This window comes from Galendromus occidentalis, unplaced genomic scaffold (genome assembly GCF_000255335.2).
Source record: "Galendromus occidentalis unplaced genomic scaffold, Mocc_1.1 scf7180000077524, whole genome shotgun sequence".
NCBI classification, from domain to species: domain Eukaryota; kingdom Metazoa; phylum Arthropoda; class Arachnida; order Mesostigmata; family Phytoseiidae; genus Galendromus; species Galendromus occidentalis.
The window spans coordinates 204,008-444,301 of record NW_003805512.1 but is presented as its reverse complement, the minus strand read 5'-3'; the positions used below and the strand labels follow the sequence as shown (position 1 = coordinate 444,301).

The 240,294-nt window shown below is 51.4% G+C and overlaps 23 protein-coding genes and 3 long non-coding RNA genes across 28 annotated transcripts; 16 read left to right on the top strand and 10 right to left on the bottom strand.

Moving 5' to 3' along the window:
- Nucleotides 1-8,414: 8,414 nt before the first annotated feature.
- On the bottom strand, nt 8,415-72,498 carry LOC100905740 (uncharacterized). Its single transcript, XM_029112660.1, is given in 14 exon segments — nt 8,415-8,602; nt 8,798-9,006; nt 9,196-9,371; nt 9,929-10,132; nt 10,258-10,341; nt 10,494-10,691; nt 11,275-11,459; nt 24,750-29,396; nt 33,647-33,729; nt 35,123-35,730; nt 36,074-36,416; nt 50,333-50,560; nt 70,525-70,944; nt 72,470-72,498. Coding segments are annotated over 14 exon segments (7,602 nt in total).
- CRIF (growth arrest and DNA damage-inducible proteins-interacting protein CRIF) lies at nt 68,923-69,854 on the bottom strand. The gene has a single exon (XM_003747525.2). It carries the CDS (start codon nt 69,752-69,754, stop codon nt 68,969-68,971), a length of 786 nt encoding a protein of 261 aa, XP_003747573.2. The 5' UTR covers nt 69,755-69,854; the 3' UTR covers nt 68,923-68,968.
- A 10,697-nt stretch (nt 72,499-83,195) lies between the features above and the next one.
- On the top strand, nt 83,196-85,669 carry LOC100907474 (LYR motif-containing protein 2). 3 transcript variants are annotated; one of them, XM_003747523.2, is made up of 3 exons: nt 83,196-83,247; nt 85,050-85,205; nt 85,344-85,669. In XM_003747523.2, exons 1-3 carry the CDS (start codon nt 83,218-83,220, stop codon nt 85,419-85,421), a joined length of 264 nt encoding a protein of 87 aa, XP_003747571.1. In that variant the 5' UTR covers nt 83,196-83,217; the 3' UTR covers nt 85,422-85,669. The 3 variants fall into 3 exon arrangements, with proteins under 3 accessions (XP_003747571.1, XP_018496676.1, XP_003747572.1); XM_018641160.1 differs by having other exon boundaries at nt 83,206-83,247; nt 85,065-85,205; XM_003747524.2 differs by lacking the exon at nt 83,196-83,247 and adding an exon at nt 84,708-84,782.
- LOC100905446 (alpha-ketoglutarate-dependent dioxygenase alkB homolog 4) lies at nt 85,577-86,925 on the top strand. Its single transcript, XM_029112714.1, has 2 exons — nt 85,577-86,338; nt 86,393-86,925. The coding sequence occupies exons 1-2, from the start codon at nt 85,735-85,737 to the stop codon at nt 86,674-86,676; spliced, it is 888 nt and encodes a 295-aa protein (XP_028968547.1). The 5' UTR covers nt 85,577-85,734; the 3' UTR covers nt 86,677-86,925.
- A 740-nt stretch (nt 86,926-87,665) lies between these two features.
- Ada3 (transcriptional adaptor 3) lies at nt 87,666-89,941 on the top strand. Its single transcript, XM_003747669.2, has 4 exons — nt 87,666-87,915; nt 88,036-88,296; nt 88,475-88,678; nt 88,820-89,941. Exons 1-4 carry the CDS (start codon nt 87,739-87,741, stop codon nt 89,588-89,590), a joined length of 1,413 nt encoding a protein of 470 aa, XP_003747717.1. The 5' UTR covers nt 87,666-87,738; the 3' UTR covers nt 89,591-89,941.
- Nucleotides 89,942-92,767: 2,826 nt separating this feature from the next.
- Nucleotides 92,768-95,838, bottom strand: me31B (ATP-dependent RNA helicase me31b). The gene is made up of 2 exons (XM_018641153.1): nt 95,781-95,838; nt 92,768-94,609 (listed from the first exon to the last, which is right to left on the bottom strand). The coding sequence occupies exon 2, from the start codon at nt 94,285-94,287 to the stop codon at nt 93,019-93,021; it is 1,269 nt and encodes a 422-aa protein (XP_018496669.1). The 5' UTR covers nt 94,288-94,609; nt 95,781-95,838; the 3' UTR covers nt 92,768-93,018.
- Nucleotides 95,839-97,040: 1,202 nt separating this feature from the next.
- On the bottom strand, nt 97,041-110,162 carry LOC100905154 (putative leucine-rich repeat-containing protein DDB_G0290503). Its single transcript, XM_029112659.1, has 18 exons — nt 110,121-110,162; nt 109,391-109,441; nt 108,462-108,650; nt 107,436-107,628; nt 106,447-107,318; nt 105,988-106,269; nt 105,597-105,797; nt 104,728-105,486; nt 104,367-104,633; nt 104,010-104,065; nt 102,919-103,106; nt 102,467-102,790; nt 101,277-101,483; nt 100,459-100,768; nt 98,919-100,326; nt 97,896-98,770; nt 97,615-97,760; nt 97,041-97,515 (listed from the first exon to the last, which is right to left on the bottom strand). Exons 1-18 carry the CDS (start codon nt 110,160-110,162, stop codon nt 97,313-97,315), a joined length of 6,573 nt encoding a protein of 2,190 aa, XP_028968492.1. The 3' UTR covers nt 97,041-97,312.
- Nucleotides 110,163-115,755: 5,593 nt separating this feature from the next.
- On the top strand, nt 115,756-117,083 carry LOC100906817 (uncharacterized). Its single transcript, XM_003747519.2, has 4 exons — nt 115,756-116,259; nt 116,436-116,676; nt 116,885-116,931; nt 117,069-117,083. Exons 1-4 carry the CDS (start codon nt 116,029-116,031, stop codon nt 117,081-117,083), a joined length of 534 nt encoding a protein of 177 aa, XP_003747567.1. The 5' UTR covers nt 115,756-116,028.
- Nucleotides 117,084-118,177: 1,094 nt separating this feature from the next.
- LOC100905014 (DNA repair protein XRCC1) lies at nt 118,178-121,104 on the bottom strand. Its single transcript, XM_029112658.1, has 10 exons — nt 121,054-121,104; nt 120,830-120,962; nt 120,524-120,731; nt 120,204-120,417; nt 119,803-120,076; nt 119,430-119,704; nt 118,903-119,323; nt 118,636-118,739; nt 118,387-118,529; nt 118,178-118,298 (listed from the first exon to the last, which is right to left on the bottom strand). The coding sequence occupies exons 1-10, from the start codon at nt 121,102-121,104 to the stop codon at nt 118,178-118,180; spliced, it is 1,944 nt and encodes a 647-aa protein (XP_028968491.1).
- Nucleotides 121,105-123,070: 1,966 nt separating this feature from the next.
- On the bottom strand, nt 123,071-125,045 carry LOC100904871 (estrogen sulfotransferase, testis isoform). The gene is made up of 5 exons (XM_003747666.2): nt 124,886-125,045; nt 124,343-124,445; nt 123,960-124,187; nt 123,677-123,875; nt 123,071-123,589 (listed from the first exon to the last, which is right to left on the bottom strand). The coding sequence occupies exons 1-5, from the start codon at nt 125,043-125,045 to the stop codon at nt 123,365-123,367; spliced, it is 915 nt and encodes a 304-aa protein (XP_003747714.1). The 3' UTR covers nt 123,071-123,364.
- A 770-nt stretch (nt 125,046-125,815) lies between these two features.
- On the top strand, nt 125,816-127,019 carry LOC100904726 (inosine triphosphate pyrophosphatase). The gene is made up of 3 exons (XM_018641149.1): nt 125,816-125,990; nt 126,282-126,503; nt 126,598-127,019. The coding sequence occupies exons 1-3, from the start codon at nt 125,912-125,914 to the stop codon at nt 126,864-126,866; spliced, it is 570 nt and encodes a 189-aa protein (XP_018496665.1). The 5' UTR covers nt 125,816-125,911; the 3' UTR covers nt 126,867-127,019.
- Nucleotides 127,020-127,790: 771 nt separating this feature from the next.
- LOC100906379 (actin-related protein 2/3 complex subunit 3) lies at nt 127,791-129,123 on the top strand. The gene is made up of 4 exons (XM_003747517.1): nt 127,791-127,985; nt 128,261-128,448; nt 128,596-128,747; nt 128,893-129,123. Exons 1-4 carry the CDS (start codon nt 127,872-127,874, stop codon nt 128,967-128,969), a joined length of 531 nt encoding a protein of 176 aa, XP_003747565.1. The 5' UTR covers nt 127,791-127,871; the 3' UTR covers nt 128,970-129,123.
- A 6,098-nt stretch (nt 129,124-135,221) lies between these two features.
- LOC100906525 (protein catecholamines up) lies at nt 135,222-136,512 on the top strand. Its single transcript, XM_003747518.1, has 3 exons — nt 135,222-135,255; nt 135,404-135,575; nt 135,692-136,512. The coding sequence occupies exons 2-3, from the start codon at nt 135,436-135,438 to the stop codon at nt 135,906-135,908; spliced, it is 357 nt and encodes a 118-aa protein (XP_003747566.1). The 5' UTR covers nt 135,222-135,255; nt 135,404-135,435; the 3' UTR covers nt 135,909-136,512.
- A 2,448-nt stretch (nt 136,513-138,960) lies between these two features.
- On the top strand, nt 138,961-140,109 carry LOC100906670 (uncharacterized). The gene is made up of 3 exons (XR_145664.1): nt 138,961-138,979; nt 139,235-139,432; nt 139,600-140,109. It is a non-coding gene; the product is annotated as an uncharacterized LOC100906670 (long non-coding RNA).
- Nucleotides 140,110-145,264: 5,155 nt separating this feature from the next.
- On the top strand, nt 145,265-146,678 carry LOC100906089 (zinc transporter zipt-7.2). Its single transcript, XM_003747516.2, has 3 exons — nt 145,265-145,271; nt 145,498-145,651; nt 145,960-146,678. Exons 2-3 carry the CDS (start codon nt 145,500-145,502, stop codon nt 146,117-146,119), a joined length of 312 nt encoding a protein of 103 aa, XP_003747564.1. The 5' UTR covers nt 145,265-145,271; nt 145,498-145,499; the 3' UTR covers nt 146,120-146,678.
- A 10,144-nt stretch (nt 146,679-156,822) lies between these two features.
- Nucleotides 156,823-157,629, top strand: LOC100904580 (uncharacterized). Its single transcript, XR_145675.2, has 3 exons — nt 156,823-156,872; nt 157,044-157,193; nt 157,373-157,629. It is a non-coding gene; the product is annotated as an uncharacterized LOC100904580 (long non-coding RNA).
- A 510-nt stretch (nt 157,630-158,139) lies between these two features.
- On the bottom strand, nt 158,140-161,335 carry LOC100904435 (organic cation transporter protein). Its single transcript, XM_029112720.1, has 8 exons — nt 161,264-161,335; nt 160,537-160,795; nt 160,262-160,430; nt 159,950-160,079; nt 159,709-159,866; nt 159,072-159,423; nt 158,723-158,967; nt 158,140-158,598 (listed from the first exon to the last, which is right to left on the bottom strand). The coding sequence occupies exons 1-8, from the start codon at nt 161,294-161,296 to the stop codon at nt 158,433-158,435; spliced, it is 1,512 nt and encodes a 503-aa protein (XP_028968553.1). The 5' UTR covers nt 161,297-161,335; the 3' UTR covers nt 158,140-158,432.
- Nucleotides 161,336-167,777: 6,442 nt separating this feature from the next.
- LOC100904291 (uncharacterized) lies at nt 167,778-170,372 on the bottom strand. Its single transcript, XM_003747663.2, has 8 exons — nt 170,188-170,372; nt 170,024-170,104; nt 169,706-169,939; nt 169,327-169,527; nt 169,004-169,165; nt 168,494-168,754; nt 168,061-168,331; nt 167,778-167,953 (listed from the first exon to the last, which is right to left on the bottom strand). Exons 1-8 carry the CDS (start codon nt 170,272-170,274, stop codon nt 167,778-167,780), a joined length of 1,473 nt encoding a protein of 490 aa, XP_003747711.1. The 5' UTR covers nt 170,275-170,372.
- Nucleotides 170,373-171,026: 654 nt separating this feature from the next.
- On the top strand, nt 171,027-191,091 carry LOC100904150 (kinesin-like protein KIF13A). The gene is made up of 14 exons (XM_029112657.1): nt 171,027-171,482; nt 182,808-182,899; nt 183,246-183,402; nt 183,623-183,838; nt 184,252-184,466; nt 184,583-186,870; nt 187,215-187,667; nt 188,085-188,465; nt 188,639-189,243; nt 189,403-189,668; nt 189,998-190,184; nt 190,550-190,615; nt 190,770-190,925; nt 191,024-191,091. Exons 1-14 carry the CDS (start codon nt 171,431-171,433, stop codon nt 191,089-191,091), a joined length of 5,202 nt encoding a protein of 1,733 aa, XP_028968490.1. The 5' UTR covers nt 171,027-171,430.
- A 2,252-nt stretch (nt 191,092-193,343) lies between these two features.
- On the bottom strand, nt 193,344-196,315 carry LOC100903856 (ribonuclease Z). The gene is made up of 2 exons (XR_001951230.1): nt 196,207-196,315; nt 193,344-195,722 (listed from the first exon to the last, which is right to left on the bottom strand). It is a non-coding gene; the product is annotated as a ribonuclease Z (long non-coding RNA).
- A 933-nt stretch (nt 196,316-197,248) lies between these two features.
- Nop56 (Nop56 ribonucleoprotein) lies at nt 197,249-199,090 on the bottom strand. The gene is made up of 2 exons (XM_003747514.2): nt 198,274-199,090; nt 197,249-198,156 (listed from the first exon to the last, which is right to left on the bottom strand). The coding sequence occupies exons 1-2, from the start codon at nt 198,913-198,915 to the stop codon at nt 197,317-197,319; spliced, it is 1,482 nt and encodes a 493-aa protein (XP_003747562.1). The 5' UTR covers nt 198,916-199,090; the 3' UTR covers nt 197,249-197,316.
- A 3,141-nt stretch (nt 199,091-202,231) lies between these two features.
- LOC100905354 (uncharacterized) lies at nt 202,232-207,266 on the top strand. Its single transcript, XM_003747513.2, has 6 exons — nt 202,232-202,499; nt 202,813-202,986; nt 204,249-204,410; nt 204,558-205,372; nt 205,690-205,834; nt 206,010-207,266. The coding sequence occupies exons 2-6, from the start codon at nt 202,827-202,829 to the stop codon at nt 206,234-206,236; spliced, it is 1,509 nt and encodes a 502-aa protein (XP_003747561.1). The 5' UTR covers nt 202,232-202,499; nt 202,813-202,826; the 3' UTR covers nt 206,237-207,266.
- Nucleotides 207,267-211,272: 4,006 nt separating this feature from the next.
- LOC108864833 (uncharacterized) lies at nt 211,273-215,619 on the top strand. The gene is made up of 11 exons (XM_029112656.1): nt 211,273-211,316; nt 211,678-211,973; nt 212,207-212,374; nt 212,980-213,099; nt 213,283-213,456; nt 213,599-213,862; nt 214,098-214,274; nt 214,373-214,606; nt 214,735-215,030; nt 215,175-215,270; nt 215,377-215,619. The coding sequence occupies exons 1-11, from the start codon at nt 211,273-211,275 to the stop codon at nt 215,617-215,619; spliced, it is 2,112 nt and encodes a 703-aa protein (XP_028968489.1).
- Nucleotides 215,620-217,752: 2,133 nt separating this feature from the next.
- On the top strand, nt 217,753-219,317 carry LOC100905207 (uncharacterized). The gene is made up of 5 exons (XM_003747512.1): nt 217,753-217,823; nt 217,952-218,006; nt 218,168-218,254; nt 218,350-218,587; nt 218,821-219,317. Exons 1-5 carry the CDS (start codon nt 217,772-217,774, stop codon nt 219,055-219,057), a joined length of 669 nt encoding a protein of 222 aa, XP_003747560.1. The 5' UTR covers nt 217,753-217,771; the 3' UTR covers nt 219,058-219,317.
- Nucleotides 219,318-220,707: 1,390 nt separating this feature from the next.
- Nucleotides 220,708-222,694, top strand: LOC108864832 (uncharacterized). The gene is made up of 2 exons (XM_018641083.1): nt 220,708-220,891; nt 222,531-222,694. The coding sequence occupies exons 1-2, from the start codon at nt 220,708-220,710 to the stop codon at nt 222,692-222,694; spliced, it is 348 nt and encodes a 115-aa protein (XP_018496599.1).
- hlk (hulk) lies at nt 222,559-240,071 on the top strand. The gene is made up of 27 exons (XM_029112649.1): nt 222,559-222,690; nt 222,804-222,970; nt 223,081-223,410; nt 223,554-223,736; nt 224,013-224,144; nt 224,439-224,621; nt 225,251-225,382; nt 225,581-225,898; nt 225,988-226,314; nt 226,421-226,738; nt 226,818-227,003; nt 228,065-228,205; nt 228,310-228,515; nt 228,638-228,755; nt 228,877-229,191; nt 229,295-229,477; nt 229,603-229,743; nt 231,594-231,765; nt 233,287-233,444; nt 233,982-234,023; nt 235,334-235,522; nt 235,681-235,812; nt 236,195-236,377; nt 237,114-237,254; nt 237,783-237,965; nt 239,058-239,240; nt 239,902-240,071. The coding sequence occupies exons 2-27, from the start codon at nt 222,838-222,840 to the stop codon at nt 240,069-240,071; spliced, it is 4,899 nt and encodes a 1,632-aa protein (XP_028968482.1). The 5' UTR covers nt 222,559-222,690; nt 222,804-222,837.
- Nucleotides 240,072-240,294: the final 223 nt, after the last annotated feature.

Below are 240,294 nucleotides of genomic sequence, written 5' to 3'. Positions count from 1 at the left end.
AAGCGAACTCGTATCCTCCGGGGAATCCGCGCATTGCTCATGAAAGTGATAATGGGACGGAAAATCACGAGCTTTAACGATTCAATGTCCCCGGATCCGCGGATGTCCTTAGTGAAACGTCATCATTTTGGCAACCCTTCTGCCAGACGAACTATCTGACGAGCTAGCGCGTTCGCCAGATCGCCCGTTGGCTTGACCGGCGTCACGTACGCCGCCGATGACGTACACCTGTAGTAACTGACTATGCCGCTCTGACAGTGAGCCGTCGATTTCGAACGTGCTACTTTGAATGACGACCGACGTCGTCGTCGGCGGCGGCGGCGGCGCAGCGGCAACAAAGCACCGGCTTCGCTGGAGGATAGAAACAGCTAGTTTAGAATAGTCTACGACGAAAACGCTTGCCAATCACGTTCGGTCTGCACGTAGCCCGCGACCGACTGTGGCAGCGTCGCGCGAGACTCGCTCTGGGCGCAGACTAGACAGATAGCGAGATTCGGCTCTCGCCGAGTATCGTCGCACTCTCGAAATAGCATTCCTGATATTAGTACAGTTCCATGAGCTGAGCTGCTCGATCGGCTCTGCGGGAGCGGTTCATCTCTTGACAATGATGAAAGCGATCGGGAAGTCATTCATGCCCCAAAAATCATTGATTACCTACGGATTACCACTTTGCAGGTTTTTATAATGATAATGAAGAAAGGATCGCGTATTCGGGTCGATTATTCATAATTCATTTGAAGTAGAATATCTTGTCCGCTTAGGCTAAAAAAAATCATATCTCAAAATCACTCTGGAACCTCGTCACTGTTGCTACAAGGTGACGAATGGGTCGCTGCTTCGGCATGATCGGAAAGATTCGCTTCCAAATGCGTTCCAGTTTTCATCGAGTTTTCACGGTCCCGTCAGGAAGCGTCAGGAGTTCGGCGAAATCCTGTTCTGAGAGCAGACTTCAGCTCTGGGGACTTACTTTGACTGCGGGAGCTCGGAGTGTCGAAAACCGTCTGATCAGATTGTATACCCAGAAGGGATGGGTGTTATTATCACGAATCCCCTTAGGTGCGAAGTTCGCATCATCTGGTGACAATTCTTTGGCCAATCGCCGAATCCGCCGCATATACTCGTTCTCAGTCTGAGGCAAGGTTTGCGTTCTCGGGTTCGGCGTTCCACTTCTGTACAGAACCGATTGGAGCAGAGGCGCATCCAGGATACTTCGAGGGGTCAGTGCAGCGGAGGAGGGGCGGATGGGTACCTGACACCTGCATCAATGTAGGGAAGACAGGCGGTCGGGATCCTTAGGAGGATCCTCCTTTGGGATCAGCCCCTGTGATCAGACCCCCTCTGCCTCAATCAAGTCGGATCGACGATGTGACTCCCCCATGCGGCATGTTGTTGGCGGCGATTCCGAGAGCGAGCTCTCTAATGCAGAGCCATTGTCGAAAGGAACCCTGACCAGAAGGCGCGCAGAATTCGCAACCCCCCTGTGTAGTCAGACGCCGCAAGCATCAAATTGCCTTCTCCATCGGCCAAGAGAGCGTGGATACGGCGACTTAAAGCTAAAAACGAAGGGAAAATATGGCTGTCCTCTAATTTCGGTCCCTGCCGACAACTTGAGTTCATGCAATCGAAGAGCCTCTCGGGCGGTCTCTAGGCTACCGAGGTCAGGACTGGAATGAATTTTGGATAGCCGCCCCATTGCCACACGCTGAGAGTTCCCTCGTGAGAACTGGCAATGGCGACAAAGTCTTGACTGAGGTGGAGGGGACCTGGGCAGAGAAGTCTGCACACTGGGATGGGCCGACTCTCGAGATAGGTGATCGCACTACTTTCCCGGCTTCGGTGCAGACGACACGTCTCTTGCCGTCCGAGTCTTCGTTTCTAGCACGTCGCGAATCAAGGTATGTTGCAATCGACGCAGGCACTGGCCGTTTCGTATTTCCATTCTTAGAATCTTCCACCGGCATGCCCTCGAATCCGTTGAAGCCGTAGACGAATATCAAGCAGTTCCTTCCTCGAAACTGGCAAGACTTTGCAACTTTGAGGAAAGCCGATTCCGGGTCCGAATATGCGAGCCGGCAACGAGGATGACTTCATGGAGCGTTCTGGAAAACTTCTGTAGTTCCTGCCGGCCTCAAGGCGCACGTCGATAAAGCGGGAGATGAGTTGGTGACTATCGATAGCTCGCCATGGGAGGGGTGGGACAGCTCGAAAATCTCGCCTGATTCCAGGCTCTTCAGATACATCGAATTCTCCTCCACGTCAGTCAACTCATCAGTCACTTCATCATTTGAGACGGTCAAAGAGGGTGCAGCTCGCAATAAAACATAGTGCAGAGGAGTCAGAGGATCAGATGATGCGGGTGAAGCCGGCCTCTCGTTCACAGCCTGTCGGGAAGGTCCTCGTGCGATCCCCCCAGCACCCGTGGTGTAAGTCAATGCCTAGAAGTGCTCACCGCGAGTTCGTCGCGAGCAGTTAGTCTCTTCAGCCGCGTGGAGCGTCAGCGATTTCGCCCGGAGCCATGAAGCGGAAATCATCGACGTCGCCTCAGAAGGGGCTGGAACAGTGAATTTTGTAATTGGTGGAGAAGCGCAGTCCCGAACGTCTAGACAATCGATCGCCAAGATTTCGCATCGGTGCCCGTAGCGATAGCAACGACTGTCGAACTTTCAGTGGATATTTTCTGAATTTCTACAAAACGGGTCCGATGTGACGAATGATTTCGTCGATTTCGTCGGTCTGATGTTTGGAGTCTCGAAGAACTATCATTTTTGATTCCACTTCACGAGCTCTTTGAACAGCCCCCTTCAGCAACGCTTCGTGATCCGCTCTACTCTGCGACAGACCGTACAGCTCCTTCGCTTTTACGGCTCGCCTTATCACGGCTCCCGAGAATTGCTGCAAGAAGAATCATGATTCTGGTGGTTGTGAATTTGAAATTTCAAAGTTTGTCGGATGAGGATCCTCCGCTCCCGATACGGGAGGGAGCTTTCCGAGGCTCACAAAGTTTGCTGGAAATTCAGGCGCGTCCAGGCATGCCACCAACCGCAGGTTCGCTGAGAACGCGCTGTGGGAATCCGCGATGCCTCCGTCAATCATGACGGGACCAAAGAAGGATCCCATCCCTGGATATGCAGTCGATCCTCGATCTTATACACTGAACCTTTCCGATCGATGCCGTTTACCCTATGAAAGGCGGAGAGAAATTCTCATCTCATCACCTTGGATTACCCGTCATGAAGGTGTGATCCGGTTGACCGACTGTTGAGTATGAATCATATTCGCAAGCCCCTCGTCGTATTCGAAGGTCGGACTCAGAGTAACGGTTTCGGAATTCGGATAGTTCTATCGAATTTCCCGTCCGGATGGTGAATTTCAGGAATCGTGGCACGTTATAATCGTTCACGTGATCTAGGAGGAGGCCACGTTTGACGATTAATTTTTTTTTGGGGCGGAAGGCGCGTATCGGAGTTCTCATATAGGATCAGATTCCGTAGAATTGAAATTCTTGCTGGAAGAACAGAGAGAGGGAAGAAGTTCCCCGAACATTCGTGGACGAGCAAGAACGGACGTCTATGAGAAGATCCTCAGATCCAAGACTGGCTGTCATGACCGCGAACACACCCTTCGAGCCCCATGAAGGGATGATCTCGTCTTTACCGGTCTCGAAGCGAACGGAGCTCTCGTTGTGAGGATTTCAATCCGGCTCTCGACCGTCAGAAAATTTTCCGGCGCACATTCATGAAGATATCGTTGTTCCAGCGGATATCTTCCGATCAATCCCATGTGAGGTTTCCATCAAGGGACAGCAAGAATTCGACCTCCACGGAATGGGAGCTACGAGTGGCCAATCACGGAGAACTTAGTTCGAGGATGTATCTCTCAGAGCTTCAATGAAATCTCTTTCGGCGATGCTGTTTGCTCTCGGCAGTCGCGCACCCCGATCTTCACGAAGGCTGTGGAAGTTTGAAGGGCTCTGAAGGATCTGTGGCTCCGATGAGAAGAATCCGACCTCAGCTGTAATCGTTCAAAATAGAAGTCAGTATATTCTGTAGAATTCTAATGGTCTGGATGACGAACGAGCTTCGGGGGATCCCTATGGAGACTTTTCGCGTTCGCAAAGCAGAACAGATGAGCCCAAAACGGCAGAAGACAGCTGGGGAGGTGCAATAATCAGTGTGTCGACTCCACTCGCATATCTGCATTGACACCGTTGACAAGCCCAGACACTTGAAGATTCCTGTCGATGAGGGTTCTCTGGGACCCTATTTTCGCAGGCATGCGGAGATCCTGCCTCGAGGAAATCGGGATCAGCTGTTCAGACGGGAACTCAATAATACTCATATTTTCTACCACGTACATGTTCATCATCGTACGACTGGTATACCTTTTTCAGATCGACGCCAGAATTTTCCTTGCAAGTGGTCATCTGAATTGTTTCAAAATTGATTTTGGAAGTACACAGGACCCGTGAGAACGTTTTACCGTCCGGATTTCTGTGTCGAATGAGTGGAAACGTTTCTGAGATTTATTCCGTGCACGCGCCGCGCGTCCAAATCGCGTATGGACACGGGCCTGCAAGGAAACGTCTCGATCACCGCTCCATTTAAGGCACACACGTCTTATCAAATCACAATAGATCTTATTAAGGAGTACTGCAGAAAAAACAAATCCATTACCCTTCGGAGATATTCGCTCCCGGCAGCACCTTTTGCGGTCGTTCGGTAAAACGATATTGGCGAATTTGAGACCGGTATGCTGAGCCGCCAGGGAACCATGTCCCAGGAGAGGAAACTTCGAGGATCTTCTCGCTAGAACTCTCGCCCCAGAGCAAACTCTCCCAAGGCCGCTGGAAGACGGATATCGTCCTCAGTGGAGTTCATCTCGATCGGATTCGCGCTTTCAACGTGGAATTGTGCGGTAGTTCTCGCAGTGTAGTCGATTGTCGGATGGATATGATAGGAATATGTTGTCTCGTATCTTGCGCTCAGAGACTTTCCCATCTTCACTCCGTATCGGAGCTCCACAGTTCCGCCAAGCGTTTTGTCCGCTCAATAAGCCAGTGTACAAATCGTGGGAGGTCCCTTCTAGGGGTTCTATCATGATGAAAGTGTATTGAACTCTCACGGACGTCGTGGCCACCTGCGAGTCGGGCGAATGCCTTAGCTCCAAAGTCTGAACATGATTCAGAATCCGAATACCCCTGGAGAGTCTTCCACTCTTGAGGCCCGAATCGCCTTCGGGAGGTTCATCGCGTTGATTAGGCTTGTCGTCGTCCGGATTTCTGCAATGAAGCAAGATCTCACGCACTCTTATGACTCGGTCTCGAAGTTTTTTTTTTTTGGTGGAGCAGCTCGCAAAGAGGTGACCCTATAATTCTCAAAAGGAACTGCGAGTGCGAAAAGGGGGAAGGGGACTGAGGGGAAGAATGGAGGAAAAGGTAAAAGAGCCATAGGAAAAATGCATTGACGCACTACCCAGAAGAGTGGAAAATTCAACTGGAGTGTGGGGCTCATGTACATAGTACCCACTAAAAAAACCGATGGCTCTTTACCTGAAGGGAGAGAGCGGATAGTGTTGGATTTGAAGAGTTTCGGATCGAAGGTACGCACAAGATCGATCAACAACGAGACTCCATTGACGATCACAGGCTCAATCGATCCGCCGAAGCAAAGTACGAAAGTTCCACCGGAGTACAGATACTCTGGTGTGGAAATTCGTGATATTCGAGAGGCCTCTCTCTACCTCCCCTGATTCAGAAATTCAGTAGGCCAGATCGACTGCACTGTAGGGAGATTCTGGTGAACATTCGTCTTTAATTGGGAGCTGGAGCTGAATTCCGACACACCCGCGGCACGCTCCGGTCCGTCCGCGCAGTGCTTCTTATTTTGCTGGACCTCAGTCCATTCATTCTGTTCAAAGTTTCACCGAACCCGGAAATCTCATTCCCTTCAGGCGGAACGTATCCGCGCCTCGTAACCGAACTCGCTGTGATTAATCACACCCCTGGGGATTGAGTGGTGACAAGAAACATGGACAGAAGACACACGAGCCCAACCTTCTATGATATGAGACAGGTCTGCTCCGCCAATTGACTTGGAGTTGGATAGCGGCGGCATCAATGGTCAGGTTGGATGCCGCTCTACAGGAATGAATGACGTCATATAAGCAATCGCCCGGAGGACTACGCCGGCGTTGAGTGTTCGCGGATCAAATCTTCGAATGGACTCACGAGGTGTCCCTGCTTTGCTGACGAAATGCACGGGGACCATTTCGTCTAGAAACGCGGTGATGGAATAGTTGCTATGACAGTTGAATTCGTCACAGAAACGGCTCTCTAGACACCCTAAACTGTGTAAGAACCCGTCGATTATGGACCGTAGTGGCGAAGACGCGATCGAGAGACTGCAGTCATCTATCGCTTCAGCACGTAACATCAACGAGCCATCTCTCTCTCTCTCTCTGGGGCTGGAAGCACGATGCCATGGAAAGCTGTTTCTTCCCTTTGAAGTACATATGTCCAGCGCTCCTATACAGGATTTCAAATTAAGACAGGAAAGACCGCGAGTTCGAAACGAATGGAACATTATCAAGAGGCCCGACAAGATGCCGAATGCATGACACCTGTCCGACGATGGGAGTGTTTCCCATGGGCTCTAGCCTCGTGCTTCGCAATATCCCCCGTTCATGATTTCCGGATGCATACAGTAGTAGCACCAAAGTCTTACTCCTCATCAATGTGGGAACCAGGACTTCTAAGGAGATCGCTTTCGCATTGGAGTCGCTGGCCTCAGTACGCGAGCATCCCGTGCTCTGACAGAGACGCAATACTCGTTTTGAGACTGCCTTGCAAAAGACTGCGGTATGCTGAGGTTCTGCTTAGAGGCGAGGAGGTCGATCCCTTGATCCTTGGTATCCGAGATTTTTGAGCAGGAAGGCCTAGAACAGCGAACTACACGTTCGAGGAAACGCATCGAGAACTTTGCTCATAGCATTCTCCCCGGATGGCGAGCTCGTCCGTCGCTCTTGCGCGTCGACAGGTTTGTAACTTGTAACTCGAGGAGCTATTTTCACAGTATTTCGGCAGCTCGAGAATCGTCAAACGGGGCTCATCATGCGCGATTTTCTCAGTACGGGAAGTTTCTCCACCTCCGAGTTCTGTACGCGGAAATCTGCCGCATGTATCGGTATACGGAATCGAATCATTATGATCGGGAGCAAGTTCTGATGAGGCTTCACTGGCCATTGCTGCACCCGGAATCAGTCGGACTCGGGATGGCAGAAGGTCGATCGCGACGGAAGAAGTGAAACTCTGATCGATCTTATAGTTTTATTTATTCGATATTTCGCTCCGAGTTTTTACATGTGGGACTCTTAACAAAAACACGTTGCATGGTTTGTTTGTTGTGGTTGCTCTTGTAACTGTTGATGATAGTATCGAAACCATTGACTCTCGATATTGATGAATAATTCGTCTGACCGTGTCTCCTCTTGGGCTCACGAGTTGTCGGGATTCTCCCATCCTACAGAAGCGATTGATTACCAGAGAGATTGAAGAAGATATCAGCTCGCGGCAGGCGAAAGCGCCGCTAGAAACGAGATTTGAAATTTCTGAAGCCTTCACCGCTGACCAAACGGAAGCGTGACGAATTCGAGGAAACAGACTGAGTTCGTCTTTGCTCGAAAATGCTGGTCACGGCGTTTCTGCTACAATCTAACGAAATTCGAAAACACGAGAAGATACGAGTCAATATACTAGAAGCTGCATGGAGCCGGTACAGTCAGATCGGCGAATCGCGGCTGGTGTCGGGCAGGGCGAGGCGCTGTCGAATAATGCTCCACAAAGATTTCTCACTCACAACCCGGCGAAAGATCATTCCCTTAGTCTCTGCCTCCGGTGGTCACTTTTTATTCGAAAGCGCCGGAACGGCTGTTTGAAATTTGGAGCCGACCCCCGGTCGAGTCGATCTTCAGCAGCGATCCTCTTTACCATCAGTCAATTGAACGAGACGAATGACATCCAGTCAATCGGTCGGTCGGTCGGGTACAAAATATAAATTGTACAGAAAAATATAAATTAATCGATCAACCAAAGTATCATCGTGATCACCGGGAACGCTTTTCCACGTCGATTTCACGCAACGATGTCGGTAGTAAACCCCGCAACATCGGGTCAATAGAGCTGTACACTTTTGGCACTTCCGACGAAGAAACGCTTCTTTCTACTCTCGCTGTTGTTGCACTGAATGTGACCACGTCTCAGACGCTACGAGCTTGTAGGTAGCTGCAGGAGTGACCCGTCCGTGCCTCGTTCGGAGTTCATTTTGGCTCTTCAATCGGAATCGGAGCGGAGCGTAGAGCTGTTCCTCTTTGGCTCGAGATCATTCGAAGTCGATTGCTTTCGGAAACAATGAGCATGATCACCAGGAGCACTCCGTCCGCTGTTGTATACTATGGACTTGATCAGGCAACGATAATTAGTTCATCGACGAGCGAAGATGTAGACAGCCATCGATCCACTGATTTGGTTTCTCTAACATCTGCCGCCAGAGCCAGATCTCTTCACCCTGCGAATCCATCCAGTCGACAGTGATTCCCTGATAGCGGCCTGAGGGTGGAGAAAAGCACGCTGCGTTAGACCGAAGAGAATCCCGTATCCTACTGCGTGGAAACGCCGACGCTATATGCGCGGGAAATTTTCCCGCTCCCGAAGACGCTCGCTTCTGAGCATCATCATGAGAAAAAAAGCAGTAGAGGGAGGAGAAGCGCGCCCGCTGAGGTGGCAAAAGAGCTGGTCACTTACCCGTTCCTAGACTGAGTCGGACACCACCAAGAAAATCGTTCGAAGTGATTTTATCGTAGTCCCAAACGGTGAGCTCCAAACAACGTTCTTGAAGCTCCTCCACCGATACGTCGTGGTACAAGAATGGATGGTTCCAGACGGGAGACACCGAACGTCGAACAACCGCGGTCTTCTGCTTGCCGCTCTTGTGTCGGTCCGGAAGCAGATAGCTGCAGGGAAAATTAGACTCAGATGCGTTCCCTGGGAGAAAAGCCCCGATTTTCGCTAAATACATGGCCTATCTCGAAGATGGCCACTGGTCTCAAGGTATATGCTTGTCCCCAGAACCGACGGTAATCCCTCAGACGTCACGACGCAGCCATTGTACGTAGATCATTACTGTGAATTCCTTCGCTCACCATTTGCAAAATGGATCCGAGGTTCCGTTCGATCTCGTCGCCTGAAGATTCGAGGCTTCCTTGACAATTACGTGAAGGGAGCCCTTCCCAGGCCGGTGGTCGTGTGGCGCAAATTTTAGTGAAAGCATAAGGTCTCCTTTGTATGTAAGGTTCGAGCTTCCGTCTAGAGGGTCCATCTGAAATGGCGCGAAGAAAAATTTGTTCGTGAGTGTTTTCTGAGCGAAACTATGTTGATGGGCGATTTGGATAGACGGCGGACAATGCACGTTCCGATCGCTGTTGCCTTCTTTCGTTTCGCGAATTCTTCCGTTTTCCCGTCGCGGACACCGCGGCGGCGAGCGCCACTATTTGTTAATGTGGACAGCTCGGCTCGTTTCTGCGAGATAATTCGGCAATAAAATGTATGGTATCGGTTTCACCGGAGCCCCTCCTTCCGCGAGCGAGCCTAGCGATTCCTAAACGGCATCAGAGGGAGGAGACGGAGAACAGGGAGAGAAGCTTAAGAAAATCGATATCGAGGAAAGGAATGTAGACGAGCCGGAGCTGCTAGCACAGAATACGTGGATTCCTGACCGGGATCCGCCCCGATCAGCCTATGGAGTCAGCTTTCGGAACTGTTGCTCCTTTGTTGCGGGTCACGAGAATTGATTCTTGGAGTCGTTGTATTTAGCTACCGAACTCGTCGAGTCCTCGATCCTCTGACGGAGATTCCGCAAAGTTCCACTGCGGGGACCGGCAAACCGAGAATATTCATGTCGTAACTAACCCTTTCCTGTAGAGGATACCAGTGCGTCGTATTCGTTTCCAACATGTCGCTGGATAAGTCCTTCATGACTTCTCCAAGGAAATCGTTGCGACCGAACATGTCACTGTGCCAAACGGAAAGCCACAGGGTGCGTGAGGTGAGTTCCGATCTCTCGACAGAAAATCGCAAAGTCTGAAAGGGCGTAGGTTGGGCGTTGAAAACACGCGTGAACATATTCTTGCATTGAAGCAGCGCTCTAATTGGGGGCTAATCTGGGCTCAAATGGAGCGTGTCGATATGCTAATGCGCGAACTAACCTCGTTGAAAACCGGGTTCAAGGTGTGCTTTCGGACCTTCGTTTTGCGTTTCCCCGCTTTACTCCGGTCGGGCAATAAATAAACCTGTGGAGAATATGAGTTTCGCAGTGTTCAGCATCGAGGTGAGACAAATATTTCCACGGGGAGAACACACATCATTCTGGCGAGAAAAATATGCCGCCAAACTTTTGTGACTTCTGCAACTTCAACGGAAAGTGGGACAGCTGGAGCGTTACCTTAACGTAAGGATCTGAGCGATTTCTTTTCTCGTCAACGGCAGCAAGATTCTTGCATTCTTTGACCTGCACATTGAGCATTCCCTGTTTGAGGTCGTAAGATAGACCGAAGTTGACCTCGCCGGTTATATCAACAGTTCCGTAGCGCCCTCCGCCGGCGGCAGAGTACACCGAAGTCATGCTCTCTGATCGTCCACCCTACGAATGGAAAGTTCAAGAATGAAAATATCAGCAGGTTTGCCCCACGTCGTGAAAGAAAGAAGGAGCCCGCACCAGAATCGGCTGAAATAGACCTGATCCTCTAATGTAATACACTACACATTGGAAGAGAAGCGGCAAAACGAGAGCTCGACCGTGACCCTCGCGAGTCTCCAAGAAATATACTCACCATGAACTTCAACTTCAGAAATGACAGATCATTTATGGCGATATCTTTCGAAAAGAGCGACGCAAACGATCCCAGAATCAATATATCTAACTACCTGATATAAATATTTCAACAATAGATCCGAGCACTTGGCGGATCGAGTATTCTCCATCGAAGTGACGAGTTCCGCATGCAGGGTGATTGATCATACCTTCTATCAGTCAGTTCGATTGATATTAGATCCCCCAAACCGACTATCTGGTCATAACGACCCATCAAGAGGGTCCGATTGTGCTGATCAACACGAAAAGGCTGGGGCAGCGTTCAAGACGCTGCGAAATTCATAGGAAATCACTCGAGCAGAGCAGATTCCTAGTGGAAAGTGAAAGCATGTTACAGCTGGGCATTACTTACCGGATGGCTGATGCTAAGATTCCCCAACGTCGAGAGGCTCGTCTGACTCTTGGAGAATACTCCCATCTGATGAAGATTGTCCGTAGACGCTCCAGACTCTGCGTCGGACCCCACGGCTCCCGGCGGACCCTTACGAGCCCCCCTGAACCGGGCAGACCGTAGTGGAGAGCTATGAGAATCATCCGCTGGAATGGAGAAGGGGGAAATTCAGCACGTTTATTCAGAATCGAAGTGTCCCTGCAGACACTTATTTGCGGACATCAAACTGCGTCTTCCCGCTTCGATGAATGCAATGATCCGAGCTCGAAGTTCGATACGTTGATAAATTGATTCTAGATCACGGTGATAGAGTTCCCAGCTGTCGGCATCGAGGGGCAGGATCAGGCAAGGAAAATCGCTTCGAGACATCGCCTTGGCGAAGATTGTGTCCCGAAGTCACCGGTGATATATTCCGCCTCCAACTCCACGATTTCCTCCGAAATTGCAGAGACGAATCCAATCACACGTTCACAGCTAGTTCATCGCTCGCCGAGGAACATCGTCACTTTCCGATCAGAATAGGCAACGGCGCCGACGTCGCTAATGAGGAGAATCAAATAAGTGTTTTTGATTACGTCGCTAGCCTAAGAAGGCAGCCGGTTGACAGCTTCCGACGTGACACGTGATGATTGTTTGCTCGACACTCTTTCAACTGTGGTCACAACGGCGAACAAAAGCTCGGACAATACCAACTCAGAAAGAATAAGCCACACCGACTTTTACTAAAGATTGCTTCACCCACAACCTCGTCGACCGCAGACGATAGTTTTCCTCAACTCGTGAGCTGTGACCGTTTCCCTTTTCGGAATAAATTGATAATTTCTCCACGTGGCAAGGCCGTCGGTATAAGCAACTGTGTTTTGTCCATTCCGACGACTTGTCGAACTGACGGAATGTCTGTCCGACAAGCTCCTCGAGTGGAACTGAATAGGACGAGATTTCCTCTACCCCCTCCGGTATTGGAGTTTGGAGTTGGAGACGAGGGAGTTTGAGTTTCAACCAGTCTCCAAGCGACGCGTCTTCGGTTCATCCAAAGTTGATATTTAATCATTCCGATAAGGGGTTCTGCGTCTACAGATCGGATCAAGGTCAAGTACAACAGCAGAATCGTCGATCGGAGCCTCGAGTTCCTGAAGCCTACAGTCGTAAGCGGCAACAAATTCACAGGATGCATTTCCAAATGACGCTTCATTTGAAACTTTGGAACATTTTCCCCTCCCTGAGGAAACCCGCCAAGAGTAATGCGCAGATCGTAGGCGTGGATTCTCTGCTGAGAGCTGCAACTCTGAGGACTCCCGGTACTTGGCTGCCGGCTAAGTTCCGAGAGATCCGAGGCCCCCTCTCGAGCAAGTCGATCAGCACGCGACAATCTTCCTCGACCGGACTACGTTCGAGGCGTTCCATGCTCCTAGTCCACAGCGAAAACGACTGTCGTTCGGAAGACAGAAAGTGCGTTGTATTCGACTCGTTGGAAGTTTTTTGGTAGTCTCTTCGAATTTGTCTCTAAACTACACAAGGTCTCGCTCCTCGTCGGCACGCTTCAAGAAACGAAGCTCCGCTCAAACTTGAGCCAGAAATGGAACAACGGCCGTCCGAACAAGCAGATATTGTACTTCGAATCGCTAAAAACGCCAAAACCAATCGTTTTGAACTAGACGGTACCCGGAGTGGAGGCATAGGATTTTTCTCTTGTAAAAAAAACGTGAAATTGAAATTGATTCAATTTCAGAAAGGGAAAGTCCATCGATTGCGAGCTGTCGGATTCTTTGAGCAAGCATCCGGCCAACGGCCCGATGGGTCAAGGAGTTGCGTTGTATTTCTAATGCTGTTGCAGAAACGTTCGGCAGCGGCGTTTTTGACTCCCGTTATCGCTGTAACTTCATTTCAAAGGAGTTCCACGTCGAGATCAAGTCGCCTGTTTTTTTTTACCGACACTCACAACTCTGACTACAAGCAGGCGTGAATCTGAGAGTCCGAGGCTTCTGAATGGAAGAACATCCGATCCGATCGGAACTCTACGTGGTGGCTTCCGTTCTCTCGCTCTCACTTCTACGTCGATACTTCTCATTGAAGTCGATATCCACGACGCGACGGAGGCTTGCTCCACAAGGCTCGCAGACATCTTTGTCTTAGGCTGACTGGGGCGCAGTGAGGCTTGAAGGCTTACCGATGACTTTCTTTTGTCAAACAATTAAGCCCTGCAACATGGCAGGGGGATTTACGAATGCGTCGAAGCAGAGACCGATACGAAAGCCTCCGGGACCGCGAGAACTTCCATTCGTCCATTTTTTCTACCGTGGAGTCGACGGTGCTCATTCCGGAGACCAGATCCGCTTTGAACAATCCTTATCCCACGAGCTCAACTTGTCGATTATCGGGACCTATGAACTAAGTTCCGAACGAGATGACAACAGGCTCTCTGTCCTAGCTTGAGTGAACTCCGCGATTCAGCGCGAAGTCCTGGGTCGGCGTTATATATTTTTTTGTGTCCCGAGAATGCTACGCGAGGGAAGCTGAATTCGCACGCGGGCTTTGCCAACAGCGACCCACAACAGGCAAGCGGCGGGCAAGCAGCAGACCAGCAACGGAAACCAACCGAATCCTATTCCAGCCAGATCATTACTGGATCGAGAGAAAGTTTGCCCGCCGGCCAGCTAACATAACAACAGCAGCTGCACCAGATCTTTCTCTGGCGAGGAATTCCTCAGCTCTATCAGGGAGGAATTCTATGAGACAACACAGAAAATGGAATTCCTCTGAACAAGGAGGCTTCTCCTCTGCCGGCGGCGCTGATAACTTTCCGATTCGCATGGCGGAGGTCTACTTAGGGGAGCACAAAGAACTTGACTATGAGTCGGATAAAACGATTCCTCCACCCGAGCTCGCGGCGGAGGATTGCTCAGAGTCGAGCAAGTCGCGGGGAACGGGAACAGAGGATGTCTTCTCCCGGTGAGAAGTGTGATCTAACTTCGCGGGAAACTTCAACATGCAACTAAAACCACGCAGTTTCGGAACTCGAGAGTCTACGACACCTGTTTGGCTCAAGTCCCATAAAATTCCGACGCACTTCGTAACACCTCTCAAATGGTATTCCGGTGTGTCAATACTCCAGGAACGTGAACATCTTCGGTCTGTTCTGATGGAAGAAAACGAATCAACGTCTGCATCGGACGCTATAAGACGATGCATCATTCCCTTCTAGGGGCTTCGGAATTCCCGAGAATTCGAGTCACAGCCAGAGGGGGAAGAACTTCGGACAGTAGCTGCATACGATGACAGAAAGGGTCTTTCGACTGATTCAGATACCCTCCGGACGACAATGAACGTTTGGAAGGAGCTCGAAGCAAACGATGCCCACACTCGTGAACGTCTCTTTATATATGAACCTGTCACCTGCGAATTCTCCAAAGCTGTCACAAGCAGAATTCCTCTGCGTCTACCCTCGTCGGTGCAGAGTGAATGTCAAACGTTGCAATTACAGTTCAGAAATTCCCACTGGACAGTCCAGCCGAAAGTGCTCGTTTCGGATCAGAAGCAGCGCCGCAAGCTCCGCTGCAGAGCGAAGTTTCCCCTCGAATGAATTATTACGCGATCCGAGACGTGATGGCGTCGACGACGTACGTATGTGAATGCCGAACAGGGAGGAAATTCCAGAATCCAAGCGTGCGAAAGAGCTCTCAGTAATCGAGCGAGGAAGTTCAACCTCAGGAAGAGTCCGCAAGAGCATGGCGACTCCCTGTCACATGGTGCCAAAACCCATTGAAGTTCTGCTATGAAAAGCCTTTGAACTTTTGTAGCCATTTTTTTCGGAAAGCGGTCACTCGACTCGCCAAGTTGCGCGAAGCCTACGCGAAGCCGGACACCTAAGAGGTCACTCAGTCGGTCATTTGAGACTCTGGTCGCTAAAACTATTTTCACATCTGACGATTTTCTCGATTTCTGGCCTTCTTTATCACTATCATTATTGTTCTCTATCGTTATGGTCGCCACTGCCATCACAATCACTATTTCTCATCGAAAACCCGGGTCATTGGCGACAATTATTCTGGATATCCACCCCTAGCCGGGGTCTCCGACGTGAATGCTTTCTGGGGTCCCTAATCCGCGAAGTGCGTAGAATCAAGAACACTTGTGGAGGCATTGGGTGCCTCTTCCCAATCGGAGCGAAGACCTTCAGTGGGAAAATGCTCCTGCTTTGGACGACATTCGCAGGAATATGAGCTCAGAACGAGTCAATTAATACAAGTTTCCGAGAGAAGAACGCTCCGGGAGCCACCGGGATCATAGAGCCGCTCGGTCAGACCGTGCAATGGCCGCGACACCCGTCGGTCTGCTGTTGTTTTGCGACGCGACGGACCGCAGGGTGAGAATAGTTCTCGAAGACTCGCATTAGATTTTTCCTCGATGTTTTTTTCCCAGCACGATTCCCAGCTCCGGCGGAAATTCACGCCTGCAGATTTTCCGAATGATAGATGTTCACCGGATAGGCAGAGCAGCTCATCTCGTTTGCGATCGGTAAACGAAGCCTTCCGACAACGATCGATCGACATGACTCGCCGCCGAAAAAAAGGCAAACAACTAATGGTACCTCTCGTCGACAGACCGGATATGATCGGAGCGATCCGAGCTGGACAACGACTTGCCCCACCGTTAATCTGCTACGGTAATTCTCACTCGACATCGGTTTTCAGCGTTCAATTTTTGAGAAACATTCCAGAGGATCATCGGCGGAAATGGAGCAGTAAGACAAGGCATTAGATATCGACCATTCGGAGCGATTGCAGCTTTCTCAATGAGCACACGGGAGCAGCGGATACATCCCAGTAGCAATCGTATCGTCGGACTGTGCGCGGAATACGAGGTCCAATCAGTACGGAAAGAAAAGGAGCCGAAGACGAAGGTTCCTCCGGCTGAAGGTGATCATTTTTGCTTTTGCAGCTTCTGACTCCGTCACCGCCCCACCACTGCCAGCCACTGTTCACCGCCACCCTTACAAATGTTAGGGGAGCAGGCTTCGTTCACGTCCAAACAAAGAGCACAGAAAAAAAAGTCTCCGTTAGCCTCGTCCCGCGAAAACCCTGATTTTCTATTTTTCTCCGCATTCATCTATGGGAGGAGGGCATCCACAAAATCAGCCCGAAAGTCGAATTCCCAACTCGTTTCTGCTCAGAGGAATCTCAATGGAAGGTGCGCTCATCTAAAGAACCACATCAAAAGCTTTCCAGCTGACTTCGTAGAGCTGTGGTAGTAGCTGAATGCAGTCATTGAATCCGTTGTTACGGCTTGAACAAGGAACGCCTTTGAAGGTCGACCTTGTGTGCCTCATTCCCTTTGGGTGATTACGTTCGTTCATGCATGCGACAGGTGATTTGACGGATTTGAGAAATTCACGGATGATGCGGCGATCGATAATTGGAAACAGGGACCGGGACAATTCATCGAACGTATGTCAGGATCTCAAGGGTCTCAAGAATTCGCATCGGGACGAACATAGCTTGTTTGACCGTAAGCATTTTACGAGACGTCCAACGAGAATCGGGTCCGTTGTCCGAGCCTTCTGAAGATTGGTCTCTGAAGAATTGAGTCATTGCCAAGGAGGTGAATGAGAATCTGAGGCAGAACAGCATCGATAAAGAAGATACTTGTCGCTCGCTTCACATATCTCCTTGGCTGGCATTGACAAGGAGTACCTTTCGGCATTGACATTGTCCCGGGGCTTCGCATCGGAAATATTGTGCGCTTCAATATCAAATCACAGAATACCCCTTTGCGGATTCTGCGAGCCTCAGGCCAGACTATTCATCCCTTCGTCAGAAAGAGCACCAAAGACTACTATTCCAATGCACGAATATCTGCCCATAAACTCGTAGAGTCAACGAAGGTCCCGAACGCGGGTGAGCCCCCACTGGGTCAGAGTCAGAGTCAGAACGAACTGATCGAAACTCAGATTTAAGCGATAATTCCGATAGCTAGGATAGATCAACTTCGGACTTTCACGGCTGGAACTCCTGTCCTTCATCGGACCCCAATCCGTACCTGAGAGGATCTTCGGTAAGACTTCGATATAAAATCGATTTCAAGGGCCCTCCGGGGCCATCTCGAACCCTAAGGAGCTCCTGATTTAATGCGTTCAAAAAAGTGGATTTTTTCCCGAGAGCTTTCTGTGACCCCAGGGGAAATTCGGCAGACATCAAGGCCAGAATGAAAAGTATTTCATCAGATTCTTGATCTTATTCCAGTACTGCGAAGTCCGGCCCGTCGTTTTTCTTGGCTTGCACCGTTAACTTCATCAGTCAGTCAGTCATTCATTCACGTCGCTCGCTCGAGTTTTTCTTGTTGTGTTGCCGTTACCGTAGTCGACGTTTCCCAACGGCTCAACTCACTCGAGTCGTTCATTCGGAGCGACCGAAAGTAAAGATCAGCCAGTCTGTAAGTCGAAGCTCATAGAACCGTCAAGAAAAGCCACCACTGTCTCACTTAGCTCCCATGCTAGCAAGTAAGCAAGCGACCGAGCGGGCGAGCGAGCGGCCGATCCGAAGGGACGAAAGGAACTGAACGAGGCGCCGAACGGTCCCACAAAAGTAACCGTTAGGAGCTCGCTCGAGTCGGACTTATCTAATGTCCGTCTACGAGTTCACCCGACCGTTATTGGACCAGTAAGCCAGTGAAGAACGTGCGTAATCTTGGCCCGCGGGAACCGAGCGTGCTCCTCGACCACGAACTTCAAGTTAAGGGAGCGTTGCGACCGGTCATCACTTGTTTAGGGATACGAGGAGCGTTGAGCGAGACCCGTCCTGATGAGATAACTTGACTCGGTCGTCGGTTCATGGGAGGCTATTCGGCTCTTCCCCCGATTAGATCCGCTATAGTGGAACTTCGTGAATATGAGATCCTGATTGCGAAGTTGATGATCTCTCTCGACCCAGGACAAGAATAATACCGGCGACGTTTCACGTACGACGCAGAAATATCAAACCGATGCTTCTCGGGATGGCCATCGGGATCCCGCTCCAAGTTGCGGGAAATCAGCACACATGGAGAAGTTTCCCGAGGAAGCGACATGACCGCCATTTTCACTCATGATGAGCTCATAAAATGAGCTAAAATTGAAGCAATCTAAGTTTTTGATGCTGTCGGTGCTCGGCTTTGGAAACCAAAAAAGAAACCGTCAAACGACTGCCATGTAGCCAACAGATATCCGCTTCACTGCATCAACCGCAATGCTTTTGTTGAAAACGGGGAACTTCGCGCTCGACGATTTTTCCAACGATGAAAAAAAGCTTTTCCAACTGTTTACTTTGTGTACAGTGCTGCTCTTCGGAGCCGAGCGTCTTCCCTCGGAAAGGGTCCCGCGCATAGAATATCCCAAAAGGACGTTCAGGATTCCGATATAGCTCTTGCGTTCATCACTTCCATAAGTTCCAGTAGTCACTTCGTAGGTAAGGGGAAACGTCCGTGGCGGCGGTGAGACAAATAACACAGCAACCGAAAACGGGAAATAAGTCATACGGACGCCGTTGCGGCATGCAGCTCGCGACGCAAAAATCACCGGAACGCTTCTCGTCCCAAATCGGATAAACTCATCCAAGCAAGCAATAAACTGTCCGTTGCTGATAGTTGTTCGGCAGCAGCCAGGTGGCGGCGGCGATGTCGATGAAGACGCTATAGGTAAAGCGACTCGAAGACAGCGAGAGCTTAGCGAACAGAGAAGAAAAAATGAACGGATCTTCTCCCTCACAGCCATCCGAATCCGGACAGGAGCCCGACTAAGTTCCTGCTTCCAGTAGTCGTAGTAGAAAAAGTAGAAGTTCATTCAGGCCGCAAGCCGCGAGTCAGTCGGCGGACGGGATCAATGCGTTCATCTTTCCAGGATGCAAGAGCTGAGCTGACTGCGGGAAAAGCCTCGCGAATTGGCCAAAAATAAATCCCCGATCGTTGCTCAACTTGCTCGCTCTACCAACTCGACGCATCGTGTCTACCCGACGAGCATTCCCTGGATTTAATTCTCTCTCCCGCGCAAGCTCAAGGTGTTTGAAGGAGAGCTCATCTCCCTTCGTATCTGTCTTGCCGTTCCTCCCTGGACCGGACTGAAGTACTAAGGGTTTTAATGGGTGATCACCGCGGAGCTGATTCTGCCATCAAACTTAGCGGGGAATCTTCGCCATTTGCGGCTTGCCGGTCGGTCCGGAAGATGATTTTTTTCCAACCCACAATCCGCAGTCGAGCTGTCTGATGTGAGTGCGGATTGCTAGGAATCAACGGAGTAGAATTGAGCTACAGGTTTCGAAATGAGAAGTTCCGATCTGGGAAACTTCATTTTCTTTGGAATCAACTTCACAAGCTTCCCATCGATGGGATCGCTCAGCGATTGCGACCCGATGGGCGGACTCGAGTACATTGCGTGATGGAGAGACATGGTTCAGGAAGAAAATTTCACGTCAAAAACCGACGAGACACCGCCTCAGATATTTCCGCCATCGATCAGGCATCGGGCGGATCATCATCATCATCATCATCGGGCTGAGGGGGAAATGTCCGCATTAAGATGAACAAGCTAAAGCGGAATGAAAGCGTTGGCATCGGCAGACGGATCGCAGTCAATGAGGGAATGAAGAGAGAAAATACGCTATTTATATCTAATGCCAGAAGATTCGGCCAAAATATCATCAAGCTCTCGTAGACTTGCGGCAATACGAGAAAACGACAAGGATTCGTTTGTTGCGCATTCCCCATCATCCTTGAACGAGAATATCTGACTGTCTGACTGACATACTTCTGATCCCTGAGGGCAAAATAGGGTGAGAGAAGATTCTACGTTTGATCGAGTACGAGATGGAATGGAGGGATGATATCGCATCGAATCTATTGTTATGGCCTACCATAGGGGTACTGGAACCAATCGAGTAACTTCCTAAAGTAGTTGAACGATGGGCACGGAAGGAAAATTGATTGCGGACCAATGATCGGAAGCGCAAAAGCAGAGCGTTGCTATCAATCAAGTGGACAGGCTTGGGAACTGGGCTCGGGGCTAAGTGCAGTTGTAACGCAGCTTCGCTCATCTACTACTTATACAGCATCGAATACGTTCATATGATCGAAAATCGCTAGTTTTCTGAAGCGTTCGGTGAAGAGAGAAAACTCGGGCCCGGCTTTTTCCGTCTTCCCTACAGTGCCCGAGATGAACGGTCACTCTGTGACTTGCTCAGTCGAACTGTCAACTGGGCCTCACTTCGACGCATTGTTGATTGCAGCGTGGAGTCTCAGGTTTGAATACAGCGGGAAGAACACTGACGAGACAACAAATAGAAATGCAGGAGAAAAGGATCAATCCCATAATTATTCCAATCGTTCTCCCGGGAGGCGTAAGCCAGCGGGGGGATCACCGCTTCGAGAAATTAAAGTCCTCGACGAGAGCCCCGCACAAAGCGTTTGAAGACGGTCCGTCTTCAAATGCTCTGCGTCTTCGGTAAACTTCACCGAAGCGCGCGCCCGCCTGCCTGAACGCTTGTCATCGGAGTCGAACGACCTCTCCTCTTTTTTGATTGGAAACAACGGAACAGGGAACATAGTCTTCCGGAAAATCCCAAAGGAGTGGATCGAGCGGGTAAGCGATAGGACAACGGTCGGAGCAAACGGCGAAGAATGAACGGCTATTCGCTCGTCTAGACGGACGGACTGATAGATGAATGAATGACGAAACGAACGTATGAACAGCATCCAGGCAGCGGGGGGGGGACATTATGCAAATTCGCTTGGCGCGAGGCATTCCGGGCGTACCCTTCGTTGTTTGCCTATTCGCTCGTCGACGTACATACATCACGGACTGACGTATCGAATCGTTCAACTTCAATTTATCGAGCGAATAACGGCTCGTAGGAGCGTAGAAAGTGGAAAGTCGAATCCCACAATAAGCCCGATCCTAAATCCGCTTACGTAGGCGAATCGAAATTCGCCGCCAAACTTCTTTAAGCACTACTCGGGTCCGTTATTTTATCGGAGAGAGCTCTTTCGAATCGGAGTGGATGCTCGCTGTCGCGCATCGAGAACCGACGAATTCCTGCGGAGTACATGCCCTTTACAGGTATTCGTGATATGCAAAAAAAAAATGAGTGGAGCATTCTCGCTTCACAGACGATGGACTATTGTGATCCGCTTTCGTACAAATATCTTGAAGAGTTCCCGATGGGCTCGCAGCTCTTTTCTTGGCCGTACAGGTTTTTCTCTTCCTTTCCAGCGGTAGCAGCTGTCCAGTCGGTCGGCCCACCGCTTGAGCAGCTCATCGAAATAAACGGAAGGACCTTGGCCTCTGGGGCCACCCTCTCCTTTGAGTTTGGATTTGTATGAGCAACGCTCGTTCGCCCGTCAGACGGCGGCGGACGCAGAAAGTCTTCACTTCATCAACGAGTTGAACCAACAGGGAAGTGAGCGCCTACGGACGTCGTCGCTGATTTTTGCATTCACTCCGAGAGGGAGCATGGGTTCGCACGGACACGTTAGCACGAATTCAAGTCCAGAGCTCCGTGGCATCGTCACCCACCGGTGCTTGTCGCCGCGATCGTTACGTCATGATGAGCACAAATTCATTGACGCGCAAGCTGGCGCGCTGAGTCTTCCTTGACAGTAGCCAATGAAGCAGCGAGCGATCGTGCAAAGTAAATACTCTGTCAGCCATAGCGGCGGCTCAGTTTTTTCTCGTGAATACAATCGAATCCTCGCTCGGTTCTTCGAGTCAATCAATACTTTGCGATAGTGAAGACGTTCTGTGGAACCTGCATCGAATGCTCATGCAAACACGAAGATCGCGGCTCTCACCCTTGGCGGAGCAATAGTCGAACGGACGGCCGTCGGGGATTCTGGGACACATTCCATCAAGTACCCCATACGCTATTCCGACCGCGTTGACTCACTCATTCGCTCGCCCGCTCCGTCAGAAGGATCAGAATCCTTTCGTTCATTTCATAAAAGTCTCCCCGCGTTCCAATTTTAATAATTCCGATGGCGAAGTTCCGTTTGAATCATGAATCTTCGAGCCGAGCCTAGCGGTATAGATTCTAGAACAGCGATCGAGTTGCACCGGTGCGACGCAAGACCAAGCGCTGGCAACGCCGCCCGCCCGTGCGTGCGTGTGTCCGTCCCTCAATCGGCTGATCAGATTCGTGTTCGATGTTTACAGAGCTGAAAATTCTGATTCGATGGAAGTGGACTGCAGCTCGAGTTGAGACGAATGCGAACTAATTGAAACTCAGCGAACCAGAGCCCTGATCGGGCGTTCGTCCATCCGCCCGACCGCTTGTCTGCCCAAGTGATTCCAGACGAAATGAACGAAACGCAGTTTTTTCTCTTCTCCGTTCGCTTGGAATAATTTCTCGCTCGGCCGACGTGCGCAGATGACGAGGGCGGAAGGAAGAATCGGCGGCGGCGGTGGAGGCAGTAGCAATCTTTGAACCTTTTTCTTCCAAGTAAAGCTTCGGCAGCGGTGAGAGCAGCGACTGAAGCCACACGAAGAAAAAAAACGAGAAAAATTCTAGCAAGAATATGGCTCAGCACAAGATATCGCTTCTTCTACAAACAGAAGAACAAATCTGCTAGTCTGGCCGCGTTCCCGTGGGATTCGTCTGCTCGCGGCTCCCAGCTTGTGCATGAGTAGTAACGTCACTTGACACTAATCGAGAATGCAAGAGTTCACGGTGAGGCACGGTCGGACAGTCTCGAGAGAGAGAGTCGCGAAATCTGACATCGAAAGTCAGAAGCTCCATATCCCTGGACTCATCCCCACGACCTCCGGCATTCTCAGCGCAACAGGTTTCAAAAATATTCCTTTCCCCCATGAATTGAACATTCCGCCTGACCTTACTTGACTCGAGAAATCAGGCCAAGTCCAGCTCGGTCTCCAAACTGTGAGCTCGGAACGATTCGAGCCGAGCAGCAAACGCTTTTGGTCCACGAGAGGAGAGTATCTGTCCGCTGTCGTGAGTGACACCGTGAACCTATAACTCGTCATAAAATACGTTCCTAGTTGAACACGTTCGTCCACAGACTAGTCCAGCTGGCCGCTTCGTGGCAGCACACAATGACGTCGTAGATTTCTCCTCCTCCCTGCGTCGAGCGGTAAACACACTCCACCGTCTACGAACTTCTGCCGAGACCGTCGACGATCAATTTCGACGAATTATTTCCGTGTTCCCCGCCGCTCGCGGTTCAGCCGCTCGAGATAAATAAACTCTCGGGGAAGTGGGATAGATCTCTGATTCGGATCGAGTGGGCGCTTTTCGCCGACTCGTCCCCCTAGCATCGACCCCGCTGTTTTAACAATTCGTTGATATCCAAACCGCGCCTATGAACACATGACAGACTGCGAAACCGATCCCATATTCGACCGAAAATCCGGATGAGCTCGGAGAGAGCGCCCCATGGTTATCCGAGAGGACCAGCGACGCATCGAACCGCATGGAGGAGATAGATCCCACAAGAGATCCCCGGAGATAAGATTATATTTCCATACGGGGGAACGCAAGAAATACTCCAAGACAATTATCGAGCGCTCGCGACGTCATCAGAGAGACATCCACCCTCCCCCAATCGCCGTATAGTCACTCCATGCCTATCGTTTGAACAAAATGTACGAGCATTCGAGCGGAAATCCAGGGGCAGCAGAAAGTTCTGCCAGCCCAGAAAAAGCTTGGGACAGAAGACGCTGAAGACGCACCTGTGCAGGATGCCAGCGACACCCAGCGCCGCTACAAACGCACACACGCACTCTTACAGACGTTGAGCCAGGCAGTCAGAAGTACACACTCACGCTTACACACAAGCACCGCGAGACTTACGGACGAACGGAAAAAGCGTTACGTCTTCGTCACGGGACGACAAAAGCCGTTCCGTGAAGAAGAACTTCGGAAAGGCTTCCGAGCGGGGCTCGGCCATCGCCGTTTCGGAAGGTTTTCATCGTTCCGCATTCAATATCATCATCATCGCCGTTCATCAATGGGGAAAATCGGATCAAGAGTTCTTTCGATATCGCTCGAGTCGGATAATAATTAATACGATTGACCAACAATGCAAACAACGCAACCAGATTACTACTCGAGCTGCGCCCATCGACTTCACGTAGTGGACGCGTATGCAAATCTGAGAACGAAGTGAAGAGCGTCTGCTCGACACGAACGGTCGTCGTCGTTAAGCGATCCGGAGGGAAAGAATGGATCACGCCAAGCTGTTCCAGACCTTCTTCCGAAACAATTTAAACGAAACGAACTTCATAACTTGGCTACGACCCGCTTCGGATTTGGTCATCGGTCAGCAGAGCGTCGGAGCGATTTGTTCGACGTTTTTTTTCTTGTTCTCCCTGCTTTTTTTCCATTCTTCAGTTTACAGACGTGTTGTTCTCGTTGTTGGTGTTAGTTTGAAGGGAAACGGGTCCCGCATTGGTGTCTTACCCTTGAGGGTGAGCTTCCTAAGGACTCCCGATGTTGAGAAGAACGTCGAAGAGAAGTGCTTCTCCTTGCTGGGTTTGAGCGTCATCGAGGAAGCTCCTTGAGCGGCTTCTGTCCGCTTCGGTTTCAATGGCAGTGTAAGGAAACGCCCGTTCGCAAAGGTTTCGTGAATGTTCGGAGTCGAAGTGGTTTGTTGTATCGATTGAACCGGTGACGGGGGCAGGGGCGACGAACGGTTCCCTCCGGTATTTCTGGCACTCCGAGCGGGACGCACCGGTTCCGCGGAGGGTTCCGGTGTCCGAGTGAGATCGTGCTCAACGCTCTCGTCCGAACTTTTGAATGAGTAGTAACCGGTGTCCCGCGACCTCTGAGACTCGACGATACTGCCGACGGATTTGGCGGAATTCACAGAACTCTCCTCGGAGGAGGCGGCCACGAACAAGTTGTGTTCGGAAACCGATTTGGCCAGACTCGGATCGTCCTCTCGGACCACGGCCTTATTTTTCCCTAGTTTATTGCTTAGGTGATCGGCGTTTCTCGCGACGGCGACCTTCCTCGCCTTAATGTAGAGCGACGGCTCGGACCGGCTCATGTCGGAGAGCTCAGGCTCGGGCGAATTATTGGTTTTGACTTCCAGCACGGTCTCCACCGAACCGGCGAAATCCGTATCGGAGCTCGTGGTCAGGGTCGAGGTCGAGTCGTACTTGGCCGACGGGGGTGAGATTCGGACAATCTGAACGGGTGAAGGGGAACTGACGACGTCGGTGTTCGGCTGGAGTTTACGCGGCGAGGCCACCGGCAGCGTTTTGCTCTTGGGCAGCGCCATGGCCCGATGGTCGGTCTCGTCGTCGCAGCAGGAGAGCTTCGACAGGGAAACATTGTCCGACAACAAGTTGTACAGGTCCTCCATCTCCTGATTGTTGACAGGCTCGGTCGCAGTCGTCTCGTCGCTATCGTACGAGGGAATGCTGATGGACGCCGAAACAGTTTCGCTGCCGGACTCGCTTCGCTTTTCGGACAGACTCGGGGAACCGAGGGATTTTTTCCGGTCCTTCAGCATGGGCGATCCGTTCCTCGAGCTGGTCACCGTGTGCATCAGAGCGACGATCTGATCCTGGATGTACTCCTGAGCTTTGGCGTATTCGTCGACGAGAGGAGGCGACGGTGACTTGGAGCTCAGCTGTTTCAGAGAGGCCATCAGTTTCTTGCAGATGAAAAGCGTCTCGTCCGTGAGAATGTCTTTTTCGCTCGGACTCGTTTTACTGGTGGTGTTTGTGCGATCGTCGTTGGCGTATTCTTCCGACTCCAGCGTATCGCTACCGTAATCGGAATTGTTACTGGACGCAACGGTGCTGCTCGTGCTGCCGTTGTAGGGCGAGACGGTTTGCATGAGAGAAACGATTTGGTTCTCGAGCAGAGCCTTCCAAGCAGGCGTTTCGATCTTCTCCGAAGGCCGATCGATGTCGGGAGAACCTGAGATGTGGGCTATAACCCGATTGACAACGTAGGCGACCTCTTCATCGTTGGAAATTTCCTCGTCTTTTTTGAACGACACCTTTTTCGCAGTGTCTGGACTAGATTTCTTGGTCGTGGCCGCCGACGTTGCTGTTGTCGTCGTCGTCGCCGCCGCCACTGCTGCTACCGTCACCACCTTGGGCTTATTGATGGCGTTCTTCTGTTCGACCATGCTGTTCATTTTGCTGATCCGTTCCTTGACGGACATTTTGACAACGTGGTCGGCTTCGTGCTTCATCTTGCCGGTGATCGCGATGTTCTCGAGCTGCTCGGCGAGCCGGATGGCTTTCAACGGTGTCTGGAGTGTTTCGATCTCGTTGTCGGGATGCTGTGGCGAAGGCGTTTTTTCAACGACGTCGATCACTTTCGCCATGTCCGCCTCATCTCCGTCGTCGTCGTCTTCGTCGTCGATGTCCATCTTGGCCACCTGATCTTCCTCGTTTTCCTCTCCGGGACGATCCGACCGGCGGCTTGCGAGAGCAGCGCTCGCAGTTTGCGAGTTGTTTTTCGTCGCCTCGGAGAGTCTGAACTCTCCGCTATTGACCTTGAACACAGCCATTTCCGCCTTGGATTTTTTGTTACGTTTGATTGTATTGAAGGTTTCCTCTTCGAAACCGCTCGGCAAACTGGGCTCGGGCTCATCGGCGAGGAGCTCGCTCTTCGAGCTCGACGCGTCCGAGCAGCCTCCGACAAGATTCGTGAAGTACTTCTCGAGTCTGGAGCTCGCCATCATGGAGGGATCCTCCTCCATGACCTCCGATACGTAGCTCGCCTCGGAGACCGTGTCGCTGAGATCCTCTGAGACGACCGACCATCGTTTCTGGTCTTCTTCGGAAGCGTTCGCGATAGCGTAACTGAAGTACTGCTCCAAGTCGGACTGCTGTCTCTGCACCTGGGGCGAGTTCGGTGTCGAGTGTTCCGACTCCTCGCACGAGTCCTCGACAATCGTGTGCAACGAGAACGCATGGGGATTGCCATACATTGTGGGGGGAGGGACCACGGCCGTTTGCTCTACGGGGACCGCGTAGAGATCATCCGAGGACGTCGACACGTCGCTCAGGTCCTCCTCTTCGATCAGATAACCTTGAGCCGGGGGAACCGGCGGCTCCTGGTAGTCGCTGTCATATTCCTCGAAGCAGTCGAAGCTCTGTTGAGGGATGAGAAGTTCTTCGGTGAAATATTTTTCCAGCGAAGAGACCGCAGCCGAAGCGGTCGGGGGAACTTCTTCTGGTTGCGTGAACTGCCGTCGAACCGGAGGAGTCTGGTCGAGGAACGTCGGCGAGCTCTCTGACACTTGCTCACCAGGATCCTCGACGTCTGAACACTGAACACTATTTTGAAAACCGTAATCCTTCGAATTCACTGCACAAGTCGTATCCAAGTGAAAGGCGTCGAACAGATATCCGGCCGGCACGAAACGCAGCTGACCGTCGTCAGTTACCACACTGAATGGTGAGCGTGGATCGGTCCAAGGCGCGCGGGTGAGACAGCCTGAAACGGCGGCGGCGGCAACGGCAGCGGTACCTGCAGGTGAGTGCTCGCCCGCTCCTTCTCGCACCACAACCATCGCCGACGTTGATGCCGTCGTCTCGTCGTCGTCGTCAACGGCGGATTTGTCGTCGTCGTTGTTGTCGTCGTCGCCGGCAACGAGCTCGTTGTCGGAAAACTCCTCCCGGAGTGGTTTTCCAGAAGAGGCGCGGAAGCCCTGCTGGTCGACGCTGTCTTCTGGTCGTTCCGAGCGCAAACTGGCCGCATCCGTAGCCAGCACCGCGATCTCGCAGTCGGTACCGTTCGCCGATTGTCCGTTATCGGGTACTGGGACAGTCGGTGGACAGTCTACGGCAACCGTGTCGACCAGCACGGCCTCTCCCGGGGCCTGTGGGTGGACGTTCTCGGCCGACGCGTTCCCACCAAGTCGATTGCCTGTGACTGGTAACGCCGCCGATGTTGTCTTGGTCGTCGTCGTCGCCGCTACGTCTACGTTAGCGCTAGCCGTAGCTCGATCGGCAAGTTCACCACCCGCGCACCTCCGGGCCATCGCGTGGTCAGTCCTTTCACCCGACGCATCTCCGTTGTCGTCCAAGGCCTGTCGTGGAAGCTGCGGGCTCGTCGTAGAAAGTTGTTTCGGTTCCATTTGAGGAGACACTTGCCGCACCAGATCCAGATCCGTTGCTGCCGCCGGCGTTTGGTGCTGGTTGCGGTGGCTCGCTGCTTTCTGATCCTTGAGATCTGGCACCGCATAGAGGTGGGGGTTGTGGACGTGGGGACCATCATTGGCACCGGTGGTCATCGGTGGTCTTGATTTCACCCCTCCGCACTTGTGGCACTCACGTGCAACCAGGCTTTCCTCAACCCTCTTCTTCATCAGTGTCGGGTTGTTCTTTAATCTCATCGATTTTCGCATACTTCTCCGTACGCTGTTATTCCGCTTGAGACGGACGCTGCCCGTTCGCGTGAACAGACTGGGCAGATCTTCCAGGGAGGCGGATTTTTTCTCGATGATTTTCACTTTCTCCTTGAGGTTCTCTTCGACGTCGGAGATCTCGTCCAGGGAACAAAGGGACGCCGCCATTCTATAATCGGAGTCCGAGGTGAACTCCCAGTCCGAGTCCTCGATGTAGCAAGCGCCAGAGCCCACCTGTAGACGACTCTTCACTTTCAGAGTGCTGCGTTTCTTTTTCCTCCGACGTTTCTTGTTCCCCGTCTCATCCGAGCCGCTGAGGTCGGAAGACGACTCTGAAGTTGTGATGAACACTAATTGGTAGTCTTCGGGAAGGATCTTTTCGGTACTCGCCGCGAGATGCGGCGGGGGTGTCGCCTCTCTGGTGAGCGTCGCGTCTCTATCGTCCTCTGAGCTGCACGACAGCGGGCCTGAGCACGCCATCCTGAACGACGCTCGGGCTCGGATCTGAGCCTGCAGACGTCGGATCATCGGGGAGGCTGAACAGTTCGACTCCATGTCGGTGGCCGAGATGAGGGTGGAGGTTGAGCTACGGAGATCCTCATCAAAATGCACGAGATTCGAGGATGTCAACAGATCCGGATAGCGGTTGTTTAGGGATGGTACTTTCAGGGAATCGGGGGCTTGGGACAGGCACAGGGCGATTATTTGCCCATCGTGATTTTCGGGAAAGTCTGGAAGTGCAGTCAAAGGTCAGAATCTTCGATTTTCTGCAATGTCCGTCAAGGAAGCGGGTTAGGGTGCAGATGGTCCAATCGAGGTCTGTTAGTCAGCTGGTCATGCCAAGCAACTTATCGTCTCGTGCCGATGCGATGTTAGCTACTGTGGGTCAGTTAATTTCTGTTAGCTGGATCGGCGTCAGAGCTGTCGAGAGCCTTCTTGACGCGTCCCTTCGAGGACAACAAGCTCCGCTCCGGCTGGCTGACCTTGAGAGTCCAGATGGTGTGTTTCGAGAACACGGACAATATGTGTCACGGCTTTTAGAGGTGGCCAAGGCTCGGATCGGCATTGATCGATTCCAAAGTGAAATAACGGGACTCAAGAAACCTGACCACTCCAACACCGACGCGTAGCCGGTAGATTAGAGCGATCTGCTAAGCCATAATCAAGCTGCCATAAAACCTCGACGCAATTGACGTATGGTCGCATCGATTTGCGGTCTCGGATGGGCGACTTACTTCCTCCGGAACCCCGTCGAAAACCTTCCGAAAACCTTGCGGACACCCACGGGAAACTCCATCGAGACCGACTCGTTACCGAGTTTAAACAAGGTAGGTATACCTTATCCGATTGTCCCCGACGCCAATGCTCACGAGTCAGGCGGTTCGTCACGACGAATTCGTGGACGTTATCGCGTGTGATATTTTCTTATTTAACACTCCTCTCGATCCCATTGGGTTCAATCCCGGAGGTCCACGTAGGAAACGTCTGACGGAACCGTCGGGCATTAAGTAAATCGCCTAACATCACTGTGACTAACGGCAACGCGCTGGTAACATTCGACCGAGCTGCTTCGCAACTCTGACGGTTCAGGGTTCGATGACGGCGCTTCTTTTCTCCGAAGTTTTTTCCAGTCGCTGGTTCGTTTGCTCGTCCGCCCGTTCAATCGATTCAGACTAATGAACGCAGAGCACATACGATGACGACGAACTTTCACAATGGAGTGAACACGAGTAAAATTGCGTCGTTTCAGATCAAACAAATCTTCCAACTTCAAAGTCGAGACGAAGATGCGAAAGGTTTAACCCCTTTAATCATTCTGAGAAGCTTCCCGGGTGATCCTTCCCGTAGAGTAGAGACGAGCAAGCACACATTGCGAAATTGGAAGCGCTAGATTCTCGCGAAAAGGCGCCCTCGACGCTGGGACGAGGATGCCGTGGACGAACGCCCTAGGTTCTCGTTTCCTCGGAAGAACTCTCCGAATGTTTTTACTGTCATCTGTTCTCCGCTTCTCACAAGAGCGTGATCGGAAAGCCCGCCGACGCGGCCGCCAACGGCTCTGACAGCCTAACCCACTTACGCAAGTCGAATCAATGCGACCATACGTCAAATCGCTTCCCAAACAAAACCAACGAGGGATCCAACAGTTCTCTCGAGCGATTGATTGTTATTCATCGATTGCAGACTAGAACCAATTCAACGATGGCGCATCAGTCTGAGGAGCGACTATACCGAGATAGTATTTTGGGGGACGGACGTAGGGAGACATGGCTCTCTCAGAGAGAAGGAAAAACCCGGGAAATTCTTCCGGGCCGCGATCTTTTTCGACGCCGGCCTTCTGGAATTCCAGATTTGGACGAGATCGTTCTGGAAATCAATCATTGAATGAATCAGATCCCTAATCCGGAGGCCAACGTGTCTGTGCGAGATGTCGCGAACCTTATCGATGGACCAGTCGCTTCGACATATTGCCGATCAGCTGCGTTTAGCCCCCGCTGCACCTGACCCGACCGTCCCTTCTTTTCTGGAACGCACGCACAGTTGTCGAGCCTCGCATCGGAAGCGACAAACGAAGTCAAACAGAATTCTCGGCGGGGATCGAAATCGTAAAATCAGTCAGAGCAGAATGATTGCTGCCAGCGATTCCCTACATGATAGCTTTCTGATCGAAGCTTCACCGCTTCCCGTAATAAGTATGGAATCATCGAACGTCTCCGTCGGCTTGCTCCCCGCTGATCCGTTCATCGGCGCCTACTACAGACAGAACATATCAGCCGCGATATCACTGGAAGGGGCCGGAACGGTGGCATGGCGTGGCCGGTCTCCTTGCTTCCCTTCAGATAATGTCCGATGAATCAGGAAGACGGAGAAACGACCAACCGGTATTTTGCCATCTAATCACCGCCTCAGCCTGATGGAAACGAGCTTTGGGATAGAACGGAGAAGGCTCACTGATGCTCGCCGAATTAGCAGAAACCCGACCGACAGAAAAAATCGATGCAAACGCTGACAGAAGAGTCAGCCGGAAGTTCTGAACGCTTGAAGCCTCGCACGTGAAGCTTCCAGCGGTGATCCTGTAGGTAATGCACAGAACGTGTGAAACAAGGAGGATACGCGCGAGGAATTACTGTCTTTCCCGGGTAATTTTGACAGCAATGATTCGGGGAGAATATCCATCGATGATCTCAGAGGGGGATTCCCGGGAGCAGTGGATGGCAGGATGGATTACTCGCTCCGCGTACCGCTTGAAGCATATACAGTCTCACAGAACGCAAGTCCGAATAATCGAGCGAGATAGCTATGACAATGTTCGGTTATCGATGACAACCGATCATGAGCTGATTCAGTTTCCACAGAGTAGCCGACGTCCGGCAGTTTTGCTGGATTACAGAGCGTGAATTCCTCTTACAGAGCGAAAATTGATGATCGTGTCCCCCATGGCTCGCGTACTTTCTCGCTCATCGGAAGGGCGCGGCGGTAGAATCCTCGACGCCCGACTTCCGGAGCGTATGAGAACCCGGAGGGGAGTTGTCGTGAAGTCTTCGGAGAGAGGAGAGAGGCTCTTCTGGGCTCATATCTGCCGATCAGAAAGTGTTGTACGGAGTCGATCCTTATATCGCATGAGGTCCAAGTGGAAATCGATCCGCGTGGAACATTCCTAACCGAAAGCAGTCGCAAACGGGAAGCTGCCGCATGATTCGCTGGCAACCGATCTTGCCTGTAGGAATGGGTAATCGATGCCGATATGGCGAATGTTGGAGCACCGATCTTTTTATAAAGGTTGGTATTAGCGAGCTCCGAGCGCACACGGAACCACGGATTGCTCTTCGGATATATAATCTGTCAATCCGCGCGAATTCCAAGAAGTCAGTCGAAAAATCTCCACAACGCTCGATCCAGGTGCGTCGAGAACAGGTATCGACTACATCTAATTCAAGTTATCTTTGCCCGCTCTGAAGCATACCTGTGACATTTTCGCCCTGTCGACCGAAGCTACGGAAAGCGACTCCGCCGAATGGTGCGGAAGAGCCCGGGGCCACGAAGTCCGAAAACAGAATCGACCGAAGACAGCCGTGAATATCACCTGATTCCGCTTTCACTGGCCACATCGCTTTGGCAATTAGACCGGCTGTCGGCTACGCGCAGGACATATGATCGAAAAGATCCGCCAGGACTTTCTCCTCTCAAATCGAAAGAGCAGCCCCGTTTTCAGTCGGGCTCCCCCTGTTTCGAATGGGTGATTTCCTTGCGGAGATCAGGCGAGGCTCAAACTTCCAGATAACCCCGACTCGGAATCTTAGACGTTATGTCAGACAAGTCTGACCTTCAAGAAAACGAGCCGCAAACGAAATTGTCCAACAGGGAGAATGGTCGTCCGTGGGCAGCTCAGAAAAATCGAAATTGCTCAATCAGTGCTAACAACGGTGGCTTATACACATCGGACGAAAGAGAAGCATCAGTTGATTCTGCAGAAAACGGCGCTCTGTGGGCGAACCATCCAGGTCATTTGCGTAAGAATATTCCGCCCATCAGCGTTGTTACCGTAACCGTAGTGAATTGAGCAGAACTAGAGGTCTTCCAACTAAAGTCGGTGGAGATTATGACAACACGGGGATTCATTTCAATTACAGCGACGACTGGGCCGCTCTTGCCAAGTGGATGAGTTCGTTCTATGATCCGGTTCGATCAGAGACGAAATATACATACCTATAGCTCCTGCTTGCTTCTCTACGCCACCTTTTCTAACTCGCAACAACTCCTGAGTATGACGCCTGAAGACCATGCTCGCTCCGCGCGTACGTCGCATCTCTTGCTAATCAGTCGAGCATTCAGAAGACTATCGATAGCTCACCAAGTATTGAAACTCGCTTCTGTTAGCCGCCACAGGTGTTAATGCTCGACATCGAGACAACGATATCAACAACATGCAGCACAATTCTCGACTTGGAGCTGTAATTATCTGCTGATAATTTCCCGCACTCACCATCGTATTCGCTCCGATTAGATCGCCTGCTTGGAGTTTCGTTCGTCTGAGGTGAAGGCTCAAGCTTCTTCTTGATTGTTACCCTAGAAAGAATTGTATCGTTATTCGCCGGGGGATTCCTGGCGGCGGAATCCGTCAATTCAACGAATACAAGGAGCTCGGAAAACTAGCTCTTCTTTCGCTGTTCGAGCAAAACTCGTGATCGAGCCTCAAATAAAGTTTCGCTTTTCAAGTTTGTTTCCCTTGGCAGTTTTTTTTTCATTTTCCATTTCGAACAGGAGCCCGATCCGGCACCGCCAGCGACCTCGATCAATCCCACACTCGGGAGCTTCCGTCGGAGAAGCGGTAGATATCGCCATTTTGATCGCGGATCGGATGCCATTCCCGAGGCGCGAGGATTCCCCGTCGAGTCGCTTCATGCTCCGGGAAGAGTAAGACTTGTATCTCTACCTCATCTCCAGAATCAATCGATACCGTCCCCAGTCCATTACGAGGGCCCTGGATGGGGATCGAGAAAGTCTTTGTCGACGACTTCATCCGAGCGCTTGGAACATCGAGGAGAGGAAAAAGGCGAGGACCCGGTGATGGCACCCGCAGGAGCGTGTATAGGTTTTTTCTCGGGAGAGGCCAGGAATGTTTTTTGGGAGGGGGGCAGAATCATAATGATGATGAGGATGAGGATGATCCCCATAGAGCTCAATGTACGATGGCGATGTTTCGCCCCCCCCTCATATACGCTACTGGGCACCCGTCGATGTTTGTTGGACCAGTTAGAGGCTATCTCCATTAGGATCATCGCGCACCAGTGCCTCGACCAAGTAGTGATCTCATGGACGAAGAGATTTCGCTCCGCACTACGGGCCAGTCGGATTTTCGGAGATTTCGGCGCTGCTCTGTCCGCAGTATGGGCTCGACTAGAAGCGGTGGAAACTCGTGATTCGGAGAGTTGTCAGTAATCATATGCATGCCTCTCAATCTTCCTCATGATCGGGAGGGAATCTTCATGAGCGAATCTTCATGAGCGAATCTTCGAAAGGCGGGTGTCAAGGAGAGATAAAAGGCACCGCTCGCGGTCGGCGATTCGCTGGATCGAACGTGGATTCCAAGATGAGAGAGCTTCGAATCTTTGATGCCATAACCGTAATCGGTGAATTGACGAGCTACGGTGACAATGCACGGCGGGGCGGAGAGTGACACCGACCGAGGGTTACGTTACGATGAGCTGAGCCGTTATGAGCTCAGCGCTGACTGAATGAACCGATAGTGGAGAACGCTCCGGTTTTCGCTCTTCTCCAATAATTGAGATTCTCCCCTGAATACTGTAGCGATCCGTGCTCCACATCGCCATCGAACAACCAGCTATCAGCCACGAGCCTCAAAATCCCGAAATTCCGATTTCAATGGGGAACCGAGAGTCGTTTGATCGGTTTTTAAGCATAAAGGAAAGAGTTGAGCAAACCTCCAAGATTAGCGTACCTCCTAAATATCACAGACTCATCATTTTTGCTGCTGGCTTCCGAGTTTGCGGGGGATGTCGATCGGGCTTGGTGAGCAGGACTCCCCAATAGGGGATTCGAAGGCTGTGTAGAGACGCTGTTATTGTTCAGTGGTACGGTGCCCCTGGGCGAGTGAGCTCTCACTCCCCGAGTACGCTGGCTTGGGCGTGCGGGACTGGACCTCGGAGGCTTGTTGTTCGGAGAGGCTTCACCTTCCTTGCGAGCTCTACGAGGCAAAGGCACTGGACTTTCCGGGTTGCCTTGAGGGTCACTAACGGGCCTTCCACAATCAATGGCGCGTTCGTCGACTCTCAAAGGACCTTGCTGACACACGCTGGCATCTGAGCTCAAAGACGATAATGACGAAGTTTGACGTTTGTGAATTGGGGAACGGATCGGCGCCCAGCGAATAGGAACACCGTTGAGCGAAGGCGATGGCGACGGCGAAGGGCTCGAGCTCTGAACACTTGAACTACGTCCCGGACTTCGTCGAGGAGTCGCGCAGGGCGAATGGCTCCGGGATGGGGGAGCAGCCGCTCGCTGGGGACTGTCGAAACCCGGGCCGAATTTCAAGGGGGCGCTCGGAACCTGAGGGGTAAATCGAGTCAATAATTAATGTGGGTGTCTTAGGTTTGTCTCGGGGGAGAAGGAGGTACTTATAATCGAATGAATCGGAATGACGCAACGTACGACGAAATGGAATAACGAACAGAAAAAGGACCGAAAAGAGGAGAAGCATCTTTGAACTCAATGAAAAATAAGAGACCATGCAGAAGGTGCCCGGATCTCAGTCAACGAAAATCTTCTACGATTTGCACGCATTCGTGGTCTTACGTGTCGGGTTGAGCTCAGAAAGCTTCTCGTCCTCGCCGTTTTATATTCGTCGCTCAAATAATAGGGAATCAAAGGCGGAACAAAACAAAAAACTTACATCGCAGCAAGAGGACGAGGACGAGGATGGCACGACAAGGTCGTCACTCACCGCAGAACCATTGCTCTGCTGTTGAAGTTTGTAGTAGGCCTGTGCGGCGAGATATTTCCGAGGAATAAACTCTGGATTCGCTTGATGGAGAGCCACGGCGGGCGAGGGCAGTACGGTCGCTCCAGCCGGGAGATGTGAGGGATGCTGCGGTGTCGCTGGACTGGAATTCGGCGCGGAAAAGACGGGCGAAACAATAACAGGGGGCGAACCCTGGAGAGAGCGTCGCCGTATGTTGCCTTGGAACGGTGTGGTCGAGTCCTGCATCCACTGTCCGCTAGACGCCTTCAACTCTCTGTAAGAAATAGACTGGTGAGGACGAATGCTCGAGGAAAATCATCGGGGTCACAGAATAGAAACGGGAACATTCCGGTATAACAATCATTCCTCTTCGATCCCTCGATTCAACGGCATCATTCCTCGAAGCTCCGACTCCACTATCGACACCCGTATGGTGTCCCCTCCGATATGTTATTTGGGGCTCCAGAGAAAGGAGAAATCTTCCCGTATCCCCTTCGGGAGTGCGAGTCTGGAGCCTGTGTCGAGTGAGCAAGGCTCTTGATATCCGACGGGTCGTGAAAACCCAGCAGACCGAGTCATGCGTCCTATGGCTGGCAGCCCTCTCGGCCGTCTCAACGACCACCAAAAGCCTAGCGTCTGATGACCGGAAGCAACGGCCCTATTCCTACCCGCTAACAAGATATCGGGAATCGAAATGATGCAAACAATTCTTAGGTAAACGATCGGTAGATGAATTTTACATATGTAACGCATATATAGGGGACGCTATCCCGGAGCTCCGGGTTTTTCCATCTTTCTGAATGGCGCGAAGGACCGAAGAGGAGCGTTCATTCGGATACAGAGGACCGACCGCCAAGTTTACAGTCGCGAGGCCATTCCAACTCGTTCCGCCCGCTCAAAGCGACCAATCCGAAACCGTGAGGAGGAATCGTCACGAAAGCATACGACAATGTGACGGTCGTATGCACCGCGCTTCGCTGCCCACCAACGTGTCGGAAGCGAAGGAAAATCGGACGGTACTCGCGCAATGATAAATAATATATCGCCGGATCTCGAGAATCGTCTCCGGGCAGAAATTCTCCGAGAACATCCTTGAGCTGGAAAATCCGTAACGGAACCAGTTCTGAATATCCATTGTGTTTCAGCCATTCTCTTAGAATGGAGCGGGGCGCCACAAAATTTCACGCTTCGAGAAAAAGCGTCACGGCTCCGCAGATAAAATCGATTGCGGGAATCTCGTACATTCGAAATCAATCGAATCTCACCCAGTCGATGGAGAAGCTCAGGTCCCGTTCCCATGCCCGGCAATGCTACGGAACATGTTTTGTTCAAATCCTGAGTGGATTGTTTGTCGAGTTGTCCAGTCCCAGCCATGGATGGATTGCCGAACGACACCCGCATCTCGATCCCGAAGTTTTTGGTCCAGGATCACCGAGACGAGCGATCGACTAAAGATATAGTCAGTCGATTCCTCTGTGGTCAGTTTTCGGGCTCGCGCAGATCCCATTCGACTCGATAAATTTCGCCGGTGAGGCTCATGCATTGGACAACCACCTGAGCTCTTATTGATCACAGTCGATACATGACGGAATTTGAATTGGAGGACTCGATAGGGAACAACGATCCGATTCTCGGAAACTTGATTCCCCAAATCTTCGCCATCAGATCATGCGCTTCGGGATCAGGGGTAGGTCGAGCGTTTCGATATATGTACGATAGATTCGTTTGAAACGAGGTCTGTAAGTGCACAGCTATTATTTTGTCTGGAGAGTACTCTTGTGAAAATATAAAAGGCTCCACGTTCTAATAAGCACCTCCCATCAGAGCCCGAGTAGGTAAAATAGAGCGTCTATGATGATTGTGAGCGATATAGTTTTTGGAGAGTAGATGTGTCATACCACACGGATCGATTTGCCGATGGAGCGACTGATATGTCGACCCACCGATTGAGCATACAAGAGATTCCGACGTTCTAAAGGGAAACATGTTCGGATTTGTGTTTTAGGTCATGATCCAAGCCACTAGTGGCTCGAGGGCTCGCCGGCCAACTCGTCGACTCGTTACGCGCTCGTTTCACTGGCATTCATCCAGTGAGACGAGTTGGCCATCCGAGCAAAATACGATTTGTATGGAGTGAAAGACGCAACCCCTCGATTGGGCTCGTTTCTGACGCAGCCTAAACATGAATGAAGATGACTCTTCCGAAGAGGATGAAGGATTTGAGATGGTATCGCGGGCTGTGGGGATGACCATCGCGAAGATAACCACATGGGACTTCTGGGTCTCCGGAACCGTGTGGAAAACCCTATACATAGGTGAAGTCCTCCATCGGAGCATCTGGATGGATGGGCTTCCATCGTCCTGAGCAAGCATCACAAAAAAACTCTCCATCGTGATTCGTCATCGTCACCCTTCAGCCGGAAACGACCGAGAAATTTCGACCCACAGCCATCTGAAGATTCTCTCGATTTGATGGATATTAGGAGAATTCCTCCGACAGTCGCGAACGCAGAGAATTGTATATACGGTACGGGGTTCCCCATTGAGGAGTTAGGCCAAGAAGGTACCCCTGCTCTCGCCAAAGAAGTATTCAAGCTTCGTAGGGAATTCAAGTCGGAAACTTCGGCCCAAGAATAGCCTGATTCGGGAACACGTATCATGTCCGGAGACGATGCTCGGAGATTCTGGTACCGATGAGTTTTCCGTTTCTGCAGAGCCCATTGCAGATCTCTGGACGTGCAAGCACCACTGACAGAACGGAAAAAAACGAATTGACGCTCGAATTACGCTCCGAAGTAGAAACTTGGTGAGCGATTGCAACTGTTGTGATGACGTTTTTTTATTTCTGCGATGCTACATATAACGACTCCGAACGGGGGCGTCGGGCCGGCGGTACATTCGGCAGACGGGCACAGACTGACAGAAAGGCTATCGAAAGCATCGCTAGTGCCGAAAAAGAAGACGAGAGAATAACAACACCGCCCTCACTTTGACTTTGAATAGAAGCATTTGAGCCGAGCACTGGTTAGAACAGAGCCATCGATGAAGGTTGCTCGAGCGCTTGCTTGACTCTTCCATCGCGTATTCTTCTTCTGACCCAGCCGCAGCGACGTCCAGCGCTTCAGCACCGACGGCACGGCGTCGTCGTGATCTCGGGCAGCGCTCGCACGCGGTTAGTCGAGATGGACAGATGGACTGACTGCTTCGTCTGGGCCGCGGACGGCGCGGGTTAGGGCGGCTAGTTGTCGACGGCAACGGTGTCTTTTTCTTCTGAATTCTTTTTGACAATGACACTGCTTAACATGTTCGAGCACTTTCTCACAAGTCGCCTGTGCGCGGGCAGAAGCGACGGAATACGAGATAATTTATCTCTCCGTCTGTGCGGTGCCGGTCCCCGAGTCGACGGCTTCGCGTGAAGTCGTTCTAAGCGAATTCTCAGTCGGACCACGCCAGTGAATATTTTGCCTTGTTTCCGCATCCCCTCAAGTAGGCGCTGTCAACTTCCCGATTCCCGCAACGACTCGTGACACAATCCGCGCAGCCGACGAAAGCCCTGGAGTACCAACCTGCCTTTTCACACACGATGCATGCGCTTGATCATTATCGCCCTATCGATCGCCGAATCACCTATTATAGACAATAAAGAGCCGAGTTCCGAATGGCTCACACCCAGAAGCGTTGCGCCGGGAAGATGTCTGGTTCGCGCGGCAAAGCTCACCGTAAAATGAGGCTTTGGATGAAGGAAATAGAAAACTTCGCCGAATCCGATGGAATCCGGAATACCAAAACTACGGATGCGATTTGGTATATTTCGCCTCTTCGCCGGCTTTTTCTCATTTTTCCCGACGTATACGCCGCTATTGATCGGGTGGCGAGCGTAATCACTAAGAGGTCTACACACGCATCCGTTGCATCGGAGATGCACGCTTCGAAGTCTCCTTGCCCATGTACGTTCAGAACTGCAGGCATCCTCGCCCGTGTACACAGCGCGCGTTCTGTGATTCTATTATGACATGGTTTTTCGAAAGAAACGACGCCGCGTATCACTCCTAATTATGCCCATTACTCGAATTGGCTTTGGATCAAAGCGACTCCTCCTGCGGTTGCCTCGACTCGCCTTCGCCGACCAGGAGTTTTCACCGTTTGCGTGCCGTGCTGTCTGCCTCTTTCTATCGCTTCCATATTATTCTTGAAATGTTCTTTCAAGTCGACGCTTCGGTCGTGCTTTCGTGCTTTCGTGAGAAGCCCCAAGTGTCAGTCAGTCAGCCGGCCGGCCGGCCGGCCGGCGGCCGTCCGACCGGTCCATCGGTCGTTTGGCTGGTCAGAGCCACTCTTGTCGAGGAGCGAGCCATCGGACCATCGAGGCATTCAGCTATCCGAGCGAGCAAGCGACCGATCGGCCGGCCGGCCGTCCAACCGAAAGACGATGGCCGACCGACTGGTTGACCGACCGGCTCAAGAGGGCCAGCCGATAGATCCAGCCAGGACTTACGGGCAGAGATCGAAGAAGTTGTCTGACGCTGCTGGTAATGATACGTTAGTCTCAGTGGTCGTAGCGGCGACGACTACAGCTGACGACTATCGTAATCCTCCCTAATTCTGCCTCAAACAAGTGACTTAAATGACCGGTGAAAAAGCCGAAGCAATGATCCCATCGAAGCAATGATCGGATCAACTGCAATCGAGAATTGCCATGCTCTTTCGGGCGGGCGGTAATCGCGTGCACATTCATCGTGTCCATTGGTGTTCGATCGTCTTCTGGAAGGAATCGCGGCCTCATCCGAAGATATCCGAACGAGCTATTGCTTATAGATATGAATTCATTAGCAGAGCGTCTACGTCGCGTTTACCGCACAAATGAGCGAACGCTTCCGGTCTCACTCCATGACCGACAACGGGTTTGGCGAAGAGAAAGCAAATGCAATGATCCCGAGATCATTTTTTTCATTTCCATATAGGGCCGTAATACACGTACTGTCGGTGTCTCCCGGGGGAAACTGTACGCGCTCCCCTCTGCCGGAATATACGTTTGGATGGAATATGCCTGAGGATTTTTCTTTTCTTTGGGAGAAACTTGAGAAACCTCTTCTTAAACTGGAGTTTGAGCAATCCACGGAAGGGGGCTTCGGGACGGTGTCAGTCGAGAGCGAGCTTCCGTCGAATCGTTCTTCTGTCCCAGACGTCGGAACAGACTTGAATCGAAATGACCATTGCTGCAGAGGATTACTCAACATCGCATTCTATATGACGCTATGTATCGCAAAGGATCAAGTGCGAGGAGCATTCACAGTTTGCATCCATTACGTCAACGTCGTCTCGCTACGGGCACGAACGATGTTTCGATGACACCGATTATTTTACATCGCCACGAGTTTTATCGGGATCAAGAGAAACATTCCATCAAGGCGGGTCGGAGCCTCGAATCTCTTTCGCTTGCTCATCCAGAAGAAGTCCCGATAACAATGGGTGAGCAGACGGCCGAAAAAATATCGAGCGGCAGAGGTGCGGCGCGTCGTCCAGAACACACGTGAGCGAAAGAACAAGATGACGCTTTGACTTGAATAACAGTAATGTTCTGTGTGCGAGTGTCCTCAGACCGTAGCGATCGGCCATTGTATGCGGCGAGCGTCGAGCGCCGATACACTCGCAACCTCTCCTCCTAGAACTCCTTCCCCGAATTCCGACATACGTGCGTACATAGTCCGATTGCGGTGCCGTCAGGTGCTGTAGACGCAGCAAACCGAAACTAAATGGGGGCGCGAGCGAGCTTCGACGGCGCGGCAGCCGTACAACCAACGCCGAAAATAAACATATATCTCGTTTCGGGTTTGGATCCACAGCCTTGTCCGGGAAAGCATACGAGAGCTCATTCGGAGCCCATCCCAAAGCCACGACAGGACTGCCTCACGAACTCATGAGATGCAGACCACCACCGAAAACATTTTCCCATTTTCCGACGGACTGGACCAGCGCCCAGCTCGTGGCTGGCGCCCTCTTCGTTTTCCATCCTCATTTCCGAACAGATTTCTCGTTCCGTGGTACGCTAATGCAATCTCCGAAGCCGCGAACGAAAATTGTGTGATCATGATGATTCGGCTTTTGAGGAACCTGACACAGACGATGCCCGGCGCAGGCTTCCGCGGAAATAAATTGCTATAAATCGTAAAAGAGCCACTCGAGCATCCAGCCAACTAGTCACTCACTCGTAGACACACGCCGCGTAGTGGCGATGGTCCAGATAAAGGGACGTCAAGAGGTCACCTGGCACCGCGGTGGCCAACACAGCTGATTCCACCGCCTGGCTCGCGCACTTCAGCACTGACATTCTTCCTCTTCTACTTTTTCTACAGAATCTACCGAATACATGTCTGCCCGAAAGTGGGTAACGCTGCGATCGGGCTAGACGGAAATACGTGGAGCGCCCTTTCACTTTCTGTGTCACCGGCTCCGGTCAGAAACAGAAAGTGATTCTGTGTGCAGATTAAAAAAACGAAACATCCACAATCGAGTGGAAGCGACAGCTTGACAAACATCTGAGGCGACCGGAGCGCTACCGTCACTGCCGCCGGCGCTTCGCTGACACATGACCGAGACGAGCGTTGTTTTCCTCCTTCATGTCCTTTTTCCAGTTTCTGCCTCGTCCACCACGCTTGTTCACACAAGTCGACTGCGGGCTCAGGACGATTTGACGCAAGGACGGCTAGCTGGCACTCAACAATATCGACCGAAACAAAGATCAGCAATGAATGATGTTGAAAGTGAGCGGCTTCTCGATTCTGACAGCGCTCGTTTCTCTGCACCAGAAGCGAATCATCGAAGTGCTTCAAGTACCTTTCACGGCAGAGCTATGAATCCATGCAACAAATGTCCCACCACCTGCCATCATTTTTGGTCAGACCACACGCACGGTAACAATGCCCACTTGGGCTTCGCGGTCGCCAGCATCGACCAGAGGTCAAGTTCGGAAGGAGTTCCTGTCTGATGAAACGCCCCGACAGTTCCTACCGCATGTGAGTTTCTCGTCCTCATCAGTTGCAAAACCGTTTTCTCATCCATTGTTTCTATAATCCGTTTATTTTTTCATTTCTGACACAGTCCTCGGTGGCTCCTTTGGTTTTATGGCGGCTATTCGAAGAGGGGCAGAGTTGGATTCCCAAGGCGGCATGAGCAAGACACCGTAATCCCTCCCGAGAGGCTATGAAAGATCATCGAGAACACGAGATACTCCTTGCTCGGAGCTGAGCCCCGTGAAGATGAACAGCGAGTGACCGCGGCGTGAAGTCGAGAACGACCCACTAACTCTCTTATCCCAAGATTGTCCCCTGATTCAAGCTGCCAGAAGATACGCTCACGGGCAGCCTTCGATGTCGGGGAGCTCGCTGGTTACCCGAGACTGTAAAGTTGGATAACTTGAAGGAGGCTCGAAGCATCACGGACGGATACAAATATTGAACGTCAGAAAATTCGCGTAAAATGATGGCTCGCCCACAAGCTTGCTAGACTGGGCTGAATGCAATCTCGCGCACAACCACCCCCTATCTGATAACAGGGCCTTCACCGAATCTTTATGTTGAAATGAAATACTTCTACTCTGTGGAATTAGTGAGCCCGAAAGCCGCAGAGATAACAACACGATTCCAGAGCGAAACAAGCGCATAGCTATTGCTGGGACTCGCTCGGTCGCACCGAAGATCCAAGTCGAAACTCGAAATAAACTCGAGAGCTCCATCTGGCAAATCGAGCACCCACGCACTTAACTCAATGGGAACGCTTTAGCGAGTGACGTGGAGCGAGGATTTCTTGAAGGGAACCAATCGTTAATCGCCGAGCTGTAAGTTTCTCTGACATAGGGTACACTCAACGAGTCGTTAAACCCTTCGATTCGGGCCGTTGTCGTGAGAGGGACACCAGACCATCGTGAAGCCAGAAGATTCGAGAAACTCTTAAACGGGTTTCCAATAAATTCCTCGGAACCCTTTCGCTGGAGGAATGGAGAAGCGAATAAGTCGAGTTTTCCTCCAGTCCGTCGACAAAAATTGAATAAGGAGAGTGTTTGTTGAATGGCTGCTCCTCACAGATTTTGGGCGGCAGAAGTGGCGCTTGAAAACACGAGAAATTTAATTTGGGTGGGTACGCTTCCGGCGAGGCCTCTGCGCCTTACTAGGCAATACGTTAGGCTTTCGCTTTGATTGGCGAAGACGTCGCAACGGTGCCGTGTCGCACGGCATTTCGGGAGGGAACCTTCGGCATTAGAAAGTGCTTACCCCTAAGAGGAATTACCTGACGCGACCGACCCGGTGTCCGAAAACGACGGTTTCGTTTTAGTCTTCCGGCATTTTTCCTCCTCGGTTGTAGCCGGCCGCGGTATTCTGGTCACCCCGACGACGGGATACCTTTGACCTCACTAAGAAGCTCTCGTCTGTTAGCTCCGTTTTACGCGGAAAAATAAACCCGGCTAAAACGAAAGAAACTGCAATGACAACACCCATTTCGGGCACGACCCAACGAGGTAGGCTTGCTGGCGAGCGAGCGAGCGCAATCATTCCTTATTCGATTTTCAGCTGCGTGGAACCGGTCAATCGACAAAAGCGGACGCCAGCACCGGAATTCATGAATATTTCTGAAGATTCGTGGATCGCATTGTACATTGGAATATATTGGAGCGCTCGCTCCGAAATCTCTTCCTGGATATTAGTCCAGGTTGGCGCTGGCGCGGAAATGTCAACTTTAGAAGTCGCTGACCGTGATTGGGGAACAAACATATCGAGGAGGGATATAGTGGCTCATTGTTCGGTCTGCGGTACGTATGGAATCCTCAAGAAGTCAAACGCGGTTACGGAAGCGTTTTTCCATCTTCGATTCCAGTCCCTCTCAACGGTCAAAGACATGCCTGCATTTATTGCCTGTCCCGGTCCTTCAACGCTTTGGCGATCGCTGATTGTGGAATCTTAATCAATAGACGGGCTGGGTCTCCGACGGACTGACACTGTCTGGCCGTAATAAGAGTCTTTCGATTTTTCGATACTTGCGTACGACTTACAATCCAACGCAAAAATGCTGTAAAAAACATCGCGATGATTTTTGTGTATTTCGGATATTGGCGAGAATAGGCACCGATGCCTCCAAAATGGCAGTAGCCACCACACCGAAGGGAAAATGGTCACTTTCCAGCCAATCTGCTGATTCTTTCGCTCTTGAGAACAACAGCTGCTGGATCGTGGAGAACCGGTCCCCCGCTGACACACATTTTTCACCACTCGAGCTTGTTTGAGCTCAGATGTGAATATCTTACTGCTCGAAGATCCATCGAAGGAGCCCAGAAAATCAGCCAGCCAATCAGTCACTTAAAGGCAGACAGACAGGCACACAAAACCAAGGTTGTCAGATCAGTTACATCCAGCGAATCTGTCATTCTAGCACCAGCGTCCGCATTCTGTTCTAGAGCGATGCTTTTGTGTAGTCTCCTCCTACTTCGATTACGGATTTGAAGTAGGCGACTGAGCCGGCCTTGATTCATATTCCGATGAAAGCGAATTAAATCTAGGAAACCCGCTCGAAACAACCGGTTACCGGTCGATGCATATGCAGGAATACGCGGATACTAAGAGTCGCTGCACGTCGTCATCCTCAGCTCCGGGGAGTTTACCCTAACGAGGCAGTTTCATCGATTCAGTCGGACATGATTTCCATTTGAAGCGAATAGTGGACACGGAGTGTTTTCTCCTGCTACGAGTGGCACGCTGGAAAACGAAGGTAAGCATTCCGAGTTCACTATTCTCTGTCTCGGTTCGCCCCCCGTACAGACTCCAGAGTGCGTCTGAGACTGAATGACATCTCACTCAAATGGGATGTTTTCGGTGCGTGGCGGCATCTGTCGCTAGAGGGACGTGAACGCAGGGGATCCGAGCGACGGGAACATTCCGTCAAAGCACGTACCACCACGCGCGGAGTTTGAGTTCTGACCTGCATAAGAAGACCACAGCAAGGCTGCATCTCGGCCTGCTCGAATTATACATTTGCGAGTAACCCGAGATATGAGGATCGCGTTGAAGGGGGAAAAGTCACGAGCAAAAGCCAGAGGAACGAGTCGCCAGGCTCTTCGAGACTCCCCAGCGACGCCGTCGTCGAATTATACCCGAGGAGTTCGTGGAGTTAACGGAGCTTCGGAGATATTCAATGACCTCGGCTGAGGGCGACGGATTTATGATTCAGATATGACGCCATCAGGATATACACGTACAAAATTATGCAGCAGGGCAGGCCGGAAGCTAGGCAACCATATCAGTGCTCAGGTCACTCTGAGGTTCGAGAAAAATTGCAAAATCGGTATCGTGAGAGGAATTTATGAATCCCAGAGGGAGCGGACGAATACCGGTGAAGTAACTCTTTTTCTGGCGCGGATTGGAACATGCAAAGGGAGTCATTGTCAAAATCGCGTGGAACGATTAGCTGTCACGGATATAATAGGTCCTCCACGTGACTGCAATCATTTTGAGAAGCGTTTTGTTTACCCAGATGAGTGGTTCTCCTCATGCGCATCAGCTTGCAGGCTGCGCCGTTCGGTGTTTGATGTATCCAATGGTCCTTCACGAATAACAGACTGATGAGCACGCTCACTAACTGCCCAAAACACACGCAGAATACCACAGGTTGCTTTCTATACAGACGAAAGCGAGCCCCATCCACGTCTCCACTCGATTCAGGCAACCCCAGGGACCGAGTGCGCCACTGAATATCGAAGAATGATCCACGGCCCCGTCTTGCCGGGTGGTTGCCAGTGATTTCACGGGCGTGAATGCCTTCCTCGGCTTCGGAATTGTCTCCTTCAGCCTCCTCTCTTCGCCGAAGAGAAGAAGGATCCTGAGCAGCTGAATCAAAATACGGGCCATGGACTTGCACGACCCGCGCGCCACCTCCGGCGCTCGTTGAAGGTTCGGATTTCGCGCGGATTGGCATCGACAGTCGACAGAGGGCGCCACGCTTTTTCTGGCTGGAAGTTGACCGTTTTCTTCCCCGCACTGTAAAGTCTTCAGGGATTCTGGGCCGTCGACCGGCGCACTCCAGACTCGAATTCATATGCGTGAAGAGCTTACAGAAAAGAGATGCTTTCGCAAGGACGTAAATCCATAATACTCTCTGCGGAACTGTAGGCGAGTTGCTACTCTGCGTCGGGAAACGAGCTTCATTCCATAACGATCAAGCGGCATTCCCGAAGGGGTAGTCGATCCTGAACTCCCACAAGTAAATCGAGACCCGTGCGAGAGACATTCCTAGCTGCAACTATACCAAGGCTACTTATCCGTCCCGAGATAAGCATTATGAATACACATACATCATGTACATAAGGGTCACGGCCGTATCATGAATCACGGAAGAGTGTAAAACTGGGCTCGTTCCTGTACGAGATAATACGGCGCAGCGTCAGAGACGTAAAGCTTCCGCCGCCGGTTGTGATCCGTGCGTGGATGACGTCTCGGGACACGGTCGAATGAGGTCACCGAAGTCATGTGTCGGAAACGACGTTGAGACGGAACAACGGAGTACTCCACCTACACCGAATCATCAAATATCTCATGACACTATTGCTCAGCTGTCTCAGCCAGTGAAGGTCACGTCGAGATAATCTCGGAATGCCGCATCCGCCCGGGACGCCCGACAGTGTTTCAGAGAGTTTATCTCGTTATCCTGGAGATGGTCCGCGCTCCTATGGCTGACCCAGGAACAGAGTAAAGCATGCTCCGTCTCGAATCCTTGTCCGAAGCATCGGAACTTTGGCTCTGTACAGTGTCCGGAAGGTGTAAGCCTGCTCGGAGCTTGGCTCCTATATTCTGCACATGTATCCAACTCTGCAGGCCGATTTTGCGCGGTAGGCACCTGGCGCGGCGTTCGACTCGGATTCCCAAAGTTCCCTCGCCAATGTCTCGGTGTGCCTCCCTCGGAAAATTCCTTTCGCGGCTCTGCAGCTGCTTGCCAGAGCTTTTAACGAAGACTCGGTTTCAAGCTCAAGCCTCGCCGACTCAGTACTCAGTCAGCCAGCCAGTTAGCGAGCCAGCCAGTCAATCAGTCAGTCAGTCAGTCAGTCGGTGATACTTGACGTGAATGACGGGCTCCGGCCCCGGTCCGCCTTCTTCTGTCAATTACTCAAATATTTATCAAAGGATTCCCTCTCATGTTGAGTCTTTGCGCGGGCAATTCTCGCAGAGGCGTCTGAGCCGGCGAGGGACGGACGAACGCGCTCATGTTCCGATTTGATCACAGCTTGACAAGTCTCCGGGCTATGTTGGAATACGGCGAAAATTTCCGAATGTGTCAAACAAGATGTATCCACCGACTCGGCGGAGGAATTACAGAATCTCATCGGGAGCTGATGAATTATGCGCCTCGGATGCGGCGAAGACGAGCTCGGGTCCAATTAGGAAGAGAAAATTCATCGGAAGACGAGAGGAATCCCGCTGCTCTCATCTTCTACGGCCTCTGGGACGAGCTCCGCTGGATAGAACTGCCGGGACAAGAGCAGTGACTCGCGCCTCATCAAAATTTCGGGATAACAAACAGAACACAGCCCGGAGGACACAGACATTCAGCAAGTGCTGCGCATTCCGAATTCCTGGGCAAAATTCCCGGAATATTAAGTTCTGCTTGGACAAGAATTCAGGACAATCGCGGCGAAGCTCCTCATTGACTGGGGCTGGAGCGATAGTCCGCCTTCTTGCCTATGCAGATCGGGGGCCTACCAGCCCCACGCATTCGGAAATCTTCGCTTCTCTTCGGGCACTTCTTCGTCTACGAGATTGTCACGTCGGCGTCGGGGCGCTCTGGAACCCTATTCGCTATCGGTCGCTCGAGCCTTGGAACGTGCGAGTAATCAAAACTTAATCAACGCCGTTCATGTCAACGGTCGTCGGAGCCAACAGACACCAGACACTCCCTGCTCGGGGGCGGAGGAGCTTACTCCCACAACTCACATCGCGCCGACCGTAGGATGGGCTGGAACTCTCCCCGCCGACACTGTCGCCTATGTTTTTGTTTGGGACTTCGGAAAAATTCGATATACGGAGCAACAAGGCCAAGCACCGAAGTGTAACCTCGAGGGTCTTCAAATTCCGGAGAAGCATCTTTGCGACCCACGACGGATGCAAAAGTCGACGGCAACTGAGAATATCATCGGTGTGATGCAGCCCCAGAGCGAGCCGTACTGGCTTTCGATTCACGTGCCGGGGTCCTCTCTGATGAAATCCTGGGGTCGAGGCGGACTCGCAGTTCTATACCGCGAGTTTTTTGAATAACGGATGAGCTCGCGATCGTCTCCAGGTGTACTTGCTCACGGAGACGGGGATCTCCACAGCGAATGACACCTTGCTCCGATACGTAAGAGCTTAGCGACAGATTGCAGCACTCTGAATTCTCTGATCAGATCAGAGCTCTCGGCACTCAGAGCTCGGAGGAATATTTTCTCTTCGAAACAGAGCGCGGAGAGTGCAGGGCACGGCATGTTGAAAGTTGTTGCACTAGTATGTCTTCGCTTAATAACTCCTCATCCCATACCTTCGCCGTGGGACGGAACGCTACACCTGGGAATAGTAGAACACCTTCTAGAAGACCGAGCGAGCGAGGGTGCTGCCAAACGAACGAGCCTGCGAGCGTCCGACCGGCATTACCGCAGGGCATCAGAGCATTCATCCCGCTCCCTCAAGAGGCATTGGAACTTGTTTCACCTGGGGCTACGGACAACAGCACCGTACCATCAGCACTGTCTACAATAGCGTCGACAGCGGCGAAGGATCACCAGGAGGAGATTGTCCTTCCTCCATCCTATACTAGGACCCTCTACTCCGTGTTGGGTCGCACTAAAAGCCCGCGAGCAGGGAGAAGTGTTCGGCAATATTTTTTGTATCTCGAAGCTCAATTAGATTCCCAGAGCGACTCAAGAGCTCCAATGTTACCGTTACCATTCAGCATTCGGAACGTGTTCTCCTCGAAGCCTAAGCGCCCGTCTCTCTCCTTTCTCCGTATTCATCATTCATCATCATCGAATCACGCTGGATTCCGACCGCATTCCAACATCGACCGCCGGCATCCCCGGGAGCATTTCTGATGCTGTTTCCAAGCTAGGGGACATCCCGTTGGGCCAACTTCCCGGATTCTAGCGGAATTTCGAACAGTAGCCTGAAAAAATTGACGATCACTTACAATTGCTTCTGGCACAACACACAGATCCAATGAGTAGATGAGGACTCGACACCGTTCTCGTACAGTCTACAGTCCTTGCAGACTTTCTTCCGACAGATTGGGCATTGGGCTCCTCGATTCAAAACTCGGCCGAGCGATGATAGACAGCGAGCACATGTTCGTTCGGGATCCAGACCTGGTCTGAGAGCTCCCCTCTTACGAAGCCTCTGCAGCTCCGCTTTGAGGTGGCTGAAATAGATGAACATAGAACCGACTTAGAATGGATGGAAGGCTGTCCCCTAATGATTCTTGGAAGAATAAGGCATGGGAGGGACCTTCAAATGAGATTCCAGTATATGAATCCGACTGGACGCATTAATTGGAGGACGTCTCGTCCGGTTTGATCCCCGAAACACGAAATCTACCCCGCGGATCGCATTTCTGGCGGCCGTCCTGACGTGCCCAGATGATGTGAATATCTGATGGAATTCCGGATAACTGGGGTCATCACTGTCATTGCACGAGCAGAGAATTCGGCCGAGACCGAGGAATATACGAGAGCTCGACGGGTATCCGGCTTGTTCTCGATATTGGCTGGCTCAATCTGTAATCCCGTTATTACACCATGGCTCCTTGGTCGAGCTAGCTGCGTACCCGAAAACTGCGCGGTTGATCGAAGAAACGTCGATCGCACTGACTGAATTTTATCCCCGTTCCCGAAAGGATGCTCTCCGCCTTTTGACCGAGGATCGAGGAAATCAGCACGCCTGTATGCATAATGACCGAGTGATGATCGGATTGCGGACAGGTCACACAAGGCTGCAGCTGGGAAGCTCCTTATTCCGAAAGCAGCTCCAAAGACTGCGCACACAAAGGGTGCGGAAAACTAGTCAATGTACGTGAATCAGGAGGTCTCTACATATGACTTTTGTCCTTTGCTGTCGACAGTCAGGGTAACCGAGGTATCCTAGCAGCAAACGAGTGCCGCCGGAGCACTCATTAAAGTTCCCTGGTGGGATTCGCTGAAGTACATAAACAATCATTCGGGAGCACCCCGGGGATCTAATCGAGAGATTGAGAGCGAGTATCTGATACAGATGTTACGAGAGCGCAAGCAGGAGCGAGTTTCGATCTCTTCCGGTGCGGCGGTGGAAATTTGGGAGCAACGGGTAGAATATTAGGCTCGACACCACTTCACAACTCTGAGGGGCCGGCGGAGAAACTAACCGACGCCGACGGAGCAACAGGCCGACGAATCGATTTATGAATCGATCCTCTAACCGCCCGACTATTTGTCCGTCGCGCGTGAGTAACTATCGTTGTTTGCACTAATTTCGTAACATATTGGATTTGCATCGGACCATTGTCATGCACATATCGTCGAGTCGTAGAGCAAACGGGGCAATGTAGTGATGACGATTCCCTGATTATCGACTTTGCACAGATCTCGCTATAGTCAAGTGCGCAAGGATCCGGGACGCTGGGAGAGTTGCGATGGGATTTCGTCGGAAGGCACGATCGCGACTCGCATGCACAGCATGCTTTCGAGTTCGATGCAAACTGCAGGTAAGCAAAGCGCAAGGTCGTCGACATCTGTAGTGAGACTTCAGAGCCTATTTGAGTTTTTCAAAGTTTCCGTCGAAACGTCCCTCGTGTATAGCCCGTAGTCAAGCTGAGCTTTGAGCATGACGCAATTCCGGGGTGAGCTTTGGGGATTGCCTCGGTAGTTGTCCTCTCTGTCGAAAGCCGGATTTGAGTGGAAAGCTGCGCGAACGCGGGGTTTCGGGCGAGCGCCGACGTTGCCAAAGCAGTAAATTCAATCCGACGCATCAAGCTCATTGGGCTTACAAGGACAACTAAGAGCGATGGCGGAGCATCCTTCAACGCCAACACTGCATCGGTCGCTGCGTGAGGGTCCCATCCGACCCAATGAGTCGGTCACACGAAGGACTACAGCTAGTGAATCGAGAGTCACCCTCACGCTCGGAATAAACGACATCAGAGAACTCGCGTTATCAGCACGATTCCAAAGCCTTGCCACATCCAGCGAGGCGCACATCTCCTGCCGGACTCCTCGGAGGTGGTCATTCTCTCAAAAACGCTTGACAATTCAAGCTCAATGATTTGTGTGAGAGAATCAAGAGACAGTTCCACAGTCTGTTATAGTCTGCGTGGGCGAGGTCATTGTCCGGACGCGGGCGGGATGAGCGGTATCCGTAGTATTTGCATCTTGATCCGTTACATATCAGCGCGAAGCATGTATCGCCTGAGACAAATGTGTTGTAACCAAAGACAAGTGAGTCGACAATTAGTAATGCACGAAAATTCAATCAGAAGGCGGGAATGGGGCGAGACGGGAGTCCTCATAATTCCACAAGCACATGCGGTAAATGGACGAGCATTCGGCTCCCATGGAATTTGGCTGAAGGTGTTCGTCTGGCATTCTTCGCTCACTACCTCCGGCCGCGGCAGGTGACTTCAATGATCCCTCGCGCATCGATAAGAACGGAGGCTCCGCAGCGGACGGGGGAGAGGACAAGACCTCCGAGAAACGCTCGTCTTCCGCGGATCTTCTTTTTCCGGAAATTGTTGGCCGTCCGATGAACATCCTTCAGAAAGCCTTCTCCGACGTCTCACATGTGAGCACAAAAGCAGCCTTTGCCTCATTGCCTCTCAAGGTTACCTTATGCGGAGAAAGGAAGAGAGGAATGAGAAGCATTACGATTATGGAATTGTTTTTGCTATAGAGCAAACTGCTCGTCGTACACTGGTATTTAATTTTCCTCGCTCCCCCTCATCGATTCTGGGAAACGATGTATATTTATGTCTGAGTACCAGGTGTGAGCCCAAGCCAAGGACCATCTTCAAATCATCTTAGCAACGCTCGTGGCGAAGACATCTGCGCCGAAAAAGATTACCTGCCCCAGCTTGTCGGGAGTAGCCACGAGCTCTCTGGCAAGTTTTCAGATACCAACAGAATCCCCTTGATCAATATCTCGAACCCCTCAGAGAGTGCTGACTCGAGGGAGTCTTCGAATTGGGTACCCTGTCGACACCATATGGGGAGAGCTCGCTCAAACTTCGATAATATTTCAATCCTCTTCCAGCAGGACTATCGGGACTACGATATTTTCTGTGGATATCGGTATGATCTTCGATATAGATGGATAGAATACGAGACGAAACCACCTAGGTGTGTTCGTCCTCTTACAGGTGAGAGAAAATGTGTCCACCCCCTAGAGCATAGTACTCCATTAAGCACGAGCTCGAAGGTCCCTGCAGAGGCTTCTTCGGAGGAGACAGATGGATTAGATGGACGACTCAGTTTGACTGAGGCAGGGCAGGAGCTTCTCTTCCCCCCCCCGGTATCGTACCGACGACATCGCTGCCGATCTGAGTAAACTAGAGCTATGGGAAAACTCCTGATTCGATCTTCCCAGCCCCCCTCATCGAATGAAGGTACTCGACGGTATGGATTCGCCCGAATCCAAGCACATATTTCATCCTCAAATTAGCTCTCTCGCATTTGGCACGTCTGCTCGGCTTTGATTCTGAGTATCAGTCGCTGTCCTCATCATTTTCGTCCCGGAAGAGAAGTGAAACACGCCGATTCGGCATTTGAAGCGACCCCATGGGAGGGGTCTGTAACAGGTGTCAGGTTTGGAGGAATTCCTGCAGTATCCCGATTACCGGATGCTTGCGTGGTACTTTTCCAATTCGAATCACGAGGATCACGTCGAGCCCGCGGACTAGGTGCGCTGCCTGTCATGTGCTTGCTCCTGCTTCTTATACTCCGCTCCAAGCCCAGACTCACTGGCGAGCTTCCCCCGTATGCATTAGTACTCACCGCCCGCTTGTTTCATTCAAAGCACACAACGGCTCCGTTAGCAGAGCAGGTGAGCCCGACAACGCATTCATTATTTACAGAGGCAACAATAACATTGGCAACGGCATCAGAGAGGGCATGCGCACCGTCAGCAACAAGGACTGGTGCGACAATATTTGATTGCGATGCGAAGAAAAGTATTTAATAGGTGTCTTGCCGACTCCCGGCGTGTCCCGTCCGAACCGAATTCCCCAATCCTCTAGAGGGGAGGTGACGAGTTAACGTCGCGACGCGGCCACACTCATGTTTCTGGCTCATTTTATCTACTACACCCCATCGAAAACATGCTCTCAGCGTTGTACGACCACACGTCACAACGAATTGGCACGATTTGCTCAAGACAGATGTATTCTGATTTGTGAAGCAAAGTCTCATTGAAGATATCTAGATCATCCGGATAGTCGGGACGCTTCATCAATCCGCGTTTGACGTGGTTCCAGGGCAGCAAACCGCGCAAATCATTTTCCCGAACTTCCTCATGGTCTGGATTTCGAGAAGCCCCGGAGCAGTCACAACCATACGCGCATTGTGGAAAGTCCTTCCGGACTTGAGCTTTAGAGACTTACGACGGAAGCTCGCCATAATTCGGAATGATCGCCTCCGCTCGAGCTCCTCATTTCTTGAGTCTGGTTGATTTCTGACCTCAGTAAAATTTTTGCTTCCATTCGCGACACAGGCTGAAATGTGTCTCCGAATCATCAATAGCCCTTTGATGATTCACGTAGCCCCGAGAATGAGTGGCCGGTGCGCCACGATCTTCGGAGAGGGAAAAGAAACAATTAAATCTATCGAAAAGTTTAGCTGCCGTTGGAAACCACCAGAAAACAATCTTCGGTCGCTCCGAGCGGAGAAGCTTCAACGAGAGGAAAAGCATCGACAAGAATTCCATGCGACCTTTTCGCCAATCTAACAGATTGAGGCTCCTCTCTCTGCTTCAGTTGCTTTGAGGATTCCGTCGCTTTTCGATTTCCTTCTGCTCAACTTTTCAACATGATTCATCGGAACATCGCTAGCCAGTGCCTACCGTGACGAAAGAACCGCAGTATAGTTCTCCACAGTATTCACGGAGAAATTGAGCTTCAGATTCGAAACAGAAATTCTGACTGTGTGCCGCAGAGATCCGCAATTCCTCTTATAAATATCATTTTACGAGGCCCTATTGCCGCCTTTTCTCCCCGACAAGTTATGAGTTTTTCTCGAAGAGCGATCACCTGGGTTTGTCAGAATTCTTGCTGTGTACCTTTCGCAGTCGGGATGAATGTACACAGACGGAACTCTTTTTATTTGTTTTCCAATTTCATCGCGCCGCATGAGTTTCGGATCCAGTTCCAATTCGGAACCGGAGAGCTATTTCCTCATATATTTCAAACCACAGAATACTGAAAATGGAGCATTATTTCTGATTCGGCCCGCTAGTGTAACACTTCGCCCAGTATCCAACCCATCCAGGGGGCGAGCGACGGGACCTGTCTACTTCGCACTTCTCCTCGATCTGCTTCTGGTAATTTAACGATCTGTGCCGCCTTGAAACCATCAACTGATCAGTCTGCTCTAGGCCTCACGCCAAACTATGGACAGGGCAACTGTATGGTTCAATGCCAGTAAATGACAGACAGACATACTGAAAAGATCAGACTAATGTGATCTAAGCCGATCATCAGTGCAGTGAGCGCTGCGAGATCTGTGATAGGCCTGATGACTCTCATTTCTCCTTTTATTTTTGCTGGGGTGCCTTCGAAACGGTTCCCAATTAATTTCGGCGATTTATTCGGTGCAGTCGGCGTCATCGCTCTCGCCGTCCGCGTGGACGGCACAGAACTGATTGAGAGAACAGATGGAGCTTTCGCTTTCTTAATTGTCGAGCTTTCGTCGACAGCTGACTTGATGCTTGCAAACGAGTCGACCGATGCTGACGAGGAAGAGAACAGAAACGACCATAGATAGAAAACTCAATCAGACTGGACAACAAACAGACGTACGTCGAGCCTCACGCAAGTAGAGCTGAGCGGAAGAACGAAGAGGCTAGGACAGGAGCCGCTCTGGCGTTGACTGGACGAAGTGGATCGTCCGAATCCAACGGCAACAAATCACGCCGAACACAATCGAGCGTCAGCTCCTTGTAGCGGATACGGACACCACAGCTCTTACGGATGAGCACGCTTGCGACAGAGCGACGCGCGGATACACCAATGAAGAGTTGCTTGATTGAATTCATGAAGGGTGATGAATGTGATAAACTTCCGCTGTCTCGTGGGATGTCTCTAAGCCGACGAGTTCATAACGTTCCTCGACTCATTAATCCACGATGGGCTCCTCGTGAGCCAATTTGCGGCTTGCCGCCCGCATTAGTGAAGAAGGAAACTGCCGATCCGGCGCTCTCACTAGTTTGTCGATCGCTTCTTCTTCTCTCGCTTCTGTTGGAGAGAAGCCCGAAGTCGAGCCTCGAATTGAGTGATACATTATAAGTAGAGCAAATGCGAACGGAGGATATCGAGGCATTTCCTCGCATGGGGCGGCGGGAGCCCTCGGCCTCAGCTGGAGTTTTGAAGCTTGAGCTCAAGGTCCGAGAGTAGAACATAAAATGCGGAGCGTAAGCTCAACAGACGCAGCCGTGGCCTGCTCCAGTCCATACCCCTTGTTGAGCGCATCGCCGGCAAACGGTGACATGAGAGCTTCCCAACGTAGAAAGGACCAACGTCAATCCGGACAACGACGAGCAACGAGCTGTCGATTGTATCCTTGGCGGCGAGGGCCGACCGAAACGCCCCCGAAGACTCATCCCACCACTACAGCAATGAAAAGGATTAACAAGATTAGAAGCGACAAGATCATCTCGATAGGGGCGGACCGAGACATGCGTACCCGCTGCGTGTTGGTGGTACGTAGCAGTGAATAAACCAGCGGTTATGGTGGAGACCGCGTTCCCCGGTCGGTCTAGAAGTCGTTTCGGCAGTTTCCTTCTTTTCTGAAGTGGGACAGATTGGGATACTAACTCGCGCTCTGAGCTCCCCGCGACCCGACTTATTCGCGCATTTGCCTCACGTCTTTCTGCTTTCTCCACCATGCGTTCCCTGACCCGCCTCCTCGCTAGAGGGAAAACTTCCACTGTGAATGATGATGGCACGCATAGTTCAACGGGCTCGCAAACGAGGTGATGTGAAATATCAACCGCCGAGTGTGGATGCGTTTCGAAAGAGGAGAACGAACGTCGTCTGATTGCCTGGCGTCCCGGAGCTGTGTACATTGTTCGTTTGTGAGACAGCCCCTCCCCATTCGGCATGGAACAGACACACGCTTTCACCCAAATGCGAGTTGACGATCCACCAGAAAGGAGCGCTTCCCGTTCATCATTTTTCTTGCACTAACCTCTCGTCCTCCAGGTCATCGAGCTCGTTGCACACGACGAAATTTACGCTGCCGAACTTTAATTGGAGGAAAACCATAAGTCTCAGGTTCCCAGGCGCGAGATCCCGACACCCGAAGCCAAGATCGATGCCCGGTCGCAGATTTCTTCCTTCCTCGGAAGATCCACAAGTGAGTACGAATTTCGAAACTCAGCAGCACCGTAATCAGAGAGGTAGTTTCGCTGAATTTCGACTGACTGAGACGTGCTCGAGTCGAGCGCGGAGGACTTGCTGCTCGATCGAACTCTCCTCTCGACGGAATGATCTTCAAAAAGCAACGGATCACGAATCTTACGTCGTCGCTTTTTTGAGGCGTTGGCTCAAATTCAAATTTCTCTAATTCTGGTGAGTGACTGTCAACGTTTCCTTCCCCTGATTTGCTGCCGACGAACTCAAATACGTCGCGGGGCCGCATTTCCGCTTCGTCGGTGGAGGTGGAGCTTCAGCCAGCGAATGAATCCGCAAAGTCATCCAGACGCCTCGAATCATCGACCAAGAGCAGAAAGCCACGACATGACAGGGGTGTCAACAGGTCCTCAGAGGGTTAGTGCACGCATTGGGCCACCGCGCTCTTTCATTCCTTCCAAGTATATGATCCTTACGAACGAGAGCAAGATTAGGGTCTCTCTATTCAGCTGGGACGGAATTCCCATGCAAGGGTGCCATAGATATCACCTCATTTATGGGGATGCCGGTCTGAAAATTCTTCGCTGGCCAAAACACCAACAATGGCAAGCGCCACGTACCTTCAGCAGCTCGACGTATAAGAATTGAAATTGGAGCAATATTTCCTCGTCCAGCCCTCGCTCAAAGACTAGCTTTTTTCTCCGCTGAAGGTCATTTCATCATTTCGGGCGGCGAACAGAATGCCGACAACAATAAAAAAAAGATGACTTCAGCGTACAGCGTCTCGACAAGCAGCAGCGGAAGGGACAGACGGACGGAAAGTCGTCTTTCCTCAGCCCGACGGAAAGACGAGCGAAGTGTCGCGAAAGCGTGCAGACACGAATCCTTGCTGTTTCCAAGCGGTGACAAGTCATTCTCACTTCTTGTACAGACTTAACGACTTCAATTCAGTCTCCCCAAATTCATAGGCCGCAGCATTTCGGAGCGGAGAAAAATATCTCAAACCTCAACTTCGCTCTCATTACCCGAGAATCTTTTGAGACACGATTCCGCTCAATCTGGAGATCCGTGCGAAGTCCGCCATCCAGCGGGTTCACTCGAAATTTCTGATCGCCCTAGCCATTGGGCGAGGCCGGGACGTGACGGGGAGACCAGAATAGACGTGAGTTTCGACTCCGGGGAGGGGGCGAAGGTCCGGAAAGCAACTCCCGGTGGAAGCGTGGCTGATTGGCCGTGTTGGAGTACGGCACGGGATGGACGTGATGTTTGATTAAAGCAAACAGTTGCTCCGCTCTTGAGCTAAGCTTCTCTGCGCTTCGGCTGCCGCCGGGAGCCAGGAGTGGAGAAAGCCCCCGCTCTTCCCATTGTTGGAATTCCACATCGATCCTGTCTGCTATTTGATAGCGGAAACCGATAAGTAACAACAAAAAAGAAACAACTCGGACTTCGCAAGTACTACACGTCGTCGGGATCAGTTCCATCGCATCATCGAGCACTTTTCCGTGACTTCATACACGACGCTCGGAGGATGAGACAGCTTGTTCGGATCCGTCTCGGGGAAAACTCTCACTGGAACGGATCCTTGCGCGGATCAGAGATATGATCTCGATGGAGCCGAGGGAGCAAGCCCAGCGATGGATACTCGCACCTCAGTGATCCAGATGGATGACTCGGTAGTGGGAGAGAATCGATGCAACAATTTATCGCAATTGTCTCGATACGAAGTCGATGACAAAATCGAATGTAACCAGCGCAGCTCAGAGATGAGAGGGACGCGAAATTAGTTTAGTAATCGATCGTCCTTCGCGGAGCCGACCCGCTCGACGATATGAGTCTCGGAAGACAAAGAAATTACGTGGTCAATGATAATGGATAATGCGGAATAATAATGGTGATGAGTCTCTGGGGGAGTCCGCCGAACAAGTTTGAATGACAGTCGATTCGGAGGTCGATGCTGACGCGAGCTCTGATTCGGTGAGATCATGAACGAGATTGCGGAAAGTCTCGAAATAGCGCCAGGGACCTCAATTCTCCGGTTTTTCTAAAGATCTAGTTCGGCATCGATCAGGCAGACGATCATAGCCCACCGATACATCCGATTCCTCTCGTGAGGCTACCCTCATCCCCCCCGGACGGGTTCAAACTCTGGAAGCTTTCAACGGCCAATAAACGGAAAGAGCCTCTCGTAGCCCTCTGGGTAATCCCTCCTTAAGTTAAGGCGCTCCGGGCGCATTACTCTGACGTTCGAAGCTATCTCTACTCGCTCCAATTCCGATCCGAGCGAGCATCTCCTTTCGCGAACAGAATACGCAACTTACCCGCAACAGCAGAGCATTTGCTCGCTTTATCCGGATTCTTATTATTCTGCTCAATATTCCTTGCGCGACAGCAATTCACACGTAAAACACAACAGGCTCATTCACTTTGAGGGATCAAGATCGATTCACTGTCACGCCGCTGACATCGGCGAAAACGATAGCGCAACATCGACGGTATCTGACACGGGAATAACGACGGAGCTCTATCATGCGGAGAAGGGTTTCAATATCTTCGACATCATAACCCTAAAGATACACTGACATCAGTTCGAAGACGGTGCTCGTACGCGCGCCGTACACCCCCGTGTTGTGGCTGGCGAGGGCGCGCGCGGAAAGGAGGTCTGGCTGAGACTTCATCAGAATGATGGCCCGATAGATGTTTCAAAGGAAGCGAGCTGAAGCGGCTCCTTCAGATTTCGAACGGAATGACGTGAACTACAAAAAAGGACTGTCAGCGTCAAATGATTCCGGCCGAAGCACTCACGCGATCTCCATATCGACTAAGAGAGGAGTCAAGCACGGAACGGAATGAATGGGATGAATCCCTCAAGTCGCTAAACGACGTGTAAGATTCTGAAAGCACTCCGTACAAATGAGCGGGTAGTCGATGACTTACTCGATCGGATGGAGCATGGAACCTGCTGAGCGATAAGTCTATCCAAACGAGGTATTCCTTGACTAGAGCGCGATACAAGTTTCTCGGCTCTTTCGGGAGAACCATGAGGAGCCGCGTCCCTACAGCGAGCGTAATTGCGCCGCATAGGAATGCATCTGAATCTTGTATGGTCGAATAGTTCATCAGGACTACGTCGTCGAAAACGGGTTAGGTTCTCAAAACTCTGATCGGCAACGATTAGAAGACGAACGAGCTCAACTGTACACTTGACGAAGAGACGAGCGGTACAATGGAATACAGCCTCTTGAGATCCAGGCCGACCCGCTTCGGCATAGCGTCAATGCTCCGATGGAAGCGGTCGCATTTTCCGTAGAACAGGGTCGTGAGAGCAGCCCGATGAACTAGACTTTGACCAGGATAGATGATAATGTGATATACTGCTCCCAAAGCAGGAGTTCACCTCATTGGAATGGAGTAAGTGATTCGGTGCTCACGGTTTCCGAGTGACTCCGCGAACGAGTGTGAGCCGAAAGCATTGGACGGCAGCATGCCGTATGTGAGAGCGTTCTTGAGGTCGCAGTGCTTCTTCGAGTCACTGAGGGAAGGACAACTTGGAGACATAACGTTGAACCAATGCCGCATGACACATGATCATGATCATGTGACATGATCCATTATGATGGATCTACTCCTGCCACACGAATTACATGAGCGGGGTCAGACTTCCAAGTATGTGGTCTCGATCGAGACGCTCAGATCGGCGTCTTGAACGAGTCTTCATGGGGAGTTTTCGCATGGAGTCTTTCTCCCGGATCGGGCCGTGTGCGGAGTCCTCCATATTCATGCTGGAAGTCAGTTCCGCGGTCAGAATTCTCTGGATGCAAAATTGATGATCACAGAGAGTACCCACCTTTGTGTTCAACTCCTTCCTAAGTACGAATCTCATGCGGAGTTTGAGTTCTGACGGGTGACTCAAAAATTTCTGAGCAGGCGGAGAAGAGCAACGTAATTGAGACACAGGAATAGACTTGCGGAGTGAACTGTTTTCCCGAGACCCCAGACCTCACTCGTCGCAGCCAGCACAGTTTTTTGCCCGAGTCGAGTGGAGTCGAGTAGAGTCAAGTCAAGTCGGAAGTCCTTAGGGAAAAGATCCGCATGAAGAATGATCAAAAGTTTCGTATCAAAGCGCCACTCGCTTCGGAACTAGCGGCCTCCGCGAAAAAAAAATAGCAGTAGCGGCGGACGACGGGAGAAAAAAAACGCTGTTTGAATGGAAATGTCGAATTGAAATACGTGCTGCGCTTCTGAAAATCTAAACCATCATCATCGTTGTGATCGGTGATCCTTCCGCTAGATTTCGATGTCCGACGGCGGGACTTGATGACGAAGCGCTGTCCTGATCGAGTTGTTGTCGAGTTGCGAAGAGATCGTAAAAGGAGAGAAAGAAAGAAAAACACGAGCAAGATTCGTTCGATGGGCAAGGAGTCGACTCGATCTGGATTGGCAGTTTCCGGCGACTCGATAAGCCGCACCGAGAATGCTTCAAGAGGGCAGAATCAGGGAAAGACCCTGCAGACGGAAGAATTATGATGATTCTGCTGACAAAATGAGCGATCACCTGCTCTTCCCGGTCAGCTCGGGGGCCGGGGGAAAGTGGAATTCGATATATTTCCGCAATGATATTCCGATTGCTGAGTTCATCTTCGCGTTTCGACTCGCGGGAAACTGGACCTGTAGAAATTCTCATCTTCAATCGATTCTAAATGATTGTCAATCAATTCGGTCACGCATGGTTTGTGATGCCGAACGCATCCCGAAGAATAACGTTGAGAAAAAACGGCAGCGACAGGAGTACGCTCCACGCGTGCGACCCACGTAATTATGAAAGTCGAAGCTTTTTCCCTGCCTCGGTGTCGCTGTCCTCTCCCATTCAGTTTTTTGTTCTTCTGCTTCAATGTTGAGCCGAAGAGCTTTTTCACAGGTAATTAGAGAATAAATGAAACCGCCCTTGTTCGACACTGACACATCCCTTGAACAAACTCCGAATTTTACTTTAATTTCAATGATGACCGAGTGGGTGTTTTCGGACAAGTCGTTCCGGTGGATAGCGCAAAGCTCATTGACAGTTTGACACTCGTTGAACCAATGACAGAGAGCATTGAACGAGCTAAGCCCACTTATTCTGGACCGAAGCTCAAGTCTTCTTGCTCGACAAGAGACAGCCAATACTCATAGGGCTTTCATCGGAGCGAGAATGTACGGAACGGGAATTCGAATCACGAGATGAGCGGATCTACGCGGCTACGCGGTCGGTCGGCAGTGGACCGGAGCCAGCCGGAGCCTCGCAGGGACACATCGAACCCCGAGTCTGGGTTCGCAACGACTGCGAATTCCCAACTCCTATCCCAAACAAAGATAATTTTCGATTCTGCGGAGCACTCTCGATGTTCGTTTCCGGCCGCAAACGACATCTGAAGCCATGGAGAACTCCGCGTAAGAATTATCCACGGAGAAACACTTGTTCTGTCATACGGAATGTTTGCTGCGAGCGACACCTCGCTGGGACTATGAGTCCCGTATGCAACTCGCAAGACGCCGACGTAAGAGACGACGATGAGAGCCCAGTTGTACTACATGGGAGCACGGGCTAGCGACGAAGTTAGAGTGCCGAGCCGGGTAGGAGCCTCATTTAGTCGCATCCATTATGCAGTCAGCATTCAAGGGCTGAGACCATTCCTGGAGATTCTTATGAGAGGAAGTGGAGTCTGGACTTATCCTGCGCCAGCACAAGTTCGGCCATAAAAGCGCGGGTCGTTTGTGTAGTTCATTGGCTTCTCGGAGCACGTCGAGGAACGGCAAAGGAGGTTTTCGACGATTGATTCTTATTTCGCCACATTTTCTTCATAGGGAACTGCGGCTCTGATCGGAGGTCCTTCCCAGAGCGGTGGCCGCGGAGCGAGAAAAACGACCTCGGGTGCTCACTCAAATTGCGTACATAAATTTTAATTGGTTTCGTGCACAGGACACTCTCCTTGAGCAACTGGCTCCCACGAGAACTCGATTGCCGATCGCACAGAGAACACGAAGCTACAAACGTCGGCGTCGTCCCGCTGGAACCATAAAAATGAAGTTTCCGGCTGAAAGCAGCAGCTCCAGGCGGAGTCTGTTGTTTCCACGCCGCTGTTCAGTAGATATTCTCCGGGGCAATATTCGGAGACTTGGAGATACGCTCCCCGGCCTTGCCACTAATCCAGTGATTCTGAGCGTTTCAATATCAGATCCTCTTCTTCGAAAGCCTTGATGGCAGAAATGGAGTATTACGATACACAGTTCAACGGAAATCAAGGTGACGCCGCGCTCAGTTGATCCACAAGGATCCCTCGAGACGACTTTCAACGTCAACGGAATACTCCACGGAGAAGGTCATCGGAGAGGACGCCGACATCTATTGTTGGCTCGTTGAGATTGCAGGGCCCATGATTTTTATTGTCAAGTCAGAATTTGACGACAGTCTCCATTCGAATGCTCTAATCGTAAGCATGAAGAATTATGCATGCGCGGGGGATAATTTGCGTGCAGCTTGTTCGCATCTCTTTCCTCTTGGTCAAGCTTTCGAATATCACACGCTCGTAGTTGACCTCGGAGTCTTATTCCGGCAGCCATTGTCTCATTCTAGGTCACCTATGCATAGTAGAGGGTCAGGACTCCAACAAAGGAAATGAGTCAGGACTCCGACAACAATGAGTTCCCGCAAGGTGACTCCCTGCTCGACATTCACAACCGTAAGATTGCAAGAGGATTGCACATCTTCCGCGCTCAATGACAGCGAAGTGTGTCGTCCGAGCAAAGTATCAGACAGAATATACATAGAATAGCGGAAGATCTCCTGGCCTCTGATGCTAGAGAGATATGGTAAAATAATATGGTCTCCGATTTGCCTCTATCGCAGCTCGGTCGCCAACCTCGGCGGGGAGCTCGGAATATTGGCTCAGCCAGACTGAGCGGTCACGAGCACCGGGGGACACCGAGAAATTCATTTTCCCCTCATTTTCAACTGGCGGCTCCCCGTCATCGGCTCGCCGACGATAGGGATCCAACTCCGGCCGGAATTCCCATTCTGAGCCCGTGAGCAAGGTCTGAGCGTCGGTTTGCTTGCCGACCTGCATAGCTACCTGCAGACTCGGCCGAATTCGCGAGATAACGACGAAAAGGCAGTCGATGTTATTCCTCTCACGCAGAGCTCCCTCACCAGCGGAGCACTACCTAAACTTACACTACACATCCTAGACACGACCGGACTACTACGTCGACGTAGTCTCCGCCGGGCGTTAGAAGCCCGTTGGAACACGGTGAGGTATTCGCAATTAATGTCGTCGAATCTGTCGGCGATAACGGGACGAGCACGTAGAACTTCCAAGACGAGAGGCGGATCGGGAATTGGAAGTATCGGAGCGAATTCGAACTCGACACCGATTGGAGCCAACATGCCTACCGATGCGGTCTTATCGATAGAGCCCCATGCGAGTCGGGAACATGCGCTCAATTCGCAGAGCTCTTCACTTGACAATGGCCTTTCAGATGCGATCTCACCGGCTACTTTGTTCCTCTAGCAGAGAAAACGGCCGATACGAGCGAAAATGGTACCTCCTCGAGAGAAGCTCCTGGAGCTGAGAGCTCTGTGACTCGGAGGTCGGTCCTTTCCCTGTGTGTCTTTACCTCCGAAGCCTCCCGGTGGCGTTTCCCGAGCCCCGCGGAAGTCCAGATTGGGGAGATTTTTAGGAAGGCGAATGAATGAATAAATTCCGGGATTTATCGCAGTCGATTCGGACGACAGACCGAACAGCGAGTGGGCGGGCTGCGAGCGGTCGATCGCGAAGGAAAACGCAACAGTAATGAATGGCCGCTGGCTCTCACGACGAAGACGATGCTGTCGCATTGTCACCGCAGACCACCGCTGAGCTCGTTCTCCGTAATTTTGAAGGCAGCAGGGTAGAACCGATGGCCGAAAATACGTTCAGAGTCGCTCTCCATCAGCGCGGGTTTCCTATCCGTGCTTGAAAAAACGTCAATGACGCAACACGACGCTGACAGCGCACCGATACTGCACTAGGTCGAGGTGTGTGGAAGTCGACCGGCGGTTCTGACGAGAAGTGGCTCGAAATCCTCGACAGACCCACTGAAAGCGAAACCGCGTTTTTAAAAACAGGACGGTGATGACCACTTCCAGCGACTTGAGGTCGAGTGGACTTCGCTTCGGATGACAGGGGTATGCGTTTCAAAGTCGAAAGTTCTCTCGAAGTCGAAGTTTCGTCCGCTGTCGTCCACGAAATGCTCCCGAACCTTGATGGATGATGCTTTAATCGAGAAACCCTCCAGCGAGCTCTCAAATGGTCAAGTGGTGAGACAGTGTTTTCTGCAGCCACTGGAAGCCGAAGAACGAGAACCCCAAGAAGTCTGCCGGTGCACGACACCGAACCCTAAAACTAACGTTGTAGAAGGATTCTCGAAGTAGGCTCGAGGCCGTCCCCAATTACTGTGGTATGCGGCGACATTTCGCGGCTGTCGTTGGCAGGTCGGCGAGCACGGCCGCGAAAGCCACGAACGCCACGAACTCAGTCAACAGCCTAACGGCCGCGGCCTACTTACGAGCCTCTACGCGGACGGGGTAGGCACTTAAAACAGAAACTGAACAGTCCGTGTGCCAGCGTACCATATGGGCAAAGAGTTGCCGTTACTTTGCCTCGGGAGATTACCGTGCGTTCCACGCATCTACGTTGCCGGCTTCGTATGCTGGCACGTTGCTTGCCGACATCAGGAATTCCGTTTCTAGGTAATTTACCACCATCGCGAGCATCAAGCAGAATGCTCAACTCGCAAGTTGCTACACATACGTTTCGTTTGTCGTCTCTCCCGATGGCGGTTTGCGACGGAGTCATAACTCGAGTAGTCGAAGCGATTATGAAACACGAGAGATGAGTATCGCGGACAATGGCTTCGGCGTCCGTCAAGCCTCGCGCGGCTCGTCGGTGGTTAGGACCAGCCGTACGTCGCACGACCACTGGTTTGAAGCGTAGTCTCATCGCACCCGAGTCCCACCCGTCGGTGGGAGGTTAGGTGGGTTGTGAAGGTCATCGCTGCGAGTTGTCGTGGTTGTCGGTATCATCATCCGTTGCATCGCATCCATCCAATCGGATGACCACGGCGGCGGACCCACCAGAAGCACGCTTCGGACCTTGACTTCGCCCGGACGAGAACTCCCGCACGCTGTCATTACGACCACAGCGAACAACAACGTCGTCGTTGTAGCCGATGTCTACGACGGTCAACAGCTACGCTTTTTGATAGTAGCCGCCTAGATCGACGGATCATTCTTCTGTCGTTGTGTTTTCCGCCACGTTGACACAGTGCAGTAATACGAAAGTCGGGTTTTCGATTTCCTGGTGCAAGATTTTGAGCAGGAGACTTTGAGGAGGAAAAGATTCGAGGCATCCACCCGTAGCGGGAGTCTCGAGGACGCCTCGCACGGATCCGACGGCATCGGAGTTGGTTATTTGCGAGTGAGTCGGATCCCGTGTTCACGTTGGGAATACGATGAAATCAAATACTGCCACGTAATTTCCAATCGAGACAACGATGCTCAATGAACGTCTCTGGTTCTGCGAGAGAGCGAGGGTGTATCGTTTGGCGAAGAACACGACTCGTTACCGCTGGAAAAGCAATTCGAGCCACGTTGACCCAGCGCCCCGGAGTCGGAAACGAACGGCTTCGGGAATCATCTCCGCGGAAACAATCGGGCCAGGTCGCCGAGCGATCAAGCACAGGAGTGAACAAGACAATCGGTTGCTGTTTCGGTACGGTACTGTTTCCAGTGAGCAGCAATCGCAAAATGTGTCAAGTTACCCACGTTATCGGCTCGGGGTCTATTCAAGTCGTAGGAGTTTCACTTTGCCCGTAGAATCCGAGTCATGTCAAGGCGTTTCCATTTCTGCTAGGCGTTGATGGCTTCCCGTTGAACCGGAATCAATCCGCACACTCATACGGGAACGATGACGCGAGCGCGACACACGAGTCTGGGAAAGGTCGGTCAACACTTCCGCTGTTTTATTGGATATCGAAGCTGCCTAGGCCGCCCACCTCCTTTCTGAGATGGAGAAGAGCCAGGATCTTCGCGGGTATCAATCGCGCTCGAATTCGATCGGAAATCCCCGTGAACCGTGAGATGAGGGGTCGTAGCCGAACGCGTTCCCCCTCAGGCTTCTCCCCGAGAATCTAGCAGCGAAATGAAGTTACACCGACCGTTGCTATTCCCTCAACGTTAGGCTTCCGCCCGGATCGGAATTGAAGCTCTGGGTGGGCGTTTCGACAAGAGCGCGGAGAACGAATTCCCAGTCCGGGCTGCGGTGGAGAAAAAAACAAAAGGCACAATCATCAAGATCGGCAAATATCGTCGCTTCTTCAAATCGGTCTTCGGATCTCAGTTTCGGCTGACGCGGAACACTTTCATTTCGGACCACGCCAAGAGCCAGCGAAGGAACAAGAGGGAAAGTAAACACAGTAAACGACGAGCGAGCGTCGGACGCGGTAGGGAGTCTCCGCCCGTACTTGGCGTGCATGCACGCACGCTTGCGTGAGCTGCAATCGATGTTGGGATCAATGATTCATACGCTTGGACTTGTGACAAATTGAGCGAACGGTTCAAGTCGGAGTCCCTCGATCCGGCGGATTTATGTCGCTTCCGTCGGCGTTCGCCGTCTCGAGCTCGTTGCGGTTATCCTTGTTGTTTGCCATCCTCGCCGGAGAACACTCGGTCGGAGCTGGCGCGCATGGGTTCGGATCGCGACTTGTGGTACAGCAATGAATATTACACACACGTACGACGACCCCGATACATGACCATATTCTTCGCGACTCCATGAATAAGAGAGGCAATGTCCCAGTGAGACACTTGTCCTGGCTATCGCTCGTTCGTCCGCGTTCGTTGTTAGTCTGCGGTCCAATCTGCTGAATATGAGCCCCGACAGATCCCCGCCATGAATTCCTCGCCTCCATTGCGTCTCCATCGAGTGCCTCACTCCGCCGTCTGAGAGCTCTGTCGCGAGATGGCATCCCCCAGTAAAAAAAAAGTGGGGTGCTCGCGCAGAGTTGAGTTCAACTCGGCCCGGAGGAGAAACTCCCGTGAAGAGTGACGTCGGGCTAGGGAGAAATTAATTATTTCCCCAATGGAAAGGAGGGGGAGGAGGGGACGGAAACTCGCGAAGTATGGGAGAAACTATTTTTTATTTAAACATTGGCCTCCGATAAATATTATCACTTTGGAGCTCCGGAAGCTTCGTCGTCCGACGTGGGCTTAGAATCAGGCTTTCGCGTTTCATCTTCCGGGGTTCTTGGCAGCTCGTCGGAAACTTTTGGTACTTTCAGGAGACGTTCCATCATTCTCTGCTTCTTGAGCTGCTTCTTGGCTTCTTTTTCGACCTTCTTGCGCTCTGCCTCCTTCATCTCCATAACCTCTTTGAATTTGGGATCAGATGGGCTGAGATTGTATCCGATATGCTCCCGGACCTCACGGATGAGTTCGTCCATATGGGCTTGTTTCTTCGCTGCTTCTTGATTGGCTTTCTCTTCCCTGGCCAACATTTCTTTGCGCCACTGGTCGAGTTTGCTGAGATTTTCGTCGATGGATTGTTCTCTCTCTACGCGAGCCCGCCTCTCTGCTTCCTTTTTCTCCGCTAGCTCACTCTTCAAAGTATCGAAACTCTTGAAAAACTTTTCCTCGGCGTAATGCAAGTCGGCCATCTCCTCTTTGTTCGGCCAACAAACTCCGGGATTGATGCCGGACTGCTCGCCGAAATACACGTAATCTTTTCGTAGAGCTTTTATGGTGAAGTCTTCGGAGAACTTAGCGGTGTACTCGCGTTTCATCTTTCGAAGGTAGAATCTGTCTGTGACTCTCGCGATGTTCCGCTTCGCTTCGATTTCTTCTTCAGTCAACACGTTCTCTTCATCGGCGAAAATGTTCTCAGTCGATCCCCCGGACATCAATCTGAGACCGCTGGTCCTCGGAGACCACCTCAGGACTCGCGCACACAGTGCCATGATCTCCGAGTGACTTCCGGAGTCCGAATCGGATCGCAATTAAGCTCTCACTCGCACGGAGACAACACCGATTAGTCCGTCCGAGTTTGTTACTGCGCGAACATGTGTTGTTGTCCACACCGACACAGCCGCCGCCGCTGGTGAACTGCTGAACACACAGGGCCCAGCAACGATGCGACTGCTACGAGAGCGAGTTCCGGTCTCAGTTCGAACATTTGGCGGGAAACTGCGCGGTTCACGACAGAACCCTCTCGGGAGAGTCGTTCCCCGCCAACGCTAGAGTTTCCCGATCTGGATTAGATCCGGAATCGAGAGTTTCGGATCCAGGATGAACTTCTCGAGACAGAGGGGAGAGCCGATAATCGTCTCGGAGCTCGACAAATCTCCCCGAGAGATTCCGATGAACTTGCTTTAGGAATTGCCTACAGCCAAGACTGAACTCTCCGGATTCGGGTTCAATTGAATAAGCTCGCGTCCCGACGATGAGGCTCTTTCGCAAGTCGCAACAACCGCCTCCCTGCTCCGAATCGTGAGAAACTTGGAAAGATCCTCGAGTTTACCCCAGTCAGCGGATCAACTTGACAGGATTGCTCAGCCGCCCTCGGTGACGCAAATAAAAGCCGTCGCGCCGCCGGCGGCGAAATTCGCAGCTGGATTAGGAGTTCCCGACAGTGGTCGAGCGAGTACCAGGGGAGGGGTTTACGAACTCTTGGCGAAACTTCCTGGAAAAAATCTGCTCTGAAATATAATAAACACGAAACAATACTCACAGGATTCGACGCTCCTGCATCTTTCTGAGCGCCTCGTCTCTGGCCATCACAGCGAGAATGTGTCGCTGTTCCTCCAGAGTTAGGTGCGTCAGATCGATTGGGAGTTCTTCGTCGAGCGAGCTCTCACAGCTGGCTCGTGATAAAGTCCCTCCTGGAGTAGCTATCGGTGCCGGACTGCTAGCCATTGCCGTTGATGCCGATGACTCGTGACTATGCCGAGAGGCCGAAAAGGTCATCTCGAACTGGCCCTTGTCCTCCTTAAGGTGGTGGTTGTTGTTGTTGTTATCGTCCTCAGGAGTCGGGCGGACTCCGGAACAACCGAACTCAGACGAAACAATTTCTGCCGTGGCTGACGACGAACAGAGAAATGAACACAAACTACAGATGCAACTACTGAACGAGGCGAAAGCTTTGACATATCTGCAAGGAGAAAAAATGAGACACAGAAGTCAGTCCCTTCTCCGGTCTCGAAAGTCAGTCGATCCGGAAACTTTTCAACGTCGATCTTAGCTAGTGTAGGTGGTGTAGCGGGGCGGCTCGTGAATCACGGCGGGTTGTGGGTATGATTCCGTACACGTCTTGGACTTCCCGACACAGTGAGATCTAGACGGAGCTATCAAGCAGCGCATTGTGTGCCCGACCGTCCCGAGTCCGCCTAATCGCTCGGCCTTCCGACGAGTCTCCTTGAGACCTACGTGGTAGGACGCGGAAGTTTCGTCCGGTAAGTTTGAGAGCAGCCCGAGGTGCGAGCTTTCGATGGGGTTTGTGCTCCGCAAACATGGCGAGAGGGGCAACGTGCATCGGTTTCTCAAGTCGATCGAGCTCTGTCTTTTTCGAACTTCTCGTTTTAGTCGTTCGTAGAGAGCTCCGGGACGGCCTAGTTTTTTCCTTGTCGCACAACTCGGGAGAGAGCCGAACGCTCGAGTTCTGTCTTCGGCTTCGTCTCCCAATCTATTGTAGTCAATCGTTGTTTCGATGTGTGGAGGGGTCACAACGCGTAGCACGGCCGAGTCCCTAATCTAATTCAGACAACGAGGGCCTGTTGTCGACTTCACAACAGTTGCACTGATGATTAGCGCAACTCTGATTACGTGAGTTTGCACCAAGCACACAGCAGTCTCCGAGAGCATGAGGCGACTCGTCTCGATGTTTCCGAGACGGAAGACGGAGGGCCCCACCGCGCCGCCAGCTTAGTGACAAACAACTAAGTCACTGATTCCAAAATGGCAAGGATTCACCTGCCCAACACGAGCGAAACTTCTTCGCCGATTGGTCTTTGAAGAATAACTCCCTTTGAGTTGTAAAGATACGGTCGAAGCGGAAGTTGACACCGATTTGCGAATTAGGGAGCCGACAAGGAACAGAAGCGGCGTATGTACTGCCAACACCCGCTGGATCGTCAGATAGAACACTCCATGGCGCACCAAGGACGCTCACTCGATAGGGCGAGTCGGGTCGGAGGGAAGTCTAACGCTCCCCAACAGAAATCTCCTCGACCTAACGGCAACGAATATAGCGGTGAACCTCCCAATCAATAGAGCTCGGACGCGAGGAGCGATGATCGACGCACCGACATGGGAACGAGGCGACGGAGCGGGCTCTCGTAATGTAATTAACATCGCTTCTTGACCCGAACGACTCGGCGACTTGCCGAGCAAAGACGCCGCCAACGAGCGAGCGAGCGAGAAATCAAGCAAAGCTTTGAGAGGTTATTCATGACTCTCGCCGTATGATTTCCAGACATCCCCACGCAGCGCTTATAACGGCATGCGCGAATATGTCCACCACTCAGTCAGAGACATGAATACGAGGTCTCGCGGCGGGAATACACGCGCAAGGCTCGAATACGCCCGTGTGCTTCTTCAGGTGAAGATTGATGCTCCTAATGAATACTCGCTCTGGCCTGAAGCTCACAGCCATAAGAAAGCTGGGAGGAGGAACCTACAGAGGAAATTTGATGTTGCCGTGCCCCATGTTGGGGAGCGGAGAAACGTGCCGAGTTCCCTTTCTGCCCATCGTCTTCGCGCCGCTTTCTTCCGCTGCGCCGTCCGTGGACTCTTCCACTCAATTTTCTCAGACGAAGGACAGCCAGATTCTGACAAGAGTCCGCTCCGAATTTCAGAACTTTGCTGTCCTCGAGCATCGTTGAACGCCCAGCCACTCGTGAATATTTCACGAGGTCGACGTTTGTGGAGCCGACTCGTGATTCCTCTCCCCGTCGATGCTCCGATTCGGAACTATCACTGATGAGAAAGTCCAACATATTCCACCGATGGACTAGCGACGCTGTTCGGCGAAAACTTCCCAGTCCACGGGTTCCCGAGTTTAGTTGGCGCAAGGCGAGCAGTGTCTGCGTCTTATTGCGTTCGGATGCAATTTTCAGCTCGCGCCCATCCGCTGCCTCTCCCTCTCAATCCGATCCCCTACAACTCTACCCGTTCCAATCCAAACCGCCCCTCCCCCTCCCTGCAGCAGACCTAAAGCTATTTGCACTTATGCCGAATCCGGGCACCGAATGCGTCGGGTTAGCAAGTCTGCGTTGGAGGATATGTCCGTCGTGCGTTCCTTCGGGAGAAAGAGTATTGCACCGCTGATTTACGCCGCCAACAGGCGATTGGACGGGTGTTGAACATAATTACGCGCACTCGAGATCTTCCCGGGGAGTCGCTCCTTTTGTTTTCTCTATTTCCTTTCGGACCGTCGCCCGTCTGCTTCTGTTCCCCGTTATCCCCGCAGTTTAGGAAACACTCCATCTCGATGACTTCCCGACCTCTCTCGCCAGACTATGCACATCTCTAAGCGCCGCGTGAGCTGCCGGCGGAAAGCCATTCTCTGTGGACGTTTCGAGAAAGGGGCGTTGAATTGTGGATTGCATATGTGTTTACACGCACTCGGCTCTCGTTTCAGTTATTGTCGTCGTCGTTGTTGTTGTCACTACTAGGGACAGCCCGACAACGTATGGGCGGACAGAGTCAGGATCCGACAAGGGCGCTCCGGGTGCTGTGACGATATACCATGGCCGTATTTTCTCGCAGTCTACGCATTTTCCGCGAGATTGTGAAAGTCAAATTACGTTCAAGCGGGAAACGCCGAAACTCTTGCTCGCTCCAAACTATGGACAGTCTTCCACTCTTTTCCGAGGCTCCCGCGAGGAACTAAATGGAGTCGGAGCCCTGGGTCGAACTCGAAGTCGTTGGTTCACTTTTCGGTTGCGCCGGCCAGGACTCTTCACTCACTCAGTGCGTCGAGCATGCGAAAACGCATATGGAAAAATCGAGGAGGGATCGAACACGCAGGCTCATCTTCTGAGACTCTCGCCAGGCTCCCCGAGCCGTGTCTCATCGTCGTCAGGGAACAAATGCAGCTTTCCGTCCGGAATCGGATTGAATTGTTGCTCGACGACTCCGTGGACAAAGAAGTGGATCTCGACAAGGCTACGCGTTCCCACGTGTTCTCGGACGAGGAAGAGAGCACAGCAGGAGGCGGAGCGCGGAGAATGTTTGGGAAATAAGTTCCCGTCGAGTGTTGAGAATTGAGAGACCCCAAGAGGAATGGAGTTCGCCTCCATCGCGACCGAGAGAACCCTTCACGAAGAGAGAGGTGAAATGGTTGCCAGGCGTTTGAAAGACGTGAATTCCGTCCTTCTTGCGCGGTTGGCAGATGAATTTTCGTCATCTTCATCACTCCCGCCGTTGGTTCTTCTGTCCGCTTTTCACCCTGAGCAATTTTGCCGATTGAGCGAGTAATCTATTGAACGGCTGCGTGTCTCGCGAGAGTTTCCGGGACGGGTCGCTGACGGAGCTCAGTTCAAGGACTCAGCCCGCAGAAGGCTCGACAGCTGAACATGAGTTGAGAAGCGACTTCCCCGTTCTCAGGGATTCGGTCACAGTGTTTCTCAATCGTGAGCCCTGAGGTACTTCTCCTGATTGAATTTCGCCAATGCGTAAATGACTTTGCTCGGTCACTCGGGGTGGAATCGGAACGTCTGGGAAACGCGGATAATCACGAGGAACGCAGCCTATGGAAAATCTGCGTGGCCGCTCCGTCATGAGTCATGAACACCCGAGATTTCCGCCCTCCGCCATAGCAGAAATGCTTGCCAAGGAGAGCGGGAGCCGCGCGCCGAGGCGCCCGCGTGACATTGACCCTCTTCCTCTGTAGCAAGCGGCGAATCGAATTCTTCATCCGTAATGCCGACCTCACCATGTGCTTTCTACCCACCTCCGATTCCCTTGGTTCCTGTAACCCTGTTCCCGCTCGGCGGAGCCCGTCGCCTTTCCGAAACGCCCGATGTCTCCGTAGCGGCGCCGGCGGCTCGTTTTCGCTCGCCGGGTCAGCCAAAATAACCACAACAAACTGTCACTAGCAGCAGGCTGCTAAGGTCAAGGCGTTCCCTTCATCTTCGACGGAGGCATGCCGCCTTGTATTTTCCTTTGTGCCGAGGCAACAGGTCGGGAACTCGTGGTCTCGGTCTGAGAAGAAGATCAATATCCTCCCTCCCTCGTTCCCTTTTGTCCCGCTCACGCTCCCAGAGAGTGAACGTCCGATCGGGGAAAACCCAGACGCCTCCGGCGATGCGCTCCGGAACTACGGGATGAGGGGTCGGGAGATCGATGATGTTAGTCTTCTTCGCTCCAGAATTGCGGAAATCGGGCCGCAGCGGTCCAGATGAATGAATAACTATTATCGATCAACTGCCCGCATCGGAACAGCTCCACGGTTTAAGTCATCCAGGCAATCCGGAATCCGACACGGTTCTCCGCGCAAGAAGCGAAATCTCGCATTTCGGGAGTCAATCCGGATCGCAAAAAAAAAAACGTTAACCGTTCTGCTGTCTTCAAAATCGGAGCTGAGGATCCGCTCGGTATGATTTCGACGAATACAAACCGTGCAACATAGAATCGGGGAACGATATCGAGCGGGAGCACGCAAATTCGATTAGATGTACGGGAATAAGGTAATGACATGCATGGAGCTCGTGCGGAGCCGGAGCGAGCGGCGTGCGATGCGGAGCCGCAGAGGTTGAACTCTAAGGATCGGTCCTACTTATAGGAGGTGCTACACGTACACGCATACCGAAAGCAATGAATCCAGGCCTTTGTGTGGTGTACTGTGTAATAGAAACCCAGGAGCCTTCACTCCAGGGCGAGCATGGTGAAGAAGAAAAACAGCACAGGGGAGGACCACGGCTCAATATGCAGCAGGAGCAGCAGAAACAACAGGAAGGCCTGCCTCGTGGGTCCCGGAACACTTGTTGCCATTTATGACGCGCAGTTATTTCAGGCGAGGCCCGGACCGCGGCAGGCCTACCCGCTATTGCGCAGGTGGCTACGCAGACTGTCCTCTCGGATGATCGCTGGACCTCATCGCTGGCCTGCTCTGGTGAATCAGGCGAGACAGCGAGAAAGATCTTTTGACGACCGCAACGATTGCATGCTCGCTGGATTCGGTCGAACGGCATGGCATGAAACATCATTTGCTAAGAGCCTGATGGACATTCGGAACATCCACTCGCTTGAGTAATTTCCGCGGGGGTTCTGTGCTACGGAATCGCCTACTCGGCCGCTCGCTCATCCGGCAGCAGCGGATTAGTGCCGCCAACAGACGTCGCAGCAAGCAAGCTTAGAAGTGATGATGAAGGAGGCGCGGGCAAACCCAATAATTCCGTTTTCTCGGTCAGCCAAGGATTTGGTAGAGTTTATTTCTCTTTCTTTGCTCTGGCCAGAGCGGCTGTCCGACCAAATATTTGATCGCTGCCTCTCCGCGTTCGTTGATAGCTTCGATAAAAACCGCAGCAACTCTCCGAGCCCAGCTCGAGATCGAGACAGAAAGTAATTCAGTCTCCGTTAGATTGCGACGACGCAGTGGAGGACGCCGCAGCCGTGCGAGTACGTGTCTTGTCATGTTTCGCGTCGCCTGCAATACGGCCCGTTCGATTCTAGTCCTGATGCTTCGAAGGTCGTAATACGTATCCCTTATCCATATTGAGGTCTACCGCGGACGCATGGAGACTCGATATCTCATCAGTTCACGGAGAGCTTGTCGGAATGCGGCGAGCAACATTCGTAGTCAGAGTGTTTTTCTCTGTTGATGGAAGTCGAACATATCTCCCGAATCAATTCTCGACCGCGAGTATTCCGACGTGTCTCTCGCGTTGCCGACAACGCTTCCGGCATGCTTCGCAGTTTTATTGCGAGTGTTCCGGGATGCCTCGAAATTTCAGGAGATCATTCCGCTCGGGGAACTTCCCGTGACAGAACACAGTGGCTGACTGTACCTTATTTTGATGCAGAGATTCGATTTCTTCCCCTTCGTCTCGAGATCCGCGTGCTCAGCATCTCTTTTCTCCTCACGTCATGGGGGAATCCTCAGCATTTGCTTCCTCGACTACATTCGACAGGAATAGTTCAGACGGTTTTTCCATATTCCTCTTCTCCGCTCGCAAAGCTAGCTACCTCCTCAGGATGGAATTAGTTGGGGGAAAATGCCAATGATGGCAAACTGATGAACGTGAAAATTCAGGTCGAGCCGTCGGGAACATGGAGTTCCGTCTCTCAAGTTCCGTGGTTAAGAGTTCGATGATTTTAAGGAGTCGGGAAGAAGCTTCAGGTCCTGTTCGAATTCTCGAGTCGCAGGCCGGTCTCCGGGTGCGGCGAAGAGAAACGTCCCAGATCCGTAAAAGCTGCCGCAATGCTCCGGTCCGCTCCTGAACATGCTGAATTCGATTATTGTCGGCTCCGACAGCGCCGTTATTTCGCCTCTGTATTGAAATTCTCAGAATGTCAGCATGTGTTCCGCTCCTGAACTTGAGGTTGGTATCTGTTAGGATCGTGATAAGCATTCCGTTTCCCGATCCGAGAGCAAGGATCGTGATGATCGCACTCTCGAATATCACGCCTGTGATTGTGTTCATCGAATACCAGAACTTCGATTAAAATCGGTGTTCTGGTCCGCCTCCTCGGGAGACTCCCGCGACTTCCCACAGGCGGGTTCCGATCACATTTCCGAGTACGATACGCGGAAATTTCCACATTGAAAAGTATTCAAAGAAATCCTCATTCTGCGATTGATACGCGAAAGACGGCCAAATGTGGGGTAGTTGCGACTTTCCGCGCGGCTAGTCTGGTGAGAGACGAGGTATTCGGGAGAACGCTGATTACAACTGCCGGCGACTCCTCCCCGACAGGTCCGATGGGCTGCTGAAGCCATAAACACCGGCTCGCTAAAGCCAGCCTAACAGCATAATCTCAACCTATTGCCAGCAGTCTACCGCGCTCTCTCGGAAGCGAAGGCCTCAATCGTAGGTCGTAGAATGTCGAAACAGGAAATCAATAAAGGTCACAACAAGCGGATGGATTCCGGAGTTTCGGGAGCCTATTCTTCCCAAAAGACATTCAGTACCCTAAATTCTCGTTGTGCTGTCAAGGCCATAGTCTCGAACGTTCCACAATATCCGGAGCCCCGAAGGCCGGATTAGTCTTTCGCAACTCGTGGTCATTGAACACCTCCAGAAGCCCCAGTACCAGAGCGAAGGTCAATAAAGCACAAGGAATAAACCACCGAGAGTCCCCGGCACCTGACGCCAAGTGGACGTACAAGTGGACATCACGCCTCATAGAAGTCATCTTGTCTCAAGCAGCACTTCCACAGGTTTATCGTATTGCCGGATGTTTACACGAGTTCTGCCTCCGAGCTTGTCAGCCGAGAAATTCCGCGTCGTGCGATGCTTGGGTACGATCGGATTCACCGATCGGGACTAGCGTTGCTCGCACTGAGCACTCCCGGATTCCGCTAAATAATAACGGCAACGATGCCTTTGGGAGATGGGGGGTGTGGAGCTTATGCCGCCCAGGAACGCAGCCAGGAACAGAGTTGCAAAACTCAAGTGAAACATGGGAGGCGTGTCACGCTTCGCTCGGCGTAGCCTTAGGGACATGGATAAGCAACCACGGTCGTGTCGTATACGGCTAGCTGACGAAATTATATTTGATTTATAAAGCGCTCGATACGCCTGCTCCAACATATCCACAAAACTTTCGTAACCTGTCCCTAGCCTGCTCCCGACCTGCCACCTGCTCTCATGCTCCCTATGTGTTCTCATGAGCCGAGAAATTCTGGCAGAAGTCTGGTAATCTTTTGTTCAGGAACGACGCGATATCGAGCAGCCGTCCAACCGATACGGACTCCACAGGCTTGGATATTACCGGGAAAACCCGAATGTCTCCGGGCCTTCAGCATCCGAGCCCGTTACTCCATCTCAGAGCTTACATTGCGGTCATGGAAGAGAATTTCAGGGCGATTAGAAACAAGAGACGCAGCAGGGAGAAAGATAAGCAAGGGAAAAGAGCGGAGGATTCTTGAGCTCAGCCGATATATTCATCTGGGGAGGAGAAAATCTATAACCCCATCGCATGGGAATCCGTGACGTGAGGCTTCGACGCTCTCTTGCCTTTCATTTTTTCGTCATCACCGACTTTCGCCCGACGGCAAAGCTCCTCGAGAGCAGTACGCTCTTATCCCATGGCGCCGACGGATTATCGATTTATTCCCCTTGCCTTGAAAAGGCTCCAACCGTTCGATTCGCGAGACACTCCGACAAACCTTGCAACGCGATCGATAACGCCAATCGACTCGCTCATTGTGCATACACAGGAAATTTCGCCACTCAATAGAACACGCAAACTCGTCCATCATCCGAATCCATAGAAGATACTCTTACGTCTCACGCAAGAGAGCTAGAACCCAGAAAGTTCACCACGGACACTCTACGTCTTCTTGGAAAGATTTGGATTTGACGACAAAAGCTTTTCCCTCCTGGGGGCCTGAAGGATGAAGAGCGCTCCGGGTGTCGCAGATAGCGGAGCACACTTTCGATGGCTGACGATTCAGACTAGAACGATAAACAGAGGATAACGACGAACGAATCACCGAGGAAGCGTGATAGGGATTCTTGCACAAAAAAACTGAGCCGACGAATGGTCCAAATGCTTGGACCTCACTCAAAGGTTTCGAATCTCATTCCGGGGTCTCCCGTTCCACAAGTCACGGTAGGAGCTTGTGCACGCAGGCGGACGGCAGAAGCTTCGGAATATTGGAGCCTTCGGAATATTCGAAGCTATGAGGAAATCCTCAAGCTATTCGACATCGGAGTCGCTCGGATTACATCCAGAGCTGTGCGCCGCGCCCCGCCGAGCATTGCGAGTCCAATAGACTCAATGCTTGAGCGCCGCGGCGCACCATGGCGCGCGAGCCGCGTCCTGGATACGGCGCACAGCACTGATCAAAGGTCGCAGGCTGCGCGAATCAAAGGGCGCTGATCCGACTGATTAATGATCGGAAAAACCGAGCTTGTCATCATCGAGGCACGAGTATCTCCGAGGGAATATAATACAATCACAGATGGCTTCTGCGCTCCCAGAATCACTGTGGTTTTCAATCTCGCAAATTGAACAACCCTCCGGAGTTCTCTGATTCGAATGCATCTCCACGAGCAGACCAGAGCTGTGCTCTCCGGGTTCGATCCGTACTCCTCAATCAGCTGTTTCTTCCCGCCCGGTCCGTTCCGAATCTCGGTGGACAGTCTGGTTACTACGTTCCCTCTTTCTCTTCCAACAGCTCAGGGAACAGAGGGCTCGCTCGAAACGTATAGCAATCCAGTGTGGCACAGCGAGGCGCAATTCGATGGAGTAATGCAATCCCACTGATCTATAGCGGGAGGAGCAATCGCAGGACATGGCGTGGGAAGATCAGAGGCCGAGGAAGTTCCGCTCCAAGAGACGATGAAATTTCGTTTCCCTCACCTCGTCAATCCCATACCCTCGCTGTACTCTTTATCCATGCGCTCGTTTCTCTTCGATGCAGTTCCCAAACACGCGTCTGGTGAGAAAGGGGGCTGGAGGGGCGTTCGCGTCGAGCATTGGGTTTCTGAGCTCGAAGCCAGGTACCAGAGCCCATCTTGCGAGTTAGAGGAAGAGGAACGTTTCCCCTCGTTGCTTCGCGTATTTCATTTCATCAGGAAATCTATTCGTTCCCTCGAGCTCGTGACCTCTAAACGAGGAAAAGGATGAGGCGGCCCAGAGTCTGCATCGTAGATGCTCAATGGAGTAATCTCTAAAAAAAACCTATCAACTTGGATTATGATATAGGAGCCGAAATACAGCACGAAGTCCTCGGAGACCTCAGGATCGGGGACGGTCTTGATCCTGTTGTTGCGCAGCGCGTAGTCATCGCCTGCGTTGGACGTCACTTGGAGCCCTGATCGAATAGAAGGAATCCTATTTTTTCCTCGGTGGGAAGCAGATAAGCGAAACCATATGAGCTAATTTTTCGAACGATGAGATTTCGAAACTCTCTCTCAACTCGCCCGAGACGGAGGTTACCTCTGGCCGTTCTGAATCCCCGTTCTGAATGCGTTGTTCTTTTTCTCGACACGTAAGTTCGACGGCGCCTCAGGCATTTCTCAAATACTTCTCCTCACTTCGGGCCTCACGATTCTTCTCAATCCGTCATGATTCGCCGAATATCGCTCGAGCCAGAACAGGTCAGAAAGAGAGAAAACGAAACACTGGCGGCAACATACTGTGTCGGAAACTCCCCTGGATATTCCGGCATGCGTGGAGTTACTATTATTTTATAGTCAGCTTCGTTGCTTCGGAGAGTATCTGCTGCTGAGCTTGGAGATTGCGTCCGGATGTTCCAAATGTCATGAAATCGGAGTGTGATCGCTGTTGAGACCACTGCCCGGGGCGCTTATTCCAAGGGCACTAATGATTCGAAAGTTCACAATCCCTCGGCCTCGCGACTGAAAAATGCTGCGGGCCGAGAGTTGATGCGGCCTCTGACTCCGGAGCTCCTTGACTTTGAGCGGATCGAACGGATTACGACCGGAATTCGAATCGCCCCGCTAATGTAGATAATTCGCAACGGCGAGAAATCATTCAGCTGTTCTGAGGTAGGCCACATGGTCGGCTTCTCGCTCCGTCGGTCGGGTGAGCGAGCGCGTTTGTTCATCCGCTCGCTCGCTCGAGACGGTCCCTCTGTCCGACGGTCAATTCAATACGTTTCAGGGAGCGTCTCTGTTCCTGCCGGAAGCATTCGTTTCGAGAGACCTGAGACCGGATCAGCCGATGCATAAACAGATATGACATCGGAATCGTTGCTCAGTGTTAGTGAGCTCTCGTTCCAGTAGGTAATGACGAAGGAGCCTGACTCGGAAGACAGTTTTTCGCTAGTGTGAAAGCTCTCGCGACGGAGATTCGATAATGCTCTCCATTTCATCCGACGAAGATCCGATCTGATTCCCCTGTGTGAGCGCTCGGTCAGCTCGCAAGCCGGTCGATTCGTGGAAGCCGAGACCAGACGGCTCCATTTCTCGGATTTGAAAAAAATGAAACGATTACCCCTCACACGTAACGATCCGTTCAGTCGTTTTTTTTTCGGAAGGAGAAACACACAATAGATTCTTCCTACTTTTGATCAGAACACTGAATTGAATGGATCAATGCATTGCTTTGAACTTCCGTAGGAAAATTCGGAGCCAGGATTTAGGGATGTTTCCATCGGCCAGAAACATGTGTCACGCTCTCATGGACCATGGCACCGGACGGAATATGTAATTCTCGCGGGCGTGAGCTCTCCACATTCTCTCTCGAGGATGCAAACAGCATGGGGAACGAGCTGACGATTTCACTTTGTGTTCGCAGTCTTAATTCTGATAATTGCGCCCGCCCGCTCTCCGTCCGGGAGCAGACCACCGACTCCACCGCCGAGGCAGATGCGGGAGCACTGCGGGGGTGGGCGAAGGTAGGGTCTTTGGCGCGCAGCCACCCTGCACGGGAGTTGTAAGACCGCAGCTCGGTAATGCGTAAATCCGCACTCACCTAAGCCATAGCAGTGGTTGCAGTCCCCACTAGACACCCGGTATCCTTGAATGAAAGCACAAACACCTCAAATGACAGCTGCCAAACGATGCACGACATGAACAGCTGTCGGAGTTCACTTGTTGAACGCTCTAGCCATCTGAGCACCGCACGACGGCAGCGCCGCCGTTTCGTGACGTCACGGAGACGGCATTCAGAGAACTTTCGGCTCGTTTCGAAAATCAGCTGATCTCGACCGCACTGCGCCGACGATCGGGCTTCCCTGACTCGATTCGCCTCGGTTCGAGATGGAAGCGGGAAACTGTGAGGCTCGAGTCCGAAGAGAATTCCTCTTGGGAGTCCGGGGCTTCCTCGGGTCTCTTCGCGCGTAAAGTGCTTTTCGAAAATGTCCCGCCTTGAGCCTAATTTCGAAAGAGCCGCACAGTCTCCAAAAATGAAAGATTTAATTTGTCTGAACAAGGACTATGACTCCTCCGAGCAAGTGCCGGAAAGGATTTCGTCCGGAATACCGGATCGACACCACTGCCGCAAGCCACTCGGTGCAGCGAGAAACTGTCATCGAGGAAGAGGGTAGTCCCGTTCCCGGGCTACGTTTTTCGAAATTGTTTGCGCCGCAGGAGCATCAGATTCGCGTATATTCGAGAATCGAGCTCGGAGCGGCCCTCGAGCATCGGAAAAGCCTCGGAAAGCCTGATCCCGACAGGAGTTATAGCCCCCTTCGAATCCGATCAAGAATAATCCTAATTGTTCCACTCGGTGTTTGGCATAAAGGGCGCATGCCCGCTCGATCTCACTCTCAGTCAGTTCGGTCAAGATGGCGACGCCTATGCTGTCTCTGAAGCATGTAAGTTTTTCATGAGTAAATCATTCAGCATTCGTCTCAGATCCATTCGAATAGCTGAGAAAACCTTCGGCGAGTCCGGAGCACTCACTGAGCCGGAAAAACTCGGTCCTCGAACTCTAATTCTAAAGTCACTGTCCTTGAGACCGAGCGCGACCGGACGGCGCCTCCAGCCCGGCTGAGACCACGAGCACATGGTGTAGGGGAACGCGGGTCGAGGCGTACCGGTGCTTTCGGAAACTCGACCCTCATTTACTTGAGGGGCGCTACGAAAAGTCTCGGAACGCGCTGAGAGTGAAGCACAAGCCGCAGTGAGATGTTGCCGCTAATGCCCGGGGGTGCTCTTCGAGAGTATTCGAGATCTATCCGAGTCGGTTCGCCCTCCCAGGGCCGATTCGATGATTTAATCCGGCGTCGACTATCGGCAGCATAATTCCCCTATCGGATCATTCGCTCCTCTTCTTTCGCCGTGGTCTCCAATGAAATTCTTGTCGCAGGTAGATCTTGAGCGAGCGATGAGGTCGGGAATTATTGAGATTGACCTTGGAGTGAGGTTCTGAAATGCCGGTTGTTCATGAGCCTCTCCGGAGGAGGGACCGCCTCCCCCGCGTACTATTGTCTCCGGAATCAACTCGAGAGTCGAACTGGCTTCTGATTGCTCTTGAGTTCTTAATCAACAGGGAATTGTCTCTTAGCTATCAGAGGAACGCGAGTGGAACGTCTGAGTGCCGTTCATCTTTCTCCATTATCCGCCTTAGGGCCGTTCACCCTGGGAGAGAACCAAAATAATTCAAGAGGAAGCCTCGACCTTGATGTCCGATGACCGCTTACTAAAATCCGTGCCAAGAATATCTCGAGCTCGGCCGGACGCTCCGTAGGTCAGACGCTCAGCGAATCGACAGGATATATAAGTTGTCGTCTCCAGATCATACATGGGTATGTCTATCGGTGAATCCAACTCTCGCTGAATGAGGCTCTCCGACTCCGACCCATTCGATCAGAAGATGCGCGTCGAAAATGACGATAATATCACATTCGAATGGCTAAAATTAGGGATGGGACCCACTATCGCTTTTTCTTCCTGATAAAAAAAGGCCATTCGTTCTCCGTGGAGATCTTATCTCGCGATTATCCGGTATCCAGAGCCCGAAAGATATATCGGCGACATCTGCAGACAGTGAAAGATATTGTCACCGCATTGCCCCTTCGACAAAGTTTCATAGTCTTTTTCTGAACCGAAGAACTACGTAAATGTCTCCTCTATCGACGAACTCAATCGCCACTGGTCAACACTCAATCGCAGGAATTCCTAGCAAGGGTCCAGAGACTTAGTAACGGCTTGCGTTCAGGGGACTGACGCCTGTAAGCCTTGCATCTATTTCTCTATCTCGTTCACCGGCGGCAGGCAGGTCAAGCAGACAAAAACAAGAGTGGCTGGTGTTCGCTCGTATAGTTACGCAGTTATTCGACTTCCCTCGGCTGTGAACAAGAGTCGAGGTGACATGTTGATGTTGAAATTGGGTAATGGCGTTTCAATCGTGAGTTTTCGATCATTATTCCGACTCGATATAGAACGTATACCCTAGAGAAATTCTTCGGCGCCGGCGGGGAGCCGTTCTCTCGGAGAAAATATAGCATCAGCCCTCGATTGAACTGGATGGGATAGTGGTTCAACTCCAGACGCCAGGAACGACATACGTGGATGACGTAAAGGAAATTATAATATGTTTCGAAAATTTCGGAGTAGTAAAGCAATTGTGAACGACCTCTGTTTGAACTTACACAAGCTCTTGCTCACCATTCAGGCCACTTTTATGCAGTTCGTCCTTCGTCAACAAAGTCTGAAGCTCTATCGGGAAATCCTCCGATCCTTGAAACAGCTGGATAACAAGGACCAGGCCAGAGAAATCAAACAGTGGGCTCGACAAGATTTCGAGTGCTACAGGAATTTACAGGATCCGGTGGGTTTCGCAAACGAGGACGAAGGGCTTCCGACACTGACGTTCATCCATCTCGATGGCATTATGAGGTCCAGAATATTTCAGAGAGATCGAGATGACCGAGTTCAGACCCATCATAATCGCTTCTGCTCGTTTCAGGAGGTAATAAAAATGCACCAGGCCCGAGGAAAGCTCGCCCTGAAAGAACTGCGGGCATCTCTCGAGCTGGCGAAATAAGGGCCAGGCCGCATGTCTTCGAGACGCATAGGCGACGCCCATCTCCGCCCACAGACAATTCTGTCTCCTCCATGACCTGACTAGTGATATCGACAGTTCTCAATCGAACATCTGCTGAACAACAACGGACTGAACCACCATCTGCATACGCCTTCAACTGACAGCTTCGACGAGCAAGCTGGGAAACAGCTCATCAGCCCACCTATACATTCATCCATCCATCTTTAACCCAAACTTTAATATCCTCGCTCCTCTTTACCGGAGCATTGGTCAGAATACCGCATCGAAAATATCGCTCGCTGACACCATTATCATGGGAGCTTCCTGCCAATGTAAAGGCGTCCGGGCCTGCGCTCTTTGTGAGCATGACCGAGTGGCAAGCCATCGCCTCAACGTTTCGCGCATCGGGAGAGCATTCGTATTTTGCCCGAAATGTAAGCTCTGTATCGAACTGGATCCCCAAAACGGCGAGCTCGGAGCGTCATCATTCAGACTTGAGGGAATCGAAGTCGCCGAAAACGCCATCACCGAAGATCATGAGAAGTTCCTAGTCGACGCAATCGAATCGGCACCCTGGAAGGATTCGCAGTCCGGACGTTTGAAACAAGACTTTGGCCCCAAGGTGAACTTCAAGAAGAGGAAAGTTAAATGTGATTCGTTCCTGGGCTTCCCTGCGTATATGGACGTCGTCCAGATGAGTTTCTCCAGGATCCCCGGTCTGAACGACTTTGTCCCGGTGGAACTTTGCAACCTGAAGTATAGCCCTGAGCGAGGTTCCTGCATCGATCCACATTTCGACGACTCGTGGCTTTGGGGTGAACGCTTGGTCACACTGAATCTTCTTGGACAAACCGTGCTCACGTTCTCGCAAGCTCAAGATTTCGATGATCTCACTCAGAAACAAACTCATTATGATGGTGCGTCAGCTGTTTATGCACTCTCGCCTGAAGCGCTTATGGACGCGCTCCAAGCCCACGGCTGCGGCTCGGAACAGGGGTCTGAAGCCCTCGGAACGCGCAACAAATGTCAACCTATGGATGTTGTTCACGTGCTGCTGCCTCGGCGCAGTTTAGTGACGGTGGCGAGAGCAGCCCGCTCCGAGTGGCATCATTCGATACTGCGAGAACACGTTACCGAAACTAGATTAGCCATGACTTGTCGGGAGCTCAGCGAGACCTTCCTGGATGTGAACAACGCCGAATCCGAACAGGGAAAAATCCTCCTCGAGAAAGCTCGAGTCAACCCGGAGTTATGATGGCTCGACCTACGCGCGAATTAGAATGGATAAAGAGACGCTCTCGCGGTCTTCGAGCGATGTCCGAGGCGGCCGGGACTGAAATCAGGACGAACTCATCCTGAAGGTGTTAGAGAGGCTGTTGTCTTCGTTGAAGCAGGGACGAGGCGTTTCACGATGTTGTTTTTTGAAGCCGAGCTGTCTTTTTAGGGTTGAGTTAAACCTAATTGCAAAGTGTACATTGAATGAATAAATAAACGATAAAGGTTGCAATTAATCCTCGCTCTATGCTGCTATGCTCGACTTGAATGGTGATTCGAACCCGGATCCAAGGAGATGTCCCGACACAGTGCAGCCCACCAGAGAGCCAGAGAGCTCCCAATCTTCGCGAAGGGAATTCCGGCCTGAAAGGCTGGAGGCGAGCTAGTGGAGACAAATATCAGTCTCACTTCCGAGACATATGTATTCCTCCGCCCTAGAGAAGACGGCAGAATGAGCGTTCGGTAAATCAGGGATTCGAATCCGATGCGTCCGAAAATAAAATGACCCCGAATCTCACAACCCGGCGCCTTACTTCTTCCTTACATCCCATCTCGTTGACTCTAGGTCTCCACAAACGGCGATGTGATGCTTCTCATGTCATTTTGATCTTAATGTGTGGATGCATGTACTTCGGTCTCGGCCTCATTCCTGGCAGAGCGGTGTTCACCGAATTCCGCCGAGACCCCTGAGCCCTGAGCCTGAACCAGCGACGCGAAGCCTTCCCGAGCGCTTGAATACCGGGATTCCCCAACGTACAAGTATCAAGCCTCCGAGAAGTCGCTGATCGAGATTCTACGCTGCTCATGCGGGACGGAAATGGGTATATATATGCTGAGACTGGTAAAAACCTCGTCCTTCGAACGGAATTCAAAATGGGGCGCGCGCGCGCCTGTCGGGGATTGAGACTGTGCGTGTCGAGGGGAGAGGGGCGAAGAAGAAAATAAAGAAAATCGACGGAACACACACAAACAGTGGTTCTAGAAGACGAGTTTAGGTTCATAGCCATCGGAATTCTTCATCGTTGAGCATTTTTGCGCAAACATGAAGTCACGTCGGAGTGGGACGAAGCAAGCAGCTTCTCAGAACTCGAACTCGGCTCTGTCAGTAACGAATCCGAACGACGGCATGGATGTTGACAGCGTCGATACATCAGAATTTCCTGGAGTCGAAATTAAGAACCAATGTCCAGTTTTCCTTCGAATCAAAGACAACAATCAGGTTAGTTCCGAGAGTCTATGGGGTTCTGAAATCGATCTTCCGTCGCGAATATCTCCCCCGAGGATGCGCTCGCGTACGAGATCCAAGCTTTTCTCATCGACGAATTGTGTACTTTGACAGGTTACTCTCGACGACATCGATCCTTTGCAACTCGAGCTCGAAACCCTTCTGGTGGCGGTCGTTCAGCGAAAACAACAAATTCGAGCTCAGTTGGAGGCTCTGGATCACGACGATACCGCACCGATCACGGTCGCGAAAGCTGTCCCTCAGAAGGCGGAAAAGCAAAAGGCTCCATTATCACCTACTTTGCCGGCTCCGGGTAGCAAAAAAGCTCGGACAAGCCTTTCCGAGTCCTCGGACCTTCCGAAAACCGCAAAAAAGGTCAGTCGCCGGAAGCGATGCGGTGGAGATCGGGGACACAGCACTTCCTGAAAGTCTTTGAAAGATACTTCCCTGATTTCCAAGAAGCGTCTCAAGCTAGCATTCCCCCATTCAGCAGATCGGGAAAGGTTTCCGCGAATCGGGCTCCAATCAAACTCCGATTGTATTGCTATTTCAGCCGTCCTTGAAGCCCAGAGGGAGGAAAGGAACCACTCAAATCGTCGACGAGGCTCAGCGGCTCCCTGAACAAGCGGTACAAGGAGGTCAGAAAAGCGGTCGATGCCCGGCAACGAAAGCACCCTCAACTCCCAATGATAGCAGCCATCGTTTCTGGGCTTTCGTCGATGAGTACTGCCGACCGCCTAGTGAAGAGCAGATCCGGGTGAGTGTCCTTTCGTGGGAAGTCTCCATGAAATTTCATCTACCTATATTCGTTTCGCTGTGATCTGCCATTTATCGATCGGCATTCGACCCAGATACTCCTCGTGATCTCGGAAACTGGAATTCAGTCTTTTTCCCTCAGATCCTCGAGTCGATGTTGGCATCACAGGCCGCCTTGAGATCCTCAGACTACGTCAAAGTCCCACCGCTCGGGACACACTACACGGTGAAATGGGCGAAAGACGATCTCTTGGAAGAGCAACGCGAAGCCGCGCCCGATATTTCTAGCAACGAATTGAAGGAAGATATGGAAAGGATCTTGCGACAGACGGCTAAGGAGTCACTCCACGATGAGCGATGCGGGAATCTCGCACACAGATTGATGTCCTGCTTGATCGATGAGAACATCACGGTGAGGCGCGAGAATCTTCCTGTCGTTAAGAAGAATTCGAAAATGCCAGCCGCGGAAATCGCAGGTATCGAGGAACGCATACGAAAGGAGCTGGAAGATCTCGGTGTGATGCAAGCGCTCGCGGAAAAAGTGGCTGAACAGGACGACGAAGTGTTTCTCGAACTCCGAAAGTGCCAAAGTCAGCTATTGTCGTTAGCGAGTCAGAACTGTAGCATCTTGAGAAAAATAATCAATTCGGCGTGGCGGAGGATCGCTGAAGCGAACCTGGAGGCCCAACAGCGCCTAATCGATAATGAAATCCTAGAACACTACAGAAAACGCAAGACCAGTGCTCAGAAGAAGAACGCGCCCCCGTTGTTGAATCCGCCCAGTAAGAAAGAGCGGGAACACCTCCAATCCCTGTTGGAGAGACGAGAGGCTGTTTTAACAAAGCTCGCAGAGATCGCCGACGAAGCGAAAGTCGAACCTGAAACTTGGAGTTCTCAAGCTGGTCCGGCCTGAAGTCTTCCTCACCGAAGTATTGGAGACCTGATCGGCCCTACGCTCGTCACCGATTGAGAGTCATTCTCTTTCGGGGCTCAAGATCATCACATCACGCGATCAAGTTCCTAGGGACGGTGCTCAGTTGAGGGGCGCGGAGCGACTATATAAAACTGGTACATACATACAAACATATATATTTATATTTCGATAGCTATATTAGTATTCATGAAGAATATATGATGAATCAATCGCTGATCTATGACATTGCGAAGTTGTAAGCAAATGAGAACAGAGGCTCAAAGCGCTGTGAGTTAGGTAAAAATTGCCTGTTTTCTTGATGCCGGCGAGGATCTAAGTAATATCACGTCTGCCATCAGAATCCGGCGCGGGTTCTGCGGAAGTTAAGGTCCTTGCCCTCCGTCCTCAATCTTGTACAGGACTAGGAATACTAGGGAAGTCGTCACGATCGCCCTCCGCACAGCTGAGAGCGATGTACATGATCATACAGACCGCGACTTGGTTGAGGATTACGCATCGAGTATTGTTTCTTTGTAGAATGAATCCCGAGTTCAGGAAGTGATTCATCTTCCGCGATTCTGGTACTTTAAACCTCCAGCTCTCACTTAGATCTGTACATTGGATGAAAGCGACTAGCACGAGTCTTGAGATCAATTAGGGAGAGAGCTTTTCCAATGGTCAAGAAGCGATGCTCGCAATCTTCTCCTCCGATTTTTCCCCGAAGGCAGCCTTCTGCTTTCGCGAGGGATGAGAGTAGGACTCGAAGGGCCGACGGCTTTGCAATCGGCGAATCGGGTGCGTCGGAAGCAACATCAAACGATCCACATGAAACTTATGTCACACATTCGTGAACAAATCGAATTCCTCGCTAATGGTGGAAGCACACCATACGATGATATGCAATTCAAAAATGTCGAATAAAATGAAATCACGCTCGATTGAATTTGACCCTGGTGTACTTTCTCGACCCGATGACCGAGAGCTAAAGGCTCGCTTCGCACCGGTGCAGGAGCCGATGATGTGATTGAATGCTCGAGCGGGAGCTGTCTAAACTGCGATCATCCGGGGAAACGGACATTGACCCGATCGCCATCCTCGAACCTTTCCCGTAGGGCAGAAATTCCAATGGAGGCGCCGAGGAATTCGACCCATCGTGACTGGACTTCAGCGTGAAGCCCATCGCAATCAGCCTATGAGTCTGTGGCGATCCACTCTTTTTTGAGCACGCCAGCTGACTGATAACGATGACTACCCTCTCAATAGTTTCGATCCTCAGACGCGAATCACTCCAGAAGTTGCTTCTTCCCGGTGGAACCATAGATTCCCTCGTTGGAGGTTTCTTAAGGCCCATGAGGAAAAACCGTGATATTCCATCATTCGTAGCACCGATGATATCGACGTTGGACCTAGAGATCGTTGAATTCCGGATCGATACCTTCCTCACTGGAAACAGACACGGAGAGAGCCACGGAGGTTGTCACGGCCCACCGGGGCTTGATCCGAACAGCTTCCCTCCCTGGGCGTTTAGTCGACCAACCGGAACATTTCCCTTGTCGAAATGATTCCCCATAACAGAGCTTTGTCCCGAGTTTTCCTCCTTGAGTGAGGAAACGTATATTTCGACTGATCCTATTCTCGACGCGCCATCGGGAAAGACATGCAGTTTGAAGATCTCGAGTTCGCTACCCTGATCTAGTCCAGCGATTCAATATTCTCAATAATCGATGCCTAAGGGAAGCTCTCGCCGAAACTCCTTTCCAATGAAAACCTCGAGGGCTGCCAATCAGAGAGATTTTTTTATTGAATTTTATTTAATGAAATTTGTGCGAGTCGCGCGCCAATTGCGACTCCTCTGTTCAAATGGGGAGAGACCGAATCAGTTTACCGAATTATAAGAAATTTCGCGAGCCAATCGGAAATTTTTGACAGTAGTCAGTCGACGGATAATAGTCTTCGCTACCCACAGCTTCATTTGTTTCACTCCCTCCAGATGCCAAATCCCTCCACTTCCCGATCCCGACCAATCTAAGGTAATAGAACTCAGCATCGGTCGGCGACCTGAGGCTTTTGTACTCGGATAGCAATCACGTTGACGCTTCCAGGAAACATTGGAATTTAGGGTCAGAGTGAGCGCGGTCTTCATCGGAGATTTCCCGTGTAACTTCATGAGTTCGCTTGAATGGTGCCGAAAGGGTTCTCAAACACGAGTCGATGATTGGGTCATAACTCGTCTCGGTGCGTACGTCCGACTATCGAAACCGTTTCATGCCAGAGACCGTTCTCACCAGAAATGTAGAGCAGACACGATTCCGTGAGCTTTGGATATGATCGTTATGGACACCCTTCGTACGATGAGATTTTGTCCATTCAGCAAAATTGACCGTCACGTGTCACCGGGAAAGAGGCGACTTTAGAACTCTAGCCGAACGATGAGACCAGCGCGCGGGATCTCTCCCAGCGCATCGATCCAACGCTCCAACAGCCGAGAACTTGAAATTTACAAACAGACTCAGCGCGTCTGATCCGTCATCGAACGGGGGTAGGAGGGCCAAGGCATCGCCGACTTCCATCTCACTGATTCGACTATGGAACACTTCAGGTCGTCCGACGTCTGCGCGAAAAATATCCCAATCAGAGAACCGGATCGAATACAATTTCATGTGACCAGACCGGGAGTGGGGGAGAAGCAAACGATGGCAATGGGGCAACGCAAGTTTGGCCGTCCGTTGCGGCTGTTTCGCGTTTGTTGGTGCATCTGATAGAAGAAAAATTCTCACACGGGAAATCGAGGCCGTGTTTGTTGGTTAGTTCTGTTTTCTCGATGTTGAAGTCTGTTCTCGCATATTCGTTCGCGGGCGGCGGTCAGCCCCTAGTGTTCCTCCTCCTCTTCATGTGCTTGAGCGTCCTGTCGATTATTGTATCGACGTATCGCGAATGACGCACGAACTTATTTTGACTAACTGACGGCCGGCCGGCTATCCTGAACATCTGCGTTGGTAGTTTGTTTGTTTGCTTGTCGATGGATTGATTGATTGGAAATGAAAGGGAAAATAATTCTTTCCGTACATCTCAACACAGCTATACCACAGGCGACGGTTGAATTCTTTGTCTCGTTGCGCGCCTCCGCCTCGAATGATTCATTTTCCGATTCGCAATCAATCTTCTTTCCTCATCGGTAGGTCGAAGAAAGAGCTCTGACGGAGCCATCCTCGAAGTCAATGCTCAAGTGAATGAATGAATGGATGGATTGATGATTGGATGAATGATGAATTGATGAACGGGTAGATCGATAGGTAGATAGACTGATAGCTTCGCTGATAGATAGTGAGTTTCCTTAGCTTGCCTGGTTTGTTTTCCTTTGTCTGTTTGTTTGCTTCTGTTCATTAAACTGTCCTCGATCCGTAAGCTAGTCGAACCCATTGGTCAATTTAATTCTCTTCTTGTTGGAACTCGGCTACGTAGAGGCTCTTATCGATTTGTTTTGGGATCGGCTTGATTTCGGTCTGTAGCTCAGTCTCGATACGATGCAGGGCGAATCTGTCGTCGTAAGTGATTAGATTGATGGCGATACCGAGATGCCCGAATCTTCCGGATCGACCTATTCGGTGCAGGTAGGTCTCAGCGTTCTTCGGGAAATCGAAGTTGATAACGACGTTCACGGCCTGGATGTCGATACCTCGCGTAAACAGATCCGAACAAACTAAATTCCTGCATTGACCTGCACGGAAATCGTGGAACACCCTGTTGCGGTGTTGTTGCGACATCTTTGAATGAATGTAGAAGCACGAGTAGCCGAGATCGGTGATCTTCTTCGCTAAAAGTTCAACACGTTGAGTAGAGTTGCAGAAAATGATCGACTGGTTGATCTGAAGCTTCGAGAACAATGTGTTCAAGCAATGGACTTTCTGGCGTTCCTGCACGAACGCGTAGTACTGTGTGACACCCTTGAGGGTGAGCTCCTCCATGAGATTGATCTCGTAGGGATTCTTGAGATGGCGACGCATGAACTCCTCGACGGTCAGGGGGAACGTTGCAGAATAGAGGAGGATTTGCCTTTCCTGTGGCAAGAATGAGATCACCCTGTCGAGCAGGCCCTGGAAATCCCGGGATAGAAGTTTATCGGCTTCGTCGAGGACCAGCATTTGGCAGTTTGACATCTTGGCGACCTTCTTATCCATGAGGTCGAGGATGCGGCCCGGCGTTGCGATGATGACGTGCACGTTTTCATAGATACGCATTATATCATCCTTCAAATTGGTTCCTCCGGTCGTAACCATTATTCGGGCTGTCGTGTGTTTCGCTACTTCGATAAAGATCTGTGACGTCTGCAGGGCCAGTTCTCGAGTGGGCACAATGACGAGAGCTTGGATGCAATCTTTGCTTGTATCAATTTTCTGCATAACGGGAATAGTGTACGCTCCGGTCTTCCCTGTGCCGTTTTTCGCTCTAGCGAGAATGTCCCGTCCGAGCAAAGCGATCGGTATCGATGCTTCTTGAATAGGGGATGGCTTCTCCCATCCTTTTTCGAAGATTCCCATGAGGAGTTCCCGTTTTAGGCAGAAATCTTCGAACTCGTTGCCTTTCGTTGCGGTGACATCCGACGTTTTCTTTCTGTTGTCTTTTGGAGGCAATTTCAACGATGCCTTCCATCCCTGTTCCTCGCACGCACCTCCGTATGATACAAGTGCCGACGCCATCCTGATGGCTCGGCAACTACTGGAGTCTCTCTGACAACCACTATCTTCTCCTGTCCACCTCGTGCCGGACGCTCAGCCCCTCAACTTGGCGTGGGTCGCTCGAGAGCGCGTTCCTCTGTTGTGTCAGTTCAAGCCCCGGGGCGCAAGAGACAAGAAATAATTTCCGCGCTTATCCACTGCACGTATCGACGCTGTCTGTTGCTGAATATCCGTGTAGTTGAGGTCTCTCTGTGTTATCGGGGGTGGTCGCTGGCGTTCCAGCGGTGGATGTTGGTGATTCTCGTTCGTTTTTCAAAATCCTTCACTTCACCCCTTCTTCACTCTGGAAAGGAACGTTATCCCCTTAGATAGGCATCAGGAAACTAAATGAGGCGGGAAAGAATACAGCCACAAGTCCTAATGGTTAGAGATAGCGAAGACATTCGGTAATCCTCGGGATGGAGCGACAAGCTCGAGGAGCTCTCCAGAGGTCTGAATAATCAGTCCGCATATTATTCTTGACGCGTGGACTCCATCCGCCGACTGATCTTGAGTCCGAATCTCAGCTTTCTCCCCCGTACATCGACAACGCCGTAGGTGCATTACGGCGCCACAGGAATCAACGATCTCATCTCTCACAGAGGGAGAATGGGATACGCGAAAGCCTCCGAGATCGGCATCGAAGTCTCTCACTATTTCCCTGGTTCCACGAAGCTCGGAGGAATCGAGTGGCGCCCAAGAAATCTATGCGCTGCTCGGGCTGCAGAATGTCAACAAACTTCTTCGGTATTGATCCCCATACAATGACGAATCGAGAAGCTACTCAAGGCGGCGCAGGAATATTCCTACATTTCAGAAGGACGAAGCTTCTGCAAGAGCTGACACGTAATGGACCGATCGGTCACCGTTGGGAGAGAATGGGCACCACGATAGGAGAGTCAGGCGGAACGTGAATGGGGTGTCGTCATCTCCGCAGCGATTCGATCGTTTGTAATCGAAGAGATCGTTCAGAATCGGGTAAACGGAAAGCTCTAGCCAGTTCGGGGGAGTTTTCCTCGACGCACGCTAGGGAAATACGCGTCCTCTAGACCAGCCCCCATTGGTCGCATCTATGACGAGCGAGGGAGCCGTCCAAGCAACCAACAAGCTAGTCAGCTTGCTTCCCTGCCTGCTGCAAGCAAGACGGTCAGAGGACGCCGAGCATGAAGGCGCGATCCACAATCGAAGGAATAGGGGATCCATGGAATAGTTCCGGAGCGAATCGATCCCAACGAGCCCACGCTCGAAGACTGAATTATTAGGTTTCCTCTTCTGGCCAGCCACACGGTAGCCTGTTTCAAATCAGGTATACAGACGGCCGGCGCTATGCCACCACCGACCGCGAGGAAGACGTATTTTCGAACAAATCAAATTCAAAAACCTCGATTTGTCGTCGACTGTGATCGCGTCACTACCCAGATCTCAGCATAATCTTCCGTGACACGAGAGAACCTCATTTCTGAGCTGGAACTTACATGAAATCAGTTGTTCGACTATAAGCTGCGTTACCAGTGTCGTTTACACAGCCAAGATGGCGGTAGGCGTTTGTGATGATGACGCGCTAGCTTCGAAGCTCGCCAACTCGCCAAGCGCGGGCGGTTCGTGCCGGGCCCTCGAATAATTTGAGCGACAAATCCCCCGAAGTCATCACCCGTTTGCAGATGAGATCGGTCTTCTGATTCAAGGATCCGGCCCCGTGTTTTCCAGAAATTGGAGATTCCCCTGGAATGGCATCGCAACGGATCGGGAGCGGGGCAATTCCGTAGGCTCGTCGGGCTTATTCGAGTGCCATCCGCGGGGAGAAAATCGCCGGGATCGACCGCATCCATCACCTCCTCGGGGAGAACTGAGTCAGCCGAGCCGGACCTGAATTCGCGCCGTCTAGAGTCATTCGTAGCGACTGCGATGTCACTTATATTGGACTCCAAGGAAGGTCGGGACCAATCAGATTGCATACGCTTCAATGTGACGCCTACGAGGAGCTGGCTCGAAGGAGCGGCGCGGCTGCTCTCTCGGGTCAAGGAGAAGGTCGATAGAGAGCTAAAGAGAACTTTGGTTAGGCGAAAACATTCAAGGCCGGAAAATGATGCTGGTCCATGCCTCGCGTCGTCAAAGTGAATGATGGTGATTCTTTTCCCAGAAGCGATAAGACCCCTCGAGTCGGAGCCTCTCCTGATTGGGGGGGGGGACTCGACAATCTCCCTTGTCCGGGGAGGACGATCGAATCAAAACAAACGCGCTGATCCTAAATGTACCCTGGGCCCTCGGCCATTCTATGCCTTGTCTAGTAAAAATGCTTTGTCCGTTCAGCCACAGGGGAAACGGTCAGCGTGTTTGTCTCTTCTCGACCCAACGTACGTATCTATTTGTGGAAGGCCGCCACAGCGCCGCTCGTTCGCGGGTGGCTTTGACTAGATCCCCGTTGCCGGCGAAATAATCCTCACGGAATTTCATAATAGAGTTGTTTTGCGGAATAGCTGGTGGTCCGGAGAAAAAATATTCGGCCCTCGGCATCTGAAGCTGCTCGGAATTCTCTTCCTTGGTGACTGGCCCCGGAGTCATTCGATTGTGGGGAAGTGTCCAGTGAAAACTCCCATGCGGTATTCTCGTTTGAAAAATAGACTATTCGATTTATTTCCTCCTTATTCGGAACGCTGCTCCTCGAACTCCGGAAAAGTCCGCTGGTGATATTTCTTTACAGACTATACAAGTACACATGAGCGGATTATGATACATGATGAAGATGATTATACAACGATTCCCCTTCGACTCGAATCGGTCATTTCTTAGATTCAGGAGATTAAGAGGGTCCACGGATGTGCAACGCAGCGATCACGATCACCGATGTCTCTAGTATTCAACCATGTCTTCTAGGAGTCGATAGCTATCACGTTCTGAAAATTCATATGAAAATCCTGTTCATGTCCATGCGGTCTCAACCCGGGGACGGAGCCGCGAATGGACTCTTCAATCATGCAGATACCTCCAGGTTCGGACTTCATGCAGACTAGCGTCCGTTACACTGAATGACGTACATTTTCCGCTGGCGTATTTGTGTACCGTCGTCATTCTTGTGGGGTTTCGCCGAGGCCGAAGATGTGGTAACGACGACACGTTTATCGGACGAACGGGCACGCTGTCTAAGTGGCACGGACACACCTTCCACAAGAGGGAACTTCGACAGATGCGTCGGATACTTGCTGGACAGAGCTACACAAGATCGTGCAAAACATCAGACGTATACGTACGTAGAGATAACAGGTCGACGAATACGAGCTTCCGGCTAAATTTCCCCAAACGCATGCTTACCTTCTGAATGGGGAGCAATGTGCAGAGACCGAAGTTTCTTGGAGTTCGGGACGTTCTGGATATACGGGGTGATTTTGGCGACGAGCGTAGCTTTTTCGGGATGAGCCACCGCAGCCATAGTCCAACGAAGTCGTCTGTGTCTCATTCTGGAAGGGGGGAATAAGGTCAAGGGGGAAATTAGAAAGGTGGTCAATAATGGGAACTCTCATCCCTAACCAGGAGCGCCGGGGGATTCAAAGCGAAAAATTCTGAAAGGTAAGTGCGACGAGTCGTAAACTCACCGGTAGACCGCCATGATCACGATGCATACTGTTTTCAAGGAGCGCTTCCTCGGCGGACAGTCGATCGACCGCAAGGCGCAATTCTGCAGGTACGATTTCTGTACGAGAAGTTGCATGCAACGACTTTCCGAACGTCTGAAAACCCAATATAGCTTGTGCAGGAGAGAAATCCATTCGGTTTCAGGGTCGCCGGCTTTGACTTGGGCTCGTAGTTCGACGAGATCCCCGCGTGCCTCTTCGAGCATGAGTTTCATTTTTGAGCAGGATTCACACGTCTGCAGCCAATCGAATGGCTTGCACTCCGGGAACGCCTCTCCCAGACGTTTCAGGAAAGCGTCATCGACTTCTCTGCGTAGGATGATTTCGAGCATCGACGTCGAGTCCTTGGCTCGTTCCAATTCGTCCTTGGTTTGCGCGAGCGTAGCCTGCAGAGTTCTAATTTTCTCGAGCGAATCCCTGAGTTTCGCGCCCATGGTCTCCTTAATCTTGAGGGTAGTTTCCTTGATGAGAACTTCTCCCGCTTTGCGAACTTTTCGGAACTCAGCCTGAAGCCGCTTGACTTCGGCTTCGAGTTTCACCACCTGCTCTTCACGTGAAGCCAGAACCGATTGCAACTCCCTCAGCTCTTTGGATCTCGCCTGGAGCTGCTCGCTAAGGAATTCCTTCTCCTTCCGATGACCGAGCGTAGCCTCCTCGGCCTCTCGGAGCACCGAGTCCTTTTCCTTCAAAACCCGCAGGTGCATCTGTCTCTCCATGTCCACTCGTTCCTGCCAGGTGAGCTCTAATTCGCCGAGCGCATCCATCTTCTCCTTTTTCAAGGCGGTCTCCAATTGTCGCAGCTTCTCACTGTGCTCTTCCAGAGGAATCGTAGAAGACTGAAAAATAGATCGACGAGGTCAGCTGTCGTCAGTCATTAGCCGAGATAAAGTCGGAAGCATATGCACCGGGCCCGACCCGAGTTCTAATTTTGGTTTCGTGGGACTGCGGAGTATTGTCAAGAGCATTATTTCGCTCAATACTCACCAAATTGCGTCGAAGTTCCTCAGCCACGTTTTTCAGTTGGTTTACTTCTGATTGCAGCGTCGAACACTTGCTCTCGTAGACGCCCCTACGATGCTCGAGGAGTTCCTTCTCGCTCCGTAGCGATAGGATCTCTTCCTGTAGCTCTCTGTTCAGACTGCTGTCCCGGAAACTAGTCTGGAGCTGGACGGACTGATGCGATCCTTCGGGCGATGACGACATCTCCGAGGAGCAAACGCTGGCGCACTCCCTTTTCGTGTTGACACTTCGTTCGAAAGCCTCTATCCGGAGCTTGCCGAGCTCGCTTTCCTGCTTGTCGAGCATTTCTTTCATCCACATGCACTCCTGACACAACTGCTGCGAAGTGTTGTTATTGTCTTTGGGAGACTTCGCTGGCACAGCTCTTCTCGGCGATGCGCGCGGCGAGGATCTAGTTGAAGAACTGCTCGAAATCTCTAGTTCGTCGTTGTTGTAAATACAGTCCTCATACACCGTGAGTTTCTTCCGAAGAACCTGGAGCTCTCTCACCGCTGAGTCCAGCCGCTCCTCGAGGTAGACTTTCGTCTCCTTCAGCTTTTTGACTTCGGTTTCCGCGATTTGGAGCTCGTTCTCCAATCCTTCGGACTTTTTCTCTGCTGTTATCACCTGCATCTGGAGTTCACTGGCGAATATCGAGGGCTGATTCATCTCGACCTGCCGTTTCTCAAGTTTATTGAGGAGAGCCGCATTCTTCAGGCGAATCTCAGCGATTTCGGCTTCGTGATCTTCATATTCTTTCTCGAGAACAGCGATTCTGGATTTCGCCTTGCTTTCAGTTTTTCGGAGAGATTCCACCGTCTGGAGGAGTTTCTCTAGATTATCTTCGAAGACTTTCAATTGATTCAGATGGAGACTCGAGCTCGGACTCATCAGCTCCTCTCCAGGCTCCTGGATCTCGAATCCGGTACCGGATTTCCGAGGACAGAGTACAGAACTCAACCTCTCGCCCATCAGACGCAGACGCAGGCTGACCTCTTGTAGGAGCGACTGCTGCTTTTCCAAATGACGTAGGGCGTCGTCTTTCGTTCGGAGTTGTTCCTTGAGGACTTTGAATGACATTTCAAAATCTTGATTCGCCAGAGACTCGGATTGCACATCGGAAGCTGATTCGGAAGCGGGAGAGAGCGATCTCATTTCAGGTAATTTCTCAAGTTCGGTTTTGACTTCTTTAGAGGTGAGATCCTGTTCGAGACGATTGATAACCTCCTTGAGATCATCGATCTTCTCCTTAGCGGACTGGAGCTCCACTTCGAGTTCGGACCGTTTCTTGACCATGAATTCCATGTCTGAGTTCTTCCGCTCCAACTCGAATTCGAGCAGCTCGAGCTGCTCTCTCTGGTTATCACCATTAGTTGTGCGACGCTTGCGTTCCCTGCGAAAAAGAATTCAACGTTTGTCTCCACTGATTGAGCCGAGAATACGCTAAAGCGCTCTCTGATGCGCTTATCCGATTAATTATCGTAAAAAACAAAGATTTCGCTGGCCCTATATGATGATTGCTCACTTGGCAAGGATGTCCCTCAAGTTACGGATTTCGCGCTCCAAGGCCTCGCATTCGGCATCTTTCTCCTGGGAGACATCTTCGAAGAATTTTTTGCTCTGCTGCAGTTGCCGCTCCATCGCCTCGAGTTGCTGGTCCTTCTCTCGCAGGATAGCCTGGACCTTTTCTTCGACGTCCTCGCGGCTAGAGTTCGCTTCTTCCAGTCGACTCTGTAGCATGGATATGTGTTCCTCCCTCAACGAGATCTCCCGTTGGCAGGTTCGGGTCAGCGAGAAATTCTCCTTCTCCAGCCTCGAATTCTCCTCGCTGAGTTCTGCGGCGGGAAAAGGGAAAAGCGCTTCGTTATCCAAGTGCGATCACGTGAGCGCGCGGTGACACGGATGGAATCGGAGAACGTTCCCTGACAGCACTTCCGGAACCCACGGACCGTCTCGAGAACAGCCCGGGACTGCGGGTCACAATAATTATCCAAGCACATGATGAGAAACATTGTGAATCTCAAAGTCGATCGTTTGGGGTTCGCGGGACAACAATGCGTGTTAGAAGCACACAGACGAGATCGAGCAAGACACAGCGCGGTTAATTGACGCGGTTCCTTCGTTTACCTTCTTGTCCTGTGCTTTCTTCTTGCCTTGTCAAACCTGGCAAATACGTTAACAGGTTTGCTGAGTTCATTCGACAGTCACCAATCGAGATACGTGAGATCACCCCTGCTGAACGACCCCGAATACGACGCTAACCGCAGACCCTAAGAATACGCTATCGCGCACCTCTCGAACTTGAAGCAATCAAATCATTCCAGAGGGACGTCCTCGACTCACTTTTCACGGCCTCGCTCGACTCGATGATCTGATCTTGTCGGTCCCTGACGAACTTCATGTGTTCCAGGTCTCGGAGTCGGTCTTCGAGCTTACGCTTGGTTCCGACATCTTCCTGTAGTTGATGCTCAGCTTCATGGAGCTTGCCGAGAGTCAGTTGGAGCTCCGTGAAGAGACGTTCACGAGTCTCCTCAAGGGCAATTACCGTCTCTGCAATGGGTCACCGGCTTCTGTTAGTACGGGCCCTCTGGTAGACGTTCTCAACCGTCTCGCTCGAGACACATGCTCTCATTATATGGTCCGACTCTTCCTCAGTGGGGAGCTCTGGGTGACGGAAGCTCAATATCAAGCGTCAACCGGGTCGATGGGGCCGAGGGACTCCAGTCCAGAACGTCCAAGCTACCCCACAGAAGATCGTCGACTTTATCTCATTTCTCACAAGAAGATCACGAGAAAAGAACAATCACGAGCATCACCGTCACGAAACAATTCGACTACGGTGAGGTTCCTGCATATATTGTGAGATCGGTTTGTGTTTTTCGCGCGCCGATGCCACCTCTCACCGAGGGAAATCCGCGAACTCTAACTCTCCGAGCAGTCGGAAACTATCCAACTTGTTCGCTGCTCGCGGCGGCAAGCCTAGCAGACAGCTCCTCCTCTATCTGACTGACTGAGTGGCAAAGTAAACATCCCTCGAACTACCACTGGAGTGCTCTCTATGAGCTCAGCGTCGCTTGAACACCATCAGCACGCGAGAACAATTACCGCTCGCAGGGTGACAGGCGATGGTCGTTGAAATTGAACGGAACGAGATCAGAGTATCAGTCCGAGCCAGGTAACCGATCGCGCTCACTGGTCTGCCATTTGGACACTCAGACGAGACCACGAAAACATCGGTTGTCTCGGAGAATGTTTGTTCAAGGACGCGAAATACGGCGTCACATCGCAGTCTCGCCGACCTCGTCAGATGAGCAAAAAGAGAGCGAGAACGCGTCGCTCTACACCGAGGTCACTGTACGGAACCAGCCTCAGTGGTAATGATTCGTCGATTGATGGCGTCGATGTCGGACGGTCCGAACGTTCCCATGCGCCATGGATCGCTCATGCAGCCCCATGAGCAGCGCGAGAACAATCGATCAAAACACATCGGCTAACAGCTCATCACGGGAATTTTCCCTGTGAAACGAACATACCTTTTGCCTTGACGAGCTGTTCCGCAAAATCGGTGCGAGCGGCTTTTTCGTCTTGCAGCTCCGCTCGTAGTCGATCCAAGTGGTCGTCGAGCTCGCGCACCTTCGCACTCCAATGCGAGTTACTCGCTTTCACATAATCGACCATCTGGGAAACTGAAGCTTTGAGTCTCCGCGATGGAACTAAAACCATGTCATCTTGGGGATCGTTGGAGCCATCTGCGAGGGATCCAAGAGATATCGGAAGTTCCATAACATCTTCCATGAGCTCCTGATTGAGCTCCTGGTTCGAGGGATAGAGTCCGTTGATCCCTTCATCCCGTGAAGCTGTCGGAAGGAGCGAAACGATTAATAAACAAAGCGACCAACAAAAACAACCAACCAGCCAATCAGCCTGCCAGCCTCGACCGGGAGGAGGGAGTCTTATCGGGACGCGTTCCGAAGGGCTCACTCACCGTTCAATGCCGAGCCCAAACTGGGCAGGGGCTCCTCTTCGTCTATGAGCGGAATCGTATAATTGCAATCAGAACTGCTCAAGGCACCGGTTTCCTGTAGGACTCGAGCGATGTCCTGCTCACAAGAAACACATGTCTTCACGACATCCGAGAGAATACTCAGCAGACGATGGTTCGATTGGAGAGCTCTGCGGAACATAGTCAATTCTGAGAATATTTCGAACAAAATCGAAAGGCCAAACCGGAGAAGGAACCACGATTCCGAACTGGAGGAACTGCAAGCCGGGGGTATCAGGCAGGGTTGTCACCACCGAGCACGGCTGGCCGAAAACGATTTTCCCGCTCAGAAAATCCGACTTCGACCACTGAACGGGTGCATCTCAGGCTAGGGAGGTCATTCGGATGGTATCATAAATATGTTCTCCTCGAGCTTTGTGCGCCAAAAACCGGTATGCCCCCCATCTTTGCGATAGGATCTCCGCCCCGATAGAGATGGAAATTTGTATCCACGCTCCCAGAGAAGATTTCGGGAAGAAATCTTTCAAGGAAGTAATCGAATATTGGAGAATCGATGAAAGAAAAATTGAGTAGGATGCGGTTAAACGGGAAGATTCCATCAGATGCAACAAACGTGCAACCGTGCAGCTGTGAACACGCTGCACCCAGGAAAAAAACGGCATAACGATTCTCGCTCGGCCAGTCTATGGCACTTACACCTGGAGGTTCTGCCGATCCTGTAAATTCCGTGGTCGAGATTGATGGTTGTCCACATAGCAAGGTCTATTATGAAAGGAAAACATGACATCGTTGTATCCGAGAGAAACTGAACGGAAGGAACGACACGACGGCGTGTTGGACCAACTTCGGCCTCTACCGTGAAACCGCAATTAGCCGACGAGAATAACCGAAGAGCGCGCATGCCCCGTTCGATACACACGAGAGGAATCGAATCTACGTAGCTCTACGCGGCTCCGCCAAGTTGAGAATTGAATGAAGGATAGCAGGGATCATAACCATGAAAGACAGCGGGACTACGGTATTCGAAGCCGGATGATCCGGCGGAATAGGATTGTTTGATGTGAGGAACTCACCTCTTCGGTTTGGAGGCCCCCTCCTCTGGAAGAGTTTCGTCGAGCTTCTTCTGCAGCTGGGAACATAAAAATAATTATGATTACGTTTCCTCCATGGACCCCCTTCCCACGGAAAAGGAACTATGACGCGTGAGAGAGCCCAGAGCACAGCGTTCGAACCTTCCACTCATGCCGAGAAGCTACCTTCACGGGCCCTCCCCTGTCACCATGGTTACGGAGCCCAGGGGTAATTGGCTTCACGATGTTCCTCCCAACGACAGACCCCACTCGGACGGGGCTCGAACCGTCTCCCGGCAAATGACTCTAGCTCACGATTGCAGGAACTCCATTAGGCCGTCAGCGGAAAGTTCCACTCACCTCTGAGGACTTGACTTTCTCCTGTCGGAGCTCGCCGACAAGCTTTATGAGCGAATCCGAGAGCTTGACTTCGCAGCCGGACACGTCCATCCGAGATGCGAAAGACATGTTTTCAAAGTACTCTTTCTGTTCTTCAACTTGGGTCAGCTTCTGTTGGAGTTGATCGTACTCCCTTCGGAGCTGTGCCAGCTGTTCCGGTACCGACGACACCGTGGAGTTGACACTGACGGCGCTCATGTCGAGAGACATCTGCGAATCGTTGAGTTTCTGCGATAGAGAAAGAACAGCGTAGGATTCACGGCGCTGCGATGAAACCTTTTCGGGACATATCGGTATATGTCGGTGCTGTGAATTCACTCACAGATATCAGGACCCTTCTCGCCTCTTCCGCTAATTTCGTGCCGTTGCGAAGTGCTTGGGCCAGGTCCTTCAGACTGACGCTTTCAGACTCCGTAGCCGCCACGATCTCCTGGAGAAGAGCTAATAGACGGGAGTCCTCACATTGCACTCCGAGAATCGATTTGGTTCCCTCGACTATTCGGGATGTCTCCAAGCAGCGAATATCCGAGAGCTGTTTTTCCTTGACTAGCGCTTCGTTCTCGCTGAGGAGGTCCCCCATCTGCAGACGGACGGCTTCGAGTTCGGATCGAAGTTTTCCGAGTTCTTCGTCTTTGAGGAAAACCAGGTCTCGGAACTCGTTCAGTGAAGTTTGAAGCTCGTTGAGTCTATTGTTGTCCTTGAGGATCAACGCGTCCTTGGTCGAGTTTATCGCCTTGGTGAGGACACCGCAGAGGTCTTCGAAATGAACACGGGTCCTCTCGATGCCGTCGCAGAATTGTTCATAGAGCTGAAGGGAACTCGGTGTTCCGGATGTGACTCGAGCCGGCGCTTCTTCTTTTTTGTTCAACTGTACGAGACCGAACTGAAGTCGGGCCTCGAGGAGCTCCTCTTCTAGAAGCGCTCTAATTGCCACCATGTGATCGTGAACGGTCATCGGCTCACTCAATTCGCGTAAATATCGCAGCAGCTGGTCGTGTAAAGCGATATTCTTGTCGCATTCCCACTTGGCAGTCAATGACTCTATTTGAGCCAAGTATTTTTGTTCCACAATTTCTTCGGTCTGAAATCCAGACGGAAACAAAATTTACTCCCCATGAATTTCTTCCGAGCAAGAAAAGTGCTCGAAGGACCCCACGAGCATCGCCGTTTTATTTAAGAAGGCGGAATAACCTGTTTCTGCGCGACCCGAATCTTCTCGACAAGGTCGTTCTGGATGAGCAGTTTCTCAGATGACAGTAACCGGTCCTGAACGTTCATGAGCTTCTTGAGCAATTTCCTCGAATCTTTCTCGAGTTTTCCATTGATACGGCTAACGAGATTCGCTCGCTCCTCAAATAAGCTTTCGATGCCTTCTCGCGAATCCTCGAGGTTCTGTAAGAGAATACTCGTTATTCTAATGGGAGGAAACCATAGTCGGAGCACGAACGGAAGGATCTGTGTATATCAATAGCGATTTTACCAGCGATATGCTGTCTTGAGAGGAGCGATCCTGATCATCCGATCGCTGAGAAGTGGTTCGTGGAGAAGTCGGAGAACTAGCCGCGGAATGTAAGCGTAATACGGCCTCTTGCAAATTATCCATGGTCTGCGACGACTCTTCCGCAGTCCCTTGAGCGCTCGAGTTGAGCAGGTTCGCCACCTGAGCCTCGAGCAATCCACGTTTATGCTGAAGCTGCAGATTTTCTGACTGGAGAGCATATAATTTCTGCGCCATGTCCGCCTCGGTCTCCTGTCGTACTCGCTCGATTTCTGCCACAAAAGGCTGACGACATTCAGCGCTTCTCAATCTGTCGAGTTCCTTCTCAGTTGTATCGAGTTTCGCCTCACAATCAGCCAACTTGACCTGGAGCGGTTTAGATTTCTTTAGGAGATTACTACAGAAGACTCCGAGGACGATTTTTTCACTGAAAATCTTTGCGTTGCCGGAACATACGAAAGTCCCACGGTCCGCATCTACGCGGACATCGGATCGGCAAAAAGGAAAATACCGTCATGAGGTGATAGGGCGACGGCGACAGACCTTGAGAGTGCAGATTTCCTCCTCGAGGCTCGGAACTCGTCGACCTTGGAGTCCGTACGCCTTGAGAGTTTGGACGATTCCAACGACATCGTGCAAGCCTTGCACCTCCTGGCCCTCTTTCAAGACGTCTTCCAACTCTTCCTGCAGTTGCGCTCTGCCGCTGAGAACGTATTCCCGGATAGATCGTAGAGTTCCGATGAGGTCTTCGACCGACTCTACAGCCCCGAATTCCTTGCAATCCGACCAAGCGGTCAACAAGTCCGAGATCTCGTCCCGTTGAGCTTGAGAGAGACTCGAGGTCGACGGTACGGGAGTCGGGAAATCGAAGTACTGCGTCTGTTCCGAAATGGAATCGTTAACGGTGAAAGCTGACTGCGTGGCCGACAGCTGGTCCCTGAGGGATTTGTTGAGGTTTTGAGACTGATTCAATTCGTTCTTCAACTGCTGAAGCGATCGCTGGAGAACGGTGCTCTCGCTCTCGAACTTTCGCAGTGCCTCGAGGCGAGCCATGGCTTCCGCCAAAGATTCGTCTTTCAGGTTCAAGTCTTGCTGAGCTCTGTTGAGTTCGCTCTCTCGAATTTGCAGGCTTGCTTTGACTTGCTCATGCTCTTCGGATGCCCAGATCAGCTGGGTTTTGACTTCGCTGAGTTCGCCTTCGAGACCACGACTCCTCTCCTCGATGATCTGCATTCGATTCTGAGCCTCGGAAAATTTGGACTTCCACATGGACGCCTCATCGGATACTCGGGTCACTTCGTTCCGAAGGCTCTCAACTTGGTCCCGCAGAGCAGCGACTTCATGGAAACTTGTATCCGACCATTCTCTGACGACAACAGAAGACTGACTCGAGTTCAGGGAAGCTTTGAGACTCTCTGCAAGAAACAAGGGCGGAACTTCAGCGGTACGTTATCGGGCGACGCATCTTCATATATGCACAGGGCAAAGAGAGCGGAGACCGAGTAGTATTCGCTCTTAGAAGGATAATCTACCAGGCGATCGACTGGTGTTCAGCCGCAACGAATTTTTCCGTTTGACGTGGTCCAACTCCATTTCGAGTTCCTTTATACGCTCGTGCTCCTCTTTCAAGAGCTGGTTCTGCTCCCCCGCAGTCGCGCGTAGTCTCTCTGTCAGCAACTTGATCAGATCATTTCTTTCTTTGATCGCTTCTTTCTGCTCCTTCAGCTGAAACGATTGAGAAGCATCCCAGGTCAGCACGCGGCTTCAACTACGTACATCGCATATCCGCATCTCGCAGATTCGGCAAGCGACTTCTCCAGTCCCAATCGCGATATCTATGGCAAAAATAACTTCCGCCAAGCCATCGTGCAGTCCCCTGGTCGGAATAGATTCAGGAGTTTCATGAAACAGAACGATGAAAGGGGGAAATTCTCATTCGATTCCGAGAGGCTGAATCTCATTTCGAGGATCCTAAGGATTGTTTTCCTCCCATCGGCGTTGATGGCGGATCTAGATCAGCGAAATTCGTCTATGTAAACAAAAACAAGGCGTGGAATGTATGAAAGCGGAGATTAACGGATTCGGACGTCCGGAACAATTGGCCGAGACGAAGCTCTCTTGGGACGATCGCGGCGGGCAGACATCACAAGTCACAAGTAGCCGACGCCGACGTTACTGCAGAGGGAATACCAGATTACATTGCAGTACTCGAGACACTAGTTCAAAGATCAGCCGTCGGCGACTACCACGAGCGCATGGAAAGGGAGCAGACCTCGAGAATTTCCGTACGACGACATCCCGATAAATATCACCCTGACATTGAGTTGCTCGTTCTCGATTACGAAGTCTGACAAAATGCCACGAAAACAAGCCGTACTGCCGACGAGGCTGCTTGAGGCCGAGAGCGAACGACGTCATCGGTCGGTACAGCGATTTGCGAAGCGCGGTACCACAATGCGGTCGCGGAGTTATTTGATTCATCGTTTGGAAAAGATGAAAAAGGATTCAACGAAAGACAACATACCGATACGTCATTCGAGTGCCAAAGTTCGACTCACCGCTTGCTCGTATTTCTCGAGGTCTATTGAAGATACGTTCCGTCGAGTCGAGTTCGACCGCTGCAGCGTCGGCGACGGAGAAGAGTCACTCGAACTAAATGAACATTGGGTTCTCGGTGTTCCGTACACCGAGGTCACCGTAGAACTGTCATGTGGTCCTTCGCCGTAATTTTCAGAAGTCGGCGTGTGCTGCGGAGAGTCATCGGGGGAACATGAGTGATTACACGCACTTTTAGCGCGGCATTCCGTTAGCACCATGGCGATCAACACGCCTGAGGAAGCATTGTCTGTGGGAAGCGTCTATCGAAGCTGAGATTGAGAGCGCTTTCAGCTACTGTCTCTCGGCCACGTAATGACTTCCGGCGAAATCCAACTCAAAAACCATCTCAAACGTGATGAAGAAAGGGTGATTACCCTCCCGGCTAGCCTTGCCTGACACTTTGCCCATCGAGTCTCCGTCTATCGGTCAAGAGCCTCTGCGGTACATATTCCCAAACCAGATGGCCGGCAACGCTATCCGAAGACCAATCAAGTATTTCCAACTATGGAAACCTCCAGATAGAGCAACAGAGATTAAGCTTCAGCGACGCTGTAACCTATTTACCCAAACACATCGCGTGGTGAGCCGATCACAGAAGCGCGCATTCACGATCTTCCATCATGCATATTCTGTCAAACACGTAGGAGAAATATCGGGACGTTCAGAGAAGCGTTCCCTGTTTGTCTTGCTTCTCGAGAAACGGTAAGACGAGACAGTTCTGAACATACGCAGACTACAAGTCAGTCAGACAGACAAACGAGCCAGCGAGCAAGCGAGCGAGTGAGCGCTCATTCAATCGCGATTCCAAGCGATGAGTCTATTAAAAACATGCGCGCGAGTAATCGTCGGACTCTTTCTCAGGGAGTTCCGAGCGAACATCTCTACCCACCCTCCGTGGAGTATCCGAGTCGGAGGCCCCGTCCCGGTTGCCGGATTGTGCCTGAAATGATGAGATTTCATGATATGCTGTTCATATCCTCGATCTCTCGCCTAGGATCACTTTTTTCTGTCGATCTTCCTGGAGGGTTCCGTCGGATTCCGCCCCTCAGATCTGACGTTTGAGGAATCAATCACTCGATAATTCCCCTCCGATCCGCAGTACTCATGGCATGCATGGACCATGCCAAACGGCTCGAGTTCCGGCTGCATCTCATTAAACCTCTCCCGAGTGTGCCTTGTTGCTACGATTGGCTGGACACCCTCACAGCACATGTCTGGCCCGAGACTTTCTCGCAGAGTCCCCTCTTCCGACAACTCTCTTTCGGAATATACCAATGATGAGTTCGCGGTTTAATTATCCTAAAAAAGGACACTATGAGCGTTGCAGCTTTTATTCGGAAGAGAGAAAGACACATCCGACTCGAGCTCATCCCGCAGCTCGGGCGAGACTTCGAAGTCCGACGATGCCACTTGTCCAGAGAGTTGTCACGGAGACGTCATCGATACTCAAGAAAGATATAGCAATGAACGAGAGCCATTTCCTCTTCCAAATACGAGGTCCTGTTTATTTTGACGCAGCGTAAGCTCACTCGGGGTGATCGGGTGCGTTCGACTCGGTGAGTTTGTGTGTCGATTTATGTTGCTCCCATCAGTCCTTAGTTTCAGCAAAACAAACATACCGAACCACCAGAGCCCGAGAGGAGTCCCACGATGAAATTCATCTCTAATGGTCAAGCTCTAAAACCGGGTACGACGTCCGAGCATCGGCTCCTCTAGCCGAAGTCACGCTATCGACACAAAGCGATGGAAGTCTCACACTCTGGGCACTGCTCTGCTAGCGTTCAACCGCTGTAAGCCGGCTGTCGGCTTGCCGTCTAGCCCACAGGCTCGTTCGAAGAAAGCATCTTGTCCAGTCACAGCTGCCTACGCCGCTCAAACCGCAAAAATGAGAGGGCACGGATGTCGTGTCATTCGTAACTTTAGCGATGGAACAAGCTCAAGTTGTAACTCGCACTCTCTGTGGGCGCGCTCCCAATAAACGAACAACGAATCTAGCGAAGTCGACGAAATCGGGTCCCGTACTTGGAATACCATCGTCGGAGAAAGTTCCTCACGGCGGAACTCTATCTCGGTCTTGGGAGCGATCCGAAAAGAGAACAAGGAGCAGTGCCGAGGGTCCGACAAAATGAGTGAAAAAGGAATTTGACTACCGAACAGCGTACCTTTCGAGGAACGAATAATCCGTTTAACCTTGAAGCTCGTCGCACAAGTTCGAAATCCCGAGAACACTGAACATTGAGAAACGATTCCGACGTTCCGTTTATGGTTCCATCGTCAGCAGGTAAAGGTCTGCTGCTCTTGTGTAAAGAGCAGTCGCATCAGTCCGTTCATCGGTCGCTCTGACCCGGTCCGCTCAGAGTCAGTTTCTCCAAGTGGAAGACCTGGAAGACGACGACGACAACGTCGACAGCTACGACACACTCTTTTCCTTTCTTCGTCTTTCCTTCTCCATCAGGAAGAGGCGCTCGAGGTCTGGCTCGGTGGAACAACACGTGTGCTACGCATCAATCTCTGAGCGGGGAAAACCCGAGAGCCGCGGCCGAGAGATTGGAGAGGACGCATCTTCTGTGACAATATGATTTTTTGGAACATGAATTGTTTCGAGACGAACTGACGAGTGCGAGCGGATGTTGGTCGTGAGCGGCGGGGATCAAGGTCGGAGAACCCGAGGCGGAGGAATCTCGAATAGCAGTGATTGAACGGTTCCTCAGAAGTATTCAACTCAAATCCACATTTTCCTCGAGTTGCGATGGCAGACTAATCCAGCGGAGATTAAGTTCTCGACAGAGAACTCAAAACTAACTCGGCGGAGATTCTCCGCCGCTCCGGCAATGTTACCGCTTATCGAGCAGTCGAGGAACAAAAGATGGTTTATGAAATGGCGCCGAGTTTTCGCGTCCCCCATCTTAGCACTGGGAGAACCTTCGCATACGAAAACATTTCAAACCACAGGACGGAACACGGACACGATTCGCCCGGAGGGAGAGAGCGCAAAAACAACCTTCTACCCGATCGAGGGCGAACGACAACAGGGGAGAATCGCATCCCATCGAGAGATTTATCACGATTCGTCGACTCTGGGCTCGGAAAGACAATTAAAGGAGCTGAGGAAACTACGAAAATTGGAACGTGGATTCATGACCTCCCTCGAGTATCGGTCAGCTGATGAGGACTGGTCTACATGACCGTCGAGGTCTTAAAAGAAGCGGAGCCGCTCCTGAGGCAATAATGTGCTGCCTGCTCTTCCCGCAAGAGCATCTGACGGGAGCTCGTTGTTTTCGCCGTTAACCTTTCAAAATCTCTAATCTAGGCAGCGAACCAGCTCAACTCACCTGGTTTTCCATTGGTCACCCTGGTCTCGATGGCGTTCCCTGCAATAATTGAGAGTTTAGTCGGGAAATGGCCGCTGGTCGAAACCGACTCAGCACTCTCAGGGTAGTAAGAGCTGGTCATCAAATCTCGGCGGAGAATCCGCCCTAGCGCCCCCTGGCACCGAAAAGGATTTCAGTAAAGACCACTCGGACGGCTCCGGATGCGCGCGGGAGGCACGCCACCGCAGGAGTTCATCCAACGGCTCTCCGAAAAATCGTTGGGTCCCATACGTCGCATGTTAAGCTCAAGAGTAGAATTCTCACTGAGCCTGGGGCTCGATGAGAGCATGCCGAAGGAAGGCAAGATGAACGACATTCTAAATTCTCCGCCCGGGAATTCATCGTTTTAGAGGAGGACATGCCCAGATAAGCTTACTCTTCCACCGAGTTTTCGACCGGACCACTTGTTGATCCGGGAAGCGCCAGCGACGGAGATCACTCGGATTTCTGTGAGGGGATCTCTCCTCAGTATGTCCTTAATTCAGCTGATACACGATTCGTTTTTTGATAGAACATGATGGTCACAATGAGCAATTGCACACGGCTCCTTTTCATGCGAAGGCCAAACAATCCCCGAACTTCTCCGCGGCTGATCAAAGCGGCGGCGCGCACTCGGCACAAACAGCTGATTCAAATTCGTTCTTCGATTACGGAGTTTGCTGTTTCCCGGGAAGCTGCGCCCCTTACAAGTCCTGCTCCAGGGTCAAAAATCCACAAATTCGGTATTCGCTGTCAGATCAATCGCCAGAACTGAATTCTCCAAAATCGTTGCGGCCGAATCCTTTGGCGGGCAAATTCGAATGGAACAATCAAGCCGGAACCTGCCTCAACGGCAACGCTTCCCGTATCCGAAGGGTGGTCGAATATTTAGGAGGCACGAGGGAGGTTGAGTGGCTTGAGATGGGATGGAGACGAAGTTCAGCAACGATTTCCGAGATTAGCCGAATTATACGAGCTGGTTCGCGATCGACCGAACGTCTCCGGTCGATGTCTCGCAGGAATCGTTCTCCAACTTGCTTGGGGAGTATTCTCGAATTCACAGTACAATCTTTCCCGCTTCTCATTCCAATATCTTGCTCGAGCCCGTTGGTCCTGCTTATTACCCCACCGTTAAGCTTGGTGTATATATCTTCTGGTGTCGGTAAGGGGTGGTGATGGTCTTGTATTATTTCGTTCAACCTGGTACTGTAGTCAGCACATAGTCTAATCTCTCCGGTTTTCTTCTTTACGATGACCACTGGAGCCGCGAACTCAGAATGAGAAACGGGTGAGATGACCTCTCTTTCGACGAGACGTTTCAGTTCGCCATCTAGTTTCTCCAAACTTGCAAACAACATACCCCCCCCCTGCTTGGGGGCATATCTACCGAGGGCGGGCTCAAGAGCGTGGAGCAGCTCTCGTGGTGCCGCGGTTTCGAGTGCAGAACGTAGCACGCTCGACATGTTTGTCAGCACTTCATGGCAGTACGGACGCACGCAGCGCGAATGCTAATTTCCTCGGGGAGGCGCGAAAAACGAGATCATATGCGACAACTAGAAATAGAAACCATCAGGAAATGATGGGACACGAAATTTTCAGGAAAGGTGCGCATTCTGTTTCCCTGTGCACTGCTTTGAGTCTGAGACCTCTGCTTCCGCAGAACTGGATGGGGAGGAATCCTGAAGTCCCCGACGCGACGATGAGCGCTCGGCACCGCTCGAGAATCGATACTCGCTAGATTCCCGGAGTGAGACATACAGCTCACTGATGTCTCCAGCAACAGGCAACACGCGACCTGCAAGGGCGCGCAAGCGGGAACAGCGACCTTGAGAATCTCAGAAGTCATAGAAATCATGTCTTTCCCACAGCTAGTCTAGATGAGTTCGGCTCCGAATTCCTGTCCCAAGTAGACGGTAATCCGTCGGCCATCATGTCATCAGCACACGATGGACAGGCGCTGAGTCCCGGAGTCTCCGATTTGCAAGCCGGGTAGGAGCTCTCTCGCGTCGGAGTGTTAATGGCGGAAGCGGAAGCCTGCAGGGCTGGGTTTTCATCGGTAAGGTCTCTAGGCGCCGTCGAGGAAGAAGATGAGATCATGAGAAACACTGTATGTTCACGATTCGCTCAATTTCGCCACGAATGAAGAAATGTGCAGGAAAAATCCGGGGTCAAAAGGAGAACGGCTCCCCCAACTCCACAACCCGGGCGGGAGCTCCTCCATCCCCTCTTGCCAGTTGTTCACCGCCTGAGAGCCGGCGACCTCCTCGCCTCGAAGGTTCTCGGGCTCCCGCCTCGTTCCTTTCTTCTACTCGGTCGCTCTCAGAAATCTGTTATTCCTCACGAGACTCAGAGCTACAGGATTCCCCCTCGACTGTCACTAATGCTATATTTCGTTTCAATATCTAATCTAATCAGCTTTGGTACTCCGCGAATCATTACCCGAGTGAAAAAGTTTGACCCTCCGTACGATTGTACTATTCCTCGGCCACAAGTCGTAGTTAGGACAGAGACCGATCCTCCTCGATGTTGAGGACCCTTCCGGCCGGTTCCGGATCACAATATCCTTGGACGCGGACAAGCGAACCGACTTCCATTCGATTTCACGAGATGCAATAGAGCCCGATGCACCCACTCTGCGGGCTATGATGCGAATATAAGGACCTCAAGTCTCTCCCTCTCCGATGCGAATGCGAAGTGCGTGTTCTCCAGGATCAAGGACCGAGAAACCAGGTAGGCGGCCGGCAAGGTCCAGTGTCTGGTGACTCCAATAGACAGGTCTCTCAAGTCACTCACATCTCCGGACGGGGAACACCTCAATACATCAGTTCTTCAGATTAGCTCCGGTTGATCTTCCAAGAACGATCCTGATACTTTCGTCGAGGAATAGGACGGTGATTCCAATCATTTCGATCTGATTTCCCGCCGGCGTATCGATGAAACGAGTTCTACGGCGCCGGCGTCGGAGCATTCTCCGAACCTCTCGCGGTGAACTCTTTTTGCGGTTCATTTCGAAGGAGCAATTTATGCCCTCCTAGGCCAGTCAGCAAGCTCCTTATACCGTAGAGCTTTCGAGTCTCTAGGCTTCTTGATTATCAGGTAACTCTAGATAATGTTATCATCGATCACAAAGCTCATACAGACGCAGTTGCATTTGAACATCGATGTCATCTCGGGTCAGGTGATCTCGGGGTCACGATAGCACTCGAGGTTTCGGCAAAAGAGAGCGAGCCTTAAGCCCACCGAAAGGGGGACTGAACGTAGCTCGTACCCATGAACGATATCGACCCGTGCAGGTGAGACTCTGGACTGGAGGAGCGTTCGGAGAGGGGCACGCGACCAACACCGTATACGGCGGCCTGAAGGACCTGCGATTCTCCCGCCGCTCTCTACTTCCCCCTCTCCGTCGAGCCTTCGGGGAAGGGGTGTAAGTGGTGTGGCGCCGTGATCTTCTAATCGTGAGGTCCGGTTCTCCATTCCGTCACGGATTCCATCCGAGTCTTGCACCAGGGATCCGATTTCGTTCGTCTGGAAGGCATCCTAGATCAAATAGAGCTGTGTATCGATTGATTACCCTCTCTCGCGTCGTATACGCTCACAAAAATTTTCATGACGGATGTTTTATCTGAAACTGATAACTGCCGAGAGCCGGAACCGAATCATGGACGCCGCAGCAGCGCCTCGGCATGCAGGAGTCGCGTAGAGTCTTTTCTTGACCCCGAGCGATATCGAAGCTCCAGGAGTTGATAGACGATAAGTTCGCGCACTTTTTGAATTTGTTTTTAATCATCTGTTGCTAACCTGCGGCGATTCGCACACGACGAAATTTTCTAAAGGAAAAGAGCGCGCAAGGTATGCTCGACATTCGATGTTAGCGTCGTGGCGAATTTGGGAACTCTTCATTCCCTTCCCAGTCGCCGCGCTGATCGATCCTCCGTCTGGCAACCGACATCCCGAACTTCGTTAATTTTAATCTGCGAAGAACCCAGCTCGAAGGTGTTTTGGGTTTTGGACGATGTCGGCGACGAATGGCGTGGATGATTTCCATGTCCAATCTGCATGATTCGCGCTAGCTGTTGCGGTGGCCAGATCGAGTCCAGGTCAAACCGAATCGCCCCTCACTCAATCTTTGAGTTTCCGTCACGAGCAGAGCTCGAATCCACTGACGAACTCGCTCGGCATGTCGAGCCATGCCGCCGTGCACGCCGCCAGGAGGAAGTTGCAGATGTCGCCCGCTGATCTTCACGCCGCGCCACCGAAAAAGTTCAGAATTGAAAATTATTGTGCGAAGCCCTCCAGTGCCGGAGCCTGCGAGAGCCCAGATGAGTACGTGACGGTGAACTCGGAAATCTCCCGCGAAGACGATGAAGAGCGGACTCCCGTTTGGGTTGAGGATCACTACAAGAACGAGGTATGCGTTTATTTCTTCACTCTCGTCTCGTGCCCCCTGGATTCGTCGAGCCCATCGTTGCTCCTCGTCTTCGAGAATCTCAGAGCGGGGGAATTGAGCTCACTGACCCAGTGATCGATAAAAATAGAATAGTCCTGGACAGTCATCGAATTAAGCGAATTCCTGCTTCCTTCTAGATAATTGCGAATCTCCTGATTCGCGAGACCGTACGTCTCCCTTTGGGTTGTCGATCGTCGTACACCCCGCACAGACACCGCATCATAGACTGGATGTGCCGGGCGAAAGAGGCTCTCCGTATCTGCGAAGAAGTTCATCAATTGGCGGTTTACTTCTTCGATCGATACGTCGATGGTGCTTCAACTCTGTTCCTGGAAACCAAACTCGACCTCCACGTTCTCTGCTGCATCCAGCTAGCCGGTGAGCCGACAGCCTTACTCCAGATGGTATGCCGTATCAACTTCCCTTTTGCCTTCCTCAAAATTCCGAGCTGGCGCTCTTCCACAGCTAAAACCTTGGAGTGGGACAACCGAGTTCCTCGAAATAGCGATTTGAATAAACTTCTGGAGAGACCATTCCCACTGTCGGAGTACACGGAAGTAGAGAAACGTCTGCTACTTTTTTTCAGTGGAACGTGACTCTTCCCGTCATAAATACATTCATGGGTCTATTCAGGTGACTTCGATCGTTCTAACGCCTCCCCAACCGATTGAATCCTATCTCCTCGAATATTCGGAGCAGTGATAGCAGAATAACGAGACCGGAGAGAATTCCGATTGCAGCCGCACAACTCCTCTAAACTTACATTCCAGAGATTACCTCCTTGAAAATTGCTGCGATTTTTACTCGAAGCAAGAAGTGTTGCGTCATGCGTCATATTTTGAGACCATCGCTGTCAAAAGTGAGCAATCCATTCGATTAGTGGTAGGAGGAGAATCTGAGGGTCATCGTGGGAGCTCGGAGCTTCTATGAGTTTCTAGAGAAAGAAAAATTCAAGAGTCGACCCCGCCGGCTGCATGATGGGCTGAAAATCCTTATTTTGTCGTTGCTTCGCAGATTTGGCGCTCCAAAGACTGCGCCCATCTCTGGCCGCCTCGGCGATTGTTTTCACGAGTCGAGCCCTGACCCGTACTGAGCCCACTTGGCCGGACTCCATTGCATCCATGGTCCGGTACAAAGATTTGGACATCTTACCGAACGTGGCTCTGCTGACGAAGTGAGTTTTATTGCGGTCGCTTCCCGACGTGGCCCGTCGACCTATTCCGCCCATATAATTCCTCACGATCCCCCATGATCCCGGCTCCAGGTTCCTCAATAACGACAACAGCGTCGAAGCCAGAAAGTTAAAATGTGGACGCATCCGAAAACTCCTGCGAGATAGTTAGGCAGTTGAAGACTCGTCCAAGAAGGTCTCCTGTCTCCATAGACCACCCGCACGCGAGAGATACTTATTGAGTGATATTTTAGTAGGATATATATAAATGCCGTAGTATAAGTCTTCCCGTGTTCGGAAGGAGATTGCGAGTGTCTTGCAGGATGAGGAATTTCCAGGCTGCGTTATCCGCCTTAGACTTCGAGTACTGCACAGATGTCTTCCGCGGGAGAATTATCCGGACTGACCGATGAAGATCGTCCGCCGAACTGAGCTTTATTGTACATTAAATCTCCAGTTGTAGTGGAAAGGAAAAGAAACAAACTTTATTCTGATTTCGCAAAACTGCTGTCCTGAGTCTTCGTTGCGCACCGCTCGAGGACTTTCATTGGGAAGGAATGAGATCGAATTAGTGCAGCGATGGTTTCCACCCGCCTCGTCATAATAAGCGGTAGCTGGAACAACAAAAGCATGAGCAGGCGGTGAGTTCAAGTTTTTCAAGTCCATAAATGTTCTATTCCGCCTATACGAGGAATATTCGCGGCCAACTCACTTCCTCCAGTCGGATAACTTCTGCTTCAAGTGCGACGTCGCTATCCACGCCGCTGTGACGATTTTTCCGTTCTTCCGCGACACTTCGAGGTACTTCGGTGTGTTCTTGAAAGCACAGCTGTAAAACAGGTCGTCAGAGACGGGAAACGAACGGTATCGAAAATACCTAATCGAACCAAAGGAGGAGGAAATAGGTCTCAACTGACATGAGATGTGTGCAGGAGTCATCCCAATCGGGTCGATAGCGTGCTCCCATCGATATTGCCATGCTTCTCAAAGACGACCTATATGGGTTTTTGAAACCACTCAGGGTGAACACCACTCCCTTCATCAGATCGTTCCCGACCACCTGGAAATCGGAGCCTGGTATTAATCGGGTCCAGGCAGAGACTGGGGGGAATGCGGCCAGAATTTATAATACGACAACCCGAGTAAGGGCCCAGATTCCGCTTTACCTCGAGATCTGAATCGCTTTCGACTTCGCAATTGATTGGCGGATTCCGGTTTCTTTTCTTCTTCGCTGACGGTTGCTCGCGACCCATCGTCTCAACGACATCTTCTTTGGTTCGAAGAGAGGGAGGAGCAAAAGTTAAAGGGGGCGAGATCCATGACTCACTGATCCGGGAATCTTGCTCGATGTCTCGTTTACGAGTCTCGGACGGCTAGGATATTGGGATATCTTATACTGGAGAGCTGATCACTGAGGGAAGCGATCGACTTACCACCACAGAGGTCGACATGCGAATTTTTCTCATTGAAACTGCTTTCAGTCTTGACAACAACTTCTTCATCGGATTCGATGATTTCCGCGATTCTCTCGTCCTCTTCGCTTTTGATATGATTGACCGTACTGTCGTCCTCGATGCAACACGACGGCTCTTCTGCGACTGCTCCATGAGAGGTATCCCCTCTTTGGATATCTCTCGAGCCCTGCGTGGGTGTAGACGCTTCCCCGTCGCTCTCGGAAGACGAAAATATTCGCTCCATCAGATTTGTTATCTTCTGCTGTTTGGGCTTCGTATTGACTTTCACAACGAAAGGCGATATCACGCCGCGATTCCGAGGAGCGTGGACGACGGAACGGTTCTTCCTTGGTGCGCCAGGTCTTCCCGACGGGGATTTGGTGAGCATGGCGTCTATCCTCTGTGGAACCGCGCCGCCTTGAGAGGGATGTGCTCAAGGAAGACGAGAGCTCGTTCGCCCACGAAATTATCTAGACCTGGACAGAGCTCCGAATGAGCTTCCTCACCTGAATCCGAGTGGGCGGCGGCACTCGCCTTCTCTCTTGGTCATCATCTTCCAAGCGACGTCTCTTGAGCTCAGGCGAGATTATGTACGCCTTCGGCGACCTTGTATCCGAAGATCTCGCTTCGGGAGACCTCGGACGCGATTTGGGAGTTTGATTGCTCCTGTCGGCGCCTTTCCAACTTGCGAGAGTTTTCTTCAGGAAACTCAAATTAGATTCGCCCGAATGCCCTTCGTCCGGCTGCTGTTTCCGCTCGCCGGAAGACTCGTTCGCCGGTGCTGTGGACGGGGTAAACGAATGAAATATCGTGGATCGGAACCGACGGGAAAGTAATGTTAAGATTCAACGAATTGATGAATTCTCGAGAGCAACTCACTGTAAATCGCTGTGGCTGCCTTGTAGGAGAGCTTTGATTTTTTCGGCGACCGGCCCGGAATCACCTGATCTGCCTCTGCTGCCGCTTTTTTCGCTCGAGTCTCCTGATCGGCTGCGCTAGCCGCGGGAGCGAAAACGAATGAGTTTTTCGGTACGATGGGTGTACTCGTCTTGGAAGCCGAGGGATTGAACGAGTTCCGAATAATACTCGGCGTTGCTTTAGGACGCAACTCATCTGTTGACTCTTCGGCATCTTCATCTGCCACCGAAGTGTTCTGCGGTATCAATCAATGTGAGACATTCCAGCCACTATCCATTCATCATGTCGTCCAGGATTGCGGTGTGCACAGATTCTAAATGTTCTTCCCAAGCGAATTCTAATATTCAGGTGTTTGGACTCACCACAATCCGCTTGGCTCTGTCGACGTGCCGGAAAGACGCGGTTTTGATTAAGGATCCGATGAGTTTTCCGCTGTCCTCCTCGGTTTTATCTCCGACAATGTTTAAAACGACTTCTTCGGAATCCGCCAGCGAATTGGACCGCTGCGGATTCTTCGTCTTCGATTCACTTGGTTGCGTATAGAATTTCAACTGGGACAATCCATATCTAATGTTTCTGGAATATTTGAGACCCTTCGGTTGAAGTGATCGAGTAGGTGCCTCGCCTAATGCTGAGCGAGGGAGTCGAGCACGATTCGGTTCGTTCTTTTCAGATCACGTACCTGTTGAACGGCTGACGGCAGATCACCTTGACGTAGTCGAACTTGTCGGAACGCACGTCTTCGTTGAAGACTCCCGTTTCTAAGACTCGTTTTGCTCGACAATTCTCACATTCTTTACTTTCTTTGCGCGTCTGGAGACAGAGTGTTGGCAACAGTGGAACATCTGGTATTCCTTCTCGAGACACTCTGATGTCGACCCAAGCCGACGCTGCAATTTTCCGAAACTTAGTTTCTGGCATTTCGATCACCGGTGGTGTACGACGAGGGCAAAGTCCCGATCGAAGCCCGCTCACTGATCCGACTCACATTCGTTTGCGATTTCTATTCTTGAGATCTGAGCGAGATCTGTGAGTTTCAATTCGATTTCGGCTTTCTCTTCGCCGACGTTCTCCGTTGTCCAACTCCCGAAGCCCGTGATTAGGGAGAAGACTTTGTGATCCTAGGGAAAGCGAATTCCATACGAAGACTCCCCTCTACTCTTTTTCCAGTATACCTTCATCCAGAGAACGACTACACTGTTTGACACTCACCGGATGTTCGCTGCTCACTGACACAATTTTTTCTACAGGATTAGGCAGCATCTTCTCGAATGGATTTCGGGATGGAGTAAAACAGGAACCTGACCTCGACCTCGAGCGATCACATCACATATATATTCTCCGAACTCTATGGGGCAAGCACATCCTGAGAGAACCTGATCTTCATCTTTCTCTCAGCTGTTCAGCGCGCAAATCCAGAACCCACACATGTGTTTCCTTCGGCTACGGTTCGATCTCTCCCGAGCGGTCCGTCCGTCGACAAGGCGCGGAGTAAAGCTTGAGGACTGGAAATCGACGAAAGAAAGGCGAATGAGAATATTCCCTGTACAATGCCCTGAATTTTTGCGCAACATCATCCTAATAAAAATATTCGCTCCGATCGTGCTGTGAATTCATAGGCCGTTTCATATACGCTACGAGAGCGTTTGAGGTGTGTACCCGCATCTTTCGATCATGATCCTGAAGAACGATCCCATTGGACGGGACACCCTTCTTCTTTGGCTTTCGGGGGAACTGTTCATAGGAGACATTTCGACGCAATATTTAGCGTACTTGATGACGCAAGCCCTCTTGCGCGCTGTTCAGCTCAGCAGAAAAGAATCTCGCTGAGAATTGACCACCGATCGGCAGCCATTCTTCCACCAGCCTGAAGTACCTTGGAGACGGCTCTGAGCATCGAATGGCGTTCCTACATTCCTCGATCAATGCGTGAGCTCTGCGAGCGGGAATCTTACCATCCAACATGGAGGAATTTCAAGAGTTGATGTCAAAACTCGCGCTGTCTTTTAAGCACAGCGACTTCTGAAGCATATGGACGCTCGAAGGCGCGGACTCTGATGTTCGGTTGGCCGGGAACGGCTCTTCCTCGCTCGCCGCCTGGGACAGAACGCAGGACTCCCATAGATTCTCAAGTCGATGCCGACAGCTCAATTTTACCGAAGCGAGCGAGAGCGAGATAGCCTCCCTTATCCATGAACCATGTTGAGAGCTCCTTGGCCCTCCGAGTCCGCGTCTCGCAGTCCTGCCTGTCGCACAAGGCGGGATAATGATCAGCCCAGAAAACCGCCTCTGAGGGGCTAAACTCCTTGCCATCGTCCCCTCCGTCGCCGTTCGACCACGTACGACCGTCGAGGACGGGATCTGAGCTCGGAGCTGACACCGTCTCCGCATCCCATATCAAGGAGTAGAAATAAAGGGCTCGACGGGCTGATCGGCCGTGGTCCGAATATAATTACGATAGATCCTAGCGGGATGCAGCGCGGTCCAAACTACGGCAGCGTAGAAAAACCAGAGAGTTCGCCCGGCTGCGCTAGATCTCTCAGCAAAGATCATCGAGAGGATTTCGCCGTCGTCGCCGCTGGTCCCCCTGTCCGTCCGTAGCAGACTGAGACATTCGGGAAAACAGAGCAGCTCAGAGCTAAAGAACCACCAGGTGATGTTCAAGAAACAGACCAAGTCGCCCTCACTCTGGAGTTCATGACGAACTGCTTCAATTCGACGATCCATTGGTTCGGCTAGAGCATCCAGCAGAAAAGAAAACACCGGACACTCCGACCTTCAGCGTAAGAAGCGTCTGCGACCAGCAAGCAGAAAATACGTGCGCGGATTCGAACATCGATCCCGGTGAATGAGAATCTCCTTGTTCCTTTTCCAGCCAATCAATCCCCACAGTCATGTCGTTCCCGAACAAGGAACATCGCACAGCATGTTACAACGCCAGAGACGCCTTCTGGGCCTGCTTGGACAAGAATGATAACAACTTCGAGGCCTGCGCGACTTTCCGGGAAGCCTTCACCTCGAAGTGCTCCTCGACGTGGGTGAAACATTTCGACAGAAAACGGGAATACGAGAAATTCAAGACCAAAATCCTTGAGGAAGGTTTCGATCCCACGACAGAGGATGCTAGTTAATCTTGAATAGTTTGAGTCATTGCGAGATCAGCGGGAAGGTTGTTGAAATAAAGGGGATGGAACATGGATCACTCGATAAACGCTGTATTCGATTCCTGTATTGGAAATCCGTCTCTCCGAGCCTGCCGGAATTATGCGGTCGTTTCTAGGACCTCCTTCTCGCTGTCACATCGTGAAATACACATAGCGAATCAAGGGGTGAGTTGTTGATGGGAGGACAAGCATCTAATTCACATCTTCAGCAGCGAGATGTTTCCCGTAGATCGTTGACAGATCCTCGGACCTCTAGTGCATCGAACGGGTATCCGTGATCTTCTCACATCCTCGACCGCCACTGCTCCTGAGGTTGACAGGCGCGCTGTGAAATATCCATCGGATCCTCGACTGTTTTTCTAGTTCTCCCCACTTCCAGAGAGAACTCCGAGATCCTCCCATTGCTTCAAGAGGTCAGGACAGACATCTTTCAAACGTGCATAGGTCTCTCTTTCGATTCTTTGACTCATTTCGTCAGTGAGATGATTCTTCCAGTCGTGAACGATCCCCTTACGGACAAAGTCTCCATCGCCACCCGCAGTGAATAGACTCTTCATGTTCTTGAACGAGGAGAGTTCAGCGACCTGTATCGAAATGCGGAACATTGAATCGAGGGAAGATATTGGTTACGGATATGAATCTTGGTGGAGAGTACTTCATAAACACACGACCTCTTTGGCTTTTTCTCCTTTGAGTTTCATCCCCCATTCGCCTCCAATGAAGTCGCCAATCTTGGCCAGCTCCCGTAATATATCCTCCTTCATGTCTTCGTAGGTCAGGAATAGCACGTTGCCGTTCCCGATATTCGGGTACCACGACTCGAGGTGCTGCCAGTAATTGCCGAACTCCAGTCTACCCTCCATGAAATATCTGGAATCCGCGAGTATCCCGTGTAAAATCATTCGTACGGACAGGGTCAGACCATCGATTCAAGGTCGAGAAGGCTCGACTTACTCAAAATATTCTTCGAATGAGCAGTCCTTGAAGTTTTCCAACGTCGTCAAGGAGTGGAAATAGAACGAAACGCAGCAATCCTTAGGATTCCTCACACAGTAAATGTACTTGGCATTCGCAGCATACGGCGAGTGTTCGAAACGCATGTGGATCTTCAGGGCACCAGGCCGGTACATTGTATTGCAGAGATCGGTACCAGAGAACTCCAGGAACGGACAATGAATTGCTCTGCAAAATACCCGGGCGACGCGATATCACGGTCATTGGCTCAGTCAGTCATGCTCGGCGCCTGGCTATTGTTCCTCGCTCCGATATGGTGTCAGAGTCGGGAGGGGTCGGAAGCAGCATAAAACAGAAGTGAGACACATAACACAAGAACTCGCCTTTCCTTGATATCTTTCGGCTGACGTCCATTGAAAAGGCTGAAGAATATCTCCTGCAGCCAAGTTGTCCCTGATTTCGGGTACGTGACGATGAATATGTCGTCTGGGAATGGAATATTTGACCATGTCTAACATAATGTCATTGATCCAGGATAAGCTCGCACCTGTTTCGTCTCCGGCGGACCAGCTTATCTATTCACCGTGAGGAGCACATCACATACGATGACGACACGATTTACGAATTTGTGCTATAGATCTTTCCGAATACCGCATTGTTCCCGATGGGAGTCGCCCCTGCCCCTCAACGCCGATCTATCACGCTAAGAGAGACTTATCAGAGTGGTGTCTGAAATTCTGATCATGTCATTTCGAAATTTCAATACCTGGCTTCAAACTGGCTTACACGGAATTCCGGAGAAGCGATCTGGCATGTTTCGGTGAGGGAGAGAAGTCGGCGTTCTTGGGAAGGGGGTTCTCATCGGGAAGATGTCGTCCCTCTCCCGCGGTTTCATCGTCCCCGACTTCGGCGGACGCGGGACTCACCATCACGAGGGAGGTATTCGCGCGTCTGTTTCCAATATTTCACGCAGAAATTATGCGGTGCGAGAGGTACTCCATCGATCGTGAACAGTCTCGGTCGCGTGAAGACGAGCTCGACCTCTTCACCCGATTTGTCCTTACATTTCTCTGGGGCAGCGTCCATGCTTGCTTCCTGGAGAGACTCTGAATTTGACCGAGCGTCGGTTCCAAGACTCCGAGTTGGAGGCAAAACGTCCACGGCCGCTAAGTCATGCAATGTTCTCTTGAAATCACGAAGCACCTCTCTCGAGCTTACAGTTTTCTTTTCCCCTCGTCGATCCGCCAAGTTGAGAGTCCGCGTTTCCGACGACTGACCACCTGAGCTCGTGGCTAATCTCGCTCACTCGTAAGAGCCGCCCAAGCCCATGTGCTCTCCCGGGGAAGTCAAACAGCGCTGAGTGGATTCTGATGACACTCAATTCCGGAATGCGCGGGAACCGTCGTCCGCTGTCGGAGTCGTAAATATCCTTTTGCTGCTCTCGCTTTGCACAGTCCACCACACTTTCTGTGGCTCTTGGGGGAATTCGCTGAATTCGCTCGCAGAATTTCAGGTGTCTCTGACTCTGAGGAGATCCGAAATTGTTCGGATGCTCTGGTTTAACAGAATAGTCGCGTGAGCAGCACCAGCGCGAATCGAAGAGGTTGCGACCGAGCTCCGCCGCACTTGGGAACCAAGAGCCGCTCCCGCACGTCTGACGGTCCACGGTATGCGTCCTAGTACCGACTTCCAACTCTAAACGACGCCCGCCATATATAGGTTGGAGAGGAAAAGCCACCGTAATCAGCTTGCCGCTTTCATCCGTGTCGCCCGTCTGAAGTCGAGATCAGCTATCCACTGCCCTGGTGGGATTCGAATGTTGGCGCCGTGTTTGACGCTAGCACTGCCGAGAGAAGGTCTTGTCAGAACCACATGGAGCTGCCGCACGTTCTGGCGCGGAGACGACAACTCGGCCACCAGAGAGGCGTTCGACAGTCGAGGAAGCACTGAAAATGTCGAAAACAATCACCTTCGTCACGGGGAACAAGAACAAACTTCAAGAAGTCATGCAGATTGTGGGGAATATACCTGGTAGGTGCATGTTTTCATACGCGGCGAGAAATCCCAACATGTCCATTGCGAGATCCGATATGTGCTTTTTGGATGGGTATACTTTCTCATCCGATTGCGAGCGAGCTCAGATGGTGCTCTTGCTCCGAACTCCGAATTGTCTTACTTTGACATCGCCCCCTACATCAAAGAGCTTGAGTCCGATCAGTGGGATCGTGCAACCTGTGTTGACGGCCCCGTACAATTCCTCTCATGATGGTCTGGGAATGCTGCCGTGATCATACCGATAAAGCTACTGTCATGTTGTTGCAGGGTATGAATTGACATCAGCTAAACTCGACCTACCGGAATACCAGGGGGAAATGGACGACATTTCGCGGGAAAAATGCTTGATTGCGTGCAAGGAGGTCAAGGGACCGGTGCTCGTTGAAGACACGAGCTTGTGTTTCAACGCACTTGGAGGGCTCCCCGGTCCCTATATAAAATGGTTCCTAGAGAAATTGAAACCTGAAGGACTACATAAGCTACTTGCAGGTGAATCCGGCGCTTATGTATTTGAGTGACAAGGATACAAATTCGATCTCTGAGAATTTCTCTGACAGGCGATAATAATAACATTCTATTTCAGGGTTCGAGGACAAAACCGCGGAAGCCGTCTGTACCTTCGCTTATTGCGAATCAGAAGAATCTGGTGTGCGGCTCTTCCGCGGGGTCACCGAAGGCGAAATTGTCTCCCCGCGAGGGAGTCAGGATTTCGGATGGGATGCATGCTTCCAGCCGAAAGACTTCGACAAGACTTATGGAGAGATGTCCAAAGATCTCAAGAACACAATCAGCCATAGATACCGGAGCTTAGAGAAGTTTCGTCAATTTCTCCTCACAGGCGAAACATTGTGACGTGGTCGCAAGCGTCAGTCAGAGCTGGTGCTCAATAAAGATCACGACTTCCGCTGACAGCGCGTTGTTCCGAGTGAATCGCTCCTTCGTTTCCTTCGGAGTTTATTGCATATATTCGCTACATCAGATTTCCGTGAGCCCTAACAAGCACGCAGCCGTATAGAGAAACAAATGTCTCAAGTCTTGAATTATGCGGAGCCATAGCGATTCCTGCCCTCTTGAATTACAGTCAAACCCGCTTATAAGAAAACCGCTTAAAACAGAAAACCGGATATAATATATAAGAGACCGATCCCGATTCCCCGATTTTTTCTCCATAGGACTTCATGTAGAAAACCTCGCTTATAAGAATTCCGGATATAAGAGAAAACCGGATATAGGAGACCATTCCGAAACCCCGGCTCCATAGAATCCCATTTCGGAAGCCTCTTATATAAGAGAGAACCATCTCAAGCAGAATTCTGGTTTGCCCTTCCATGACTTCTCTTCCTTTCAAAAGCTGCCCGAATAAGATAAGGTCCTGATGAAATTCCGGAATAAATCATAACTCGCTCTGAAAACGATCGACTCTGCGCTGAATCATGGTATGGGCATCCAAGTCATACGAAAACGGGACTTCTCAGATTTTTCCGTGGAGAACCCGTACCTCGGATGTTGGAGAAACCGGATATAAGAGACCATTTTCAATTCCCCGAGAGGTCTCTTATGAGCGGGTTCGACTGTAACATACATACGTGATTGTCACCAATTATCCACTCCCTCCAACATGTCACACAGACAGTCAGATAGTTGGGGTTTGGGGTTCTCGGAAATGCCTATCGAGCGGAAGCATTCGAATCACCCGCCACAGGAGTTCCGAGGCTTAGAGCGGCGGACGGGGGGAGCGGTAGGTCGGCAAGCACTAGCAGAAGAGAAAACAAACCGAACTGTCAAGAGGGAAGCAGTCATATATTCTGCCTCTCCTACTCCGATCGGGATTCTCTCCGATCTTACCTCAGACAAGAGATGCCAGCTTATCATTCGACATGTGTTGGAGTTCAAAACTTGGGAAACATGGCACTCTTGCCGTTGAAAACACAATACAAAGGCCCGGCTCCGAAACCCCAAACTGACGAGACCGTGAGTAATGACGGATCCCTGTAAGGTGAAAGACGGGAGCCATTTAAGGAGTGATGAAACAGAGTCCTTGGGTTGCTGCTTGAGTGATTAGGCGGCTAGCATGCTATGTGTGGCGAAGTCTGCTCCGAATGATGAGGAATGCATGATGCAACGGATCCTCAAACCTTCGTGCTGGTCAGAAATCGAATTCTCCGAACATAACGATCTCAAGTGCTTGCTTCATGAGTCAGCTCACGAACTATTTCGCTAACCCGAAAACTGGTTGTTCTCCTCAGGATGTCATCGATGAGGCCATAAACTATTTTCGGGCGAACGTCTTCTTCCGGAACTACGAGATTAAGTCCGAAGCGGATCGAGTGCTCATCTATGTGACCCTGTACATAACTGATTGTTTGAAGAGGTTGCAACGCTGCAGCTCGAAACATCAGGCCTCGCAAGAAATGTATGCCTTGGCGCATTCCAGGTAAATGAATTTCGAGGCTCCGCAAACTCGAGTTTCAATGAGTAGATCATACATATCAAGATTTGAATCTCGATCTTCGGGAGCCGGAGCTCGTGAGCTCTTCTCCACCAATCAACAGAGTTCTAAGAGGGAGTCTTGATTTCGTAGCTTCGACATTCCGGGAGACCCAGGCTTTCCCCTGAACTCGACGTACAGCAAGCCCAGCACCGCCGCAGAGGCTGAAACCCTGAAGCAATACATTCTGCAACTGAGGCAAGAATGCGGGGTTCGTTTGATCGAGCGCGTCTTCGATGCTGACGGTGAGTCTTCGCGAAGCCCATCCGAACGCTGCTCGACTGTGGAGGATCTCCAAAACCGATTGTCATTGCATAGAGAATCGTACTTCCAAATCGATTTCGGCGTTTCGGAGCGGCCTGTCCTGAACATGACTGCTCGATATTTCAGGCAAACCCTCGAAGTGGTGGCTGTGCTTCGCGCGCCGCAAGTTCATGGACAAGTCCCTGACGGGTCACCGAGTGTAGGAAATTGGATGTTGTCGGAGCGAAACGCGTTCTCGAGGAGATTTTACCCACAATAAGAATCCAATCTATTTATACAGTGACTTATGATCATTTCTGATGGTTTTCAAAGTTTTGTTAATAGCATCATTTCAATATACCCAAATTCACCCGGAAACGGTCTGTGCTCCTCTGATTTCATCCACCGGAAACTTCCCCAAACGTAGAGTCTCGAGCGATAGAGGGCTTGTCATGTCGTCCTCGAGTATTTCTGTCCATACCGAAAAAATTCCTAGGCATCTCGGCAAATCTATTTTCACACTGGCAAATCATGCTCCGCGAGTAAACCTATGCCCCTCCCGAGGTCTCTGCGGGCCAGTTTTCTTCTTCCGCCTGTATTCCAACGCGATGCATTATTAGGTAGGTATAGGGAGACGTGCCTGATCCGCATCGTCGACCCGTAAACAAGCAAATGCGCCGCGCCGTTGAATAAGTTACGATCAGGCCAAGATACGGGAAGAGATGCGCCGCTCTGACTGCCTGTCGGCGATCAGACCTCATACCTCTGCGCGGGTCGTTCGTTATTAGGACTGGATGTGTCTCCCCATTCCTTGACATTTTTAGGATGGTCTAGCTGTCATCCCCCCGCCGTCCTTCGATCCCATAGATCATCGGGCTTCATTCGTCCTTTGGAGTCTGCAGAAGCAATCGACGCATCATCGTTTGTGGCGAGCGATTCTCATGCAAATCATCGATCTAACGTGATCCTCAACCAAGACGTCTTCGTGATAATGTTTGTAGGCTCCAGTCCATTCTTAGTCGCTTCGGAACATTCGAAGGAAAAAACGCAGGAAGTTTTCATGGCTCAGGATTTGTACGAGTTTATGGACGGTCGATTCTCTCGCACAATCCCTGTCGGTCTCCGCTTCGATTTGTTGAGAGCGGTAGTGTCCATCAGAGGTGAGTCGCAGGGAAATATCAATCTGAAACACCACGAGCGGCGCGTAGTTTTATCTGTACAATAGAGCGGAGAACATGCTTTTCCGATTCTTTTGACTGCGCTACCGAATCGGGAAACGGAGTAAACCTGGATGTAATATGCATTCGTCTCAATCGTATATGAGAAGTACGTCGGTGTTCTATCCACATGGAAACTATTGAGTCAATCGAGAGACTCATGTGTTTGACACGGGGGGAACCTTTTGGATGCTCGGGAAGAGGTAGGACGCAAAAGTAGGGGGGAACCAATTTCAAATTGTATGCGTCGGCTGCGAAGTCAAATTGTGCTCGGTCTTGAAGAATATTGACGGGGAAAATATCTCCTAGTTGTTTCCTCTACGACTCTGGAGAGTAAGCGGAGGATCTGCCCTATCTCCGTGGGTGTCACGGCATATTTGGGATTCTTGGGCGAGCGAGCATCAGATACGTCTCCGAGCATTCGTCTCGGAACTGAGGCGCGGCCCGCGCGCGTGCCCAATTCGAGCGCAAGAGCGAAGCAGAACATGATTGTTATGGACGTATCATGCCGATGCCTCGAATTGCAAGCAGCCGTCGAGCTCGAATTTGGACGCGTTATTCTCACTTCGCGGTCGAGGCCGGGAGTCTTTTTCTCTTCCACCGACATCCTCATCGACTCGTGGTCAGGGAGGAAGGTACCGAAACCCTGGTGGGGAATGGTGACCCTGGGGCATCCGAATGGAATGCAGCTCCCGGCTTCTGGACACTTTCCGGAGGAGAGGCTTTGGTGTCGAACCAGCGACCTCCAGCTCGAGATGAGGTCGTCTGGCCACTGATTACAAGCTATCTCGAAGCTCAAGTCTCGATCGCCTCCAAGCTCATCAGTGCCAGCGAAGCAGAGAACTTGGCTCGTCGCTGCCGATGATTGACTTTCTCGCTGTGAAGCCACCGGCTCGCGAAGAGTTCTTCTGTGATTCTGCGAACCGTGAACGGCTCAAGCTTTGCGTTGGTACGCTGCAATGATTTCGTAGGAAGCTCGGCGGACAAGAAGCTACCAATGGCTGGGTCTTGGCTACCGATCGGGAAGCCTGATGTGTCCAAGATTTCTCGTCGGACTCGAGTAAGAAGGGGCGGTTCGTGTCCTCATGGCACCAAGAGGGTCGATCCCGCTTGCGTTCATTGTGGCAGAAAAGCGCAATCCGAAGCACATGGATGGTACAGATACGAGATCCGTTCGAGAACCGTAGGCTTCGGCTCTGATTTCTCTCTCACGTCCCCAGTTCCATGGCAATTGCGGAACTCCTGAGGGGAGATCGATCTCCAGAACCGGAGCTGCCGGACAGACTTCTGGCTCTGAATTCAGCGAGAAAGAAATCAAGTCGCCTGTGCTGTTTGCGCTCCAGCTTGTGGCTCCGCGGCGATCGACGGACGCTATAGACAACATTTTCGCTTGAAACCTCCGGTAATTAGGGCGAAAAAGGGAATCATTCGTCTAATCCAGCGCTTGTTCCTCTTCTTGGTGGCCGCCCTCCAAAATAATCCCTTGGACCATGCAGCCCCCCTCCGATTGGATCCTATAGACCATGTTGCCCCCCTGCCATAGGATCCATAGTGTCCGGCGACGAAGCCGGCGCGGGCACTCTGCCCCCCTCGGGCGACTTGGCCTCCCGTAAAAAATCATGCGTCTGACCGGTTCGAATTCTTCCGCAGGCGGGGAGATCCCGAGCGTATAGGGACAAGATTTATATCAGCTCCCATGATACGCAGCTAATTGGCTAGATGGAGGTTCCCCCATGGATTCCATGGACTCAGCTGCTATCAGGGAGCGACCTGTCTCGTCTCGTAGATTAGAAACCATATCTGTACGCGAATCAATGACCTGTGTGAGCCTGGATTCTCTGGAATTCTCGAGGATTGGCTCACAGTTGAGCCTGCCAAGAATTGAGAACTCTCGGGAGTAGTTGGTGCTCGAAAATCATACGGAAGCGCTGGCTCTGAGCACGCCGGAGCTCGCCCGGGCGTCAGTCATTCCGGGAAGCCAGTTTCGATAGCGAAGATCGGGAATGGAGCGGCTAGAGCTCGGAACGGAAATTCTTGAGAGGGGGCGCGATTATCCCACCCTGGGCATCTCCTGGCTGCGGTTCGCCACGGTCGTCCTCTTCGCCCCTCTGTCCATTTTGCCGATTCCGCCCGACACCTCCTACGGAGGAGAGTCTTCGGCTGAGCTGAAACGCCGAATCTTTTCAATCAGAGCTGAAGAGGCAATGGTTTCCTCACGGCATTCCCATACTGGATCATGGACAGAGCACGGGAAGCTGACACCTGAACCGCATGCAATTCCCGCCTGAGAGCTCCTTGATTGCTTTCGCAAGGCGATCGAGGTAAAGCACCGGATTCTTCAAAGGGCCCCCGTGTGCGACTGAATCCCGAGTAGAATGGATAGCGGGCACTCCTCCGAAGACGCTTACATATGCCTTTGTTTCACCCGCTGTATAACAAATTGGCCGGCAGCCATGATCTGATGCAGGCAAGCGTGGACAAAAAAATTGAAGCTCTTAACGCAATCGCGAGACTGACCACGCAGACAGAAGGCCACGTAAACGCTGCCCCAATTATCCATTAGTTTCTATTTATAGAAGCACGGATTGCGGCTACCACACCTGGTTCACGGTGATACTGTCCTGTCAGACGACGAACGCATCGATAAAGCAAACGAAAAAAAGGCAACAAATCATTGATGATTATTGTGGCGGCGACCAATAGGATTTCAATCGCCACAACGTACGTTCGTTGACATGCTCGATCTTCAATGCCTCCACGCTAGCGATTCGGGCGCCGTGTCAAAACCCCGAATCGGCGAAGTATTTCCAGGCATATTTTGGGAGAGGTAGGACAAATTCGGCGGATCGCGCCCTTTCGGAATTCCGATGACGGGAGGATACCGATATTTCCGCCGATCCAGATTCCGGCTGGGAATCCCCACCTAACTCTGGATCCTCAGACCTCCATCACTTCCCCCTTTTCCCTTCTGACCATCCAGGGGCAATGTCGCTCCTGCGGCGACCGATTTCTTCTTCAACAATGCTTCGATCATATCAGCAATCGTGGTCATAATCTGCGGTCGGCACTATCGCCCGTAGCTCCGAATGTGTATTCGGTGTCGCCTGGGCGGACTCAAGTTACGTAATTGCCGACAACTAGCACGGCCAGCCGTCCACTACAGCATCTCGATCAAACACACACGGTCGCTGACTGGCAGAAGCAGTAGTAACGGAACAAGCGCGGCTGCACGAGAAAGTGTACCAATAGACGCCCAAGGCAGAATTTTTGTAATATGGCCAGGACGCCCGCCTTCGCCGCCGCCGCCATCAAACGTTCGTTCGGAAACGTAAGAAAGCCGCACTGAACCATCGGACGCAGGGGGAACCACTCGACGCCGTTAGGAGGTTCAGCCAAGCAAGCTACTGGCTCTGCTTAACCAGCCGGCCGCCTCGTTGTCCGCTCAATGTCTGGATCGTTCCCGCCGCTATCGAACGGCTAAATTTAGACCGAAGGCGTCTCACGGGCGGTTGTCGTCCAGTGAACGCTCAATGGCCGTGAACTGTATGGTCAACGTGCTGAACGATAGCACACCTTAATAAGAGTCTTTATTACATCATTTCTCAGTTTTCTGATTATTTTCTAGATAGGAGACGCGAGCGGAGAAATCCCTCCAGAATGCCCTGAGTCTCGGTCCAATCTTCTGAGCTCTCGCGCAGCACGGGCGACGGGACTGCGACGCATGGAACCGGTGTGCTCGAGGGTACTCCAGATGCCTAATGAGCTCGTACTAGGGCATATAATCGAATGGGTCATGAATGTCTCGATTGGGAACAATTCGTCCTAAATTTCCGACGCCCAGACCTTGTCCATATCTTAGGCACAACTTACTGATGACACGTTCATGAGATGCGTGGTCCCGTTGAGGTGTACGTTGACGGTCGAGACCTCAGTCTCGGAGCCCTTGCGAAATCATTAAGCGCTGTCTTACACTGTCAGTGATTTCGTGTCCGACACGGATTAGCTGCAGGAGGAGCGTAGCCTTTTCTTCGCGACTCATTCATATCTTCTTCGGTGAAAGTTCAAATCGCACGAGAAAGATTCTGATGAAATGTCCCCCTGGTCCTGAAAGGAGCGAGTCGATTGACGCGGTAAATCTTTTCTATTGTGAGACATGGCGATCATTCTTCATTACGATGACGCGGCCGGATGGACAAGAGGAAAAAATAATTAGTGGTGTCGCAAAAGCGAAAAGGCTCATAGAGCGGCCGGTTTCGTGGGTCGTTTCGCTTGCGCACCTCGCGCTCATTGAATCAGAATGGTGTGGAGGCCTGGATGTGAACTTATTCAAACAAGTTTACTGGACAGCTCATTGTCAGACAATCGCACCGAACAAGACTCGTCCCGCGACATACGGGATGTGAAATCTCCGCGGGATAATGCAGAGACCTCCCCGGGTGAAGTCGACCCCACAGAGGAGCTTTGCCCCGCTCCCGCTGGACGGCCGCTCGAAGCCGCTCCCAGCTTCGAACAAGACGGCGATAGGTCCGTATGATCTGGCGTATGATCGGCGGAAGCCCGGAGATCCCATGAGAGAGATCTCCTCTGCGAGTTGAAGAATTTCGGCCTCTCTGCGAGACTTCAAGTCTTGTTCGCATGAAGTCAATTCCTGCTCCGGGCGGATCCGATTCTCCGTGTTTTTCATGTCATGGTCGATCGCTCAAGCGATGATCGATTCCGTGTCGCAGAATTCGGGAGTCGGCTCAAAGTGAAATTTCAGTAACGTGTCCTATTTTCGTTTGCTCGGACGTCGACTCGCGGATCACCGGACTATTTTCGGTCGGGTGAATGCTAATTCATTTCCATCTTGTTTTTTCGGACACCCTTAACAAAAGAAAATTTATCGTTCTGAAGCGATTGGGAATTGCCACAAACGTCGGACTGTTAACGATTTTTGCTAGCGGTTTCCTGACGGGACATTCGGCTCTTCAAGGGCGATGTCAGTAACCGCGCGGCAGCGTCGACAGGCACTATCAGTATCGAAGTTCCAACGGATGTCCGGAGCTAGGGGAACGGCCCGGCAGCGCGAACGGCGGCGTTTATCGTTCTTAGGGTGGTGGTGGTGGCGGCGGCGGCGGCGGCGGTGGTGGTGCTGCTGCTGCTGGTCATCGCGGATAACGCTTCTACAGAGGGTCCACGACAAGGATCGAAACTGAGAGGGGATTCCATTCTTTCCGTTCACATCGGCCCCAGGTGGGTTAAAAACTGTGTGCGCCGTATGTCGGACATTGAAAACCGTGTTTCACTCCTTTTGGTAAGCTGTTCCGCCCCGACTCGTCCACTGGTGTTGACTCTGAGAAGCCCCGCGCACTTCTCGTTGGATAAAAGTGCTCGGAGAGGCGGCGGTGTTGGCGACAATAATCAGTCTCGGTGTCTGCTAACGTGAACTTTCGTCCCTCAAGATTTCGTACCAGCCGAATCGAAGCCTGCAAAGATGCGCATACCAGTCTTGGCCATGGTTGCTCTCATGATGCTCTTCGCATCCTCTGAAGCTGTTTTCAAACTGAAGAAACTGGCCGGCGCCGCTCTGCTCGGCGCAGCCATCGCTCCCCGTTTCGTTCCTATTCCCATTCCGTGAGTAATCGAGGGCGACAATTCGCTCCTTTACATAGTATGTCACCCGCTTACAGTCATCGGCTTTTTTTCTCTCAATCGACCATACGCTCATCTCCTCCTGATTTGAACTTCAGTCATCACGTGCACCACAAGGAGAGCCACGGCTGGCACCACGAGAGCCACGGCTGGGATCACGGACACGGACACGGGCACGAGTACGGACACGGACACGAGTACGGACCTTCTCACGGTCACAAAGAACTCTTCACTGTCCACAAGGGAGGATGGCAACACCACGGTGGAATCCACGACGCGTCCTCCGCTTACGGCGGTGGTCACGGCTGGTGGTAATCCATCGCAGCCGAGAATCGCAAGAAGTATCCGTCTGTCGTCCAATCGTCTGTCTACATGTATGAATTTCTGTCTGCCAGCTTCTCTGTTCAAGATGTGACTGGAAAAAAACGCGTGAATCGTCAAGCCATATCAGTTCGCACCGGAGGGAGGACTCCCGCTGGACTCTTGACCATCGATTCCAGATGGCATCGGCATAGCGTGCGACCTACCGGCCCCTGCTGCAGGAACTCCGAGCAGGGCCCACCTCCTGGCTTACCTGTCGACTGAAGGCGGGCAGACGCTCGGGGCGGAAGTCTCTGATGCGAGTTCAGTATTTCGTGAGGCTATTGTGTGAAAGTGCTCCGGGGACTGCTCGTTTTGCGTGAAAACTTTCGTCGCGTGATTGCTCCTTCTACCATCTGAATTCAGCTCCACGTCGCTTTTCGTCCTGTACAAAATCCTCCAAAAAGGCTCCCATGCGGGAACAGGGGAAATTAGCCTGTGTATAAAATGTATATATTAAGTTAACGTGATAATTTAAAATGTGGACCATCATAGGTCCTTGTGAGTCATGTGCCAATGTAGGTGTCTAATGGAGCTAATAAATTGTTCGAGTGTTCATTGAGACATCGAGCAGTGATTAACAGAGGAGACCTGGATCTCGCTCTGGTCTCGAGGATATTTCTCTCAGTATCAACCTCGCACTCGGCTCTGGTTCTCCGCCAGAGGCAGCTCTGAATAAGCCGGAATGACCAATGAGAAGCGCAGCTCTTCGGGAACTCGTCTAATGCTCTGAGCAGCGTGGGGAGAACGAGATTGATTCCTGACGTCGCGTCGTTGCCACGATATCTATTCCGAGACGGCGATAGCCCCATGCCCATGGGAGGCCGCGAGCACTTGACCGACTTCTCAGGAGACGACCCGACCCCCCCCCTCGCATGGGCATTCCGATTTCCGAGGGAGGTACAGCGAATTGTACCCCAACCCACTTTAGGGGTGCTCCATTCATGAGTCACGCGACGGAATTTCGATTTCCGTCGCTTGAGGGAGCACGAGCCGCGATAAGGTCGGTCCCTGGTCGTTTCAGTTAATTCCTTCCGTTTTTCTGGGGAGAAACTCTGATCTCGACAAAGAAAATTCGAGTGGAATTTCAGTGCACCGGGAGCTTCAGCGGCTACGCTCCCGGGACTCTCAGGCAGCAAATACTGTGGCCGTGGCCGAGCTCTCGTTGACCATCGTTGAGACACACGAGTTTCGCGAAGAAGCTCGAACTCGGTGAATTCACGCATCGTTAAAAATACGGATCTGGTTCCCGCCGTCGGCAAAAACTGCGATCTTCTCTAGCATCGATGGTGCTACTCACGAGCGAGCCCTATCTCTCCCGAATCGCATGGCTCATAAGTAACTGCTCAACAGCGGCATCGGTCCGGCCGCTCTTCTAAAATTGGTCAGTGCTCGCTCGCAATTCGTTAATCGGGCTTTCGCGGCGAATGAAGTTTCGGGGGCAGAACTTGATGAAACTGATTGCTTGGGAACGTTTACTCCGCCAATTGGAAGCTGGCAAAGCCGAGCAAAATTCCTAAAGAATCCAGTTTCCGAGGGAAAATCTTGATGACTGTTTTCGAAGGGGCAGGAAACGAAGCGTCCAGCTCTCAATAGAGCCTTCATCAGAGGTATCGAAATAGAGGGACCTGGTGATTCTCCCTAGGGACGTGTATCAGTACCCTGTGACCCGGGGTTCTGGTCCAGAAATCCTTGTTGCGCAATTGTGGGACGATGCATCGGATCACAGGTTCAAAGATCAACGACGCGTGGGATAAAGTGGTCCGACAGCGATAATTTTGGTCTCAATCCCAGAGAAAGTATCCGGTCTTCTGGTCCCCGATACGATGAGCTGATGCGGCCCAGAAACGGAATTCGAGGTCTAGAGCCTTGAGGCCAGCGTTTCCGGGATTCAGTTTATCGATTCTGTGAGGTGTATTGGAAGAGGGATCGAAATGCATGCGAAAGGTCGGTAGCACCGGCGAGCTGTCAGAGGACTCGACGGGGCCTGTCGACACCCCGTGCAGGGTTTTCTGGAGGTTGAGAAATCGCAGGACATCAGGAGAGGCTCTGAAGTCGGACAACCTATAGTTCGCTCGTTCCTCGGATTCACCGGACGTAGCTATCAGCAATGAGTTGCTCAAAGTCCCAGATAAGCGGAAATTTCACATATCTACGAAGGGCGCGAACGGATCTGCACACCTGGTTCCGCACACTAATCAGATGGGGTCACACTAATTAGGAACTCCATTCTTGGGGGGGAGGGACGCTCCGATCAAATTTGGTCGGTTGACTCCCGGGATCCCAACCGTTTCGAATTTGGAGTTCGAATCTCATTCGAACCTTTCGCGACTCTTCGGTCGCGGCCCGAATGTCTCGCCATCGGGTCCGAGAAGGATCGATGCTGAAATCGCCCGAGACCGGAATTATTGGATGAAAGCGCGCTTCTACCGTGGAAGAGTGGCAGCGATACTTTTTTTGAATCTTTCCAGGAATTCATCCCGAAAAAACGATCGACCGCTTCGAAAAGACGGCGCTAGATGCAGATGCTCGGGCACGCGCGCGCATGAACGAGCGTACACGGGAATTTTCATTCGAACCCTAAAGCCGCGATTATTGTTGCAACGAGAAAGAATGTGTCCTATATTTATTGCAATTAAAGGAAAATATCCTCCAATGGGCGTGCGTGCGTCTTGTTTGTGGATATCCGGCGCCCGTTGCTTTGACGCATGGATGCTGTAATCGAAGCAACAAATGACCTTGAGTGGCGGATGATTATGCCGTCTTAATGTCCCCATCCCTGACCGAGGCGTGGACCCCGGTCGGTCGGTTTGTCGCTCCGTCTGTCCGTCTACGGTCCGTTCCTTCTTCGCCCAGTCGTTGCTTCGCTCATCCGTCCGAACACCAGTCTGTCCGTCCAACCGCTGGTCGTTGTGCTTAATGATATTTCAGTAGCGGACACCGTTTCATCTTCACTCTCTCCGCTGACCTCAGCCGTATCGCATTTAAAGCGATGCTTTCCTCTCAGATCTCATCTCACATTTGTGGTAAGCTTTCAATCATGGTTTCATGGAGCTCATCTCTTACTGGTCGAGTAGTCTCGATGCTCGACCAGCTGTGCACAGCTGATACAGTGTTGTGAATCTCTGGATACCCCCCGAGTGCACAGCGGCGCGAGCATCGAGTCTGCAGGATCCCCTAACAGATAGAGTGTGTCCTCTCGGACGAACTGGTGGAGAAATCCGGTGGTGGAAGAGGAATGCACAGAATCCCCAACCGAGCGCGGAACGAATGTATTTCAGGTGGTTGTTACTGTAGCCCGTGTCTACGTCGATTCCAACGTCTACAATGACTCGTCGAATTCTTGTCTTGGCATTCGCCATTGTCCTCGTCGCCGCTCTTTTCCACCAGAGCGAGGCTGGATTGAAACTGAGGAAGCTCGCCAGAGCCGCTCTCCTCGGCGCCGCCATCGCCCCTCGCTTCGTGCCCATCCCCATCCCGTAAGATTCGCACTCGTCTATCGCATAATCGAAACGTTCTCCGGATTCGCGCACCGTTTCGAGCGGCTGCGTGAATCCAGATTGTGCGGAAATTATCAGCTGCGCGGTTTCTCCCACCGAGACAGTGAGTCGAGACACGCGAATGTAACTCTGTATCTTGATCCCAGGCACCACGTCCATGAGAAGCACGGATGGGACCACGGTCACGAGAAGCACGGATGGGACCACGGACACGGATGGGAACACGCCCCTGCCTGGTAGTTTGACAACCGGGAAAACCGCGGATAACGCTTAGTGTTCTAGTTTGAATCGCTGTTCCACCATGTACATACATCTTCTACGTCTACGTCCGTACGTCGACTTTCGGCCTCAAGCCGAGAAATCCGACTGCTCGACAACAACGTGCTTGTCTTAAATGTAATTTATTGTCGTCCGGCTCGACCGTTGCCGCTGGTGTCAACGTTCCCGTCCAAACTGATCCTAATCGTTCGTAAATATGTGATGCGTGTGAGTGGGTGTGTGTTTGTCCGGAGTGAGATTCCTCAAATATTGTCGCTGCCAACCTGAAATGTCTTTTCCGCTGATTAGAATTGAGGGCAACTCGAAGATTGCGAACAGAAACGAATATTCGTCAATGATGAGGATTACTCAATAAAATCCCTTTCATTTTGAAATTACGTCTCTATTCATCTCGATAAATTTTTTAAGCATTATCAGGGTAGCAGAGAAAGACACACGCCGTCGGAACAGAACACGAAAAAAAAACATACTGTGCGCAACCGGTCCGGAAGGCAGGCGCCCGTATTGCTCAACGACGAAACCACATTACTCGCTCGTTCGGTCGCATTTTGTTGCCGTTATTATTATACATTTCGTGAAGCCCACTAGCTATCTATAACAACACCGGACAACTCCCTATGCGGGACCCGGGCTGCGGCCTTGAAGTTATTCACCCTTGGGCTGTGCTTATTCCAGGTACTCCTCAAGCAGCACGCGGATGACACACCGATCCCTGGGAGAATCGGGCCGAGAATCGACTCCCCCTGTCTTTCCTCGAGCGGGAGTCGAGCTCGACCACCTTGAGTTTCTTCTTGAATCGCCGTATCAGACGCATGATCGCAACCCCAGAGGGAGGAATTCTCGAAGCGATTCGCCGATTCAATTACCCACTTCACTTGGATGAGCATCCTCTGGTCAAGTCCAAAGTGACCGCTCCGTCAATTATACGAGGCTTCGAGGCGATAAGAAAAACTTTCGCCACGAAAGTTCCCCGAAGGATCCTTGCGTATGTGGCTAGGGTACCTGTTGGATTAGAAATTGCTAAAGCCTTCTGCCAATCGATTTCGAAACGCCCTAAATCGTTTCAGTGCTTTTCTTTTCCCCACTGATTCTCGGCTCTACTCGCAAGGCTGAACCAAGCTGTGTCAGCCCAGGGGTCGTTTTCAACTTTTTCTTGCATTTTCTTCGACTTCACTTTCCTCAACTTCCGAACGTAGTTAAAAGCGCAGCTTTTCTCTCGACTTATCAATTGTTTGTCCGCCTCTTCTGTGGTAAGCTCGCTGGATACTGCTCATTGAGCTCTCATTGTGGATTACTTCTGTTCGTGGCCTCCACGTATCGGATATCTCGTTCAGAGTTCAGTGAGTTCCGAGGATTGTAATACCGACGCTTTTTACAGTCAACGCAAAATGTTTCGTCGATTTGTCGTCGGTGTGCTGTTGGTGTGCTTGTTGGCTGGATTAGCGTCGCAGGTCGATGCCCGCTTCAAGCTGAAGAAACTGGCGAAAGCCGCTCTTCTCGGAGCAGCTATCGCCCCCCGTTTCGTCCCCATCCCTATCCCGTGAGTACCAGATCTTCATCTATGAGATCGCATCTGCTCTCGCAAATATTCGTGGGCTCCGTGGAGCGATGCTCGCGGCTTCCAACCCTCTCCGGCCCGGAAGTACCTAAGCTTGATCGTATCCAGTCCGTATAATAGTGAAACGCGGCCTGCAATCGTCGTAAAACAGTTCGATAATCTTCGCTAATCTCGTAGCTGGATTTTATGGTCATCCAAATATAGTGAGAAGAGCTAGTATTGAATGGAACCTCCTTCCGAACATAGCGAGCGTCTTTAAAACTAAATTCACATTCCAGGCACCACGTCTATGAAAAAGAGCACCATCATGACGAGTGGGATCACGGAGGCTACGGATGGTAGTTCTTGCAGCTGAGTTCCCAGCTAGCTGTCAAAAGTGTCGGTGCAATCGGAGCGATTCCTACAAAGCTTCATGGGATCACATCGAGAAGCACCCAGCGTTATGTGTAATCGTATGTACATATTCCATTGTGTGAGATTTGAGTGTTCTGTAGCTTAACTGGCTGGGTTTCCAGGGCCGATTCACGAGAGGCTCTGTGAGCTCCGGTGCTCGGAAATCCGAGTTTTTGTCGTGATATTGTGCAATTGTTGTGAGTAGTGTCTTTCCCGAATAAATGTCTCATCGGTTGTCGCGCCGTGACTGGTCACATTCACGAGATACTCCTTTCGCTTTTCTTATTATGTTATCAATCAGAACATCTCGCAGAGACGTGTGTATCTGCCATTGATGAAAGGGAAATCGGAAGGTTGTTGAAGAAGAGTAGGAACCACTTACCCTTCATGAATCCGAAGTCAATGCTTCGGTTCCTCGAGAGCGCTGATTTAATGCTCGAGGGATGAATCGAAGGAACGAGGTCCCAAGTTTCGGCACCCTCGTCCTCAGCCAGTTTTCATCCGGAAGCTTTTGGTAGCGGCGGATGAGGTCCGGCTCGATCAGAGACATTACATAATGAGGATTCCGAATCCGGGCCCGGGCGGATCTTCTCTGCAGCTGAGTTAGCGGCTGCCCGCGGGGTTCCGCCGCTCGTCGCCTCGAGATCTGAATGCGCGCAATCGGAGAAGAGCAGATCTAGACACATGGCGGAAAGATTTGTATTTTACCTGTATAATGTATTATTTTTTACCTCCGAGAAATGGTAGCGAAGTCGTTGGTTCGCTCATTGAAGAATCGTTGATCGATACCACCGTCGAATCCCATGAGACTTTCGATATTCCATCCCGCTTCGCATCTCTTGAAGTTGGCGCGCGCTATTGAGAGCCTCGGCGGAAAATCACGGATCGAGCGATAGGAGTTGGGCTACAGACTAGGCGAAGTCCTCTAGATCTGATGATCTCCAAAACTCGTTCCTATATTTGTGTTTCAATTATCATCATGGTGAACTCGGAAATGAGATGCAGTGACGTATCGCGAGTTCCTCAAGCGGCTGAATTCTCCACTTACGCCAGCGATGCAAGGGAGCCCCATGGGTACTTACGACGGACGCGCAACGCATGCACTCCCATTGGTCGATGTCGACTCATCGGATAAAATAACCGTCTGCAGGTTTGTCGCTATGGTCTACGAATCGCCGGCCTCATGTGACAAAACTGCAATTCGCATCTACTCTCTTTGGACGAACAGCTTTCGAGCGTGCGGAATACGACTGAAGATTTTGTCTCGCAGCTCGGAATCTCTCGGCGTCTGGTCTGGCTGCCAATATCGTTCTGTCCCTTCAGTGTGGAATCCTAGAGAAGCTCTCTCATGGCAACATCCGCGCTCTGTGATCTGGCACAATGATCTCGACGAGAAACTCCATCGGTGTCGATTCGATTTCCGTTAAGCCCTCTTCAACTCGTCAAACACCCCGATGGCCTAGCTTCTAGTCAGCGATGATGGAGGGACGCTGCAGCGAGAGATTTTCGCGGGCCTGGCGGACTCCGATTTCACGGAAACTTCCGATCCGTGGTCGATGGATATAGAATCCGACGATCATCGCAGCCGATGGCGTCGAAGAGAATGCAGCGAAATCGAGACTGGCGATTACGTGATCGCCATCACAGCTATACTTATGTTGGACACACAAGGTACATATGCATATCAAACGCAGACGTCCCCAGGCCCCAGATAAGTTCAATCTCTTCAAGAGTCCCTGTCACTCGGAGCCCCTTGGCTCCACTTCGTGTGGCAACTCCGTGACAGTTCCTTTGAACAAAGCTACTTGGTTCTCACACAATACGATGAACGACTTTCTGTCAACTTTCTTCAGGATGATTCACTTTGCGGAATATCAGAACATCAATTCTTTCGGGTTCGAACTGCGTGCAGTCTTTTCCCACGATCCAGCTCCGCGAAGATTCCCCCGAAACCGGGAGCATCGGTGTGGATTGGCCAAACAGGGGCGTAGCCAGGACTTTTTTTGTAGGGGGGACAAAAAATCATACGTCAATATGATCATTCCGTTTCTGGGGCTTGGCATCGAAGTGAGTGCGCGTATCCATGACAAAGATCGCGATGTATCCCGTGCCGAAGACCTCCAGAGACACCCGCGAGTCAGGCAAGTGTCGCGCATCTTCCTCGACATCAGCGGGATCTAGGAGAAAAGTCTATAGGACAGGCTCATTCGATCTCCTGCTAGACGGATGGGTGGAAAAGGGTGAATCGATCCAGTGAGGCGAGGTAGCGTGGGCGTGGAGACCAAGGGACTTCAGGACTAGTTCTCCGCGGGACAACGGAGCGTACTTCGCTCATGATTTCGTGATTCCTAAGTGAATACTCAGAAATAGAATGTTCCGGACCATATATCGTTCTGCTATCTCGCTTCTGCGAAGTAGTCCTGTGTTCACCCGAACACTAGAACATTGAGAAACAACGATTTCGGGCGGTGCAAGAGACTAGTGACTCGACCGATGCTTGCGCAATGTTGCTTATATGGGAAGGAAAACAAAACACTCAAGAGGGAGCGCTTCGCGATGCAATGCTCTCGGTGACAAAAACCACATATGTCGCGCAGCTCCGGAGAATTCCGCAGAAATCTGAAAATACACTCGACTCCCGATTTCCGATGCCTCCTTCGATCCTCTTTGCCCTTTTGCTTCCTCGATCTTATCGTTGGATCCTTCTACCCCACCGGCGGCGCGATTAGGACGCGTTTTACGCGCTCATTCGGTCAGAGGGGTCTGGGTCGTACAAACTCCGATTCGGAATAATGTGTTGGGTAAGCCCCCGATATCTTTCGGGACAAATGAGAATTCCCTCCACGTTGTCAGTTGTCACGGGCCGTAGACTTCGTGCTGGGAGTCCCTTCTTGATAGAGAGAGGGGATGTCAAATCCGAAAGCAGCAGCTCGTGGCTCGCGGAATGACAGCGGCTACAAAGATTCGGAAGCGAGAGAGGGTGAAATCTGGGAATCCTCATGTGTAGGAGTAGGAGGTATGTGGCCCGCAATTCAATATTTCTCGTTACGGGGCGTAATCACCAAGATTCCGTTGTTGTCGTTGGATAACGATAACAGCAGTAAACAACGGCATCATCGCGATCCGCTACAATAGCCATGCTTGCCGGCAAGTGGACGTTACGAAAATGTTTGGGACTTTGAAGCCGGCTGTCCATCCGTTCGAGCGATTTGCACACGGGAAAAACTTGCCAAAAATTCAACGGTGCGAGCTATGCGGTTCACTTAGCGGCCTTGGCAAAGAGCCACAACCCCGGTCCGTTGCTTCGTCCGTCTCTTCGTCCACGTTCCCATTCGCAGTTGACGTTCTACGAGTCTGTGTGTGTGCGCGCGCAACTGATAGCGAGATACCTTGTTGTTGTCGGCGTTTTTCTTGACGTTGGGGCAGCGGCCGCCGCTACCTGCTGCCGCTGCTGCTGCTGGTTGCATGTCTTCGGTCGGTCAGACGTCTCGCGGCGTACACTTTCCGCTGCCCCTGCTGCGGTGGCGGCGGGGCTTTGTCAGACAATATAAACCAACCCCCGACAGTAGACAAGCAGACCAACAATCGGTAGGTGGATTGCGCTAGGCTAGCTCTGTGCGGTGAAGTTTCCGAATCGTGCCCGATCTGCTCTGTCCTCTAGGAGGCTTGATTCTCGGGAAATCCTCTGTGCTATTCTGGCTCCCCCGATAGTTCCGTCGCTCTCTGTGGTATAGTGATCGGGTCCCCTCGACTGCCGTTCCGTCAACCACTGGATAACCCCAACTGATGAGTGTACTTTGGTGTTCTTTTGCAGAGATGGCTCCTCTGCGTCGTGTTGTCCTTGTCGCTGTCCTGGTTACCGTGCTCGTCTTGCACACAGTGGACGCAGGCTTCAAGCTCAAGAAATTGGCCAAAGCCGCGCTCCTGGGTGCTGCCATCGCGCCTCGTTTCGTGCCCATCCCGATCCCGTGAGTTGAGCCCACCTGTCGAGCAAGCGTAAATCATTCGATAAATCCGGGAGAATCCTCGCCGGAAGCAAAATATATATGTAGATCAGAGTGACATGTGGTGCACCTGAATTCCTCGCGAAGATCTGGAGATCCCGAGAAAGGATTAGCGAGACCATTGATCGAATCCAGCAGATGAGAGCTCGCGAAAGCTCCAGGGCCTGCGAGACGGTCGATCAATATTCAGTCCCTATCCCGAACCGCTCACAAGAGACTATACCCTGGAGTTCACAGGATTTCGAGCTCAAGATTCATTTTTTACTTGACAGGCACCACGTTCACGGTCACCACCACCACGGTCATCACCACAAAGAACACCACATCCATGTCCCTATCCATCACCACCACGAGGGACACCATCATGGACACCACGAAATCATTCATCATGACAGCCACGGACACGGAGGTTGGGACCACGGTGGCTGGTGAAGCGGGCTGTGATCGGTAAAGGATCGAGCCGTCCTCTTCGTGCTTCGACAATGTGGTGTGCTCGGTTGTCAGTCTCAGAGGTGATCTGATGCCGATTCCGTACTACTCTGCTAGTCGTTGTCGCTGTTAACGCTGTCCTTGGTTCTTGTGGTCATCGTCGTTGTCATAGTCGTATCAGCCGATGTCGTCCTATGCATGCTCCCGTGCACCTTTGGTCTCGTGTTTCTCACAGAGAGAGTTGGATCGGGGCTGATGCTTTGCCGCTGGTTGGGAAGCTGTGCTCCTCGGCAAGCCGAACTGATGCACTCTCTTCCGCAGCATCTCGCTCTGCGGGGTACTGCCGATGTGTGCTAGTATGCTACTTGTTGTATATAGGTCTGTTTATACATATGTCTACTTTTCGTGAATTTCCCTGGACGAACTCAGCCTAAACCTGTATATACTCGCGGGCTCGTCTACCCCGGTCGATCCTGGGTCGAACCTACGGAATGTTTTTCATGTCGTGTCGATTATCTGTGTTCGAGCCATTCGAACATCCGTTCCCTGTAAATAAACAAAATTAATTCGGAATATTTCTCTTCTTCCTCTGAGTATTCTGCTCACGAAGACGGGCCGAGGATTTCGCTCATTTTTCATTGATGAGGTCATCCTCGATAAACTTTTTTACTCCGAGGGGGGCGTCGATTTGGTACGATCTGGAGCCCGATCGCGGGATAATCTATTCCCCCTAGGGCGAACCTTAATCGTGTTGAATACTCTGGCGGGAGTTGATGAAAAGATTTTTGGACGAAGTTAACGATGATATGAATATAGACCTTAGAAGACGGAATAGCATAAAAAATCATTTCTCAAAGAACGAGCCGCTACTCAGACAGATGAGTGACCGACAACGCAACCGACAAGCAAACGGGACCTCGCTTTCAAAAATCTGCTTCCGACGACCATAGTTTTCCTGTTGCTCGGGAAGCGTTCGCAAAAAAATTGTTCTGTCAGTGTCGTTCGCATTTTTTCCATCCGAAAACTCGTGCAAGTCTTGCGACATGCAAACGACTCCACGTTCCGTTGACGACGTCGTCAATAGCATAACTTCGGTAAAAATGTAGCTCTTCACTCGACACGATTGTGTAAGCATCCCGTGTCCACCATCAAAACTAACGGAAGAGTTCAAACGAGGGAAAAGTCTCTCTCCCGCTGCAGTATCCCGCAAAACGGGAAGCAAGGTCCTGCACGCAGTTCACAGAGCCGATGGACGCTCAGTGGAAATCGAATAGTTCATGAGCTCTGGAACAACCTCAATAATTCGAGATTTCACTTTATTGGAACAGAGATTCCCGCCAGGCACGGGTCCAGGGCAGATCACGAGGTCAAATCGTCGCTGTCCAATCCCGACAGGCGACCTCCCTACACATTAAACTCTCAGTATGTTTCTGCCTCCTGAGCCAACTCGCAAAACGAAGACGACTAAGCTCTGTATCGGCTTCGTTCGGATTGCGGCGGAAATCGCGATATAGTACATAGATGCGGGGCCGCGGAGAACCGCATGAGAGATCGGAGCAAGGTACGAGCTCGCGCGTTCACCACCATGGATAGCTCGTCCAAGGTCCGAGTTCGAGATTTTCGTCGAAGCCTCCGTGTCCCCTCATCGAATAAGCTCCGCCGGTATGAAGTGCGTGGCCTCGCCCCATGCCATAACCGGCACCGAAATGATGATCGCTGCGAATATTCAAATCGGTCAAATAATTTGGCGAGTCACTCTCAAGCAAGAACTGCGGCGGAATCAATGGCGGGATCGTGATGGCCAGAGTCATTCGCATTCAACTTACACTCGTACCGCAATTGGTATATAACGTGGCATAAGTGCAGCTCCTATGAGGCCGTATTTCACAAGCTTCCTCAGTTTGTGGAGTTTGTGAAATCCTTCTGCAGTTCCGAATATCAGGAGAAACAGGAGCAAATTGACCAGAACGAGATGGCTCGCAGCTTTCGACGACGTCCGCCCTAAGCGAGAAGTTCGGGAAATGAGGGATTTGTCGAGGCTAGGAACTGTCGAGCACCTTACATTCTACTGCTCGATCTCCATGCGCTCCGCGGGCTTGGACTCACCCATTATGACGACAGTGCGAATAACTCGTGAAGATGACCGCTTCGAAGAACATCTAACGTCTTATGGGATGTGACTAGGACTTAAATACAAACACTTGACAAAGCATTTCCTCTGTGCAAGCTTTCAGTCTTGCCGCATTCGTCTCGTGAATCGTTGTCGCGCTCGCAAACCGTGAAAATGCAGGAAAATCGGCCGAACTCAGTCCCATGAGTGCTTTCTGAAACAATGACGGACCATTGCTTCGTTTGCACCGGATCCTGGCAATTCACTGCAGACATCTCCTGCTCTTCAATAAATACTCGCTGGGAGTGAGGTCGTAACTTCACCTATTTTCCCCGGAGTCAATTCCACGTCGCGACTTTGACCGAGACGGAGAGCTCAGCTCAGACAGATAGGTTTCACGGGAGCCCGGCGAGACGCGGCTCAAAGTTTTTGTGAGCAAAATGTACCATATTGGGGACCACGATGAGCAGTCGATGCCGTCGGGATACGCTGCTCGCTCGAGGTCCGATGGATTCTGATCTCAGTCGTCAGATAATTTGGCGGGCCGCCGGAGTCAAAGCTCCCAACAGATTTTCACCGCACGCGAGCTCCTCTCGCAGCGGAGTGCTTCCTGCATGATCGCGAGAATTACGCTGCGACCAGAATGCTGGCGTGGTCAAGGAGCATAACTGACAGCTTTCTGCGGCACGAAGCCGGCTATCAATACGCTGTTAGCGAAGCTTTGTGTTATTCAATCGAACGTGAAGATTCAGGTGCTAGCTATTTTTAAACGAGAAGCACGAGGAGCTCGAGTCCTTACAATGACAATGTATTGAGAGATATATGGTAACTGGCGTTATCATTGCAACCCGGCCATCGCTTGAGTGGTCGGAACCTTGATTTCGTGATTCGATTCTTCACCGGCTCGCTCGACTATATAAGAAGCTTCTCGTGCTTAGACTAATCGTCATTTTTCCAGCCACTCCCACACTCAAGAGAAAAGTAAGTTTGGAAATCTCCATGAGCTCCCGCGCTGCAACTTACTTAGCTCGCTCTGCAACGTCTGTGTTCTGCCAAGTTCGAACCTCAGGGATTAAAATCGTGTAGTGGCTCGATGCTTCCGAGCTCTTCCGAGGCTTGATCCCGCTCCGTGATATGCGTCAACGCCCTCAAGCTGTACGGGGTCAGGAGTTCGACGCTATCTCATTCGAGGAATATCTGAATCTTCCTCATGAGGACAAGTATTCGTTCCGGAGATGGACGATGTATCTACCTGCCACCGACGGGGCTGTGCTTAGACGCTGCGGCGGAGCATTACTAGCCCCTTTTTCGGGGTCCTTTGCTCAAGGGACCGGCTCCCGGAAGCTATCGATCATCATGTTCTAAATGGAAACTTCGACTTGAATATTCTAGATGATATATCTCGATGGATCTCGTTTAATGGTCATAGCCATGGTCCTAGCCTTCCTAGGGATCACACCCACCACACAGGGGAATCGACTGAAAAAGATCGGCAGACTGGCTCTCCTCGGAGTGGCCCTCGGACCTCGACCGATGATCTTACCCGTTCCTCAGTAAGTTTCCTACTATGAGGCACGAATAAGCCCCGTGATTGATTCTTACATCTGATAGCGATGGCATCCAAATAACTATGTCAATTCCGCAGCGCTGCCAAGCCAAAACCCGTCCTGGTAGAGGTGAATCATGACAAGCTCTTCAACCTCGGCCACGGTTACGGACACCATCATGGTTACGAGCATCACGGATGGTAGGCAGATCTAGGATCATCTCGATCGAATTCGTGGATATCATCAGCAAATTCTGAGGAAGCGCTTTTTTCGTCGTTCTGTTGCTGCTCCATGATCCTACGAAAATCATTTTGTCTTGGCTCGGGATGTGATCGGTGCCGTTTTGTGTCGTTCGTGTGATATTTTCTGTGATCTCGTTTGCTTGAGTTTGGTTGCGGGGGAAGTGAAATATCTGTCCAGCATGTCTGTAACATCAGAAGATCCAATAAGCATTGGAAATAATTTAAAGCTGAATGGGATGCCTTGAAAATGGCAAATAATAAAACGTTAGCTACATTCTTCGGAATCCAACGACTTTTCGAGTTTGTCAAGCTCCCCAGAGAGCATTAGGGAAGTCTCGAGCCTCCAACTAAGCTAGACCTGGGAGAAGTCTCAGTCTCATTACCTACTCATTCGGGCTCTGGGCATCCGATGGTTCACATGTGAAGTTATCGTGAGAGACCAATGACATGGGGTGGCCGACCCGACTTGTCAGGCCAGAGAATTCAGATCGAACTTAGGAATTGCGCAACTCTTCGCTTACGGTCTGATCGGGTTCATTCGAGAATAGAGTCATGGCTTTTCTCCCATGGTTTCAAAATTCTCCTCCAATGACGATGCGAAACGCGATCGGATACATTTCGCAACTTTCTGAGACGTCGTTTCACTGATAGTCGAACGCTAGTATCAATTGATGATCTAGATGTCTTTTCGCGGCCGCGACAGATTCACGGAGACATTGGCACTTGGGTGAGCTTCGAGCGCAAGAAAAACCACGATTTCGATTTCGAAAGCAATTATCTTCTCTCAATTCGCACGAAATGGTCAAAACTCTTTTCTCTCAGAAGGGACACGAAAGCGAGAAACACGACATCCTTCGGCCGCCTATTGTTGGACTTTCGTTCGAATAGCTTTCAGACGAGCATCCCTTCGTTTTGTAACACCGCTCTAGCGTCCGCGTTGTCCCAGGAATGTCCCACAAAACGTCAAGGCAAGCTAGTCGGGCCATTTTTTTGCGCTGCAAAGGAAATCGACGAGGCTTATGATCAGGGAGGTGCACCCTCAGGCGCATACCGATCCAATGAACGGCCGATCCCATGTTGAACTAGCCCCTTATGCGACGTGAAAGGAAATAGGTTTATGAATTCAAACGTCTCAAGGTCAATCGTGACCGAGATCTTGAATTCTTACGTAATGAGGGTGGCTCACATTAGTTTCCCCGGAGTCTGAATAGTTGACACGGTCCTCTCAAAATATTAGAGCTGATGATGGTCCTGGGAACCGAACAAGGAACCGCGAAGTCTTATTTTCTAATCATGCCTGAGCTACCGCGTAGTCCTCATCTTTGATTATGCCATGAACTAACAGCTCATCATGAGAGCTAGGAAGCTCAAGCATTTATAATGAGCATTTTGAGCATTTAAAATAAGCATTATAAGCATACGAAATTAGCATTTATAAGCATTTACACGCAATAATAGGCATTTATAAGCGTTGATGTCATCGGCGACTCTCGAGCCCCGAAGTTCACGGGAAACGCGCAGAGGATTAACTTAGCAGTCAACAGTCCAAGACACAGACGGACAGGGGGGGGGGTCGGGAATCGGAATCTAGCTGAGAGGGCCGGTAGAATCATCGAAATGGAAGAACGTCGAGAGTGAGACTGAAGCTACAAGTTTTGTTCGCTCAAAAATCGTTTATTGCACAGCGGTATAAGGTGATATCTGCCATTTTCGGGTGTCAGCGAATGTCTCCGATCAGAAAGGAGTGCTTTGTAGCGGGAGAAGCTTCTCTCTACGTCCACGCTGTCTAAGGGAGCGTAGTCGAAAGATGTGAGCTAAGAGATAGACAAGCATCCATGAGGAGGCCTGCGCCAAACGTCGATAGGAACGTGGAGGAGCTTTCCACAACCTGAAGACATCCTCAGGTGCTCGATCGATGGAGCGCTACGGAACATCCAGAAACGTTCGAAAATACCCCAGGATGCTCGAAAATCGTGAAAGCTTACATGCTGAAAATGTTTATAAACGCTTGAATGTCCTGGCTCTACTCTATATCGTAGAAGGATGAATAAGAAACAAGGAATGGGATCTCGGGTCTTGCATTTGGCCGAGCTTATGTCCCGGCAACGATTTTCAGATGGTGCGCTTTGCGGGGAGGTTACGTCCTCGCGCAGAGGCCGGGCGCCAAGTGGCGGGTCGCGTTGTCCCCATACCGGCGCGAGAAGTAGTCCCCTCGAGGATCGATTATTCCCGCCCTCGACGACAAGATGAGGCCCCGACCGTGGTCATGATCGCAGTATCCGAGCGTGTAAGCCCGTCTGCGATGGTAATCACGAGCCCATAGAAAGTTATGCGTGGAAGACAAGCCGCGGCCATGAAACAGTCCCTGGGAGATTGGTTTCACTGGAATTCGACAGACTTGCTCCGATAGACAAGATGCTTTCGGCTGAGAAATGATATCATTGTGAAGTTCTGTGTTCCTCTTCTTTTGTAACGGATTAGCAAACCAAGCGAGTAAGCGAACGGGCAGCCTGTGAGCAAGCGAGAAACGCTAGTAAGGCTCTTCGGAATATTTCGACATCGCTCACCGAACTCAATCGACTTCGGTCGGTGCGTGCTCGCGTGAGATGAAGACCAACTTGAATCAAATCTTACTGACTATATAAGAGAGCTGTTCTCCCTCAGATTCCACAGTCATCAGAGCTGAACTAGAGTAAGTAACCAAGCGGTGGGAGAATTTGTTCACCCTACTAATTCCTCCAGTTCGCTCGGATTTGCCCAGCCTCGGAGCGGCCTCCGAGCTCGCAGTTTGAACCGGCTGAATTTTTCATCGATTCTCCCCTCTCAAGTGGTGCCTGTGTTTTTGTGGTGCTCGGTATGGATTTCCCAAGTTGAAGTGTTCCGCGACTTCTAAATTTAGCACGTCGTGCGTGTTCTGTATTTTTTTGAGGAATAGCTCTTCAGCTAGAGGCATTTGTTCCGCCTCCACTCGATAGTCGATAACAAGCACTGCGCTTCGAATCTGACGCCTCGTCTTGAATGACCCGTTCGGAACAAACGCTTCTATGAAATCTGATCTCTGTTCTCGTTTGATTGAAGGTCACAGAATGAAGTGTGCAATTCTCCTCGCCGTTGCCGTCATGTTGGTCTGCGTATTCACGCCCAGCGTCGAAGCTCGATCGATGAAACGAATCATCGGTCTCGGGCTCCTCGGGGCCGCCATCGCCCCGAGATTCGTCCCGGTACCGATTCCAGAGTGAGTATGAAGAATATCTAGAGAATTCCCGCAGATTATTATCGACGATCCGCATCAATGGCTCGGAATTTCAAGCCTGCAAGATATTATCTATTCCGAGCACCTTCCCGAAATGGCGAAGCGATTGAGTCGATTCCTCAATTTCCTTTTTTTTCGATACAGCTACAGTGGGCACCCGAGCCCGGGCATCTCGATCGGCGCTGGAGGCTCCGTGAATATCCCGCCTTTCTTGCCATTCTGAGTTTGTTGCGGATAGCTGTGTGCTTGATTGATTGGCTGGTGGATTGATCGATTGCTGTGCCTCCACTTTCGTTCATGGTGTTCAGGAAATGTTCTCTGTTTGTTGCCAATAACCTATCGCCGTTTGCGTATTTTCCTGGACGATCTAAAGCTCAGAGCGGTCATCGGGGGGTCGTTGTCTCGAACATGAAGTCGTACGTCTCTCCAATCGAGGATCATGATCCTTGCGTGCCTGTGGGTCTATGATGATTGCATGAACGCTTCTTCTTCATCTCCAATTCACACACGCTTATTCCAAACTCTGCCTTTGTCGTGAATACGTCGACTTCGGATTCCGGGACAACTCTGATGCCAACTCAGGAGCTCTCGTCGAGTTCGTTGAAGTCGCGAGTCATTGAAGAATTGATGAGCAAGGGGTTTCTGTACTTCGAGCGAATGAGCGCATGAGGGAATCATTTAAACTAGGGCGATGCAGAGCGATTGCGCAAAGCGTTTCTCTGACTCTTCGTTTTTGTTGTGAATCTCCTGTCTCAAGTAATTTATGTTTCACATCGAGAACGTTCTCAGTGTCAATGTCGTCGCCATGTTGTGATCTCGTAAATAAACGTTTCCATTTTTTTTATCCATATCGATTGCGTTCGCTCACGATTAGTTTTCCCATAATAGCTCGAGAGGTTTCCCTGAAGCCGAAAGTCCTTCATGAAGAATTGATGGGTGTTAAATATCCGCCATGGAGTCGCAAATATCATCAGAGACGGACAGAAACACCGACGCAATTGATCCCGGGCGTTTTTAGCTATTTCGTCTGGGCCCGCAAGCATTCGGATTGTTTCGGAATAAGCGACACAATGTTGCTGAAAGCGTCGGTAATTGGTCGAGCATGCGACGTCAGATTCTGTTTCTCCCAAGCATGCCGCTCCTCGTAGAAAAACACCCATTGCCGTAGTCTATTTCGCCAAGCTCGTTCTTCTTATCGCAATATCGATTCACGAATGCTTCCAACGTTTTCATTTTGGGATTTCTTGATCCGGAACGCTGAAGATAGATTAAGCTGTCACGATTACTTACGCTACATCACAATGTCTTGGTTTTCGGAAGGAGTCTTATTCGCCCATTCAGCCGTTCTTCCGTTTCAAATCAACGTGGGTCGAGTTTTCTCTCGAGGAAGGTCTTTTGGACTCACAGACCGTCCGGCGGATGGCTCGGGATTCACGCCATTGAGGGAGAAAACAAACCGACCGGATTGCGATTAGTGAGCTGGGAGTCTGACCGCATCATCAGAAGCGGTCACCGATTCCCAGACCCGCCCGATGCTTGTCGGCTGACAAGCTAAGGATATACAAACATGATGGAATTAGAAATGGGATACTACAAACGGAAGGGCAGTCTCTGACATACCGGCATCTGCCGTCTCCGATAAAGGACAGGCTCCATTTCACATTGGAAATATGATGAATGATAATATATTGTACAGGAGCCCATAGAGGTAGCCGAGGCTACCTGGCTGCTTCCGGGGCTACCAGGCTTCGCTAGTCGCCTATCGGAAGTCAAAGAGGCTTGCCGTCATCAGCTCGACCGAGTGTGGCCCATCCAGGGAATTCTTGGACTTTCGCCGCTCAAAAAGTTGAGAGTGGCGTTGTTCGACAAGTGGCGCCAGAGAAAGTGTCATCGGTAAAAAAGACATTGGCTATTTAAGCGCGGAGCATGACGAGCACAGGCCTCATTTCGACACCCGTGTCGCAAAACCGAGTGCTCGTGTCTTGGGATCGGGAACAACACTCTTCGAGGAATACCCTAGCCGCATCGGAGCCCCACGAACCCAGCAGGCCGTGCCCTAATCATAACAATGAAATCTCAAGACCTTCATCTTCGAAACGCGACTGGTGAGTTTCGGAGGAACTATATGCTCCCGGTGTAGAGTTCTTTCTTAGGAAACGTAACGGATGCATACGTCTAAGACTGATATTTCTGCCGTACGTCCGACTGTTGAGCAGATGGAGCTGCTTAAAAAACTGAGGCTCTCCCCCTTCGCAGATTAAAGCCAGAATGCATACTCCGGATCGAGTTCTCGCAGTGTTCTTCGCGGTTCTACTCTTGGCGGTCGGAGGTGAAGGATACTTCAAAGAGAAGAAATTACTCAAGTTATTGTTGGTTGGCGCCGCTCTCGCTCCCCGGGGTTTCATCCCTATCCCGATTCCGGAGTACAGCCATCAGAACGATGACAGCGATCATCATAGGGTAGTTCATTATGATGTTGGTCATCATTACGGCCACCATGGATTCGGCTATCATGGATATGGCTTCTGATTATTTTCGAGGTTCTTGAGGCTAGTATGCCGCTCTTTGAAACTGGCGATGAGAAGTTTGTGTTGTGTTCTTCGCGTGGAGACTATCCGTGTACAGTGAAACCTCGTCAACGAAGTTAGAAACTATCGCTAGGCTGCTCCCGAACCGAGAATTCCATGATCCGTTTTTTTTCCGCGACTCGAAGATGATCTTCGCTGCCGCTTCCGGTGTTCTGAGTGCCCGCTTCCGACTGTGATGATCACCGAGGTCGAAACTCGAATTTCCCCTTTATCCAAGCGTCTCGGAATGTCATCGCGATAAGCGAAATATTCTGTCACTGTCCTTTGTCCTCCTCTCAATAAAGAGTAAGCCATTTATTTTTGTGACATGTCGAATGGATACGATCGTCTTCACACTTGATGAGTCGGATCGCTCGCGTCGCTGCCATCCAGAATCAGACAGACAACATCGACTGCTTTATAAGCCTCACGCTTTCCCTGCATATATTTTCTCCTGAATTCCTGTCGCTTTCCCCTTGATTCGCTGAAATGAAACAATCATCCGAGTCAGCGGAGGCACACGCTGAAATCCGTCTCGCATGGTCCTGATCGCTGACAGAATTTCGTCAAACATTTTTTCTCGGCTTAATTGCTGACTCACTTCGCTTGAAACAGCGCTGGTGGGCGAATTCGTTCAAAATTGTGAAAGCACCATTCAAAATGAAAGGTTAGATATCTATAGACCGTGGTGGCGCACGAACACTCTCATATACCCAAAACAAATGCGAGCGGAACGGGTGGTTTTATCATCAGCTATCAGCGAAAGACGGAAAGCTTTGACGAGTGGATACTACGACTACCGCCGGAGTGCTTATTGTTGGTCAGCTCGTTGGGCTGCGCTGGGGGGGAGGTGGCAGGTGGCGAGAACGACGGATATGTCGTTACCGTTCATGGAAAAAGCGGCTGCTTCGATCGACTAGAGGAGTCGTGTGGCAAGGTAAGTGGTCAAAGGAAAGAACGTTCGACTACATAAAGTGAAACCGACGCATGACCGCCATCACTGTGCCCGACCGACGGGACCTCCAGCTTAGAGAAAAGTGCGTGAACTCGGATATAACCTCGGCGAAGACGCTCAAAGTGAAACTCGCATGTCGAAATCAGCTTGTCAATGCGTGGAGCTACCCATTCGCAATGATCGCGTAGAGCTCGATCGGATCATGAAATGCTTGTGCGGTTCCCGGACCTAACCGATCGTTTACCCGTTGCAGGATGAATCGTAAAGTTCTGCTCGCAGTCCTTGTAGTCGCGGCTCTTGCCGTCTCTAGCGAAGCTCTTTTCAAGGAGAAAAAATTGGCGAAGATGTTCCTGCTCGGCGTGGCCCTCGCTCCTCGCGGATTCGTTCCCGTACCGATCCCACAGTGAGTGTCCCCTCGACTCTGCAGCCTGAGAGCCTGCCCTCAAGCCTGATATTGATCCCAAATCCTGATGCGTGTTTCCATTCGCTCAGTCAGTGATATGGGAATCGATATTGACGACGATGATTGGAGGCCTTCCCCTCTCGAGGATCAATAATAATCAAAGGAGCTCCGTTCCCCAGGTACAAGCACAGCTACGGCCATGAGCATGTTCATGTACAACACCACCACGGTCACCACTACGATGATCACCACCACGGCTGGCATTAGATTTCGCTGACTGACTATGCACTATGCAGAGATCGATGATTGACCAGACGCTGATGAGGGCAGTCGATCTAGATGCTCTCTCTGGTGGCTGCGATTCCCGAACTCACCTCGATCTGCTTCTTCCATTTCTCCGTGTGTCGATCGTCATCGCTGTACACTGTATATAGTTTTGAATGCATCACTGCGTGCAGCCGTAATTTATGTGCTACAGTTGATCTGTGTATTTTCGGGTCAGTCTGTTCTTTGATAGAATAGCCCCTTGTACATACTCTTTGGAAATATATGTAAATTGTGTCATAAACGTGAGCGTGATGTCCATTGTCTGTGTCATTGAATAAATCTCTGTGAACGGATTCAGAAGAGAATTATTAATTCGCCTCGAAGACCTGAAACGACACGGGACAGTGTCGTCCTCCGAAGACAGGCAGATAGAAAAGAAAAGGAAACCATCTCTGTCTAGAGTAATGACTTCAACAATTATTATGAGTTTCATTTTTATGGAAACCCTTGGGTCCCTATGAATTTTTTAGGCTACATAGACTATTCAAGCCTCAGCCAGGAAAGTTCACGTCCTTCCAGCTTCATTGAACATGATCCCCTGGAAGCGCGCTCCCGGAGCTGAGGGAAGCTGTGATCGTGCATTGCGGGTCGGGATGGAGTATGTACCTTCTCGATCCTTCACGAAGATGATTGTCGGTAGGAGAGAAATTGTCTGCTTGCGGTGGAAGAGGAGCTCACGGCCAGTCTAGTCAGCCAGGAAAGTCGGAGGCCTCTCGGATTTTTCCCGGGCGGGGCAAGGGGAAGTGAGTTATGCGAGAGTATTGCTGTCGAAACCGGATCGGAGCTTGATTTGATGGCGACGGGGGAATTACTGTTCCGGTACTCATCACTCGATCGTATTCGTCTTCCGACCCGCCGGGTGCAGTCTCCGCAGAAGAGCACCCCATCAGATCTCATGGCCTTGAGTCGAAACTAAGATCCGGTATGAGTCGGCTCTTGAGTCACGACAGGTTTTCGTTCCTTCGAATGGGATCGCTTGCCATGATTGAACTTCGTTGTGGCTTTCGGCGTCGATTTCGGCAGTACAGAAGTGGCAGGTCGGCCGGAGGTGTACGAGACATTGCTCGCCGACGCACGTCTGAAATTGGAATAACGATAGAACCTCCGTTCCAATGCTCGACAGCGAGGTGTGGAGGCAAGGGCCGTCTGATGCCTATCCGCTCCCAGGCGGTGAATATCGAATGTGCAACAAGAAGACTGACCTCTTCTGTTTTTCGTCCATGCGCTGGGAGAAGATCGGACAATAACACAGAGACTGATCTCTGCCAAAGTATTCGCCATCCTCCAGAGTCTGAGGCAATGGCTCATGGGTCGTCTCCGGTATGAAGAAGAGGAGCACCGCGGCCGTCAGCGCCAGAACTCCGACCACCACGATCAGAGCGTTCTTGTTGATTTCCACGAGATAGGCCACCAACGTTGCGAGCACGTTCCCGAAGTCGCCACACACCTGGAAACGAGGTTCGAGTTGAAAGCTCCGGAGGTTTCCTTGACCAGTCCCGGGAGACATCCCGGAGAGTTTCGGACTCCGGCGCAGTATCGGAGGAAACGTACCTTCGAAAGCAATACTCCACGACCCCTCACTACAGTCGGGAATAGCTCCGCTGCGAGTTGATAGGTGATATTATAGGAGCCCGCGAGAGAGACGATCAATAGAACGGCCAAGAGCATGTAGACCGTCTCTCCTCCAGCGTCGCCGATCAGGGCGAAGGTGAAAGCGAGAATCCCTGCGCTCGCCATGAAACAAACATTGGGCCACCTGCGCCCGACGGAATCCAGACAGAAGATGGTGAACACGTTGATGGGGAGCTCGAACGCCGCCGACATCGAATATGCGGGATAGATGCTCAAGCCGAGATGACCGAGACCCAAGGTGTCCGCTTGATAACACAAACAGATCAGGAACCTATTTTTCGAGAATTGGAATCATTTTCGTTATTCTTTTCTTCGTCATTGCGAGGACACAGTTCGCGGCTCGATACCGGAAATACGGTCGGCCATGGCCCGCGAAGTCCCCGAAACCTTCCTATGGGAGCGCCCGCTCCCCAGAGTCGGTAGGTGGATTCGAACCAGCTATGCCCCGCTCGATAAAACGTCGTTCGACGCAGCAGAAGCGGATATTTGCACTCGTGCTATCCGCATGTACATACACGTGACGTGCGGAACGCCCTGACCTCATGGTTGAACTCACCACGAGGAAAAGAGGAGAAATGTTGTCCGCCGAAGATTCGGTGTTGTGACTAGAGCCACGGTTTCAGCCCAAAATGAAGAAGTCGACGCGTTCGATTGGTCCGATGCCGAGGTGTCGATGGAACCCACGTCACTCGTCGACGTGGAGTCGATTGATTGCTGTTAATTCAGAGAGAAGTTCTTGAGCCTCGCGTAGGGTAGCGAAAAACTGAGGCTTCGATTCCGACTTAGCTCTCCCTTACCAGCAACGTTTTGAAGTCGATTTCTGAGACGTCCCGCTTGCCATTGATTCGAGCGATCCTCATAAGGTTATTCATAGCCTCGTCGATTCGACCGACGGTCAGCAACCAGCTTGCAGACTCCGGAATGATCCTGGAAGAGTTTCGTGCGCTCGAGCGAATTGGAAAAAAACAGCGAGTCTTCTAATCTCAAACTGCCGACAGTGTCAGTGTTCGGTATAATGAGCAGCTACTCGAATGGCGACTCCTTATTCCTGATCTCAAGGCTCGGGTTAGCCAACGGACCAACGCCGATCGGCATCGCATGGTACTCACGGACACATTAGTATGAGCGCTACACTGATGACACTCGTTGTAACCAAGAGGTACTGGTAGCCGAACACGTATTTCGCGTACCACGGATACAATCCCGCGAGAACGGTCCATCCGGTAGCCCAAGCTGTTCCAATGATTGTGCGGTGACTCGGTATAGTGTACTCCATGACTGCGGATTATCCGATACTTATTTCAAAAATTAATTGCGAGATATGCCACCTGAATTTATATAGGAATGACGTTGTCACGACTCGACAGCCCGGGAGGGACCTCACCCAGGAGGAACACGATGGAGCAAGTTGTATCCGCTCCGACTCCAGCTAGGAACCGAGCCAACATAATAGCGATGTCGTTTCGCATAACTAGCGGTAATAGGTTCGAAACGGCTGCCAATGAAGCTAGCGCGAGAATGGTCGGCCGCCGTCCATATCGATCGGAGAAGAAACCCGCCACGAGGTATCCCACCATGGAACCGAGGGAGAAAAGTGTGTGGGTTGCGTATTGTTTCCAAGAGTCTCCGCAAACCCAATTGTTCTGGAAGAGAGAGGAATATGTTTGAGATTTCTATCCGCAGCCGGTAGAACGTCCCACGCGCAACATCTAGAGAGTGGCGGAGTTCCTGGAAGAAATTCGAAAGTTGCGGACGTCGCCGTCTCTTGGGCCACATCAATAGTGCCCGCGCCGAGTGGATGCGCCCGTGAACGGGGAACAACGATCGATGGACGCCAGCGTATAGCTCACTGATTGCAACGGAGGTTCCGTCACTCATTTCAATGGTCAGTTTTCGCACTAGATCCTCTCTGCAGAGCTGGGAGACTCTGAATTTATTTAACGGAAGCGGTGCCCCGAGCAGAGGGGATCCTCCGAAGGGTTGATCGACGACGGCATGACTTCCTCATCGTCTATCCTACTGATTCACTGATGATATCTCATAAGGTAATCATGCACTCTTCTCGGGCTCTCTGAAGAGCATTCAGGCGATGAAGTGCTCTAACGACGAACCTCAGTTGCCAAAGTTGGGAAAAGCTCTCCCATGTTGAACTCCCATCCCCCCTCACAAGTGTTCACTGTCTCGTCGGCAAAAAGTTCACTTGATTCGAATTCTTCACCGTGTCTCAGCCCGCACCTGTAGAGGAGCTCAGATGATCCATTCAACCGGCATCCGTACTCATCGGGAGGCAGCAAGATGAAAATCTGCAAAGAAAACGTCACAGATATAAATATCGTAGATATCGAGCAGAGCCACTTCTAGGTACTCCAAAGGACGCAGATGCGGAAACGTTTCCCAGAGTGACCGGCGGCGCCGACCTGCTTCGCAATACCGCCTGCATTAGTAGACGCTGGGAGCAAAGACCCGAGCCCCGATTCCCAGGTAATGACTGGTCGATAATCCCGCGCTTTCCGAAGTCAACAGTGAGTGGCGGTGATGCACTTTCTTTGCGCATCCTTAAATATCGGCGGCGAAGCGATAATTAGGAGGCAGTGCTCAAGCTGCGACATTCCGTGAAAAGAGTTTCCAAACAAAACGTTTATCTTTGCAGGAGCTGATAAACGAGACCTGGCGGAAAATACCACAAACTGAGATGACGATTCCGAATAAGAATCGCAGACAATGCCTCGAGATCCAGAGAATTAGAGAGGGAAGGGGAAATGGTTGAGCGTCCTTTCCTTGGATACGCGAACTACGGGAGCCGTTTGCGACAGCAGGTGCTCGGTCGAGGGATCATCTTTGCTCCGACTTCGATTCCCACGACCCCAAGCCTGAATCTTGCGAGGAGCATTGGACGCCGTCAATGAGGCTGATTAAACATTCTGATCCGTGGAGCTATCTGAACATTACGCCTCACCTGCGATAGATGGTTGCTGGAATAATGCAGGGTCGCTGTCAGCAGGAAGCCGGCCACCAGGAAGATTTGGAAGCGTCCGAATCCGCCAGCCACTTGGAGAGCTTCGTCGAAAGGACTGGCATTGTCCTCGTCGGACGAAGTATGCATTCTTGGCAAGGGGGCTGCTGAGTTTCTCAGTCAGCGGCGAGCCGAGGCGCTTCGCACCTTAGTTCTGAGCTTTTTCCCGCCTGAACTGAATATCTTGTGATTAGAATCACAATATTGGAATGAGTAGAAGAGTTGGCTGCCCGTAGTTAGCATGCAGAACAAGTCACAGAACCTGCAAGGGCGAAAAAAAATCTGTCACTACGAGCACTCACTTCTATGCCAGGGATCGACCAGAGGGAGACAGGACATAACGACTCGCCGTAGCGATCACCGTAAGGAGTGGAAAAAAAATCACATCATCCGGCTCTTCCAGCGTCAGGCGTGGAGCGAGTGACCACTCGAGCATCTGTCGGAGGAGAGGTCCGCGAATCTCAAGGACCTCGCACCGCTTATAGCCAAATCGATGAATGATATAGAGAACATTGGATTTGGCTCTGCTGATTGAGGATCGATTTCGTGGGAATTTTCGCTCCAACTCGTTCGCTTCCAGCGAGTCACCGTTTCGTGTTGTTTTTTCAGCTCAAGTATCTATCTCGAGCTCCATTGTCCGACCGCGGATCCAGCCTCAATCACTCGAAAAGCACATCGCTTTATTTTTCTCGCGGAACATGCTCGAATGTTGTTACAGTCTTGGGTTTCCAAACGATTCCATTTTTGCTCTCTGACTCGCTTTTCCCTGATAAAAGGAAAGAGAGATTATAATTGAGGAAAAAAGGATGGATCCCTCATTCTCGAAGAATTACCCCGATGACGGCGCTATCGTTCCGAGGCACATTTTACGATGCTCTCATTGAGGGAAATTTCCAGGCCGACGGTTGTTCACCACTTATGAATGGTCTCTTTTACGGCCAATGAACGCAAAGTGTCTCAGTGAGAAAACGATCCGTCGCCGTCGTCGGGTCTTCGGCACGTGTGATGTCAGGGAATCGATGCGCGACCGGAATCGCACTCGTACCTTCCTATACGAAAGATCGATATCCGCATCCGAGCCGCAGACTCGGATTCTAGCAACAACATCCTTGAGCGAGTAAGATCCACTCTGCGAAGCGAGAAGCGTAGGGATCAAGAGTCAAGCGGCAGCGCTGTCACATAATGCCTCTCGATTTCTCAATGCGGATCAATTGACGAAAGGAATCGAAAAAGACATTCGAAGAACTCGTGTCGAGGCAGATATTATCCCTATCACATGGCGAGAATGAATCTCCGGGGAGCTCAAGCGATAGTTTGATGGAGAGACAGATTTCCTCATCGACGATTCGCTCCCATCGTTCAGCTTTTCCCTAGCGCGATCTCAAGCGGTTCCAGCAGTCCATTGCGTCGACGGAATCACCGCTCCAACTCTCATCCCGCGCACACTCCGCGAATCAACGAACGAGACCGATCGAATCCGACGCGTGTCACTGCTACGATGCCGATTCTGTAACCAAGCACGTCCCGGTTCCGGGTTTCGCCGCGTGGATGTCCCGTCTCCGTGATTCCGAGTTAAAAGAATTCTTGGAGAAGAAAAGTCCACCTCAAGTCTTTCCGTTCTTAGGACTCGATTACAAGGGACGTGCGGACTTACCCCTGGGGTAGTTTGAGGGGGTGGGACCTTAGGCCCAAGAAGAAGAAGACGCTCAGCACGTGACTTGAGCAGCGCAAGCTCCGGTGGCTCTTCTTGAAAGGGACTCGCTCTTTATGCTCTCGGTATAGCGCCAGCGACATGCTACCCTTTCCTCGCGTCTAGGGCATCTCTTGGCGGGAACTCAATGCCTCGGCGATGTCGATCTGTTGACGGTGGCTCGACAAGGTTGGCTGTGATGCCGAGATAGTTTATAAGAGCCGTCCGCCGGTGCAATTAGGAAGACGCGGCGGATCAATTGACAAAGTTCCGTCCGCGATCCTCCAGGCGCCCTTTCTTTCACTGATTATTACCGAGCCGCGCCGCTACTGAGAGGGGGCTCGCCGGGTCGGGCCCTACCTCCGAGACCACAGGAGCCCTCTTCGTTGGAGTTACTCGTTCGATTCGCTGCGCCATGGGCTTCCGATTGGAGCAGGGCTCAAATGGAGTGACACGCAAGTTGTTAAGAGAGGGACGCAATTCCGAGGCTCATGTGGCGAGCTCAGACATTTTTTCCTCGACATTTTTCTCTCACATGTCGAGATCTGTTCCTTTCGGTGGAATCTTGGCATTTCTCACCACAGGTGTCTCAAACTTCGCAGGGACGATCGCCGAGAGAGACTCGACCGCCTTGGAGGATCACGGATCAGCATAGACAGACACGGACTCGGGCCCATTTCCCAGTGCACACTTTTCCATCGCTAGCCGGTGAGCCACCCTGAGTGGAGAACGCTGTCTGCAAAGAGCGAATCACTGAAGAAAGTGATTCTTCGAATTCATTGCAGACAGATAGTAGGGTTTCGACTCTAATCGAAGCTTCCAAGTCGATGTATTCTTAGAACTGCTGGCAGGTTTTCACAGGCGGAAGATGTCTTGCAGCCTTCCGCAATGTCAATGCCGCATGGGCGTTCTGGCCGAGTTTCACGGGATCCACTCACGCACCATTGACCGTTCCTCGGAGGATCGGCTCCTCGTTCGGGTGGAAGCGAGGCGCTCAGATCTCCGCGAGCTGATCCCTTCCGACTGTAATCTCGGCTCTCCGCCATTATCAAACCAATCGTCGGGCCGGGAAATTTTTTCGAGATTCGATCTTCTCTACCCTAATTGAGTCGAGTCCCGACCGATGGGCATATATAACTACCTGAGCTGGCGTGATCCATGAGGATTTCAACGAATCGAGCTAGGGTGCGCAAAATGTAAAAAAAACATGTGGTCTCTTTAGTCGGGGCCGACTGAAGTAAAGAGCGCCAGCCGGGCTTCTTATTCAATTCTACTCAGCGATCAAATCAATTACGATGGAGGTGACCTCATTGGGGCTTCCGTCGCTAGAGTTCCTGCCGTAGTCATACATGAGCGCTCCACCTGCCTGCACGTTGAGAATTCGAAATGAGTATCGAAGTCGATGCCCTTAGTACTGGGGCCCACCTTAATCACAGGCAGCGGTGAGTCCTTCTCGGAAACCATGTACGCACTCAGAGACGTGCGGTCCGGCGTCCCGGCACACACGGAAAACTTGTCATGGGAGACATGCGCTTTCAAGAGATTCGACTACTTCTCTCGTTCCAATCGATCGGCAGGAACGACATCGTTTTTCTGTTCCGCAGCTGCCGGGGCCATATGCAGTTCCTCGCACCTTTGATGAATGTCGCTTCGGCCAGAGCAAAGAGGAATTTTGAGATTTTTGACAATATTGTTGAAGCTCTCTGAGCCTGGGGCTTGCTCGAGGTATCGCTCAGAATATTTGATGTGGCTCGGCCGTTTACCATTCAGGATTGAGGAACTCCCGCGTTTCTTTCGTGGCTCTCGATCATTGATTCCGATTCAAGCGACTGATTACCCGCTGAACGATCTCCGTCTTCACTGGTTCAGAGATACGATGCGGCCGATTGGAATTGCTCCCCCTGATCTGTTGCACTTTTGTACCCGTTTTCGAGGCTCATCAACTTTTCCCGAATCCTAGAACATTCCATGTCGCGCACCGAGGGTAGCCACTCGATGAAGCTCGCTTGGACCTGATTAGTGAAAACACCGCACTTCGTCTTGTTCGCTCCCCTTACTTATCTGAGCTTGTTCAAGACCGCCACAAGCAGGAAAGTACGAAGTCTGCTCGGAGCTGGCGAGCGAGTTATACCTTGCATGGATCACATCGCAAGAGGCTCTCAAGAGGCGACTCCTGCAATCACAGCGGCAATTTCCTATATCTCTCGGACCATTCTCGCTGGCCGTGAACTTCCGTTCGAGTTTGCGGTAAATACTAGTCCAGGAGACGGTATTAGTAATTTGTCTCGTGCGAAACGTCATCTCGGATCGCCGCTAAAGGCCAACCAACTGCTGGTGCAACCCTTTCGCAGAGCATCAATGATTCGAGAGACCTAATGCTCGCTTTCGAGTTGCGAGCTTGCATAATCACGTGAGGTGTCCTGAGCATCAATTCAAGGGCGACATCTGAAATTACTGGAAAAAAATCTGAGCAAACGAAAGTCCGTAGGGGGTCGTGGCGGTATCCAGAATCATGCGGAGAATCATGCAGAATCCCAGAGGATGCACTCCGCGATACATGACCCCGAACTCGCGGTTAGAAAACCAAAAAAATCCTCCTAGCTTCGGCTTTGGTGGACAAGGGGATTAATTTAATGTAGATTGAGTTTTTCGCCGGATATACCTGACTCCTCGCGTCGAGCCGCTTCCAGAGCTTAATTCATTGGAGTCGTTCATTTCAGAAACTCTCTACCCACAATCTTCCGAAGATCCCAGGTTTTCTTGCGGATGTCTTCTAAGCTACTCTCCGGTAAGTGCTACAATTTCCGTCATGCTACCGACAGAACATTACGCGGCACTTCCCACTCGGATATCTTCCATGGGAAATGGAGAGATGTTCCGTAGAAACTGAGCTGTACTTCTTAAAAGAGCTCCCATTTGGCAGTCGGAGCAACCAACAGCTCCCGCACCCCCCTTTGTTATTGTTAGCAGGGACTTCGTCTCACCATGCCGTCGGATGCGAGGCTCCGAAAATGTGATACTCCCATGCTAGACTCTCGCGGTTGCATGTCTTGATCTATAATGTTATCAACGCGGAATCCATTCATCGACATCGACTCGAGAGATGATACAGTCTTGCATAATTCTTCGTATCAGGATTTGTTTTCGTTGACAGCTTGTACATGGACATTTGATCACAAAAGACGAGGAAGGAACCGCACCTAAACCGCCTCGGCCCCTGAAGAGTCGTATTCATGCATGAATCCTGGATCGAGTCGTTGAGCACGAACCGCTGCGACAGATACGCCTCTGACGACCCGCTCTCGAGTCGGCTGACAGATGCCACTGGGAGAATCCTCTTACGAAAACTCAATTCGGCAACGAGAGAGTATGTTCTGCTGCTCCTGATGTTTCTGACAGCCGATTCCGTGAAACGCGTTCCCCGTAGACTAGATTGAGGACTTCGGCTTTGACTACCTCTAGAGCTCTCGGTCTTCGCCCTCATAATTTATTCGAATCAATCCGACACAATTTTGAATCGCTGTGAGCGATGTTTCAAAATAGAACAGTCTTCTCCCTTCTGTGATGATCATCGCCAGATCCGCGCTGAACCTTCGTCGTGGGGGAAGATCGGAGAAGATGGCTGATCACAAGGGACGGAAGGAAACAGAGACTGACTTCGATTGAGAATGACTAAGAATCGATGTTGCACGGGAGTCGCTTTTCCGGGAGAACCTGTTCTCGGCTTTCCAGGAATTAGAACGATTCTAGAACTTTCTGAACGCCCGGGATCAAACGTCTCACGGCCAGATATACACAGCCAAGTCACCTCCACCACTGTTCCTCGAGGCAACTCGGCGCCCCGGTTTCGGATACAGACTTTTCACACGCATATATACATAGTCTACTGATTCCACACACTATATCCCTGTCAGGGATGAACTCAAACTTTGGGTTTGCGCATGTACTGGTATAAGTGCGGATATTCGTTCCGGACGACTTGGTTGTTGAGGGGTAGTCGCTCCACCTGTTTCTTGATGGCTGCCCGAATGTTCTTATCCCTCGCGGGTCTATCGCCGGCGAGCAACAGCGCGCAGATGCGGTTTATGATGCCGGGACCTGGAATGAGAGGTCGACCGATCGGGCATGAAGGGTGCTCTTGGGACGATCGAGTGTCTCGAAAAGAAATCGCCTTGGAATAGGAAATTCTCAAGTCGGATCCTCACCCTCTGATTTCTCGCATAGACACAAAAACAGATCGTTCGGTATGGAACAATCGCCCAAATCCTCCAGGAACTTGACGATTTCGAGCTGCTCCCCGTAGGTAATCGCGTGCTTGATAATCTCCATGACTCTATCCATGATGAGGTTGTGAATCGATTCCTCCTCTGCTGAGCAGGAGCCATAACGGGAATTGCGATGAAGCTCTTTGAATGCGCCCAAGATGTCCTTCACCATCCGAGTACCGGGCAATGAAGCGCGGAAAATCAAATCAATCTGAAAAATGATGGATGATCGTTTTTAGATGAAAGAAACGACTTTCCCGTCGATGTTCTCACAAACGAGAGCATTGACGATTGCAAATGTATTGAGCATTGCCGAATGCGACGATCGCGCATGCCACGGGATACACCGAGGAAAACTGCGTCTGCCACTCACAATCTCTCTTAGTTCGCCAATAACACGAGGAGACAACACGTCCAAGTGACTGAGGAAAACCAAACTCAGCGCGTAAGCAGAGAAACGACGTTTCGTTTCGGTGTCCTTATTCCCCGAGGAAAAGTCCGCCAGATATTTGATCGCTCCGATGGCTGACTCCGGACAATATTGTAGCTTCTGAATGATTTTGGCGAGAGGACGGCCGTGCGTCCAGAGCAAGTCACGGCGAGATTTGAAGATGTGGTCAAGGATCATTTTCACCTGCGAGCGAATCTGTCAGCAAAGGAGAGCCTCACATGTGTCTCTTCGATTCTTCACGCGACGATCGAGAATCTGATTCTATTATAATTGAGTCCGTCGGGGTTCGATACATTGAACGGAAATTATCGAGACGGCGGTTTCTTGAGAGCAGGCACCTTCGAGGAAAAAGAAGATTCACGGTTGATCTTCATTGCTTGCATCGCTCGTCAGCTTCTTGTTAGTCAAGCTCAGCCTCAACGAGAAGCCTACCTGATGAATAAGGTCTCGTCGTTTGACATCCACTCGGTGGACGTTTTCCAGGAGATCCAAGGCATTCCTGAAGCCCACAGGCACAGACTCACTGGTTGATTCCAGCACCTTCGCATCATCCGGAATTCTAAGATGATCCAGGCGCACACTGTGGTTCTCCGACTGTGGACGAGGAACGCAGAAAAAATGAGGCCGATGAAAAGCCCAATCGGGAAAACTGGTAGACGCGGAGCGGAAAGAGTTGGAGGGTCGAAATGAGAGTTCTATCTTGGAGTGACTCTCCGCGGAAGAAGAATGTGACCCATGTGGGAAGTTGGACTCACCTCGAGTACTTCTATGAGAGAAGCGAATCGCACAGGATACTCGGGTATTTTGTTCACGAGAAAGAGAACATCGTCAGGGTGCAGTGGATGGGTCAACGCAAGTCGCATCGATCTTATCAAGGATTTGAGAATCTTCTCGCTGACATCGAAGAGCTTCGCTTTTTGACAACTGCAGAAAGCGACATAGGCACTACCCTGAGTCTGTGAAATAAGGAAAATTCTCTTAGATTACGCCCGGGGTGATTTTACTCTCTTGACTGATCCCTTTGAGGCTCCCGATCAACCATTTAGGCATGACACAACTCCGAAGGAGAATCCGATCGACTGTTCCAAGGAATGAGTACCATCTCGCTCAAATCATCATATCACGAACACTCACTTTCTGGCCCCGGATCGGTATTGTGTCTATGAAGAAACTGTAGATCTCGGCTATACTACTATCATGGAAGCCTACGCCTTGTACGGCAGATTCGTAGACTCCATATAAGATCGCATCGTGTTCCTCGGGTGGTATTCCTGGCCATTCTGTGATGAATTTATTGAGGTCGTCCTCCGTGAAAGGTTCGACCGAAGGCGCCTCCGAAACGATAGGCGAATCGTTTTCGAGTGTCGACTGTGGATATAATCAGACTTCAGACGGCCACTTTTCTCCATGAACATTGGACAATTCTATGGAACTCGAATGCGATCGGCATACTGTAGATGGAATCGTGAGCGGGGACGGCGAATGGCGTTCAGCGGCTTCGTTTTCCGTGCTCTCCACGCGAATTTTCTTCCCCTAAGAGTCAGGCAGAATGATAGCTCATAAAGCAATTCAGCTTTCCTACTCCCAGGCGGGAAGGTTCGATTCGAATCTCTCACCTCAGCGGCGATTTCCGGTGAGGGTTCCCGTCGTCTCTTCTCGAGGATCTTCAACGCGTTGGCCGGCTGGTATTTAGGTCGAGGCATGTTCAAAAATCGGTCGCATCGAGTCGGCCAAGCGCAACCAATATCTCACTCGGTATGTTTTCCGACTCAGCCCGCCAACAGCGATATTGACAAGTTCCTTGTTTATATTTTCCTTCCTCTTTCGCGGACGACATTCGGGACCGTCCGTCATCCCTCTCCCTCGGACTCCCCTCCGGGAGAGGAGGTTCGCTCACGGCGGGCGAATTCGAAAAAACTCCCGCCGAATCTGCACCGAAGCAGCCTGGCTTTCTTCGAACGCCTCAATCTCGAGCGGGAGATCCCGAGCTGGGAACCTATCGTTGCTTCTGGACCTGAGTTGCCGAGTTCTGAGGACCGCCTCGGAATCAGCGGCCTCCATTATCTGACCGGGATGAACTACTCCTCCGAATCAAGTCTTGCCAGAGCGGACCCCGGACTCGTGGACTTATCTTTGAAGAGTCCTCAGCTCGAGCGCACTTGTCCTCCGACTCATGGAATTGATGATCTCCGAATCTGGAGGCTCGTGGTCCTCGAGTGAGACCGGTCTCGGGCACTGCTGAAGCTTCCGTAGCGGCGAGTTGCCTCTTAGGAGCGGCAGCAGCGGCAGAAATCCTGGCGGCGCAGCGGCAGCAGCAGCGGCAGCGCCGACACGACGACGACGACCACCGCATGCGGAGTGGAGTGGAGAAACAGTGAGGCAAGGGCTGTCTCGTTGCCCTCACTCAGAAGGGACATGTGTGCCAAGATGGCCGCCAGAACTTTCGGACTACTTAGGGGGTAAAGAAGTGTGTTTTGTTTTTGTCTATCGTCAACGAACCTCTACCGTCAGCTCCAGCTCGACAAGAGCAGCCCGCGTTCAGGAATATGTGTCTCATCGACGTCAGATAGCCGACCAGCGTTCGAATACTATGCAGTTCATCAACGGGACTGGTTGGGATGAGCTACGAGCACCAGCGACGGATCCCACAGCCTACGACGAGTGCTGGAGACGATCGCTCGGACTCGTCGTCGCCGAGCTTGTTGACGTCGTCGTGTTCGTTCTGTAGAGTGAGTGTGTGACTGTGTTGCCTCGAATCGGCAGACAAGTCGACGGCTGGAAAACTCGTCGTCGTTGTCGTCGTCGCCGCAACACTACTTGCTCAATCGTTCGAGTAGCTGTTGCAGGACACGGATCAACATGTGTGACAAGGTGAAGGTGGCCGTCAGAGTGCGGCCACTCAATCGCAGAGGTGAGTGGTGGCCTAGCCACGCGATTTGCACGTACGTAATTCTGTCAACCCGGAAGTTCCCCGATTGATTGAAAGCTCCGACTCTCGAGGGAACGCAGGCGACGACGATCAGGAAAGGCAGGTGCTCGATCACCACTGGTAGGAAACCACAACCACCATCGATACCGACGACGATAGCAAATCACGAACTGTTCCGCTTGAATCGTATCCTCCGGTTCAAGGTTGCTGCCAGCAGAACTAGAAAAAAATCAACAGCTGCTTTGTTGTTCAACTTGGCATGTCATGGATTTTCGGCGAGATAGAGCGCTGCTCGCTTCCAGCGGCAGACTCGACACCGACGGCGATCGTTGTGACGTCGCGGTTGACGATCTGCGCACAGCTGTTCGTGCGGCGATTCTTTCTGAGTGTTTCTACCGGGCAATCGTCGCCGGCTGTAGAAAATGCGCGCCGAATATTTCAGCTGACGGAGCTCGCGACGGTCTGTGCTTGAAACTCGTCTATTTGATGAACGACCGTATCGAACATGCAACCGTGAACCTCTACCGCTAGTCACTCGCCCCGTTAGAACGTCGTCGTCGCCGACACCGCCTATCCGGCCGGCTGGCTGCTTTCTCGGCATTTTACCGAGCCATGAGTCCACCTTAGTCAGTCATCGGAACGAACGCTGAATTCCCGGAGTTACTTCCGTCAAAGCCGGCTATGAAAGCATCCAACAAACAGTTCAAAAGCAGCGTCTTTAAATGCGGAGTCAGACCGTAGCAAAAAAAAAACCTGTCTAACGCAACTCAACGTAAACCCCTCGTGGCGACCGCTACTAGTCGTGTGTCGTCTAGTTGCGTTCGGGCCCTCAATGATGTGCCCCCGGCGTCCTTGCCCCACTTGATGGAGGCCAGAACGGGATCTGTGGCGAGGCATGCCGATTCACCCCATTCGTTCGTGGATGAGCGCTCGCGCACTCTCGTAGCCATCCATCTGGCCGAAGGGAGCGGTGGCGAGACTCCTCAAGTCCCTTAATGCAGAGACCGCCGCAGGCGCTCGAGAATCTCAAATGGGGAGTCGACTTGGAAAATGAACAGGCAGACTTGGTAGAGCCACTCATTCCGGATATTTAACATATTTAACATCCGGACAAGTCCTTTTTCGCGTGTTCTTTTTTCGCTGCCTGACGTCAAGAACAAGTGGCATCCGCCGACGGCTCTTACGACAGGTTTCTTTCTTCTGTCGCTTTTCCGATTGGAAAGTTGAGGAGGCGGCAGCAGTAGCAATCGTGGTGGTGACGACGCCATTGACGGCCGCAGTCAGTAGTCGGTGGCATGGGCGGTCTCTCGGACCGTCGGAGGGTGCTCAGTGGTCGGAGAGCGCATTTCTCAGCCTCAGAACTTCGGAGAAGTATCCCGCAGATCGCGGTGGTCCGCAAGAAGTTCCCCAAGTTTCACCAGAACTTTCGACAGCAGTGGGCCTTGGGCGCCTTGAGGTTTTTAGGTCAACAGAATATTTTATTCTTGGAATTTGCCTCGGCAAGCAAGCAAGCCAGCAGCCAGTCAGTCAGTCATTCGGTCGGACAGACGAGAAACGCAAGGGAGCGCGCTGGCCACTCCGGTCGACCGCTAAGTGCCGTTATGGCTGCATTGGCATTGGTTCGTTGGTGCCCGACCAACGACGAGAGGCTTCTTTCTAGAAATTTTTAGAATGCTAACACTGACTTGAGCAGCGATAGGACAGGCGGTCTGCGATTGTCATTCCGACCCCCGCTTCGTTCCGGTGGACAATCACTGTCAACAAAAATTCCGCGCGTCCAGACCCGCGGAACACCAGAGGTGTCAACGAAAGAGAATCTCTCCGAGAAAGTGCAGTGGAGAACATTCGCTCGGTTAGAATTCCTGACCCTCCCGGTCCCGAGGAATGCCTTCAGCGAATCATTGCCATATGTCTGCCCCGTCTCCTGGGTAGTTTCAAAGAGTGTGAGTGAATACCCCTGATCTGACTGGAGCAGGAATTGTGAGACCAGGCCGAGAAATTTCTCGAGACAATCTTTGCCGTGGATTTTGTCACCCAGGTTCACCTGCAGCTGTTGTTCTTGCTGACGATGATTTCATTCATTTTGACCGGATTCGTGGAAGATTGCCCCCATCAAATGGACATCGCGAGCGGGTTGTTTGTGCCGGGGCTGACGATTTTGTTTCAAAGACTCGCTATTTCGAGCACCTTCGCCGTCGAATGTTCACGGAAATAATATAGCTCCGTGGACGTCATTTATTCGTCTCCGTGGCACAGCGCAATATGCGTAAAACGATCATCGGATTTCAGATTGACGCTGGGTCGGCTCTGAGATACGAAGGACTCGTTCCCTGTTTTGTTTCTCCGACTCGGGTTCACGAAGACCGTATTCTTCGCAGATCAGTGTACCTGGTGTTTCCTTCTCTTTGCACAATCAATGATAGATCCTTGAGGGCGACTCCGTCAGCTGGGGAACCCCTTGTGTGAAGCAGACGGCTGTTCAGACATCTCCAAGACCAGACCATCTTCTAAAAGTTGATGAGAGTTATTGAATATTCTCAAGGCGAAGACCTTCCCTTTGGCAACCGCCGATAGATAGCTCCTGAACGTGCGACAGCGCGGGTTGCGAGATGCGTGATTGGTATCAGAACGATTTCGGAGCATCCTTACGGAGCTCTTGCGGACGCTCACTCTTCCAGATCCTGATTCACTTTGAAAATTATTCCGATCACCGCCAGTATGGTGGTCGGAGCCTCCTCGAGACGCTTCGTCGTACTCGTTCGATGCTCATCATCGAAATCAAAACTATGTGAGGTTATACTGATTTGCTCGAGGACGACAGATGCGGGCTTCTTGGAGACAGCAGCTCGTCAGTCTGGAGACCGGCGCTGGATCCTTGAACTGTTTGACTGATTTCGTCGGAGCTCATCAATAGCGATCCAGCCTATTCCCACTGAGGGAGGGAAGCTCAATCAATAACTACGGAAGCGATCCGTATGAAATAGAATATTTTATGTCCTCCTCCTCCGTTTTTCTTGCCGAATTATCGACCTAGCTGACCCGCGGGAAGGTCTGCAGCGCTCCCTTCGTCCACCGAAATGAAGCTTCCGATGAACTTTTGACGCTATGCGAAAAAAAAAACAGAAAAATAAATTTAGTTCTCTGTCGGGCTATTTTTGTACGTTGCTGGAGAAAAACTTCCAACGAGAGCCCGAATCCCATCTCGAGGAACGACGAATTATCCTGGAAGATTTTCCCGCCGGTTTCTTCTCAGTTCGACTCTGTGACGTAAGTCGGTAGACGTTCCGTGAGTTATCGTTTTCCTCGTGTTGCGGTCTCCCGTCATCCAGCGAGCTATACACGGGGAACCGATAGCCCCGGAACCGTACATTGAATTTTTATTGTTATTCCCGGTTCGGCGGCCGGCCCCATCCAGTTTTGGCTCGTATCGATCGCGAGGGAAGCATTTTCATCGCTGATTCCCAAATCTTGTGAGTCGTACTTTCGGTTCCGGAATGGTTCTCGTCGGTCAAGCATACAGATATGCTGACTGCGTTCACAGTGAGGCTGTTCGCTATCGGTAAAGGTTCTCGATCGGACGCGAAGTACACACACACCCACACGCTCACATACAGACGCACATGAACTACGGCTGGTAATAGCAGGTGTGTTTGAAGGTCTCCCTTTTCGCTTGTTGCTTCGATGTTTGACTTTCCTGGGCTTGAATGTACTACCGTTCCGTAGCGCAGTCCAAGTTCACATGTAATTATCAATTGTCATTCAAAATCAGGGACTAGGCCACGGACGCTGAAAGGGTGGTATAGCACCTCGTGTGCTTCAATAGACTTCAACTTCTGCTTCAATGTCGAAGCTTCTCAACTTGGTTTTCCTGTCCGAAATGCTAAGCTTCTCTTCCCAGCGTAGGCCGTTCTCGTTTTTTGTGGGCGAAGCTTTCTTTCTGATTGTCCATCCGCTCAAATCAAAATCTCGTACATTCATGCAATCGAATCGTGCAGGAGTCCGATTCAGATCGAGAGCTGCGTTTCGTGGTTTTAGCGCGTCTTTGTGGCTGCTGCTCCTCCTCCTCCTCCTCTCGACAGCGAGTTTTTCCGACGGAAAAGCCCGAATGTACTTCGTCGAACTTTTGTTTGTCTAAGCGTAAAAACATTTGTCGATACAACACGGGGATGTGAACAATGTTACTCTGTTCCTAAGACCACGGATGTAGAACGGAGTCGGGGTGAAAACGCGTTGGAACGCGAACGGAAGACCCGATTCACTGCTGAAAACGACAACAACGCCGAGGATGATTACAGTTGCGACGACTACAACGCCGACGACGTTGGCTTCAACGACGGCGCTGTCCACGACCGAGTCTCTATCATCAGCGGAAAGCAATGTTGCCTCGCGTCGCTTTCTAAGATTTTCAAGCTGCTGAAACCGCCCCGCTCAAGCTGCTTGCGTGGCAAGCTGAGGCACGGACTGACTGAATGACTGACTGAGTCGGGGAGCGCCTTTCGCATCTTCGTGGATTACCGACGAAAACCACAGCTGATGATTCTGAACGGAAATTGAAATTGCGAAATACCCATCGACTATATCTGAGTATGAATGATGCTCCCAACTGGATCAGAGTAGAGACGATGATTTCGTGGAGGCGTGAGCCGGATCGTCCCCGAGCAGGGATCTTCCTGCTTGATATCGTCTCATCGTTCCCTTTCCAAGTTCGCACCGAAGAGGAAACTTCCCTGACTGGGTTTCTCGGGCATCTGTGAGAATGAACGAGATAAAGTTCAGTGGTTGTGAATAGGTGAGCTGTCCAGGACAAAGAGCGCTTTCCCAGCCGTCTGGCTAAAACAAACGTCATCGAGAGGATCGGACAGGCGACCAAGGGTCAGGGAGCGGGTCCACTCAGAATCAGGGAGGGAAATTCGGTAGGGGCTCCCGTATCGAGCCCTGTGGTGACTGAGATTGTTTGATTCGCTGCGTCATCGCGGCGCCGGCAGGGACTGCACCATGACACAGAGACAGCTGACTTGTAAACAAGCGCGTCCTGTGAGATCAACAAGTCTGACTTCAAAGCAGATTCTCCCGGATCGGGTGAAAGTGAATAAATAATCTTTCAGCTAGCTCCAATGTCTCTGCGTCGTCAGACAGCTGGACTCTCCTAATACATTCCTGCTCTTTCCAAAAACACTGACTCGAGGCTTCCTTGTGAGTCGGAGCTGGGGACCTTGCTCCGTGATGCTTTCCAATCATTCGGTCGCTTTTCGTCTCCCGACTCTGGTGGTGTCCCCCCATGATAATGTCTTTGCGATCGTCTGGCTCTCGAATAGAGTGAATTGCGACCATCATCCGACGCACAATGTCAAGGCTGCGAGAAATCCGGCTGGTCAGCTGTAATCGACGGTGAGCACCGATCTTGGCCGAGGTTGCCCATGGTGTTGGCAGCTATCACCATCTCGTTTCGGGGGGTGGAACGATCTAAAGGACTCTCCAGTATCGTCGGAAGTCGAAGACGTCAGTGTAGTGAGCGACTTTCCTCATAACTATTGCCTGTCCATCGTCACAGTGCTCAACGGAGCGTCTGTGAACTGAATTTGCGCCGATTGCAAACAAACGAATATCCCGAATATTTCGAAACGGAAAATCCTGTCCTGTTCCGATCCAAAGCGCTGCGAGTTTTTGCTGAGTACTTTTGAAACTTTTCGGAGAAAAAAGAGGGAACGCGTTTCAGGAGGAAGCGGAGCCATTTGTCACTCCTCTTTTTTCCGTTCAGTCCGAGACTTATCTGGAAAATGCTTCCTGGGCATCACAGCATTCTATCTGCTCTTACGGACAGCTCATTTTCTTCCACCTGCGTCTGATGTTTTTTGCGCTTTAGAGCTTTTTTCGTCCCAGGTTCTCGCCCTCACTTGCATCGAGCGAACTGCTCGAGGCTTCACGCAGTTTCTTGCCCTTCGAGCGAAGTATTTGAAGATGAATATAATCCCATCGACTTCTTCACCGTTTCTCCGATCGTCGGGTTTCTCTCGACTGCGTTACGATCTCCGAAGAGTGGTCGGACGACCTTTTCTCGCTCATGCGTCGTCTTCTCAAGCTTCAACTCGGAGTCATGACGATGAAACGATTCGGGTCGGGGACATCCAATAACCATCGATGCTAGTTTTCCTCAGTGGATAATTTCGGAAGCGGACGTCCCAATTCGGGCTTGCAGATCCATTCCCACTTCAAGAATCATTCGATTAGACAATGGTGCCGACTGCTCGAAAATTCAAGAACATCAAGGGATTGTTCGAAGAAGGAAGAAGTTTTGAGCCATTGTGCCATAGATCCGATCGACGTTTTCCGCTACGGCTCCGCAATGATGATCCGTCGTGTATCAGGAATATGACGCAATCAGCTGCATCAGGCCAGCTTTCGAGAAAAATTCACCCACTGAGCCTTGGACCACACCGATCTCGAAGTACTCCCCATTAATCAGCCCTCGATATATGATTCGTTCTCAAGCGGTCAAAGGCTATATCCAGTTTCGAGGCATTGTTCTCAAATCATTTCCGCTTAGTCAGCACGCTTCCCGATGCTTACATTGTTCTCCTTTGCGTCAGAAAGTCCTGTAGGGACTGCGTGACGTATCGCGACCTTTCGGCGAACTTCTGATTCATGCTCCAAGCCTTCGATGCTCGCGGAGAGCGCTTGAGAGTGCGTAGTCAAAACGAGTGCTTCACGCCGAGGCGTACCATCGAGAAGTGAGGAAACTCGCCATTGGCAACTCTGGATCGATGGGAGGGGAAAACTCCCAAAGGACCTGACGACATCCGAGAAATCAACAAGATTTAGGATCAATCTGAGCGGAACAAATCGCCTCAAACTTCAACTAGAATTCGAAGTTGAGTTTCGCGATTCGAAGGCAGGAGAGGAGTGCTTCGAAATCGCTCCCGTCAGCCAAGCACGAAGCAGGAAAGCTGCCGAGTATTTCCAGCGGCGGGAGAGTTGCGTGTCGAGTAAATTGAAGCGAACGCTGCTCATCCCGGCAATTAGCTTTTACGTTCCGAGACGACACGGCATCCTTCGGCAAGCGAGTGGAACGTTCGCACTCGGTGTATCTAGGATACGCTCGGCTATTTTTAGCCTACCGGTGGATCAGACGAAATGTCAGCTGCGGTTCGTTCTATTGTACGTATGAACTGATAAGAGCACGCTCGTGCGCCTTTCGCGAGGTGCTCGTGCGCGGCGGATCTTGAGCGTCATTTCCTATTCCGTGTGCCAAAGAGCTCGATAGTGCTCGGGGAGCGACCGCAAAATGGCTCGTCCGCGAGCGAGTGCGCTCTGCTCGTTTCGTCCTTGAGGTCCCATCACGCGGTGGCTCGCGCGCAGAGTGGGGTGTTGATGATTCAGAAGAGCTGTTCGGAGGCCGAGCGAATTAAATCGCCTGACTCTTGATTTCTCATCGCTAATTCAGAGCCGGCCCCATCGTCCGCAGACTTTTTCACTGCGCACTCGGGTCGGAGTATGAGAATTCTCCATTGGGATATCGCGCTGATTTTCTGCTAACAGAATATTCTGCTCCGTCTCCAAGGTGCGAAAGTGATATCAGGGATGAATTCACCCGGAATAATCATCGGCAATGTTATGCAATAACGAGCTGCTCTGCCGAAAGGCTTCTGAATCTGTAGAAGCCGAATATCCGGGGAGTCTCGTCAATCGAGCCGTGGTTTGGGTCCTGAAGAATGATCGGGAGCTCTCACCTTCCAGAGAATCTGTCTCAGTCGCCGATCTCGCGAGCTCTGAGCCAGATGAGTCTTCATACAAGCGACTCAATCTTAAACATGAGAGCAATCTCCCGATTATTCGGCTTCTTGTCGCTTCGGCGGAGCGTCTAGCGAAGTTGAGCTTTACAAGACCCTATCGAGAGATCGAGATGATTCTGTCGTTTGCTTTGTTGGTTTGATGGTAAGAGATTTCCACTTGAGTCCGCCGCTCCGAATCAGTGACATCGTTCTCATGATTATCTGCTCGCTGAGACGTTCCTTCCCGCTCCTCTATGAACTAGTTCATGGATCACTCAGCCTTCCCTCGGTCTGGGGAATTTTCGCGCCGAACGACTAGAAAAATGAACTAGAACACGGGGGAACACGGTGCTTGATCAAATAGGAATGTAGTTTGCTCCTCACAGAAAGGGTGTGGCGAACCTGCAAACAACCGACGATCGCACAGCCACACTATCGGAAATTGCGAAAACACGGCATTGCTCATAACAAAATCCCTTGATTTTAATATGATCACGTCGCACGTTTGGCGACGAGCTCCGACCCAGTGGAGCCAGGGCTCCGGAGAATCGACCAAGCTTCCGGAATATGCGCATGGGAACTCTCACGATTCTCTCTGGCATGGAACCGAGTAAGAATCCCCTCTCCCCTCGATGAGGATGGTTCGCTCGAAGCTACGAAAAATCCGGTTGGAGCCGAGAATTCTCATGCATAGAATATTTTTACGCGCCGTCATCGATTCATTGCTTCGATATCGTCTCTCGTCGGATACAAGTCAAGTCGGCGACCGTGGTATGAGCGGAGCAATGTTGTTTGAGTCGGTGGTTTTGCGCTCGTCATGCGAAACCGTTGTTACAGTTTCAAGGAATGGGAGCTTTACCCGCCGACCAGCAGCCGGGCCGCTCAAGCTGCCGAAGCAATGGGGGCAGGAACAGGAACGCGCCGACTAATTCAGAATTCTCGTTGAGTCCGCGACTGCAGCTTCAGTGAACCTAGAAGTCGAAGAGCTTCGCTGGCAACGGTGTCTTTGAACGCCAACGCTTCGAGGAATCCGCGAAATCCGCGACTGTAAGCTCTGCGTTAAGCTTGCGTTCTTGAGATGCCTTGACGCGGAATTCCATCGCCGCCGCTGGAACTAGTTCTCTGGTCGTTATAACTATCTTCTGGGGATCAGAAAGTCATTGAAGCAGATTCTACTGTGAGAAACGTGCAATTAGTTAGTGCGAAAAAAGTTTGTCCCTGGTAAACTTAGGCACTTGATCACTCTGATTCTCCTGAGGATTTTTTCTTCTGTACCGGTAGCCGCTCACTTCCGAGTTTTGGAATGAGAAACTGATGGACGGTTTTCTGGAGTTTGGGAAAAGGGTGTCTTTCGCTCAGTCGTTGACGCCATCCTTCGCCTTCGGCTTGTTTTAGAACTAGCTCAATATTTTGCAGAACGGACCCTCCGCTGTCAAATGAGGCGGATGTTGTTTTCTTCCTTCCCGATAAGAAAAGGACACTTTCGATCCGACCTCTTGTAGGGCGCGGTGCTCAACAAGGCCGATCGTATGGAAATTCGTCGACACGCAGAATGGAAGTTGTTTATGCTGGTCATGCTCCGGATGTTTGGTCCGAGATCGTATCCTTACTCCGATGTGTATCACCTTTCGCTCAAGCCAGGGGTCCCGAATGGGTATCTCGAAGCGTGGGTCGATGCCGCCCGGCTTCAATTGATCGTCGGTTCTGATACATGAATAAACGATCGCTCACAGCCCGGGGTCTCGACTCGAGCGATGGATCGTCCAGCCGGTGGAAAATTGAATAATGTTTCGGCGTGGTCCCTCCTGGGCTCTGAGGCATCGAAATCGGGGGACGGCATGGAATTATAAACACTCAACGCAGCCGAACAGGGGAAACACTTCAAGCGAATTCTCCCCAGCGCAATATAAGCGCTCCCGTGAATGCCTCCATTCATCCCTTTACTCACGTGCTCATTCATTTCGTTCCTCCACTACCACATTAGCTGTGAGCTCGTTCAGCTGCGAGTCTTGTTCGCTTGCTTGCTCGCTACCTCGCTCCGCTTCTGGAAGCCTTTGGCTCTAGTATCTTCGAAAGCGATACGCTCCAGAGCTGCTGCTACCGCCGCCGCCGTCGCCGACAGCTGATCCCGCGTCGTTGAGGCGAAGTGGGTCACAGATCTGACTGACGGTATTTTACCGCACTAGGGGGTGTTTGACGACGATTGTAGCACCAGAGTCCCGCTAACCATGTCGCCATTCGACGGTAGTTTGCGCCGAAGCGACTTTATCCCATTCGGAGCAATCTTCCTATGGTCGAGCCCCTTGATGTAGAGTGCGCGCTCCGAGTCTCCCCCTCATGCGAGTATCACGGAGAGCTTCAAGCTGAAACCCACGGGGAGCCTTGCCCTGAACGGGCGATACATGAGTGAAAGCTTGAAGTGTTCCAAAGCCTGAGAGTCACGAGTCTTGAGGGAAGTCGTCTCGATTATGACATCGTCGCGTCGTGGCGCAAGAACGGCGTTCTTCTCTCGAGAACGTCGTTTGTTGTCGAATAAAACTGTCACAGCTAACGGATCTGGAAGAAAGTCGAACGGGAGGAAAAGGAAGTTTCCATTGAATCGCTTCGAGTGATGGGATGTAGCGTCCGTGCCCCGGCTGTGCCAGCTGATGCAGCTGGAGCTGGCTCTGGTCGCTTCTCCCGAATAGAAGCACAGCGTCAAAAGAACTTTGGCCTTGATCTTCATCGGGCTATTGTTCTTTGATGTGGACGTCAACATTGCGAAAACGGGAGAGCGGTACCGATTCCGAAGTGCAAACCCATATTCATCGCCATCCAAGGGTTATTTGGAAATTCCGAGGAGTTTCTCTATTCTGCTCCCGCTTCTCCGGCTTCTCGTAGTGGCAAGGCCTAAGTGGACTTCCACCGACCGGTATTGGATGTTTTATTTTTCTCCGGTCGGCTATTACATCGAGCGTCTCCCGTGCGGGTTCTATGCGGCGGCCTGCCTCCGACAATTCGACATGTTAAGGAAGATAGCCCTCCCAGGAAACAGCAATGATCTACGAACAACAAACGTGAACGACGTCTACGATGGTGGCAGCAGTGGCCTCTCTCGGAACCTTCGTAGAGAAGAAAACGTCTACGGCGCCGCTCGAAGGGAGGGGATCGTACGTTTTACGTACGTACGATGCGGTCGCGGACGCCCTGAGCCACTTTGAAAGCCATTTATCGGATCAGCCCGAGGAAAAATTACGTTCGGTTTGACAGCGCGAGAAACACCCTCATTCCGATCGCCATATTCCGCTTCGAGATCCTCGAATCGGAGAAAAGCTCACTGTCGATCGAGCTTGCACGGATGTCGCACACAGAAATTGAGACGAGAAAAACTGTTGGAAATGAGGAAAACACCAAGCACCTACTCCATTCCATCCCCTCCTTTCCCCGCCCGATCAATTTTATGAACCGCCGAGTTTCTCCCGAATCCAGGTGGACTCACAGCTTTTGAGAAGTCTTTCCGCCGAGGCATCGTCACTTAGAGCGTTTTTCTTCTTTCCAGAGCAAAGTCTCGGGACAAAATGTGTGGTCGAAATGGAACAGGGTCAGACCATCCTGTACAAGAGCTCCGCGACGAACCATCAGCAGCCAAAGGTTTGTGTCATTCTCGGAATCGATCATGAGTCCACCGAGTGAGTCTCGATTTCGAGCGAGTCTGCCTCCAGCCCTCTGAGCGGAAGCGGGTCGTTTCCGAATGGACCTGTGGCCGACTATAGCTGATAGAGCCTGAGCTGTTGTTGCTATACCCGACGCCTGTAAAAAGCCCCCGGATCAATTTCTTTGGCCGAAGTGGACAGGCGGATCACGGAAGCTGTCGAGCGCTCCATTAGAGCATGAGAATTCTTGTTTTCTCCATGATCCTCCCTCGCTCCCCCTAGATATCGGCGGATTATGGGATTGTCGTCGAATGGCCGTCCATGTGTCTCCTTGTTTTTTCCAGACCTTCGCGTTCGATCATTGCTTCTGGTCTTACAATCCGGACGATTCTCACTTCGCATCACAAAAGGATGTTTACCACGATATCGGAACCGCCCTGCTCGACAACGCCATCGAGGGCTACAATGCGTGTATATTCGCCTACGGCCAAACTGGTTCCGGTAAGTTCCTCGTCGACCCGGATCGCGCGTACATTCATTCATCACCGGTTTTTTTTTCACCCCTTTTTGTTGACTGATTCTCTGACGTGCGACTTGCAAACGGATAGCTGAGTAGTTCGAATCAGGCAGCCGGTTCTCTCCTGCGGGAAATCGGGACGGAGCTCTCGCCTCCGGTGTACTTTAGATCATAGTCAACTGATCGCCGTATTCGATCATCCAGGGAAATCCTACACGATGATGGGCTGCAAAGACGATAAAGGATTGATTCCTCGCTTGTGCGACGATCTCTTCGAAAGAATAGCCAGCAACGATGACTCGAACGTCAGCTATAAGGTCGAAGTTTCCTATATGGAAATCTATAACGAAAAAGTCCATGATCTTCTCGACATCAGCGGCAGCAAACAGCAGCTTCGAGTTAGGGAGCACAACATCATGGGTGAGTTCCACATGGGGTCGGATCGGCTAAGCTGCGGATCTACTCCTGGCTTCGAATTTTTTTATGCCTCGACTCGAGGACATATCGCACGAAACGAGCCCACCGAGAGAAATAACTGCGGCTCGATAAGTGCCGTCGTTGTAATTCGATGAAATACGTGATCAGAATAACATCCTGGTCAAGGATGTTCTTCGATTCGATTCGACGAAGACTCCCGAGCTGAGCCGAGACGTGGGTTTGAGGATGCTCGGCTCCGACCCGCAGGTCTCAACTTGTTCCATTTCGGGAATGTCGGAGGAGCGAACGATGTCTTTTGTAATTAATGAGCCACGTCCCTTCCCCCTATGGGTATTGATCACGAATATCCACGTATTCCATGAAGGCCTTGTCTCAACGGATTTTTTCCCCGCCAGGAACCTATGTCGAGAATCTTTCCAAACACGCCGTTACCTCATACGATCAGATCAACGAGCTCATGGCTCAAGGCAACAAGAGCCGAACGGTAGCCTTTACGAATATGAATGCCGAATCTTCGAGATCGCACGCTGTTTTCAACATCACGCTTACTTGCACGATAAACGATCCGACGACGAACTCGCAAGGCGAGAAAATGTCGAAAATGAGTCTGGTAAGTCCCTCTCTATCGATCACCTTAGCAATCCCTACCTGGAACTTATCGTTTCGATCCCGATCACGTTCCCGGATAGCGAGAGTCGGATTTCAAGACGTGCGCCATGTTTTCAGGTCGATTTGGCCGGCTCTGAACGAGCGACGAAGACGGGGGCCGTGGGTGATCGTTTGAAGGAAGGCTCAAACATCAACAAATCCTTGACGACCTTGGGAATGGTCATCTCGAAATTAGCCGAGGGCAAAACGTCCAGCCAATTCATCCCGTACCGAGACTCGGTCTTGACGTGGCTCCTCAAGGATAAACTCGGAGGCAACTCAAAAACCGTCATGGTCGCGACGATAAGTCCCGCAGCGGACAATTACGAGGAGACGCTGTCCACGCTACGGTACGCCGACCGCGCCAAGAGGATCGTGAACCACGCCGTCGTCAACGAAGACCCCAACGCCAAACTCATCCGACAACTGAAACAGCAGGTCGAGGAGCTGAAGGCCCGACTGATGCAAGCCCAGAGCGCGGATGTGTCGGCTCGGCTCGAGGAGAGCGAATCGTTGATGAAAGAAATATCCCAACCGTGGGAGGAGAAAGTCAAACACACCGAGCAGGTCCACATCCAGCGGCAGCAGGCGCTCGAGAAAATGGGAATATCGGTCGAAGCCGACGGTATCAAGGTCGAGAGCGACAAATTCTATCTGGTCAACCTGAACGCCGATCCCTCGCTCAACGAAATGCTCCTCTTCAACATCAAGAAAGAACGAACGCTCGTGGGACGGCCCGAGCTCGAGCGACCGAACGTCCAGCCGGACATCCACCTATTCGGTATCGGTATCCAGAACGAACACTGTAGTCTGCTCATCGAGAACGGTGAGGAGCTCTGGATCGAACCGATCGATGGTGCGCGAACCTGTGTCAACGGCGTGGTGGTCAGCGAGAGACGGTTACTACGGAACGGTGACCGAATTTTCTGGGGAAATCACCACTTCTTCCGCGTCACGTGCCCCCAGAAACAGTTGTCGGCCGAGCAAGTTGCCCAGAAGTCGACTGAGCCGCCCATCGATTATCAATTCGCTCGGGAGGAACTCATGCTCCAGGAACTTTCCAACGATCCCATCCAGACGGCGATCGCCACCCTCGAACGGCAGCACGAAGAAGACAAGAACCTCGCTCTGGAGAAACAACGCCAGATGTACGAGAAGCAACTTCAGATTCTCCGCGAACAGATGTCACCGACAACCCCGTACGCTCCGTACGTGGGTCTGGAACGAGCTGCGCAGGAAAGTTGGGCGAAGGAACGGGATCATCTATTCAAGGTTAGCCTCGCAAAACTTCGCGAACAAACGGCGAGCGCCAACGACCTAGTCCGTGAGGCCAACCTGCTGTCGGAGCAGCTCAATAAGAACACGGTGTTCCGAGTGACGCTGCAAATTCCCGCGGCGAATCTTACGCCCAACCGAAAGAAGAGCGCGTTCGTGTCCGAGCCAGCGATTCTGGTTTCGCGGCCAGGTATGAGTTCGCAGGTCTGGTCGATGGAGAAACTCGAGAACAAACTGATCGACATGCGGGAGCTCTTCAACGAGAGCGGCTCTTCGCTTCCGCCCAACCCCGAGCTGCGCACAGATCTGGATCCGTTTTTTGAGTCCCAGGAAAACCACTCGCTCGTCGGAGTGGCCAACATGTTCCTCGGAGCGGTGTTCCATGATGTCAAGCTGGCTTACCAAGTACCAATCATCAGCCAGCAGGGGGAGGTGGCGGGTCGGCTGCACATGGAGATCTGTCGAACTCAGGGCAGCCTGGATCGCGTGGCCGACTGCTGTTCTTCCTCATCGTCTTCGAACAACGAGCGCTCGACGACCAACTCTTCCAACAACAACAACAATAATTCTTCAGCGCATCCGAACGCGTCTGCCAGCAGCACGACAGCGGTCGCTAACGGAGCCGCCGGCCAGGCCGCATTGGAGACGAGCACGACGTCGGTAGACGGAATGACCGCATCGCAACGCTTTGTCCGCATCCGGGTGACCATCAAGGAGGCCACCGGAATTCCCTCCGCGCTTTGCAACTTTGTCTTCTGCCAGTATTCGTTCTGGGGCAACAACGTAACCGTCGCACCCTTGGACGAAGCCCAGGACGCTCCGGGCGGGGGGACTCACCACAATCCACCGAAGATCCCTCCGTCGACATCATCGTCATCGAATTCATCTTCGTCGTCATCATCATCATCATCCTCATCAGTCATACGCTTCGACCATACCAAGGAATTCGATCTGGCGGTAACCGAGGACTTCGTGGAGTATTGCCTCGAAGGCGCGCTCAGCGTCGAGGTGTTCGGGCACACAAGTTCCGGATTCTCCAGCCAGCCTAAGCAGCACATTGAGACGGAAGAATCGACCAAGCAGATAGTATGGTAAGCTCTGACTCTTTTTTTTTGCGAATTCGAATGTCAATCCATTAGGGAGCCTGAGTTGGCGGAAACTGAGCTTGGACATCGGGCGAGCCGATCTAGCATGCGATGAGCATCGTCACTCGCGCGTACTCTACCGGTCTTCAACTACATACCTATTCATTCATCTATTTCTTTGTCTATTAATTTGTTCTACCGATGATGATTTTATATGCTTGGCCAGTCGATTTTCGTCTTTTCTCCGTATGCCCCACATGGCTGCTTGGCTCTTCCGAGGCTCCGAGGGAGCGTTGATCAGAGTGTAACTTGTGGTGACATGCTATGCGCTCAGCTTCTCACAGCTAAAGCTTTGCTTGCCTCCATTACTATTATTATCACTATTATTTATACGTTTCGACGCTCTTCCAAAGTACCGAGGGTGATTCGTGTCCGTTGGATCACTCCGTCACGACCAGATCGGAGATTTTGATGGAGCTCGGTAATCATGCGGAGCTTGTGGACTCGGAACAAGCACCCGTAGACTCGCCGCCCTCGTCACCGACTCCCCGCTATCCGATGAAGGCGATGAGCGCCCCTAGGCCGATGATCGATTATTCTCAGCGTCCGTCTTCTCCGATGTTCCGAACGTCGTGCGGATCTTCGCCGAACGGGGCCTTCGGTGCGATCATCTTAAATCCTCTCAGAGCTTTGTTCCAAGCCCTAGTACACGGTCCTCTTTGGTTCATAAACCAGGCCGGTCAAGAGGTTGCTAAAGGAGCCCATGAGAGGAAACAGTTCGAGGAAGCGGTTAAATTCGTCAGGTTGGTCACTTCGTCGTGGAAAAAGGAGAACTCACTCTCATTGCCTCTGACCCGATCATAAGGGGCCAGAGGGCACATTCCGAGCACTTCTACTACTGCACCATCTCACCCGATTCACGTCTCACCCGACTCACCCTCTGGAGATCCAAGATGAGCACCCGCTCGATGCATGGCATGATTGGTTTCCACATATGGAAGATCCGAGGTTGATCGCCGGAACAAGCTCGAGCAACGAGTGCACGCGTGATGCATGCGACCCGCGAGTTTCCGCGAAGAAAGAAACTGCACGCGTGAATTATGAGAGCCGCTTGCGGACCCGACTCTCATGAATTCCGGCGCGGCAAAATGTACTCGATCGCTAACATCACCGAAATTCTCAAATTAGGCCATCAACTAATCTAAGCTTATCATCAACAGCAAACAAAACGGTCACCTCGGGGGCAACGGAATATCGCTTGGAGTAGGAAGCGAACACTCACTCGCCGCCCGTTGGTGTGAGTTGAAGCGGAAGTTGGAACTGTGGCTGGAAATCCATGAGCTCAATGAGCAAGGAGAGTACGCTCCGGTGGAAGTCACTCCTCGATCCGACGTGGCCACCGGTGGCGTTTTTCAGCTCCGGCAAGGACAGCAGCGTCGCCTCGTGGTATCCGTCTCGGCGGCGCCGAACTCAGGAACGCTTCCTCTCAGTTGCGAGGCGATAACGCAGGTCTCAATCGGAGGTCTCTGCGCCCGCAAGATTGCGCTCCAAAAACCACTTGATTCCTACCAAGACGACGATCTCAAAACTCTACGGGACAAGTACGTTGCCTATCAACCGTTCTCAATGCACATCAAAATACCTTATGGATGAAATCCTGGAAAAGATGGTTGAAAGAAGAAATCTTTAGAGAAGGAAAAATTGAAATCTCCGGAGAATGGGGGAGCCCCAATGATCCCATCGTTGTCTAACGATGGGTTTGATTCCCTCACAGGTGGGTTGCGGTGTTGGACAAGCGCAAGCAGTACCTCCATCAGCAACTTGTCAAAATGAGCGCCAAGGAAGACAAGAACGAACAGGAAACTGAGCGGGAGCGCCAACTCTTGGAACAATGGATGCGCCTTCAGGAAGAACGTGACGCGGTGTACACCCCGCAGCCCGGCTCCCAAGTTCCGGGTGCGCCTGCCGAAACCGAAACGTCCTTGAGCCTTACCGGAATGGAGCACCACACTCCTGTGCTCTTCCTCGATCTCAGCAACGACGACATGAATTTGCAACCAGCCCAAATCCCCGGCGCCAACTCGATTCTCTGCAAGGAGCTGGGCAGCGCACAATTCCCGCTGCCCATTGTGCGCGGGGAGGACAACCGCGTCGTCGTAGCGTGGGACTCATCGATCCACGATTCACCCCTGCTGAACGCGGCCACTAATCCCCAAGACCGGATTTATTTGATTCTCAAAGCCAAGGTGCGCCTGTCGCATCCGGTGTCTATTGATATCATCCTGAGGAAGCGCTTCGCGATCAATGTTTATAAGAGGCAGACGCTAACCGAGAAGATACGCAAGAGAATCTCCGGATCGCCCAATTTATACCGCTCAGGTAGGTTGGCGCTGATCTCGCTCCAGAATAGTTATCATCGTCAGAAAACGGGCGATGTACCGCCGTATTCTCGACACTGACTCGGAATTTCACAGCAATTGGTCCGGTGTTCAATACTCAGCTGCTTCCAGTCAAGACTTGCATATGCTCTTTTTGCAGGGGTGACGTACGAGATCGTAGGATCCATTCCGAAAGCATGCGAGGACTTAGAGGGTCGCGAAACGTTAGCGCTCATGGCTGCCCAAGGCCTGGACGATGTTGCTGCCGACGGCGAATCGTATATCGAAAAATACACCAAAGTTGTTATTTCTGTCGAATCCATCCTCAATCTCGACAAGCTCCGACAGGATGTAGCCGTCAAAGAACTCCTGCATTCCCAAGGCAGACCGATCCGCAAAACACTCTCGGTCCCCAACATAGCGCAGGTGGGTGATGACCTCGTTTGCAATTTTCTTCTCTGAAGGTTTTCGATGGGGAATACACGGATAAAAAAGCCTCTGCCTCGTGATGACTCGATGATAAACCGCCCATAAATACTATCCATTCATTATGATTCGTGATCCATCGACATCGGAAATTTCCGAAGCATGGATGACGATTGGCAGCTCACAGATGGAATAATAATTGTTATATGTATTTATATGTATATCTATATCTGCATTCCCTGGAATTCATACAGCTCCTTCTCGAAGAGTGAGGGAATCTCTCCAATCTCCCTCCTCATCTGTGGAACTAATGAGATCTCCCCTTGCAGAGCATGTCTTCCAGCATGACATCTTCGATGTTAAAGCAGAACCTTATGTCCTTGTCTATGTACGACGAGTCGACGAGCAATGGAGTTCTTGCCAACGCTTACCAGAACGGCAATGGAACGCTGTCTCATAACTCATCTTATGGAGATGGCCTGGACAAGCTGAAAGACGCCGCCAATGTCATGACCGGTACGTGGATCGCTTGTCTCTACCCTTCGAAATTTTGAATCTCAGCTGCGAACAGTCTCTTGGAGCTAGAACCGACGAGTTCTGCATTCGATGTCTCTCACACGGAAGTTGCGCAGTTCCTATCACAGAGCGAATTTCAACAATTTTCCCCCGGGAATCCATTTCGTCGTTCTATGGTTCCGGGCTCATTCTCCGTCACGAGGTAGTCCGAGGTGGAGACGAGTAGCGGTTGCAACATCCCACCTTGTACACCTCACGCCCCGTACCGTCGTAACGTCGCTTCCCGGGCGACCTGGAGATGGAAACGGACGCATAACTCACAGGAATTTTTCTATGCACGCTGCCTATTCACACCACAATAGGAGCTGCCTGTCGACCAACTTTCCTGAACTTGAATTTTAACCTCAACCACAGACAGTCTTCTCTGAAACGTAAACCAAGGCTTGACCTGATATTATTAGGATTAGCGTCGAGTTATAGCTACCGGCATGAAACTCCATGCAGTATTGGGAACGACTCGAGATTTCTGATCAGGACATTCTACGGACTCATTCTTGATCTCTGACGAACCCCATACGCTTCCAGATTCTCCTGCGACCTCTGCTTTAGTTGCCCAGAAGCTGAAGCCTCTCCGACCGCTGATTGAAGAGAATCTGGAATCGATTTCCATTCTCTCTCAATCTGATCATGAGGATGACGAAACAATGATCCGTCGATCGAACACCTCAGACAGCATCGAGCGTGAGTTTTATAAGCATTATATTTGAGATGTATCATCCGATTGCCAATTGGATGCTGGTGATCGCGGATGCTCACTGAAAGCATTCAAATAATTTCAGCAAAAAGCCTAGTTTCGAGCGGATATGGGTCGCAGGCACTCTCGACGGAAGATTCGCCTACGAGATGAATATCCGAAGGATGCACAAACGACATAGATCCCCGGGAAAAATTCACGGACGAAGCGGATAAACTCGACACACCCAGAAAAGCGGCGCGCACTGAAGCTCTAGCGACCGGATACAGCGCCTAGATGAATATTTCGACAATTACCCAGCCGATTGGTCGGCTGCTGCTCATGCGAAAGGAACGGTGGCCCCCAGGAAAGAAAATTATTGATTTCCCCATGCGGATAGCGGATATATACCTACGTAACGGTACGGTGGAGACTTTTCACGAAAGAACCATCGGAGACGGAAAAAACTCCTGCCGTAGTAGGATGCGGTGCAATACACGTTTGGTACGCAAATATACTTAGTTGGAGTACTCCTGATGAGATCGCGACGCTTTGTCAAGGTTTGTGAATGAGGAGACGACGAGGTGCGACGCCTATTGCGGAACACCTTCGAGTCGCAGGTTGTGCTAGGTTGTCCGAAAAGACTCGATCGACTCGGGTCGGGTCGATTTTCACATTTCTTCGACCGCGAGACGGTTCATTTCTTTGCGGACGTTCGGACAGTGCTATCGTGGTACAAACAGGAATTTGCGTCGTTGCCGCCCTCGCTTTAATTCAACAGTGGATGGAGTTCCCGTGGCTCCTCCGCAGTGATCCTCGACGAGACGATGCACTCCCAGATGGATTTCGCGTTATTCTTCGGGCCGATATTCAGGTCATGGGCGTGTCTAGAAACTATATTCCCGATTGAGCAAGAGAGATATACGGGTTGCGAATGGTTGTGCTATTCCGAATGGAGCTCTAACTTACAACCTACCTAAATTCATGTAATGTAGTATGTACTCTGGTTTTGCAATGACAACGGTGATGATAGAGACAATTTTACCAATCACGACTGAAAAACAAACAATGTGCAACACCTAGGAAGAACTTTAAGGTGAGCCTCCGGGCTCCGAGGATTGTTTGAAGTCCGTAGCGAAGGTTCGTGTTTCTCTTATACGCTACACGCTTTGTGCATAGAATGAATCCCTTGTTGATCATATTGGTAGATTGGAGCGGATCATATTTGCATCCAGATAGCTAGGTAGTGGGCTGGATTCTGAGAAAGGTCATCGTGCTCGCTGACTGCGAGAACTGACTCGAATGGGGCCGATTCTCGATGCTGGTGCACCAGCCGATGCACATGAAAAATCACGATCGCCTCCCGACGCATTCTGATATAAATGCTGCGAGGCGATCTGCTGCACTCTACCGAAAGCTTCGCACGCACGGCTGCATATACAGTTTAATGGAGTTCATGAAGATAGAGGGATATCATGATAACGATAGGATGAATCGAAACGTGTTGTGAGGGGTTGCCCCACTCGTGGAATATCCGTCGTCGAACGCGGCAGACTCCGACGCGGACAGCATGAGGATTTGAGATGACGATATGAGATTCATTGAATATGATAGGTGGTTCCCTCGTGCAGATATCTTCCAAAGTTTCACCCGGAGATCATCCGGAAAAAACGCATGCCCATTGTTGTGACGGGTAGATAATTCATGAAGAATAATGCCCTATGGGGAGAAACGTCACTGATTTCCGTTGCTCAGCCGAGTTGTGGCCTCCTGGGAGGATTGAGATTTCCGATTCGTTCAGCGCTTACGAGGGAGCGAAGGGTGCTTCGTCAACGGAGTAACTCCGTTGCGGGACTCCTCCCCGAATCCTCACTGCATTCATATATTTCTTACATTCTCCGGCTTGAATCCTTGCGAAAATTTCCACTTGATTGGAACGGGGAATCATCCTCGATCTCTTCCGATTATTCTCCCGGGAAGATCGGAGAAATCAATTTGACGTCATTCGGGTCAATCTATGCTTATTTGAAGATATTTGTGATAGAGCTACAAATCTGAGATTCCGATGATAGAGTTTTCTCTCGCAGAGGACGACTCAATGCAAAAAAGGAAGCGAGCGGTGCGAGCAAAGTGAGCAAAACTTTGTGGCATCTCCGGAAAGTTCCGGAGATCCGTCTGCATTTTTCCTGTTGAATTTTTGACGTCCCCACATGAGGTGGGATAAACGTCGATCTGAGAAAGCATTCAAAGATAGAAAATGACGAGTAAAAGTTCTCATTAAGTCTCAGCAACCATCACTGTGTCTTCAATTCGTCTGCTTACTTACAGATTTTGGATCGGAATTCCGCAATTCCGGGGTAGGATGGCTCGGTCGAGGGGTGTAGAGGGGAAGAAGAGGTCGGTACCAAGTGTAACCGTATAGCTCTCTCGAAGCGAGAGATTTTTATTCCTCCTCCACGACTTCCGCAGCCCTGAGTCCTTTTCAACTGGACCCCAATTATACCCATCTTACACTCTTATGGTAGAAGGACAAAGTCAACTGTACACGACGAACAAAATTCTCGTTATTTTCTTGCGACCGAAAACAACTGTACAACGATGAAAGGTGATGCCTCAGTTTCGCAGAATCAGCTTCCTCTGTGCCTTGATCTGCGTTCTTTCCGCCATTTTCTCGTAATACTCGGCGAACACATTCTTCATCATGGGATAGAGGTGAGGGAGTATGTAGAGATTTTTTGGGGCTACCTGCATGAAATCGAAGGCAAGACCCACGCGTCTTTCCTCGAAGATGCTCTCTGCGACGAGCGGCAGTTTGCTGTAACGCTGCGAGAAGTGCGTCAGGATCGTGAACTTCGCCTTCATGTCCTTCCCGACTTGTATCGCTTGTGACGTCGTTGAATGTTTCTTGGCCTTCGCGTCTTCTTCTAGATCGTCTTCCATTGTGGCTTCGTGTATGAGCAAGTCGCAGCCTTCGCCGATTTCGATGAGTTCGGGAGACGGACGTGTGTCTCCTGAATAAACGATACTATAGTCTCCGGTGTCTACGCGGATCCCGTAGGCTTCGGGACAATGAATCACTTTACAGGTTGTTATCCGCTCCACTGAAAATTCGGAGAAATAACCTTCCGGATGCAATCTGAGGTTATACAGATTACTCGAATCGATGAAACGGCATCCTACGCTTTCGAACGTTGAAGAATATGACCCCAGCCAAGCAGGGAGGAAAGAGGGTGCGAAGACCGGCAACCTGTCACTTAGACCCAGCTCTTTCCGCTTCACCAGGACACCGATCAGTCCCAGATGATGGTCCGCATGGATGTGTGATATGAACACGAATTTCAAGTCCCTCAAGATTTTCTGAGCTTCAGCTTCACCGAAAGCTCGAACTAGCTGACTCGATGTAGCTTCACCGCAATCGAGCAGGAAAGCCGCGTTCTCCGACGATTGAACGAGAATGGCAGACACATTGCGGGTTTTTGATGGCGTACAACTGCCGGTGCCGAGGAATGTCACCTTCGGGTATTCGCGGTGATCGGTGTTCTCTATCGATTCTAGACGTTTCTTCAATTCAGCGCGAATCTCGTGGTATCCTGTGTACTCCTCAGTTTCTTTGATGACGCTCTCTATAGACGTTTCTTCTAAAGGTTCGTTCTTTTCCCGGTGACGGAACGTGATTCCGTCCATCGGGTAAACTTTCTCACCGTCATTCGCCGGCAGCAGTGGGAAAATCTCCTCGTTGATGAGATTCAACTGAGCAGAGATCCTGACAGCACCGGGACTGCAAGCAGTTGTGTTCTTCTCACAGAGATGTATATGCCCACAAGTGTCCGGGAAATGATTCAAAAAGTCTTGGTACTTCGCCGATGCATAAACGTCGCTTGGAGTCATGTGCACCACGACAGAAGCGAGATACTTTTCATCTGATCCAGGACGATCCTGATGCGCCTGAATTTTCTCTGAGGCCACCAGCGAGTCCACGTAATCTTCCGACGGACATTCGAGAATTATTGAAACGGTTCCCGGTCGAGAGCGACCGACTACGTCTTGCGGGGTCACGACGGTGCCGTTCTCCAGAGTGATCGTTTCCCCTGACTTGATTTTACTGAATAATGGACCCACCGGTATGCCTAATTCGACGCATTTGCTCAGATTCAACCCCCCCACGTAATCTTTGCCTCTACAGATGAAAGCGTAAACCTCATCAGGGGAAACGAGGCCGTCGGTTTTCTGTGACGAGCTCACCAGTCTGACTCGCTTGATGCTAACCTGGCTGTCCTGGTAGAGGTCTTCGTCGTGGTAGTCGACCGACAGAAAGTCGACCTTGATCAGTCGCTGAGCTGATTCGATCAATCGAACCACCCGCCGAGAGCCATGAAAATTCATCGCTAAGAGACCCATCGATTGCGCGGTCAAACAGTAGCCGGGAAGACCACCGATGTTTTTCCATGTTGGTGAGGTGAAGAAGAGGTTCCCTGTTTTGTTCATCTTGAACCGGAGTTCATTACACAATCTTTGCGTGCCTTCACCGCAATTGAATAGGTATCCACCCCCAGGGCCGAACAGAATAACGTTGGCCGGGTTCCCGGGGCTCCCGTTCCCGATGACTGCAAGCTTCAGATCACCGCCCCCAGTGTCAAGTACGGTTTTCTGCTTCTTCACAAGAGGCTCTCGACACTGCCTAGCGAGTCGCTTGAACGAGGCGCGGGCTTGGTTCTCGCTCATTTCACTGAACTCCAGCGCCGTCCGGGAAATGCACTCTATACTCCTAGGATGTAGGAGTCCTCTTGTTCTGATGCCCAGCATCCCTGTGAAGAGAACGATTTGCCTTTCAGTATGGGTGTTATACAGAGGTCGAGCTCGGAATATTCATCGGAGAGTCATACGTGTCGAACACAATGAAACAAACAGGAATGACAACTCCCGCAGTCCCCCGGAACACGGAGGAGACAAGTTCCCTGATGGGTCGGTTCTATGATCGAGTTACACAATATGAGAGAAAAGTGGCAGAGCGCATTCGATTTCCTTGTCAGGAATGTTCTCCAGCCAAACCGAGCCGTCGCGTCGGGACAAGGGCTCACTTGCGGAGACTCGTTTGAATGATGGAATGACACCCAGCGGTCACATTCCCGACAAAAGGCAGTGATGCGAGCAATGATTCGTCGGGCTTGTAGTTTATGGGGACGAGACTCAAACCGGCTGATAGAGCGAGCATGTGGACGATTCGGCTTGTTCGGGCATCATGTTCGAAGGGACCTCTCACCACAAACGACACCATCGGGGAACACTCACAGGCCTTGGACGCTTGTCAGAATGCGCAGGAAACAATCGAGACACCCGTGCGACTGAGTTGCTTCGGGATTCCTGACGCAAGAGAACACGGGTATGTGCGCGGGACTCACCTGTGCACTGAGAGAGGATGAGCATGTGGAATTCCTGGGTCATCTAGCCATGTTGTGGTACAGTCCTGGTCGCGCGTCGCGCGAAAGTGATTCATCCAAGAGCTACTTCGCGGGGCAGAGAGGTACTGCGGGTACACGGTTCATAGCTATATGCTCTCGCCCTACATAGTCTTTCTGATTCCGGACGGTATACAGTGGGAAATCGATTCCGCTGAGAAACGACTGCTGACTTTCAAATTTGCCGCCATAAGCAGCAGTCGACTAAATTGAGCAGCGCGCACAGGAGAAGAGACGTTATGGAGCTTAGCGACACCGAACGGAGAGTGCAGGACCCGGTCTAAGCGCCAAGGTCCTAAATCCTACATGATTGGATGCCTCTCAATACTCAAGCGAATGGACCCCGACTCCGGTGGAGAACTTTATCCTCATCGACGGGGAATCATGATATGGGCGGGAGTGTACGAGGATTTGCCCATGGGGGAGCTCTACGACGCTCGATCTCGGCTACTGTCCCCTGAACGGACGCTGGGGTCGAGGAATCTTCATACCAGAAGGCGCATGGATATCGATATTCATAATTCCTGCTCCAAATCCCATCATTCCTATGCTGTTCCCAGGTGATCAGCTCCTTGGCGGTGATTCATTTCGCCCCTCTCTGAGGCTCTGAAGTCCGGAAGCCTCCCGAAGGTCTCCGGGGAGCTTGAACACCTCCGCGGTACCTCGAAAAAACGGAGGGATATGTGCTGATCAAGCACGGCTACAGATTTGAGCTATGCAGGGACAGAGCTGACTTTCGTGACCAACATTCGTGGCGTCTCGGATCCCGCCTTAGATTTTCCTCAAAGCTATGATTGAATCATTTGAGGGAGCCGGGAGTGCATAACATGCGAGGAGCTTCCGCACCGCCTCGAATTAGTAATGGTTGAATCAGATAACATCGGAGACACGTGAACGGTGTCTCATTTATTCTTGAACCACCAATCTTTACTGTAGTAATGTCTCAATCCTCATCCTCATTCGCAACTTTTTTGGACTTCTTCTTCTTCTTCTTCTTGGGAGCCTCCTCCTCCATGGGCTCTACGCTCTCCTGTCCATTCTCCTTCCCATTGGGTTCGTTCTCTAACTCACTATGCTTCCTTTTCTTTTTCTCCTTCTTCTTCTGTTTCTTAGCGGCCTTGAGAGCTGCTTTAGCTTCTCCTTCGGCTTCTGTCATGACCTCCTGATTTTTACGAGGAACATCTCCCGTGTCGTAGAATTTGAGTCTCTCCTCGATTTGTTCGCGTAGCTTCTCGCCGAATACCGAGTTCGCCTCGTCGGTAAAACAGTCGATCCTAGACGCGATAGAACACTTGTTCGAAACGTAGCGCGCGATTCTACCCTTGTCCCTTTTCTGAGCTCGGCCGATAAACGTCGAATGGAACAACAGGCCATATTTCGGAGTGTTTCCGCGAGTTTTCATGGCGCGGAAAAGGGCTTTCTCGGCGCCGAGGATTTGCACTGTCGACGCGGGGTACTTTGCTAGATTGATTAATGAACCGGCCTTCGATATAAGCCGGGCTCCGATGCTCTCGCCGATGATCGCGGTCAGATTCGGCGCGATGTCATGCATCTTCAGACGCAGATAGTCCATGAGACGTTTGCGGTAGTCACTGAGCGAAATAACGCGGGATGCGAAGAGCTCTATGTTGGCCAGATCGATCGGCGAAATGTCCATTCCCATCGAAGCTCTCGCCGCATCGACGACTGCTTGAGTTTTCACCGAGTCCATGAGGAGTTCCTCAACCTTTTGCTGAACCTCTTCGTTTTCGAGGTTCTTGCGATCCTTCACCACCAAGGCGACCTGCAAACGAGAATCTTTCTCAGTTTCCATTTTCGAACAGAACGGGTGATTTCGAGACGATCATTCGCAATGAATGAATTAGTCATGACAGCTTCATGTCAACATTCCACCACATACCTTCGCATAGAGATGATTGTCGGACACGATTTTGACAAGCTCCGGATAATGATACGAGTACCATTCTCGCACTCTCATGGCGAAAATGTTGATGTCCTTGTCCAGCTGATCGAGGATAGCGATGCTCTGAATGATCATGTTGTCGACTCGGTTCACGTTGAACTTCACTTTGGAACGAGAATACGAGTGTCCGAGACCCAGCTGAGCTTTCGAACAATTGTACTCGGTGAGATCCTCAACGAGTTTCGGGAAGTGCAGGCGGATCCCTCTGAGGATTTCGGGAACGACGCCGACGTGCAGGCAACTGTAGCCGAAAGTTTCGTTCACGGTGGCTCCGAGCTTAGCGTCTCCAACACCGAGCGTGAATTTAGATTTCTTCTTCGGAAGATTGGTTTCCAGGAAGAGCTGCAGGTCTTCGTGTACGACACCCTCGGAAACTGCATTGATGTTCTCCAATGCATTGACTGCCGTTTTGAAAGGAGAGAACGCGACCAAGGAAACTATCGATGACTTGAACTTGCTCGCATCGAGAATCGCTTTCTCAACCTGAGGCAAGAACGCCGACACCTCTTCGAACTCCTTGACCGCGAACAGCGCATAGCCTGTTGCGTGCTCGAAGAGCACATGTAGAATAGGTGCCATCGGTTTTAATCGAACGCCCCGACGACAGGCGTCAAGTCACCGGAGAACACGGGAAAACTCAGCTACTTGATGTCAGCACGCGGAACCCTCGGAGATTTCAGTTTTGAAGCGCTTCCAAGCGAGAGGCCACGGGCTGCGCACGAGACGATCAACCACGTGTGTCTCTGTTCGGAGTCAAAACAAAAAGAAAGGAACATGGCCGTTCGTTTGTGTGTGGAGAGTGCATCGGATTCTTGCGCCGATTCACTCCGCACCGCCCGGGTCGGATGATCACGACGACGTCGGCTCTAGGGCGGCCACGGCAGCCAATGGCGATGGTAGCTGGCTCGGCGCGGTTTTTGAAACTGCCGTTTCCGGACTTCCATCCCGTTCCTCAGAGCTCAGAGTCTTTGCGAGAAACGACTCCGAGAACTACAGGGAGGACTGACCCGAGAATCATCAAACTCCTCCCCGCCCTCACGAAAATCGACTGAGAGGATTCTCTATTAAACAGAAAGTGCGAGCGCTTCCCTCCAGCACCTCCTTTGGGCTGATCCGCACAGCCAAGGTTTAAGGTCCCGGGTACTGTTATTCACATTGCTCCCGAGGACGGATCCATAGAACAAATGGACCCAGGAGGATCAAGGCCGAGTACTATTTCCGGCAGCAGGGATCGAAGCCTCACCGCCTCCCGCGCGAGCGCCGTCGTTGCGGCATTTCACGAAGTGAAACGCACGTTTGCACGAGTAGTGACGAAGGCGCTAACCACTCGACCACCCGTCGTCGGTCTTCCCTCCAGCACCTAGGAGCCTCGGGGTCGCCTTCATTCGGCAGCATATCGTCGTCGAGATGTGGAGGGTCATCTAAAGACTCATCGCTGGAGGGGACTTCCAGCGTGGTCCCTCAGGGAACTTAGTTCCCTGGGTGGATTGCTCCTGTGAGAGTCTCGGTTTGAACTCTGCTAATTCAACGTTGGATCAGTTCAAAGATATTCGACAGATGATGAGTGAATATCACGAAGATTCCATTCCGACGGCGCGCGACTTATGCTTTCAGACGCGGGGCTATAGAACTTTCTGCAATTGTCTCTTTTATAATACCGAACCGAGGTGGAGATCGAGTCGGATTTGCAGGATAATGACGTTGAACATTTCACGTTCCCGGGAAGAATCCGTCTGGTTCGATAGCGCGGAGCTAGAGGGATCAGATTTCCCCGGGGGGAAGGATCCCACGAGTTCTCGTCAAGGATGAACTCGGAATTGCAGGAGGACAAAGCTCGGAGTATGAGCGAGAGCTCTGAGTGACGGAATCACTCTCCCGACATAAGAAGTGATTCGCAAGCTTATTCACTGTGTCGATCGGGATCTTTCTCAGTCATCCTGCTCCAAATGAGGTGTCTGACATCGCTCGCCTGGAAAGCTTCACCGATCGCCGCTAGTCACCGTAATTCGTATTCCATAAACAGAGAAGAATTGCGCCATCGATACCATATCGGAAAACACATTCGTTGATGGATATCCAACTTCTGCGATATGCAAGGGTCTTGTTACCTCCTCTTCGGATTCTCATCTTCTCTTTGAAGGTGAACCTTGCAATTTCGGCTCACTACAGCTCGATTTTCGTGAAGCCCATGCCGCTATAACAGCTGACGCCAAGCGACATGATCTCTTTCGAGCACAGGATGTCGGAAGGAGAAGCCGCGAAATGGAAAAGAGAAAGGAGAACAAAGAAAATTCGACTCTCCTCTCCGTGAGCCTTGTACGGAGGAGCGTTCCCCGCCCCCCATTTCGGGGGCATCTGCTGGGCAGCTCTTACTTTTTTGAGTATGCGGAGACTAACACGATGTATACTCGAGGAGCCAGCCGGCGTCGGAACTCGGAACTCGTCAGAAGCCATCGCACATAGTATCCTAAATTTTTATTTAGTGTCCGCAAGATCCTTTGCACGCCGGGATGGTGATTCCGTTGAGGAGACTGTTTCAAGTACCCACAGTGGAACGATGGGACCAGCCGCGGGGCAGCAGAAAAGCGGTCTAATAGCTCAGGTGGTCCCATTGAACAGGTCGTCCAACACGGGAACGAATCGAGTCGACCCCTCCGATGTATGGTCTGATTAGTCCTCGAGGTTTACCTCGGGGGATCCCATTAGAGGGTGATCCTATTAGACAGGTTTCACTGTGATAGACCGCTGGTCCGAAGGTTACCGAGCTGGACTGTGCATCAGCGAGAGCATTGACTATTGGGATATATAGAGGCAGGTGGATCAATGGCGATGCTGAATGACTCCGGAAGGAAGTAGATTTTCGATATGCCGACTCCCGAACTCCCGACCTATCGATGGAGGGGAGTCTCATTTCCACCGCGAACAAAATAACTCTACTTGTAGAACCTTCCTCCGAACTCGTTCGCGACATAAAATTCCATCAAAACGAGGAGCTAATCGTCGCTTCTCGAATAAAAATCCCCCTGAAGCGTCTCGCGGAGGCGGACGACGGAGAAGTCGAGCTGCGCGATCCGCGGCGCATCACGGAAAACATCTAGATTTCAATCTAGATTTCGAGTTCAGTATTGGCGATGCTCTCGATCCTTCTCGCAAAGGAAGTTCCATTCTGGAAGATCCAGACAAGTTTTCGTATAACAGCCTTCGCTTCTGCCGTCACTAGATCAATCGTGTTGTATAGTTTCAAAACTAGGTCGATTCTATCGTGCTTGAGGACTCTTTTCTCCGCCGCAGTGTCTTTTGGAATGGGAGCCATCGACTGCTGTATCTGGTCGGGAACAGATTGCTGCTTCTCTGTCACTCATATCCCTCTGGAAGCGTTCGCGCTCCACGAGATCTCCGCCTTGCCGGTTGCCGCCGTACGCAGTCCCCCATAAGCCAATGGCGGACTCAGATAAAAACACGCGCGCGGCGTTCCATTGCCTCCTGCTCCTACTGCTGGGGCTCAATGCCGTTTTCTCAAACAATTAGTCTGGATACACGATCTTCACGTTCGAGCATATAATATGAGGTTCTCTCTGTGCAGGTAGTTGTCTTAGAGATCATGAATGTCGGAAAATTCCGGCGAAGGCCAGAAGACCGAAGATAGTTCACGAAGGAGCATGACGCTGCGTGTGATCATGATAGTCGGCCTGGACATCCAATCTTCCGATCCTCCTCAAACTCTTGAGCTCCCCCCCCCTTGTCGACCGCTGCTGCTTCTCTCTTTCTTGTGTTCATGCCACAAAAAGAGAGCGGCGCACTGGCCGCGCGGCTCGACTTTCCGACCGGTAGGAACTATACCTCCGTCGGTTAAGGTGCGGAAAGTGCGGACTTATTCCTGGAATTTGGCAGTGCGAGCGAGTGAGAGCTATCGATGTCTTGTGTCGAGTGGGGGAGTTGAATGTTGAGGGTAGATTCTTCGCCGGTTATTTTTGCGGATTTCGTTCGGAGTCAACGGTGCAATCCGACCGCCATGATCAGGTAGCAAAACGAACGCGTGGCTGTTGAGTCGCTCGACGTCGGTTCGAGGTCGCTCTCACATTTCGACGGAAAGCTGTCAACGCTAGTCGTGCTCAGTGTAGGCGGCGGGTGACTGGCTGCTGTTAGTCATCTCCGAGTCATCGGTAGGAGTCATTTTAGTTTTGCTATTCTATTCTCTGGAAAGGGAAGATGCTGCCCAGTTCATCCATCTGTCTGTCCGCTTCTCCGGCGGGTGTTCGCTGTCGTTCTAACACTGTACGGCATGCTGGAAGAAACGGCAAACAATAGTGACAGAGCGAACATGAGCAGTGAGCGGATCGGCAGTCCCGGGACCACTCCATGATCTGTTTGCCTGCGTCAATATCGGTTGTCAATGATTGCTGTTGACGGGAGACGGGCACCGCCTACAGTCGAGGATGAGGTGTTACTTCCTTCAATGCTACACCTGCGTTTCAGGTCTGTGCCTGGAGATGGGTTCCGTCTCCGTAGTGCACTCTGGCTGGCTGCAGAAGATGCCTCATGCCACTCATACGTTCTCCAAATGCCGCCGGAGATGGTTTGTTCTGCGAACGAAAGAAGACAAGTATTTGCTAGAGTATTTCAACGAACCATCGTCGACGAAAGCCAAAGGTGAGCTCTCCGCAGCCGAACACTTCCCTAATCGATCTGCTTCTAGTAACGTTTTCTCGGAAAAACCCGTAGATCTTATTTTAGTTCCGACCCATGTAAATAGCAGCGACTTCCGCGTGAAGTTCGGCAGATCAGTCGCGAAGCATCGTAGATCCTCCGGACAACTCTGGCACATTAGAATCTGTTTGCGAATTCTATCCCCTGAGAAGCCATGATAGCTCCGAGCTATCACTCCCTCATCCTACTCCGGAAATCGATCTCCCTTTTTGAGTTTTGTTCCGAGGGTGTTGCTTTGATGTTTTACATCCCAGCCGTCGATGTTTTCCATCAGAGAAAACGTCTCCTTGGCTTGTCGGCCTCTAAGGTCGCGCACACTCCGGTTATTGGGCGGCTCTCGCTGTTTCGTTCGGTCGTTCTCTCGTTTATTGGCCCTGCGACTTCGCTGTCGCTACGTGAGTTTGTTTGTGTGCGGGAGAGTTCGTTTTTCTGTGTCGCTTCCCTCGAAGCGGCGCCGAGGACCTGTTGCCTACTTAGCCTACTTGTTTGCTGCTCGACCCACTTAGCGCTTCGTGATTCGTGATCTGAGATTCGAGCGATGTATTCCCAATAACCGAGAAATAGGATTCTCCGTGATCCACCTATCCCGTATAGTAAATCTAACGCCGTCTGGCATGGGATAGTTTCACCGGCTCGCTCAAGAGAAACTTGAGTCGCGAAGATTCTGGGCAATATTTCTCCCATCTCTCGCCGGTATTTCCGACAAGTGCGGCGTCTGGAGCGAAAGTTTATTCAAGGCTGCTCGAGTGAGCGAATTCCCTGTCACGAGATTCTTGGGAACAAAAGACCGTGGACGTTGTTATAGAAACACCGCAGCGCTCTCCTGGTCCATGACTTTCGCCGACCGGCTTGCGTTCCGAGTGAATTACGCAGACTCCATAAATACCGTCTGAGTTTACTCTACCCGACTATTTGCGAGCTCTGGATCACCCTTTGCGAAGCGCTCCATCATTCATTGTGTTTACCCGCAAAGTAATGCGCTTTGTCTGGAACACTGTTAAGGCATGCTTCCCAGACTCTTCGCCGGGAGATCAGACTTGGCAAAATACAGACGGCTTCCGGGTCCACTCCTGGAGAAGATAAGAGAAGCATATTGTTGAAGCCTAGAGAGGGAGCTGGAATAAGAATGGAATTAATCCCCTGCGAATCTAGACATCATAATCTATCGAGCAAAACTGAGCTCAAGCAACTCGTATTTCTTCCAGGAAGCATTGATCTCTCGCAGTGTAAGGGAATCACACCGGAAGGAGAAACCCGGTCGAAGCATTTCAGTTTCATTTTGAAGACGAGTGAGAGACAATACAATCTCAGTACAGATTCATTCGAAGACTACAAGATCTGGATCGGTCGGATATGCGACGCTGGAGGTATTTTCTACATTCCTTCCTATTCTATTTATTTTTATTTATGCATCTTTATTTTTTCACGTTTCTCTCCGAGGGGAGCTCGAGACCTATAATTTCTGACTCCCGGGGTGATTACCTTTCGAGTACATAAACCTCCTCTGCTTCCAGGTGTGCCCAATCCTCTCCCTCAAGCGAAACGAACTCCGGCGCCTCTGAAGATACCACCACAAGAGAGCGGCGGGTCTCTAAGCAGCGGACCCCGGACAGCGGACAGCAAAGAGACCTCTCCCTACATCCCGATTTCGGAATGTCGGACTGGGACCAAATGGAATCCGGATCGGACCTCACCGGATCCGAATATGGATGACATGCGACGGATGGAGATGAACAATAACCTCGCCGCGCGCCCTCCCGCACCGACCCGAGAAGTTCATCAGCAGTTTAACTACGACGTACCGCGAGCCGATGTTGGAGCTTACTCGGTTCCGAAGCCTTTGGAGTCGAGCACCTACAGTATCCCGCGTTCGATTTCGGTTGATCAAACGTATTCAACGCCAAAAGCACCAATACCCGTAGATATTCTTGCGAAATCACCTCCAGCGCCCTCGGGTGGCGTTGTGCCTGAAATCCGAACGGATCATTATCTGATTCCGACCAACAACGGACTCGTGAGTCAACGACTAGAGACGTTAGGTGCGGATGCTTTAGCGTACGATCAAGTTCCGGCACCGGTCGGAGTCTTGGATGCACCTCCTCGCCCACCGAAACCTCCCGGCTTGCGATCCGACAGTATCATCGACGACGGCGCGTACGATATACCGGTGAGCCAGGACGGAAGCGCCGGCAGAATCTACGGCAATGCCAGAGAGGGAGCCTTCATCGGAGACCCGGTAGATCTGATCAATACGGTTCCTCCAGCCGTAAATCGAACCTTGAAGCCGAGAAAACAAGCCTCAGAACCCATCACCCCACCTCATAGCACTGTGAGTGTTCCTCCTGACTCTTCCGACGAATTGATACCTGTTTCTCTCAATTTTTCCCATGGAGCGCGGCTGCATTGTTTCACAAATGCTCCGCGGAATCTCGATCCCGAGGAGTTCCGGATCCCGTTCCGGATCGAACCAGCAAACTTTTTTTTATTGAAACTGTCGATTCGGAGTTTTCCGAAAGAGAGGCCGGAAGCCATGTCCAAGCGCGCCCACTATACTCCCTGATTGACCCCAATTAAGAACCATCGCGCATCATTCGGAAACTTCTCGAGCGAGCCTCGATTTCATCATATTCCCACTGGACGTTGCAGGCGACGAATCCGGTGCCGCGTCGCGCGAATACCACAGGCACCACGCCGCCACCAGTGCCTACGCGGAATAACGCGGCTCAACATTTCTTCCCTCACGATTTCCGGAAACCGTCAGGGGCGTCTGGAGAATCCAGTTTACCGGATGGTGAGTAGTTTCGTTGGCGTTCTGCGGGACGAGCCTTGTTTTCTCCCGGAATATTCAGAATCCTGATCTATTCCGATCCGAAGTCGATTTGGATCAAATTGCATGATGAGATGATTCCGTAGTGGGACAAACGAAGGATCACGAGCTAAATTCGGGAACGTTTTTTTACTTATAGAAGACGGACCCGCGCTCCAATATCTGGACTTGGGAAACGGGGAGCCATCCACGCCTTCCCCCAGAACACCTCATTCGCAATCTCAGCAAGTACCACCGAGCGCTGCCCAGCTCTCGCTGGCATCAACCGAATACAAAGAGGTTGATTTTGTCAAGACGAAAGCGTTGAACGAGATGAGACAAAGTCACAAGAAAAATTACAGAGCTCAGCTCGAAGAGAGTCATTAGATAACCTGGCGTCTGACACAACAATGTGGAGCAGAGCCAGGGAAATTCAGCGGAGCTACAAAGTCACCGGGAATCACCACACCAGTCAAGCCTAGATCTGACCCAAACGATTACGACGATTGACACAATGTTCGTTTTTATAATTGATGATGATTCTGAGAATCCAGATTTTAATATCGCGGAGCGCCGGTGGCTATCAAAAGCTTGAGAAAGCCTCGTTCGACTACCGCCTCGAAGAATTGGGTGGGCTGAAAGATCTGACAGAAGAAATACAATGCTCTGGAGAGAACCGAGCATTTAGAGAGAGAGGGGGGGCTTGGAAACGAGTCGAGTGCAACTTGTGCCTTGAGGTCCCACGGAGTCGACCGGGACTAGAGCGATCATTCATTGTGCAAATCGCGATGTCGACCTCAGTATTCAGATCAGTATGATGGATAATCACCGATGGATGATATCAGCATCGTACTATCAAAGAGCGCAAATGACGATGACACCCGCCAATAATTATGGTGGATATATGTCGCGTGGCAAAAGAAATCGAACCTAGATCGACATCAATCCCGCGGTAGAACGTAACTTCCCCGCAGGCCCTCTCTTTGTGCGAATATACCCGGGAATGATTTTGGATGTAGGGTTCGATTCGGATCGATCGATGGACTGATCGTTCGGAGGCCTCGCGAACTTTGGGAACCACCGACATTTTTAAGAAACTCTCCCGCGGAAGCGTCTCGCTGACGATGCCTCAGCCAAACAGGAAGCGGCCTCCCTGTTGTGAGATCGAAAAATATCAAGGCGGACACGAGCCATGTGTATACTTAGCGCCAACGCAGGCGCATTGTTTGTTGCCAAACTGTTCGAGGCTACCGAACCAAGCATGTGTGTTTTCATGTACTTCAATCTATGTTTTCCACCTTGACCACCGAGCTCTCTTGAACGTGCCGCGGCGGGGAGAGCTTTCTGAACATTCTTAAAACCGCAGTTCGTCAGTGTATATTCATGTAAGAAAGTCTCGAAAATGAAATAATATTGTCGTTTCGACGTGAAGGAAGTTTTCTCTTCCAGTAATCTCCGTAAAGAACCTCATGGAATACCCGATTCCCTTCCCAGTGAGGGCTAAGACTAAACTCTCCTTTCACCTTGAGCCCCGCTCCCCAGAATCCTTGTAGGCTTTCCGAACTTGGACCCGAGAGCATTTCTCGGATGATAATTACCTGAATGGTAGGTCTTGAACCCAAATCCGAAAAGTACGGAAAAGCGCGCCCGACTGCGAGCGGAAAGTTCCCTCGATCGTGGTTGGGTAACGACTCTGCTGCTGACGGAGTTCTTAACCGCCGGATAATCCAGGCTCCTCATTCGAAATACGTGAGAATGTTCCAGACAGAATGACCTGTCTGGCCTACCCGATCATCCATTGGGCATTTGTTTCCAGAGAAGATCCCTGGAGCAGGAGATTTCTTGACTTCTATTCCCACTTCGGGTCCACAAATTCGGAGGCGATAGAGCTGTCCGCCGCCACGGTTGTCTGCCGGCTGGCTGGCTGGATGGCAGGCCGGTCGATGAGCAGGCCGCCGCTCGTATCTGACTTCGAGACTTTAATCTGGCTCGTCAGCAGAACAGGAGCTCCTATGGTCGGGAACACATTTCTCATAGCAAATTCGGGAGAGACGGGGGAATTAATAGAGAAAACAGTGACTGACTCCCAGAAAATAGCCAACCTTTGTCGCCGAACCATATGCTATTATTCAGGATTCTCAGAGTATTCACGAATGACGACATCCGCGTCTTCTCAGCGTCGAAGAGCGAGCACAGACCGAGGACCATCTCGAATCACCTACAGTCGACTGGGGATCGAATGCCTATAATCCTCCCTCAACAGAATGACAAGGTTGGGGAAAAGGAGATGCTCATTCTCAAAGCCGCCCAACTCACTGAATGATATGCCGGACCGCCCGCCTGCATCCAGGGCAGGGGGAAGCGTACCGTGACGCGCTGCGGATCACCCCAATACCTAGGCAGGCAATAGAGCACGCGAGTCAGTACAGCGACGTGATGTGACGGTGTGGGCGAGATTTCTGAGATTTCGTCGATGGATTATTCTCGGGACGACACTCTTAAATCACCTATAAGCTGCGTGCTGGGGAGAAACTTGTATTGGATGGATATCACGGAGAAACATTCAGAGATCATTCATCAATATATTCAGAAATAACGTGAAAGGCCACTTCCATCAAAATCGGACTCAAGAAAGAGTCCGAGAAGGCACAGTCATAGGGCTCTTGATGGGAAGCTCGACGGATTATTTCTCCCTGGAACGCTTCGGCGGCGGGAATCCACCGGGTCGGATCTCGAGATGTTCGAGGGCGAAACGTTCTTTCCTGAGTGAACCCGCAGCTATCGAGAGATACGGAGTCTCGTGAGTGAAATCGGTGGCTCCGATAGATCCTAGGGAAATTCCTCCGACCTCATCCTCCCTCCCAGTTTCCGAGTCACCTGCAAGATCATTTTGTCAGAACAAGTCCCATTTTTCACGTAAATTAGGTATACTGAGTCGGAATCGGTGGAATTCTCACAGGGATTCCTTCCCGTGAACATGTGACCCTTCATGAGGAGTTGAATTGAACCAACCACCTCAGTTCCGGGATTGATGGCTCCGAGACGGGAAATTTCCATAAAGTCGATCACTCCTCAGACGGCTTAAATTCCCCATAGTTCTCTGCGAAGCGTCCGTGCCAATCGAGAGGTCGTCATCATCCATGCTAGGCTTCGCAGCCGCGGTCATAATCGAAGCTTCGATTCTCATCCCCCATGGCGCTTTATGAAGGACAGCGATTCACCGCAGTCACTAACCGCGGTTTTTCATTAAAAATCCGTTTGCGCGCAAAGCCTAATCCGCACTTCGTCCCTCGAGATAATTCTTTTTTTCCATCGTTCCCCAGATTGCCGGAGTAGCCGGCTTGTTGTTCTTTGGCCCAGTTCCTTCTTCATCTCTTCCCCTCATTCTCCCTGTGTTTGTATGGCGATTGTTGTCTGTTCATTAAACGCGGTCGTGCCTCTTCCTACAACGGGCTTCAGTCTGCGCTCGTTTCATTTTCAAACAGCTTAGGAATAAACAGGCTAGCTTGCTAGCGGGCTGACCAGACACTTGATATCAAACTCCGAGCAATCTTCCCCGCCACGACGAGACACATTCACACATAAACATTGCCGCCGACCTCGTCATCATCGTGACGGTGAGCATCAAGATCTGTTTTTGTTTCTTCCCGGTCACGCCGGGTGGCGTTCATTATTCCCCTCCTAACCTCTAGGGACGGCGGCGTCGGCAGAAGACCGAAGTCGAACCGAGCGGTCACTCGCTTCAGAAAGATTCAAGACGACCAGGCTGCAGCGACAGCTCAATTCCCGTACTGCGGGTAACGAGATTGTAGCAACCCTTCCTGAACCCTAGCCAGCTCGATCGAACCCGAGCCTAACTCGGGTCCTCGAATCCCCCGGGAGTCTGGCGCCCGGGTGCAATTAACGGTCACACGGAATGAACGCCGGTGTCTGTCTTGTTCCAGCGGAAATCGGAGGCGACTGGGACTTTTTCTGTGCTCGACCACAATGCTGTCCGCGCTTCGTCCCGAGCCTTTTCTTCTGGTCGGTCGTCGCTATCGTCGTTCCCGGTATTCTGACCCTAGCGCTGACCAGCGAAGCCGGCTTCGCACTGAAGTCCAGAGCATTGTATTCTCGGACTCCGAAAAACTGCCGACCCCTTACCGTCCGGCGGATTTTAAAAGGAAGATGGCTCTGATATTTCACTCGCTGGTTCCCGACTGACGTTTCCACCTCGAGCAAAAGTTGTACATCGGCGCCGAGGCGACCGAAACGGGGTGAAACATCCCGGAGGCGTCAGGATTCCGATCAGCAATTTCTGCCTTCTGAAGAGGCACCGAACCTCGTCGCCTCCGAGTTCGAGAGGAGCTCCGGCATGAGATCGGAGCCAAACCGAGGCAAGGGATGAAGCAGGTGTATTGAGTTCCTCTTATCCACGTCGACAAAGACTCAGCTCCCGATCCGTCACCAATAACCGCGGACATCCCTGGACAGGCGAGCCGTGAGCCTATTCTCGATACTTGAGCGTGAGCGTCTTAGGGTTTATCGTCGAGAGCCACGGGACGTGAACAATAATTGCATTGGCCCATCTCTAGTCCGTGAAACCATGCTGTCTCCGGTTCCGAAGTCCCCTCTGGAACCCCGCGAAAAACCCGCCAGAGCTCTGCCGGGACTCCGCAGGCATCGCTTCGGAAACCCATGACCTGATACTTCCTCCGGCCGAAATCCGGATAGGATAGTCTTTTTTGAGTTAGGGACTCTCCTCTCTTTCGCGCAGGTGCCGAATTCTGGTGCTCCACCCCCGCTTTATGAGCCCGTAATAAAAAAGCTCCACGGGGGTCGAAAACTCTTTTCCACGAAGTCGAGGAGCTGAATCACTGCAGTGACCTCAAATCTATTCGTCCGGTGCGGGAAAAACGTCGGGCGTCGTTTCCGTGAACTCGCAGCAAATCGTGAAACTCGCAACAGTTCGCGACGCTCAGCGAATGTGGCAAAAATTCTCACGAGTACCAGTGGTCGAATGGATATTCGATGCGGACAAAAAGCGGACGATGATGCTTCACCATCATGAGCGATTTCTTCTTCACCCTTGCTCCAGTCTCACTCATTGTGTCCGCAGCTCGTCGTCGCTTTTCCTGAATGAGCGAACGAGCGACAGAAAAAGGAAGGAAGGAAAGCAAGCGGGCTCTCTGCTAGCTGGTTGGCTGGCAAGTGCACAGGCACCAAAGCGAGGGACCAGGCAATTGAGCAAGGCAGACAGGCGGGCGGACGGCTGGAAAGCCAGGCAAGGAAGAACAACAGCAACGACAACAGTTGACCAAGCGGGTCAGTGGTCCAGGCAGAAGGCCGGCTTCTGAACGGCGACGACGACGACGGCAGCGACGACGGTAGCGACGACCACTACACACTGTCACTCAGAAGACACACTGTCGACAACCGGGACGATGGCTGGGGTTTCAGCCCGTTGCTCGCCAACTGTAAAGTGCAGGTACGTGCTATCATCTGATACTCTAGGTTCCCATCGGTTTGGCCCCCAATCTGTATCTAATCCCGTAGCTGGCCGTAGTCATCTCGATTTTCTGTTCTCGCGATTTGTGCTTTCAAGTCCGGCAAGTTGAGCCCGAACATCCTCCTATGAGGGAGATAGCTTTTATTATTAGCATAAAATGAATGAGAAGACGGGAGATTCTCTTTGTGTTGTGACTTCTAATTCCCCGAGAGCAATAACTGAGTGAATCTGGGCTTCCCGAGAGGGCATTGCCTCATCACACGACTTGCGGGGGTCTATTACTCTATCTGTCTTCGCTGACTGAGAATTAATATTGAAGAGTTCATGTTCCTTCCAACAGTCTGCTATACTCGCTCTTCGTACTCGTGCTATCCCTGGAAGCGGTCTCGGCAGCTCCGAGCGATGATTCGCTGGGTCTTCCATGCTTTTTCAACCTGACTGCAGCGTCGCCCTACTCGGTCCGAGTCCATCTCAATAACAGGTTATTGGTTGGCGAACAGTACGTCCCTCATGGATCCGAGCTCGCCTTCCACTGTCCGATACAGCGTTTCTATCGTCTCACCGGTCCCAATACGATACGCTGCAAGCACGGGAAATTCGAAGAAAAACTATCGACCTGCGAAGCCGTTCTCATATGTGAGTTTAATTCGAGTCGTTTCACGCACGGAACCGAATGGGCCTCGATGGGCCATCCCATGGAGCTGGGAAGGTTTTACGAGTGTTAATTCGTTGGGGCGTGCGTCAGAGTCTCGGGGGTGCGAAGCAACTGAGTTCGCCATCAACGCACCTGAGTCCGTGATTATTCACCGACCTGGAGACTTGAACTTCGGCGAACTTCTCTCACAATATTGCTTTCAAATCACCTTCAGCGAACCGCCTGACTGCTCTCGTAGACACCGAATACATCATGGGCCCCGGTGGTGAATACGTAGTTTTCGCAGGATCCCAGGTCCGGCTCAGCTGCTATCATGCTCTGTCCAGGGCCTACCGTCCCTCTTGGCAATGGGTGGGCAAAGTGAGCAACGTGTTCATCGAAGGTGAGTTGTCGATCGGTTTTCAGATTTGAGATCTCGAATATGGACTGAAATTCAAGTGTCTCATTGGCTTCAACTTCGTGGAACCGAGTCAAGCAAAATGGTCCATCAGGGGACCTGCACTCAACACCGAAGCAAAGAATGAGACGAACAACGGTCACAGATCACGTTCCCGGTTTGACACGAGCCATAAACTCGTTTCATTATTCAAAAAGCCAAACGGTGCAAACCTCACCGCGAAAGATGTTGTGCTTGGTCACTCTTCACTCAGGTTCTTTGTTAGTGAGGGCTCGGAGTTTTTCCTTCATACCCCGAAGGGTTGTGGGAAAATAAGTTCTGAATCATTAGTATATAATGCTGAATCACTAAATTCTCGAATGAATCGCGCCGCGTGCGCTCAGCTCTTCGTCGGGCGTGACGTTCAACTTAATGAGCACCCTTCACTCATTTCTGCGAAACGATTCAGATGGATATATGAGATCTTGGCTCGTTAATAATACTCACAGACTCGCTTCAGAACCGACAATCTACAAGGCGTTGAAATGATGCAGCAGAAGCAGCGGTTGTCTTGAGCGAGATTTCTCAAATTCGATTGGGGAATTTTTCAGAAAAAGTCTCTTTCGGACAAGTGACCGTTTATGCGAAGTTCGAAGCCACAAACGAAACAAAGGCCACTTTCACGTGTTCTGACCCGACGGATGAAATCCACGTGAAGATCGTAGCACGTCGTGAGTATCCGTTTCGCTTCCCGAGGACGGAATTGCTCATCTTCCAAAACGTCCCTCGTTTTTTCCCATCTCGAGCATGGCGGTCACTGCTCTCACGGGAAACTCGCTCTCGACTTGCATCTTCAAGATGAATACATAAACTATGGCCGAATTTATTGTAATGTATACTCTGTATCAAAACAGCTCTGCAATGCCCACAATTGAAACGATCGAGTGGACTTACGATCTCGCAGACGTCATGGTTGCGGGCCGATTTCTCGTGTCCCGCTGGTTCGATACTCCTGGGACCTCAGACTACCAACTGCATGCAGTTCCGTCAATGGGATTCTCCTGAGCCGATTTGTGCCTTCTACGGATGTAAGCAAGCACCGCGTGAGCTCTGGAGCCCGCTTCAGGGTTTTTTGAGGCAATCCAAATCTCTTGTTTCCTGTCCCGGAATCCGGCCTCGTTTCTATAGCCTGTCGATGCCGCAAAGGATCACAGGAAATGCGAATTCTAGGTGAAAGAAGGAAGCTCAACGCAGATGGGACACCGGACGACGGTCTGCTGTTCCCCTGTCAACTCCCAGAGCTGTCAGGTGACCTGGTGGCTTATTCAAGGTCGAGTCGAATCCAATCCATGGATGTCGTTGCACACGGCACGGACGTCGAGTTCAATTGCCGCAATCTCGGTCGAGCTCTGAAGATAGGCGCCGGCGAAGCCAGGTGTCTCAACGGAAACTGGACAGCGCCCCCGCCGGTTTGCGCGATTCCGGATCGATCGAGTGAGTTTTGGCCGTTAAAATTGCTGGTTGGAAACCACAGGAATTAGCTCAGGATGTCGCTCGCTGAACCCCTTTCCCTTGGTAGATTCGTACCTCTTTCATTCGGAAATACGAAAAACTCCGCCCGAGCTCGCTGGAAATAATGGTCGCACACAATTTGCGTCGCGGATCTTTATTGTTGTGGAATAATAAATGTTTCGTTTAATAGCGCGGAATGGTTTTCTCGCCCTCACAGGTCTCAAGGGCATCGTTTTCGACTTCGATTTCCCGTACCGATTCGGACCGACCGGGGTTCTATACGTCGAGCCTAAAAGCGAAGTCATCATCAAATGCATCTCGCCGACAAAGCTCATGCCTACACTGAATTACACGATCTACGATGAACTCAGTCCAGTCTTCATCATTAAAGCAGGTGGGTGGTCAGAAAGATTATTTCTCTTCAGATTCTTGCTCGGATGATTCCTCCACTCAGAAGCATCTCGGATTCTACTCTCCTTTCGTCCGCAACAGAAGCCGAAGACAGCACCGCCGTTGCGAGGGTTTTCACTTTCAACACCGGTCCGAAGTTCGATGCGGAGTTCTCCTGTACAACAAATGAGACAAACGATGTCTTCGAGACTCGGAGCGTCCGTATCGTTACTCGCGAGGCTCGTTGCGGTAGTTTCGAAACTCGAGAAGGTCTCCGCTACGAAGTAGTGGACGATATGGCAGTTTTCCGCTGTGAGGAGCCAGGAAGGTTATTGGGTTAGTTCTTTTATCAGCCGCGGTCCATGCCGAAGAGGACGCTCTAATCCGATCCCCTTTGATGTCGATCTGTACCAGTAATTCATGGCAATAGCAATTAAATATTTCGATGTTTGCTTTCATCCAAGGCCGCAGTCTCCTGCACTGCGTGAACGGGGATTGGGATCACGCTCAGCCGATGTGCGTGTACCAAGAGCGCTGTGCCGGCTGGCTTCCAGACGCTTCGAACATTACTGAGGACGCGGGTGGCTTCAGACAAAACGAGAATCAGACTTTCGTGGTCCGTGAGAAGCAAGTTCTTCAGGAAAATGCCACCAATTATCAGCTGAACCAGCAAGGCTCTTCGTCCACTGGAACTGCAAGACCCCCTCTGCGTCCGCTGCGTCCCCTTCGCCCTCTGCAGGCTGCGATCGAGGAAGACGATGTGAGAATAATTTATTTCACCCAAGTGTTCCAAATCTCACTGACTGCGAGCTCCAGAGAGCTTGCCGATTCTTGGCGGACGGGTCATCACTGTCCGGTATTTCCAAGAGTAGGTTCTCGTCTTCTAATCGCTCCCGCTCTGCAGGATGACTCCGCCGATGAAACTGATGACGAGCTGAGGAAAATCGTCGAGGAGGCTGAGAAAGAAGAAAATGAAGAGTACGCTGACGATGAGGAATACGTGAGTTTTTTTTCAGAGGTCGCGGGGGAGTTTCCGCTGATTTAAGTACAATCTCATCCGATTTTTCGTTTTTGTGGCTTTGACACTGAGAATTTCGCATCTACAGCAAACAGTCCGTCCGAAACGCCCACTGAACCCTGTCGAGTCGACTCCCGCGCCGTCCGAGGAGTCGTTGGTCTGCCCGAAGCCGTCCGGAATGTTCGCATACCCTAAAGACTGCCGCCGCTTCATTCTTTGCACCGAAGGTGTTGCGACGACGATGCTGTGCCCCCAGAAACTGATCTTCAGTCCTTCTGCGGAGCTGTGTCGCGAGAAGGACGACGAAAGTGGCTGCTATGCCGATGATTGATTGATCTCGATCGATCTCCATTCAGAAGAGTCACACGCACCGACTCGCTCAGAAATTCCCCTCTTCACCGAAAACGGAGGAGCATGGGAAGTCTGTGCGGTTTGACCGCCCTCTCATTAATATTGATATTTATTCAGAGAGTATTTATAAGCGCGCCCGTGGGCTTTCATCGAATTTTTCATAGTTTTCGATTCGTCCTTCATGAGATCAGTCGGTTTCCGAAGAATAATCCAGTCGATGAGTTGTCTGTCAACGTCGTGCGCACGTCTCCTCTCCCGGAGAGCGCCGAATCACATGCATACCGCTAACCCCTTAAAGTAACGATTATAAAACGTGCAGAAAAAACTCTCGGAGCGAGACATGAGAGAAAGACCTACATAACCGCCACTGACCGGCAATGGACCTGGTGACCAAAGAAGCTGTGATTATTATCAGTCTCTTTTACTACACATCAAGATGCTCACCGAATAATTACTATCATGCGATGATGGACAAGAATCTCTGGGCAGCATTCTGAGAAGCGTCCGCCAGACAACATCTCAATCGAGCTGAATCAGACTCGTCATGAACGGAATCGTAAGGATAATCCAATCACGAACAGGGGTCCCGAAAATTGCTCGAGTAGAATACTGATGAACGATCGAATCCATCAAATAATTTCTAAATAAACAATGACGCTGGGCGAGGGTATTTATGGATCTCGATAGTTTCTCTTAATTCCAACTACATTCCCAATGAGAGCGAATTTCGGTGCGAATTCCGTATCGCGGTTTACCGAAGAGGAATTATGCAAGCCCACGGGCTCCGAGCCCGAGTCGAGTGGCCTCTTCTCCCGCTTAATTTCAAACCTAAAGTTAAGTTTCGGTTGCCGCCTGCTCCGCTGCTGCCACGGTCGTTCCACGGGGATCCTGGCGAGCGGGATCCGCCGCAGGGATCTCGAACGCAGCTAATTGAGTGCGGGCTGAGAGAAGCTAGAACTCGTTCGGGAATCTAGCCATGAGAGATGAACAAGAATTGATGAAGTACTTCTCAGTCAGCCTTACTATCGAGCTCTCTGAGGTCACGTCTGAGAAGACAATCGATCAAATTCTCTGCTCGCTGGCCGGCCGAGAGGATTCATTCCCACTACAAGCCGAATATTCACCCGACCTGAGTGGGGAAAAGATAGAAGCCTCCCAGGGAGAAAAAGCTCTCTGCGACATTTCGACAATATTGTCCCTTGGGACCTTGAAGGGGAAGAATGCCTCTTAAACTATCCTGAAACCCACTCGAGCCTGATTTCGGAGACTGAAAGCAAGTTTCCATCCACCTGCGTAATAGGGAAGCTATCTCGTGTATGGAAGGAGCAGCGAGTGAGGCGATCCGGAATCCTCGCAGGCAAGGGAATTTTCGTCGTGGGAACGTCTCCGCATAAGGATTGGTGTCAGAATGGCGAATTCTTGTCATCCGGCTCTTCGCAGTATCTGATTTTGGGAGCTGACGAGTTTTTCCGCGCGAAGCTCACAGGTTTCGATATTGTATCTTAGCAAAGCGCCGGTAGATTCCCGATTCTGATCCCATCAAGGATAGTGCCGCCACCTCACGATCAAGCGGTCAATCACCTCTGAAAAATCATGGATCCTCGCAGAATATAGGTATGCGAGTACCTATTCACAATAATCGAATGATATCGCTTGAGACCATCGATCGAGCTCCTTGACAGAGTCGATGTCACTAATAATTTCGATGAAGGAGGCTGTGATTCGGGCTACGGACTGAGACTTATTGCGTTTGGGCGCTCGAGAATCAAGCTGAGAATGATCAAATCCACAATGTCGCACTCTTTCACCGCCACCTAATGAAATCGACTTCGGCATCCCGACCGAGATGTTTAGGACAGGAATTCGGGAAGCGGATTCATCTTTCCCAGCGACCAGATTTTCCTGCTCCGACGACGACAATTAATCAAGGGAGTTCTATTGACCTTCCGCGGTTTACGTGAGCGAGCAGAGTAGTATCAATCGGTCGCTGCCTTCTCGATAATCCAGGGATACTTTGCCGGGACGATCGCTACCAACAACGAGTGAGCTAACGCGAGCCGACGCTCACACTGCTGAGTTTGTAAGCCAGAGATCGCGTAGTTCTTGTGGACGGAGGAAATCTCGCCGGAGCGATGGAGGCACCGCGGAGGAAGAACGCAGATTTCCAGAGATGCTTGCAATCAGGTAGCCGTGCGGATTTGAGACGCTGCTGGGTCGATACCCGGAACTCATGCTCGATAGATTGGGCTAAAACAGCACATTTATCTCACATCAAGCTTTGAACGAAATCAAACCATTTACTGGCACTTCAGATGGTGTGGGTGATGCCGAGGCGGATCCGGTTCGACTCAGCGATTCTCGGGTCCGGTAAACTCTCGTGACCATGGTCTGCGTGACAATGTCTTTCGGCGCATTCGTTCAACGCGACCATTTCTGAAGTCCTTACGATACGACCCTCCCCGTGCATCGTGCATATGATCTTGCCGGGATCGACCCCTTTCTAAGATAATCTATGCGTAAATTTCTAGGAAAGAATACGAAGAGACGATCGGGAAACTCAAGGATCGAATCAACGAGCTCTCGGGAGTCGTCGCCAGCGACCGCGAAAAGCTCGTGTGAGTAATCGGCGAGCCCCGCTCCAGGATTTGCTGTCTCGAGTATCCCGGCAGTTGTAATGACAAGGAACGCCTAAACTTTCTCCCACAACCAGAGAATGCGACGCAGTCAAACGCAAGTTGGTCGCACTCGATGCGAAGTTGATCAACCAGAGCTTGCAGCTCGAAAAAGCGACTAAGGAGATCGCGGCGCTGCGGAAGGTGAACGAAGACATCCGAGTTGAGAATTCCAGTCTCCTGAGAATTTACGAGCACGAAGTGAGGCGCGCAGACTTTCTCCAAGGCCTTTGCATCGACCTCGACGAGGAGAATAAGGGGCTTCACGAAAAACAGGTCAGTCCTGTCGAGGCGATTTCTGTTCTCTCCTCCATCAAGCTGGCGCAGTTGACCATCGAGCGTCCTACCGCTTATCTAAAAGAGGTCCTCAAATGGCATCAGCTCAGCTCTGCCGAAATATTCGCTACGAGAATCTTCACACCCGATACATCGCTACGTCAAGCTCAATCGCCCGAAAATATTACCATAAAGAGCGCGGTATAGTATTCTAATCTACCCGCGTTCTCCAGGGACAGTCATCCTACGTGGGAACGCCAGATGTTCCCAGTAGGGTCGAAACCCGATCACCTTCTCTCCCCGACGCGAGTTACCTGCAGGAATCATCTTCGCTATCCACTTCCGCGCCGGCTGAATCCTTCTACCAGGACGACCAACTGAGACGACGGAGTCGTCGTACCTTGGAACACCTGACTGAACTCATGTGCGAGCGTAGGCGTCGCGGCGGTGAAGATATCACACCTCGTTGAACCAGTTTTAGCGATACGGGGTAGATTTTCGACGGCGCTCAGATTTCTGAGGATTCTCGCTACGTTTGATTCCATCGAGGAACGACGCATCCCGCGGAATCAAGCGGCGGTGTCGGCTACCGGTGGATTCTAGCAGCGTCGGTGGATTATGCTTCACTCTCCCACGATGAAAATATATCTCGTCGTGTGCAAACTGTATGCAGGAGCACCCTCGCGAAAGAGTGACTTTGTAACATCTAGAAATAAAACGAGTAGTACTTGGACCTTGTTCAGAGTCTAGTTAGTTGTTGTACAAATGAAAACGGGAAGCTGAATGCCGTCGCGAAGCGAGCAATTCGTAGAACTTCTCAATCGGGAACGTTCTCTCGAGAAGCGCGGTCAGAGAGACTCGGCTACCATCGCGGTGACGCGTGGGTGTTTATTTATTGTGATGCAGCCTCGACTGTTTACGCGATACTAGATCGCTTTTCGTCACGACGCGTCGCGACGGACTCATTTCTCACAACACCAGGGAAACTGAGAGAGGATGCTTCTTCCGGCAGAGCTCGAGGTGAACCCCTAATTTGCACGATCATGCTCGGCCTACTCGCATCAACCGAATCGATCCATCGTATGCATAAAACCTCGATTCTCCAACTCGCAGCGACTCAATTACGAGCCTCCCTCCCGGGGCGAATTCTCTCTGATGGCCTGTGCGCAAGGACGAGCCGGAAGGGTTCGACATGCGTCCGATATTCGAATCAGGGCCCAAATTCTAGCTGGAGAGATGAGACGCGACCTATCTATCGAAGGTCTGGTGAAGGCCCCGGAAGAATTGACTGTCAACACGACGAATAATACCCTTGTTGAGGACAGGCCGAGGAGCCGCGCTCATACATGAGCTTCGAACGTGCGCTCTCTGAATTCTGTTGGGACATACGGTATCGGCTGTGATGACGCAAAATCTTAGTATAATTATATACATCAAATTATAATGTTGGGAATGCCCCCTTCTCCCTTGCTGGCTGCTGTCCTGACTTCGAGTTATTCGGGTGCATTGTCCGGGTACCGGTATGTTCGAGCACCCCTTTGCAGCGTATCTATCCCCAATCCTGCCAGATCGCGAGAATTCACTGTCTGCCGGTCGGTAATGAGTCATGACTAAATCGTTACGATCGAATTATCCCTCGAAATAAGCGAATAATCACCAATGGGAGGGACCAAGTTCCAATCAGCAGCACCGACTATCTGATTGTCGGTCTAGATTCTGCAGCTGACGTTGCCTATGATGTTTCCCAGAAGTCACTTCACTTGCATAGCTGCCCACGAGCCTTATGGAACACACGCAGTCAGGCACATAGCCCATAAGGCTGGAAACCGATTGGTTGTTGACCGTGGTCTCCACTGGAGCCTGAACGTCCTTGGCCGTGACTTCAGAAGACTTTCCGTGTCGACGCCCACCTTATACGGCGCTGCGTGATTGGCGGGAGTAAGGCGGACACGCGCCCTCTTGCTGCTTCATCCCGGTACTCGCGGTGGTTGTTGTTGCTGCTGCTGCGACGGCCGGTGGCACGAATCTATTCTTAGCGGTCGCTCTAGAGCAGGGTTCAGAGACTAGCAGCCGAAGCACGGCACCAACATCTCCGACCACCGAGCCTAGGGTCCGGCGGCATGAGGCGGCTCGTGTGGGGGCTTTCTGCCCTCTTGTGCTTCTGTCTTTTGGTTCCAGCCTCTGGAGGACGGAAAAAAGAGGATCAGACCCCGATCGGCGAAGACGGCGAAGTGATACCCGAAGTGAATGGCAAGAAACTTGACAGTCTCCTGGAGAGCGAGGAATACCTAGCTGTGTTTTTCTGTGAGTATTCTTCTCTACTCTGTCGCTGTGAATGCTCTCAGAGTGCCGCTCTTGCAATCGGATCTCATCGAATAATTATCATCAAAATTCATCGGGCCGAATTCCGTCGTTCCACGGCGACGACGATCCCCTTAGAATTGAAATCCGGCCGCCCCCCTCTGGCTCATTCCATGGAGTGCGATGGGAGACGCGAGCAGGGAAGTCCGGCTCTCGTGACGCTCCTCCTCTTTCCCTCACGATAATTCAGGGACTGCGATTTTTCGTCCAGTTTTCCATGATCCTTAGCGGGTCTTGAAAGCAGGCGGTCGGCAATAGAAATTACCTGTCTCCCTTTCGTTTCGTCGACTCCGAGCCGGAAGCAGCTTGGAGGGCGCTCCTCAATGTTCGGAGCTTCCGTCGCTGCTGGCGGAGGACGCCCGGAGTGTTGATAAGATCCAACGGAACTCCGAGAATGACTCCTGGAGCGAAAGAAAAAGTTGATTGGAATGAGCCCATCTTGACCCCGATCGCGTACGGGAATCCTCGCTCTCCGAAGAATTTGACTCGGGCTCAATCCGGCTGACGGGCCCGACCCGGATCGGGACCTTCAGCCTTCGCTCGCAGCTCGACCGGGAGAAAACACGCGCGGAAAACGACCTCGGGATAGGGGTGCAGGAACGTTCGATAATTGATCGTCTCATCGCTATTTGATTTGTTCAGACGTCCAATCATACCGATCAACTTAGGATAACTCTCGCAGAAGTCGCCTTGACTCTTTCACCTCCTCAAGAGCCCTCATCGACTCTTCTCGAGCGGTAGCTTTTGAATATGAACGCATCAAATAGAAAATAGAATGTCTGCCTCAAGCTAATTGGGTGACCGAGTAGCTCAGAGAGCGGGTCCGTGAACTAGTTAGTCCTGTCGCAGCGCGATGGCTAACCTAAAGGGATTCGAGGTGAGGCAGGAAACGATAATTCACAACAAAAGCTTTCTGGCAAAAGGAATGAGCCACGTTTGTGCTAGAGTTGCATTCTCGTCAAAAGCTGGCGGAGATTCTGCCCGCTGAGAGGTTGTTGCGGCCATCGCTGCTGCCGATGCTTGGCGTCGTCTGTCGAGAGACCTGTGGGTAGGGCGAGCAAACAGGCGGCTGTGCCGCAGACCTGGTTTCGGAAGCCGACCCTATAGCCTTGACATATTGGAAAAGAGCTTCCGATAGATAACTAAGAAGGGAAGTAGCGGCTCACTTTTGCGGGGAACTCTGAGCCTCGCGATGATAAGGAAGTGACTGCATGCCCTCCCGCGCGCACACCCTTCATTCGGGCTCTTCACGGCTGGCCCGGCCGACTGTGAGCCCATGCAACCGAGTCGGCTCACTCAGCCAGTAAGTCAGTCAAAGAGCAGCAATTCGTGACTTGGAGTCGATATCAGAGCTAGAACACGTATTGCATCTAATACATAGGGTAACGGTCTCAAAGGAGCGCGTGTGGTAAAAAAGGCCACGGCTCGTCGAGAAAAGGGGGAATCCTCCACCACGCGGAAGGGCGGATTCGGAGCCGTCCGACGCCGCGGCATCGAAATGGCACTCGATGGCGAGTTGAAAGCTCGTTAGAGAGAAAGCGACACCCATGGATCGTCTGATAATGGAGAAAATGCTTCACAGATACGAAAATCTGTAAGACGTGCGATGCCGTGCTCACCGAGCTCGAGCGGATTAATGACGATGCCGAGAGGTTCGGAGTCAGATTCGTTAAGAATGGAGAACGAGCAGTTGCCAAGAAACTTCTGGGCATCACACAATTCCCTGCCCTGGCCTACTATAGGTAAGTTTCCCAAGGGGCTGAAATGCAAATGACTGGAGGCAGTCGAGTTGATCGTCCGCACGCACTCGGCGAGGTCCAATCTAGGAGAAGTCCTGAGCGAGGGTTTTCCATAGGAACAAGGAGCCCCAACTTTTCCAAGGGAATCTCATGGAAGAGGAGGCTGTACTCGAATGGCTGACGAACCTCGAAGCGATGGAGCTCGCTGATAAAATAGAAGAGGTCAACGGTAAAATCCTCGAGACGCTCATCAAGGAGAAGGACTATTTGGCCGTACTATTTTGTGAGTGTTCCCGATGGGCTAATCCCTGGCAGCAACGTATATATCTCGCAATCATGATTATCGTTCGAGTAATGGCAGCCTGACGATTATCTTACTTTCTTTCCGACCAGACAAGGAGAAACACAAAGAGTCCGAATTGGTCCTGGTCGAGCTCGAGAACATCGACGATGAAGCGGATCAGCTGGGTATCGGATTCGTAAAAACATCCGAGAGGGAACTCTTCGACAAATACGGTCTCGACACCATTCCTGCTCTTGCGTACTACCGAAAGACGATCCCCCTACTCTACGAGGGAGATCTCCGGAACGAAGAAGAAGTGCTCAAGTGGCTCGAAGAATTCAAGAATGTTGACGATGAAGACGATGACGTCATCGAGGACGTTTCCGCGGACAACTTGGAGAGCATGATTGACAAGACCGACATCCTGGCCGTGTTCGTCTGTGAGTATTCCGTCTGAGTGAGAGGAATACAGATGCTTCAATTGTCCGGTCCAGTCGGAATTTCCTTTGCTGAGAACTTACATACGCATATCAATCGAAACCAATAGGATAGAGAACCGCGCTTATGGAAGGTTCGATTTCAGACGACGCGAACGACAAGGATCAGAAGCAGATCCTAGAGGAGCTCGAAACGATTGATGATGATCTCGATCAGCACGGCATTCCGTTCGTCAAAACGGACGATGTAGAATTCATAAAGAAGTTCGGCCTCGAGAGCACGCCGCAATTGATTTACTTCGAAAACGGAGTACCTCAATTCTACAAAGGTGCAAATCAAACTATCGTCATCCATTAGGGATTCCGGCCTCTTGCTTTGCGAATATGCGTGCTCATCCGTTTCGCCCGAATCGGAACCCATGGGATTCCGATGGAGCACCTGTTGTGAGCTGGGGGTTTGCCTCGAACAAAAATCTTCGGGAAAAATTCGCCGTGACGTATGCGGACAGGAGCGAGACGCTCGTTCGCTGTCACCATGACGAAACGTCCCACGACGTGGATACTTATACATTCGCTACGGAATTGACTGACTTGTTCCCCGACAGATGACATGACAAACGAGGAACGCATCATGAATTGGCTGGTTGAACAGAAGATGGAGGACGAAATCGAAGAAGTGACCGAGGATGTTCTCGAGGACCTCATCGAAAATTCCGACTTCCTGGCGGTGCTGATCTGTGAGTTTATTCATCGATTTTCCGTTGAAAAATCGACTCTCTCTGAACCCCCGTGCCTTCTCCAGAGAGAGGAGGGCTTGAGGCATCTCCTCTAGGGTGATTATCCGGAAAGGATCAGATTTTTATTCATCCGAGAATCAGCTGAGCGGTCTGCGGCATCCGCCTGAGAGCTCACAATCAGGCGGAACAGCAGTAGCAGCAGATGATGAATGGATACAAATCTAATGGAATTTTTGACGAAGAGCCTGCTTTTTTCTAATGAACAAACTTTGCCTCTCCTCCCTATTGCTCCAGATGATAAAGGAGACGAGAAAAGTGAAGACGTCCTCGCAGAGCTGGAGAACATCGATGATGAGTGCGATCAACACGATATACCTTTTGTGAAGATCGATGACCCGGATGTCGTAAAACAGTTCGGAGTGGATGTCGTACCCGCGTTGCTCTACTTCGAGGGCGGCATCCCCAACTACTACCCAGGTACTTAACTGCTTCCGCTCGAATGATTCATATCAATGTTTCTGGGTCCCGTCCCGTCCGGATGAGTGACTCAGCCCGTATGTTTTCCATGTCCTTGTTCCTCGCCTAACGGAAGTTATCGAATGTTCCGCAGGTGAGTTATCGAATGCCACGGCGGTGCTGCAGTGGTTGGAAGAGGTTCAGGGTTCAGACGAGCTAGAAAAGTACCGAATCTCAAAAAAGTCATCCAGAAAGGCCAAAGGTACAAGGGAATTTCCGTGAACTGCCGTGGAACTAACAGTCTGTCGAATGGATTGGACTCCGTCAATGTTATGTTTCGCCTTCTTCGATCGGAGCGTTCGGTGCGATCGTTCCCCTCTCTGGAAATGGGGTTTGAGTTGCTCAATTCTTTTTTTGAATCAATCGGTCCCGAGGGAAATGGTATATTTTCCCTGAGCGTGAATACGCCCGATATTTTCTCGGATGTTTTTGCTGCGTCTCTCATTTTCCTTCGTTCTTTGTGAACTCCGTCACTTGCTGCGCTTCTCACTCGATCACGTCGTCGAAATACGTTCTCGTCCGTCTTTCGGCGTCAGATCCTTCAGCCGCCTGATTAATTTAGGTATGAACGATGCCTGATTGCGTTCCAGGAAATCTCCTCAAGGAGCAAGAAGTTCTCGATTGGCTCATCCGTCAGAAAGAGTCAGATGAAATCGAAGACGTGACTCCGGAAATCCTCGAGGCCCTCATCCAGAGATCGGATTATCTGGCTGTTCTCTTCTGTGAGTCCTTCTCTCGTTCGCTTGGTGTCGATAGTAGGGGTTCGATAACACCGAGTTCTTTCCTGTCGTCAACGAGATATGAGGCACCCCGACGACTTCGCTGTCGCTTACATCGGTGCTGGTAGAGAAATTACTTTGGGCCGGGAAGTGGGAGGCTTGGATTCTCTCCACGCTGAAAGTGATCTGAATTTATTCCAGATGACCGCGATGACGAAAAATCGCAGCGGGTTCTCAAAGAGTTGGAGAATATCGATGATGAAGCCGACGAACACGATCTGCCTTTCATCAAGATCGACGACGATCAGGTTGCCAGAGACTACGGCATCGATGACGAGTTGCCGTGCTTGGTTTATTTTGAGAACGAAATCCCTTCCATTTATCACGGCGACCTCTCTAACGAGGAGCAGGTGCTCGACTGGCTTATCGAGCAAATCAACTCTGACTCCATTGAGGAAGTTACCGACAAGATCCTTGAGAACTTGGTCGAGAAAAATCAGCACGTCGCTGTAATTTTCTGTGAGTTTCCTCGTCACACCTCTGTGAGCGCTCCAAAAGGACGGATCTCGTCGAATTGTCCAACATTCCATGCATTTGCGTTGTTCCAGACGAGATGAAAAACAAGAAAATCGACAAGAAAACCGAAAGAGTGATCAAAGAACTCGAAGAGATCGACGACGAAGCCGACGAGCACTTCGTGCTCTTCCTCAAGACGCACGATCCGAACGCTTCGAAGAAATACGGAATCGAGGTTTTCCCAACCCTGGTATTTTTCGATAGAACGATACCGAACATCTACCACGGCGACCTTCTGAAAGAAGAAGAAGTGCTCGCATGGTTCGTGCGTCAGAAGACCAGTGAGGAAATCGAGGAAATCACGGAAGAAATGCTCAAAGAGCTTGTGGAGGAAAATCAAAAGATCGTCGTTCTCTTCTGTGAGTTCATTTGAGGGGGGCTTCGAGAGGCAGAGTAAAATGGATTCCGAAAATACATCCGCGATTCCGCGACGCAAAAATGTTCGTCACGACGCCGAAATTTCAGACGACAAGGAGGTCGACTCCTCAAAGGACGTGCTCGACGATCTGGAGAACATCGATGACGATCTCGACAAGCTCGGCATACCTTTTGTGAAAATCGATGACGATTCAATCGCCAAAGACTTCGGAATCCTCGATGAACTCCCAGCTCTCGTTTATTTCGAAGACGAGATCCCGAGCGTCTACGAGGGCGATCTCCATAACGAGGAGAAGGCTCTGAAGTGGATCGTGAAACAAGCTCAGGAGGATACTATCGAAGAGGTGACGGAAGAAATGCTCGATTACCTCGTCAAGGATAAGGAGTACGTTCTGGTCTTCTACGGTAAGCGTTAGGTTGTTTTCCCGTGGGCGAGAACCTCCAGAACTCCCGCGACCGAATACGTAATTCCCATTCCTTGCAGCCCCTGACAACTGCAAGGAATGTCCGTCGATTCTCTCTGAGCTCGAGAAGATCGATGACGAATCAGACGACCACGGTGTGGTTTTCGTGACCACCGACGACACCAAGCTGGCGAAGAAAGCAGCTGGAATAAATAAACTTCCAGCGATCGTTCTCTTCAGAAACGGACAGCCGATGGTCTACAAAGGTGAGCAGCGGAGGGAAGTGACACCTGAATCCCTGGAGGCTGATGACGACGCTCGTGGTCCTCACATGTGTTGTCCATTAACAAACCTCGCGCATGTCTCTTGAGCCTGAGCTCCTGTGTAGTCCACGTCCGAACTAAACAATCCCCGCCGTGTTGTTCTAGGCTGCACTTATTCCGCGTGCCAGGTGCTGCAATGGTTGAGTGTGACTGTTGGTTTCCACCTCACTTCATCCAGCATTGACGAAGAACTGCGAGCATCGTGCAAAAGATCAAACTGCCCGAAGTCGACTGAGCACGGATTCGATAGAACGGAAAACAGCAAACGCCCGATGTCGTCCGGCGAGTCTCCTGGGAAGGACTCCGGAGAAACTGTGAAGTTCAAGAACAGAAACCGTGAAACAACTCGAACTGGCTCCCCGCCCGACAGTCCGCAGTGCGCCTCGAAAGCTTGCGCGAAAACTTGCGACAGCCGAGAGCTGAACCCGCTCAAAGGGAAAAAGATCGGAGTGAAACTGATCCGCAGCTCAAAAACGAATCCCTTAAAGCGACGTGAGTGCATGCGGTGCGCTTCCTACCTGTCATTCTGCCGCGATCTTCCGCGTCTCCTCCGCAACCATGAGCTCACAAATTAGGCTTGTCGACCGAGGATCGCTCAATGAATCAATCAATCGCTCAATCTATCGGTCGACCGATCGACATCGGTCAAGCAAGCGTGAACTGCATTCGAGGCGCCTCAATCCGAATGACAGTCACTCCGGCTTCGCGGCTCTGGGAGGCTTTATTTTCACTTTCCGAATTCTAACAAAGCTTAACTCGCTCAGCGTCCGTCTCGCCGAGTAGACGGCTACCCACGTAAGTAGGCGCCTCTGGAATCTCAGAGTTCTAACCGCAGTTCGGATGCTATAACCAGAATACGTCGCTTTTTCGATCTAGCTCTCTGTTCTTCGTGCTCGTGTGTGCTCAATGGACTCTTGGATGTTCCTCCCGCCTAGAAGCCGATCAGGCTCTGAGAGGCCTGCGAATCCTGCTGATCCATCTAATCCCCCGCTCATCCGCTTTAGGCGATCTCGAAGACGAAGACAGCCTGCTGAAATGGCTGACCAGCGAAGATACGTTGGATATTCCGGATACGATCGAACAGATCAACCAGAAGATGCTCTCGAAGCTCATCGAGAAAAATGATTTCGTTGCCGTACTGTTCAGTGAGTGTGATCCATTGAGAGCGGTATATCGCTATGGACTCATTCCGATTATGAAGTGAGTTAAAGTCATTCGCCTTGAATCTGAGACCGAGTTCCTCCCTAAGCCAAGGACAAATGTCCCCTGTGCGATAAGGTCCTGCTCGAATTGGAGAACATCGATGACGAGGCCGAGGCGATGGACGTCGACTTTGTTCGTGTCAACGACGCGAAAGTCGCGCGAGCTTACGACATAGAAAACTTCCCAGCGGTGATATTTTTCCGTAAAAAATTCCCACAGTACTACACTGGCGATCTGATGGATGAAGACGCGGTGAGCTTCAACAAATTCTCACAAGCGAAAATGTATCCGAGGGGAAAATTCGGAACCGGGAAAAGCACGTCCGGCTGCATAGGTCCGTTCGGGATTTCACCGCTCGTTTTTTCTCCGAACAGGTCCTGGCGTGGATCACACAACAGAAAGAGAAAGGTTCCTTGGACGAGATCGAAGACGTCGACCGTCCCATGCTGGAAATGCTTCTCGATCAAATGGAAGCGGTCGCCGTTGTTTTCTGTGAGTTCTCCCCCGTCAACAAGATTCGGAATCGGTGCTGAGAGGGAACGCTATTCTGACACTTTATCTTGCTTCCCTATATGTACGTCTCCACACGTCTAATGCTGGGCGTGCTCCGCAGACTCGGAGGACTGCAAGAATTGCGACAAGGTTCTCGAAGAGCTTGAGAACATCGACGACGACACAGACAAATACGGCATATATTTCGTGAAAACGGACGACATGGAATACGCGAACGAGCTCGGCGTCTCGGAGACGCCATCACTGGTGTATTTCGAGAATCATTCGCCTAGTATTTACTTTGGTGATCTCGAGAACGAAGAGGCTGTCCTCGAATGGCTCATCAAACAGCGGACAGAAGACACTATCGAGAACATCAATCGAGACATGCTAAGTCGTATGATCGAGGAAACGGATTATCTCGCCGTATTTTTCTGTACGTAACGGGGCAATACTCAATTATCGTTCGTTCCAATCGATCGGGCAGGCCGAGTTCTGCCTCGAGAAGCAACATTTCAACCACCTCTGTACCCCTCTAGACAAGGCTCGCGATGACGAAAGCCAGGAAATTCTCAAGGCTCTCGAGAACATCGACGACGACTGCGCGGACTACGAGGTTCATCTTGTGGCCATGGTCGATAACCTGATGGCCAAGAAATACGGTATCCGCGATCCGCCCGGTCTCGCTTATTTCCGACATGGGAAGCACATCAAGTTCACAGGTGATGGGAGACTCGCTGGAGATCGTACCCGGGGAGAAATTCTCTTCTCCGATCCGAGGGCGTAGCTTCGTATCGGATATGAGACTTTATTATCTCTCAACACTCATATCGACTTCCATCTCCAGGAGATCTGTATGACCCCGAGGAGGTTCTGGAATGGCTCACAAACCCGGAGAACATGGAGATGGACGATGCCATTGAGAGGGTCAACAAAAGAATGTTCGAACGTATGATGGGAAAAGTTGAATCGCTGGCTGTGTTCTTCTGTGAGTACTCTCCTGACTGAGAAGCAGAAGTCTCACGCCGCACCGGTATCACACATCCTCACCGATGCGGCGTCAACTTTCATTAGAAAGCCTAAGAGCGGAATCGGTGTGCCGATTCTCGATTCGCGAGGCCGTGAGGGATCGATCATTTGTTCTTAATAATATCCGAATGCTCGGGGGAGAACATCCATTCCTCCTCCGTAAGATTTATCATCCGCCGCCTGCGAGAACTTGTACGCGGTGTCCGTCGGAAAGTATCCTTGAGCGGATGCACAAATATTCGCAGCGACACGAATACCTCGTAGAGCCACGTCCAGCAGGCTCCATAAACTTCCTAATTTCGAATCAGCCCTGTATATTCGCGAAACAAACGTGAACATGCCGTACTAACATCCTCGAGGAAGTCGAATAGAGGAGATCTCTTCTGCTCAAAGGAACTCCCTAATCAAATCTCCTCCGCTCTTCCACGGCATCCGGATGAATGGGAGAGTCTCAGAGCGACGTGCAGATACGGACGCAGGCGGAGCATCTCCCCGACGGCAGATCTGAGCTCATCCAGCTCCTGGAATGCTTTAGACCAGACGAGATCGCGAACAGATAACTGAGCGCTCTGTGTTGCGAGGGGGGGCGTCGGCTAAAGTCTCTTATCCAAACGTGTGTCGTGCGTCATTTCAAAGTTTGTGGAAGCGAACGTATTTCAAGACGATAAGAGCTGTCACGGACCGAGCGAGCCCGCTGCCCAGCGAGCATCGACAACCGATAACTGAGTCTCCGACCACCCTCTGGTGGCTCTGAGGGGATTGGGGACCACTGAATCAGCCTTGTCGTCGCTCGACTCGATGTTCTGGCCAGCCTACAATTACGGTGCGCCTGAGATATAATCACAGGATTCCGCTTTCTTGGTAGACACTTCGTACTCGAGACTGGAGAGGTGGGGAAGGACAAGACCCTCCACAAAACCGAAACGAACGTAACTTCACGATCGGTGCATAGAGGTCGAGATGGGGCAAAAAAGGAGAATGAGAGAAAAAAGTCCGGGTCGAAGTATTTTGATGATCTCCGACCCGCAATGTTTCCCGACTCAGCTCGTGCGGCCGAACTCCGGTCGAGTATGATCAATCGGGAATTCCCTCAATCTCCGTCGATAGTAGTTATGTTTGAACTCTTCCGCAATGATTTAAAATACTCCTCGAGCAACGTCTGCGAGCGAGCATCCGAATTTTGTGCCCTGGTTTCGAAAGTCTCTCCGAGAGCTCCCCCAACCTGACGACTCTGAGAGCGGGGCGCGGAGAGCAGGATCTGCAACGGGCCGAACCGCATCGCGATTTCCGTTCGCAGGCTGTTATCAGCGGAGGGCACTAAAAACGACTGTCCGCTCTAGTTAACTGCGGAATGGATGATTGAGTAGCTTCTTCGCTCGCTCGCTCGTTCGAACCCCCCCCCCGCCCGGCAGCCCCGTGTCGTCGGTTGCAACTCCGGCTGTTTTCCTGAGTGCACATGTGCAGTTCAAGGTAAGAGGCACAAGCTCCGCGGGGGGAGTCGTTTTTGAACAAGCTCCAACAGAGTTTGTCTGCCTTTGTTTCCACCTGTTATCTTCTATGGGCGGCTCTCGCGCATTTTAAAAAACACCTGCGCGGGGGAGCGACGACGGAAGTGCGCGGAGGGACGAGCGGGCATTAGCTTCAAGGCGTGGGGGGAGGGGGCAGACGCATCCCGGAATGCCTGCCCTCGCATCGATGGCGAGGGTCATAGTGCATAGAGATATGATCTCGTCACAAATGCTGGGAGCTCGAGCGTGATACCTTGTAATTATTGCGGGAGCGGCCACTTATTCTGCGCTTTAATTTCAGATAGCAAAACCACCTGCAAGCAGTGCTCGAGGGTTCTCGAGGAACTCGAGAAGATTGATGACGAAGCAGACGCTCAACAGATCAAAATGGTCAAAATAGATGACCAACAACTGGCGCGGAAGTACGGCGTGTACGCCCTTCCAGCTTTTCTCTTCTTCCGTAAAGACGATCCGTGAGTTTTAATTTGTGCTCTTCTCTCCCGAGTTTTCAAAGCCGCGGTAGTCTGCTCCAGCCGAACGCTGCCTGCCCGACCGCCCTCCCTCCGGTACTTCGGAAGGCTCAAAAGAGATTCCACCCTTGGGAAAACTCGGGAGAAAAAAACCCACGACCGAAGACAAAGCGACGAGGGCGTCGATGATGTCTGATTACTCTGGGGGAGCGAGTTTCCGACTCCGAACCCTAGCGCACATTCCGATTCCTTGTTGGTTGAGAATTTTTCTCGCACCCTGCTCATCGCGGTGCACCATTCGATCTATTCGACATTCAATTTCAATCAGTGCAACAGGGACTAGAGCTGAATGGAAGATTATTGACAGCGAGCCGGGTCGCGAGCGAGGAGAGAGCACTCGCTTGGGCTCCTACGGGGAGTCTGGGGAGCCGACTTGAGTGAGCTGGAAACGGTACGCCTCTAGCTCCCATGCTGTCTTGGTCTCTCTTTCTGTCCTCTCATCCTTACGTCTTGCCTTTTCTAATGGATGTTAATGAATATAGCTGGCCGTTTGTTCGCTAGCCAGCGAGCTAACGGCAGTCTTCCCCGCTGCTTCCATTTAAAGCACACCAGACCGAATCTTTGAGATTTTTCCTCTCTCTGTTCGTCCTCCCGATTCCGATACACTCTGTTCGTGGCCTTCATTTTCGACCGTCACGAGAGCGATCTTCCCACGAGGAGTTCCATTTCACACCGGCCTCTTTTCCGAGACCGTAAGAGGGATTGCCGGCAAAAATGTCATCGTGAGAGGGGAGGGAGAACGGAAGACTAGATAAGAGGGACGAGAGCGTTCAAGTTTTTTCTGCCTGCCGAGTATCGTATCGCGAATGGAACGAGTGCGCCTGGCATGTCGAAGTCTCAGGACAGCTCGCCGTTTATTCGTCCATTTTTTAAGACTGGGCAGCGGGTCTAAGCAGAGCGCTTCGGAGCTTGGCTCCATCAAAAACGATGTCGCCCAAGTCCTACGCAACGAGCACCGCGCTCCTCGTTGACTGTACCCGCTCGGAAGCGCTCCTTCTCTTGCCGACCGGCCGACGATCAGCTGATCGGATGGTCCGCCAGCTTATCGCTTGGCTTGCGTCCGGAACTTCGTCCTCTGTGGTTGTTCTCATGAAAGCCCTTTGTTGTGGTATCCCTATCGAATACGGCAGGGCAGGTAGGGGCAGAAGCAGAATTGACCTCAGCCGATCGTCCCTCCTACCGATGATGATAGTACACTGAGTTCATACACCGCACCGAGTGAGCGTGATGAATAAAAATACCACAGTCATCTGAGTGAGGGACGGTTGGTTTTTATGAAACATTCATTAATTATCTTGGCGAGCCGGAGCTCGAGTGAGCGATATCCGAGATTTGCCTGAACCGTTCGGCTGAATCTGTCTGTTTGTCGCTTCCCCCGTAACTTTTACGGAGGCAGCTCCGCGATCGCCTCATTCGGGTCCCTTCCTTTAGACTCGAGCATCCTCTCACCGTTCCAACTTTCAGCGATCCCGTGATCTACGCCGGGGACTTCAAGACCGGCGAGAACATGCTGGAATGGATGCTGCTGCAGAAGAACCCCGATTCCGAGCGGATCGAGGAAATGGCGGGAGATGAACTGCGGGACGCAATCAAGGAGGAGCCATCAATCGCCTGTTACTTCTGTGAGTCGCTCCGAAGATTTATCTGTGCTCTATTCATGAAGATTCTCCGTTGCAAAGCCAAATGCGCCTAGCGCGCGACTTCTTCGATTCCGATACGTGAACGGACAGCGTGATTGCGTCGCGTCGTTCCGAACTGGTCTGGCTTGTGGCACAAATGGTCAATTAGACGTCTTCTGGGAAATCCTCGGGCTTTGGCTTTGTTGCTTGGTAGCGCCCAAAATGGGTCGAAATGAGTTCGATGGTGTGCGTGGCCATCAAGGGGCCATCATGCCATCGTTGAGGAGAGGAACTCGAGACGAGACCGAATATTCGGAAGAAGGCGAATCACCGTGGAGGATATACCTACACAAATTCTTCCCCCTTCTCCCCATGATCCGTGGGGTGGGACGAAATTCCTCTCAAGCCTGAAATTAGAGGCGTCGCGAGGAGCTAGTGTTGAAATAGTATAAGCGGTCTGAGCAGATGGAGCCGATGTTTAGAAATGCCCCGCAGTGAGGGAATCTAACTAAATTCATTTGGTTCTCTGTGGGCCGGAAGACAACCGAAAATGTCTCAAATGCGATGGCGGTGCCAATGTGGGTAGGTCCCGTCTGTTTCGAGTGACGAGAATACGTAGTTCTTCTCTCTCTTTGTCCATCGATCCCGCGCTGCTGTTGATCGATGACCTCGTGATTGGAAGCCTTGAGTTATTCGTGGAGTGGTTGTCCTGGCTAGCGAATTCTCAGATCGCTTCAGACTAACAAGTTGTTCGACTTTTCCTTCTTATCCGTACTCTTTTTCGCTCAACTTTTTTGCCATTTTCCTCCGACTCGATACTCCAAAGGGTTTTGGGGACACTCCGCCGGCAGGATGACTTCTCCAATTTATTCGATCGTGCTCTTTCTCCCCATCGATCATTTTACTCAGTCAGCGAAGTCAGTCGTGTATGATGCGGAGCGCGACGGAGAACTCTGCAAGATTCCTCCGGAGCCATCGAATCTTTCAGAGGGAACCCCTATTCCCGCTCTTTCCGACTGCTCGTAGCTAATTCATTTCGCTCCAACGTCGGGAAATTAATTTTCACTTAGTACAGGAATTACTCGATTCGCTATCACACCCGCCGTCCGCCACTTGGATCCGGGGCTCCACACAGGCCGTCTTGCCATTTTTCTACGGTGTCTGTGTGGGTGAGCGAGTTCGTTTGCACGACCGTACCACCGCAGCGGAAAGGCGGAATCGTGTGCTCTTCCTTTTTTCATTAGACTCTCCATCGAGGAATCACCTCGATCCCATCCAGGATAGCGAACGCACCGTTACCGTGGTCATTTCTTTGAGTTAAGCCAATCGTTAGAGCATCGGAATTCTTCTCTGAAAACTACCGGCGCGGCTCCATTATTTCTCAAATATCTTGCTGGCTACAATCCCCTCTCATCACCGCCCCATGTCGTACTGTGCGGTGGAGGAACGCCAATAGGATTTCCTTCACGGAGGAGACTTGAACTTTTTCCTTTTGGTCTTATCACATTTAATAAAATTCGTTTCTTCTTCCGGTCTCGACTCGGCCTCTTTTACAAATATGTGTCGTCCTGTCCTCTGCGTGTGCTCATGTTGTTGTCCATGTTGTCTCGATAAGTGATAATTATTTTTCTCTACCGATCGTTTGCGAAAATTTTCGTGGAAGGGCCGATTCCTCGTCTTTTCAGCTTTTGCGGCTCATTTTTAGAGAACAATTCTCTGGCGTAGCTAACCTCGCGGGATCGTCGGGCTCTTTGTGACTTCCGATTTGGGTTCTTTGCATCTGGTACCAGATTCACGCCCATGATCGCCGATGTTTTCAAACCCGACGTTCCTGCAGAAAGTTCGATGGGGAAACAATATTTCTTTGTTCATTTGGAAACCGTTTCTGCTAGATGAGGACAAGGTGGACTGCGAAGAATGCCGGAAAACTCTTGAGGAGCTCGAGAACATCGACGACGATACAGAACGACATGGAATCAAGTTCGTCAAGAGTTGCGACCACACGGTGGCGAAGGAACTCGGGGTGCGACGCTATCCGACGCTCGTATATTTCGAGAATGGATGTCCGAGTATCTACGAAGGTAAATTTCCGAGGCAAACGATCGAGTAGTCGTGAATTATCTTGGCGGAATCCCTCACGGGATCAGCGACCGTCCTCGTCAGTGCTTCGACGGAGGGAGTTCCGGCGACCGTGGAAAAAGCGGACCGCCAAGCTATAGTTTGATTTTTCAACCCACAGGAGATCTGTCTGGAGAAGAGGAGGTGCTCCAATGGCTTATCACGCAAAAAACAGAAGACACGATTGAAACTGTCAACCGTGATATGTTGGAGAAACTCGTCGAGTCGACGCACTACCTCGGAGTATTCTTCTGTAAGCCTATTTCTTTCTCCTCGAGAGAACACCATTGTTTGTGCATACGTACCTATAAACGGCTGTATTCTTGTGTTAACATGGTTTAAGACCTCTCAATCGCGCTGGGAAGATCTGGTTATTTCGTGCCGTTTTCGGAAACATCTCCGAGGATCCCTGAATTCCTCTGGCACCCTTGGAACTTTATGTCTTGTCTCAGTCAATTGAAAATATGATCGGAACCGGAAATCTCCTTCAGAAAACAGCTCTTCAATCCCGAAGACGGTCGATTCTCCCGAGGCATTAAGCCCATACCCGGTTGTACTTATTGGAGCAGCGCCCGTCAGAATGGTTCTACGGAAGGGATGTACTTCAGATATTCATAAAAAGATTCGATTTCCAGATAAGTCTCATTGTCGCGCCTGCGATCAAGCTCTGCTAGAATTGGAGAAGATAGATGATGACACCGATATGTACGGAATACACCTGGTCAAAATCCAAGACGTGGGTCTGGCGAAGCGCTACGGCATCAAGACCTTCCCAGCCCTGATGTACTTCCGCAACGGAAACCCTCTCATTTTCGAAGGTAATATTACTCGAGCCGACAGGCCCGGAGCTTGGGACCCTCCCCGTACCTAGCCGTCGACAGGTCCGGATTCGATCGAATCGGGAGAAAATTTCGCTACCAGAAGGATATCTCCTCGACAGCCAACAGTTTGATCCTGTCCCGCTGTTAACAGTGTCGCAAAAGTCAGGCTGAGTGCGTAAACCTCCGACGGGCAGCATAAAAAGGAGGCCCGGATCGTCCTCTGAGGGGCCAGTGATTTAAGGCCCGCGCAGAAGTGAGACACGGATTTTGACAAGACTTGCGAGAGTGTGAAAAGGGAAAAAGACAGCTGAGTGGGGAACAGCGAGTTATGTTGTTCTGGGCGTTTTATCTTTGTTCTCGTGGACGACGGGTGGGTGGAATTCGCTGTAGTGATCGCACAAGCGAACGAACGAGCGAGTCAGCGATGTGGTCGTTATTCTCCGTTTGCGATTTTCGTCATCAGTATCCGGACGAGGAACCGGCGCGTAGGGAGAAGGGCTACGCCAGCAATGAATTCTATCTGTCTTTGACGGTTGAGAAAACACGATTCCATCTCAGGTGGGGACCGACCGACCGACGGACTCGCCGTCAGTCTTGCGGATAGCCCGGCGCACGGGGTTCTAGTGCTCGAGTTTCGTCGAACATTTTCGAAACGCGGCAGTAAATGGGATGGATCGTACGACTTCAACAAAGGACAGAGAATGAACGAATTCGTTTTTCTTCCCCTCCGCAGGAGATCTCAAGAATGAGGAGCAGGTTCTCGAATGGTTGACAGACGACGACAATCGAGAACTTTCCGACGAAATCGAAGAAGTCAACGAGCGTATGCTGGAACGACTTGTTGAAAACTCACCGTTTCTTGCGGTCCTCTTCAGTAAGTTGCGCGATGCGAATTCTCACATTCTCGGGGCGATTTTTGAACGATCCCGATAATTAAACTATACGTACGGTCCCGGAGCGCTGGCGGCGGGCGATTAAATCTCGCTCCGCGACGCGAGGATAATAATCAATCCATCGAGTGCAGACTCCCGGATGAAAAGACCGACTAGGATGCGTTCGAACGAAAATCGGGGAAAAGACGGAGAACTTCTTTCACTCAAGACAGGCGATAAGGCGGCGGGCTTCGTCGGGGTTGAGGCAAAAGTTGCCTCAGACCTGCATTATTCCTCGAACGTGTACCGTATCAAATCTCTGAGGTCACATTCCGGCCTCGCCCAGGCTACGCGAACTTGGCAGATTGAGAGTCTTGGGAGAAGCTTATTTACTCTTCACAATGTTCTACTCGAGCAGATTTTTGCCGACTCTCACCCGCCCTGTCTCGTGTCTCTGCCTTTCCCTTTTCTTCTCCTTATGGTCCTGATATTGAATTCCTCCCTCTGCTTATCAGGAAGTACCTTTTCAGTCGAAGATGATTGCGACGACTGCGAGCGCTCGCTGAAAGAACTCGAAAATATCGACGACGAGGCCGACGTTTTCGGCATCGACTTCGTCAAAATCAACAGTCTGCAAGCCGCAGCCAAGTACGATATCACCACTTTCCCCACGCTCGCCTATTTCCGCAAAGGGAAGGCCACCGTTTACGATGGTGAGTCGCACTCACGTAGAAAGGGATGATTCCAGCGAGCACATTCCGCACATGCGATCTTCAAAAGTCCAGCTCCCTCGTGAAACAGAAAAGGAGTTCCATGCGGGAAATATTGAGCCAAATAGGCGGTTTCGGATCCGCTACATCTGCAGAGGGACAGCATTTCGAAAAGAATCCCCTCCCCAGGTGATCTCACCAAGGAAGACAAGGTGCTGGGTTGGCTGACCTCGCAGGAGAACATTGAACTCAAAGATGAGATCGAAGAGGTCAACCGAAAAATGCTCGAGAAGCTCCTCGACGAGAACGACTTCGTCGCTGTGTTTTTCTGTGAGTACTCGCCCGATGAGCAGAAAATCGTTGACATTAGGCAACTGCGTCTGCGAGCTGACGCGGTGACGACTTCGCCTCTCGCAGCAGTGGACGTGGACATTCGTGCCCTTGAAGGTCATGGAGTTAATCTATCGGCCGAAGTTTCGGAGTAGCCACGGGAATCCGTGTAATGAAATAGTTTGAGTTTCGCTCCTTTGTCATTGTCTCATTAAGTCTGCTAACTGGCTGGCGACTCACTGAAAGAGCAGAAAGGATGGTAGGCAAGGCTGTTGTAATTAGACGATCTCCTGGGGCCTCCCGTACGTCCCTTTCGTTCGAGCAAGCATAGCCAGACGACTCTGAGTAGGTTCTTTGCCCTGTTGCGTTTTTCGAAGACTGTTTTTTGCATCGTCGTCAACGACCTTCACTCCGCATCCGAAGCTCGTTCAGTTGGCCTCGTCGTTAGGTCGGCGGGTTTTTCCTCTCGATGCTCGCACTTCGGTCACCGTCCCGTCGACGCTGAGCAAGACTCACCAATTAGGTCTGCGACATACTCGCGATCGGCTGCGGTGGAGAGAAGTGACACCGAGCACATCGTCGTTCGGTCCTCGGTCAGGAAGGAAGTTTTTTCTCGCTCCGCTCGTGATCAGCCTAACGTCTTTGTTCGGAAACGGGGACGGGGGCCAGATCATACTCCGTTGAAGAGACCGACTTCTAACGGAGGAGCGATTCCAAAAAAAGCTGAGCATCTTTCCTGGATAAATTCCTCCTCTCTATCCCCAGTCGAGCACAACAACCCAGACTGCGATGCTGTCCTGAAGGAACTCGAACATATCGACGACGAGGCCGAGGAGTTGGACATAATGCTGCTCAAGATCAATGACGTCAAGTACGCGAAAAAGTACGGAATCAACAAAGTACCGGCGATCGTGTACTTGCGGCGGAAATTCCCATCCATTTTCAGAGGTAAGTCCGGGAGTACACCGCCACGCCGGCGCGACTTGACGCAAGGAGCGGGCTTTCAGACAGACGCTATGACGGAGGATCCCGATGCGCCCGCGGAGCTACGGAAGAGATATTGCTGCGCTAGGTCGGGACTCGCCAACTCGTTCCCGTACGGAAATGTGACGAGGTTAATTGTTCGAATAGAAAAATAACCCTGTCTGTCTCTGGCGGCTGGCGCCGAGGAGATAATGGAGCCAAACCTTTGCCCATTGAAGGAGGCCTACCGACGCAAACGGAGCAAGCAAGCAAGGAGGCTAAATTGAGTGGAGAAAATTATCCACGCCTAATTACGAGCACAGCCCGACTGACTGCTTGCTCGCCACCAAGCGAGTACCCGAGCCACCGAACTGAGCATACAGGCAAGCGAGCGGACAGGGAGCAGAGTCGGCTCGCCCGGAGAAGCAACGAGAGGGGGAACGAGCGAATGAAAACCGTTATGCTGCGGAGCTTAACGACGCGTCAGCCCGAGAAGTGCTCTCCAATCGATTCCGATCGAATTTCTCCCCCGCTCGGCCGACTTGAGCTGGCGCTCTTTTTTCCGAGGCGACTTTCCAACTAGGAGGGTAGTCCTTTCCCCAAGGATAGTTGCATCTCCTCACCTTTCTGTTGTCTCTTGACGTAGGGGACCTGATGGACGAAGAACAAGTCTTGGAATGGCTCCGCAGAAATCGGTATCGTCAACCGGAGCTCAACCTCTTCATGTACGCACTAATCATGGTCGCTGTCGGCTTCATCGGCTACACGTTGTTCCTGATCTTCTGCTTGAAAGACGTGAAAGATAAGAGAGAGTGACTCCGAGGTGCGTGAGGTCATGCGGAAGGAACTCTTGCGAGAGGCTCGAGATACGAGGTCGAAAATGAATGCTGAATGGAGGCGACTGAAGAGAACGAATGAAACGCTGCGGAGAATCGAAGCCAGCGGCTCGGAGTATTGCTCAATGAATGACGATTGATTGACTCGCCCACTGACCGTATGTCCCTGATGGCAGCGCGAGCTCCGTGACGAGTTTCCCCGA

Excerpts from the sequence above, each read along its gene's own strand:
- LOC100904435 (XM_029112720.1), bottom strand. The coding sequence starts at position 161,296 with ATGGGAGAGCTTTTCCCAACTTTGGCAACTGAG. Across the intron at positions 160,431-160,536 it reads CTCCATCGTGTTCCTCCTGG|TCATGGAGTACACTATACCG; the intron begins GTGAGGTCCCTC and ends GATAATCCGCAG. Across the intron at positions 159,867-159,949 it reads TCGACTTCAAAACGTTGCTG|CAATCAATCGACTCCACGTC; the intron begins GTAAGGGAGAGC and ends CTGAATTAACAG.
- Nop56 (XM_003747514.2), bottom strand. The coding sequence starts at position 198,915 with ATGGCACCTATTCTACATGTGCTCTTCGAGCACGCAACAGGCTATGCG. Across the intron at positions 198,157-198,273 it reads ACAATCATCTCTATGCGAAG|GTCGCCTTGGTGGTGAAGGA; the intron begins GTATGTGGTGGA and ends TCTCGTTTGCAG.
- LOC100905014 (XM_029112658.1), bottom strand. The coding sequence starts at position 121,104 with ATGCTGCCTAATCCTGTAGAAAAAATTGTGTCAGTGAGCAGCGAACAT. Across the intron at positions 118,530-118,635 it reads AAAGCGATTCAGATCTCGAG|GTGGTCGGGAACGATCTGAT; the intron begins GTAAAGCGGAAT and ends TCCGATTTCCAG. Across the intron at positions 118,299-118,386 it reads GACTCCTGCACACATCTCAT|CTGTGCTTTCAAGAACACAC; the intron begins GTCAGTTGAGAC and ends CCTGTTTTACAG.
- LOC100905354 (XM_003747513.2), top strand. The coding sequence starts at position 202,827 with ATGGGTTCCGTCTCCGTAGTGCACTCTGGCTGGCTGCAGAAGATGCCT. Across the intron at positions 202,987-204,248 it reads ATCGTCGACGAAAGCCAAAG|GAAGCATTGATCTCTCGCAG; the intron begins GTGAGCTCTCCG and ends TATTTCTTCCAG. Across the intron at positions 205,835-206,009 it reads AGAATCCAGTTTACCGGATG|AAGACGGACCCGCGCTCCAA; the intron begins GTGAGTAGTTTC and ends TTTTACTTATAG.
- Ada3 (XM_003747669.2), top strand. The coding sequence starts at position 87,739 with ATGAAGTCACGTCGGAGTGGGACGAAGCAAGCAGCTTCTCAGAACTCG. Across the intron at positions 87,916-88,035 it reads GAATCAAAGACAACAATCAG|GTTACTCTCGACGACATCGA; the intron begins GTTAGTTCCGAG and ends GTACTTTGACAG. Across the intron at positions 88,679-88,819 it reads CTAGTGAAGAGCAGATCCGG|ATCCTCGAGTCGATGTTGGC; the intron begins GTGAGTGTCCTT and ends TTTTTCCCTCAG.
- LOC100906817 (XM_003747519.2), top strand. The coding sequence starts at position 116,029 with ATGTCGAGCCATGCCGCCGTGCACGCCGCCAGGAGGAAGTTGCAGATG. Across the intron at positions 116,260-116,435 it reads AGGATCACTACAAGAACGAG|ATAATTGCGAATCTCCTGAT; the intron begins GTATGCGTTTAT and ends GCTTCCTTCTAG. Across the intron at positions 116,677-116,884 it reads CTGCTGCATCCAGCTAGCCG|TGGAACGTGACTCTTCCCGT; the intron begins GTGAGCCGACAG and ends ACTTTTTTTCAG.
- hlk (XM_029112649.1), top strand. The coding sequence starts at position 222,838 with ATGGAAGAGGAGGCTGTACTCGAATGGCTGACGAACCTCGAAGCGATG. Across the intron at positions 224,622-225,250 it reads CATCCCCAACTACTACCCAG|GAAATCTCCTCAAGGAGCAA; the intron begins GTACTTAACTGC and ends ATTGCGTTCCAG. Across the intron at positions 228,756-228,876 it reads AGCGGTCGCCGTTGTTTTCT|ACTCGGAGGACTGCAAGAAT; the intron begins GTGAGTTCTCCC and ends CGTGCTCCGCAG.
- LOC100904871 (XM_003747666.2), bottom strand. The coding sequence starts at position 125,045 with ATGGACGCTGCCCCAGAGAAATGTAAGGACAAATCGGGTGAAGAGGTC. Across the intron at positions 123,876-123,959 it reads TCATTCGAAGAATATTTTGA|ATATTTCATGGAGGGTAGAC; the intron begins GTAAGTCGAGCC and ends CGCGGATTCCAG. Across the intron at positions 123,590-123,676 it reads AAGGAGAAAAAGCCAAAGAG|GTCGCTGAACTCTCCTCGTT; the intron begins GTCGTGTGTTTA and ends ATTTCGATACAG.
- LOC100905154 (XM_029112659.1), bottom strand. The coding sequence starts at position 110,162 with ATGAATTTCATCGTGGGACTCCTCTCGGGCTCTGGTGGTTCG. Across the intron at positions 105,487-105,596 it reads TTCGGGTCGCGCAGAAACAG|ACCGAAGAAATTGTGGAACA; the intron begins GTTATTCCGCCT and ends TCTGGATTTCAG. Across the intron at positions 104,066-104,366 it reads AGAAAGTCAAGTCCTCAGAG|CTGCAGAAGAAGCTCGACGA; the intron begins GTGAGTGGAACT and ends TTATGTTCCCAG.
- LOC100905207 (XM_003747512.1), top strand. The coding sequence starts at position 217,772 with ATGGAGGCACCGCGGAGGAAGAACGCAGATTTCCAGAGATGCTTGCAA. Across the intron at positions 218,007-218,167 it reads CTCAGCGATTCTCGGGTCCG|GAAAGAATACGAAGAGACGA; the intron begins GTAAACTCTCGT and ends GTAAATTTCTAG. Across the intron at positions 218,588-218,820 it reads AGGGGCTTCACGAAAAACAG|GGACAGTCATCCTACGTGGG; the intron begins GTCAGTCCTGTC and ends CGCGTTCTCCAG.
- LOC108864832 (XM_018641083.1), top strand. The coding sequence starts at position 220,708 with ATGAGGCGGCTCGTGTGGGGGCTTTCTGCCCTCTTGTGCTTCTGTCTT. Across the intron at positions 220,892-222,530 it reads ATACCTAGCTGTGTTTTTCT|ATACGAAAATCTGTAAGACG; the intron begins GTGAGTATTCTT and ends AATGCTTCACAG.
- LOC100904291 (XM_003747663.2), bottom strand. The coding sequence starts at position 170,274 with ATGCCTCGACCTAAATACCAGCCGGCCAACGCGTTGAAGATCCTCGAG. Across the intron at positions 169,940-170,023 it reads CGCTCACGATTCCATCTACA|TCGACACTCGAAAACGATTC; the intron begins GTATGCCGATCG and ends TTATATCCACAG. Across the intron at positions 169,166-169,326 it reads CTCTCATAGAAGTACTCGAG|TCGGAGAACCACAGTGTGCG; the intron begins GTGAGTCCAACT and ends CCTCGTCCACAG.
- CRIF (XM_003747525.2), bottom strand. The coding sequence starts at position 69,754 with ATGGCACTGTGTGCGCGAGTCCTGAGGTGGTCTCCGAGGACCAGCGGT.
- me31B (XM_018641153.1), bottom strand. The coding sequence starts at position 94,287 with ATGGCGTCGGCACTTGTATCATACGGAGGTGCGTGCGAGGAACAGGGA.
- LOC100906379 (XM_003747517.1), top strand. The coding sequence starts at position 127,872 with ATGCCAGCTTATCATTCGACATGTGTTGGAGTTCAAAACTTGGGAAAC. Across the intron at positions 127,986-128,260 it reads AACCCCAAACTGACGAGACC|GATGTCATCGATGAGGCCAT; the intron begins GTGAGTAATGAC and ends TGTTCTCCTCAG. Across the intron at positions 128,449-128,595 it reads TATGCCTTGGCGCATTCCAG|CTTCGACATTCCGGGAGACC; the intron begins GTAAATGAATTT and ends TTGATTTCGTAG.
- LOC100906525 (XM_003747518.1), top strand. The coding sequence starts at position 135,436 with ATGCGCATACCAGTCTTGGCCATGGTTGCTCTCATGATGCTCTTCGCA. Across the intron at positions 135,576-135,691 it reads TTCGTTCCTATTCCCATTCC|TCATCACGTGCACCACAAGG; the intron begins GTGAGTAATCGA and ends TTTGAACTTCAG.
- LOC100905446 (XM_029112714.1), top strand. The coding sequence starts at position 85,735 with ATGGGAGCTTCCTGCCAATGTAAAGGCGTCCGGGCCTGCGCTCTTTGT. Across the intron at positions 86,339-86,392 it reads GAAACAAACTCATTATGATG|CCCACGGCTGCGGCTCGGAA; the intron begins GTGCGTCAGCTG and ends ACGCGCTCCAAG.
- LOC100904726 (XM_018641149.1), top strand. The coding sequence starts at position 125,912 with ATGTCGAAAACAATCACCTTCGTCACGGGGAACAAGAACAAACTTCAA. Across the intron at positions 125,991-126,281 it reads GATTGTGGGGAATATACCTG|GGTATGAATTGACATCAGCT; the intron begins GTAGGTGCATGT and ends ATGTTGTTGCAG. Across the intron at positions 126,504-126,597 it reads ACTACATAAGCTACTTGCAG|GGTTCGAGGACAAAACCGCG; the intron begins GTGAATCCGGCG and ends ATTCTATTTCAG.
- LOC108864833 (XM_029112656.1), top strand. The coding sequence starts at position 211,273 with ATGGCTGGGGTTTCAGCCCGTTGCTCGCCAACTGTAAAGTGCAG. Across the intron at positions 213,100-213,282 it reads CGTGAAGATCGTAGCACGTC|CTCTGCAATGCCCACAATTG; the intron begins GTGAGTATCCGT and ends GTATCAAAACAG. Across the intron at positions 214,607-214,734 it reads GGAGCCAGGAAGGTTATTGG|GCCGCAGTCTCCTGCACTGC; the intron begins GTTAGTTCTTTT and ends CTTTCATCCAAG.
- LOC100904150 (XM_029112657.1), top strand. The coding sequence starts at position 171,431 with ATGTGTGACAAGGTGAAGGTGGCCGTCAGAGTGCGGCCACTCAATCGC. Across the intron at positions 189,244-189,402 it reads GCCCAATTTATACCGCTCAG|GGGTGACGTACGAGATCGTA; the intron begins GTAGGTTGGCGC and ends CTCTTTTTGCAG. Across the intron at positions 190,616-190,769 it reads CAGACAGTCTTCTCTGAAAC|ATTCTCCTGCGACCTCTGCT; the intron begins GTAAACCAAGGC and ends ATACGCTTCCAG.
- LOC100907474 (XM_003747524.2), top strand. The coding sequence starts at position 84,747 with ATGTTGATGTTGAAATTGGGTAATGGCGTTTCAATC. Across the intron at positions 84,783-85,049 it reads TGGGTAATGGCGTTTCAATC|GCCACTTTTATGCAGTTCGT; the intron begins GTGAGTTTTCGA and ends CTCACCATTCAG. Across the intron at positions 85,206-85,343 it reads ACAGGAATTTACAGGATCCG|GAGGTAATAAAAATGCACCA; the intron begins GTGGGTTTCGCA and ends TGCTCGTTTCAG.
- LOC100906089 (XM_003747516.2), top strand. The coding sequence starts at position 145,500 with ATGGCTCCTCTGCGTCGTGTTGTCCTTGTCGCTGTCCTGGTTACCGTG. Across the intron at positions 145,652-145,959 it reads TTCGTGCCCATCCCGATCCC|GCACCACGTTCACGGTCACC; the intron begins GTGAGTTGAGCC and ends TTTACTTGACAG.